The sequence below is a fragment of the Capricornis sumatraensis genome, chromosome 13 (genome assembly GCF_032405125.1).
Source record: "Capricornis sumatraensis isolate serow.1 chromosome 13, serow.2, whole genome shotgun sequence".
NCBI classification, from domain to species: domain Eukaryota; kingdom Metazoa; phylum Chordata; class Mammalia; order Artiodactyla; family Bovidae; genus Capricornis; species Capricornis sumatraensis.
Genome location: NC_091081.1, coordinates 56,870,473 through 57,158,830, shown reverse-complemented (window position 1 = coordinate 57,158,830; position 288,358 = coordinate 56,870,473). Strand labels below are relative to the sequence as shown.

Genomic DNA, 288,358 nt, shown 5'->3' with positions numbered 1-288,358 from the left:
CAGTGAAAGAGACATAAGAGATACAGGTTCGATTCCTGAGTGGGGAAGATCCCCTGGAGGGGGGCATGGTAATCCACTCTAGTATTCTTGCCTGAAGAATCCCACGGACAGAGGAGCCTGGTGGGCTGTATAGTCTATAGTGTCACGAAGAGTCAGATACAACTGAAACGACTTAGCACACCTCTTCTAATAATGCTACCAGTCCCATCAGATTAGAGTATCACCCTTATGACCTCATTTCACCTTAATGGTCTCCCTAAAACCCTATCTCCAAATATAGTAATCCTGGGGGTAGAAGACATAATTCATAGTCCATGGTAATACTCTGTACCCAGTTTTCTGCTGTTCTTGCTGGCAGGCTATAGGTCATTGGCTCACAATTTCTCTTTGGGGAAGCTGGACAAAGAAAGGGTAGAAGAAAATCCTACACACTCCCTACTAAGATTTCCTTTTATTGAAAAGTTATGTGCTCAGCTTAAAATCAAGATTTTCTCATTAAAGAAAGTTCAGTTCAGTTCATTTCAGTCGCTCAGTCATGTCCAACTCTTTGCAACCCCATGAATCGCAGCACGCCAGGCCTCCCTGTCCATCACCAACTCTTGGAGCTCACCCAAACTCATGTCCATCGAGTTAGTGATGCCATCCAGCCATCTCATCCTCTGTCATCCCCTCCTCCTCCTGCTCCCAATCCCTCTCAGCATCAGAGTCTTTTCCAATGAGTCAACTCTTAGCATGAGGTTGCCAAAGTATTGGAATTTCAGCTTTAGCATCAGTCCTTCTAATGAACACCCAGGATTGATCTCCTTTAGGATGGAATGGTTGGATCTCCTTGCAGTTCAAGGGACTCTCAAGAGTCTTCTCCAACACCACAGTTCAAAAGCATCAATCCTTCAGTGCTCAGCTTTCTTCACAGTCCAACTCTCGTATCCATACGTGACCCCTGGAAAAACCAGATGGACCTTTGTTGGTAAAGTAATGTCTCTGCTTTTGAATATGCTATCTAGGTTGGTCATAACTGTCCTTCCAAGGACTAAATGTCTTTTAATTTCATGGTTGCAATCACCATCTGCAGTGATTTTGGAGCCCCCCAAAATAAAGTCTGACACTATTTCCACTGTTTCCCCATTTATTTCCCATGGGGTAATGGAACCGGATGCCATGATCTTCGTTTTCTGAATGTTGAGCTTTAAAGCCAACTTTCACTCTCCTCTTTCACTCCCATCAAGAGGCTTTTTAGTTCCTCTTCACTTTCTGCCATAAGAAAGTGTCATCTGCATATCTGAGGTTATTGACATTTCTCCCAACAATCTTGATTCCAGCTGTGTTTCTTCCAGTCCAGCGTTTCTCATGATGTACTCTGCATAGAAGTTAAATAAGCAGGGTGACAATATACAGCCTTGACATACCCCTTTTCCTATTTGGAACCAGTCTGTTGTGCCATGTCCAGTTCTAACTGTTGCTTCCTGACCTGCATACAGGTTTCTCAAGAGGCAGGTCAGGTGGTCTGGTATTCCCATCTCTTTCAGAATTTTCCACAGTTTATTGTGATCCACACAGTCAAATGCTTTGGCATAATCAATAAAGCAGAAATAGATGTTCTTCTGGAACTCTCTTGCTGTTTCAATGATCCAGCAATGTTGGCAATTTGATCTGTGGTTCCTCTGCCTTTTCTAAAACCAGCTTGAACATCTGGAAGTTCATGGTTCACATATTGCTAAAGCCTGGCTTGGAGAATTTTGAACATTATTTTACTAGCATGTGAAATGAGTGCAATTGTTCAGTAGTTTGAGCATTCCTTGGCATTGCCTTCCTCTGGGATTGGAATGAAATCTGACCTTTTCCAGTCTTGTGGCCACTGCTGAGTTTTCCAAATTTGCTGGCATATTGAGTGCAGCACTTTCACAGCATCATCTTTCAGGATTTGAAATAGCTCAACTGGAATGCCATCACCTTCACTAGCTTTGTCTGTAAAGGGGAGAGTAAATATTATTAGATAACCAGTGTCTGACACAAGGTCTAATATAGTATGGTATTTGGTGACTCCTAGTTCTTCTGACTTTGAAAGCAAGAATATATATGAACGACATGAGTATCAGTTCAGTTCAGTCTCTCAGTCATGTCCGACTCTTCACAACCCCCTGAATTGCAGCACGCCAGGCCTCCCTGTCCATTACCACCTCCCGGAGTTCACTCAAACTCACGTCCATTGAGTCAGTGATGCCATCCAGCCATCTCATCCTCTGTCATCCCCTTTTCCTCCTGCCCCCAATCCCTCCCAGCATCAGAGTCTTTTCCAAAGAGTCTACTCTTTGCATCAGGTGGCCAAAGTACTGGAGTTTCAGCTTTAGCATCATTCCTTCCAAAGAACACCCAAGACTGATCTCCTTCAGAATGGACTGGTTGGATCTCCTTCAGAATGGACTGGTTGGATCTCCTTGCAGTTCAAGGGACTCTCAAGAGTCTTCTCCAACACAACAGTTCAAAAGCATCAGTTCTTTGGTACTCAGCTTTCTTCACAGTCCAACTTTCGCATCCATACATGACCACTGGAAAAACCATAGCCTTGACTAGATGGACCTTTGTTGGCAAAGTAATGTCTCTGCTTTTCAATATGCTTTCTAGATTGGTCATAACTTTTCTTCCAAGGAGTAAGTTTCTTTTATAGATGAATTTAAAAGCCACTGATGATTGAATTGTTTTTTGAGTGGTTAATTGTAAGGGGAAAGTGAATTTGGGGAAAAAATTCAAAGATGGTTGAGTTCAGAGTAAGCAAAACGAGGAAGTTTAGAGATCCATGAGGAGATAATAATAGGATGGAAGAGAATAATGTGAGAATTTTCAGTTTAAGAGGTCTGTGGGGTCCAGATTCTTGGGTCCAGGGAATGAAAGATGGTGGAGGTAACCAAAACTGTTGGGTGTGGCTGAGATCAGTACATATAGATGCTTCATTTTCTGGTTGGCATGAAATGTTGGGACATGGTTTACATGCTCTGCATTCAAATTCAGCAAGACAGGCATCTGATCCCAGAAGAATCTGAATTCAAGGAATTGCTTCTCTGTAGTAGTCTATTAATTGTTGAAGCCTAAGACAGGGCCCTCCATTCCTAATTCAATCTCAGTTATTATCCATAAGTTATCAAAATGGCAGAAGGATAGATTATTTCCCCAGTGACATAAAAACCTCTTTCTGTTCATGAGGAATCTGCCTTTGTTTCAAGAAGGGAGAGATTAGACATTGTGATGTGGGAAGTTCATAGCTCTGGATGGAAGAAAAGGTATCACTGAATAAGAAGATCTTTCATAAATTCAAATTTAGAAGTATTACCTTCTGAATAATTATTTTCCTAGAAATCATGAAGCTCTTGATTACTGTAAAACAACTTGATGGCAGTTAAAGCAGAGTAGCTCTACCTAAGCACCATTAAATATGCTAGTTTTATTTCCTTTCTGTCCTTTATGCTCTACTTACTCTAAACATCTTTAAATTATTCATTGCACTGCAGGGAAATCTCTCAAAATGACTGTCTTTATGTTATCACTCATACTAAATGAAAGTGGTCCCTCCTCTCCTAACTTTGTTTACTAACCATTCAGAAGTCCCTACTGTATCCAACAGCCTCACTCTCCACCACATGCCTTGCCACCAATTTGGACATCTTTCCTATGTATGTTGAAAATTTACCCTCAGTTATCTTGGGTTCTGGATCTTATCAGTAAATTGAGAGCACTCCACAGAGCCAAAGAAGTTAATAAATTAGAAAGCAAACAGAAAAGTAGAATTAATAAGTAGAATCAGAGCTTTTTCTTCTAAAAAGACAGTAAAAAGAAAAAGGACTGTTAAGATTAACCAAGAGAAGAGATAAAACAAACAACAAGAAATTATCAATGAGAAAGACCACAAATAAGGATACATTTGAAAGATCATAATAAAGTATCACATGTAGCCTTTTGCCAACAAGTTTGAAGCTTGGGTGGAACTGCAGATATTTCAGAAAAATAATTTTTATAATTGATTCAAGAATAAATAGAAAATCAGAATAGACCAATCATCACTGAAAAAATATTTAACTTATCAAAGATCTACTTCTAAAAATGTGTCTTAGTCAAAGAACAGATGGCTTGTCTTTTGCTGAACATGCAAAGATAGAACTCTTTTGCATTTTGGAAAACTAGCATGTCTCATAAACTAAATCTGATATAGATAGACAGCACAAGAAGTAAAACATAGGTCAATTTCATTTATGAATATAGTGATTTCTTTTTTTTTTTTTTGGTGTGCTTTCTTAAACAATGAAGTGTTGGATTGAATTTCTGTGCCAATAACTCCAGCTTTCTTCCGCTTTCCTCATAAATCCTCTATTCCCATGCTGGAGTATGATGGAAGGTTAAAGGAATAGAGAGTGGAATTTGGAACTCCAGGAAAGACAAAGGCAGACCTCAAAATGTAGTTTAAATAAATTCTGAGGTGTTTACAGATGACTTGGAAGTTATTACAGCCATGCTTTCAAATCTAAAAGCTTGTGATTGATTAGCTCACAAAGCTGAACTGATGATTAGCAGTTTGTCTAGATTCTGAAGCAGAGGCTGATAACTGAAGGAGAGCTGATGTAATAATAATAGAAATAAATTGCACAATAAAGCAATGTGCCTGAATCATCCGGAAACAATCCCCTGCCCCTCCTCAATCCATGGGAAAACAGTCTTCTCTGAAGCTGGTCTCTGGTGCCAAAACAGTTGATTGCTGCTGCTGGAGGTTGCAACCAAGAGACTCGGGTCTCCCAGGAACAAACACCTTCTGCTTCAACTCATGCAATCTGCATGTGATGAATTTCTACGTGTGATTCTCAGTCTCAGGATCAACACATCACAGTAATCAGGTCAGTGACTGCTTCTTGGCTTGACCTAAGACAACTCTTTTTTCTGGATCATGTTCAGAAAATATGATCCAGGGAAGAGTAGGTGGTAATATGAACACAGAAGTATTTCTTAACAGCTGGCTCTAAAGTGAAAGAGGAAGACTGTCAAATTCAGGTGGGAAAGTATTAGACAGACACACACACATTCTCTCTCCAGATCACGCCATGGCTAAGATGCTCTAGACAGAGTTTAGTAGCCCACTAGGTTGCTGCAACAACCCCTCCCGGCCCACGTGCTCTCTTGTAATATAACCTGGTCATTCCCTCATCAAAAGGTGGAGTCTGTTTTCTCACCTTTTAAATCTGAGCTAATCCCATGACTTATTTGTTTGTAAACTTTTTATTTTAAAATAATCTCAATTTGTAGAAGAATTATAAACATACTACAGTGGGTTCCTATGTACCTACTTCACCCAGCTTCCCATGATGTTAACATCTTACATAAGCAGGATACATTTCTCTGATATATTTTGATCAGAAACCATTTGGAATTCAATGGTTTGTGTGTACTTTCTTACACTAGATTTGGAATTTCTTAGAGCCCAACATCCACTCAGAGAAAAGCCAGGTATCCATGTGAGAGAAGAACCAAGGCTTCAGCCAGTAATTCCAACTCAACTCCTGGCTGGCCCCTGGCACCAACAGCAACTTGAGAGAGGCCATTATGGGCCCTTCCAGCCATCCCAGTGCTCAGCTGACACACCAGAATGCAGGAGAGCCATCTGTCAACTCACAGCATTGTGAAACAAAATAAACTGCTGTTGCTTTAAGCCTCTAAGTTTGGAGGTAATTTATTATGCACCAGTACATAACTGAAACACCAACTTTAGCTAGTTTGACATTTGTACTGAGAACTAAATAAAGCTACACAGGCAAGCTGGGTCCAAGAAAGAAGAGGAAATGATACAAATAAAAACCAGTTTGGATAAGCAGTATTCTATCCCTCTAATTCAAGCATGCTAGTCATTCTTATTATTAGACTAAATATAAAGTCAAGGTGTTTTTAAGTGATAAACCTCAGCCTCAGTGATGGGAGACTCAAAGATCAACACAACTACTGGGGAAAGGCTGATAAGAAAGCCTTTTAAATTCTGATTTGAATTAAATAATGTATATGTTTACCTCTTCAAAAATTACATTTATAAAAAGAATCTGCAGACACCTGAACTAATTTGGTTAGTCACACATTTCTTCTAAGTTTAGCAGTGAAATTAGCAGTTACAAAAATGGCAAAGAAACAGGACCCTTTGAGAATTTTCTTTCAATTTCTTAGATCAGGAGCCAGAAAACTTCTTCTGTCAAGTATCAGACAGTTCAGGGTTTGCAGGCCAAGAGACAAAATCAATGGTATTATATAGAAACTTTTACAAAAAGATATTTTTTATTAGTAAAAGTCGAGGTCTACATGGCTTGGTGGCAAAGAATCCACCTTCTAATGCAGGAGACGCAGGTTCAATCCCTAGATCAAGAAGATCCCCTGGAGTAGGAAATGGCAACCCACTCCAGTATTCTTGCCTGGAGAATCCTATGGACAGAGGAGCCTGGCAAGCTACAGTCCATGGGGTCACAAAGAGTTGGACACGACTGAGAACGCACACACACATGCAAGGTATCTTCAGGAAATGTTTTCTTTGTAATATAGGTCTATTAATGAGAAAGGTAGAACTGTTTTTTGTGGGGTGTAGTGACTTCCTTTTTGGGATTCAAATGTAAAAACCACCCTTAGCTCATGGATCATGCAAAAGCAGGTAGCAGCCAGATTTCATGCAGTATGTAGCTTGTCACCCTCTGCTCCTTTGCGGGAAGCAATTTTGCCATGGGTCCTGAGCGGTCCTGCACATCCTTGCTTGGTATGTCAAGACTGCAAGACCCTGACTGATATTTCCTAGGCCATTTTCAGGATGGTGTTTGCAGGAAGTGGTCTTGAAGAATGAGGAACATCTCTGCAAGACTAATAGTACAGTCACCCTAAAAGTGGGAGATTCCCCAAGATCCATGCTCTCCTGTAATGCAACTCAATGTGTCTACAGGCATCAATCAAGGGCTCTTTGCATAGCCCCCAGACTTGAAAGTTATGGGAAACTGATACAAATGAACCTGAAAGTCTCTCTGCTGTTTTTGTTGTAATATCTCTCATCTCAAAGTCTCATGTCTTCTGTCATAATCCATGATAACTTCTTAGTTTTTATTAGGATTAAAGTCTCAGACCCTTCATGATTCTTGTTATGAATCCTAAATATAAATTAAATAAACAACAAGAACCTACTGTATAGCACAGGGAACTATATTCAGTATCTTGTGATAATATGCAACAGAAAATATCTGAAAAAAATATGTGTACATATATGTGTGTATAAATATATCATTGAATCACTTTGCTGCACACCTAAAACACTGTAAATTGACTATACTTCAATTTTTTTTTTAAAAGAGCTAAGATTTTTAAGACACAATCAATTCCACACTGGATGAAATAAGAAAGCAGAGAAGACACTGACCGAAGGGCTTTATGCCATATCAGGGTCATAATGGAGAGCTGTGGAGGTGATATTTGGTGGAGCAGAAGGCCACAGTGAAGATGGCCAAGATGTCTACATCACACACCCTCCATCACCCATCTCCAAGCACAACTTTCCTGGGTGCTGGTTACAGGTCCTCTTCCCCAGCTTCTGCTCAGCCTTATTCACCCATCTCCCTGCCTCACATACATGCTTTCCCTTGACCCACATCCTGGTCAGCTAACGCCAGCTTCAACCCCTTTCCCTTGACATCTTCCAGCCACAATATAGTCCTGACCAACAAGTGGAGGTGTGTTGAGTGGGTCATCTAGAAAAGTTTGCTAACATAATAAAAAAGCACAGGCTCAGTTGATACAACCCATTCACCCCTTCCTGCAGTTTTGGCATCAATTTTGTGGAGCAGTTGGCAAACTTAGTATTCAATTCAGTTGCTAAGTTGTGTCTGACTCTTTGCAACCCCATGAACTGCAGCATGCCAGGCCTACCTGTCCATCACTAATCCCTGGAGTCCACCCAAACCCATGTCCATTGAGTCAGTGATGCCATCCAACCATCTCATCCTCTGTTGTCCCCTTCTCCTCCTGCCCTCTATCTTTCCCAGCATCAGGGTCTTTTTAAATGAGTCAGCTCTTCGCATCAGGTGGCCAAATATTGGAGTTTCAGCTTCAGCATCAATCCTACCAATGAACACCCAGGACTGATCTTTAGGATGGACTGGTTGGATCACCTTTGCAGTCCAAAGGACTCTCAAGAGTCTTCTCCGACACCACAGTTCAAAAGTATCAATTCTTCAGTGCTCAGCTTTCTTTATAGTCCAACTCTCACATCCATACATGACCAATGGAAAAACCATAGCCTTGACTAGATGGACATTTGTTGACAAAGTAATGTCTCTACTTTTTAATATGCTGTCTAGGTTCGTCATAACTTTCCTTCCAAAAACTTAGTATAAAGAGTACTTATTCTTCAGATGAGTACACTGTTAACCCTAGTGCACTGTTGGTGAGAATGCAAGTTGGTACGGTCACTAATCTACAGTCCTTGGCACTGTAGTGTTTGCTGAGTAGATTAGTTACTGTAGGCATTATTATTTTTCACCTTGCGAGTGGGTGATGGACAGGGAAGCCTGGCATGCTGCAGTCCATGGGGTGGCAAAGAGTTGGATACAACTGAAGGACTGAACTGAACTGATAGCATGTGGGATCTTAGCCTTGACTAGAGATCAAACCCATGCCCCTTGTAGTGGAAGCACAGAGCCTCAACCACTGGACCACAAGGGAAGTCCCTGTAGCCATATTTTTAAATCATGTATTGTTTCATGATTTAAGTTAGATAGTCCAGAAAATTTAAGTCTATTGATCCTGAAGAACTGGCACAACACAGGGAAAAGACAATGTTTTTCTTTGTGTGTATTAAAATGTATCTATGTCTTGGTTATTTAGTGTATGCACACTGGTGATTGGCGCTGGAAATTTCTTACTTCTTCCTATGTTGTAATTATAAGTTGAGTGTTGCTGGATTAAGAGGTCATGTAACAATATAGTGTAGGAGCATCTGTGCTAGAAGCTTCTCAAGACTTGAAGAGGAACTTCAGAAAAATTAATCAGTGTCAACTGCAGGGTGGAGAGGAGAAATAACTTAGCAGTTCTCCAGGAAAGTGATATAAATGTCAGGCCAAACTATCCCACCTACATTAGTAAGGTAAAGCTGGTCATGTTCAGTCTGCAAACCCTATCTGATAAGAGTCTAAAAATTTTGGTGAAATTGTGCCTTTCTTTTACAGGATTTTTGTGTGTGTTAATTTTTTTTTTTTCTTTTTTGCAAGAGAAGACAATATTATATCCAGGAAAGCAGTGGTAGGAAAACATGCGGGACTGTGACACCTGGAAATAGGTGGAACCCTAGAAAAATACTCCTCTTAATGGGCTGGTATGCTATTAAGGAAGGGAACTAGCAATTTTTATTTTAAAATGCAGTGTTTTTATTCTAATTTCAAGTGGACAGTTTAGAAAAAATACTAAACTTAGTGCTATTATTCACTATTGCATACATTTTTCCAACTTATGAATATTTCATGTTCTTTTACATAAACTTTATTCTTTGGGAGAAAACAGATACATATTCATTTTGTGTAGTAAATTCAACCATAGAAAAGTACAAATGTTACTCTCTCAGTCGTGTCCAACTCTTTGTGACCCCATGAACTATAGCTAATCAGCCTCCTCTGTCCATGAAATTCTCTGGGCAAGAATACTGGAGTGGGGTGCATTTCCTTATCCAGGAGAGTTTCCTGACCCAGCGACTGAACCCAAGTCTCTCACAACTCCTGAACTGGTGGGCGGATTCAATACTGAGCCACTGGAGCTGGATCCAGGGTGATTCGAAGGTGGGGACGGAGTCGGCGTCCTGGAAAAAACTTATTTAATTACAGATATAGAGGGAGATTAGAAACAGATAGTGTAGTAGGAAAACTAGTGGAGAAAAGAGTCTGAATAACTGGTTTACATGGAATCCCAATCACCACCTATGTAGGCCACAGGCGTCTTTCCATTTTCCCAAAGGAGAGGAGGCACTGAGGCCTCCCCGGTCCGATCTCAGAAGCCCAGGGAGAATGAGCAGGCTTGGTGAGTACCCACATTTCAGATGGTAATTCAGCCAGGAAAGCGGAGAACAAGAAAGAAACGACATGGGGGAATCAGTCTTTCCAGAAACTGATCTGATTTCTTTATTTTTCAGGTTTGTTTATATACCTTTTTGTTATACATAGGGATGAATACAGAGTCACGTGGGGGTCAGCAGACCTGACCCTTGTCACAATCAGGTGCTTCATATAAAATTATACAAAGGTCTTATGAGTTTCATCATCTTTTAGCCATGAGGTCTGCTGACATTTTATGGCCTTTTCTGATACCGGTCAGTTAACCAGAAAACTTATTTTTCCAGGGGTGATTTTTTTCTTAAATCAGGCGCCACCCTCCAAATAAAGTTGCATTCCTATAGGGTGAGGGTGTAGTGAGTTACAATCAAGAAAGGAATTTACTTAACCTAAGGTTTAACATGATTAATCTTAAAGGTTAATACTTATTTTTCCTATATGCTAGTTATATTCATTATAAGGGCAGGAATATGAAGTTTTAGCAGCAAATATTGGCTCAACAAGTGTAAACCCTTCACCAATGTTCCCCTTAAGATCTATTTTGTTTTAAGATAGTGATAAAGTTACATTTTTGCATAGAAAGGACACAGTGATTTATAGTGATTTATAACAAAGTACAGTGATCTATAACAAAAGAGAAGATTCATTAACTCAAAAAGTCTAGTATTGCTAACATCAAAAACTACTATATTTCCTTTTCTATATTCCAAATACATTGATTAATATATTCCCAGGTGCCTAAGGATATGGAGGCCTGATGGCAATCATTGACTCATCAATGAAAAAAGCCCTATGCTAATACTCCAAACTCTCTGTGCTGTTTATGGCTGAGAGGCTGTCACACAAGCTAGTCTGTCAGCAGAGAGGTTTGACCTGAGACATCCTTGTCACACCCAGGGCAGGGAATTAGCAGTAATTATTGGCAGGACAAATGGAAAAACCCTTCACCAATATAATTCCTAATCAACCTACTAATGCTATACTAATAATCTTCGAACTTCTCAAAAGAGTCTGTATTTAGAAAGTTTTAAAACATCCCATGCCTCTCACAGTTGGGAGGCTGTAAACAATCACATGCGGCCGGACGAGCCTTATCAGGCAGGCCAGAGAACCTCCAGAGTTCATAAGTTGAAACACTCTTGTCACGCCCAGGAATTTTTATTAACTGGAGCTGCAAGTTAACTCCTTCTCTGAGAGAAATGGTTATGGGGGAGAGCTTCCCATAAAGTACTCTGGTTTTGGGGGTAGATGCTCAGGAACAGGGGGTTTCCTGAGGCTTGATCACGCCTTTGCGTATGCCAAGCTTCCTTCCTCATGGCCTTTGCCATGGGCGGAGCTCCTCACGCTGGCTCCCAACAGTAAAGTACACCCTAATTCGTTTAACTAGCTTCCTGTACCTAGATATATAGGTAGTTCCCAATTTTTCACTATGGTAAACAAATGTTCAATTCAGTTCAGTCTCTCAGCTGTGTACGACTATTTGAGGCCCCATGAATTGCAGCACGCCAGGCTTCCCTGTCCATCACCAATTCCTAGAGCTTGCTCAAATTCATGTCTGTCAAGTCTGTGATGCTATTCAACCATCTCATCCTCTGTCATTCTCTTAGTAAACTTGTGAAAATATACTTTCACATGTGCTGTGACTGTGCTTAGTCACTAAGTTTTGTCCAACTCTTTTGTGACTCCATAGACTGTAGCCTGCCAGGCTCCTCTGTCCATGGGATTTCCCATGCAAGAATACTGGAGTGGGTTGCCATGCCCTCCTCCAGGGGATCTTTCCAACCCGTGGCTCGAATCCAGGTCTCTAGCCTTGCAAATAGATTCTTTATCATTGTAGCCACCAAGGAAGCCCAAGAATACTGGAGTAGGTAGCCTACTCCTTTGGAGAAGGCAATGGCACCCCACTCCAGTACTCTTGCCTGGAAAATCACATGGACAGAGGAGCCTGGTAGACTGCAGTCCATGGGGTCGCTAAGAGTCGGGCACGACTGAGCGACTTCACTTTCACTTTTCACTTTCCTGCATTGGAGAAGGAAATAACAACCCACTCCAGTGTTCTTGCCTAGAGAATCTCAGGGATGAGGGAACCTGGTAGGCTGCCGTCTATGGGGTCACACAGAGTTGGACACGACTGAAATGACTTAGCAGCAGCAGCAGCAGCCTACTCCTTCTGTCAGGGGTTCTCCCCTGACACAGGAATTGAACCAGGGGCTCCTGCATTGCAGGCAGATTCTTTACCAGCTGAGCTACCAGAGAAGTCCTAGAGAAGTCCTAATTTCATGTGAGTGAAAATGTACTTCTAAGTTCAATTCCTATAAGTAGAATTGCTTGATCGAAAAAGATGCCACGTGATCCTTCATAAAAGTTGTACCAATTAGATAACCATTAATAAGCATTGGGAAGGTAAACTTTCTACTGCTATCATGTATTGGAATAATAACACCATTTCTCCACACTTGCCAGCATAGTGTGTTATCAAATGTTTTTGTCTTTGCCATCTGATGGAAGAAAAATAGTATAAAATAGTATAATTTTCACTTCCATTTACCTTAATATGAGTGAAGCTAAGCCTCTTTTATATTTGAGATCTATTTTTATTTCCTTTTCTGTGAATTGCGGGTTTGTGGAATTTGCTTAACTTTCTACTTGCTTGTTATTTTCTTATTGATTTGAAGACCTTCTTACTTATTAGGAAAGTAGCCCTTTGTGATATGAATGATAAACAATTGTTTTTTAAACAACCAAAAAATGTTCAATCTAACAAGGTATGCAAAGATCAATGTGGGTTTATTTTGTTCTGACTCAACAGTACAGATGAAATATTTACTGGAATTTAAGGATTAAAGCTGACTGGGTGTGACTCTAGGCTTGCTGTACACATATGCAAACTAGTTTAAGGAAGAAAAAAAGAAAAGGTTATATTATGTAAGAAGAATCCTAGAGAAGGGCAGTTTCAGAAGTAACTCATCCTCATCAAGACCTAGGTTCTTTCTGTCCATCTAATATTCTTTTCCATACATCATAATAAAGCTGGTTCCTTTTGCAGTTGTGAGGTGGCCACCAGTAGTGACCATGGCTATGTGCCTCCCAGCTCAAGCCCACTGGGAGAGTGAGACTTGCTTTTAAAACAAATTAAGATTTTTCTCTAAAGGTTCCATTAAGCATCACCTAATTTCTCAATGCCCAGAACTGGGTCATTAACCCATTAAATCAAACACTGGAAAGAGGGATTGAATTACCTTTGATTCAAATAGATTTACCACTTTGTCCAAAGCCAGTTCCCCAAGATCATTCCTCTACACTTTGGGGAGGTAAAGCAGATATTAGATAGATGGTCTTTGCATTGGTCAAGTCACACAATTTCTCTGTGCCTTGTTTTCATCCTTCATTCAGTGAGAATAGTTCAGTTCAGTTCAGTCGCTCAGTCATGTCGGACTCTTTGTGAACCCATAAATCACAGCATGCCAAGCCTCCCTGTCCATCACCAACTCCCGGAGTCCACCCAAACTCATGTGCATCCAGTTGGTGATGCCATCCAGCCATCTCATCCTCTGTCGTCCCCTTTTCTTCCTGCCCCCCAGTACTTTCCAGCATCAGAGTCTTTTTCAATGAGTCAACTCGTCGCATGAAGCGGCCAAAGTACTGGAGTTTCAGGCTCAGCATCAGTCCTTTCAATGAACACCCAGGACTGATCTCCTTTAGGATGGACTAATTGAATCTCCTTGCAGTCCAAGGGACTCTCAAGAGCCTTCTCCAACACCATAGTTCAAAAGCAGCAGTTCTTCTGCACTCAGCTTTCTTTATAGTCCAACTCTCACATCCATACATGACCACTGGAAAAACCATAGCCTTGACGAGACAGACCTTTGTTGGCAAAGTAATGTCTCTGCTTTTGAATATGCTATCTCGGTTGGTCATAACTTTCCTTCCAAGGAGTAAGTGTCTTTTATTTATTTTTATTTTTTTATTTTTTGTGTGTAATAAAGTTTTATTAACGTATAAAGGAGATAGAGAAAGCTTCTGACATAGGCATCAGAAGGGGTAGAAAGAGTACCCGCTCGTTAGTGTTAGCAATGAAGTTATATACTCTCCAGTAAATCCAAAGAATGTCTGGATGTTGTAAAGACCTCACCAGACCTACTCCCATAATTTACATTTTAAGATAACAGAATTAGCCAGAAAGTTTAATCCAGAGACTGTCCTCAGATAATCCTTGTAAAGAACAGGTCTACTCCCATAATTTACAGAATTAGCCAGAAGGTTTAATCCAGAGACTGTCCTCAGGCAGAATACATTGTTGTTATATAATCCTAAGGAATGTAGAGAAGGAAAAAGTTTGTCCTTTCTTCCTCCTTGAGAATTCCAGACCCTTCTCTCCTTGGGGACCCCTAGACTTCTTATCAACCTGCCTAGGGAATGACTCTCTCGTTCCCCCCTTTTCTTTTAGGAGAATTATGTTGTCTAGGGAAAAGGGGCGTCATTCTCTTTCCATAACTGCTTCCGAGCTGAGAAGGGGCGTTGTCCCTAAATTGGCGAGGCAACATATTCACCTAATCCTCCTATTGAGGATATCTGATCCAGGGGCCCCAGATAGTAGTTGGAGGAAGGTGCAGCAGTAGCAGGAGTTTGAGCAACCTTTTGTAACTTAAAAACTTTCATGCGGCTAGAAACAAATTCAGTTACACAGTTACAGATGTAAGGCAACATAGTCATTAAAACAAGTTAAAATCAAAATTAAAAGACACATTAAGTCCATAGTTAAAGTGCAACCTATTGCACCAGTCCATTTTAGGGTTGGTAGATGTCATCAGATGAAGAATAGGCATCGCATGTGATTGTTGTTGAAGGTATTCACAGACTTGGAGAAAGTCCTTTCCTTGAAGTGGAGATGTCCACCACCGGAAGCCTTCCATTGATGAAGAGAATCTTTATAACCTCCTTAGCCTGTTCACTATGACAGAGAAAAGCCTCAATCCATCCAATAGAAGTATCTACCCAAACTTGTAAACAAGAATATCCATTAGCTTTTGGCATATGAGTAAAATCAGTTTCCCAGTCCTCTCCAGGATACTTCCCACTTCGTTGTAATCCAGATGGGGAGAGATTTTGCTTCCAAAACCTGTTCAGCAGTTGCCACGGCATAATCTGCTTTACGCTTTCCATCCTTGTCCTGAAGTTTCCCGGATGAGCCCCCAAGATGAAAGGTTGTTGTTGAATCACGACGCCGGGATTCTTGGCCCCCTGAGGAGAAGAATTCAATCCGGGGCCAGAGACGAGGCTTGACCACTCAGAGCTTTTGTGTAATAAAGTTTTATTAAAGTATAAAGGAGATAGAGAAAGCTTCTGAAATAGGCATCAGAAGGGGGTAGAAAGAGTACCCCAGTAAGTGTCTTTTAATTTCTTGACTGCAATCACTATCTACAGTAATTTTGGAGCCCCCCCAAAATAAAGTCTGACACTGTTTCCCCATCTATTTGCCATGAAGTGATGGGACCAGATGCCATGATCTTAATTTTCTGAGTGTTGAGCTTTAAGCCAACTTTTTTGCTCTCTTCTTTCACTTTCATCAAGAGGCTCTTTAGTTCTTCTTCACTTTCTGCCATAAGGGTGGTGTCATCTGCATATCTGAGGTTATTGATATTTCTCCCAGCAATCTTGATTCCAGCTTGTGTTTCTTCCAGTCCAGCGTTTCTCATGATGTACTCTGCATATGAGTTAAATAAGCAGGGTGACAATATACAGCCTTGACGTACTTCTTTTCCTATTTGGAACCAGTCTGTTGTTCCATGTCCAGTTTTAACTGTTGCTTCCTGACCTGCATATAGGTTTCTCAAGAGGCAGGTCAGGTAGTCTGGTATTCCCAACTCTTTCAGAATTTTCCACAGTTTCTTGTGATCCACACAGTCAAAGGCTTTGGCATAGTCAATAAAGCAGAAATAGATGTTTTTCTGGAAATTTATTGCTGTTTCAATGATCCAGTGGATGTTGGCAATTTGATCTCTGGTTCCTCTGCCTTTTCTAAAACCAGCTTGAACATCTGGAAGTTCATGGTTTACGTATTGCTGAAGCCTGGCTTGGAGAATTTTGAGCATTACTTTATAGCATGTGAGATGAGTGCAATTGTGTGGGAGTTTGAGCATTCTTTAGCATTGCCATCTTTTGGGATTGGAATGAAAACTGACCTTTCCCAGTCCTGTGACCTCTGCTGAGTTTTCCAAATTTGCTGGCATATTGAGTGTGGCACTTTCACAGCGTCATCTTTTAGGATTTGAAATAGCTCAACTGGAATGCCATCACCTCCACTAGCTTCGTTCATAGTGATGCTTTCTAAGGCCTACTTGACTTCGCATTCCAGGATGTCTGGCTCTAGGTGAGTGATCACCCCATCGTGATTATCTGGGTCATGAAAATCTTTTTTGTACAGTTCTTCTGTGTATTCTTGCCACCTCTTCTTAATATCTTCTGCTTCTGTTAGGGCCATACCTTTTCTGTCCTTTATCAAGCTCATCTTTGCATAAAATGTTCCATTGGTATCTCTAATTTTCTTGAAGACATATCTAGTCTTTCCTGTTCTGTTGCTTTCTTCTATTTCTTTGCACTGATCACTGAGGAAGGCTTTCTTATCTCTTCTTGCTATTCTTTGGAACTCTCCATTCAAATGGAAATATCTTTCCTTTTCTCCTTTGCTTTTCACTTCTCTTCTTTTCACAGCTATTTGTAAGGCCTCCTCAGAGAGCCATTTTGGTTTTTTGCATTTCTTTTCCATGGGGATGGTCTTGATCCCTGTCTCCTGTACAATGTCATGAACCTCTGTCCATAGTTCATCAGGCACTCTATCAGATCTAGTCCCTTAAATCTATTTCTCCTTTCCACTATATAATCATAAGGGATTTGATTTAGGTCATATCTGAATGGTCTAGTGGTTTTCCCCACTTTCTTCAATTTAAGTCTAAATTTGACAATAAGGGTTCATGATCTGAGTCACAGTCAGCTCCTGGTCTTGTTTTTGCTGACTGTATAGAGCTTCTCCATCTTTGGCTGCAATGAATATAATTAATCTGATTTTGGTGTTGACCATCTGGTGATGTCCATGTGTAGAGTCTTCTCTTGTGTTGTTGGAAGAGGGTGTTTGCTATGACCAGTGCATTCTCTTGGCAAAACTCTATTAGCCTTTGCCCTGCTTCATTCCGTACTCCAAGGCCAAATTTGCCCATTACTCCAGGTGTTTCTTGACTTCCTACTTTTGTATTCCAGTCCCCTATAATGAAAAGGACTTCTTTTTTGGAGTGTTAGCTCTAAAAGGTCTTGTAGGTCTTCATAGAACCATTCAGCTTCTTCAGCATTACTGGTTGGGGCATAGGCTTGAATCACCGTGATATTGAATTGGTTTGCCTTGGAAATGAATAGAGATCATTCTGTCGTTTTTTGAGAAGGCATCCAAGTACTGCACTTCGGACTCTTTTGTTGACCATGATGGCTACTCCATTTCTTCTGAGGGATTCCTGCCCACAGTAGTAGATATAATGGTCATCTGAGTTAAATTCACCCATTCCAGTCCATTTTAGTTTGCTGATTCTGAGAATGTCGACATTCACTCTTGTCATCTCCTGTTTGACCACTTCCAGTTTGCCTTGATTCATGGACCTAACATTCCAGGTTCCTATGCAATATTGCTCTTTATAGCATCGGGCCTTGCTTCTATCACCAGTCACATCCACAATTGAGTATTGTTTTGCTTTGGCTCCATCCCTTCATTCTTTCTGGAGTTGTTTCTCCACTGATCTCCAGTAGCATATTGGCCACCTACCAACCTGGGGAGTTCCCTTTTCAGTATCCTATCATTTTGCCTTTTCATACTGTTCACGGGGTTCTCAAGGCAAGAATACTGAAGTGGTTTGCCATTCCCTTCTCCAGTGGACCACATTCTGTCAGATCTCTCCACCATGACCCATCTGTCTTGGGTGGCCCCACATGGCACAGCTTAGTTTCATTGAATTAGACAGGGCTGTGGTCCGTGTGATCAGATTGGCTAGTTTTCTGTGATTATGGTTTCAGTGTGTCTGCCCTCTGATGCCCTCTTGCAACACCTACTGTCTTGCTTGGGTTTCTCTTACCTTGGACATGGGGTGTCTCTCCTTGGCTGCTCCAGCAAAGCACAGCTGCTGCTCCTTACCTTAGAAGAGGTCGCCCCACCTGACCTTGAATGTGGAGTACCTCCTCTCAGTCCTCCTGCACTGGTGCAGCCGCCACTCTTTGGACGTGGGGTTGCTCCTCTCAGCCACTGCCCCTGACCTTGGACATAGGGTAGCTCCTCTCGGCCACCGCCGGAGAATAGTAATAGAACTTAATTCAGAAAGATTTAGTGCAGTTCCTTGCACTAAGTAAACACCCAAGTAAACACCCAATAAAAGTTTGCCCGATTCTCTCTGGCTTCCTCTCCTGCCTAGCATTACTATTGTTTTTGTCATTATTATTACTTATTGAACAGCTGTCAAAAGAGCATAGTTTTGGAGAAAAGTAGTTGAAAACTTCTTTTAGAAGATATATTCATATTATTGTTGTTGCCAGAACATACTCATTCTGTTTCTGACTGACCAGTTCTGTCTGTGCTGATTGTCCATCATGTTAGTTCCTGATGGCATCAGTAAAAAACCCTGTCATTCACAGTCAGTTCTTGCAGATTTACTAGCAAAGTGAGCTTTTTTATAATCCAAAACTTAAAAGGGAATATTCAACCTTGACAATTAAAAAGTATTTTTCCATCCCAATATCCTTGTCCTTAAGGTTAGATTTAGGTCATGCTTTTTTGGGGAAATAAAAGATATTATGGTCTTCCCAAAGTATCATATCTAGAGGCATGTGATGTTTATTTCCCCTTAGTGATAATGTTGAGAACTTGGACAATGTGTTGCCTTTCTCCACTTCCAAAGTTACTATCTGGCGAATTTTTTTAGATAATGTAAATATCATTTTTTTCATCAAATTGTCTCTCCACTACACTAAATACTACCACAGATGATTTAAATTACTCTTATCTATGTTTCTTCAGTTAAGTTCAGTTCAGTTCAGTTGCTCAGTCGTGTCCAACTCTGCGACCCCATGAACTGCAGCACGCCAGGCCTCCCTGTCCATCGCCAACTCCCGGAGTTCACTCAAACTCACGTCCATCGAGTTGGTGATGCCATCCAGCCATCTCATCCTCTGTCGTCCCCTTCTCCTCTTGACCCTAATCCTTCTCAGCATCAGAGTCTTTTCCAATGAGTCAACTCTTCACATGAGGTGGCCAAAGTATTGGAGTTTCAGCTTTAGCATCATTCCTTCCAAAGAACACCCAGGACTGACCTCCTTTAGAATGGACTGGTTGAATCTCCTTGCAGTCCAAAGGACTCTCAAGAGTTTTCTCCAACACCACAGTTCAAAGGCATCAATTCTTCGGCATTCAGCTTTCTTCACAGTCCAACTTTCACATCCATACATGACCACTGGAGAAACCATAGCCTTGACTAGACAGACCTTTGTTAGCAAAGTTTGAATATGCTATCTAGGTTGGTCATAACTTTCCTTCCAAGGAGTAAGCGTCTTTTAATTTCTTACCTGAATCCATTTATAATATGATGTTCTAAAGGATTATATATATATATATATATATATATATATATATATATATATATATATGTGTGTGTATGCTGCCTCAGTTAGCTGCAGCACACAACCTCTCTTAGCTGAGGTGCATGGACTCAATAGTTGCATCACATGGACTTAGTTGCCCCATGGTCTGTGGATCTTAGTTCCCTGACCAAGGATCGAACCTGCATCCCCTGCATTGCAAGGCAGTTTCTTAACCATGGGACCACCAGGGAAGTCCTTAAAGGATGAGTTTTACTATTATTTACTCTTATTCTACTATAAGAGCCCTCCCACACACACCTTCTTTCTCTCCTTCCTGCTTTCCTTCCTTCCTTCTTAGAATCTTTGTACATGAAAACTTATTCTACTGATTTTTTGAAAAATAATTTAGGCACACGAGATCAGCAATCCACATTTCTCAAACTTGGTTTTTCAGGGGGAAAAAATCCCTTCCCTCTACAAAGATTATTAACTACAAATCTCAGATTCTAGGAAATAAAAGACAGCAGAGACCCTGGGGTTTCTCAAATGGCCACACCTAGTTTGCCTTAGTGTTGAAATGCTATTTATTCATATGAATGAATTATCATTGTAGAGCTGCTGCTATTCTCTGCCCATTTTCACTTCTTGTTGTCATTAGTTTCTAGCCTCCTAAAATTAGTTAATAAATCAAAAATAGCTAGAGGTCTTCCTACCAGGAACCTTTTTGGTTTTTAAATGGTAGCAAAACCCTGACACCACAGTCACTTAGCTGCAACAGCATAAGGAGGAAACACGTGCACAGGCCCATGTCACACTCCCCTTGAATGGCTCCCTACCGTGACACAGCCAGCCTGCCAGCGTTGAGGACTCTGAAAGTCATTTCACATTTCATTCCAGTCCTCTCTGTTTATTACTCCCTTCAGATTCTTGAAACCAGGAAGCCTGCCACTACTGATCCCATTCTGAACACTTTTTTTCCAAGCACGTACACTTGTATGTAGAGGGCGTTTGAAAATTGAAATTATCACCCTAAATCACAGTAATCGCTTTCCCTCTTGGGCCCCCTTAACTGTGGTAGGTTATTTTCAAGAGCTGCACAAAGCAATGAGAATGCGGTATTTGGAGTGGAAAGAGGGGATTAATGTGGAGGTAGTATGAACTGATAAAAGATAGGGCAACCCTGCAACTACATCAGAGGCAGATCAAGCAAATCTCTCTCCAGACCCATATTATAGGACAGCTAAATGGCATCAAAACCAGTTGAATGTAGGGGATGGCAACTTTGCAATATTAACACACACCAAACATTGTGCATTCTTCAGGGCATTTCACTGGACCCAAACAAGATTCTATTCCTGAGGGTATTTTACAGTAGCCACTGAAAAATGCTCGTGATAGTTTGTATGTCAGTGAGCTCGCTTTGAATTCTTAGAGTCCTAATTCTCTATTACCTTATTTAGATAGAAAAACCAGTTGGAAAGCAATACAGTATATGCCTCTTTATCTGGAATCAAAACACCCAGGAAAGCAAAATGAGTTGAGTGGCAAAAACAATGATAACTGATTGTTTACAATGATGCCCGAAGGCACTAGTGAGAATGTAAAATGCTTTCTGATCCTTGAAAAATTACGAGCAGTATAATTTTAGTGTGAAGAGCTGACTTCGAATATTCAAATTCTTTGAAATTAGACATTCATTTGCTCAGTCAACAAATATTTTTTCAGCATCTACCAATTCTTGTTTCAATGAGGAGCAATGGACAGAATCACCCAAAAAGCAGGATCAAGATGAAGATCCCTGTAGGAGTTAACCAGACAGAGTAGTGCTACTGCTGCTGTCGCTTCAATCGTGTCTGACTCTGTGTGACCCTGTGGACCATAACCAACCAGGCTCCTCTGTCCATGCGATTCTCCCGGCAAGAATACTGGAGTAGGTTGTCATGCCCTCCTCTAGGGGATCTTCCCCACCCAGGGATCGAACCTGCATCTTCCTCATTGCAGATGAATTCTTCACAGCTGAGCCATGGGGAAGCCTGACCAGATAGAGTAAGATAAGACAAAGAAAAAGAACTTGGTCCCCAAACCTGACTGAACAAAGAAGGTTGCAGACCTGCTTGCATTTTTTTCTTAACAAACTACTCTAAAAAGCATCTTCTCTCTATTGCTTATCTTGTCCCATGCATTTTGAATGACTTCCAAGCCATCTACACCAGAGAAAAATCCAAACCTTTGTTAAAATGCACTTCACTTAAAGAATGTACTCATTCTGTATTTGTTGAATTGAGTATAGAAGAACATAAAATATTCTTCATAGCATATCTGTTAGAAAAATCCAAAAAAATCATTAATGTAAGACCAGAACATTCCACCTTTGAGTTCAAGAGATGGCATCTGTGGCTCATTAGCAAAAAAAGTACAGAACTATTCTTATACATAATTTCATCAAGTAGAATAATCTTCCAAGGTCGTTTTATCAAATAATATGATCTTTCAAAGTCATGAACAGATTGTGAGACAATGCCATGCAGTATACCTAGAATTTAATCAGATGTTGTTTTAATACCACATGTTTATACAGGAAATACTTGAAAATAATGCGCATCAAGTCAAAGACCTTTGGAGTTAAATGGAAAAGACCTTTAATTATGCTAATAGCTTTGTGGCAGGTTTAAAATATGGTCACATATTTGTTGACATTTCTGCCGTAGAAAGAGGGGTGTCTATGTGCACTTTTCTTGAATATGGATGGGGTTTGTGACTCTTCAACAGCTCAAGTCCGGTGGCAAGTACAGCCTTTGGGACTTCCGAGGTGAGATCACAAAAGCTCAGGCAGCTTCCATCTTGCTCACAGAAGCACTTGCTTTTAGTGCCCTTAGGGTCCACGTAAGAAGTCTGACTACCCTGAGGTCACATTGCTAGAGACCCCACATGGATACACTCCAACTGACAGTGCCTGCTAAGCCTGGCCTTCTAGCCATTCTCCCAAAGTTTGAGACGTGGCAATGAAACCACTTTGGACTTTTCAGACCATTTTATTAGATTCAGTTTTGTGCATCAGGAATACTATAGGGTTCAGCTGGATAATCCTTCTCTTCCATGTGATGTTATTGGAGGCCCCCTGATAGAAGAATGAATCAGCTGATTCCTGACCAAATTTCTGACCCATAAAAATTGCAAGATATAATAAAAGAGAGTTTTTCTTAGTGCCACTAAGTTTTGAAGTAGTTTATCATGCAGAAATAGGTAGCTGGCATAAGATTCCTCAGCCAGAACCCCTTGGAAGAAAAAAAAAGGATTTAAGAGAATAATTTATATACTGCTGAATGGGAGTCTCATACTACATGATTAGATAAAAGAATTGGGTAATATACAACCTAATCATAGGAATAAGGCCCACAAGTACCATCAGATCACCCTATTTAGAGGGTGTTGACAAAAAAAAGTCCCATCAATGTCATCCACAACAATCTAATCAGTGTTACTGCTGAAATCTTCCATTCTTACAGAATTTCAACAAGCAGAGAAGAGATCCTTCAAAAGTGTTTGCAAAGTCATAATTATTTAATTGACAGTTAAACATTCTTTCAATTCTGTAAATATTTAGAATTAAATATAGACATGTACAAGTAAATAAAACCATAGTATTAATATTTGTGTTAATGAAACTGTGTATTTTTATTATTTTGTACTCATTAGACTTATAAGACTTTAGACAATTAAAGTAACAGATCAACCTTGTAATTTCAGTTTAAAATGAATAATTGAATAATTAATTTACACTTGTGATTTCAAAATGAAATCTTAATAAATTTACATACAGTTTGTGGACATTTAAGAAAATTCAAGTTTCTCTAATATTGTAGCTTTAATTTTTTTAATTTTTTTACAGTACTCAGGAAGGTTTACTTAAGCGAGCCCAAAATATTTGAAGACATTTCATTAAGTTTCCAAAATGGGACAAACACTATTTAACATCAATGTATTTCCTAATTTAAACTTTGTAAAAGAATTTCCTCTTGCAATGAATTTGCTGAGAGCTATTCTTATCCTTTCTCTCCTAGGAATTTCACTAAGCTGTCAAAGAAGTAGACTGGTCACTGCCGAGGGAAAAAAAATGGTAGTTCCCCCTGAACAAGGGTGAAGAAGAGCCTGTTAATTACCAGGAACAGAGGTGAGCTCAGCAATTTCTGAACAAAGAAATCTCTGCCTTGAGAACCCCCATCCCCTGTGAGTGCTCTGAGCTCTGGGCTCAGGGTGCTTTCCCTGTCTCTCTGCTGCATCCAGATAAGGAGATGAGCACCTGTAAATGAGAAACACCACAAACAGCACTCTCGGAGACTACCTGAATTGGGAAAGGGACCTGTTAGCGGGTCTACCCTGTTAAGTGACAATAGCAATGTAAATCTTTGTTTTTAGAAGCCTTGTTTTCATTCCACCTCCAGAAACAAAGAACAAAAGAAGTGAAATATATATGAAAGAATTAGAATAAGGAAACAAATGTATTCTTAAAATCATCAAGTCTCACTATTAGAGTTAGCCTAAAAGGAAATGGCAACCCACTCCAGTATTCTTGCCTACAGAATCTCATGGACAGAGGAGGCTGGTAGGCTACAGTCAATGGGGTTGCAAGAGTCAGACATGATTTAGTGACTAAACCACCAACACCAACACCCTTCCCATATGGGGGCTTCCCAGATGGCTCAGTGGATAAAGAATCTGCCTGCAATGCAGGAGACTGGGGTTCAATCCTCAGGTGGGGAAGATCCCTTGGAGGAGGACATGGCAACCCACTCCAGGATTCTTGCTTGGGAAATCCCATGGACAAAGGAACCTTGTGGGCTACAGTCCATGGGGTCACAAAGAGTCAGACACGACTGAGCCACCAAGCACAGCAGCACAGCACACTCTGCTTGTGTTTCTAGAAATGTGAACATATACTTTTGTGGGCCACAGCCTGATCTCTGGCATTTGTCTAAGCTGTGCCCCTTTCCTTATATCTTTCCTAGGTTATTCAACACATTTTTCTCTGTGCTTCAGCTCTCAGTGTTTAGCTCAGGAAACATTGTTCTAATGACACATTTGGATCTGCTCTGTTTTCTTTGGCATAGAAAACCAGAGATACTCACTCTCAGGTTTGCTGGCCATTGCTACTTTAGGATGCAGAGATTCACATTGCCTGGGCAACGGAGGTAAAAACATTTTCCTTACCCATCATAACAATAGATGACCCTTATCTTATCAGCCTACTTTCTCTGTGTGTATCTTAAATATTAATTTCCTTATAACTCTTTTGACTTTATAAAAACCACTATGAATGTGGTGGGTCCCCTTCCTGTTCCTGAGAAATCACCCAAACCCCATTGTGAGTCTATAGGAGGATTAGCCTCTTCTTAACCCAGTCACCTTGGACCTAACTGACTGGCTCAAGGATAGTGACCAATGTCCAGTTGGGCCATTAGAGTCATTTTCTAGTTTTCTAACTGTACATGAGAAAAAAATTATAATAATCCCTGTTACGGATTGACTTCTATTAAGAGTATATTCTTTAATTTCCTCAAATTTGTGAATTTTCCAGTTTTCCTTCTGTTACTGACTTCTAGTTTTATTCCATTGTGACCAGAGAAGATACTTTGGATGATTTAAAACTTTAAAAATTTACTGAGATTTGTATTCTAACATATGGTCTATCCTGGAAACTGTTCCAAATGTACTTGAGAAAAATATGTATTCTGCTTTTGAGGGGATGTTTTATATTTGTCTCCCAGGTCTACTTTGTTTATGCTGTTGTTGTTTAGTCCCTAAGTCACATTCAACTCTTTTGTGACCCCATGGACTGTAGCCCTCCAGGATCCTCTGTCCATGGGATTTCCCAGACAAGAATACTGAAGTGGGTTGCCATTTCCTTCTGCAGGGGATCTTTCCAACCTAGGTATCAAACCCATGTCTCCTGCACTGGCAGGTGGATTATTTACCACTGAGCCACCAGGGAAACCTCCTAGTTTATTTACAGTGCTGTCCAAATCCTTAATTTCTTTATTGTCTTCTGTTTAGTTGTTTAGTCCATTATAGAAAGTAGGGCATGGAAAACACTCAACTATTACTGTAGAACTATTTCTCCCTTTAATTCTGTCAATTTTGTTTCATACACTTTGGGTCTCTTGTCAGGTGTGTATATATTTATAATGGTTATGTCTTCTTCCTCATGAAATCTATCAATACTCATTCAGAAACTTAAAGAAAAATGATAACTTTTTCTTCAAGATGCCCAGGAAATTTAATAATAGATTAGGTAGCTCTATTTTTGCAGTTTAACATTTAACATAATATTTGAGATACATATATATTAGTTGTCATAATTCAAGATCTAGAAACTTTTGTATAGATAATTAATTCACATAAGGAGTTTTTTAAACAGTAAAAGAAAAAGATTAAGACAATGAAATGGATTTCTAATCAAATTTGAAATGGAAAGCAATTATAGAAATGCCTGCAGAATTTCTTCCTTTGTGAAAATGCTATCTTATGCAATTTATACATATGCAGAAGCTTTTATATATATACAAAAGATTTTTTGTAAGGCACCACTCACAGTAGATGAGATTTATGTCTGTAAATGCCTGTCATGATGTTCTTAGTAATTTTGTAATCCAAAAAGCGAATCTTCTATAAAGTATTTTTAAATGCATCTTCTAGCTCTCCATCATAAAAAAGTAATTTGCTCTAGTTCTAGGCAATGAAAAGAAAAAAGTTCTTCTCTGTTCCTTTGCTGCTTTTTTATAGTGTCCTCCTAGGAACTGATCCCAGAGCCTGGATGTGAGGGCTGCTGTTTCTTCAAAACTTTAAAGAATTGGAAAATTAGTTCCCTATGCTTTTGATCCCTGTCAGAAAATTTCAACAGGTGAGTTAAGAAGCCTGAATGAATCAGAGAATGTTAACTTATGGACTGTATTCTGGTGCTCCAAATAGGTGGAATAATCCCCAGACTCACAAAGGTCATAGATGATCCCTAAAGATGTACTGGTACGAGCTACTTTTCCTTACAATCTGCTCAGTCCATAATTCTTCCATTTGGAAATGCACTGTCCTCTCCCTGGAACACAAGGGGAAAAGAGAGTGCCGACATAGTTAGTAGCCTAATTCTTCCTTTGTCTGTCACCACTTCTCTCAACACACACACACACACACACACACACACACACACACAATCACACACATCATTTTTAGTTAGCCCTTATGGGAGACAGAAATCGCTCCAGAAATGAGCTGGGGCAGGGCCAAGGCTTCCATCACCAGATCTGAGGCTGAGTAGGGACTAAGAGTGGGCTTCTCTGCAAAGGAACAAACGAGTCAATCTGAAGAGGGGCTAGGTGGCCTGAATCTTCCAGGGCCCTCCTGAGCTACAGCTGACCCACGCTGCCAAAAAGCAGCTGGACAAAGAGATCGAGATCAGACAGAGCACCAGCTGAGATGGTCTGATGGAGAAAAAAAGAGGCGGGGACTGGCCAAGCCTGTGTGGGCAACATGGACATTTATGTAACACTTTACAGTTGATGAGTGTTTTTCATCTTCACTGTGCCTTTTTTTTAAAGCCACTGAATTACATAAGCAGCAGATAATATTATTATTCCCAGATAATAGAAGTATCCCCGTTTACTTTCATGAATGCAGAAATTGAGGCTTGCCCAATATCACAATTTTAGTATGGTCAGAGCTATAACTCAAATCTATATTAGTTCATGACTCTTACACTTGTGTTGTTTGGACCTTTCCCCAGTAGACCTACTAGGTCAGCTGTGAATCAAAACACAATGCAGTAATTCAAGTCTTCCAATATGAAGTTTGCTATGGAGGTGGATGGTAAGTGGCCAGGTTTGGCTCATAGGCTGTTTTCAAGAACTTGTAATTTATTCTAAAGGCAATGGGAAGAACATATTAAGACTCCAATTCAAGTGAGTATGAGGATGTCTGAGACTCTAGCCTGATGGGAGAGACTCTAGGAGCATCTTCATATGAGAGTGATGGGAGCAAGATGGGAAATACATCTTAAGGGACAAGAGAATCACTGTATTGACATCTTCATTATTGATAAAGTTCATCAATAGTATTTCACCAAACTCACTGTGAGGCAATGAACACAAGGTATCAGCATCTTTGGCACTAAGAGTTACAATCTTATTTAACATTTAATAAGCATTAAATCTTAATGCTTTAGAGGCAAGCATTGTTCCATATCCTTGTCCTACATTTAATGCAGCAAACTTCAGAAGGCATTTATTCCTCTTTCACAGTTGGAGAAACAGGCTTGAGATACTGACTTTCCTAAGATCACACAGCACCAAGTTCCACATTGGTAAAGCCAAAACTATCCTAGATACCTCTCTAATGATAGAAGTATATTATCAGTCTACAAATTCAGGTGTACAAGAAATTCTTAAAGATTTCTTTAACTCGGTTCAATTTCTATTTTAAGCCTCATCTTGAAACTTCTACAACTGTTAACTTGGGCCATGCAAGATTTCACCCCTCTCATTGTACCCTAAGTTAATGACAGTGTTTAGGGACTGATGTGGCATCAAGGCATTGGGTGTACCCTCAACCTTAGCAATCTGCCCCACAGTAAGTAGTATCAACACAGTCATTATTCCATTCAATGTGGCCCCTGGACTGTGGGCCAAAACTTGTCAAGTAAAACAGATTGGTTTCTTTTGTGCTCATAGAGAAGGGGACGATAGAGGATGAGATGGTTGTATGGCATCCCCAACTCAGTGGACATGAGTTTGAGTAAGCTCCAGGAGTTGGTGATGGACAAGGAAGCCTGGCATGCTGCGGTCAATGGGGTCGCAAAGAGTCAGACACGACAGAGCATTTGAACTGAACTGGACTGAGAATTAGATCGCCTTTGGGCAGGACACGTCCTCTAGAGTACAAGCCTCACTAGTCTCCCACTCAGCTTCCCAGGTGGCGCTAGTGGTAAAGAAACTGCCTGCCAATGAAGGAGACATAGGAGACACAGGTTCTATCCCTGGGTCAGTAAGATCCCCTGGAGGAGGACATGGGAATCCACTCCAGTAATCTTCCTTGGAGAATCCCATGGACAGAGGAGCCTGGTGGGCTGCAGTCCATAGGGGTCACAAAGAGTTGGACGCTCTGAAATGACTTAGCATGCCCACACAGTCTTCCACTCACATCACTTCCAATCCTCACATGCATGTTACCCACCAGGAACCTGAACACATTGAGTTTATGAGCCTGGTTAGAGAACCCACAACACCTTGGTCTCCTTGGTCTTGCTTGCCTTAGTCCCTTCTGCTTGTGAGACTCAAGACCTTCTCTGCTAGTAAAACCAGGAAATTGGGCGTCAACTCACCCATCTCTTTCTTCATGGCCCTGGGCTCTGGGGAATATATCTCATCTGGTGGAACATTTACTCACCATGCTTATTAAAGTTACTTTCTCTGGGCCCACAAATTTTATCCTCCCTCGAGGGCTTAGAATTTGGAAAATAAAAGCCAGGATTTCCAAGTTTATCCAGCCCCTTCCTCTCTGGAGGTGGCCAGGGCAGTGGCTGGGAGTAGGGGTTGGGGAGCGGGGGGAGGGCAATGGAGACTTGTAAGCTTGGTGGCTCAGAGGTTAAAGTGTCTGCCACCAGTGCGGGAGACCCGGGTTCAAACCCTGGGTCGGAAAGATCCCCTGGAGAAGGAAATGGTAACCCACTCCAGTATTCTTGCCTGGAGAATCCCAAGGACAGAGGAGCCTGGCAGGCTACAGTCCACAGGGTCACAAAGAGTCGGACACGAATGAGTGACTTCACTTCACTTCAACAAAGAAAATACAGGGAAGGAAAAATACAATAGTCCAGGGTAAAATAATACCAAAATAGTACATTGTCACTTGGGGTTCTTTGGAAGAGAAATGTCACTTAACTGTAAGGAACAAAGTATAGAATAAAGGTCTTAGGATGATTTGGATGAGGGTTCCATTAATTTTTCTTCTGGCACCAACCCAGGAACCACACAGAGGGCAAAATTTGCAAAATACAGCACAGTGCCTTTATTCAAGATTAGAAGCTGAAGAAGCTGGGCTCTCACAGAAGAGCAGCTTTACAAACCTCTTCCGGCACAAATTCAGGAGCACTGTCAGAGCACGGCAAAGCGCTCTTGGGTGGCATGAGTTCACAGGGCACTGACACCATTTCATTCATTGTCCCATTTCTAGTATGTGCTGTATCAGGGCTCTTATAAGTGGAGTCAGCTTCCTTTTAAATTACAGGTCAATTTTCTGCATCCTCTTTGCTTTTCTATTTCTCCCAAGGTGGCAGCTTGGAAAAAAAGGTATTAAAAAATGATGAAGGACCAAATACAGGAGTAATGTAGTCTGGCATCTGTAGGTTTTTGTCTACTTTTACCTAAGTATAGCTCTTCAAGGAGTCTCATGTGTCTATTATCAAGTCCTTTATATGAGATGTTTTCCCTAAAAACACAAAAAAGTGATCATTTTTATTTCTTCTGCAATCTGGCACTCTAAAGGCCCAGATCAACTTTCAGCTCAAGACATTGCTCTCAGTACCAAATCATATATGAAAATATATCCCAGGCCTATTGCCTAGGTTCAGAAGTATAGAATGTGGAGATTGAAAAAACTCCTTGAGCAACTGACGTGGAGGTTGGGGCAGGTAGGGGTACAGCAGGTAAAAGACAAGACAGAGAGACAGTGAGGGTCTGGGTGGACAGGTTGAGTTTAGCATCCCGGAAGTGCAGCTTTAGGGACCTGAGAGGATATGGAAGCACTGAACATTGAGAACTTCCTTAGGCAATAAATGGCAATGACAGAGGAGGCAGAAACCACCCCAACAACAGAAAACCTAGACGTTAGTCATGGGGTTGAGGCCTCTGAGCAATGGAGAAAGAATGGGCAACCAGACCTCACAGTGTTGTTGATTTAACCTTGCACAACCATTCTGAGTAAGCATTTTCCCTGTGTGCTGAAATGAGGGAAGTAAATGTCAAAAGGGAGTTAAATGAATTGCCTGGTCATAGATTTAATGGGGTGATTCAGACTAGAGTGCACCCCAAGACCTTTCAAATCCACTCAAAAGCCTGAACGTTTTTCAACTTTACCAAGACTGACAGGGTACAGACCTGAGGACCTCTCAGGCAGGATTCTGTCCTCGTGGTTCTGGAGCTTGTAGAATTTCTCAAAACATGATCTGTGAACTCTGCCCCCAGTAAGAGTCACGCTAACCACTTGTGAAAAATAGTACTTTATGGGACTGTTCCCTAGACATTCTGATTCAGAAAGTCTGGAGTGAATTTCAAGAATTTTAACTTTCTTGGAGATCCAGATATAGGATATCCAATGTTCCATTATCCTGATCACTGAAACAAATTATGGTTGGGCATAAGACCTAAGCAGAACCAGCTGGTGTCTTCTCTTGGTGGACTATAGCCCATGGGGTCACAAAGAGTCAGATATGACTGAGCATGCATGCACACACACACTAAGATTTATATATATAATGTATATGTATATATACACACACATTTGAGAGTAATATTCTTTCTATTGATACTGCTAAGCTTTGAGGTTGTAAGCTGGGTTGACTGGGGTTCCTCTTGTCTACCATGTAGAAACAGAGTCTCTATAGATATTCACAAATCAGAAATAAGCTTTTGAGTCCCTTGGATGTCACGATATCTAAAGTCTACCTTGGATCTCCTACTTTTTGAGCCCAACCTCCTTTTTTTTCCTCCTTTGTTCTTAAACTAGTTTGAGTTGGGTTTCTGACACTTATAACCAGGTGGCCTCACTAGAGTGTGTGCGAAAGACACCAAAATGTTTATATGAATGCACTATGAGTCATCAGTGTAATGGGACTTCTAAACTCACCAAGGTTATCCTTGGGCTTAAAAGCAAATGGCCTAAGTCACATGTTTTTCTTGTACTTCTTTTTTTTTGTTTGTTTTTTGTTTTTTGTTTTTTTGTTTTTTTTCTGGAAACTGATCCGATTTCTTTATTTTTTAGCTTGGCTTATATACCTTTTGTTATACATAGGGATGAATACAGAGTCACACGGGGGTCAGCAGTTCTGACCTTTATCAAAATCAGATGCTTCACATAAATGTATAAAAAAAAGTCTTAGGGGTTTTACATCATCTTCTGGCCATGAGACCTGCTGACATTTTACGACCCTTTCTTTCTGATAACCAAAGAACTTAATTTTCTTTTTTTTTAAATTTTTATTTTTACTTTATTTTACTTTACAATACTGTATTGGTTTTGCCATACATTGACATGAATCCACCACGGGTGTACATGCGTTCCCAAACATGAACCCCCCTCCCACCTCCCTCCCCATAACATCTCTCTGGGTCATCACCGTGCACCAGCCCCAAGCATGCTGTATCCTGCATCGGACATAGACTGGCGATTCATGATCGTATACATGTTTCAATGCCGTTCTCCCAAATCATCCCACCCTCTCCCTCTCCCTCTGAGTCCAAACGTCCATTATACACATCTGTGTCTTTTTTGCTGTCTTGCATACAGGGTCGTCCTTGCCATCTTTCTAAATTCCATATATATGTGTTAGTATACTGTATTGGTGTTTTCCTTTCTGGCTTACTTCACTCTGTATAATCAGCTCCAGTTTCATCCATCTCATCAGAACTGATTCAAATGTATTCTTTTTAACGGCTGAGTAATACTCCATTGTGTATATGTACCACTGCTTTCTTATCCATTCATCTGCTGATGGACATCTAGGTTGTTTCCATGTCCTGGCTATTATAAACAGTGCTGCAATGAACATTGGGGTACATGTGTCTCTTTCAATTCTGGTTTCCTCAGTGTGTATGCCCAGCAGTGGGATTGCTGGGTCATAAGGCAGTTCTATTTGCAATTTTTTAAGGAATCTCCACACTGTTCTCCATAGTGGCTGTACTAGTTTGCATTCCCACCAACAGTGTAGGAGGGTTCCCTTTTCTCCACACCCTCTCCAGCATTTATTGCTTGCAGATTTTTGGATCACAGACATTCTGACTGGTGTGAAGTGGTACCTCATTGTGGTCTTGATTTGCATTTCTCTAATAATGAGTGATGTTGAGCATCTTTTCACGTGTTTGTTAGCCTTCCGTATGTCTTCTTTGGAGAAATGCCTATTTAGTTCTTTGTCCCATTTTTTGATTAGGTCATTTATTTTTCTGAAATTGAGCTGCACAAGTTGCTTGTATATTTTTGAGATTAGTTGTTTGTCAGTTGCTTCATTTGCTATTATTTTCTCCCATTCAGAAGGCTGTCTTTTCACCTTGCTTATATTTTCCTTTGTTGTGCAGAAGCTTTTAATTTTAATTAGATCCAATTTGTTTATTTTTGCTTTTATTTCCAGAATTCTGGGAGGTGGATCATAGAGGATCCTACTGTGATTTATGTCGGAGAGTGTTTTGCCTATATTCTCCTCTAGGAGTTTTTTAGTTTCTGGTCTTACATTTAGATCTTTAATCCATTTTGAGTTTATTTTTGTGTGTGGTGTTAGAAAGTGATCTAGTTTCATTCTTTTACAAGTGGTTGACCAGTTTTCCCAGCACCACTTGTTAAAGAGATTGTCTTTACTCCATTGTATATTCTTGCCTCCTTTGTCAAAGATAAGGTGTCCATAGGTGTGTGGATTTATCTCTGGGCTTTCTATTTTGTTCCATTGATCTATATTTCTGTCTTTGTGCCAGTACCATACTGTCTTTATGACTGTGGCTTTGTAGTAGAGCCTGAAGTCAGGCAAGTTGATTCCTCCAGTTCCTTTCTTCTTCCTCAAGATTGCTTTGGCTATTCGAGGTTTTTTTGTATTTTGATACAAATCTTGAAATTATTTGTTCTAGTTCTGTGAAAAATATGGCTGGTAGCTTGATAGGGATTGCATTGAATTTGTAAATTGCTTTGGGTAGTATGCTCATTTTCACTATATTGATTCTTCCAACCCATGAACATGGTATATTTCTCCATCTATTAGTGTCCTCTTTGATTTCTTTCATCAGTGTTTTATAGTTTTCTATATATAGGTCTTTAGTTTCTTTAGGTAGATATATTCCTAAGTATTTTATTCTTTTCGTTGCAATGGTGAATGGAATTGTTTCCTTAATTTCTTTTTCTACTTTCTCTTTATTAGTGTATAGGATTTCTTGTACTTTTTGATCCTGACAGTGTCCTTGACTGATACTGTCCACTTCGGTGCCTTCAATTATAATGATCAGAAACCAATATCTCCATCTACATCGTTGATCTTTAGTTGTGATTCAAAGTCTGCTGAACATTTCCACTTGGCTGTCCCCAGGCACCACAAATTCAATGGGCACAAACACGCATTAATGATATTTCCCCCCCCTCAAGATTTGATTACTCTCTTGCTCTTGTCTCTGTTGAAAGCACAGTCATCCTCCCAGGTTGAAAGCCAGAAGCCTGGGCACTCTACTTACACCTCCCTTCTCATCACCATCCCAATGCTTTTAGTATTATGTCCAGTTTGTTTTGCCATCTAAACTCTAAATGCACATCTAAATACCCAAATACAGCTTACAAAGCTGTTTATAATTTGACTGTTGCTTACCTGGATTGTTCCATTTTTTGTCTTCCTTTCCTTTTGAATTTTTTGTGCTAGCCATTTTAAACCTTGAAAGACCATCCCATACTCTTTTGTCTCTGGGTCTTCATATAAATTGACCAAGTTGCCTACAAGTCTCTTCCCTCATCTTTCTCTTTGCCCAGTGAACTCCTATTCATTCTGTAAGACCTAACTAAGATGTCATGTTTGGGAAGACTTGTCTCTGATCCTGAGTATGCCTTAAGTTCCACTCTTGTAAGTTCTCACAGTGCCCCAATAATTCCTCACTGCAGCAATACTCAGTATGTTTGTTTACCTCACTATTCAATTTTTTAAGAGATAGAAAATTTATATAAGTGGAAAGAAGTATATGTCAAAGATGGAAAACTAAATCATTTCTTCTCAAATTAATTTTTAAGCTTAACCCAATATGATCATCCACAGCTGGATTTCTTAATTGATAAACTTCATCTAGTTGTATAACTGGGCAAAAAGAGCTTACAAATTTCAATAAACAAAAAAAAAAAAAGGAAAAATAAATAACAGAAGATCAGCCTTATCGAGTATCTGAACCCATTAAAGACATAAATGTTTGAACACTGCTTAAATTTACTCAATGACTTTTTATTTCATTAATAAAACTGCTTAGCAAGGGCCTGAGTTGCATTTATTTGGTGGGGCCTAATTTCTGTCCAGGCTCCTATCTACAAGACTGTCTGGGAAATATAGTGTTAACTTTCCAGGCTGTGCAGAAAAGGGAGACAAGCTAGAAGGAGGGGAGGATTGGAGGCTGAGTTCTAATAAGCTGTATCCACCCCAAGAATTCTTCTCCCGGTTCTGAATTCATTCCTGGTCCCAGTCTCAAGTCTATCATTGTAAACTATCTTCTTGGGAGGGAGATCTTCTCCATGCACTTCTTCCATTCCCAAGCGCAAGCTTTTAAAGCCAAGAATTATGTCTATGTTGTTAATTATTATATCCAAAGTGATAATCATTAAATTTGATTTTGATTAAAATGTAAATAAAAGAGGCCTGACTGAGCCTTGAACTATTAGACCCACTGCTTCAGGCAGTGATCCTTTTTGAAGACATCTTAAGGGAAAGAAAAACAAGCTGGGCTGAATTACAAGAAGATGGTATTGATGATGAGAAGCTACTAGTACCTGGTCATACAAGGAATGGAGAAGGAAATATTTTACCTAGAGAAAGACATGCAAGAAAAATGGGAGTCCTGACTTCAATAATTTGAGAGTCTGTTACATGCAAGAAGAAATAGACAGGGTTTTGCTGCTCCAGAGAGTAGGACTAGAACCAACAGAAGGATGTTACAGGGAATCAGAATTCAACTCAGTATCAGAAAGAATTTCTGCCTATTATATTCACCCAGGAGATGGTGACTGTCTTCCCACACGAAATGGCCCTACTCAGGGATGTGGTTCCTAAGGATGTAAGCTGAATGATTTCTGAGGCCTCTAGGATCTTCAGATAAACTAAAAGTGCATGTGTGGGTGCGTGCATGCTAAGGCGCGTCAGTCGTATTGGACTCTTTGTGACCTTATGGATTGTAGCCCTCTAAGCTACTCTGTCCATGGGATTCTCCAGGCATGAATACTGGAATCGGTGGCCATGCCCTCCTCCAGGGGATCTTCCCGCACCTCTTATATCTCTTGCATTGGCAGGTGGGTTCTTTACCACTAGCACCACCTGGGAAGCCCAAAATGAAAGTAGGCATATCTTTTCCAAAATCTTATTGAAACACCTGATTATGCAAGTTGCTAATGTTCTATTTCTTCAGAACTAAAACGAGTTGTTCATGCCCTTAGACCATGACAAACATTCAAAGGATTCCAAGCTAAGCATGGCTGAACTGTAGGTCTGGAAATACACCAGGCTACTTGTCATCCTTCCACCATCTTACATCCAGTCGGTTTTATCATTCCACATGGCTCTTCACACAGTATCAGCAAGGCAATATCAATTATACGCATTTGCTATTCACCCACATACTCCTTTGGTGGGAGGCCAATATTATTCTCCTCACCTTAAAAGCTAGTAAAGGTACAGACATATGAAGTAATTTTCACAAGGTCACTGAAAATTAGATGAAGGCCCCAGGAGCTGATCCCGGTGCTTAATTTCCTGAGTCACGCAGCCCCCACTGCTCCTCGGCAGGAGGTCTGGGCTGAGAGCTCAGGAAAACATGGCAGTGCATTTATTTCTGCTTTTTCACTCATGCTTTTTAATAGTAATTCAATCATTGTGTTTTTCCAAAACAAATTTCTTTTCTCAGAATTAAAGAAACTCAGAACCAGGAGTAGAATTCTTTGACAGGAAGCTTCCATTGCAGTACAATACCTGAATTCTGATTAGTCTGTTCTTGTTTTAGAGGATTCCAGAGAATAGAGCTTGGCTAGTAGGTGTTTTAATAAATACCTCATACACATAGTATTTTAGTGGAGAAGTGATGTTCTTCTTCCTCCCAAGAACTGCCTTAACTGTGATGGAACTGGCTAGGGAGTGTTTAACAAAACAGTACTTATACAAAGGGACACTCAGTTTGTAGCTATATGTGTCCTTCCATCTGCCCATTCGTGAATTATTCAACCAACATGAAACAGCACTGTTTGAGGGTGGGTATTTTTTCCTCCAACTGGTGGAATTTAAATAAGCTCTATTCCCCAAAATAACTTAAGAAAAAAACCCTACATCAGCACCTCCAACACTCCAACACAGGCAAAGCTGGCCAAGGGCTGTATTTATCATCACAAGCTCTGCAGGGTTTTTAATTTTTTCCAAGAAAATTGAAAGAGGTTGGTTTTCAAAGAAAAAAGGACATTTTTAAAAATCCATTCAATTCTTAACTGCATTATCCAACATTCATATCTTGATTTTGAGGTCATTCTTCTTGGAGGAATATAAATGATAGATTTGTTCCCTGTAGATGTTTCCCTTAGTCAGAAAGTTCCCTCTTTTTGACTATGCTAATGACTCTAGAGAGAGTCCCACATGGAGAGAGAATCAAAGAAAGGAAAAGTTAGTACCAGACCTCACCCTGCCTGTAGGAGGCATGACCTGAGAGCAACATCAACCATGCCAGGAGACTTGCCTCTCATCTCAAAAGTGAAAGTAAAACTCAGTCACTCAGTGGTGTCCAACTCTTCACAAGTCCATGGACTATGGCCCACAAGACTCCTCGGTCCATGGAATTCTCCAGGCAAGAATACTGGAGTGGGTAGCTGTTCCCTTCTCCAGAGAATCTTCCCGACACTGGGATCAAACTGGGTCTCCTGTATTGCAGGCTGACTCTTTACCATCTGAGCCACTGGGGAAGCCCAAAATACATTTAAATGTTTTAGGGTCAAGTGTGCATGTTACACAAAGGTGAAAACCTTTCTGGAACAACCCCAATTTGAAAAATCAGTATAGTATGTCTTTAGAGCCACTCAAAATGCAATCCAGTTTCTGCTACTACTTTTTTCAAAGACTCAATGACAAAATTTCATAATGTGCAATATTTAACTGCTCAAAGTGTTGAAAACACTTAGTAAGATTAAGAACATCAGAATTCAATCACAAGTATCCACATGTTGAAGGGCAGTTTAATAAGATATTGTGGCATTTTTTGTTTTCTTTGCTACTCTTGCTTGCTTTCTATTTTACTACTTGTTTGCCTATGGAAGAATGAGAAAGAGTGAGGAGTATTTGTCCTTCCCCCACAATCTCGACCTTGATGACGAACAAGGATTGAAGTCCAGAAGATCCAAGGCTTCCTTTACTTATGGAAAATATTTGCCTTTTGAAGTAGTGGATGAGGAAGGGTGGGTGGTTTATGGGTTGGGAATGGGGGTGCAGGGTACTGCCTACAGTGAAAGAGCTTGCTCTGACCAGGAAAGCAGATGGGGGCCTATGGAAGGGACAGGGACCCTTCACACCTAGGTGGGTGGCATTGGGCAATGGGAGGACAGAGAGAAGAGCTACAGGGAAGATGGCAGTTCCGCACGGGGTGGGAACGTCTGTCTGCAGCATCTAGAGGGCCCCTTCCTGGGAAGGAAAACTCAGTACTTGGCAAAGATCTCTCTGCCCCTCCCCTCAGTTGATAAACCAGTGGAACCAACTGTTCTCTATGTGTTGCCATCACAATCAGCAATGACCATGAAAACTAAAGACCAAAGGGCCCTTCACATAAGACCTGGCCTGAATAAGACACTTTGGACTTTTCAATAACCCTGGTGAAACTGGGGGAGGAGAATCTGGTAATGAATGAGATTGAATTTCCCATCATTACAGCAGGATGGAGGTTTGGAAATATTACATTTTATTTAAATGATGACAGAAAATTATATATTTTGCATCCTGAAATTAAGGTATTTGGTGGTGTGTGTATGTTTATATTTTTTCTTCCAAATTATCAGGAAATTGCAAACCAAAAGTCAATTCTAATAATATTTCAATAGTTTGGAACTATGAAGATAGTTATCCATGAAACTATGTTTATACATAGAAAATAGATCACCAGACAGCCTTAAAGATTTCATTTCATTTAAAATTAAAATCATTTCATTTAAAATGCTATGTATCTAAACTGGAAAATATTATTCCTATATGGTAATTAAATAAAAGAAGGAAAAGTTGGGCAAATTTTTGATTATTCTTTATTGAGAACGTTGGCACTTGAGGAAAAGCAGATTGTTGGGAGTTAGATTTTGTTCTATCTAATTTGCTCAAGAAAGTAGGAACAACTTTCAGCTTAGATGGTTAGAGCCTAGTCACCAGATGGTAACACTGACGCATCACTGTTTGGTTGCCACTTCAGGAAGGTCATGGAAACATCGTCCGTGGGGAGTATGGCAGACCACCGGTCTCAGGGGCAAGAGGCAACCATTACCAGGTGTCCTGCAGGCAAGTCTGACACGCACTCCTCTCAGGAGCTTCGTATGACCCTTTTTGCTCCACTTGCTGTTGTACCATCACAGTCTGCACACAGTGCTTCACTTCCATTGTGCTGAGCTTTCTGGATAGCTTTATACAAAGACAGTGTGGGCAGCCATTCTGCTGTGTGATTTGAGACACATTAGACCAGAAAAAAAAAATTTTTGGCCGCATTGCCAAAAAAAAAAAAAAAAACACCCTTACCAACCCTGCAGCGTATAAAGTAGAGGTATTAATGTCTTTGGATCAGGGTCCCTGATAAAATGCACATATCTTCTGGGAAGGTAATCCCTTTTCTATTAGTATCTTACTTTCACATAGAATGGAAATAGGAAAACATGCATTAGTTAGATGATTAAATATTAACAATGGATATTTTATAGGGAAACTTTTCTTCTCAGTTAAAAATAGAATAAAAATTACTAATTACACTTCATGCAGACATCTTTTTCCATCTAAACAATGTTAAAATGGTGAGGACAACTCATAACAGTACCAGTCACTGAGAAGGACCTTCCTCAGCTAACAGCATGGGCAGCCTTTGAATGTTCCAGCACAGGGGCCAGCCTGTTGCAGCATCTTAGGAATACCAGTGGTTCTTCTGCTCTCTGCATGCTACACCTGCAGAAGCAAAGATGGAGCCCTGTTGGGAGTCTGGGGGTGTGCCAATAGATAAGGGAAAAAGTCATATTTTCATAATTCAAAAATTTATGAGATGATTACTCCAGACTTAGCCCAGGGTTCAATTATTCTCACAACAGGATTCCTGTCTTCTTAACTTATCTTATATCTTAAACCATTTTAAATAATTATGCAGGTTTTGTATGAATTAACATATTCACTGGCCAGTTTGAGATTATATAAATAAGCCCTTATCTGGAACTATTATTGCACATGCATTCACTTGCCTCAAATTTTGAAATAATTCTCCCAAAGCCTTCTTTGGAGCTTCAAACAAATGATTAGCCTTTCATTGTATTATTTTAAGTCTCACCAAAGAACTGACCCAGATGGAAACCCAGGTAGCAACTAGGAGGGCAGTATCAGGAGAACAGGGAATTCTGTGTGCTTAAGGAAGGGGGATGGTCGAGGTCAGGGCTTATGTTAATTTTCTAGGGAAGCCATAACAAAGTATCGGAAACTAGGTGGCTGAAAGCAATAGACATTTATTGTCTCACAGTTCTGCAGGCCGGAAGTCTGAAATTAAGTTTTGGCAGGGCCATAAAACTGATGGGGAAGGGTCCTTCCTTGCCTCTTCCTAACTCACAAAAGTTGCCAGCAATCCTTGGCATTCCTCGGCTTATCCAGGGATCACTCCAGTCCTCCATCTTCGCACGTCTGTCTTTCCTCTGTACCTGTTTGTCTCTGTGTCTAAATTTCCCCTTTTTATACAGACACTAGACAGATTGAATGAGGGTTCATCCTGTTAATCTCATTTTAACTTGACTACCTCTGTAAAAGATTCTATTTCCAAATATGATGGCAGTCTGATACTGTGGGTTAGGACTTTTGATATATTTTGGGGGCAGGGTGAAGGAGTATGGCCCTGCTGACATCTTGATTTTGAACTTCTTGCCTCCAAAGCTGTGAGGAAATACATTTCTGTTGTTTTAAGCCACCAGTGCTGTGCTTATCACTCAGTCATGTCTGACTCTTTGCAACCCCATGGACTGCAGCCCCCCAGGCTCGTCTGTCCATGGGGATTCTCCAGGCAAGAAAATTGGAGTGGGTTGTTGTGCCCTCCTCTGGGGGATCTTCCCAACCCAGGGATTGAACCCAGGTCTCCCACATTGCAGGCGGATTCTTTACCATCTGAGCCACCAGGGAAGCCCATAAGCCACCTACTTTGTGGTAGTTTACCGTGGCAGCCACAGGACACTAACATACAGTCATTTCCTAATGTAGTTTTGGACAAAGCCAGAGGCTCCGTTCTTGTAGTGTCAGTTCTGATGGTCCAAGTTTGAGTTACAAGGCTTTCCAATCTAGCTTGTAAGTCACACTCAGACTTCTGTGCACATATGAGAGACTTGATGAAAACAAACAAAAATGAAAAGAAGTAGGATAATCCTTATTAATTCAAGAAATATTTATGGAACACTTGCTAAGTGTTTGAGGTACTGGAAACAGCCACAGATAAAGCCTCTGCCCTCATGAAGCTTACTCTCAAGGGAAGGATCCAGAAAATATGTAAACAGATAAAAATGAATGCAAAGAGACACAGATGTAAAGAACAGTCTTTTGGACTCTGTGGGAGAAGGTGAGGGTGGGATGATTTGAGAGGATAGCATTGAAACATGTATATTATCATATGTGAAACGGATCGCCAGTCCAGGTTTGATGCATGAGACAGGGTGCTCAAGACTGGTGCACTGGGATGACCCTGAGGGATGGGATGGGGAGGGAGGTAGGGGGGGTGGTTCAGGATGGGGAACACATATACACCCATGGCTGATTCATGTCAGTGCATGGCAAAAACCACTACAATATTGTAAAGTAATTAGCCTCCAACTAAAATAAATAAATAAAATTTTTTAAAAAAGAATGCATCAGACAGGGACTGGTGCGTTGCAGTACAACAAGATGAAGGAATACAGTGACTAGATTAGGAGGCTGGGAGCTTTTTAAAGTAAAATGGTTAACAAAGTCTCCTTTGAAGAAGAAATGGTTATTAGAGCAGAGATATGGAAGAAGTGAGAGTGAGCCACGCACAGGTCTGTGGAAAGTCATTTCTAGACAGAAAGAAAAGCAATGTACATTGGAATACACATATCTTTTTGAGTTACGGTTTTCTCAGGATATATGTCCAGAAGTCGGATTGCTAAGTCATATGGTTATTTTTAGTTATTTTTATTTTTTTAAGGAACCTAAATACCTATCAACAGAGTCGGATTGCTAAGTCATATGGTTATTTTTAGTTATTTTTATTTTTTTAAGGAACCTAAATACCTATCAACAGAGGAATGGATAAAGAAGATTTGTGGTGTATATGTACACACACATACTGGAATGTTACTTAACCATTAAAAGGAATGAAAATGTGCCATTTGCAGAGATATGGATGGACCTAGAGACTGTCATACAGACTGAAACAGGTCAGAAAGAGAAAAACAAATAACACACAGTAATGCACATATGTGGAATCTAGGAAAGCAGTATAGATGATTTTATTTGCAAAGCAGAAATAGAGAAACACGCATAAGGAACAAATATATGGATACCAAGGGGGAAGTGGGGGATGAATTGGGAGACTGGCTTTGACATATATACTACGTATAAAATAGATAACTAATGAGAACCTGCTGTATAGCACAGGCAACCGTACTTGGTGCTCTGCGGTGACCTAAATGGGAAGAAACTACAAAAAAGAGGGGATATATATAAGCATTCACTTTGCTGTAAATCAGAAACTAACACAACATCGTAAAGCAACTGTGCTTCACTAAAAATGTTTTTAAAAAAAAAAAACGAAAAGAAAAAGAAAAGCAGGTGATGAGGCTGAGCTGCTTTGTTTGAATAACACCAAGAAGCCCAGTGTGGCTGGAGTGGCCCCACCCAGGGAGGGGATTGAGGTGACGATGATATGAACCTTTAGACGAAGTAAGGACTTCGGCTCTGTTCTCAGCATGGTGGGTATGGGATCAGCTCTGCCCCTCCAGCAGGAGAGTCGTTTGTGGGTAACAACCGCTGCTCCTTGCCCAGCAGCTCACCTCTTCCCAGCTGTGGAGACAGCAGTTAGTTACCATGCCTGGTTCCCCTGACTGTCTGTCTCTGCTTCACCCACCCCAGGTGTGGTGTCCCCGGATCCCGTGCCTTGGAATCCTTCCAAGGCCTGATTTCTTTACAGCAGGGGTCTGAAGCAGCCTGATTGTTAAGTGAAACTTCCCTTTTACCTAACTGATTGGAGGGTTATTTAGCAGCTGGGAGCCAGAACAAAAATGTTGAGTCAGGCTTTGAATCCATTTTCTCAGAACCTAAAATGCCCCCAAATGAATGGATTATGAATTCAGGAGAGAGTAAGAGATAAAGCAAGTTGCTTCTAGGACAAGAAGCTACGATGTTCACAAGTTTGGCACTGTTGAGCCTAGAAACATGAGCATGGAAAAGGCTACTGCAGGCCGCAGTGGTAGTCTTTTGGATTTTCTGTATCAATGCCTAATAATAATGGCTACCATCTAGTCTAATTCACTTAGATATATCAACTAATTTGGTCCTCAGGACAACCTCTGCTGCTGCTGCTGCTGCTGCTGCTAAGTTGCTTCAGTCGTATCCAACTCTGTGCAACCCCATAGACGACAGCCCACCAGGCTCCCCCGTCCCTGGGATTCTCCAGGCAAGAACACTGGAGTGAGTTGCCATTTCCTTCTCCAATGCATGAAAGTGAAAAGTGAAAGTGAAGTCACTCAGTTGTGTCCGACTCTTAGCGACCCCATGGACTGCAGCCTTCCAGGCTCCTCCGTCCATGGGATTTTCCAGGTAAGAGTCCTGGAGTGGGGTGCCATTGCCTTCTCCGTGAAGTAATAATTATTGGGTTACTTTATTATACAAGTATAGGTATGTTCATATGGGTCCACTCATTCTTCTCAGTGGGAAAGGTGGCAATGGTACGTCACACAAAAAGATTATTCCTCAGTGACTTTCCTTATTCATTATGCAGTCTGTTTATTTTTCTTTCCTACTGACTCACCTCTACTGAGGAAGCATTTAAATTTTCATAGAAACAACTCTCTTTTTTTGAACTCAACTGTCATTAGTTTATATAATATTTAACTAAACTTTATATTATTAAAAGACAAGTACAATAGGCTTAGTTTCAGGTTAGTAGTAAATACACCTGAATTATAATCACATGGCCAGACAAATGGAAGATGTGTGATTTTACCAGCTGAGTGTTTCAATTCTGTGGGCATCCATCAGAAGGCTGAAGACAGCGCATGTTGCATTCAGAGGGTTGCAGTTCATCAAGCAAGTCAGTTTAGACGAATTCATTGCAGTCATTTTTTTTTTTTTTATGTTATTGCCCTTTTACTATTCTCTTTCCATGTTTGGCCTACCTACAGGTCAGCTTCCTGAAACACTCCATCCCTCCAAGAATTTCACAGTATCTCTGGGGGGATAGTTTATGTATTTTAATGAATGTCTTATCAGTTAACACACATATGTAACAGAATACAAATCATGTATGTACAGCTTAATGGGTTATTAGAAAATGAACACTTTGTGTAACCATATAAAAGGAAAAGAACATCACCAGACACCCTGTACCCCACATCACAACCCCTCTCTCCCCCCATCAGGTAGGCATTATCCTTGTCAGCTTGTTTAATATAATACTGAATCTATGTAATGATCTCTTAATTAGTGTTTTTAAAATTTTGACTTCACAATTTCTTTTTGATTTTTTAAAATATAGTCTTCTGGTCCTCTACTGAAATTCTCCGTCATATCATGTAATTTCTTGAACTTATTGATCACAGCTATTTTTCATTCTGTGTCTGTAAACTCCATAATCCAGACCTTCTATGGGTCATTTCATGTTTTCTGTTTTTCTTCTTGGCATTTAGTCATTTCATCTTATTTCCTATATGCCCGATAACTTTTAAAATTTAATGTCAGGTATTGGGTATGGAAAAAACCTGAGTACAATGTAAGTTTCTCCATGGTGATTTTCTTTCTGGAAAACAATTAGGGTAAAGATGGAGCACCTTAATCTAATCATAAATTGAGTGAGTTTCAGTCATTGTTGGGGCTTCTCCATCTCCAGTTTCTCCTGCTTCCAGTGTATAGCATTTCTAACATCCCATCTGAAATCTAGTCCTCCTCAGTAGATTCAGAATCTTTTTTTTTTTTTAACTCCCATCTCTTAAGACTGGTAGAAGTTCCCAGTTTCACAGCTTCACAGTGCTGCTGATGAATTGGCAAATACTGTAAGTGGTAAAGCTGGACTGATGTTGAACTCAGACTATTGTGCTTTTCTTCTCTCTGAGATATAGGACCCCCTAAACTAAGATTATGGCGTCTGGTCCCATCACTTCATGGCAAATAGATAGGGAAACAGTGGGAACAGTGTCAGACTTTATTTTGGGGGGCTCCAAAATCACTGCAGATGGTGACTGCAGCCATGAAATTAAAAGACACTTACTCCTTGGAAAGAAAGTTATGACCAATCTAGATAGCATATTAAAAAGCAGAGACATTACTTTATCAACAAAGGTCCATTTAGTCAAGGCTATAGTTTTTCCAGTGGTCATGTATGGATGTGAGAGTTGGACTGTGAAGAAAGCTGAGTGCAGAAGAATTGATGCTTTTGAACTCTGGTGTTGGAGAAGACTCTTGAGAGTCCATTGGACTGCAAAGAGATCCAACCAGTCCATCCTAAAGGAGATCAGTCCTGGGTATTCATTGGAAAGACTGATGCTAAAGCTGAAACTCCAATACTTTGGCCACCTCATGCGATGTTGACTCATTGGAAAATACCCTGATGCTGGGAGGGATTGGGGGCAGGAGGAGAAGGGGATGACAGAGGATGAGATGGCTGGATGGCATCACCGATTCAATGGACATGAGCTTGGGTAAACTCCAGGAGTTGGTGATGGACAGAGAGGCCTGGAGTGCTTCGATTCATGGGGTTGTAAAGAGTCAGACACAACTGAGTGACTGAACTGAACCGAACTGAACTGAAGCCAGAGCCACCTTGATAGGTCTCTAACACTTTCAAGGAGGTATTTTGTGATATTTCATCCAGTGTTTCTAGTTGTTCTTAGGAAAAAAAACAGACAAAACAATAAAAATAAGAATAAAAATAAGCCTCAATGATCTCCAAAAATTTTCTCAAAATCCAAGTTTTCTAGTGTTTAAAACCAGTTTTGTGCAGTAAGTTCTACTTACATTGAACCCTGATCATCACGTTGTGGTTCTGTCTTCACTGGATTTGTTTTTTTTTAAAAATCAGCAAATACTCTATTATTGATAGCAGAAAACTTTATTTGGGAATTATTGTTCATTTCTCATAGTGGAATTCATTTCTAAATTGCTTGTTTCAGTGCAATGGCTGCAAAATGGTTAGATTTAAGTGTTAAAGGAATAGCAGGCATCAGGATCGACTCAGTCTCCCAATAAGCAGGTGGAGTCCCGTCATTCCTTGCGCTTTTGCTGTTTTCCATTACAAGCTTTACTAATATACTGTCTTGTGTGGGCCTTCAAGCGCTTTACTAGCTATGCCAGAACTTTAAACCAGGCATTAGGAATGGCCTTGAATTGATCAAGTTCAAAGCAAAAAAATACTACCTCATTCATAAGTAACAAACTGTCAGGAAAGTGCCTCACTGACCATATTTTTCCTGTGCTTTGCTTTTTCCTTTTTTTGTGCTTCTTATCTCTGTCAGCCAACTTTCTTTTAATTATTTGTTCCCACCAAAGTGACAGAATTGGGTTATTCCAAATTCTATGCAGCCGATAAAAAACTCTTGTGCAAGCCTGAGAAAGAAAAGCCTTTGGATCCCAGGTGCTTTCAAGAGAACACAATTAACATTCAGGACTGTACTGAACAAGACAGTGTGCCTCTTTCAGTGAGCAGAAAAATTAGGGCATTTATTTATAGCTCTTTGAAAAGAGCAGTGTCCATTTTTGCCAAAAAAGTTTCTCTATCCAACTTGACGTACTTTTCTTTTAGACCAGCACTCTTTTTAAATCACTATTGACTGCCAGTTAAGGCACACATGTAAACTCAAATGTCAAATGATACGACAAAATTATTTTATGTAGCAATGAAGTAGAAGGATGATCTGTTTCATTTTATTCAGCATACTTTTACTGAGTCCCTATAATATTCAAGTCACTTTTCTAGAAGGGTCTGAAGGTTGCAAACATACATAAAACAGTTCTTCATCTCAAAGAGCTTACAGTACAATTATAAGAGATATAATTGAAACAACATGTAGAAGCAAAGGGTTACTGTACACAGTGGAAATAGATATTTTTGTTTGGTAACAGAAATCAAGGATATAGGAAATAGAATTTGAGCTGGATTTAAAGAGTAGGTAGGATTTCACCAACCACATCTTCAGAGTCACTTTGCTTTTTTAAATTTCTTTCTTTTTACCAAATTCAGGCTCAAATTGAAGAAAGTAGGGAAAACCACTAGACCATTCAGGTATGACCTAAATCAAATCCCTTATGATTATACAGTGGAAGTGAGAAATAGATTTAAGGGCCTAGATCTGATAGATAGAGTGCCTGATGAACTATGGAATGAGGTTCGTGACATTGTATAGGAGACAGGGATCAAGACCATCCCCATGGAAAAGAAATGCAAAAAAGTAAAATGGCTGTCTGGGGAGGCCTTACAAATAGCTGTGGAAAGAAGAGAGGTGAAAAGCAAAGGAGAAAAGGAAAGATATAAGCATCTGAATGCAGAGTTCCAAAGAATAGCAAGAAGAGATAAGAAAGCCTTCTTCAGTGATCAATGCAAAGAAATAGAGAAAAAGAACAGAATGGGAAAGACAAGAGATCTCTTGAAGAAAATTAGAGATACCAAGGGAACATTTCATGCAAAATGGGCTCGATAAAGGACAGAAATGGTCTGGACATAACAGAAGCAGAAGATATTAGAAGAGATGGCAAGAATACACAGAAAAACTGTTACAGTTCTTCTGTGTAAAGATCTTCATGACCCAGATAATCATGATGATGTGATCACTAATCTAGAGCCAGACATCTTGGAATGTGAAGTCAAGTGGGCCTTAGAAAGCATCACTATGAACAAAGCTAGTGGAGGTGATGGAATTCCAGTTGAGCTATTGCAAATCCTAAAAGATGATGCTGTGAAAGTGCTGCACTCAATATGCCAGCACATTTGGAAAACTCAGCAGTGGCCACAGGACTGGAAAAGGTCAGTTTTCATTCCTATTCCAAAGAAAGGCAATGCCAAAGAATGCTCAAACTCCCACACAATTGCACTCATCTCACATGCTAGTAAAGTAATGCTCTAAATTCTCCAAGCCGGCTTCAGCAATACGTGAACCGTGAACTCCCTGATGATCAAGCTGGTTTTAGAAAAGGCAGAGGAACCAGAGATCAAATTGCCAACATCTGCTGGATCATGGAAAAAGCAAGAGAGTTCCAGAAAAACATCTACTTCTGCTTTATTGACTATGCCAAAGCCTTTGACTGTGTGGATCACAATAAACTGTGGAAAATTCTGAAAGAGATGGGGATACCAGACCACCTGACCTGCCTCTTGAGAAACCTGTATGCAGGTCAGGAAGCAACAGTTAGAAAGGACATGGAACAACAGACTGGTTCCAAACAGGAAAAGGAGTACGTCAAGGCTGTATATTGTCACCCTGCTTCTTTAACTTCTATGCAGAGTACATCATGAGAAACGCTGGACTGGAAGAAACACAAGCTGGAATCAAGATTGCCGGGAGAAATATCAATAACCTCAGATATGCAGATGACACTACCCTTATGGCAGAAAGTGAAGAGGAGCTAAAAAGCCTCTTGATGAAAGTGAAAGAGGAGAGTGAAAAAGTTGGGTTAAAGCTCAATATTCAGAAAACGAAGATCATGGCATCTGGTCCCATCACTTCATGGGAAATAGATGGGGAAGCAGTGGAAACCGTGTCAGACTTTATTTTGGGAGGCTCCAAAATCACTGCAGATGGTGACTGCAGCCATGAAACTAAAAGACGCTTACACCTTGGAAGGAAAGTTATGACCAACCTAGATAGCATATTCAAAAGCAGAGATATTACTTTGCCGACTAAGGTCCGTCTAGACAAGGCTATGGTTTCTCCAGTGGTCATGTATGGATGTGAGAGTTGGACTGTGAAGAAGGCTGAGCACTAAAGAATTGATGCTTTTGAACTGTGGTGTTGGAGAAGACTCTTGAGAGTCCCTTGGACTGCAAGGAGATCCAACCAGTCCATTCTGAAGGAGATCAACCCTGGGATTTCTTTGGAAGGAATGATGCTAAAGCTGAAACTCCAATACTTTGGCCACCTCATGCGAAGAGTTGACTCAGTGGAAAAGACTCTGATGCTGGGAGGGATTGGGGGCAGGAGGAGAAGGGGATGACCGAGGATGAGATGGCTGGATAGCATCACTGACTCGATGGATGTGAGTCTGAGTGAACTCCGGGAGTTGGTGATGGACAGGGAGGCCTGGCGTGCTGCAATTCATGGGGTTGCAAGTCGGACACAACTGAGTGACTGAACTGAACTGAACTGATTCTTTTTTGAATTTCTTCCCTATTTAGGTTATTCCAGAATGCTGAGCCGGAGAAAGCAATGGCACCCCACTCCTGTACTCTTACCTTGAAAATCCCATGGGCGAAGGAGCCTGGTAGGGTGCAGTCCGTGGAGTCTCGAAGAGTCAGACACGACTGAGCGACTTCCCTTTCACTTTTCACTTTCATGCATTGGAGAAGGGAATGGCAACCCACTCCAGTGTTCTTGTCTGGAGAATCCCAGGGACAGATGAGCCTGATGGGCTGCCGTCTATGGGGTCGCACAGAGTCTGACATGACTGATGTGACTTAGCAGCAGCAGCAGAATATTGAGCAGAGTTCCCTATACAACAGGTCCTTGTTGATTAATTATTCAGAGTCACTTTTCCATGAAGCAGTCTCTAATGCGTCCCTGAGGTACAATATTTGACCTGCCTTCACACACACACACACACACACACACACACACACACACACACACACACTTCCTTTATCTTCCTTTATGCTCTACTCATCACTGGATATATTGTCTACTCTTAGGACCTATAGTTTGTATCATCTAACTATATTATAAGCTTCTTAAGGGATCTCCAGACCCTGACAAGGACTAGGACTATTCCAGCCCAGAATAAATATTCATAAACATCTGCTTAATTAACTAATTACCTGGTTAGTTAGTTATTAGAGAGATTAAAAAGAGAGGAAAATACAGATTCTAGTTTCATAGATTTTTCACAGGTTGGGACCCCCAGAAAGCAGATTGCAATTGCACATGGAATTCACCTGGGAAGTTTTTGTAAAAAAAAAAAATCAAACAAACATATTTTATTAAGGAAAATTTCAAACATTTGCAAAGCAGACCAAATGGTAGAATGGATGTCCTTGTACTCATCACCCAGTTTCAACTGCTGCAAAAATACTGCAAAAGGGCATTCTCAAATGTAGTTTTGCATTTTTATAGTTTTCTTTTTAAAGTATGAGTCAACAGGTATTTATTGAGCATGTATTATGTGAAAATTTTAATTAAGTTTTCTGCTTCTCAATTTTTGAAAATTATTAAAATTTCTTATGAGTCTTGCATGACTGCTTAAGTGTTTCAGCAATATTATGGCTTTGGTATCTTATCAGATTCAAGGATAAAGAACTCAATTTTCATTTTGTTATTTCATTCATACTCTCAAGCAACAAGAAGATAAAAAACAGAGCCATATGATGAACAACACAAAAAGCTAGATGATTTACACTCTACAGCTATATCATAGACTAGTATAAAGCTTTAAATCTGTAAGGTTCTGAGAAATTTAAAATATTCTTGAAAATGGCAAATTTTTTCAACCCAAACATCATTGCATAATTTATACCCCAAGGGTTTTGAAACCTTTAGGTGAAAATAGTTTGATGACAGATATTCCATTAGGGTGTGAAGTGTTTTTTGGTGCAAATCCTTCTGTTTTGAAATGCTGTCAATAATACTATTATCTGCTTCACATGAAGGTGGTTTTAGATCTAAGAAAACAACTAAGGTGGGGGAGGCGAAGGGTACAGAGAGGCAGATGTACTACTTTTATCTCCCTTTTCAAAGCTGAAAGCAGATGAAAATATCAGTTAAAAGGTGACTTCTTTAGAATCTACAGTTAACTGAGGAAAATAACGGCTTGAAATAAGAATTGGTTATCCTCAAGTCACCATCACCTGTAGAGTAGAAGATTAAGTAGTATAAAGAGTAGAGTACCAAGTAAAATATAAAGGAATCTCTCTTGGATCACATCTTATAAGCTTAGTCAGTGAACCACTTTTTCAAATTAGAAGAAAAGAGATTGCACGGGTGCAGGGATGGCTTCACTGGGAGGTTAATGAAACTTACACGGCAGCATCCCTCACTTGGTGAGCTCTTTCCAGCATCCTGGGGTAGACCTTAGCAAAGTATTAATTAGACATATGCTTTGCAACATTAAGCTACTTTAATTAGAGTTGCTTCAGATTAAATTATCTCTTTCCATTCTGATATCCCCTTTGTTTTTAAATTCACCAATAGTACTTACTAGTAGAATGTCATTTACAAGCTCAAGAGATCAAGATCAGAACTTGATATATTTTTGCTGGGCATTATTCAACCTACTAACATTATCCATGATGGTTTGATAATCAAGTGTTTTGATAATCAGCTTTCGCTAAAGTGTCAGTAAGGCTTGAAATGGGAAATGAATGTAAGGTATGTGAGGCATGGACATGTCGTCACTGTTGAGGGACCCTGTGTACCTGTGAGGCAGAGGTGCATCCTGTCTTTACCAGGTTACTGACTCCTTCAGGGGCTCAGACTTGTCTCTGTCCTCCATTTAGTGGCCCTAGAAATACTTTGCCTGGAATGAAGCTTCAAGGTCTTCCCAAGAAGTTACTGTCTCTAATTCCTATGACATACATTCTTATGCATGTGTGCTAGGTATACATTCTTATGCATGTGTGCTAGGTTGCTTTAGTCATGTCTGACTCTTTGTGACCCCATGGATTGCAGCCCTTCAAGCTCCTTCCTCTCCATGGGATTCTCCAGGCAAGAATACTGGAGTGGGTTGCCATTTCCTTCTTCAGGGAACATTCTTATAACACCTGCCAAAAGGATAAGATCATGCACTGTTATTTTTAGTTCTAATTGTAGGATTTCATTATCAGCATCGAATATGAAAGTATACATATATGTTTTTTGTTTGTATGTTTGCGACAGAGTATTTGTTTCTTACTTTCTTGTTCAGTGTTCATTGAATGAAGTTCAATTTGCAAAACTTTTCAGCAGCTTAAAGGTATACTGTGTGTTTATAATTGGTTTAGAAATCATATTGACAGATGGCTAATATAATATTGCAGTTATGTTTGTCTATCCTAAAAAAATATTGGGAATCATCTGTGTTTATACAAAGCTATTACAGTTTAAATTCATATAAGCACCTCACAAGTGCCCTGTAAATGTCTGTGTACAGTCATTATTGATTATTTACTTTGTGTGGGTCATGGAGAAAATGTTTAAAACTCAGCCAATTTCCTTTGGCACAGGATTTTTATTAAATCATTTTCCATGAAAAGAAGGATGCTAAGGACAATTTTGATATTAGCCTAAGAGAGGATGCAAATAAAATATGAAACAGTCTTTCGGGGCTTTACAGTTCAACATAACTTATTTGAAAGCAATAAATAAATACTTTGCAACATTTCTCAAAGTGTTTCTTGAAAGATTAATTTTATGGTTGATAACATGTAGAATGTGGAAACAGAGTTCTGTGACCTAGTACAAATGGAAAACACTAAATTAGACAACCTTCTTGGTAAGGGTTTCATCTCAGACTTGATATACGTTGTGAGTCTCCAACAAGGTAATGGCAGAGCATGAAGTAGTGCCCCCAAATTATATAAAAGTGAACTTCTCAGTGAACTAGTGTGCCACAGAATACACTGGGAAATGCTGGCATTTTTACCAGTCAGTTAATCAAGATTCCCCCATTGAAGCTGGAGATGGTTCATTTCCTGAACTTGCTGTCCTCCGGTGCTTTGCTAGGGAGGAGGATGTGAGGAACAGCCTCTGAGAACATCCTCTAAGATGCAGCCAGCAACTCCCATTTCCCAGATGATTAACTGGGGCTTTTATCCAAGTGTGTTCAGCTCATAAATGGAGGGTCCGTTCCACCCACATCAGTCTGCTTTGAAACTCTTAATTATCCTACCTTCTACTGCTTTTTGAAATGGTAAAAATAGTACCATTATTATTTACTGTCCTGAAAAATTTCTGGTAGGTTTCAGGGAGAGTTTAAAGTGAATTCTCCAAACTGGAGACTAAAGAATGGAGCTTTCGCCATTTTAATAGCATTGGATTGCTTTACAGAAAACAGTTTTCCTTTGATATTTAAAGAGGCTTTTCTCCCTTTTATTAACAATTAGATATAGATTTTTTAATCAGTCTCATTTTCTTTCCTTCCCTTTCTTTAAGTTATGTTAGCGTTGGCCCTTAATTTCAATCACTGTAAGTGACCAAGCCAAATGTTACTGACAAAATGGCAGAGGGTGGGGGAAAGAGGATATCTGAATGAAGAAAATCTGTTTATAGCAAGAACAGTAAGGAAAAATTAAGCTAGTGTTATACCCACAATCATAACTTTTAAGGAACTGGGAAGATCCAAATGTAATAATTAATATTAACAGTGTGGGTAACAATTTCATAGGCTATAAACTGAAGTGCTTAGGAAATGTAACTCTAATTCTTTGTAATTGGACATGACTCTCTTCTTGGCCTCCAGTACTGCTAGATGGTGGAAAACTTAACCTGGTCATTTCTGCATCAGTCAGTTTCAGTTACTTCATAGCAACATGGTAGTTCCCCATCCCTTCATTTACAACAAATGGACAGAACCTTGTCAAAATCAACTTTTAAGAAAGCTCTATGCTGGCCAAAATCTGACACATCTCAGTTTGTGTTCAGCCTCCCAGGGAGCAGTTTGCCACCCTGGTCATCATTTTTGAGGGTTTGAAGCTGAGTCTTCCAGCTGCCCCCACCCCCAGTTACACACACAGACACACAGAAACCACAAATCCGACAGAAAGTGTCTGGCTCCAGATGACAAGCTCTTTTCTGCTACATTTTGCAACTCTCATCAGCTAGCTCTCTTCTATCCCTCCACCTCCCATTAAAATGAACCTGTCTATATCTCTTTCTTTCCCTAGATTCCAGTGTGTGTTGCCATACACATAACTAACGGTGTTCTTTGTTTCAAATGAAACATTTCAGTCCGCAAGAAACAAGCTTATTTTGAGCCCCTCCATGTACCGAGTTCTAATGTGACATGGTTCTTGACTTTAAATAAAACAGTACATGTAAAACAGTTTTGGCAAATTGTAAAGCAGCTAAAATTACTTGTCTTCACTGAGTTATAGCCATATTTTTCAAGGAATAAATAGTCTATTACAGTATGTGTCAGGATTAAATTTTGTGCAGCAGTTTCCTCCAGCCCTGCCTCTCACTCCACAGTCAAGGAAAGACAATCTCACCCTGTATCACCACTGTAATCTTTACTCTCTGCTCACTACTCTTTGGGTTTCTTCCATTCCCTTGCATGAATCTTGCTAGAGTCTCTGGTCTGATGAGCACCCTCCCATCCTTTTTTGAAGAGGGGGGTGGGGTGGAAAGAAAGGTGATATTTTCATTCACTTCCCTTCCCTGCTGTAAGTGAACTCTCATCACTACCATCAATATTTTTACTCGTCCTGAGTCATTTATCTTGTCCATCTCCTCTAGATACTTTTTAGAGCTTTGCCACTTTCTTTAAGCCCTTTGTTGAGTGCTCCCCCAACTTACTGTCATGCTAAGTCGCTTCAGTAATGTCCAACTCTGCGACTCTATGGACTGTAACCCACCAGGCTCCTCTGTCCACGGGCTTCTCCAGGCAAGAGTACTGAAGTGGGTTGCCATGCCCTTCTCCAGGGAACCTTCCCAACCTAGGGATTGAACCCAAGTCTCTTAAGTCTCCTGCATTGGTAGGCGGGCCCTTAACCACTAGCTCCACCGCAGGTGATAACTGAGGCCACTAGGCATGGTCTGTTTCAACATCCTGCCCTTTTAACCTACAAGTGTGTGTACATCTTTAGTTCTTCCATCACCTTGACATCTACTCACTCCCAAATCCTGCCAATTTTACAAATCCCCCCTCCTCTTCCTCCCCACTGCTATCCCCTTAGTTCAGACTCTCATCCTCTCTCCTAAATACCATTCTGCCTTCTGTTTTCTTTTTCAAGTGCATTCTTGATACAGCAGCCCAATTAATGCATCCAAAAGAGATATAACATCATCACTCTTAAAATAAAAGTTCCTTTCTCACCCACCTCTCCAGACACATTTTTCATTTTTACTTTGGAACATGGAAATGATCCTAGTTATACACCCTGAGGTACACAAGGCAAACCCTATGACTTTTTCATGTGGTTCCATCTCCTTAAGACATTGTCGCCTGACTTATAACCTGATTAACTTTTAATCCTCCTCTACTTTGAAGCACAGAATCATTTCTGTGAAGAGTTTCTTGAATCTTCAAACTGTCTTGGGTACTCCCTGCTATTCTACATTTCCCTATACAGACCTGGGCCCCTATTACTGCTTCACAATGTTGTACTATAATTACCAGTTTGCCTACCTGATTGCCTCACTTAGACTAAGAGCTCCAAAGAGCAGCAACTGTGTCTGTTTCATCCTTTCCGTTACCCAGCACATTGCTGGAAAATAAATAGATAAGTAGCTGGAAGTTGGGAATCTCACATTCTGTTGCAGGCTGATGAGGAAGCTCTTATGGGGTGAGGGGAGGTTTCTTAATCCTTCAAATAACACTACACAACCCAATCTTTGATCCTTCCTACTAAGAACAGATAGTAAACAATTTAATTATATTTTAAGTTATCTCAAAGGCGCAGTGTGGAAATGAACACACACTGATAAACTTCTGTTTGGTGATGAACATCTTTTTCTTCAATGAGCATCAAAAACAAAACACCTCTCCCCCTTCTGAATAGTAATATTCTGCTCCTTTTAGAAACGCCCTTCTCTTTTAGTAGGGCAGCTTCATTACTAGAACAAGGTCATCCACAACCCAAGGACAGATTCAAAGCATAACTCACAGGAGGGCAGCACAATTCATGCCTACAGGTTGCAGGGAGATGAGATTATACAGAACCAGAGTTTGTTAAAATACCCACACATAGTTTTAATATTCAGAAGACGTAAAATACAATTAGGAAAAATATCCATGTATTGTGTTCCAGATAAGTATCCTGAAATATTCTGTACTATATAAACATTCTTGAGGAAGAAAAATAACCCTTTGAAGATAAATTGCCTTATCCTAGTATATACCTTATTTTTTATGATCCTCATAGAAATGGGTGTTAGTGGCCTACACAAAAGAGTCTGAAAGGGTGGTCCAGAACTGTTCTTTTGGCCAGCATGGTATACTCACTTAATTTTTAACAGTTGTGAAATATAACAAAAGCATCATAAAAATGCATAATACATGGAAACATAGTTCAATGAGTAATCATAAATTACAGACCTCTGCAACCATTTCCCAGGTCAGGAAACAGAATATCAGCATCTCTGTGTCTGTTATAAGCGAAACTATACCCTCCCCAAATTCTTATGTTGAAGCCCTAAGCCCTAGTACTTCATAATGTGAGTGTATTTGGAGATCAGGACTTTAAAGAAATAATTTGGGTTAAAGGAGATTATTAGGGTGATGCCCTAACTCAGTATGACTGATGCCCTTATAAGAAGAGAGATTCTGGAGGTACAGAGAGAGCACACACACGCAGGCATAGAGGAAAGACCATGTGAGGACACGGGGAAAAGACAGCCATCTGCAGCCAAGCAGAGATGCTTCAGAAGAAATCAAACTTGCCAACAACCTCAGTCTTGGACTTCCAGCCTCCAGAACTGTGTGAGAATTAATTTCTGCTTCTTAAGCCACCCAATCTGTGGTATTTCTTTATGGTAGTCCAAGCAAGCTAACGCAGCCCCACCAGAAGGGCCCTTGTGACCCTTTCAAATGACAACAGCCTCCCTCTCCTGCTTCAGACATGGTCACTGATTTTTTAAGCTTTTTTTTATATTGGGGTATTTATATTGGAATATATAGAACTGAGCCATACATATACATGTGATATATATATGTACACATATATACATACACATATACATATACATATATGTACATGTATACATGTGATATGTCATTAATTTGATTTATCATTATTAGTAAACATGTCATCAATTTTTATTGCAGTTATGCTTGCATCCCAAAAAATCACACCTGTGCTTGTATCCAAAAAATATATATATAGCTTAGCTTTGCTAGTATTTCGATATTTTTTATTAATTTGAATATGAATGCCCTTAGGCAAAGCATCCACCCACTAATTCACAGCATCCGATACTTCCTCTTTATCTTCCCCTGAGTTGTTCTTGGACATGTGTGTCTCCCACTCCTTGGCCTCATGCCCAGCCACCTGGAATGTATCTCTTTTAATGGCCAATTATCAACTCAGGAATGACAGCGCCAATGATTCTAACAATCACACTCCTTCATTCCCACCTGTTACAAACGCTAAATGTCGAGCTTGAGGTTTTGAGTTACAGCTGAAATCATTTTGAGAATTTCATGGCATCTATTGAAATAAGCAGTGTCCCCCTGAGTGTCACAATCTGAGACAGAAAATCGCTAGTTTAGCCAGGGCGATCTTTATTTAGAGACACAGCAACACCCAAACCCTTTCTTTACCCATAACACTCAAGGTTCCAAAGGAAAAAAGGTGAACAGTCAAGTGAAACTACGTCAGGAAGACTTTATCTACAAAGAAACTCACTACAAAAGTAGGAGAACCCTGAGGAACAGTGCAGGAGCCTAGGAACAGAGGGCGAGTGATGACGAAGCCATAAGGGGAGGGATTGTCAGGAAGACGTCCTTGAGAGTGACCTTTGTTAAGAGTCCCAGCCAGCCTGAGGCGACTGCTCAGGAAGGGAGCCAGAGAAGCAACAGCCTGTGCTCTCTTTTCTCCCTCTGACCGCCTTCCTGGCCCCCCATTGACTTCACCAACCCAGGAAAAGAGTCGGACTCAACTGAGTGACTAACACTTTCACTTTTTCTGGAAGTTCACAAAACTGGGATGACCAGATAATAATAACCATAGGGGAAAAAAGGCAGGTCTCTTCAGTATTTAGATCCAGTGTGCTTTTTAGATATCTAGCTACTGATTAGATTGTATGACATTTGAGTTTACTAATTTTAACACTCCAGACACTCCACTGTCAAATGCCAAAAATGATTAGGAGTAGGATAGACAACGACCATCTGGAAGGGCTTATATGCTTTTTAGGAAAGTGAGGGTGACCTGTACTCGCATTTGGAACCAAAAAATTAGCTCATCTTAAAGCATATGTCTCTTCTTAAAAAATATACACATACATATCAAATGCCTTTCCTAACAGAATGGCATAATGGTATCTCATTACAATTAATACAAAGGTCGCCTTTATTTCTAGGTGATTTTTATTACAATGAAATAGACATTAAATATTAATTTAATTAAATGTGAAAAAATATAATTTATAATATATTATACAGTACTGTAATCCTATTTGTAAATGTGGAGTTGGATATGAAGAATGTCCATCTTGAAATCCAGCCTAAAGGTTTTAGCGACTGAAATACCAGAGTAGTCACCCAATAATCTAGAGGCATAAAATACCAACGCAAATGATGAATTAATCTCCCATCTGTCCTCAGAGACAACTGACATTTGTAATCCAATAGAAGAAAAAGAAAAAAATGACGCAACAAAGAATGAGATGTGGTACATAGAGTTTAGTTTGTTAAACAATAAACCAAATCCTTGGAAGAGTTGGAGTTGGGTCCCAATTTTATCTTCTTCCTTAAATTAAACTACTTGTAAATAGCTAATGGGTTGTAAAATGGTTCAGCCACTGTGGAAACAGTATGGAAGTTCCTCAAAAAGTTAAACATAGAATTATTACATGACCGTGCAATTCCATTCCTAGAAATATGATCAGAAGAGTTGAAAACAGGGATTCCAAAAGATACTTGTAAACAAGTACTCACAGCAGAATTCTTCATAGTAGCCAACAGGTGGAAACAATCTAAGAGTCTATCAATGGACAGATGGATAAAAAAAGTTAAGCATATACCCACAAGGAAATATTATTCAGGAAGAAAAGGAGTGAAGCGATGATATGTGCTACAACATGCATAAACTTTGAAAACATAATGCTAAGTGAATTAATCCAAATATAAAAGGACAAACATTGTCCTTATATGAAATATCTAGTATAAACAAAGTCATGGAAACAGCAAGTAAATTATAGGTTACCAAGGGTTAGAGGGAAAGAGATGGGGAGTTATTAACTAATAGATACAGAGTTTCTGTGTGGGATACCTAAAGGGTTTTAGAAATACATAGTTGTGATGGTCATACAACATGATCAATGCACTAATACCACTAAATTGTACATGTAAAGTGACTAAAATGAAAAATTTTATGTTATATATATATGGGCACAATTTTTCAAAAAATGTTCTCTATATCCTCCCTGTATCATTACATTTTAACTGAGGACATCAAATAAGCCTCAGAGATATTTTTATTGTTCAGTAACTCAGTCATGTTCAACTCTTTGCGACCCCATGGACTGCAGCACACGAGGCTTCCCTGTCCATCACCAACTCCCGGAGTTTACCCAAACTCATGTCCATTGAGTTGGTGATGCCATCTAACTATCTCATCCTCTGTCATCCCTTTCTCTTCCTGTCCTCAACCCTTCTGAACATCAGGGTCTTTTCAAATGCGTTAGCTCTTCACATCAGGTGGCCAAAGTATTGGAGTTTCATCTTCAACATCAGTCCCTCCAATGAACACTCAGGATTGATTTCCTTTAGGATGGACTGGTTGGATCTCCTTGCAGTCCAAGGGACTCTCAAGAGTCTTCTCCAACACCACAGTTCAAAAGCATCAATTCTTCTGCACTCAGCTTTCTTTATAGTCCAACTCTCACATCCATACATGACTACTAGAAAAATCATAACCTTAACTAGATGGGCCTTTGTTGATAAAGTAATGTCTCTGCTTTTTAATATGCTGTCTTGTTTGGTCATAACTTTCCTTCCAAGGTGTAAGCGTCTTTTAGTTTCACGGCTGCAGTCACCATCTGCAGTGATTCTGGAGCCCCCAAAATAAAGTAAGCCACTGTTTCCACTGTTTCCCCATCTATTTCCCATGAAGTGATGGGACCAGATGCCATGATCTTCGTTTTCTGAATGTTGAGCTTTAAGCCAACTTTTTCACTCTCCTCTTTCACTTTCATCAAGAGGCTTTTTAGCTCTTCTTCACTTTCTGCCATAAGGGTGGTGTCATCTGCATATCTGAGGTTATTGATATTTCTCTCAGCAATCTTGATTCCAGCTTGTGCTTCCTCCAGCCCAGCGTTTCTCATGATGTACTCTGCATAGAAGTTAAATAAGCAGGGTGACAATATACAGCCTTGACGTACTCCTTTTCCTATTTGGAACCAGTCTGTTGTTCCAGGTCCAGTTCTAACTGTTGCTTTCTGACCTGCATACGGATTTCTCAAGAGGCAGGTCAGATGGTCTGGTATTCCTATCTCTTTCAGAATTTTCCACAGTTGATTGTGATCCACACAGTCAAAGGCTTTGGCATAGTCAAGAAAGCAGAAATAGATGTTTTTTCTGGAACTCTCTTGCTCTTTCAATGATCCAGTGAACGTGGGCAGTTTGATCTCTGGTTTCTCTGCCTTTTCTAAAACCAGCTTGAACATCTGGAAGCTAACGGTTCATGTATTGCTGAAGCCTGGCTTGGAGAATTTTGAGCATTACTTTACCAGCATGTGAGATTAGTGCAATTGTGTGGGAGTTTGAGCATTCTTTGGCATTGCCTTTCTTTGGAATTGAAATGAAAACTGACCTTTTCCTGTCCTGTGGACACTGCTGAGTTTTCCACATTTTCTGGCATATTGAGTGTAGCACTTTCACAGCATCATCTTTCAGGATTTGAGATAGCTCAACTGGAATTCCATCACCTCCACTAGCTTTATTTGTAGTGATACTTCCTAAGGCCCACTTGACTTCACATTCCAGGATGTCTGGCTCTAGGTGAGTAATCACATCATCATGATTATCTGGGTCATGAAGATATTTTTTGTATAGTTCTTCTATGTATTCTTGCCACCTCTTCTTAATATCTTCTGCTTCTGCTAGGGCCATACCATTTCTGTGCTTTATTGAGCCCATCTTTGCATGAAATGTTCCCTTGGTATCTCTAATTTTCTTGAAGAGATCTCTAGTCTTTCCCATTCTGTTCTTTTCCTCTATTTCTTTGCATTGATCACTGAAGAAGGCTTTCTTATCTCTTCTGGCTATTCTTTAGAACTCTGCATTCAGATGCTTATATCTTTCCTTTTCTCCTTTGCTTTTCACCTCTCTTCTTTTCACAGCTATTTGTAAGGCCTCCTCTGACAGCCATTTTTCTTTTTGGCATTTCTTTTCCATGGAGATGGTCTTGATCCCTGTCTCCTATACAATGTCATGAACCTCATTCCATAGTTCATCAGGCACTCTATCAGATCTAGGCCCTTAAATCTATTTCTCACTTCCACTGTATAATCATAAGGGATTTGATTTAGGTCCCACCTGAATGGTCTAGTGGTTTTCCCTACTTTCTTCAATTTCAGTCTGAATTTGGCAATAAGGAGTTCATGATCTGAGCCACAGTCAGCTCCTGGTCTTGTTTTTGCTGACTGTATAGAACTTCTCCATCTTTGGCTGCAAAGAATATAATCAATCTGATTTCAGTGTTGACCATCTGGTGATGTCCATGTGTAGGGTCTTCTCTTGTGTTGTTGGAAGAGGGTATTTGCTATGACCAGTGTGTCCTCTTGGCAAAACTCTATTACCCTTTGCCCTCCTTCATTCTGTACTCCAAGAGCTGGCCTTATGCCTTAGTTACCAATCAGGGGATGTTAATATATCATTAGAACTTTAAAGAGAGTTGATAATTAGATTATTCTTTAGTATTACTAAATTAAATTCTTCCAGCCTTTTCTTGCTAAGACCCTAAAATGAGGGTGTTTTTTAAAGGGCTAAACAGAACAATAATTTCTGGATTACTGGTACCCAAGTGGGAAATGAGGACAGAGGCCAAGTTGCCTTGTCAGAGGTGATGAAGATTTCCACCCCAATCTGTTTGGAGGAAGCATCACATCCTTCTTTCTCTGGCTGAGCCCTAAATTGGTTTCCCTCTCCCACTCTGCAGTATAATTATCAAGAATCATAGTTTTCATTTTGTTAATAAGCAGACTTTTGTCAAAGGTTTTAAAATAGTAACTACTGACATTTCTAATTTAAAAAATAACACATTTTTATTATAATGATTTTTAAAAAAATACAAGTTCAAGGAAGGAAAAATAAATTACCCATAATTTTACCATCCAGATATAATTATGGTAGTAGTATGATGTGTTTGCTTAATGTGAGACTTATTTGATTAATTTTAGTCAAAAATCATAGTGCCCAACTTTTCTATATTATGAAACAAAGTTTTGCATTGGAAAAATACAATATACATAGAGCAATCTTCTCATATGAAAATTGTCCCCATTACCATTTTTATGTGTTCTAACCTAATCAGCCAAAGGCTGCTAACAGAGAAAGCTGTAGTCTGAAAAGTCACATCTATTAACTTTTTTTTTTTTTTTAACAATAAGAGACCTTAAACCACAGGAACAATGGGCGTGTCTCACCGAGGAAAGAAAGAAATGGGGTTATTACAGGATTTAAGAGAAGCAATGCTTTGATAGGCTCAGAGAAAAGCAGAGCTGTGGATTAAAGAGTCAACATGAAGTCTGGTCTGCAAAGTAGACCCAGAGTCCTTTTTCCTTGAAAACCACAAAGTGAAGATAGATGTGAAATGATGTGTCCAGAAATCCGTTATCTGAAACTGCACACGGGTTGGACGTCAAGGCTGCTTCTCTGGGTCAAAGGACTGAAATCTTTCCAGCTAGAAGAATGGGGCACTTCATTGTCATTCTTATGATTTCAAAGAGCAAATTTTCTGACCGTCTAGACATTAGAAAGCAAGATTTTTCAGTAAGACAGTAAGTGTCCCTTGAAGAAGGAACTGTTAAGACATTTATAGCTGCAGCACAGCCTTGGGAGAAACGTTTTCTGTTAACTTAGCTGCTGTTTTGATCTTGATTTGTGCCTGTCATTCCATTCCACCTGGATGAGTGGCAGTACCTTCTCAGTGAGAGCTCATTTTTGCTTTATCAGGTGTTTTTCTCTGTTTTTTTTTTTTTTTTTAATGCCTGAGTTTTTGTTTCTTTTGGTCTAAATTGTGGCAATTTTGTGTATCCACTTATGGATCAATGATTTTATTCTTAATACTGTTTTATTAGGCTTTGTATTTAATTACCTAGTCTTTAATACACACGATTTTAATAGCTAAATAGCTGGCCCTCTTATAAGTGGACCAAAGATTACTTACCAGATCCAAGTTGGTTATTGCCAATTTTTAGTTAAATCCTCAATTCCTAATTTTATTTCAAGTTATATTGCGACTGACATCTGCATGAATATAACTTGATGCAAGCAATTACTGGGTCTGTTTTTCTAATATTTATTATTTATTTTTTATTGGCTGCACCAGATCTTCATTGCAGTATGCAGGATATTTAGTTGCAGCATGCAAACTCTTAGTTGCCTCATGTGGGATCTAGTTCCCTGACCAGGGATAGAACCCCAGGCCCTTTCACTGGGAGTGTGGAGTCTTAGTCACTAGACCACCAGGAAAGTCTCTACTGGGCCTAAATTTAATTTGCATTTTTTATATTATTAGTTAGATTAAAGTTTTCTTATATTGATCACTAATTTCAGCTGACTTCTATTTTTTCAGAAACTTTTCTTCAATGAAGTATTAAGGAGCTTGGAATGTTTCTCATCAAACCATATTAACTCTTTACATTGTGAAAATACTATATATTCACATACTGATTTACTCTGTGGTAATAGATGTTAACTAGACTTATTGCGGTGATCATTTTACAATGTATACAAACACTGAATCATTATGCTACACATCTGAAATTAATATGTCTATATCTCAACTTCTTCAAAGTTAAAATATTGATTCTTTGTCATGTTAGCAGCAATTATTTTGTTTCTTGCATATGGTTTAGAACAAGTCTTTGTGAGGCTGTTCTTTTGCTCTTCTGAAATTCTTAACTACCCCAGAACCTAAAGTTGGCAACCAGAAATCTAGGTCATCAGGGTTCAGTAATCACCTACTGATGGAAATTGGTTTGTCATGATTGATTGCAGAGTCTGACATCTATAATCTGTTACAAATTAGAAATACAGCTTTTGATCATCGTTTCTCTAAAAAATAAATTCTGATAAATTCAAAGTTCTTCTATAATATTGTTCCTCATCTTCGAGCGTTCTTTCTTAAGAGCAATCAATGAGCAGAGTTCCAGTTAAGTCACATGGGGACAGGATATAGCCAGTAAAATCAAAACCACCAAAACCAATGAACATGGTGACTGTGAAATACTGTAGTGTTTTTCCATAGGCAATTCATGTTTTGCATGTATCTCAGACAAAGAAGGGAAGAAAGACTGAGTTAAATAATAATATATCCTAAGGCTGGATCAATGAGTAACTCAGGGAAAGAAGGCTTAACACAGAAACACTTGCTACAATTTAAAATATCCATTCCGATCTCTTTTTGTCTCCTATGTGCTTTATTGTGTGTGTGTGTAAGTCGCTTCAGTCGTGTCCGACTCTTTGCGACCCCATGGACTGTAGCCCACCAGGTATTCTGCAGGCAAGAATACTGGAGTGGGTTGCCATTTCCTCCTCCAGGAGATCTTCCTGACTCAGGGATTGAACCCGCATCTCTTGTCTCCAGTATTGGCACACGGATTCTTTACCACTGCGCCACATGGGAAGCCGTGCTTTATCCTAGGTGTGGTTTAATATCATTCCCACTTTGCTCTTGGGGCCATAGTTAATTTGAATCGTTACCTCAGTGATTTCTTTAAAGCCTGTGTCATTGGAGCTGTCACAGTGGTTGTAATTTGTCCTTTCCCCCGATTTCTCTGTTCCCTCCGTTCTTATCACTGCTAACTGAATATACAAAGTTCAAGAACTTGAAATATCTCGAACATCTTATCTTCATTTTTTAATGCCCTTGATTCATTTAATCATTTAATAATTGATGGGGTAAAAATGGCCTTGGTTGAAAATTCACTTTGGAAAACCACATGGCTTAATATAGGTGAGGGCTGACTTGTGGAAAGGGCTAAACTGTTGTGCTAAACTTCAATATTTCTCTTATTTCATGCCAAACTTGAGAGCTACACTGTTCAAACAGTGCAGATAAACTGTGTTTGCAGAATGGATGATAACCGTGCAAATCAGGGATCACTGAAAGCATGATAAAGAAACAAATGCGATGAGTGTTTGGCTGGGGTGGGCAGGGTAGGCAGTGAGGCTTCTCAGTCTATATCCAGGGACGTATGGGATGTCAAAGCCATTCTTAAGCCCTCCCTCCCAACTTCAACCTTTTTATACAGATGGAAGTAGCTTAATGCAACCATCTGGAGTGGTCTTGAAAAAGGGGGAGAAAAGCCATCATGAAGAAACAAAATAAGTAGTTTAAGTCTGTAAAAGATGCATGAGGAAGTTTGTCCTAATTGCCTCCTTTGTTGACATCGTGGGATACCACTTGGCCCACCACCTCTGCCTAAGTCTTTCTTCTTGTAACTTCTTCCTGATGATCTGACAGTAAGAAGCCCTAGAAATTACATTTAAATTGCTTTTACAGATTAATTATGTAAGTGGTGGGTTCACTTGCATTGTTTTTCTTTGATTTCACGGATCTATTTGAAGTCATGGTAATGATGACTACTAGGTATTAGTCAAGAATAATGATGATCTTCTATTTTAAGAAAATTAAAAAGACAGTCACATACAGAATTAAGAACTGTTAGCATTTGCTCATACTTGCTTTTCTTTCTCATCAGAGGAAGAAAATATCACAATGTAGTTGAAATTTCCCTTATACCAACTTCCAGTCTCATTTCCTTTCTCTTCCCCAGAGGCAACTATTACATTTTCATCTCATCTTTATGTATATTAACGTCTCTCTATTTTGGAGAGATATTTATATATCTTTGTGTGACAGAGTCTTTCTAATTTACATAAATAGTAATAGATGGATATACCTGGACAAAAACATTAAAAATTTTTTAATGTTATAAATTTTAAAAATTTATCCAAGTCAAAATGAGCTATTTTATAGATATTGTGTATTAAATCTTATCTCTTTTAACTGCTATGTGGTATTCAGTTGTACAAATCTTTATGTATTTCTCTTTGACGTATTTTGAGTGTCAAATTCTTGTTATTATGAGAAATCCTCAAATAAATATTCTTGTATACGCTTCCTTTGCTTGCATGCAAAAGATATTTCAGAGAGTACCCAGGAAGTGAGTTATTAGGTTGTAGATGAATACATTTTCAAATTTACTCAATATAAACAAGTTTAGCTTCATAGGAATTATATCAATTAAGCTCTACTAGTGATTGTAAATTCCTATTTCTCCTCATTTTGACCAATATTCAATATTGTCATACTTCACAATCTGTGTCAATCTGAGGCGCACTGTATTTTTTGAAAGTGCCCTTCCCTATTTGGGCTTCCCTGATAGCTCAGCTGGTAAAGAATCCACCTGCAATGCAGGAGACCCCAGTTTGATTCCTAGGTTGGGAAGATCTGCTGGAGAAAGGATAGGCTACCCACTGCAGTATTCTTGGGCTTCCCTGGTGACTCAGCTGGAAAAGAATCTGCCTGCAATTTGGTAGACATGGGCTCGATCCCTGGGTTGGGAAGATCCCCTGGAGAAGGGAAAGGCTACCCACTCCGGTATTCTGGCCTGGAGAATTCCATGGACAACAGTCCATGGGGTCACAATGAGTCAAACATGACTGAGTGACTTTCACTTTGCTTCCCCACTTATCAGTGCAGTTGGTTATCATCTCATGTTTATTCACCATTCAGGTTTGTTTTTGCTTTCCTTTCTGAAAACTGTCTATTTGCTTCCAAATTTACTTGGAAGGTTTAGTGTTTGCACTTAGGAAACAGAGGCTCAGAGAAGCCAAGTGATCTGATCAAACTCATAGAACAAGAGGGAACCTCGAGCAGGATTTAACCTCAGCTTCCCCCTTCAAACCATTTCTCTTTTCCCAACACTTCTCCAGACCACAATCAATCCATTTTAATCCTTTTTGTCTCACTGTCCTCAACCCCCTCATCTGGGATGATTATCTAAGACACTCATGTAGAAAGTGACTTGTCTGTTTTGAGGTTCTGGCAAGTCCTGTCTAGAATAGTGACCAGGCGGTGCCCGGAATCCCTCCAGGATCTAAAAGCTTTTCTATTTCCAGTCAAGCTTTCACAACAATCCTTTAAGTTATGCACTATTATCACTATCCTTTTATGCATGGGCAGTTACACACTCGCTTAATGTGACCAGGCCATGAAGGGAAACCAAGAAAAGCATTTAAAGATCTTCTAAGTTAGAAGAAGATTGATCAGATTTGTTTAGGAAAAGCTTTCTGGAGAAGATGAAAGTAAGTGTCAATGACAGTTTTTTTCTGCATTCAACATTCCTCCAGATTCAACCTTTGTAGAGTCACAGGGCAATGTAACTGGAAAGATCTTTCATAGTATATTTTAAAATATTTTGTCTCTCTTCTGTAAAGAAGCTGAGATCATTATCTAATCTACAGGAGATACGTAATTACAAGAAAGCACTGGCAGTCACCCTAGCCAGGACTAGGAGGCTAGGATGTATGCGGATCACAGAAGAATATGAACACATTTCAAAGCATGATGAAACTTCATCTTGTGAGCCTTTCAACTGAACTTTTTTTTTTAAACAAAGACTATCAGTTAATAAAGAGCATAGCCCCACTCCAAATCTAGATAAAACAGAGATAATGGTTTAAAGAATCTGTGAGTGAGTGAGTGAGTGTGTGTGTGTGTGTATACATGTGTTTGCAGATCTAATCTTCAGCATACAGTTGTATATCTTTTGATTTCCCAGCACTAAGAATCCACTTTCTCATTCTGATATATATCATCCAATCCTGATACTGTTTTAAAATTGGAGGCTTATCCCCCTCACCTCACCTTCCCCCCAACCTTATAGCTCCAGAGAAAGGAACAGGTTAAGTATGACCAGTGGAAAGTGGAGTATATGATGTAGGAGGGTGTTAAGAAGGACTGAGAGAAGAAAGACCATCGCTTCTGATTCTGATGGCTTGTGAGAAGTAGAAAGGGAAAAAAGCAAGTCCCTAGTAAGACACAATACTGCATCTCCTCTCTGGCTGAAGTCCTGGAAGCAGGGGCAAGAGTGGACTTGAAGAGCAGGACCCTTGCCCCTTTTCATTTGGAAGTGTAGGAGAGGCCATCCTACAGGTGGTCCCCACATCTTGCTGAGACAAGCAGACAGCAGACAGCAGACCTGAGTTTGACTCTCCCAAACCATCCTCAGTGTCTACATGGCATGGATGGGACCCTAGAATCTCCTGAATGTCCCAAAGTGTGTTCTGCAATGAGTCAGCCTTTATCTAGATACCTGATGGATGAAATCACCATCTTTAGCATAAAGAGATCCTGGAGCTAGAATGGGAAACACAACAAAAATTTCAAGGGCTGACCGCAAGAACAAGAGCTGAAGAAGAAATGAGTCAATAGGCAGGGCTTACCACACTAGCAAGGGCTTCCCAGGTGGCTGCTGCTGCTGCTGCTAAATCACTTCAGTCGTGTCCGACTCTGTGTGACCCCATAGACGGCAGCCCACCAGTGGCACCAGTGGTAAAGAATGGTACAGAAACTGCTTGCCAATGCAGGAGACAGAAGAGACTCAGAGTCATCTCCAGGTTGGGAAGATCCCTTGGAGGAGGGCATGGAAACCCATTCCAGTATTCTTGCCTGGAGAATTCCATGGACAGAGGAGCCTGGGGGCTACAGTCCATAGGGTCACAAAGAGTCAAACACAGCTGAAGTGGCTTAATCCGCGCACACAAGGCTAGCTACACAACACAAAAACAGGCCTTGAGCTATGCTGGCTTGTACATTTCAGCAATGGATGCCAGAAGGACACTAGGCTGAGTAAGCCTTTTAAATTCCCAGATACTGTTTTAAAAAGAGGAGTGAGGGGGAAGCAAATCTAAAATATAAAATACTAAGACATTTGTGGAATGTGATAACTGTAGTCTCTTTAATAAAGTCAGCAGATTACACTGCATTTACTGAATATGTCTAAAACACAATTTTCTCAGTAACCAGGGAAACTCTTAAAGAAAATTAGACCTATTTTCAAGATGAAAAGTATCTATATTTTCTCTGCTTACCTAATTGTAACATGAGCAATTTTCAATGCAACGACTTCCACTTACATGGAAAAGGAAAGAATTGACCCATAACGGCCTAGAAATAGCACTTGAAACCATCAGGGAACCCAGGCATCTGTGTGTTTCTCCTCCACCCTCTCTTCCCCTCCCAGTTTCATGTTCATATAGCTACTTGTCTGGCCAATCAAGAAAACTATCCTTCAATCTCAGTCCTAATCACAAACTCCATAGGTAGTGAGTCAGAGTCACAGAACTTAAATATGGTTGTTGAAGGGCATCCCTGTGCAGCTGAGAGCATGGTTATTACAGAACTGATTTCATCATCATGGTTGTCTACTAGTCCTTACCTTTTTTTCTAACTTAACATTAAAATTGGCTCATATAATAAACTATTTCATGAAAATATTTTATGCATATGTCTGCATAATTGTCCATTCCCCTCTTGTTGGTTATTTCATTTTTAACCCCAAGTACATTTAGTATTTTATAAATACTACTATGTTGAAATGCTTACACAAATTTTTGTCTTCATATATGATTATTTCCTTAGGACTGTTTTATCAAATGAAATACTGATTCCTAAGGATCTGGAATTTAGTGAAAAAGTTGGCTTAAAGCACAACATTCAGAAAACGAAGATTATGACATCTGGTCCCATCACTTCATGGGAAATAGATGGGGAAACAGTGGAAACAGTGTCAGACTTCATTTTTGGGGGCTCCAAAATCACTGCAGATGGTGATTGCAGCCATGAAATTAAAAGACACTTACTCCTTGAAAGGAAAGTTATGACCAAACCTAGACAGCATATTCAAAAGCAGAGACATTACTTTATCAACAAAGGTCCGTCTAGTCAAGGCTATGGTTTTTCCAATAATCATGTATGGATGCGAGAGTTGGACTGTGAGGAAAGCTGAGCACCAAAGAATTGATGCTTTTGAACTGTGGTGTTGGAGAAGACTCTTGAGAGTCCCTTGGACTGCAAGGAGATCCAACCAGTGCATTCTGAAGGAGATCAGTCCTGGGTGTTCTTTGGAAGGAATGATGCTAAAGCTGAAACTCTAGTACTTTGGCCACGTCATGAGAAGAGTTGACTCATTGTAAAAGACTCTGATGCTGGGAGGGATTGGGGGCAGGAGGAAAAGGGGACGACCGAGGATGAGATGGCTGGATGGCATCACTGACTCGATGGACGTGAGTCTGAGTGAACTCCGGGAGTTGGTGATGGACAGGGAGGCCTGGCGTGCTACGATTCATGGGGTCTCAAAGAGTCGGACACGACTGAGCAACACAACTGAACTGTACTGAACTGAACTGAGATGAGTGCAATTGTGCAGTAGTTTGAGCCTTCTTTGCATTGCCTTTCTTTGGGATTGGAATGAAAACTGACCTTTTCCAGTCCTGTGGCCACTGCTGAGTTTTCCACATCTGCTGGCATATTGAGTGCAGCACATTCACAGCATCATCTTTTAGGATTTGAAATAGCTAAACTGGAATGCCATCACCTCCACTAGCTTTGTTCGTAGTGATGCTTCCTAAGGCCCACTTGACTTCACATTCCAGGATGTCTGGCTCTAGGTGAGTGATCACACCATTGTGATCATTTGGGTCATTAAGATCTTTTTTATACAGCTCCTCTGTGTATTCTTGCCACCTCTTCTTAATAAATAATGGTAGTAATTTTCCAATATCCAAAATATTCACTCTTATACATACAGTAAAATTATTATATTAATTAGGATTTGTAAATTAGTATAATTGGCTTCATTTTCTATTTCAAAATGTAATATTTTAGAGTTGTGATTTTCTTTTGGTCACATAGAATTTATTTTAGTGTTGCAAGTATCAAAAGTTGACACTTTTTATAAACTCCGTAAGTTCTTTTCAATTCAAGACTTTGCTATAAATATCTGCAAGTACCACGCCTCATTATTCAAGGCCGTGAAGATGCTTAGCTTTGGAGAAAGCATCTCGCAGAGTAAAGCATACCTTGTTTAAACATGAAGGAATCTGCAGCATCTAAGAGAATAAAAGATACACACATTTGAAAATGTAAACACTTCGAGATCTGTCATAGGCAGATATAAGCCCCAAAAGGAGCATGAAGCATGTTCAGGAGGGAGAGGGCCCTGGGCCACCAATAGAATATATGTTAATGCATCTCTCATCCAACATCTTCCCTCCCAATTAGACAGGCATCCTGCCTTGTTTATCTACTTATCCTTCATCTAGAATGAGAATTCAATATGTATTTGCTTTTTAAAGATTTTTTTGATGTGGACCATTTTCAAAGTCTTTACTGAATTTGTTACATTGCTTCTGTTTTATGCTTTACGTTTTGTTTTGGTTTGGTTTTTTTTGGTCATGGGGCATGTGGGATCTTAGCTCTCTGACTAGGAATTGAACCCCTACCTCCTGCATAGGAAAGCGAAGTCCCTTAACATGTGTTTGTTGATTTGCTCTGTAGACCGATGACCAGATGGACAAAGGGATAGTAGTGATTGCTGAGCACCTGAGTCGTGCTCCTTAAGGAGCTGGGTGGTGACTATACTTCTCAAGGTCAGACGTAGAAAGGAAACCTGCAAGAGAAAGAGGAGGGGTGTCCGGTCTTCTGAACCATTCCTTTGACCTTTATTATCCTTGGAAGGACTCAACCATGGATAGGATGGATAGAGGCTGAATTTTTCCACACCTGTACATCCATTGTCTTGCACTGATTAACATTTTGTATCTGTTCATTTATGGTGAAGAGGCCAGGCTCTGGATCCAGCAAGATCATTATTAACCCCGAAGGCTCTAGACTTCATCTATAAATCAGGGATAATAATAGAATAGACCTCATAGTGATCTGAGGCTTGAAAGAGAGAAGGAAGAATGGCGCTCAGCCTAGAGCCAGGCCCAAGGAAAGCATCAGTCAGCACCAGCCGTCATGACATCCAGAATCAATATGATTCTTGCTCTGTCGCTTTTCACATTTTCAAATTTGTATTTTCAGCTTTTTTCTTTCAGGTCAAAACCCCATGCTGACTCAACTGAGGGAGGTTGATTTAAAATGGAAATGACATTTGATGAATATGTTTATTATCTAAGATTCATGAAATGCTGAAAAACATTTTTAAAAACCTAAGATTTCTTTCCAACTGGATTCAAAAATTCTCCCAAGGTTGTATGAAGACCTCTAGAAAAATAAAGTCTTCTGGAAGCATTTTCAGCCTCCAGACCTTTATTAAGAACGTGAATCTACTCTATAAAATCGTTATTTGCTTGGACATAAAATATAACCTGTGTGCATGTGCTAAGTTGCTCAATCATGTCCGATTCTTTGCAACCCCATGGACTGTAGCCTGCCAGACTTCTCTGTTCATGGGGTTCTCCAAGCACAAATACTGAAGTGGGTTGCCATTACCTCCTCTGGGGGATCTTCACTGTCTGGGGATCAAACCCATATCTCTTATGTGTCCTGTTTTGCCAGATGGGTTCTTCACCACTAGCACCACTTGGGAATATAATATAACCTACCTTCCTTTTAAAAGATAAAAAGGAAACCTCTATAGCCCTTATATTTTAACCAATAACCCACTGAACATTCCAGGTAACATATGTCTACATCCATTTTCTTCTAAATAAGTTGTAAATCTGGGCTTCTTAAGATAATTGCTGTGGCCATTCTCTTGTTAGTAGCACCTTGGGGAAAAATCTTGCCAGAGAAGCATGGTTGGTCAAGTTTTGTTGATTTTTCCTCAGCTTTGATGCCGTGGGCTTCTATTAAGTACAAACTAAGTGTGCTGAATTCAAACTATAGCTTCAACTATTGATTTTAAGAAGAACTAGCTCCTTATCAGCACAAGTGTCAGGGCCTCTGGGAACATTCTGCATATGGGTCTGATAACAATGTTAACTGAGACTATTAGGGGCATGCCTTGCCCCTAGGACCCAAATAACTTGAGATCACTTTTGGATGAGCTGGATGCATCCAGAATAAAACAATAAGCATTCTTCCATGTGCAGGCAATGTGATTCATTGTCACACAACAGTAGTTCTCTTAGCAGAGCCTGGCCCTGCTATGTATAGCCTAATTAGAAACAAGAGCTAAAGCCTGATATTTCCAAAGCAAAAGCTGTACGTTTCAGAAATTAACTTTTAACATTTTGAATCTATAGCTCATTCAGTTAACTAACAATACATTTTATAAGTACAGAAAGTATCTAATAAGAACTCATATTAATTGAAAGTTAATCTCTGAGAACACTTGATTGGAGGTTTTTTAATGGTATGAAACAGTGTTGTTGACACTGATTTTGAATTTTTTTAAAAAGATAAAAATCATAGTCATTCTCTGGAACAGTGTTTCTCTGTCTTGGGTTGTATGTAGACCCCTTGTAAATGATTAAATTATGCTGTACATGGTATGTACAAAATAATATATAAAACAAGAGATGCAAAAGGCAAAGGAGAAAAGAAAAGATATATCCATTTGAATGCAGAGTTCCAAAGACTAGCAAGAAGAGATAAGAAAGACTTCTGCAGTGATCAATGCAAAGAAATAGAGGAAACAACAGAATGAGAAAGACTAGAGATCTCTTCAAGACAATTAGAGATACAAAGGGAACATTTCATGGAAAGGTGGGCACAATAAAGGACAGAAATGGTATGGACCTAACAGAAGCAGAAGATATTAAGAAGAGGTGGCAAGAATATACAGAAGAAATGTACAAAAAAGATCTTCATGACCCAAATGATCACAACAGTGTGATCACTCACCTAGAGCCAGACATCCTGGAATGTGAAGTCAAGTGGGCCTTAGGAAGCATCACTACGAACAAAGCTAGTAGAGGTGATGTAATTCCAGTTGAGCTATTTCAAATTCTGAAAGATGATGCTGTGAAAGTGCTGCACTCAATATGCCAGCAAATGTGGAAAACTCAGCAGTGGCCACAGGACTGGAAAAGGTCAGTTTTCATTCCAATTCCAAAGAAAGGCAATGCCAAAGAATGTTCAAACTCCCACACAATTGCACTCATCTCACATGCTAGCAATTAATGCTCAAATATCTCCAAAGCAGGCTTCAACAGTATGTGAACCATGAACTGTCAGATGTTCAAGCTGGATTTAGAAAAGGCAGAGGAACCAGAGATCAAATTGCCCACATTTGTTGGATCATTGAAAAAGCAAGAGAGTTCCAGAAAACTTCTGCTTTCTTGACTATGCCAAAGCCTTTGACTGTGTGGATCACAATCAACTGTGGAAAATTCTTAAAGAGATGGGAATACCAGACCACCTGACCTGCCTCTTGAGAAATCTGTATGCAGGTCAGGAAGTAACAGTGAGAACTGGACATGAAACAACAGATTGGTTCCAAATTAGGAAAGGAGTGAGTCAAAGCTGTATATTGTCACCCTGCTTATTTAACTTCTATGCAGAGTACATCATGAGAAATCCTAGGCTGGATGAAGCACAGGCTGGAATCAAAATTGCTGGGATAAACATCAATAACCTCAGATGTGTAGATGACACCACCCTTATGGCAGAAAGTGAAGAACTAAATAACCTCTTGATGAAAGTGAAAGAGGAGAGTGAAGAAGTTGGCTTAAAGCTCAACATTCAGAAAACGAAGATCATGGCATCTCGTCCCATCACTTCATGGCAAATCGATGGGGAAACAGTGAGAGACTTTATTTTCCTGGGTTCCAAAGTCACTGCAGATGGTGAATGCAGCCCTGAAATTAAAAGATGCTTGCTCCTTGGAAGAAAAGCTATGACCAACCTAGACAGCATATTAAAAAAAAAAGAGACATTACTTTGCCAATAAAAGTCTGTTTAGCCAAAGCTATGGTTTTTCCAGTAGTCATGTATGGATGTGAGAGTTGGACTATAAAGAAAGCTGAGTGCCAAAGAATTGATGCTTTTGAACTGTGGTGTTGGAGAAGACTCTTGAGAGTCTCTTGGACTGCAAGGAAATCCAACCAGTCCACCCTATAGGAAATCAGTCCTGAATAATCATTGGAAGGACTGATGCTGAAACTGAAACTCCATTACTTTGGCCACCTGATGCAAAGAACTGACTCATTGGAAAAAGACCCTGAAGCTGGGAAAGATTGAAGGCGGGAGGAGAAGGGGATGACAGAGGATGAGATGGTTGGATGGCATCACCAACTCTCTGGACATGATTTTGAGTAAGCTCTGGGAGTTGGTGAGGACAGGGAAGCCTGGTGTGCTGCAGTACATGGGGTCACAAAGAGTCATAGACGATTGAGTAACTGAACTAACTAACTAATGAAGTAAGTTGCAAACTATTATTGTTTAATGAAACCATTACCCAACTTAAGAACTCAAACATGCCTCCACTATGATGAAGTCCACCTGCAGCCTCCCCACCTTCTACCCGGGGCCTCTGGAAAACCCAGTGTCCTGATCCCCTGCCAGAGTTCTCCCTCCAGGTAATGACAGCTTCATCCACTTCAATCCTAAAGCCAGAAATTCTGGAACATCTTTAACTCTCCCCTTTCCCTCAGCCCCTGTGTCCCTCACCCACAGCTCCAGAATTCTTGACTTTGTCTCCCACAGCACGTTGGAATTCAGCTTCATCTTCCTATTGCCGGAGCCCCTGCCGAGGCTAACTACCAACTCTCACTGGATCCTACGGAAGCTGCCTAATTGCCCTTCAGTGCACCCTCCTTCCTGCAACCAGAAGAATATTTTTAAATGCAAAGCTACTGTGTTACTTCCCCACTTAAAACTCTTTAGTGTCTTTCCATCACATTTCAGTGAATCTTGGAAGGCCTGTCTTGATCTCAACCCCACTTACCTCTGGTGCCTCTTCTTGAGCCCCTCTCCAGGTCTCGCTAGATTTTCCAGCCATAGCTATACGACACTTACTTCAGTTTTTTAAGCATGTCATGTACCCCATGGCATGTGTGTTCTGCTCAGTCACTCAGTTGTGTGCAACTCTTTGTGACCCCATGGACTGTAGCCCACCAGTTGCCTTTTGTCCATGGAATTCTGCAGGCAAGAATACTGGAGTGGGTGGCCATTTCTTTCTCCAAGGGATCGCCCTGACCCAGAGATAGAACCCATGTCTCCTGCATTGGCAAGCAGATTCTTTACCCATGTGCCACCTAGGCAGACGCTCTAAATTGTCCCCAGCATCCACTGTCTTCTTTTTAGTAATAGAACCAACCCCACTCACCCCTAGAATATGACACGTGACACCCAACTAGTGACTACTTTTGTCAGTCTCCCATGCCATTAGATGTGATGCTGTGGCCAGACTTTTGTGACTGGATTGTTAGAAAGAGCAATATGTGCAACTTTAACTTAGTGGCTCAGATGGTAAAGAATCTGCCTGCAAAGTGGGAGACCCAGTCCATGGGTCAGGAAGATCCCCTGGAGAAGGAAATAGCAACCCACTCCAGTATTCTTGCCTGTAGAATTCCATGGACAGAACAGTCCATGGAGTCACAAGGAGTCAGACACAACGGAGCTACTAACTATAACTTTACTTCCCTAGAAGTAAACTGATTGCCCTTTGTTTCTTCCTTAGGGCTGGAATGCAGAAGTGGAGCCAGAGAATAATCTTTAACCATGGGGATGAGGATATGGGAAGGCTATAAAACAGAAAGAACCTGTGACTCTGAATGTTCGGGTGCACATGGATATTTGAACAGGTTAAGCTGTGCGTTAGCCAGGATAGTTTGGGTGATGGTGTAACAAACAAATCTCAAAGCATGGTGGCTTAACATAACAGAGGTTTATTTTTCACTTATGCTCCATGTCCAACCCAAATCAGTAGAGTGGTTCTGCTCAGGGACCCAGCCTAACGGAGGGCTTCATCTAAATATGCTCTTTAATGAACACACAGGAGGCCAACCGTGCGCTGGGAATCAACCACATTACTCCACTCAACAGGGCAAGTCACACAGTCTCACCTCATTCAAAGAGGGTTGAGGTGGAATAATCCTACTGTGTTCCCAGAAGGAAGAGAAACCCAGAATATTTGTGACTAGTCCTAAAGACTATCTTAGCTTCTGGCTTAGTATATCTTTGCTTGTGCTCCCCCCAAAAAGGTAAACTCTCTTTCTCTTGCCCAAATGTTTATAGGATATTTTTTGTTTCAAAATGTATATTTTAAAATTTTCACAAGACTATGTCATCCCATTAATTCTTCCCACAATCTTAACCCTTGGGAATCTTAAATTAACTATTTCCTTTGTGTAAAGACTCCCAAATATTTATCTAAGTATCTGATCTCTTTCCAAAGCTCTAGGACTAGGTTTCCAACTGCCTCCTACCTGTCAAATTTGACAAGCTAAAAACAACCGACTATATTAATTTTATTCTCCTCTTAAATTTGATTCTTCTAACCACATTTATAGTCTTCTTATTTTTAGTTTTATTTCTTTTATCTTTGCAACCCCAGTCCCTAGAATATTGCCTGGCTTGCGAAGGGGCATTGTATACTTGGTGAACCAATGCATAAATGTATATTATCATGATCTGTCAACGGCTCCCCAAACCTGCAACCACCCCTGACTCCAGTCCCCTCCTTACATGTCTGCAGCATGGCCCTGCTACCTGTCACTTCTGTGTATTTAAATGCCCATCAGCTATCAGCTAGATTATTACTATAGTTATCATCATCTCCAATTTTTCCATTTTCCCACCCATTTTATGCAGCATTCTCATATTAATTTCCTTGAAGCATGTGTCTATTCTATCACTTATTCTATAATCCTATAAGGAGCATGTATCCTATGCAAGTATCTAAAGATAAAAACGAGTGAAGCAGTCTCCATGCTTGAGCAGCTCATGTTCCAGAGGGAGGGAGGGAGAGATGTGTCTAGAGACACAGAGCAGCGAGAGCAGGGCCGAGACAGAGGGGCACAGAAGCAAGCGACAGATGTGACAGACGCTGAACCGGTCAAGAAGTCACAGGAGAGAGGACGTTTACGTCACGTCCTAACAGACAATTAGACATTTCCAAGCTTGCCATTAGACAGAAATAGGAACTATTCATCATTTGAGTCAGAAGAGAAAAAGGAGAGAAGTATGCTAACCGAGGTTAGTTTAGAAGTGGGGATTAGGGAAGAAAATTGACAGCGATTATATCTGTGGACCTCTGTTTTCTCTCTGACACAGAAGAGGGATGAAGAACGAGTCACTGGGCTGTGGCATCTTCCAGTGAGGTGTGCTGCCAGCTGGTGAGGATGACTTCCAGTTCCCCACGCCTGCTGGAACTCTCTAGCTATTTTCACGACATTCAATTTCTGCTGACAGGTATTGAATTTGGCCACTTTAGGAAGCTGCCGTTCCCTGCTTTTCCTTGCACATTCCCACCATTCAGGCTGCAGTCTGGCTTTCCCTTGAATGCTTAGATAGACATTGCTTTCCAGGGGAGGGAGCCTTTAGTCAAGTAAATTGCTGCATGGGTTTCTTAAATCACAGCAGACCCAATTGCTTAGAAGCCATAGCACTCTTTTTATTTACATAAGCCAGGGGGTTTTTTTGAGAGAGAGAAAATAGGAGAGTTTTCTTCTGGCAGGGTGGGAGTATGTGGGGAATATTATTTTTGGAATTCCAAGGGCTGATCTTTGAATATAGTGCCAAAGCTTGGAAAATCAAAAGCATAGATTTTATAAATAAGTCACAAAGAACAGAAAGATCACAAAATAACAGTTTTTGCCACATGACGTCATTTCTGCAATATACACACACCATCAAAAAGAATGCTGTCTGACCAGCAGGCAGAAAGAAGTGGAGTTTTATAATTTAAGTGCCTCTTGTATGCAAGGTTCTTGGGGGAAAAGAAAATTAGGGAGAGGGGCGATTCAAGAGGGAGGGGACGTATGTATGCTTATGGCTGATTCACATCATATGGCAGAAACCAACACAATATTGTTAAGTAACTATGCTCCAATTAAAAATAACTTCAAACAAAAGGACCATAAAATCCAATGAGAGTGATGGACAAACCCTCTTCACAGAGACATGTAAAGAGTGTCCTTTGTCTTCATATTGACCTAGACTTTGCTGTGATTCCTGGCTCTGTGCTTCCAGAGAGCATACAGTTTTTGTTAAAATCTTCCAGAAATGTTCACAGACCTTCCCCTGATGAATTTTCAGGAAAACTAAAAGTGTAACCAAAATACACAGATCATCCAGATAAACTATCAAACACCAGCAGAAACAAGGGGATGGATTGAGCATAACATCCCCTGTCATTTGATAAATACTTAGAAACAGCAAACTGGAGGCTTTTAAAAGAGAAAACCTAAGCCCTAACAGTTCTCCAAGGTCTATGCTTGAAAAGCCATTGTAGCTCAGTAATAATTATTAGGCAAATTAATTAAATTACCTTTACAATCAGAAGTACACTACTCTTTGCTTACTTTAAGAATTATACAGGATTACCTTGAAATCTCCTTGAAATTGGTCTAGAATTGCTTTCTGGCAAAGAAATTCTGAAAGACAGAGGTTTTCCTTTTCTTTATGTTTTTTGGTTTGTTTGTTTGGTTGGTTTCTTATTTTGCGGGCAGATCAGTGAGAAAAAAAATGAATGCCATGAAATTTGCTTCTCTTTTGAAAGGACTAATACTCACCCTCCACCTTTTTGCAATATAAATTTTACTATTGCTCAAGAAAATATAGACCTGCCAAGGGAGCTTTTTAAAAAAAATCCTGTTGATTGAAAGAAAGAGAAGTAACCTAGACAGATGGGAAAATATCACAAAGCCTTTAACCTTAATTAATAATTACTGGAACTGAGAGAAAAGCCTAGAGTGCTGTTCAACTTCCCTCAAGGAAACATCAATCTCTCACCACTAGAGAAGACCTTTACTCAACACCCAGGACTCCAAGAGAAGGAAGGATATGAGGAATTTCACAAGCTATTTCAGTTACTTGGAATTTTCTTAGGCAAGCCCAGTCAGTTCTGAGCATGCATGTTGTGGGTGCAGCCGGAGTCCCGCCCAGATCCCCATCAGCTGAAGGCAGCACCTACATCCCAGCTGCTGGGAGTGTTGGCCTTGGAGGTAGTGATGGTCGCCCTCTTCCCAAGCACAGCTGTGTCAACTGAGTGACAGTGTCCTGTCAGGAAGGTTGTGCCCCACTCCGGGAGGAAAGATGCAACTGCTGGCAACCAGTGACACAGAGACACAAAGGCTGGGCTCTGCCTCACTGTGAGACAGTTGTGGCCCAAAGCATCCGGTGGGGCCAGGCTGAAATTAGTCTGCAGGAGAACTTTTCCTCAAGTAGCCTTCCTCTCCTGTCAGTTCTTGCTCTCCCAGTTTTCCTTTCTCCTGAGAGCATTCCATCAACAAATCTCTTCCACAAGAATGCTTGTTTCAGGCACTGCTTCTGAGGAAGCCAACCTGAGACAGTGCAACTAAATAAAATCTGAAACACTTTTATACCATTTTTACAATCCCCTTTCTGCTTCCTTTTCTCTATGCCAACCAATATTCCAGTTTTTTTTAGACTTTCTTTCTTTCTATATTTTTAATCAAGCTCTTCCCTCAGAAAATGATCTGACAGAGTCAGCTTCTTACACTTTTTAAAAAATCTATTTATTTGACTGCACCATATGGGATCTAGTTCCCTGACTAGGAATCAAACCCAGGTCCGCTGCACTGGAAGTGTGGAGTCTTAGCCACTGGACCACCAGGGAAGTCCCAGCTATAAACACTTTTATGATAGCAGGTTTCAGGGTTTCTCTGTCCCTCCTGAGGTATTGCATTATATTGCATTTTAACAAGATGCAAAGAACATGACTGGAATTAAGGGATTCATTGTTAGTAGCTAAAGACTTTTGAGGCAGTGGAGTTAAATTTTCAGCCCCGAAAGCAATACATCACAGGTCTGTACACACTCTACCTAAGCACAAGTTTCACCTTAATTAGAAAGGTTTGGTGTCATTTGTTTTTGTAAATTGATAACCCCTGACATCACTGCAAATACAGAACCCTTCTGCTTCCCCTACTCTTAGGAAGGCATGGAGGGTGCTCTGAAAGCAGGAGCCAAGGATCTCTCTCTTTCCCCCACTCCCGTGCTTCCTGGACTCATCCTATCCCAGGAATCACAGACAATGACCTAATCAGTTCAACATTGTCCCTTGGAGTCTTATCTGCATTGAGGGAGGGGGGTGGGAGTCACAATATCATTAATATACTAAATCCAAAACTACAGAAGTAAAAAATCCTATTTAACTTACTAAATCTGACTTCTTAAACTTAGTTCTAGAATCGGACTTTTATGACTCATAGTTTAGGAAACATCAGTATGATCCAATGTCCTCATTTTACATATAAGAACTTGAGTCTCCTCCCTCCCGCTACCCTAAATGTCCCTTCTCTGTTTCGCCAGCTCCTGGGTGTGGACCAGCCCCAACTCTGAAGGGATGTGTTGCATCCTAGAGGCCATGCTGTGTCCCTGCTGACCACATGCTCCATGCCCTCACCAGCTGCTGCGCTGCTCTTGCTGGTGGACAGTGCTGACTGCATGTCCCACCTTCAAAGATGACTTTCCCTGGTTCCCAAGTCAGTGTTTGCAATGTGAGAATCAGGCCTCCTGCTGCATGTGTATGAACAGACAACATTGTCCCAGACCCAAGGTGACTAAACAAGTGACCTGTTTGCTTTTATTGGAGGTGTTGCTGCGGAGCTGAAATGCACCCTCACAGATCTTTTTGGTGGGATTACACCTGTTTGAATTCACAATAATTCTCTGTTCCAGTGACTTTGAGGATTCAAGGTATCTGTTTCTGTCAACATTTTTTTTAATGATTCATATTTTTTAAACATTTAGTGATTCTAGATACTTCTCCCTCCTTGTTTAGACTATCAACAATCACTGTTTAATAACAGCTTGACTTTTCGATCAATGAAGTCAAACTGAAAGGCGCTTAGTCTATGAAAAAGCAAAGAATTTACATTTAAAATCCTTTGGCTTGTTCAGCTCTAATCATGAGAAAAGGACACAGGGTTCTTCAGAGACATGTCATACTGTCTGCATATTTATAAATACATGAGAGCCATGGGGGTAGAGGGGACATCTTTAAAAATAAACTCTCAGACTTCAAGTTCAGCTAAGGAAACTGTAGCAAAATGCGCCTATGGCTGAAAAGAAAATCAGTCATTTTATACCCTGTTTAGTATTCAGCCTTTTATCTGGAGCTAAGCAGTATTCTTGCCTGGAGAATTCCATGGACAGAGGAGCCTGGTGGGCTACAGTCCATGGTGTTGCACAGAGTCGGAAATGACTGAAGCAACTTAGCACGCACACTTGCATGTTTATAAAGAAACTATTAGGACAGCTTGCTTTTTCTCCACTCAAATTGTCCCATGGGCAGACAGCAGTGAGGCCTCCCAAGGCCAGTCTGTTGCAGACCATGGCCACCTTCACTAAGCACAGCCTCCCTCAAAATTTCACGGAGGGCAGCCTCAATGCTGATGACTATTAGGGCCTGCTAATCTGTTCAGGGCTTCACACCCCTCTTCCCTTCCAACAGCATGAGCAAGAATGATTTCCTAACCAGCCATGCTCCTAATTCATTCTCTCTGCAAATAGGGTGAGGAGAGGAGCAAAGTGAAAGGCATTTACCCACAATTATATGCAGAGATATAATACTTGAAAGTTAAAGGGGACCTTAAACACGATCTTGAAAAGTACTTTGCTTTTCACCCACAAAAATTCTGCTGTTTCAGGAAGGCATGTCATCACTGTTTCTCTCCATGCACTCCTGAAGCAGGTGTGTTTTTTAGTCATTAGCAATTAGCCAATGGCACCCCACTCCAGTACTCTTGCCTGGAAAATCCCATGGACAGAGGAGCCTGGTGGGCTGCAGTCCATGGGGTCGCTAAGAGTCGGACACGACTGAGTGAATTCACTTTTACTTTTCACTTGCATGCATTGGAGAAGGAAATGGCAACCCACTCCAGCGTTCTTGCCTGGAGAATCCCAGGGACAGCGGAGCCTGGTGGGCTGCCGTCCGTGGGGTCGCACAGAGTCGGACACGACTGAAGTGACTTAGCAGCAGCAGCAGCAGCAATATAGCCAGCCTCTGCCTTTGTACAACTTCAGTAAGGATTTGAGCCTACACACATGCACACACACACACATTGATCTGGGGAGTGGGAATGAAAGGCAATACGAAATAAAAGGGAAAATGAATGATGTTGATGAATGGAGTTCAGAGTCAGCTGAGCAACACTTTGGGTCCCATGGAAGGTTCCAGAAGCACCAGGTTTAGAGGTTTGATAGGCCACTAGGTAAGGGTGAGGCTCAACAGGCTTCAGCTGGCACAATCCGTCTCCCCAGTGTGCTTCGAGTTCCCTTCCTGCTCCAACACACACCTCACTCCTTTTATTTACAAATTTAATTTAAAGTAGTGCACGTGGGTCTTTGAGAAAATTGTTAAACAGCTGGAAGAACAGTAAACTGAAAAGAAAGTGTTCATTTTGCTAAAGTGTATTTGTGTGTGTGTGTGTCCAGAGCTAATTCTGAGCAGATTTTGCTTTTGACTTCTCCAGGAAAATATTTATTTTCTTTAGAGTGTGGGATTACTGTTCATTCCTGGTGAGAGCTGATTGTTGTTTGCTTATAATAGTTTGCCAGGGCTACCATAACATAGTACTCTGGTCTGGGTGGTTTAAACAACAGAAATTTATTTTCTCTCAGCCTGGAGGCTAGAAATCCAAGATCAAGGTATCCACAGGATTGGTTTCTTCTGAGAAAGAAAATGAACTGTCGTTGACAGTTACCAAATCAGAATTCTCATGCCATTAGCTTTCAGGTTAAGCTCAATGGAAAATTTCATTAGTTTAGGATTCTCCAAGAAGAGGGGAAATCTAAACTATATGATAATCCATAGGGTCATCTTTTTAAGTGCTTTTTCACATTGCAAATGTGTCTTTTCAGGAATGGTTTGCCTTATGTCTATAAAAGGTATTAAGCAGTAATGAATCTCACACTTTATGATTGGTTTTCTCTTGGCCTCACCTTCAGTCTACAACTTAGCATAGTGTATCTACAGTTTCCAATGGAAGATGTCAGGGGCATAGTTCTATTGGGGTTGACCATGAAGTTAATAAGCTTTTCCTCATTACCCAACACACCAAAGCTTTATGGAAGAGAATACCATTTGCGACTTGACTCTTAAGCTCAATTATGCTTTATTTTGTTTTCTTCCTCAGGACAAGACCCTTTTAAAAAAACTACAGCTGAGTTTGAGAAGCAAGTTGAGAAACCTATAATGTGTATTATTGATTATTTTCCCCATCTCTGCAAAGGCAAAGATACTAAAAATTGTGAAGCCATTTATCACAGCCTCCTCCAAGGCCCTGTGCTGAATTTTGCATTTGTACTTTCCTGTTCTTGAAGAGGACTTCCCCACTGCCTAATATGCAGGCATTCTAAAACCTGGATTCATTCTTGAACCTGTGAAAATCAAGCCACACCAGCCTGGGAATAAAGTCAGAGACAAAAGAATATTTTTTTAATTCTACAGCATCTTGTTATGTTTAAAATAAATTAACAGAATTTGGTTTGGTTTGGTTCCTTTTTTTTTTAGTATATTACAAATGTGTAAAAATCTTCCCTCAAATGCTGCTAAAGTGGGCAGCAAGAACCATGAGACATTTATCTTTGTTTTTCTTTCTAAAAATGAGTGAAGAAAAACTGTTGCAAAAAATTTGTGCAACAAAGCTGAATTGTAATGATTCAGCTGCAGCTTAAAAACTTTCAATAATTACAGTGTAATCTTGGGCATTGGGAAGCCTGTTTGCACCCCTGTATTAGTGTCATATGGCTGTCAGAACAAATCACCACTAACTTGGTGGCTTAAGGCAACAGAAATTTATGCTGTCACGGTTCTGGAGACCAGAAGTCCAAAACTGAGGCATTGGCAAGACTCCCTACAAAGCATCTCGGGGAGAGTCTTTCCTTGTCTCCTCTAGCTTCTGGTACCTTCTGGCCTTCTTTGGCTTGTGGCAGCATAACTTTGCCTTTGTCTTTATGTGGCCTTCTTCTGTGTCTCTCTGTGTTCAAATCTCTTTCACCTTTCTCTTAAAAGACGGGTCTTTGGATTTAGGCTCACTCTAAATCCAGTGTGATTTCATCTGGAGACCCTAATGAATTCTATCTGCAAAGATGTCATTTCCAATAAGGTCACATTCTGAGACTCTGGATGGACGTGGATTTCAGGAGACAATATTCAACTGTAACAACTTGTGGGATAATATGATTAGCAATCTGTATTTAATTGACTGTGTTTAAAGCCTTTGACCGTATGGATCACAACAAACTGTGGAAAGTTCTTAATGAGATAGGAATACCAGGCCACCCTACTCAGCTCCTGAGAAACCCATATGCAGGTCAAGAAGCAACAACTAGAGCCAGATAGGGAACAACAGCCTGGTTCAAAATTGGGAAAGGAATACGCTAAGACTGTATATTGTCACCCTGCTTATTTAACTTATATGCAGAGTACATCATGCAAAATGCTGGACTGGATGAAGCACAAGCTGGAATCAAGATTGCCAAGAGAAATATCGATAACCTCAGATATGCAGATCAGGACAGTTCAGTTGCTCAGTCTGACTCTTTGTGACCCCATGGACTATAGCACGCCAGGCCTCCCTGTCCATCACCAACTCCCAGAGTTTACTCAAACTCATACCCATTGAGTTGGTGACGCCATCCAGCCATCTCATCCTCTGTCGTCCCCTTCTCCTCCCATCTTCAATCTTTCCCAGCAGCAGTGTCTTTTCAAATGAGTCAGTTCTTCCCATCAGGTGGCCAAATATTGGAATTTCAGCTTCAACATCATTCTTCCAATGAACACTCAGGACTGATCTCCTTTAGAATGGACTGGTTGGATTTCCTTGCAGTCCAAGGGACTCTCAAGAGTCTTCTCCAACACCACAGTTTAAAAGCATCAGTTCTTCTGCACTCAGCTTTCTTCACAGTCCAACTCTCACATCCATATATGACTACTGGAAAAACCATAGCTTTGACTAGATGGAACTTTGTTGGCAAAGAATTGTCTCTGCTTTTTAATATGCTGTCTAGGTTGGTCATAACTTTTCTTCCAAGAAATAAGCATCTTTTAATTTCATGGCTATAGTCACCATCTCCAGTGATTTTGGAGCCCCCCAAAATAAAGTCAGCCACTGTTTCCCCATTTATTTGCCATGAAGTGAAGGGACCAGATGCCATGATGTTAGTCTTCTGAATGTTGAGGTTTAAGTTAACCTTTTTACTCTCCTCTTTCACTTTCATCAAGAGGCTTTTTAGTTCTTCTTCACTTTCTGCCATAAGGGTGGTGTCATTTGCATATCTGAGATTATTGATATTTCTTCCAGCAATCTTGATTCCAGCTTGTGCTTCTTCCAGCCCAGCATTTCTCATGATGTACTCTGCATAGAAGTTAAATAAGCAGGGTGACAATATACAGCCTTGATGTACTCCTTTTCCTATTTGGAACCAGTCTGTTGTTCCATGTCCAGTTCTAACTGTTGCTTCTTCACCTGCATACACATTTCTCGGAAGGCAGGTCAGGTGGTCTGGTATTCCCATCTCTCTCAGGATTTTCCACAGTTGATTGTGATCCACACAGTGAAAGGCTTTGGCATAGTCAATAAAACAGAAATAGATGTTTTTCTGGAACTTTCTTGTTTTTTTGATGAGCCAGTGGATGTTGGCAATTTGATCTCTGGTTCCTCTGCCTTTTCTAAAATGAGCTTGAACATCTGGAAGTTCATGATTCACATATTGTTGAAGCCTGGCTTGGAGAATTTTGAGCATTACGTTTCTAGCATGTGAGATGCATGCAATTGTTCAGTAGTTTGAACATTCTTTGGCAGTGCCTTTCTTTGGGATTGGAATGAAAACTGACCTTTTCCAGTCCTGTGGCCACTGCTGAGTTTTCCACATTTGCTGGCATACTGAGTGCAGCACTTCACAGCATCATCTTTTAAGATTTGAAATAGCTCCACTGGAATTCCATCACCTCCTCTAGCTCTGTTTGTAGTGATGCTTCTTAAGGCCCACTGGACTTCACATTCCAGGATGTCTGGCTCTAGGTGAGTGATCACACTGTCGTGATTATTTGGGTCATGAAGATCTTTTTTGTAGAGTTCTTCTGTGAATACTTGCCACCTCTTCTTAATACCTTCTGCTTCTGTTAGGTCCATACCATTTCTGTCCTTTATTGAGCCCATCTTTGCATGAAATGTTCCCTTGGTATCTTTAATTTTCTTGAAGAGACTTTGTCTTTCCCATTCTGTTGTTTTCCTCTATATCTTTGCATTGATCATGGAGGAAGTCTTTCTTATTTCTCCTTGCTATTCTTTGGAACTCTGCATTCAAATGGATATATCTTTCTCTCTTTACTTTTTGCTTCTCTTCTTTTCACAGCTATTTGTAAGCCCTCCTCAGACAGCCATTTTTTCTTTTTTGTATTTCTTTTTCTTGGGGATGGTCTTGATCCCTGTCTCCTGTAAAATGTTAGGAACTTCCGTCCATATTTCTTCAGGCACTCTGTCTATCAGATCTAGTCCCTTAAATCTATTTCTCACTTCCACTGTATAATCGTAAGGGATTTGATACCGTGAACTTCCAAAATTCAAGCTGGTTTTAGAAAAGGCAGAGGAACCAGAGACCAAATTGCCAACATCCGCTGGATCATTGAAAAAGCAAGAGAGTTCCAGAAAAACATCTATTTCTGCTTTATTGACTATGCCAAAGCCTTTGACTGTGTGGATCACAAGAAACTGTGGAAAATTCTGAAAGAGATGGGAATATCAGACCACCTGACCTGTCTCTTGAGAAACCTATATGCAGGTCAGGAAGCAACAGTTAGAACTGGACATGGAACAACAGACTGGTTCCAAATAGGAAAAGGAGTACTTCAAGGCTGAATATTGTCACCCTGCTTATTTAACTTCTATGCAGAGTACATCACGAGAAACGCTGGGCTAAAAGAAGCACAAGCTGGAATCAAGATTGCTGGAAGAAATATCAATAACGTCAGATATGCAAATGATACCACCTTTATGGCAGAAAGTGAAGAGGAACTAAAAAGCTTCTTGATGAAAGTGAAAGAGGAGAGTGAAAAAGTTGACTTAAAGCTCAACGTTCAGATCATAGCATCTGGTCCCATCACTTCATGGGAAATAAATGGGGAAACAGTGGAAACAATGTCAGACTTCAGTTTTTGTTTTTTTTTTTTTGGCTCCAAAATCACTGCAGATGATGCCATGAAATTAAAAGATGCGTATGCCTTGGAGGGAAAGTTATGGCCAACCTAGATAGCATATTCAAAAGCAGAGACATTACTTTGGCAACAAAGGTCCATCTAGTCAAGGCTATGGTTTTTCCAGTAGTCATGTATGGATGTGAGAGTTGGACTGTGAAGAAAGCTGAGTGCAGAAGAACTGATGCTTTTAAACTGTGGTGTTGGAGAAGACTTTTGAGAGTCCCTTGGACTGCAAGGAGATCCAACCAGTCCATTCTGAAGGAGATCAGCCCTGGGATTTCTTTGGAAGGAATGATGCTAAAGCTGAAACTCCAGTACTTTGGCCACCTCATGCGAAGTGTTGACTCATTGGAAAAGACCCTGATGCTGGGAGGGATTGAGGGCAGGAGGAGAAGGAGATGACAGAGGATGAGATGGTTGGATGGCATCACCGACTTGATGGATGTGAGTTTGAGTGAACTCCGGGAGTTGGTGATGGACAGGGAGGCCTGGCGTGCTGTGATTCATGGGGTCACAAAGAGTCAGACATGACTGAGTGACTGAACTGAAATGAACTGAACTGATACCTGAATGGTCTAGTGTTTTCTCTACTTTCTTCAATTTCAATCTGAATTTGGTAATAAGGAGTTCATGATCTGAGCCACAGTCAGCTCCCAGTCTTGTTTTTGCTGACTGTATAGAGCTTCTCCATCTTTGGCTGCAAAGAATATAATGAATCTGATTTTGGTGTTGGCCGTCTGGTGATGTCTGTGTGTAGAGTCTTCTCTTGTGTTGTTGGAAAAGGGTGTTTACTATGACCAGTGCATTCTCTTGGCAGAACTCTATTAGCCTTGCCCTGCTTCATTCCAAAGCCAAATTTGCCTGTTACTCTTGGTGTTTCTTGACTTCCTACTTTTGCATTTCAGTCCCCTATAATGAAAAGGACATCTTTTTTGGGTGTTAGTTCTAAAAGGTCCTGTAGGTCTTCATAGGACCATTCAACTTCAGCTTCTTCAGCATTACTGGTTGGGACATAGACTTGGATTACTGTGATATTGAATGGTTTGCCTTGGAAATGAACAGAGATCATTCTGTCATTTTTGAGACTGCATCCAAGTACTGCATTTCAGACTTTTTTGTTGACTATGATAGCTACTCCATTTCTTCTAAGGTGTTCTTGCCTACAGTAGTAGATACAATGGTCATCTGAGTTAAATTCACCCATTCCAGTCCATTTCACTGAAATTCCACCCCTTCGCTGATTCCTAAAATGTTGACATTCACTCTTGCCATCTCCTGTTTGGCCACTTCCAATTTGCCTTGATTCATGGACCTAACATTCCGGGGTCCTATGCAGTATTGCTCCTCATAGCATCAGACCTTGCTTCTATCACCACAGTCACATCCACAGCTGGGTGTTGTTTTTGCTTTGGCTCTATCTCTTCATTCTTTCTGGAGTTATTTCTCCACTGATCTCCAGTAGCATATTGGGCACCTATCGACCTGGGGAGTTCATTTTTCAGTGTCCTATCTTTTAGCCTTTTCATACTGTTCATGAGGTTCTCAAGGCAAGAATACTGAAGTGGTTTGCCATTCCATTCTCTGGTGGACCACATTTTGTTAGAACTCTCCACCATGTCCTGTTCATCTTGGATGGCCCTATATGGCATGGCTTAGTTTCACTGATTTAGACAAGGCTGTGGTCCACATGACTAAGATATGTAGATGACACCACCCTAATGGCAGAAAGCAAAGGGAAACTAAAGAGCGTCTTGATGAAGGTGAAAGAGGAGAGTGAGAAAACTGACTTAAAACTCAATATTCAGAAAAGCTAAGATCATGGCATCTGGTTCTATCATTTCATGGCAAATAAAGAGAAGAAAAATGGAAACAGTGACAGACTTTATTTTCTTGGTCTCCAAAATCACTGTGGACAGTGACTGAATCCATGAAATTAAGATATGTACTCCTTGGAAGAAAAGCTATGCTGAACCTAGAGAGCATATTAAATAGCAGAGACTTCACTTTGCTTACAATGGTCCATCTAATCAAAGCTATGGTTTTTCTGGTAGTCATGTATACATATGACTCATGTATGAAACTGACTCATTTGAAAAGACCCTGATGCTGGGAAAGATTGAAGACAGGAGGAGAAGGGGATGATAGAGGGTGAGATGGTTGGATAGCATCATCAACTCAATGGCCACGAGTTTGAGTAAACTCTGGGAGTTGGTGATGGGCAGGGAGTCCTGGTGTGCTGCAGTCCATGAGGTTGCAAAGAGTCAGACACAACTGAGCAACTGAACTGAACTGAACTGAATTGAACTGATGTATGGATATGAGGGCTGGATCATAACAAAGGCTGAGTGCTGAAGAATTGATGCTTTTGAACTGTGGTGTTGGAGAAGACTCTGGAGAGTCCATTGAACAGCAAGGAGATCAAACCAATCAGTTCTAAAGGAAATCAACCTTGAGTATTCATTTGAAGGACTGATGCTGAAGCTGAAACTAATAATTTGGCCGCTTGATGTGAATAGCTGACTCATTGGAAAAGATCCTGATATTGGGAAAGATTGAAGGCAGAAAGAGAAGGGGGCAACAGAGGATGAGATAGTTGGGTGGCATCACTGACTCAATGGACATGAGTTTGAGCAAATTCTGGCAGATAATGAAGCCCAGGGAAGCCTGACATGCTGCAGTCCATGGGGTCAAAAAGAGTCGGACACAATTGAACCACTGAACAGCAACAACATTTGTATTTAATAAGTACTGCATGTAGAGTATGAAAATGAAAGTGAAAGTCACTCAGTCTTGTCTAACTCTACAGTCCACGGGATTCTCCAGGCCAGAATACTGGAGTGCGTAGCTGTTCCCTTCTCCAAGGGATCTTCCCAACCCAGGTCTCCCACATTACAGGCAGATTCTTTACCAACTGAGCCACCAGGGAAGCCCACATAAACCAAGATGAAAGTAATTTATGTATCTGAATTCATACCTTTAGTTCATTTCATCTGCTGAAGGTGACAAGATGATTTAACACATTGACTGTCAGTATTTTTTTATTTTTTAAAGGACGTTATTATCCTAATTTCTCCAAGTCAGACAGGTAAATAATTGGAGCATTAACAATTATACCTTCTGCATCAAACATAAGTTAAACAGCAAGTCCTAAAGTGTACCTGGGTTTCTGTTCATGAGCACAGAGTGAGCTAAAACAAATATGATTGTCTCACATTCCCATAAGCTCTTTGCTTGTAGCAAAAGACCTGAAACTAAGTGTGAACTTGTGTGGTCTGGTCCCTGGGTCTGGCCAATTCCCTGAATAGGTCTCCCACATTTCCATGCACACCTGTGCTGATACACCTATTTGGATGATTAAATAATATCAATGAGCACAATGAAGGCAGAAACCCAGTCTGGTTTCCATTGTGTCTCCAGCATTCAGCACAGAGTATGTCACATAATCACTATTCAAACTACAGATTCATTGAATGAATTAACAAATGACAAGATCACTATGCCCATTCAAACTTTCTCATCTTGCTTTGTTGGCTGGTGTCCCTAAATACAATCCCAAGTATACCTGCATTGGATCCAGGACAAAAATTCTTTGGTAATCTAAGCAGCCTTTTCCCCACTGAGAAAATGATAAACCTGAACAAAAGCTGAGGCTTGAGAAATCAAACATGGCTTTTGAACAGTCAACAGAGATTTTCACAGTGTGCTATTACTTTTTTCCCTTTTGGAAAATTAGCAATCTGCTATTGCCCAAGTAGGAGGCATGCAATGGAGAGAAATGGCCAGGGACTGGGCAGGGGGCCATGGTGAATAGCAGGGTATAGGATCAACTGACAACTTATAAGCCCATCCTCAGAGTCCCCCCACCAGGTTGGATTTGAATTGGTCACATCTTCCCCAACAGCAGGCATCCACTTTCTGTGCAGGAAACTGATGGAGTCCCATGCTTGCAGCTGCCTGCTAACTCACAGCCAGGCTTTGTTGACCCGGGCACCAGGAAGTCTTAGTTTCTTAAAGGCAAGCAACCCACTGTTTAAACTTATGTTGGCCTTCAACTGCCACAAAGGCGATCTGCCGAAAGCTTTCTTTCAAATAGAAATAAAAAGGAAACATCTTAGATGAACCCAGCTGTTTGTTTCAGTTCTCATTTTTTAACTAGTTGAGTCAAGTACATTAATTTTCAAGGGGAAATAAATACAAATGTGTACAGCCCAAGGTATTGATTTGGGGAGGGAAACTAAATTAAATAACCAACAAGTCATTTCTGGGTGAGAGTCCCCATCTCGTCAGATTTTTATTGGGAAGTAATGAAGCCCTCCTTCCAGTGGACTGATGAATGAAGAGGAAATGATTTTCCTTCCTCTCTGGAGCAAGTGCTCCCTTAGAAACTAGAGGTCGAGAAAACCCTGGGGGGACTTCTCTTCGTTCATTACTCTCCCATGGTTTTGATTTTGGTCACTGGACTGTGAAGGAAAGTAGAAATGTCTTTTTTCATACTATAGAAAATTCTAGATCAGCCAGTTTTTTAAAATGCAGATTCCCGGGTCTCCTAACAGGAGATCTTACTGTAGTAGGTTTAGGATGAGAGCCAGGAACCTGCATTTTCAACACACTTGGCATTGAGCTCTGAGTGTGAAAGACATCCTTCTAAACAGCTGTCACAGCACTTCCCCATCTTGTTGATGTCGTGGCACGTTACAGATGAGTCTTTGCACCACACACTGGAATGGAGAAATGTCGTTTTTTTAAGGGTTAACTAAGCTAACAAGGGGAGGAAAATTTCTGGATTATCATGGTAATTCTACCATAATTAACTGAATTCTGCAGAGAAGAAGCAAATATGGACTTTTCTAGAAACTAGGACTCTACCCTTTTCCCCACACTGCACCCCCATCACAGGCATCTACACCCACAACCACCTGCTAGCCAAGCTCTCTTGAATTACTGGCTGAAGCTCTACTAAGGCTGAGGCGGGGTCATGGATGGGCGGGGCCCCCCAGCAAAGTCGCTTTAGTTGCATCTGATTCTGTGTGACCCTATGGACCATAGCCTGCAAGGCTCCTCTGTCCATGAGATTCTCCAGGCAAGAATACTGGAGTGGGTTGCCGTGCCCTCCTCCAGGGGATCTTCCCAACCCAGAGACTGAATCCACGTCTCTTATGCTTCCTGCAGTGGGAAGCGGGTTCTCTACTAGCACCACCTGGGAAGCCTGAGTGAAGGCCAGAGATGCTATTTACACATTCTACCGTGTACACATCAGCTCTCCACAGGAAGACTTATTCAGCCCCAAATGGCCACCTTGATGAGGTTAAGAAACTCTGCCCTCCATGAACATACACTGAGAGGAGAGATCCTGTTCAAAAGAAGAGCATTTTTTGTCTCTGAATGACAGGGTCTGGCCAAAGGAACCATACTTTGTTAAAGTGATGTCTGGAAAGACACACATATTTAAAATATTGTCTGCTGGTAATTGTTTGGATTTTTGACTTGGTGACTCTGACAATCTAACTACGTACAAATCATTCCCTCTAGAACCTGGGCACATCAGCCCTTGGAGCAAAATGCAGAGCCATCAGAGCAGAGGTAGAAGTGTAAGGACTTTTTTTTGAAACAGCATCACTGCCTTCCACACAAAGGCACTAAATCACTATAACTGATTGTAAAGAACATTGTTGTTTTTGTGTTATGTGTTCAGTTGTTTCTGACTTTGCAATCCCACACACTGCCAGTCCGCCAGGCTTCTCCATCCATGGAATTTTTCAGGCAAGACTACTGGAGTGGGTCACCATTTCTTACTCTAGGGGATCTTCCAGACCCAGGAATCGAATCCACATATTTTGCGTCTCCTGCATTAGCAGGTGGATTCTTTTCCACTGCAGGACCTGGGAGGCCTCATATATTCTTTTCTCCCTTTTCCTGTGATATAATTGACACATAACATTGTATTAGCTTACAGACTAGAACACAATGATTTTATATATATATATATATATATATATATATATATATATATATATATTGCAAAATGATCACCACAGCAGGTCTTAGTTAACATTGTCACTTTGTTAACATCAGAAAAACATGTTGTTTTTCCTTGTGATTAGAAGTTTTAAGATCTACTCTCTCAGCTATTTTCAAATATATGATGTGTGTACTAGTCATTCAGTTGTATCCTACTCTTCACAAACCTATGGACCATAGCTGGCCAAGCTCCTCTGCCCATGGGATTCTCCAGGCAATAACACTGAAGTGAGTTGTCATTTCCTTCTCCAGGGTCAGGAACCCAGGGATTGAACTCAGGTCTCCATTGCAGGCAGATTCTTTACCATCTAAGACACCAGGGAAGCCCCCAAATATACCATACAGTTTTATTAACTGTGGTCTCCACATTGTGTGTAACATTCTCAGAACTTATTCACTTTGTAACTGGAAGCTTGTGCCTTCAGATACCTTCATGTTTCCCCCTACCTCCCTCTCTTCCCCTCTGGCAATCACCAGTCCTCTGTTTCTGGGAGTCTGGTGTGTTTTAGATTCCACATATAAATGAAACCATACAGTGCTAGTCTTAAAAGTGTGTATCTTTTGTCCTGCCTTATAACCTACTATTTATTCTATGCTACAGTGGCTGACTTTATTTTTCTGAGCTCCAAAATCACTGCAGATGGTGATTGCAGCCATGAAATTAAAAGACGCTTACTCCTTGGAAGGAAAGTTATGACCAACCTAGACAGCATAAAAAGAAGAGACATTACTTTGTCAACAAAGGTCTGTCTAGTCAAAGCTGTGGTTTTTCCAGTGATCATGTATGGATGTGAGAGTTGGGCAATAAAGAAAGCTGAGTGCCGAAGAATTGATGCTTTTGAACTGTGGTGTTGGAAAAGACTCTTTAGAGTCCCTTGGACTGCATCCTTGCAGTCCAACCAGTCCATCCTAAAGGAGATCAGTCCTGGGTGTTCATTGGTAGGATTGATGTTGAAGCTGAAACTCCAATACTTTGGGCACCTGATGTGAAGAGCTGACTCATTTGAGAAGACCCTGATGCTGGGAAAGATTGAGGGCAGGAGGAGAAGGGGACGACAGAGGATGAGAAGGTTGGATGGCATCACTGACTCAATATACATGGGTTTGGGTGGACTCTGGGAGTTGGTGATGGACAGGGAGGCCTGGCGTGCTGCAGTTCATGGGATCACAAAGAGAGACACAACTGAGCGACTGAACTGAACTGAGTCAATCCTTCTGAAGGACATTATGGAATGTCTTGTTTTCATAGTGAAGAAATAATGGCCCCCAAAAGATTTTCTAAAAGAGAAAATTCACTAATAAAAACAGAAATCTACTTTCACAAGGAAAAGCAAACATATTCAATTAGATGTAGAATTTCCAAATCTAAATCTCCACCTCTGACTCCTATGCATCTTTTAGGTACCTCTGTCCACCTGGAGTCCTCAGTTTTGGGGAGACTAGTAAAATTCCCAGCCACACACCTTCCCACCATGAGCAGCCTAGGGGCTTTGCCTGACTACATTGTGCACAAGCTTCTTTGATAAGACCACTCAGGACAGGGCTAGACCAGCTTTCAGGGGGATTTCCTTCTAGTGTGAAAGTAAATGGAGGCAGACAGGAGACCTTCAGTCCCTGGGCTCACCCACATCCCTTCCACCCTAAGAAGATGGAAGAAGAAAAGGAAAACTTTGCTTCTGACCCTTCCCTCCACTTCCATTTCCCTTTTTAACCCTCAAGCCAGAAGATGCAGGGTACATTTTTACTTTCCTTTCCCATGGAAGATTCTTCCTTTGCTACACCCACACCAGAAGGACAGCCTGTATTCCTTCTTCTTCCCCACTTCCATCTCAAGGCTAAACTTAAGCACATGGAGTTGGGGAAAGAAAACCCACAGAGTACCTCAGATGAGATGATTTTTAATATCACACCCATTATGTTAGATATGATTATCACTTTTTTACTTCTGAGAAAAGAAGGGTCAAAAAGACATAGTTACTTAGTTAGTAGGTAGTGGAGGCAGGATTCAAACTCAGTTCTCTTTCATCAGACCTGTTTTCTTCCTGTTTCATCTATGGAAAAACACCAGTGGGAGGATTCAAGTCCACCTCTCATTATCTGTGTGACCTCTCTATCCCTCAGTTTTCTTATCTATTAAATGCAAACAATTATAATAATGCCTGCTTCCTGGGAATTTTATAAAGATCATCCGAGTTAATATATGACAAGTGGAAAGCATAATGCAAATGTCAGGAGGAATTACTATTGTGATAAATTCTGCAACTACCACATTGGTGATAAGAGAATTTGCTTTCACTTACAGGTAATGCCAGGGGCTTTTTTTCTACTGCTTTTAGAAATTATGCTGCCTAATTAAAATCTCCATCAACGGTATTAGTCTTTGGAATCATTATCTAAAGAGATTTGCTATCAAAACTCTGCCCTGTAGACTCCAATCTAAGTGTTTGTTAAAAAAAAAAAAAAAGTATCTTGTTCCTAATAGCTGCAGGTGAACTGGGTTAGTCACTACATACTGCATACGTGTTCAGTCATGTCCTACTGTTTTCAACCCCAGGTACTGTAGCCCTTCAGGCTCCTCTGTCTATGGGAAAATCCAGGCAAGAAAACTGGTATGGGTTGCCATTTCCTACTCCAGGGGATCTTCTTGACTCAGGGATTGAACCCAGGTCTCCTGAACTGGCAGTATATTCTTTACCACTTAGTCACCAGGCTCCTCTATCCACAGAATTTTACAGGCAAGAATACTGGAGTGGGTAGCCATTCCCTTTTCCAGGGAATCTTCCCAACTGAGAGATCGAACCCATGTCTCCTTCACTACAGCCAGATTCTTTACCATCTGAGACACGAGGGAAACCCCTGGTAACTACAACTACCCCTAGAAACATATGTCATAAAATATTGTCTCTGTGAAGATAGTGTGAGTTTTCTTAAAAGGAGATTTCCTTTTCCATTAGACTTCATTAAGTCGATTATTAGGGCTTCCTAGATGATGGTGGTGGTAAAGAATCCGCCTGCCAAGGCAGGAGATCCAAGAGATATGGGTTCAATCCCTGGGTTGGGAAAATCTGCTGGAGGAGGGCATGTCAACTCACCCCAGTATTCTTGCTTGGAGAATCCCCACGGACAGAGGAGCCTGGAAGGCCACAGTTGATAGCGTTTCAAAGAGTCAGACATGACTGAAGCCACTTAGCACAGCACAGTCTATTATTAACAGAATTTTGTATTACCCTAGAATGGGCTTCCCTGGTGGCTCAGACAGAAAAGGATCTTCCTGCAATATAAGAGACCTGGGTTTGATACCTTGGGTTGGGAAGATCTCCTGGAGAAGAGAATGGCAACCCACTCCAGTATTCTTGCCTGGAGAAGTCCATGGACAGAGGAGCCCGTGACAGTCCATGGGGTCAAAAAGAGTCTGACACGACTGAGCAACAACCTCTCACACTTTCAGGGTGTATCATCACCTAAGTTCTCTGGGAAAACTGAGTTGGCAGGCTTATTATTATACTTCTCTCTCCTTTTGTATTTATCATCTATATTACATGGCCAGTACTTAGGTCATCGGCCCTACATCCCACAGTGCACACCTGATGAGCACCTTGTCCCCTTTCCCCAGCCATTCTATTAATAGGATACCTCTTTACCAAGGGAAATCCTTTTCAGATGGTTAGGAATCTGCGAAGAACCAGATTCTCTTCCAAAAGAGCCTGACTTGGGGATAAGCATATGCAGAGCCTGGAGAATAAGCATCTTTCTTTCCAGGGACTTTCTGCTACAGCTTTCCAAGAAGACATCTCCAAGGAGTTCTTAACCAGTCAGGTATGAGCTTGATATCTGGAAGCTATCTTATCAAGTACCTGGGGAACACCTGCCCAAGGAATGAAGTCAAGCAGAGACAAGGTGAGATGGAAAGAGGTAACCAGAGCCCAGACAACAGCATCTAGGTTTCTAGAATCTGCCAGTTTTAAAACCTGTGACTTCCCAATTATGTGTCAACAAATTCCTTCCCTCTTTGTTTCGTTATGATTTGAGTTTCTGTTGCTTACAACTGAAAGCATCCTAATTCACAGTCCAATTGAATGTTTGATTTTTATTTTTACAAAAGTGATATACATGGATAACATCATGTAGTGTCTGACATCACAGATATAACTACTATGTGTGCGTACTAAGTTGCTTCAGTCATGTCCAGCTCTTTGCGACCCCATGGACTATAGCCAGCCAGGATCCTCTGTCCATGGGATTCTCCAAGCAAGAACACTGGAGTGGGTTGCCAGTGCCCTCCTACAGGGGATCTTCCCAACCCAGGGATCGAACCTGTGTCTCTGCATCTGCTGAGTTGCAGGAGACTAACTACTATGGTCAATGGGACACAACCAACGATGGCGGTCTCAGTGGTTGAAGGACTCCACAGACTTGTTGCCAACCAAAGAAGGGTCACAGCCCAGGGGATTGTTATTAACGAGCCTCCTCTTCCATTCTCCCTTTTACTCTTCACAGAGGCTGACATGGGTTTCCTCTTAGATTTTCTGTAATCCATGGCATTTTTGCAGTTCAGTGGAACTGGGAGACCTGGGTCCTTGTTCCTACATCCTTGTGTGATATTGGAAAAGTCACTTATTCTCTCAGCTTCATTTTCACCACCTACAAAATTAGAGTGGTGGACTAATCTTAGAAAATCACTATTAATCTTATGAAATTATTATGATTCTTACCTCCTAGTTGTCCCTTGAATTTGTTTCATCTTCCCACACAAATTACAAACTCTTTATTTGCAGAAATAACATTAAACTTATTTTGTGTCTTCAGCATGTTTGGTTTTCTATCACTCAGAATATTTTGGCAGGCCAGATTAAATGTTTTTTTGAAATAAAATTACTGTTTTATTAATAAAACAATTGACAGTAAAGTGGTGAGAATGTACAGGGATCCTTCATTTCTTTCAGAGAAAATGGAGTTGAGGAACCCAGAAACTTCTAGTTATTAATACTAGAGTAAAATCTCCCAGACTGAAAGTAATAGTTGATGCAGAAACCCCATCAAAAATATGAAAATGTAAACCACAGAAGAATAATCAAGGCTAATAATTTCTTAGCACAAGTTACTTAAACATTTTTTTAACTGTACTTATTTTTCTTCATTATAGAATTAGGAACAATTTTTTAAAGTTTGAAATAAAATTTTTTAAGAAAAATCTTTTATAATAATTTTATGTAGAAAAAAGTAAATATAATCTGGCCTATTCTTTTCAATCTTTAGGTAAAAATTGACTGTTTTTTTAACCCTCAACTAGGGAGCAAATGGTATGCCCTACCAATTTTTTTTTCACTTAAATTTAGGAACAATTTTTCATATCATTAGCCTTTGAAGTCATGATTTTCAATAATTAAAAACATTTTACCATGTAAACAAACCATAATAGAATTTCAACTCCTACAAAGGAGCATTAAAGTCATTTCTAATTTTACCTTATTATAAATAACACTCCAATGAGCATTCTAATATACGAATCTTTATGTGTATCTTCTGTTATTTCCTTAGTTGATATTAACTTATACTAATGATTATGATCATGATGTATGATGATTAGTTAATTAAATGCATTTAATCAAATGCATCAAATCAAAAAAAACCCTGAGATATTTAATGGCCAAAGTTTGAAACAGGTTTCACAGCCAGTGCAGACACAGTTTCTATGCTGTTTCTTATAAAGACCCTAATTTAAAGCCAAGTGTAGAACATAAGGGGTTTATTTAGTCAAGGTGATTTTGAGAGAGACATCAGTGCTACATTCTTTGTCACATACTGCAAAATCTGGTAGAAATATCCTCAGGACTGAATGCTTTAGAGGTTTAGAAGTATGCTGTCTGTCCAATATTCATTCTCATGAAAGTTTCACCATTTGATTTTTTTTTTCATTTCTTTTCTTTTTTTTTAATTTTTATTTTTACTTTATTTTACTTTACAATACTGTATTGGTTTTGCCATACATTGACATGAATCCACCTCGGGTGTACATGCGTTCCCAAACATGAACCCCCCTCCCACCTCCCTCCCCATAACATCTCTCTGGGTCATCCCCGTGCACCAGCCCCAAGCATGCTGTATCCTGCATCAGACATAGACTGGCGATTCATTTCTCACATGATAGTATACATGTTTCAGTGCCATTCTCCCAAATCATCCCACCTTCTCCCTCTCCCTCTGAGTCCAAAAGTCCGCTCTACACATCTGTGTCTCTTTTGCTGTCTTGCATACAGGGTCATCATTGCCATCTTTCTAAATTCCATATATATGTGTTAGTATACTGTATTGGTGTTTTTCTTTCTGGCTTACTTCACTCTGTATAATCGGCTTCAGTTTCATCCATCTCATTAGAACTGATTCAAATGTATTCTTTTTAATGGCTGAGTAATACTCCATTATGTATATGTACCACAGCTTTCTTATCCATTAATCTGCTGATAGGCATCTAGGTTGTTTCCATGTCCTGGTTATTATAAACAGTGCTGCGATGAACATTGGGGCACATGTGTCTCTTTTTATTCTGGTTTCCTCAGTGTGTTTTATCATCATGTGACATAAATAAATATTTCACATGATAACTTGAGGTATAACTTACCAGGCACTTTCACATACACTATTTGATTCCTACATCAACTGTCATAGCAGGGATATTTTATCTCATTTCTAGCTGAAGTAGCTGAGGATCAGCATTGTCTTTCAGGAAAGTAAACCTGACTGTGTCAAGCCCTGTCCCCTTGGTCTGAAAGTCTCCGAGATGGGACATTGTATCAGATATATTCTTACCTTCACAATAAAACCCTCCATAGTAAAAGTGCTCTTCTGCATGTAACCTAAGACCTTCCCACACTGACTCCAAGCTCTCCCTCTCCACCCTTTTCTCCCACCTTATCAACTTCTTGTCTCTCAATCCAGCCATGCTCTATGCATCTCCCTGTAGGCCCTTCCTCATACCCTGAAGGCCTCTCCCTCCCTCACCTGGTGAACTACACTCATCCTCTTAGACTGTTTCAAATGGTACTTTGCAAGAAGGCACTCTTGAAGGCATTTATTTTTTATTCAGAGTGAAGGTCTTCTATTCATGTTGGGCCCCTATTACCAAGCTTACTGCATCATCTGTGCAGTATATTTGATTTTATGTGCTTTTCTCTAGCTCAGCAAAGCCCCATTTGCAGCAAAAATCACTTCTTATTTATCTCTATAATCCCAGTAGCTAGGACACTGCTTGGTGCTTTCTTGAATGAATGAGTTCAGCAGAAGAGCTCAGATCTTCTCACCTATTGATGCAGTCTAAGTATTCAGTGGAATCACTCAAATCATGAGAATAAAAACATTTGGAGTAAAGCAGTGATGGAAAAATATAAACATCTTGAGTATTTTGATTGTATGTTCCTGCCCTCCATCTAAAGTTTTATAATTTGAAGCAAAGCTGCACTTTATAATAATTCTTAAAGGAATTTTAAGAAAGAAAAGGCTAAATAGACTGAAGAATAATTTCACATGGCACGTGGTAGAAAAAGCCCTTGTCTGGAAATCATGATGATTGGTTTTTGTCTTGTTTTGGCCACTGTCTAGCAATGAATGAATGAATTGACAAACACAGCATCTTTCTATATTTGACTTCATCATCTAAGAACAAAGGATTTGGATTAGGTGACTCTAACCCTATTTCACCTCTCTTAATTAACTATGAAAACACTCTGATGTATCCACATAAAATTGATAAATATTTTATAATTTGTTTTCTCATAATTCTTGGTCACTAAATTTTCACTAAAATTACCTAATATTAAGTCTGTTAAAGGCTTTTCTATATCAGAGGGGAAAAAATGAAGACTTCACAGGGTCTTTTCTGAATTCTCTAAAGTAGTTCCCTCTGCCCAGAACAAGAACCTAAGGCTTTCAGCTTAGATATGTATGAAATAGATCAGGTATGGCTCAAATTCAGAGGTGCTTCTTCTACCAGAAAGGGCTAATAATCCTTGTGTTTTAGTCAGACTTGCCAAGTGAGTCTGTTACAACAGAGCCAATTATAGTCTGAGTTAGCTTAGGAGCTGCCCAGAACACTGATCTATTAGTAACATTAAATCATCATAGAATAAAATTAAATATGCAACATAACTGAAGAAATGAAAATTGTCTCCACCGGAATTGAAGTAGACAGTGCATTTATGGAAGGAAAAAGAAAATCACCCATCAAGTATTTTTGCTGCAAACCCAAGAGGCACACCATCTGTTGGCCTCATCATTGCACTAAGTCAGCAGTAGACAGTTACCTGAGATCAGCAGAGTCAGACAGCTGACATTCTGAAAGATAACAGTACCATCAGCCCTCCATAGCCTGGGTTCCACATCCCAGGTTCAACAAACTGTGAATCAAATATATTCCTCCTAAAATTTCAGAAAGTCCCAAAAAGCAAAACTTGATTTTGCTATGTGCAGCAACTATTGATATAGCACTTACAATGTATTAGTCAGTTCAATTCAGTCACTCAGTCATGTCCGACTCTTTGCGACCCCATGAATCACAGCGCGCCAGGCCTCCCTGTCCATCACCAACTCCCGGAGTTCACTCAGACTCACGCCCATCGAGTCAGTGATGCCATCCAGCCATCTCATCCTCGGTCATCCCCTTCTCCTCCTGCCCCCAATCCCGCCCAGCATCAGAGTCTTTTCCAATGAGTCAACTCTTCTCATGAGGTGGCCAAAGTACTGGAGTTTCAGCTTTAGCATCATTCCTTCCAAAGAAATCCCAGGGTTGTTCTCCTTCAGAATGGACGGGTTGGATCTCCTTGCAGTCCAAGGGACTCTCAAGAGTCTTCTCCAACACCACAGTTCAAAAGTATCAATTCTTCGGTGCTCAGCTTTCTTCACAGTCCAACTCTCACATTCATACATGACCATAGGAAAAACCATAGCCTTGACTAGATGGACCTTAGTCAGCAAAGTAATGTCTCTGCTTTTCAATATACTATCTAGGTTGGTCATAACCTTTCTTCCAAGGAGTAAGCGTCTTTTACTTTCATGGCTGCAGTCACCATCCGCAGTGATTTTGGAGCCCCAAAAAATAAAGTCTGACACTGTCTCCAGTGTTTCCCCATCTATTTCCCATGAAGTGATGGGTATTAGGTATCATAATAATCTAGAGGTGATTTAAAGTATATGGGAGGATTGCATAGATTTTTAACCAAATCCCATGCCATTTTATAAAAGGGAATTGAGAATCCACAGATTTTGGTATCCTCAAAGGTCATGGAACAAATTCCCTGTGGATCCCAAGGAGTAACTGTACATGATGTTGCACTCTTTACAGAAATGACTTGTTCATTCTAATATTGCACTTTTGGACAATTTACTATGCTCCCAAGTAGTCATCTCGTTGGAAGAATAGCATGTAATTTGTCACAAACATTAAATAAGGCATATGGCTTGCATAAATGTCAGATTAGTTCCTCCATATGTGACAGTTACTTTTATGTGTTGGTTGATTATGCTATGGTGCCCAGTTGTTTGGTCAAGCACCAGTCTAGATGTTGCTGTGAGGGTATCTTTTGGATGTGATTAACATTTATGACTAACCTAGAAAGCATATTAAAAAACAAACATTACTTTGCAGCTATGATTTTTCCAGTAGTCATGTATGGATGTGAGAGTTCGACTAAAAAGAAAACTGAACACCGAAGAATTGATGCTTTTGGACTATGGTGCTGGAGAAGACTCTTGAGAGTCCCTTGGACTGCAAGGAGATCAAACCAGTCCATCCTAAAGGAAATCAGTCCTGAATACTCATTGGAAGGAATGATGTTGGAGCTGAAACTCCAATACTTTGGCCACTTGATGTGAAGAACTGACTCATTTGAAAAGACTGAAGGCAGAAGGAAAAGGAGATAACAGAGGATGAGATGGTTGGATGGTGCCACTGACTCGATGGACATGAATTTGAGCAAGCTTTGGGAGTTGGTGATGGATAGGGAAGCCTGGTGTGTTGCAGTCCATGGGGTCACAAAGAGTCATACACCACTGAGTGGCTGAACTGAACTGAACGTTATAAAGGGTAGACTTTGAGTGAAAGTGGCTCAGACAGTAAAGAATCTGCCTGCAATACAGGAAACCCAGATTCAATCCCTGGGTTGGGAAGATCTCCTGAAGAAGGGAATGGCAACCCACTCCAGTATTCTTGCCAGCAGGATTCCATAGACAGAGGGGCCTGGTGGGCTACCATCCATGGTGTCACAAAGAGTCAGACATGACTGAGCGACTAACACTTCCTTCCTTTGAGTGAAGCAGATTACTCTCCATGACAGGGGTGGGCCTCATTCAATCAAAGGCCTTAAGAGCAAAGACTGAGGTTTCCCAAAGAAGGAAAGAAGGAATTTAACCTTAAGACTGCAACATAGAAACCCTACCTGAGTTTTCAGACTGCAGATTTTAGACTCAAAACTTCAATGCCAACTCTCTGAATTCCCTACCTACCAACTTACTCTATAGATTTCACACTTGCCAGCCTTCACATTTGTTGTCATTGTTCAGTCACTCAGTCATGTCCAACTCGTTGCAACCCAGTGGACTGCAGCATGCCGGGCTTCCCTGTCCTTCACCATCTCCTGGAGTTTGCTCAAACTCATGTCCATTGAATTGGTGATGCATAAACCAATTCTTTAAAATTAATCTATCTCTTTCCTCTACTTCTCCATATGTGGGTGTGTGTACATATATATCCTATTGATTATGTTTCTCTGGAGAACCGTAGTACACTATACCTCTAACCAAATTCAGTTGGAACTTAAATTCAGTGTCCCCACTTGCTGAGACATTAAACTCTCCACCAATGAAGGAGTATTGGGTGGAGGGTGGAAAGGCAAGATCAGGGGCAGCAACTCTACTTGAGAATCAGGCTCTAAGGCTAATTCTGTGGAGAAGTAGCTCCTAAGGTATGATCGGTCCCCAGGTGTTAGGATAATCCATGCATATCTGTCCAACAGATAATTACCATCCCCGATGAGCATTTTCCCTAGGTCAGGCACAATTCCAAGCTCTTTACGAATACTAACTCATTAATCAGGACTGCAGCCCTAAGGCACTAGGAAAACTTGTATCCTGTAACATATTTGAGGAAAGTGAGTCTTAAGGACCCTGAGTAATTTACTGACCTAATTGTGGACCCAGAGCCTAGCCCTAGATTGTCTGACTCCAGAAATTATCCTCTTAACCAGGAGGCTAAAACTGTTTCCACAAAAAGGAAACAAGGTATGCTGAAGGATCAACTGAAGAAAAAAATTATCATTTTAACGGCAAAAAAATTAGAACGTGCATTGAATCTTCTCATAATTGGAATCAGAGCTTAGCTAGTTTGGTCTGAAGGCTTTGACATTCCAACTTTAGTGCCCTTGGCCTTCTCATTGATTAAGAGAGGTTAGGAGTAGGGAAGGGAAAAGAAAATGACACTTATTGAGTGCCTGCTGTGTGACAGTTATTTTACATAAATTTTCTCATTTAATTCTGACAACACTTCTATGGGAGTGAGGGGGGAACATATTATTACCCCATTTTTCAGATAAGAAATCTGAAACACAAGGAGATGCAGTAATTTGGTACAGGATGAGCCTACTGGTATAGCGTATCTGAAGTTCAAAACAGGTCCGCTGATCTTAGTTTCTACATTTTTCAACCACTGCACTGCCAACCTCCTATAAACAAAACGTGCAGAAGAGCACAGTTAGTCATTTACTAGCTGTAGTTAGTAGTCAGAAGTCTAAATGGGGTATGTTTTGGTATAAATGTCTTTGTGCTTACCTTTTCTGGAATTTACTCCGCTTCTAAAATCTGGAGATTTATGGCTTTTTGCCAAATCTGGGGGCTTTTCGACTATTATTTCTTTGAGTACTTTTTCAGTCTCACTCTTTCTCCTCTTCTCCCAGACCTCCAAAATAACAAATGTTAAATCTTTTGTTGTAGCCCCATAGATCCCTGGGAATTAGAGCTTTTTCCCAGTCTATTTTCTCTCTATTGCTCACACTGGGAGATTTTTACTGTTCTTTCTTCCAGCTCATTGATTCTTTTCTCTGACTCTTCCATTTTCTGTTGAATCCATGCACTGAGTTTTTAAATTTATTTTATATAAATATTACATATTATATTTTTATTATATTTTTTGCTTACAAAGTTTCCACTTGGTTCTTCTTTATAACTACTCTTGCATTGTTGAGACTTTTATTTCTTTGCTGAGGCTTCATTTTTTATTCATTTCCAGTGTGTTCATAACTGCTTACTGAAGCACTTTTTGATGGCTGCATTTTTAGTCATTAATTCTAAAATTTCTAACATCTTAATGTTGGCATCTATTATGTGATGATAGCGCCTTCCTAAATTTATTTGTTGAAGTCTCAAACTCCAGCACCTCAGAATGTAACTGTATTTGGAAATAGAATCTTTAAGGAAGTAATTAATGTTAAATGAGGTCTTATAGGTGGCCCTAATCCACACGACTGTATTTAGAAATAGGGTCTTCAAAGAGGTGATAGTCCTGGTCTTTTCAACTCCATGGACTGTAGCCCACCAGGCTCCTCTGTCCATGGAATTTTCCTAGCAAGAAGAATAGTGGAGTGGGTTGCCATTTCCTACTCCAGGGGATCTTCTCAACCCAGGGATGGAACCCAGGTCTCCTGCATCTCCTGCATTGGCAGGCAGTTCTATACCACTGTCCCACCTGGGAAAGGCTAATAGAGTGGAGCCCTAATCTAATATGATGGCATCCTTACAAGATGATGAAGAGACACGAGGGGGGTGTGTGCATAAAGTAAAGGCCACGTGAGGATACAAGAAGATGGCCATGTGCAAACCAAAGAGAGAGCTGTCAGGAGAAACCAAACCTGCCAACACTTTGATCTTCAACTTCTAGCCTCCAGAATTCTGAGAAATAAATATCTGTTGTTTAAGCCACCCAGTCTCTGAGATTTTGTTATGGCAGCCCTAGCAAAATACTATATCTATTTATTGTCTTTTTTCACTGTTTGAGATCTTCCTAGTTCTTGATATAATGAGTGATTATGGATTGAAACCCATTCATTTTGGGTATTACGTTATGAGACTCCAGCCCTTATTTAAGCTTTCTGTTTTAGCTGGATTTCGTTGACACCATTCCAGCATAGGAAGGGGAGGCACCTCCTCCAGGTGGGGGAAGAAGTTCAAGGTCCCCACTTGGTCTCCATTAAAGGTGAGGAGCCTCTTCATCACTACTAGCCTCCATGGATACTTCCCTGGCTGGCAGAGTGGACTGCTTTGATTCTAGTCCCCATGTGGCTTCCACTAACACCACAGGGAAGGGAGTGACCTTGTTACTGCTGGGAATTGATGAAAGGCCTGCCTCTCCAGTAAACATTCCCTTCACTGTGGGGCTGGGTAGAAGTCCAGGCCCTCCACTGGCCATTACTGATACTGTGAAGAAGGGGTCCTGTACTAAAGGGGATGAAAGCTCTCATTCCTTCATCAGCATTCTCTGACACCATCCTAGCAGGGAATTGACACCTGGGAGAAGGCAATGGCACCTCACTCCTGCCTGGAAAATCCCATGAATGGAGGAGCCTGGTAGGCTGCAGTCTGCGGGGTCGCTAAGAGTCAGACACAACTGAGCGACTTCACGTTCACTTTTCACTTTCATGCATTGGAGAAGGAACTGGCAACCCACTCCAGTGTGCTTGCCTGGAGAATCCCAGGGACGGCGGAGCCTGGTGGGCTGCCATCTATGGGGTCGCACAGAGTCGGACACGACTGACGCGACTTAGCAGCAGCAGCCTAACAGGGGTAGAGTCTAGACTCCCCACTAAACCTGATGGATGATGAGTGAGTAGAGGTGAGGCTGAAGTAGAATAATTATTGTCTAAAAGTTTTTGTTTTGCTAGGCTGCTGCTCTCCTTATTCTTTGGCTAGAAAGAGCAGACTTTTGTCAGGGATTTTTTGTGTTTGTGTGTGTGAGTTAATCTACACTCACGGGCTTTTCTGGGTGATGGTTCTTTCAGCTCCTGGTCTGAGATACATGAAACTAAAGGAAAACCTAAAGAACTCACCATGTGTCTTTCTTTCCTGTGTCCCGAGGTCCCTAGGCAGTCTGCCTTCTTCTTTCCACGTTTCAGAGTCTGCTTGTGTTTGCTATAAATATCATGTCCAGGACTTCTAGTTGTACTTTCAAGAGAAACGTGCTTATTCCATCTTTTTAAAAGCAAAAAATTTGACTCATTTTTGAGCAACCGAAAAGCCAATTTGTCTAAACATTTTACAAATAACTTTAAGTGAAAGAGTCGTCAATTCAGTTCAGTTGCTCAGTCATGTCTGACTCTTTGTCACCCCATGGACTGCAGCATGCCAGGTCTCCCTGTCCATCACCAACTCCAGAAGTTTACTCAAACTCATGTCCATTGAGTCAGTGATGCCATCCAATCATCTCATTGTCTGCTGTCCCCTTTTCCTCCCACCTTCAATCTTTCCCAGTATCAGGATCTTTTCAAATGAATCAGTTCTTTGCATCAGGTGGCCAAAGTATTGGAGTTTTAGCTTCACCATCAGTCCTTCCAATGAATATTCAGGACTGATTTCCTTTAGGATGGACTGGTTGGATCTCCTTGTAGTTCAAGGGACTCTCAAGAGTCTTCTCCAACACCACAGTTCAAAAGCATCAATTCTTCAGCACTCAGCTTTCTTTTTAGTCAAACTCTCACATCTATACATGACTACTGAAAAAACCATAGCTTTGACTAGATGGACCTTTGTAGGCAAAGTAATGTCTCTGCTTTTTAATATGATATCCAGGTTGGCCATAGGTTTTCTTCCAAGGAGCAAAGTCTTTTAAACTAAGTTCATGGCTGCAGTCACCATCTGCAGTAATTTTGGAGCCCCCAAAATAAAGTCTTTCACTGTTTCCATTGTTTCCCCAACTATTTGCCATGAAGTGATGGGACCAGATGCCATGATCTTTGTTTTCTGAATGTTGAGCTTTAGGCCAACTTTTTCACTCTCCTCTTTCACTTTCATCAAGAGGCTCTTTAGTTCTTCACTTTCTGCCATAAGGGTGGTGTCATCTGTATATCTGAGGTGATTGATATTTCTCCTGGCAATCTTGATTCCAGCTTGTGCTTCATCCAGCCCAGCATTTCTCATGATGTACTCTACATAGAAGTTAAATAAGCAGGGTAACAATAAACAGCCTTGATGTACTCCTTTCCCTATTTTGAACCAGTCTGTTATCCCATGTCCAGTTCTAACTATTGCTTCCTGACCTGCATACAGATTTCTCAAGAGGCAGGTCAGGTGGTCTGGTATTCCCATCTCTTGAAGAATTTTCCACAGTTTGTGGTGATCCACATAGGGGGTTGCAAAGAGTCGGACACGACTGAGCGACTGAACTGACTGAAATGACATAGTCGAAGGCTTTGACATTGTCAATAAAGCAAAAATAGATGTTTTTCTGGAACTGTCTTTCTTTTTAGATAACCCAACAGATGTTGGCAATTTGACCTCTGGTTCCTCTGCCTTTTCTAAAACCAGCTTGAACATCTGGAAGTTCACGGTTCACGTATTGCTGAAACCTGGCTTGGAGAATTTTGAGCATTACTAGCATGTGAGATGAGTTCAATTGTGCAGTAGAGTCATCACCACAATCTTAAAAACATTTCTCTATCCACTAGCGAGCATTTTCACCTAATTTAGAACCAGCTTACCATGATCTTTCTGGATCTCTCTTTCTCACCTTTTTCCTTTTATGTTCACTAATCTTCCCCTTTCCATTTAGAGCAAACCAACAAATCATCTTGCCTACCTTTTCCCAAAATTTCAGTGACACTTATTGAGCCTTGAGGCCCAGCTGGTAAAGCATCTGCCTGCAATTCAGGAGTCCTGGGTTTGATCCCTGGGTTGGGAAGATCCCCTGGAGAAGGGAAAGGCTACCCACTCCAGTATTCTGGCCTGGAGAATTCCATGGACTGTATAGTCCATGGGGTCACAAAGAGTCAGACACAATTGAGGAACACTCACTTTCATTGATAGCCTGCCATGTCCCCAGCAATGCAGAATGTGCTTGGCTAAAATCTTCCTTCAGTCCTGAGCAGAGGGAAAGCTGGTAAGGCATTTCTACCTTATTGTTTAATAAGTGATACTGACTAGTTCCTAAATTAAGTCACTGATAATGATTCTTTTCAGAGTCATTTCATATTATCTTCTAAAACATTTCCATCTTAGAAGAGACCACTGTGTACTCTAAAAGATCAGTCATTCAAAGTCATCTTTAGAAAAATAGTAACAAAATGAGATTTGGGCTCAGTGCCTTGTCTGCTCAAGTGATATGATTGACGTAATGGATTAAGCCAGTTGTGCTCGAGACATCCTTCTCCTTTTTTCTCTTCATAGTACTAAGCACCCCCTGGAAAGATTTTCCCTATTTGTTTACATATCCACAGTCTTGCCACCATGCAAAGCAGGAGCTAGACCGCTCTCTTGTGAGCAGTCACTTCCCAGGGATAAGACTGTGCTGCACTGAGATTTATGTGCCAAATTCAGTATGCTGACCCAGTAAATCTGTCCACTATGGCACTCCACCCTCTTCCACCACAGACATGGGCTAGCTCATCAGAATCCTCCCCAGAAAGGTGTATTTCGCAGTTTGGGGGAAATACTCTTTATACTTTTGTCATTAAACTGTCTGGGGCTATAGACAGTTAAACAGTTACACAGTCTATAGACAGTTTTACAGTTAAACAGGCTATAGGCAGTTTTGTCATTAAACTGTCTGAGGCTATAACATGACTGAGCATCTAAGCACAGGCAGATAACCATCTTGCTTGACAAGTAGAGACCCATTAAGGGAGGGAATGACAGAGAAAAGAAAAAGAAGAAAACCAAAAAGTTGCTCCGTTGTGTCCAACTCTTTGCAACCTGATGGGCTGTAGCTGGCCAGGCTCCTCTGTCCATGGAATTCTCCCAATCAATAATACTGGAGTGGGTTGCCATTCCTTTCTCCAGGCACTCTTCCCAACCCAGAGATCAAACCCAGGTCTCTTCCATTGCAGGCGGACTCTTTGCTGTCTGAGGCACCAGGGAAGCCCAAGCCCTGGTTCCACCATTGGAGCACCTGGATTTAGCCATGCCTGAAGCCATGTTCATCCTCAGGAGTCACAGAATTCCTAAGGTAGCATGAGCCAGATTTCAGTCACTGTCAGCCAAAAGCATCTTGACTTTCTCATAAATATTTTCACTGTGATTGTAATACAAAAAACATCAAGTGGGATTTATGGCTTGGCACATTCAAAATCTATGAAAAGAAAATTGGAAAGGAGACAGCAGAGGAAGGAGATGCTATAGAATTCGTCGGTGTGTGTGTCTCATTGACAAGACCAAGCTCTCTGTTCCTGACAGTGGGCTCTGGGTTTTGCACTCTTTCGTATTCTGTATCTTTACAGTCATATCTGCCGTAAGCACTTGATGCATGGGAGTGGGGACCAGGCAATGTCGGGAAAGCAGTGACGCTAGTTGGTCTAGCAAGTGTCAAGCCAGGTTCAGTCACATGTTGAAACCTTACACACATAATTTTATTTCCTGGGAACAAGTGTGAGAGAGAAGTTCTTTGGAAGATAAGGCAAGGAATGTTCTTGGAAGGAATTGGAGACTAATGTAGCTTGATGGAAACAAACAAGAAAGCTCAGTTGGCACTCAAATCAGTTTGAGTTCATCTTTACAAGCAATAGAAACTATATCTAGCTAAATTAGGCAGAAAGAGGATTCATTACAATGGTGTTGGATGACTCACAGAATCTCTGGGTAAGCCAGAGAAGCAGGCTTGGGGCATTGAGACAGGGCCACCTGCCAAATCACAAGGTAAACGTGGTCCAGGGACGATGCCAAGCACTGCTTGTGTCTCAGACACTACCAGCTGCAGATAAAATATGGAGCTGCCACTGTCCCCAGAGTGTGTTAAATATGGTTTCTGCTTCTTTATGTCACTAGCTTCCAAAGCAACATCTGTGGAACTTTAGGGACATTGATGGGATTGGAAGTAGAGGGCAGGCTGTGGCGTTGGACTGGCAGGGCCAAGTGCATGCGCCATGTCCTAGCTGAAAGCGATATAGGCACTGCCACCTTCTATCACAGCACATGAACTCAGCAAAATAATGTGGAGTATTCTCGGATACAAGGACATTCAAATGATGGGTGGCCAAGGATAATGGCAAACATACCAGCCACATTAAAGTTCCATGTAGGCAGTGACGAAGGGTGTAGGCTTTGGGATAAGACGGCCTACATTCAAGTTCAGAGTCTGATACTTCCTTGCTCTTTAATTTCTCTAAGCCTCATTTTACTCATCTGAAAACAGAGATAAGAATAGAACCTAGCCCAGAGCTGGTGTCAGGATTGAGAAAGGCAATGCTCACATGAGGAGCAATTTATCATCCTGAGAATGCCTGGCCGGTCCCCTTCTTGGTCTGCTAAAGGAGATTCTGTTGGTGGCTTCTCAGTTTATTTTGCTCGCATATCTTCCAAGGAATGCGTGTTATTGTCATAGCTGTCCCTAGAGCTTTTGTGATACAGAATTGGGATAGAAGATCAGGAGGAATATAACTAAGATGTGCCTATGCTAGGACAAAGAGAAGAGAAGAAATTTTCAGGAATTTTGGAGAAGAGAAAGACTAGAGATATGACGATACTAGAAAAGTGGATAGGAGGGAAAGGGGCTTTTAATAGTATTGCCTTTAAAAAGATAGATAGGGGACTTGCCAGGTGGTCCAGTGGTTAAGACTCCATGCTTCCAATGCAGGGAGCATGGAGTGTCATTCCTGGTTGGAAAACTAAGATCCCACATGCCATGTTGTGTGGCCATAAAAATAAAATAAAAACATAAACAGATGGAAAATCTTACACACATAATTGTACATATTGTATATAATCTCTTATGGTATTGAGGAAAGTCTAGTCATGCGTATGGTAATTTTACAATTGCGATGGCTGGCCATGTTTCTTTTAGGTAACACTGCCTTAAGAGTGAATTAAGTGGACCCTAGAGTCTGTCAGAACTGTATCAAAAAGACAGAGAAAGAGTGACAAGATGCAAGCAGTCACTTGAGCTATTGAACCAGAACTTCATGAAATCCGCTGAGGGAGAACAGGCTTGATGCCAAACCTCGAGGCAATACTGAGCTGAATCTGCAAACAGCCGACTGCAGTGCCTTCATCGTTATCTTCCTTCTTCCACCTAGAAAGCAAAGCTCTGTTATGAGCTGAACTGTGCCCCCTGCCCTCTCCCATTCCTATGTTGAAGTCCCAACCCTCAATACCTCAGAATGTGACTTATTCAAAGCTAGAACCTTCAGTGTAGTAATTAGGGTAGAATGAGGAGGTATGTGTGTGTCCTAGTCCAGGAGGTTTGAAGGAAGAGATGATATCACAGAGACATAGTAGAGGGTAAATCATGTGAAGCCATCAGAAGACATCTAACTACAAGCCAAAGAAAAAGATCCTCAGAAGAAACCAACCCTGTGGACACCACGACCTTGAACTTCTGGCCTCTAGAACTGTGAGGAAATAAATTTCTGTTGTTTAAACCATCCATCTGTGGTCCTTGCTACGGCAGCCCTGCCAAACAACTACACCTGTAAGTCAGTATCACCCAAGTTCAGAGCATCCTCAGTGAGCCCCATTGTACCAGCCAATGTGCTTAGGAGGCAGGGGGCAGATGCTCAGTAAGTACTGAGGTGTTACCTGGAGGTGTTACCCAGGTTGGTAAATGTCAATCTGGAGAAATAATCCAGAAGCTGTTAAATGGTAGAAATGAATTTGACAATATTTTCTAACCATCATCATCATCAAGTAATACAATAAGTTTTTTGTCTTTTTTTTAAGTCACTAAGTAAAAACTATTAACAGCCAATAGGTATTGAAAGTTTTAGCATACTAGATGCTGTTAATTTGCTATATTAACTGATTTAATGTTTATAACCACCCAATTTATATTCAGATGTTGAAATATTCAGTTTTTGTGAGTATGATCAGAACTATGATTATATTCTGATGTTAAACCCTATGTACAGATGAATAGGTGAGACACAGAGAATTGAGGTAATTTCCCCAAGTTCCCAAAGCAGTGATTGGCAGAGTCTAGCTATGACTCTGTCTCCAATGTCTGCACTCTTTCTTATACTGCCTCACCATACAATATGCTTCTTATAAGATATCTAGGAAATATTAAAAGAAACATAAAGAAAAAGCACCAAGAGTGTCTCCGAGTTTGTATGTGCACTTGGGTGACCTTGTAAACCTAGAAAGTAATCCTCTTTCTGCTTTCTGCTGCTTGAATCCTTGACCTTTCAGAGGTAAATATTGTGAATGATCTTTGGCCTTAATAAATATCAATGTGAGACATTTTTAAAAAATTTAAGCCAAAAGACATTAATGTGACTATTCCTTCAATAACGGTCAATGTTAGAGGAAAAAATATTATTTGCTGAGCTTTAATGATCCTCCCATGTAAACCAATTCTTTTGTCATCCTTTCCTTGATATGAACATCCTCATTATTAGTGTGAATAAGATTAGCATTCTAATTATACATTTGCACAAAGACCTCTTTTTCACTTTTTTCCCACCCATGGTTTTCAGTATTTGGCAATCTTGGTGCTGAGAGTCAGAGTCTGAAAGCCACTCTGGACCCCCCCACCTCCTTTATTCACAACTTCCCACAGTTCCCAGTGGCCATAGATAGGTCCTTAGGCCTTGTCTATCATAGATTTCTTTCTGGAGTGCATGAGGAGTGACCCAGATTTTTTTAAATGCCTACAGTCTCCTTTGAAATCGCAGTTACTTCAAAGGAAGGATTTGTTATGGAGAACACAAACAAACTATTTCATCTGGGAGCTACTCAGAGATTCTACAATTTGCCATTAAATAGGATTCTTAGCACTGGCAAGAGAAGGCATTCTGCCACAGTGAACTGCTTCAAATGATCAGAGTTCATCATCACGTGGACTAAGAAAGTAGAAGTAATCTTACCCTCCATCTAAAAAGTAAATCAGACAGAATGTGTTATAATACAACTCAAGCATGCTAAAGCAGGTTGTGATAGAAGATAAGATCTTCATGATATACTGAAATCACTGCTAATTTTTCCAATTCATTGGTCAAGTGATTTTTTTCTAGTACTACATGAGAGCAAAAAAACCTATTTCTAAATTCCTTTTGGAAGTGGGATATTAAAAAATATTACCCATCTTATTGGAAATTTTGTTAGTCTCTTTCTGGGACACTCTTTGACTTAAAACAGCATAATATACCCTGCAGACAGATCAAATTTAAAGAGTGGGACTTTTTAATCTTCATCTACCCAACTGTGTTGGGAATAATACCTTGAATTCATTGTGTTTTCAAATTAAATTTAAATCCATAAATTTCTTATGCATGTGGTACAAAACAATCCACGCCATGATATGTATTTGTTAAATATTTGTGCTGTGCTTGCTGGAAATCACAAAAGGCAAGGTTGTTGTTCTTGACTCATACAAAGAGGTTTGTTAAGTGAAAAATTAGGGTTTAAAAAGACCAAACAGGGAAAAAATAATTATACCCCATTTGGAACTCAAGCACATTGTTTGCACACAGACTGCATTAAAATAAAAATCTGAGTCATTGCTAGCTAGTATACACACCTTCAAATTGTATTTAGTATTTTACATTGATTTTAATATTCCTAACAGCTTCATTGTTTTTGCTTTGGCTCCACCCCTTCATTCTTTCTGGAGTTATTTCTCCACTGATCTCCAGTAGCATATTGGGCACCTACGGACCTGAGGAGTTCCTCTTTCAGTATCCTATCATTTTGCCTTTTCATACTGTTCATGGAGTTCTCAAGGCAAGAATACTGAAGTGGTTTGCCTTTCCCTTCTCCAGTGGACCACATTCTGTCAGACCTCTCCGCCTTGACCTGCCCATCTTGGGTGGCCCCACACAGCATGGCTTAGTTTCATTGAGTTAGACAAGGCTGTGGCCATGTGATTAGATTGACTAGTTTTCTGTGATTATGGTTTGTGTGTCTGCCCTCTGATGCCTCTCGCAACATTTACCATCTTACTTGGGTTTCTCTTACCTTGGATGTGGGGTATCTCTTCACGACTGCTCCAGCAAAGTGCAGCCACTGCTCCTTACCTTGGATGAGGGGTATCTCCTCACAGCCACCCCTCCTGACCTTGAGCTTGGAGTAGCTCCTCTCAGCCCTCCTGTGCCCATGCAGCCACTGCTCCTTGGATGTGGAGTAGCTCCTCTCGGCTGCTGCCCCTGACCTCAGATGTGGGATAGCTCCTCTCGGCCGCCACCCAACAAAGGTCCATCTAATCAAGGCTATGGTTTTTCCAGTGGTCATGTATGGATATGAGATTTGCACTGTGAAAAAGCTGAGCTCTGAAGAATTGATGCTTTTGAACTGTGGTGTTGAAGAAGACTTGAGAGTCGCTTGGACTGCAAGGAGATCCAACCAGTCCATTCTAAAGGAGATCAGTCCTGGGTGTTCATTGGAAGGACTGATGCTAAAGCTGAAACTCCAGTACTTTGGCTACCTCATGTGAAGAGTTGACTCATTGGAAAAGACTCTGATGCTGGGAGGGATTGGGGGCAGGAGGAGCAGGGGACAACAGAGGATGAGATGGCTAGATGGCATCACCAACTCGATGGACATGGGTTTGGGTGAACTCCGGGAGTTGGTGATGGACAGGGAGGCCTGGCATGCTGCAATTCACGGGGTCACAAAGAGTCAGACACAACTGAGCGATTGAACTGAACTGAACTGAACTGAACGGCTTCACTGGGGCTTCCCAGGTGGCTCAGGAGTAAGAATCTACCTGCAGTGGAAGAGACATGGATTTGATCCCTGAGTTGGAAAGATCCCCTGGAAAAGGAAATGGCAACCCACTCCAGTATTCTTGCCTGGAGAATCCCACGGACAGAGGAGCATGGAGGGCTACAGTCTATAGGATTGCACAGAGTCAGACACAACTGAAGTAACTTCACACACACGCACCCATTATTTAGGATACTCTGGTTATTTGCAAGCTGCTGAAGAAGGTAAAAATGTGAATAGGGTTGCTTACAAAACTAATTTATTCTAAGGCCCAGCTAGTCAACAAATCCCTGCTCTGGCATGGGCTTGGTAGTGTGGATAATCTCCGGTGTTGCATCATCCACTGTGATGTTGTTACAGAGCCCCTACACCCTTGCCTTTTATCCCTAGAAACACAGCATATTTCCTGGCAAGAGACCATCATCCTAAAAGTTGAGAGGCAAATACAGCCTTTTTTCCTACACTTGATGGCACCTCTTAATCTCCATATCCCCATTACTCTCTATAATTCCTTTTGGTGTACCCAGGAGGAATCAGGAACAGAGGGAACTTTTATGATAATGAAACACTTGCATACTCTCCAATTTCAAAACACTTCCAATCAACTAAAGAAGCAGCATGGTATAGTGAATTTGAATCTTGACTGTGCTATTTACTAGCTTTTTTATTTTGGAAAACTTCCACATCTTGTATGCAAAATGGGGTTAGTAATAACTGCTTTCAGCCATTTTTGGAATGATGGCCAGTGTAATTGAAGTACCTAGTGGTCCCTGGCCAGAGAAGGCAATGGCACCCCACTCCAGTACTCTTGCCTGGAAAATCCCATGGACAGAGGAGCCTGGTAGGCTGCAGTCCATGGGGTCATGAAGACTCGGACATGACTGAGCAACTTCCCTTTCACTTTTCACTTTCATGCATTGGAGAAGGAAATGGCAATCCACTCCAGTGTTCTTGCCTGGAGAATCCCAGGGACAGGGGAGCCTGGTGGGCTGCTGTCCATGGGGTCACACAGAGTCGGACACGACTGAAGTGACCTAGCAGTAGCAGTGGTCCCTGGCACATGAAAAGTACTCAACAAATGGCCACATATTATTTCTAGGGGTATCAGAAAAAGTATAGGACACAAGGTAAATAACCAATAATTTTAAAGTATTTTTAGTATATTGCATGGGGCATAGTTAAATTAATTTCATTTTTATTTGCTAAACTCGACAACCCTAATTATTTCATTTGATCTTTGGGATGACCATGGAAGTAGGTATTGTTCACATGTCACAGGTAAGAACACAAACTCAAAAAAATAAGTGATGTAAAATCATCATAAACATAAGTAGTAGGACCTGTTGCATTTTAACACAGGTTTGGGATTTGTTTTTTCTCAAAAAGAATGCTCTTTTGTGTTTTGTGTCTTTTACTTCCCTCTCTCTTTACCCTCAGTTCACCCGCAAAAAGCTTACCACAACCACCTAAACATGGATACTCTATGTATGGACTGTGTACATGGACAGAGAATAAGAGGGAGCATGGGAGATTTCCCTGGAGGTCCAGTGGTTAAGACTCCATGCTTCCACTGCAGGGGGCACAGGTTCAATATCTGGTAGGAGAACTAACATTCTGCATGCCACATGGTGAGGCAGCCCCAAATAAAGGGGGTGGCATGAGATTGAAGTACATGTGGTAGAGTAAGAGATCAAACAAGATCTCCAAAGAGGAGAACTGTCTTTAAACACAAAGGTTGAGAAATTATACTTCAATTTAAAAATAAAAACAAAACACAAGGATTGAGATGAGATGGATTAAAAAGAAAGATAGATTTTAATTCTATTATTACTTAATATTGATAGTTCTAGTTCAGTAGCACAGTTGTGTCTGACTCTTTGCGACCCCATGGACTGCAGCATGCCAGACTTTCCTGTCCATCACCAACTCCCGAAATTTGCTCAAACTCATGTCCATCGAGTCTGTGATGCCATCCAATCATCTCATCCTCTTTTGTCCTCTTCTCCTCCTGCCTTCAATCTTTCCCAGCATCAGGGTCTTTTCTAATGAATCAGTTCTTCACATCAGGTGGCCAAAGTATTGGGGCTTCAGCTTCAGCATCAGTCTTTCCAGTGAATATTCAGGACTAATTTCCTTTACGATTATTCAGGACTGATTTCCTTTAGGATGGACTGGTTGGATCTCCTTGCAGTTCAAGGGACTCTCAAGAGTCTTTTCCAACATCACAGTTCAAAAGCATCAATTTTTTGGTTCTCAACTTTCTTTATAATCCAACTCACAGCCATACATGACTACTGGAAAAACCATAGCTTTGACTAGATGGACTTTTGTTGGCAAAGTAATGTATCTGCTTTTTAATATGCTGTCTAGGTTGGTCATAGCTTTTCTTCCAAGGAGCAAGAGTCTTTTAATTTCATGGTTGCAGTCATTTTAGAGCCCCCGAAAATAAAGTCTGTCACTGTTTCCATTGTTTCTCCATCTAATTGCCATGAAGTGATGAGACCAGATGCCATTATCTTCATTTTCTGAATGTTGAGTTTTAAGTCAACTTTTTCATTCTCCTCTTTCACTTTCATCAAGAGGCTTTTTAGTTCTTCTTTGCTTTCTGCCATAAGGGTGGTATCATCTTCATACCTGAGGTTATCGATATTTCTCCTGGCAATCTTGATTCCAGCTTGTGGTTCATCCAGCCTGGCATTTCACACAATGTACTCTGCATATAAGTTAAATAAGAAGTGTGACAATATACAGCCTTGACATACTCCTTTCCCAGTTTGGAACCAATCTATTAGTAGCTTTCAGGGGCTTCCCTGGTGACTCAGACAGTAAAGAATCTGCCTGCAATGCAGGAGACCTGGGTTTGATCCTTGGATCAAGAAGATCCTGTGGAGAAAGGAATGGCTACTCACTCCTGTATTCTTTCATGGAGAATTCCATGGACAGAGGAGTGGGGTGGGGGGTTACAGTCCATGGGTTGCAAAGAGTCAGACACAATTGAGTGACTAACACCAACAAAACAGAGTAACTTTCCGGCAATATCTATTAAGGCTCTACTTACTAGAAGCTGCATATGAAGTAGTGAGCTCCCTCAAGGTAGATGTGAAGTTTGGGGTCAGCGAGATACCATAGATACCCCATTAAGATCCACAAAGTCAGGAATCAGGATTTGTTGTATCTTACCAACATATATTTCCCACTTGTCTCACTTTTTCTGTGTCTTGTTCCTCATGGTTTATCAGCAACTTCATCAGTGACTGATGAAGATAAAGCTCAAACTAAGTAATGTCAACTAACACACCATTACAGCTGAGGTTTAGGTTATGGGAGAGATTTCACTAAGCCAGGTCAGAGTTACAATAACCATCAAGAGTTGGCCTTATAGATAATGATATTATAGGACATGGGAGAAGAACTTCAAAATCAGCTTTGAATTTCAGGGATGCACCAATTTAAAAACATCCACCATAAATGTAGAGGTCAAGAGGGATAAATCTCCTGATACTTAAGGTAGGGAAGCTCCACATAGTGTCATCTCCATAAAGTATTCTGCCCTCCATTTTTTAAGGTCTCTTGAGAAGAACTTTGATTTGTTTCAGCCAGCACACCAAAGACTTTTTTCTGTTGTAAATATATACTCAGAAAAAATGTAACACACTGATGCTGTGCAAGTGCTGCACTCAATATGCCAGCAAATTTGGAAAACTCAGCAGTGGCCACAGGACTGGAAAAGGTCAGTTTTCATTCCAATCCCAAAGAAAGGCAATGCCAAAGAATGCTCAAACTACCGAACAATTGCACTCATCTCACACGCTAGTAAAGTAATGCTCAAAATTCTCCAAGCCGGGCTTCAGTAGTACTTGAACCGTGAACTTCCTGATGTTCAAACTGGTTTTAGAAAAGGCAGAGGAACCAGAGATCAAATTGCCAACATCCGCTGGATCATCGAAAAAGCAAGAGTTCCAGAAAAACATCTATTTCTGCTTCATTGACTATGCCAAAGCCTTTGACTGTGTGGATCACAATAAACTGTGGAAAATTCTGAGAGAGATGGGAATACCAGACCACCTGACCTGCCTCTTGAGAAATCTGTATGCAGGTCAGGAAGCAACAGTTAGAACTGGACATGGAATGACAGACTGGTTCCAAATAGGAAAAGGAGTGAATCAAAGCTGTATATTGTCACCCTACTTATTTAACTTCTATGCAGAGTACATCATGAGAAACACAAGCTGGACTCAAGATTGCTGGGAGAAATATCAATAACCTCAGATATGCAGATGACACCACCCTTATGGCAGAAAGTGAAGAGGAACTCAAAAGCCTCTTGATGAAAGTGAAAGAGGAAAGTGAAAAAGTTGGCTTAAAGCTCAACATTCAGAAAACAAAGATCATGGCATCTGGTCCCATCACTTCATGGGAAATAAATGGGGAAACAGTGGAAACAGTGTCAGACTTTATTTTGGGGGGCTCTAAAATCACTGCAGATGGTGACTGCAGCCATGAAATTAAAAGATGCTTACTCCTTGGAAGAAAAGTTATGGCCAACCTAGATAGCATATTCAAAAGCAGAGACATTACTTTGCAGACTAAGGTCCGTCTAGTCAAGGCTATGGTTTTTCCAGTAGTTATGTATGGATGTGAGAGTTGGACTGTGAAGCAGGCTGAGAGCTGAAGAATTGATGCCTTTGAACTGTGGTGTTGGAGAAGACTCTTGAGAGTCCCTTGGACTGCAAGGAGATCCAACCAGTCCATTCTGAAGGAGATCAGCCCTGGGATTTCTTTGGAAGGAATGATGCTAAAGCTGAAACTCCAGTACTTTGGCCACCTCATGCGAAGAGTTGACTCATTGGAAAAGACTCTGATGCTGGGAGGGATTGGGGGCAGGAGGAGAAGGGGACGACAGAGGATGAGATGGCTGGATGGCATTCCTGACTCGATGGACGTGAGTCTGAGTGAACTCCGGGAGTTGGTGATGGACAGGGAGGCCTGGCGTGCTGCAATTCATGGGGTTGCAAAGAGTCGGACATGACTGAGCGACTGTATTGAACTGAACTGAAGCATTTATATATGGTGTTAATTTGAGTGCCTGAAACATGTACTTACTCATAGAGAGAACCGAGTCCTATATGTCTTCAAATTACCACTGCACTCAGGAGGCCCACACTGCTTTTTCTGGAGTGCATTTTGCTGACATTTTCACAGCTATCCCCACTGCCTCTTTTACTGTACAATGGTATATTTTTCTATATTTTAGTTTTTATTTTTATTGATTTACTTGGAGTGCTAGAGAGGCTGAACTTGGGGTATGATTTTTAATCTGTATGAAAATACTTCCCTTTCCATATTTATGAGATTCTTACTTGGCATCTCTGAGAAGGAAATCACTATACAGTGTGGAAAATGCTTTCAGCAACCCAAAGAGTGACAGGCCAGTTGGCCCCCAAAACTCTGCTTATTGACAACACCTGCTATCTCAGCTCATGTCTACACACCTGGACTGGAAATAGCCACCGTGAAATTTCAATTGTTTACTCTGCAATAAACCTGCAAACTGCTTACTCAAGATCTAGAGTTTTCTCAAAGCAGCATTTCTCAAACTGTGGACCATGGACCCCCTGCATTATGCTCATCTGAGGTGCTTAGAGAGAAGGCAATTTCTGGGCCCCTGCTGCAGACCTCTTACTGAATCAGAATCTGTAGTTGACAACAATGAGTCTTTAAACCCTCACCTTAGGGGACTTCCCTGGCAGTCCAGTAGATAAGACTCCATGTTCCCAAAGCAGGGAGTTCAGTCGCTGAGTCCTTGTCAGAGAACTAAGACCCCATAAGCGGTAACTAAGCCCTTGCACCACAATGACCACTGTGCAGGCCTGGGTGCTAAGTCGCTTCAGTGGTATCCAACTCTGTGTGACCCTATGGACTATGGCCTGCCAGGCTCTTCTGTCCATGGGATTCTCCAGGTAAGAATATTGGAATGGGGTGCCATGCCTTCCTCCAGAAGATCTTGCCAACTCAGGGAGCCTGCACTGGCAGGCGGGTTCTTTACCACTAGTGCCACCTGGGACGCCCACAATGAAGACGAAGTGCAGCCAAAAGAAACTTTGCCTTAGAAAATGTACAAATGTGACCTGAACGGAACTTTATGACTTTTCCTCAGTTGATCAACCAATCCAGTGTGGCTAATTACTGCCTGTGATTTCATCGTTTCCCTGCCTCCTCTGGCCCACGCCCCTGAGTGGAAGGAGCTATATAGTGATCATGTCTGAGAGGAACACTGAGCAGCTCCGAGGACCCAGGCTGGGTGAGGGCAGCAGTCTGTCAGCTTCATCGAGGCCAGCACTGATGTGTGTGATTCTATTGCATCTCTATACTGGGTTCAGTACCTGCGGGACCATCTGGCTCAGCTGCCTCCACTTACCTTACACCTGTGGAGAGAGACACCCTGTGCGCTCTGTGCTCAAGTCATTCAGACTCTGTGACCCCATGAACTGTAACCTACCAAGCTCCTAGGTCCATGGGATTTTCCAGACAAGAATACTGGAGTGGGTTGCTATGCCCTCCTTCAGGGGATCTTCCTGACCCAGGGATCAAACCTGCATCTCTTGCGTCTCCTGCATTGGCAGATGGTTTCCTTACCACCGCACCACCTGGGAAGCCCATGGAAGGAGACATTAATTCTTCTCACATACATTAATTCTTCTCACAAACAACAAGAATTGCTGAAAACTTATTTAAAAAGTAACTTAACCATGAATATGTATGCCAATTCATTGAAACTACAGATTGAATATCCTGTGGTATTTCTATTAACTTTCAATTCCTCCTCATTGGGAATCAGTAAAATCATTAGTCAGAGATGGTTAAAGGAATTATCTTTTTCCTGGTCTGGTCTGAGTCTTCTTTTTCCCCATTTGTCTGGCACCTGCACGTTGCCCTGATCCTCTTCTATTTTAGGCTAACCCTGCTGGAATGGTCATTTCCTCATTAGATGACATTTAATGCCAGCATCCCAACATTTCCAGGCTTCCTATAATAGCTCAAAGCCTGGCTCTCAGACACGGCAAATGTTCAATTGAATTTCTGTGGTCTATCTCACTCCCTAATTACACAGAATTAAAGTGGTTCCCTCAGGGTCCTGATCTCTCTGAAAAATGCCTCTCCACAGAGGAAAATAAGCGGTTCACAGTCTACTCCTCAGCTCTGGGCCTCCTGAGGATTGCCTGTCACTGGTTCGGGGAGGCTGTGTGTTCCCTCAGTCTGGCAGGTAAGAAGACCTTCTAAATTGAGCTTCCCTCCCGTGGCCTGGAAAAATTCTCTATCTACACAAAAACGCTCGTATTGTACCGTATTTTCTGTGACCAAACACTCTCGAAGGCACTTGAGGTGATCCTGCCTCTATCATATGAACTACCCTACCAATGTCTGCATAAGCCTCCCAACCTGTTTGCAGGTGGGAGATAAAGTGACTGCTCCCTTCTCAAAGGGCACAGCCATCCTGTCATGCTCCCAGACGGGACAGGAACATGGGAATTGTGGGAAGCAGGAGTTCATGGATACATCTTTTGTCTAGTAAGTGTTACACCTTCATGGAGCAGCCAGGAGATAAGGCTCAGGGTCTCACATTATCTCCAGAGAAGATCGTGCTCCTGTTTGCTGTGTGAGTGGTGAAGAACTCACCATCCAGGGTATAAGTAATAGGAGCTTTGGATGCTAAGGAAGAAGTCATCAAGGAGGAGGAGGAGCCTCTCCCCTTCTCTCTTGGCAATGAGGACCATAAATGACCACCTAACTTCAAATAGTGATAATCATGGGTGGGAAGAACTAGAATTTTCATCAAAATTTAAGCCATGGTTGTCTTCAGGTGATAAAAATAACAATGAATAGAAACATGGACTCTTACTGGGTACATTGTTAGTATTTGATGGGTTTTGTAATGAAGTCCTCCAAAGCAAGAAGTTGAATTTTAAACTGTTCTTGGATTTTGTTCAAATTCCATTTTCAAAAGGATGCAGTGCTAACTACAAGATTTTAATCACTCCAGAAAACTTGCTCTCAAAAATGGTCTATTCCTAAAAGAAAACATTTTATAATGAAAGGTGATAAAGTGCTGTAATTGCATGAAATGAGAATTTTCTAGTCAATTTGGGCAGAAAAATTGAATCGAGCTGGAAAATCTGTGCTGTAAATCTTCAATCCTCCAACTAAATAAAACAGCAGCAGAGATGTTTACATTTTACTGTTTCTTGTTTTTTACTAGAATTATTTTGATGATACTACATAGGCCTGAATTATCCAAACCTGATTTACTGGAATGACCTTTCTCAGAGAAAGAATAAAAGTATTATCCTTATGATTTTTTAAAAATGCATTTAACTGAAGAAATCTCAGGCTCCCTTGATTCAATATATTCATTTGTTTATTCAATAAATAATTACTTGATCAGGATGTGGGCTAGCCAGCACATATAATGAACATTCCTTTTCTTTAGTCTTTGGATCAAACACCTATACAGGCTTACAGAAACATTTCCAAAGATGAAGATGCTTGTCAAGTAAAATTAAGTTTCTCTCCCATCTCATCTTAAATGGGTGTTAATAACACTTTGTATCCCACTGAAAATTTCAAATGATTCCTTCTATACTTCATTTAAATAATCACATGCACATGTATTTATCATTTTCTTTATACTATTCATAAGATAAATAACAATATGTATATGCATATTATTCTATAACCTTTTCACTATTATTATATACTGAATGATATCCAAGACAAGGTACAGAGGATATGCCTTGCTATTTTCCTTTACTACGTGGAATTCAATAGACTAAAATTTCATCATTTAAAAATTCAATCATTGCCTTGTTGACAGGTCTTGGGATTTTTTTCCAGCTTTTGTAAGTAAGAAAATTGCCACAATAAATGCTCTTTAATGTATACATTTATATGCAATTTTTTTCTGCTTTATATACTGTCAGAAGTATACACAGCTATGTTAAAGATATATGCATTTTCAATTTTAATAAAAATGCCAGATAACTTATATACAAATTATGGCAATTTACAGTCATACCAACAATGTACCTGAGTTCCTCATACCCTAGCTAACATTTGATATTATCATTTTTAATTTTGGAATCTAATGATTAAGCATGATAGCTTGCTTTTGTTTCAGTTTGTATTTCCCAGATGACAAAGGTCCATATATTTATTGGACATTTTCCCTTTCTTTTCTGTGGACTATCCTTAGGCCATTTTTCTATTGGATTGTTTATAAGCTGCTTGCACATTTGCTAGAAGCTCTTTGAAATACAATCCTTTGCTATGTTTATTGCAAGCATCTTTCCCAGACTGTTGACTTTTGACTTCTTTGATGTTTTCTTTTGCCATACTGAAGCTTTTAATTTCTTTAAAAACTCTGTCAGATTTTATTATTCTCTTTTCTAAGAAGTTTACCCCCCCAAAAACAATCTCCACCCCAATAGTACCTAGACCGCCTCTGCATTATGTAGCCTTTACAGCTGCAAGTTCCTATGACATCTTTTGGAACCAGCCTCCAGTTTCGGGCTTTCTTCCCTCAACCTCTTCTGTGTGGTCTCTTGCTCCGCTCTGTTCTCGAAATCACTCTGGGTTTTATGTGGAGGAGGGGTTGTTTCTTTCCCCTGTGTTCTTGTTTTGTCTTTTGTTTACAGACAACATGTTCTGTCAAAGAAGAAAACAATATGGAAATATTACTGTTAGAATACTTTCAATTTATAAAAGGGCTAGAGAAAGAAAGTGCATAGTGCTAGGAGCAAAAATACAAGTGAACCAGGGTTCCATCACATGTCACCTTCTGCCACACACACCTACTCTTACACGTCAAAGCTTTACAGCACGGGACTTCCCTAGCAGTCCAGAGGTTAGAACCCTGTGATTCCACCGCCAGGTGCTGGGTTCAATCCTTGACTGGGGAAATAAGATCACACAAACTGAGCAGCTCGGCCAAAAATACCCAAACAAACAAAACAGAAAAAAAAGAGAGGGAGAGAAACAAACCAACAAAAAACCACTTTACAGCATTCCTATACACCCTGGGCCCTACAATCCTTACAATAAAGCACAGGCAGCCGATGGCATTTCTCAAAAAGGACCACAATCGTATCTCTCATTTCATGTGTTTCCTAGAACCCTGTTGCTCCCCCACCAAGAGGTGGGATTTAATTCCCCTCCTAATGCATCTAGGCAGATTTGTGACTCACTTGTAACCAACACCACATAGCAGACGCAACTCTGCTGGCCTTCCAAGGTTGAGTCATAAAAGGTGACATAGAATCTGCCTTCTTGGCTCAAACACTCACTCTTAAAGGTGGGATACACTTCCTTGAGGTCTTCAGTCATTCAGTTGCCCTGAGGCCACCGTGCAGTGAGGAAGGCTTGCAGAAGACCGCGTATATATAAAGAGAGAGAGATGCTCTGTCCGTCCCCAGTTGCTCCAGACCTCCCCTGCCCCAACCACTGTCTGACTGATCCACATGAGAGACCCTGAGCCAGACTCAACCAGCTGAGCCCTTCCTGAATGCCTGTTTTACAGACATGAAGAGTCATAAGAAAATGTTTATTGTTGTCTTAAGTCTCTAGGTGTTGGGATGGTTTGATACACAGTCATAAATAATTAGAATGGCACACTAGATAGTGGCAACCCTTGGAATGGGGGCGTCCATGAATTGAAATTTATTAACTACCCCTTGCCTAATTATAGGTGAAATTTTAGGCATCTGTAAGTAAGATTTTTTTAAACACAGAACTTTTTATAGGTTCCTTAAGTCACTCAGTGATTGTTTATTTTAATTCTTGGATATAATGCTGGCTGTACTGCCTTTCCAGAAGAGTATTCGCTACATTATCACCATGTCTCCTCCTCTATTTAAAAAAAAAAAAAAAAAAGGCATAAGAAATCTGTGGGGTAAAGATCTAGAACTGAGTGCTGGGGCTGCAAGGAACAGTCTACATATTTTCTTCTGGTTCCTTTTAGCCCTTCACTCCAAGTGCCCAGGCAAAACCCCTTTCAGCAAGAGCCTAGGAGTTGTCTGTGCTACATAAGCCCCCTCAAAGGTATGAAGGAGAGTTAGTATCTGTACACATCTTTCCGTAATCTTAGAGACATTCAAAACGGTGATGGCATCCATGCCTATTTTTTATTTTTTGGCTCGCATCTGCCTTTCTTCCCTCCTTCCCCTACACAACCCCATTTCCAAGGTAACCCATGTTAGCCACTTTACATGTATCCATGTGTCCTATCATTTTTTGTTGTTTCATTTTTGGTCACTTGGCTTGCCAGATCTTAGTTCCCTGACCAAGGATCGAACTCAGGGCTCCAGCAGTGGAAGCGCTAAGTCCTAACCACTGGACTGCCAGGGAATTCCCTCCTGCCATATTTTAATCTGAGCTTAATTAGTGTTACACAGCCAGAGGGGCATCACAAGCATTACCATATGGAAAGCTAATGCGTGTAGTCTTGTTAACCACATAGACTGTCGTCAGCTGCCACACAGCCCAGAGCCAGCTCCAGTACCTCCATGCCTTATACTTGGACCCCACTCCCACTGCTTTTCTCTCCCTTCCCACAGAGCTTGTTTCACTTCACATCATTTGAAGCCAAGACATTGCTACTTATGTTTTCATCTCTCCAACCCTTTTTCTTTCCTTCCACCATCTTCTCCCTAGCAATGCTTACTGATGTTCTTTATATTTCTTCTCAAGGAATTTCGGCAGTCACCCAGGTAAAGGTTGGACACATGCAGGAACTCGAGACTAACTGTTGGCAAACACCCTTATCCTTCTTGATTTGAAACAAAGACTGTGCCTTGCTGGATGGGTTCGCTGACCTCTCCCTTCAGTAAACGCTTTGCTGCTGCTTCCGTGTCTGATGCACATTCCAGAAGGCAAGCTGGAAAAACACTATTAGTTTTCCAGCTATCATTGTTCTATTGTCACCATAGCGACAGATGTTCTGTGAAATCAGCTGCTTTATTGTGAAAACAGTGTAGGTTGAAAGCTGGCCTTGGGGAAGTTGCAAAGAACATGAGATTCAATTTTGATATATTATTTTGTGGATTTTCTTTCCTATATTAGTTTTTCTTTGAAATATACTTTATTGCAAGGCAATAATATAAAAAGTCAAAGGGTCATTTTCTGAATTTCTTCAGTGGTAACTCAATTCCAATAGTATAAGAACAGGTCTTGGTGGATGCCTTGAGAACAAAATCAAATATGTGCAAATTTGAAGAACTTCAGAGCAGCCAAAGAAACCATAATGGTTAATGTGTTGTGTACTGAAAGCTGAGGTGATTTCACTCTTCTGAACATTAAAATCTATTCCTGGACCAAAATTAGAAGTGAAATCTGGCACCTTTTGGGTTAACTATTGATAATTAGAATCCTGATTCAGTGTAAATGAGATATTCAGAATCCAAATGGCTGGTGATAAATCAGACTAAATAATGGCACTATCAACCTTTGAATTCACCCAAAGATACATATATATCCAGGAGACAATAGTACAATGGGGTCAAAAGAGAGGAGTAAGAAACTGATGTTATCATCGCCAGTTTGTGCCAACAGGGAATTCTGGAGGCATGTTACCTACAACGCATGTTTCTGCAAGTGACTAGAGTGTATCATTTGCTGAATAAGCAATCAAAGTCAGAGGGACTTTAAAGCAGATTTGATTTCTAAGACATGACAAATTCGTGATCTTTTGCATGAAATTCCCCAGGAAGGAATCAGGTATAAGACAAAGAAAGTTATGCCTTCTGGAAACCTTAGGAATTAGAATCAAATTATTCAATAGTTAGACACAAAGTGTAGTTTCCATGTCCAGTCATGTCATCTCAACCACAAATTAGAATTTAGGTATATTGCCAAGACAAATTTATGAATTCTCAAAAAATTATGGATAGCAAGTAGAGTACTCATACTATCAGCCTGTTTCCTTGATGCTAAATAGCATCATGTATGGCCATTAGTAAAGACATTTTAAATTAGGAAATTAGAAAACTGTGGAAATCAAAGAATGAGATGTGATGAATCTTGAGGAAAGGCAAGACTACATTTATGTATTTATGAATCTAAATCTGACTAAGGAGCCTTTCTGGGAAGATAAGGCACTAGTACCAAAAACCTGAGTTCAAATCTTGAATCTGCTTCCTACTAGCTATGGGGTTGTTTTTATCTATAACATCCACCTCTCAATGCATTGTGAGGATTAAATGGGAGAAGGCATGAAAAGAGCTTAATTCATCTCCTGGGACACAGAACTGTTATTATCGCTATTGTTGGCATCCAGCTGTACAGTCCACCCCCAAATTTTAACAGCTTTTTTCAAACCTTAGGAGTTTATAGATAATAATCAATATAGATTTTAAAGCTCACTTTATTAGTGTTTGTTTTGAACTAGTATGAAAGATACACTTATTGTGCTTCACACTGATGCCAAATAAGGCCTGAAATCTATATATCTCATTGTCTGGCATTTCTGGATTAGAAATTGTTGTAGAAAATATTTGAGTTCAATCTGAAAAGAGTTTCCCTAGAGAGGCTGCAGTAATCTGAGAGATATCAGAATAAAATAGACATTGAAGCACTAAGAGGAAAAGAAATTGGAAATAAACCCATGTGCATAAAATACTTATTTGCATGATAAATATTAACCCTACATTTGTAGGATCATGTTGAAAGAAGATAAATGTCAATTTATTTGGAGATGAAGTTGCCTAGGATTTAAACCAACAAGTTAATATCACTGGTAAATGCTCCTTCAGCAATCTGAGGCAAAAGAAGAGTAATTGAGAAATAGTGAAGAATTATACAATTATACTACATTTGTCTAATCTAATGAAATTGACAGATAACTATTTACCTCTGAAATTGGTTTCTGAGAAATGAAAAGAACACAGGGAACATGTATAAAAATTAAATTAGCTTTGGTTAAGAGCTTTTCAAAAGGTACTTTTATTCAGAAAGCTCAGATACTTCTATCCTGAGCCTTGTTATTTCAGAACCACAATTCGTATCTGAAGTAACAGGGAAACCAATCAGGATCCTGTGGGGTCCTCTGGGGTAGCAAAGCCCCTCTGTGTCTTCCATTTCTTTTTTGTAGAATACCTAGTCTCCTAGGTATTCCCTGAGTTCCAAAGAGCAAATTCAAGGAGTTACTAATTAGGGAAGTGAGGGAAGACAACAAAAGTCCATCTAGTTAAAGCTATGGTTTTCCCAGTGGTCATGTATGGATGTGAGAGTTGGACTATAAAGAAAGCTAAGCATTGAAGAATTGATGCTCTTGAACTGTGGCACTGGAGAAGACTCGAGCGTCCATTGGACTGCAAGGAGATCAAACCAGTCAATCTTAAAGGAAATTAGTCCTGAATATTCACTGGAAGGAGTGATGCTCAAGCTGAAATTCTAATACTTTAGCCACCTGATGCGAAGAACTGACTCATTAGAAAAGGCCCTGATGCTGGGAAAAATTGAGGAGAAAGTAGGAGGAGAAGGGGGTGACAGAGGATGAGATGATTTGTCCATTACTGACGTGATGGACACGAGTGTGAGCAAGCTCCAGGAATTGGTGACGGACAGGGAAATCTGGTGTGCTACAATCCACGGGGTCGCAAAGAGTTGGACAAAACTGAGCAACTGAACTGAACTGAAGTCAGGGAAGGCAGAAACAAAGGAAAAGCAATTAAGCAAGAAAAGTAGTAACAGTTCAGCAATAAAACAGAATCCTTGTTCCTCCCCAAGAGATATACTAACAATCTGACACATGTCTTTGAGTGGTTCTGAAGGAACTAAGACCTTCACCCAGGTGGAGGTTAGTGACTATGTGACCACAAATTGATTGGAACCGGAAGGTTGATGATTGAGTTTCCTGAAACACCACCCTTTATCTCACCACCAGCTAACCAGAAGAGAGCCATGCACGCCACAGCCCTCACCCTAGATGTTGCCTTTAAAAACCCTTCCCTGGGACTTCACTAGCGGTCCAGTGATTAAGAATCCACCTTCCAATGCAGGGGACACAGATTCGATTCCTGGTCTAGGAAGATTCTATATGCTGCGGGGCAACTAAGCCCACGTGCCACAACCACTGGGCCCTACAGTCTGTGCTCTGCAACAAGAGAAGCCACGGCAATGAGAAGCCCAAGCACTACAACCAGAAAGTGGCCCCAGCTTGCTGCAACTAGAGAAAGCCCACACACAGCAACAAAGACCCAGCACAGCCGATAAATAAGTAAATACATTAAAAAAATAAAAAAACGTTCCCTGAAAGCCATCAGAGTTTGGCTCTTTTACCTGTGAGCTGTCTGTTCTTTCTGCTGAGCCCTGCACTAAACACAGTAGTTTCCTTCACCACAACCCAGTGTCAATAAGTTGGCTTTGCTGCTCAGCAGGTGGGCAGACCCAAGTTCAGTTGGTAACAACATGATTTGGAAACAATAGACCTCAGACCTTTCAAACATTACTGTTTTCTAAAGACTTCCCTGAATGTCCTCTGGATCATACACCCTACTCATAAGAAAACATCTTTGGCATTTTCTTCTGTCACATCAGATTTGGAAAGACTGAAGGGGAAATATTCAGGGAAGAGCCTGGAAGTGCAGGTCTATCTCCAGTTCTTGTTACCCCGAGATGCTTCATTGTCTCCATGCGTCACTGGACGGGATACTCTCTTCCTGCCAGTACTGACCTGGAGTGCTCTCTGTGACTCCCAAGGACTCTCGACTACACCCTCTGAGCCACAGAAGGTGGCTCTATCTCTTCTCTATCACCCCAACCTAAAAAGTACCACTTAGCTTCCATTTCCCATCCTTCACATGTGTTTCCTCTGTGATAGGCAGTAAAGTGGAAGGCAACCCTGAAATTATGTGATTGTCCAGCTGTCTAGGGTTAGGTTAAATTTGATGTCTGATGTGGAGAAAGCATACTCAGCCACTTGTTTTGACCTCCTTCACAGACACAAATTGTGCTCTTACCTAATCCTAGGACAAATAATTCTATTTCTAACATCCCAGGGTACAAACTCTTTATATATGATCCCATCCAGAAAAAGCCTTTAGGAGTCTGGGTTGGCCCTGTATCTCCTCTAAAGCTTCTCTTCATGGGGCTCTCCTACTCTTCTGTTTCTAGCTGGTACTACAATAGCAATATCCCCAGGGACCCCAGACTGTGGAAGTTCCAGGGTTTCTCTGGGTCCCCAGGGCCTGTCACGCCTGTGGTGTTATCCCTACCCAAGTGCTGGGCTGGAACACTGGGCTGGTCTTAGTGAGTGCAGCAGCAAGGGGTGACACATTAGGCAGATTCCTATGAATGGTGAACTTCAAAGAAAACAGATCTCCTCAAGGAAATCAGATAAGAGAAGCTTAGAGAAAATCATTGTTCATGGATTCCCCTGATGGTCCAGTGATTAAGACTGCATTTCTAATGAAGGGATGCAGAGGGTGTGGATTTGATCCCTGGGTGGGGAACTAAGATCCCACATGTTGTGTGGCATGGCCAAAACCCACCTCATTATTCTGTGTTTCCTTTTCTTCAGTTGAAATGTTTTTCATGGGAATTTAGATATGCAGAGTACTTAGAGTTGGGGAGAGTAAAAATTCTACAGCTCACTGCATGTTTACACACAGACCCCATCTGTTCATTGCATTAAAGCCACACCCAGGTGTCCTAAAACTATATTCTAGAGTAGGCAGAAATCTTGATCCTTTAAACTCTCTTTGTTATTTGAGCTTTACTCTGGATTCAATTTTAATTTCTGACCAGATGTGTATTTTTGTCTTGAAAATGTCTCAGTTTAGAAATAAATCTTTAGTATCCCAGACCTGAGGTCTGGCCCTTTAAACAAAGAGGATATTCTTGAACAAATTTGCAAGAAAGCCCTTCTTACAACACCCAAAACCCCTTTGCCAAAGTGGCTTGGCTCATTAGGGAAAATTTCTGGTAAACATCCCCCAACATCTGGATATTCAAGCACTGAGGTTAATGAATTCGGTGACCCTTTGGTTGTTGTTCACCTTAATGGTTATGAAAGCCTGGAATGTATTTAAGAATCAGAAGGAGCTAAGTGCTTTTAGCGGAAATTCAGAAAACACCCCAAAGAAGAATAACATGCAGTTCCTAGAACAGCATAAGAGGGGCATGTTTTTCCAAACACAGGTCTGATATCAGGTTAGGCATTTGGTGAGATGGGAGCACAGCCCCCTGGATTCACTGATTTTTCAGTCATCCCCTGCTTACCTCCTCCTTTTTTCTCTGCCTAGTTCCCACCTCCCTGGGGCAAAAATACTGGGGCAAAGGCTGCCTAGTCTACCACTGGAGGACCTAAGCTACTCCATTTTGTTAACAGAAAAACTCCATTTTGTAAGGTCCCGGGAAAAGAGCCTTTGGAAATCCAAGAGCCTTTGGAAATCCCCTGACCTCACCCCACCCCCCACGAGCCAATCGGACCCCAGACCAAAATCTCCTGACTTAACACTCAGGAACTTGTGGTCTACCTAGACAATAGGGACCAATCAAGAGCCAACACACAACCCTTCGAAAGAAAGTGACCAATCAGACGTTCCCCTACCTAAAAATCCTTTTTTTCCATGTATACCCCCTATATAAGCAATGTAATCCAAAACCCGGGGCTCCTCCCTATAGCCGCTGCGTCGGTTACAGTGGGAGCCCCAGCTCGAGGTTGGTAATAAAAACTCTTGCTTTTGCATCGGTTCCCAGGTGGTCGTTGGGAGATTTCGCGACTTGGGCATAACACCATCAGACTCTTAGGTTTGTCCAAGTTTGAGCATTATCAATGAGTTTACACTAATTAATATATATATTTTCATCCCAACTTGAGATCACTCTGGGCCTAAATTAAAATGGAAAGCTATGAGGTGTTCAAGATAGTGTCAATGCTTTCACTCTTATTAGATAGACTTTGCCAACAAAAAGGAGACGCATTTAACTTCTTTCTAAAAACACTGGATTCTCCTCCCTGCTCTGTCTCTCCCTCTCCTCTTAGTTCTTTGAGCCCTAAACAGACTTCCAGCAACCCACTCTTTGTCTGGATTTTGTGACATCTCTGACTGTTAAAATAAATATTCATAAAGCACTGAAAGATTGTAAAACTGGGAGTAGCAACAGCGGTGTTATAGGACTTTTCCTCATAGTGAACTTTCAGTTCAGTTCAGTTCAGTTCAGTTCAATTGCTAAGCTGTGTCCGACTCTTTGCAAACCCATGAACTGCAGCACGCCAGGCATCGCTGTCCATCACCAACTCCCGGAGTTCACTCAAACTCACGTCCATCGAGTAGTGATGCCATCCAGCCATCTCATCCTCTGTCATCCCCTTCTCCTCCTGCCCCCAATCCCTCCCAGCATCAGTCTTTTCCAATGAGTCAACTCTTCGCATGAGGTGGCCAAAGTACTGGAGTTTCAGCTTTACATCATTCCTTCCAAAGAACACCCAGGACTGATCTCCTTCAGAATGGACTGGTTGGATCTCCTTGCAGTCCAATGGACTCTCAAGACTCTTCTCCAACACCATAGTTCAAAAGCATCAGTTCTTTGGCACTCAGCTTTCTTCACAGTCCAACTCTCACATCCATACATGACCACTGGAAAAACCATAGCCTTAACTAGACGGACCTTTGTTGGCAAAGTAATGTCTCTGCTTTTGAATATGCTATCTAGGTTGGTCATAACTTTCCTTCCAACGAGTAAGCGTCTTTTAATTTCATGGCTGCAATCACCATCTGCAGTGATTTTGGAGCCCCCAAAAATAAAGTCTGACACTGTTTCCACTGTTTCCCCATTTATTTCCCATGAAGTGATGGGACCAGATGCCATGATCTTCATTTTCTGAATGTGGAGCTTCAAGCCAACTTTTTCACTCTCCTCTTTCACTTTTTTCAAGAGGCTTTTTAGTTCCTCTTTACTTTCTGCCATAAGGGTGGTGTCATCTGCATAATAGAAATCTCAAGTTACATCTCAACACAAATCTACAAGTTAACCTCTGCCAGTATAACGTGTAAAATAGTCTATTCAGGCAATAGGAAATCAAATGTGCAATCCCAGCAGTACCTTGGAAAAACACCACTGATTTCTTTTACATATTTCTAAGTTTTATTTATTTTTTTAAATATAAATTTATTTATTTTAATTGGAGGCTAATTACTTTACAATATTGTATTGGTTTTGCCATACATCAACATGAATCCGCCATGGGTATTACACACGTTCCTCTTTTATATATTTTAAGTTTTAGATAATTTTTCTGATACTACCTGTAGGGCTGACATAAGAATTGCACATGTTAATACATGCCAAGGACATGCTCTAGCACAAAATAATCATTACCAATCATTATCATCATCACAGCTGTACTTTTGGACTTTTGTTCATTTTTTTAAAATAGTAGTAGTAGTAGTAGCAGCATAGTTGCTCAGCCGTGTCCGACTCTGCAACCCTGTGGACTGTAGCCCGCCAGGCTCCTCTTCCATGGGATTCTCCAGGCAAGAATACTGTAGTGGGTTTACTTATAAAAAGAACAGTGACAAAGTGAATGACAGAATAGAAGTTTTCTAACGAAACCATATCCTGCATATCCTGCATTGCAGGCAGATTGTTTACCGTCAAAGCCACCAGGGAAGCCCTATGATTTATTGGAAGCTGAGAAAAAAAGTTGTCACAGACCCAAGTCTTTGAAATAAGAGAGGGTATTAGAGCATTTTTAAGTGCTATTTCACTCTATTTGTATTTAGAACACTGTTGACTTGGGGGATGGTGATCAACAACTTCAAGTGACAAAATGTAAAAGGTCTTGAGCATTTGGACCAAGATTGAGGCAAACCAGGCAGTGGGAGGCAGGATTCTAAGAGCTTTTTAGAATGCATATTATCAGCAGCAAAGCCAATGAATTTGAAAGCAGCTCAATGGGGGATAATGAATAAGTTTCTCCTATTAGAAAGGGTAAATGGAAATTAATTTTACAATGCCCATAATTACTCTTTTAAGACATAAAATGTTACTTTAACTTGCTGTATTTAACATGTCACTACTATTACGTTGCTTTAATAACTTTACAGCATATTGTAACAGCTTTCATGGTTTTACCTGCCACCTCAATTTTCCCAACTCTGCTTTCCTATAAAGGCTTAGGTTCCTTAAGAGTCACAAATTCTTACATTACAATGATTTCAAGAATCATCATGGTTTGGCAAATCTCATTTGTACTTCAGGGTCTGTGCAAGAGATCATAGCCTCAAGAACTCTATTTTCCAATTTCAATTTAAACATTAATTGCAAAAAATAATCTTCACAGAGTGTTGGCTAAAGGTTGTGCTGCGTTGTGCTTATTCGTGTCTGACTGTGACCCCATGAACTGCAGCCTGCCAGGCTCCTCTGTCCATAGGATTCTCCAGGCAAGAATACTGGAGTGGGTTGCCAAGCCCTCCTCCATGGAATCTTCCCAAACCAGGGATCAAACCCAGCTCTCCTGCATTGCAGGCAGATTCTTTATGTCTGAGCCACCAGGGAAGCCCAAGAATACTGGGGTGGGTAACCTATCCCTTCTCCAGGGCATCTTTCCGACCCAGGAAATTGAACTGGGGTCTCCTGCCTTGTAGGCAGAGTCTTTACCAGCTGAGGTACCAGGGAAGATCAGCTAAAGGTTAGGAAAGCTATTTACTCCAATTGCTCTGATGTTAGCAAAACAGACTCCTAAGAATCTGATCAGAGTTTGCGACCTTCTCCCTAGGAAAAGTCCATGTAAGTCCATCCACACAACATTCTGTATATGATTCCAGGAGGGTTACTCAGTCACTGAAATCCCTCAGTGGGTTAGTTGAGCTTATGTTAAGAACTACTCTTTTAGTTCTGTTTGCTTAATCTTTTATTACAGAAAATTTCAAACACTCACAAGAGGAGAAAAGAATAGACAGAATAGTTCAATGAACCTCTTTGTTCATATCACTCAACACCAACAGCTATTCCTCCCAGGCCAGTTCTGTGTTCCTTCTCTCTTAGTCTGTCTTTAAATCAACCTAGATCATCAGATAACCATATATTTGAGATATATTATTTGCCCTTTCACTGCTTTCACCACACAGCCACTAGGCATGATTATAACTTAGGAAAACCTTGATGAATAAGTAAAATGATGCCTAGAAAAAATTTGCTTTTCTACTTCTTACAAATTCTTGTTGTGGAAGTTACCCACACCTTACCACTCCACCCCTCCCCAGAGCTCAATACTAGGACAATCTGCATTTTTCTTAAACTACTTCTTTGGGATTATTACTAACAAATACAATTATTTTATCAATACTGAAAAATACAATTATTTTATCAATACTATGAACAATACTAAGTTCTTTGGTGGATATTTTAAATATTGGTTGCAATTTTAAGTGACACTTCCTTTTTGTTATATTAAAATTCATATCTGACATAAAGGTTGATTTTTGGTGTGATTATCATGCATTCTGCCATTTCATTGAACTTTAAAATTAATTCCTGGAATTTTCATGTCAAGTCTTTTGAGTTGTCTATGTATAAAAATGTACAATAAGTGTGTGATAATGTCATCCAAAAATAATAATGTTGAGACTTGTTTTCTAATTATTAGTCTAGTTTCATGCCTTATTACATTGACCTGAAATTCTAGAAAATTATTAAATAATAATTTTGATAAAGGATCATCTTTTTTTTATTTTAAAGGGAATGTTTTTGAGTTTCACTTAAATAGGCTCTACTTCATTGATTTCACATTAATATGCTTTGTCACATTTTAAAAAATGTGCCTTTCATTTTCACTTTACAAAGATTTTGCTTTACTTTATTTAAATGGTAAAAATGAGGGGGTTCTCTCAAATACTTATCTGACCTACTTTGACTAAGGTCCGTCTAGTCAAGGCTATGGTTTTTCCTATGGTCATGTATGGATGTGAGAGTTGGACTGTGAAGAAGGCTGAGTGCCGAAGAGTTGATGCTTTTGAACTGTGGTGTTGGAAAAGACTCTTGAGAGTCCCCTGGACTGCAAGGAGATCCAACCAGTCCATTCTGAAGGAGATCAGCCCTGGGATTTCTTTGGAAGGAATGATGCTAGAGCTGAAGCTCCAGTACTTTGGCCACCTCATGTGAAGAGTTGACTCATTGGAAAAGACTGTGATGCTGGGAGGGATTGGGGGCAGGAGGAGAAGGGGACGACCCAGGATGAGATGGCTGGATGGCATCACGGACTCGATGGACGTGAGTCTGAGTGAACTCCAGGAGATGGTGATGGACAGGGAGGCCTGGCGTGCTGCGATTCATGGGGTCTCAAAGAGTCGGACACGACTGAGCGACTGAACTGCACTGAACTGAACTGAGATAAACATATTTCATTCTTAATTATTCTTGTTATTTCAGAAAGCTTCCTCACATTAGATTTAACTCTCAATGTATTCCTAGAATAAATCCCATTATATATGGTAGGTTATTACTGTACAAGCTACTAAATTCTATTTGATCTTTTGTTTGTAATTTTTTGTATATATGTGTATGTATATGAGATTCATCTATAGAATCTTATCTGTATCTATTTGATATTGGGGTTGTGCTTATCTTATAAAAATAAAGTAATGTTTAATCTTTTTCTCTATTCTAAATTCCTTTCTAGAGTATAGGAATTAACTGATCCTTAAAAGTAGTAAGCAGTACACCAATAAATCAATTCAAGTTTAAAGTCTTCAGAAGAATATGATAGCTTTCCCAATTTATTCCATATTCATGTTTTGTGAAATTTTTAAAAAACCTCAATAAGTGGTTTTACTTTCTAACTTATTTTGGGTTTTGTTAAAATGTAAAGACATAAACTATGCCCTTAAAGTGGGTGAATTTTATAGTATAAAATTATACTTTAATTTAAAAAGTGAATTGGGGGTGGGGGGAGGAGGAGCATAGAAGGAGAAATCAGAACTCTTTTGGATTTCCTAATGCTTAAAAATATTTAAGCCTTTATACTTAAATGCAGTTTGTTGGTGTTCAATGATATTTTATTTTTCTTCTGTGGCTGGAAGAAGAGACAACTTGGAAGGTTGTTGTTTAAAATAGTTATAATAAATGTTTTCATAAGAATCCAATCCTATATTATGCTATTATAATGAAAGCAACATAGAGACTGAGATATATGGGTAGCCAAACTTCCACAGTCACTTGTTAATTATTGTAGCATGGAAAAAGTCCTAAATTCGGTACCAATTCCTGGAGCTAATCTTTTTGAGTCTCTGCTACGGTGTGTTATATTAAAATCTATGGTACATGATAAGTACTCAGTGATTGTAGAGTCTATTCATTTATTCACATAATTCTGGTGTTATACTGAGGAAGGTATTTTCAAAATATTCAGAAGGCTATCGAAGGAAACAGAAAAACCAATTGATCTCTTTGGTAAAGGTGGTGTGAATCACTCAGAAAAGAGTACCATCCTAACTTATTCTTTCCACTGCTGATGCCAAATCTGGAAAAAGAGAGTTGATGACCAAATTGGACAGACAGCAGAATTCTGAGTTAAAGTAATTACATTAGCTATGTGCCTGGTGCAGGATTTCTTATCCAGTCCCTGCTCAGTCTAATAGAATCCAGGCATCAGCCACGATTTAAAGTGTCACTGGAGAGAGTTAACAGAACACGTGGAAGACCTTTGGAGCCTTTTGAAGACTGGTCGGAAATGACCGTCAGCACCACCCAGTCACGGAGGAACTCCTGCTGCCAATTAAGTCTGGTACCTGAATCATTATAGAAAGCATATACTTAGAGTTATATTTTATAACTTAGAGTTATCATCAAACAAGATTACCTAGTTCACTGAAGAGTGTTTTTATACCTTAGTACAGATTTGGCTTGTTGCTGTTGTTCAGTCATGTCCAACTCTCTGCAACCCCATGGCCTGCAGCACACCAGGCTTCCCTGTCCTTAACCATCTCGTGGAGCTTGCCCAACCTCGTATCCATTGCATCGGTGATGCCACCCAACCATCTCATCCTCTGTCACCCTCTTCTCCTTCTGCCTTCAATCTTTCCCAGCATCAGGGTCTTTTCCAACAGATTCAGCTAGATTTGAGAATAACATGAATTGAGATAAAAATTATTGGCTCAAGGCTATGGGCAAGCAGGGCCCAACAGAGATCTGTCTCCACAGGTAGCAGGGACGAGAATCACTGGGAAAAGAAAAATAAGAGAGGGTGAGTAGAAAAGGAGCATCTGGTAGAAATGGGAAAAACTGTAGAACAACAATCTTTACAACTCAGTACACCTTCAACTCATCACAGGACACAATCCCTGGGTTTGAGACTGGACAATCAATATCCATATTTTACTATAAAGCCTACGGCCAACTTTCTGTTTATAGTTTTGGTCTCCAAATTAGTGGAGACTGCTGCTGCTGCTGCTAAGTCGCTTCAGTCGTGTCCGACCCTGTGCAACCCCATAGACGGCAGCCCACCAGGCTCCTCCATCCCTGGGATCCTCCAGGCAAGAACACTAGAGTGGGTTGCCATTTCCTTCTCCAATGCATGAAAGTGAAAAGTGAAAGTGAAGTTGCTCAGTCGTTTCCGACTCTTATCGACCCCATGGTCTGCAGCCCACCAGGCTCCTCTGTCCATGGGATTTTCCAGGCAAGAGTACTGGAGTAGGGTGCCATTGCTAGTACCTAACAAAGCATTATATATTCTCAGAAGGCAAGCTACACTAACAAGGATTCCAGCTTCTCAGAGTATCACATGGATATTTCCCAACACTCCTATCAGTGCTACACACTCAGTGGGGCTCTGGCATAATCTCAGAGCTCTCCATTGGTTTGGTCAGTCATGTAGACTGTGCATGCAAGTTGATCACTCTGGCATCTAGGGAACATATTTCTTCAGGAATCCACTACGAAAACCTCAGAATCCCACCCCTCCCATGATCTGTCCAGGGTTTAAAATACGAGAGTGTGCCCCTTTACCTAAGGCCAAACCTACATGTGCTCCACATCCCGCACCTCACCTGTGCCTCAACTAGCACTTCTCAACTGGGCCTCAACGAGTATCTCAGCTGGTGGGAATCCCCTTCCTTCTCTCTCCTATGTCTTCAACCTCTGCCTCTTCACTCTGTCTTTTCTCATTAAAAACAAAAAAGAACATCAACCAATTTCCTCCCCATCTAGTTCCCTCTTTCATGAGCAAACTTCTCAAAATGGTGCCCATCGTCATCACATCCATGGCTTCATCTGCTGTCTGACCCTCGACCTGCTCTGCTGCGGCTGCTGTCTCACTGCTCCTCCAAAGAGAGAAGCTCACTGGAGCTCAGCAATGTTGCTCAACCCCAATATCTGTTTTAGATTGCATTTTACAACTCCTCACAGCTGTGGTCAGTCTCTTAGCCACATTCTCCATGACCCTGCACTCTCTCCACATCCTAATCACAGAGGCTGCCTTCAGTTTTTCCAAATCTAGACTTCATACTTGCTGTCCTCCCTTGTGGCTCAACTGGTAAAGAATCCACCTGTAAAGCAGGAGACCTGGGTTTGCTCCCTGGTTTGGGAAGCTCCCCTGGAGAAGGGAAAGGCTACTCATGCCAGTATTATGGCCTAGAGAATCCATGGACTATAGTCCATGGGGTCACAAAGAGTCGGACACGACTGAGCGAGATTCACTTTCACGTCCTTCCTTGAACTAGGTCCCCTAATAAAGGGGCTTCTCTTTAACTTATGATAAGTGTCTTATGTAACTGTTTTATTCATCCCATAACCCAGAGACATAGCATACTAGATGCATTCAATATATATTTGCTGAACAAATATTTTAAATTACAGCTCTTTTAGCAGGAGCCTTTGGGGCTTTCCTGATGGGTCAGTGATAAAGAATCACCTGCCACAGCAAGGGATATGGGGTCGATCCCTGGATCAGGAAGATTTCCTGGAGAAAGAAATGGCAACCCACTTCAGTATTCTTGCCTGGAAAATTCCAGGGACAGAGAAGCCTGGTGGTCTATAGTATGTGGGGTTGCAAAAGTCAGATATGACTTAGAGAGGCTAAACAACAGCAGCAGCAGAAGCTGTTATTCTAGCGGTCTTTCTTTGAGCAACTTCGTTGTTCACAACTCTCCACTTTCTGCAAACCTACCACTGTAATCACTCATGAAATCTGAGAAAAACTAGTCTTTGAGAATCAAAAAGAGAATAGTGGCTATACATGGAAGCATAAAGTCAAAATCTCTAGAGACTATCTAGAAATGGAACCTTCACCCCACACAAACGTGACTGATCAGCTGTGGGGAATACTGAAGCCTGGAAAGGTTAACTGGATTCTATAATGTCTAGTAGATACTGGGTGGCAGAGTTCAAGACAGATGGTCCACCAGGGCTGAATACCAGCACAGACATTGCATATGCAGTTGCTTTATGTTCCCTTTGACTACTTTGATTAAAAATTTGATCAAACTTCAATTCTGTATGGAAATGGAATCCCAAATATGGAATCTGCCAGGTGTCATCCATGAAACAAGATCCAGACAAGAGATCTAAATTTGGCTTTTTGGTATCATCTGTTGTAAATTTTTCATCTCAAGGTTTTGCTACTAAGCTGAGCAGCATCAATTTATCTCCAGGTTTTCAGCCATGAGCTTTCATTCTGCTTTTGTCTCACATTGCTCTCTGTGTGACCTTAGGCATATCACCACAGTGTTCCTTCACCCATTCGTTCTTTCACTCATTTGCTCACTTAACAGCCCTCTCTTGAGCACTTTGCATTTGCAGGACATTGTGTTGGGTGCTGTGGATGAAGCAATGATGCGTGAGATGTTGTCTAGTCCTCAACAAACTTGGAAAGCAAATGAGAGAGGAAAAAGCAATTTGCATGTGTGTGCGCTCACTCACTCAGTCATATCTGTCTCTTTGTGACCCCACGGACTGTAGCCCTGCAGGCTCCCCCATCCATGGAATTTTCCAGGCAAGAATACTGGAGTGGGTTGCCACTTCCTACTCCAGGGGATCTTCCTGCCCTAGGGATTGGACCCATGTATCTTGCATCTCCTGCATTGGCAGGTGGATTCTTTACCACTGCACCACCTGGGAAGCCATTTGCATTTGGTTGCTCGGTCATGTCCAATTTCTCTGTTCAAGGGATTTTCCAGGCAAGAATACTGGAGTGGGTTGCCATTTCCTGCTCCAGGGGATCTTCCTGACCCAGGGATTGACATGAGAATCAAGAAAAGTACTATGTTTTAGATGCCTTAAAATGGTATATAACTGTTAAATATTAAGGAACAGAAAGAAACTTGTCCACCCTTCAAATGAGAAATATTTTAATTCTAGATCTACTCATTTTCCCTACAATGCCAATACCCAGAGATAGCACTATTCACATTTTGATGGCCATCCTTTCACAACTCTCTTTGAGGCTATCAAGCCCCTGTACATTCACACAACCCTCGACACGCACACACACAATATATATCACATGAATGGACTTTAGCAATATATGGCTTTTAATTTATTTTATTTTTTTCAAGGTCTTAGCTTTTATTTTATTTTTAATTTTACTTTATTTTACTTTACAATACTGTATTGGTTTTGCCATACATTGACATGAATCCACCACAGGTGTACATGCGATCCCAAACATGAACCCCCCTCCCACCTCCCTCCCGACAACATCCCTCTGAGTCATCCCCGTGCACCAGCCCCAAGCATACTGTATCCTGCATCGGACATAGACTGGTGATTCAATTCTTACATGATAGTATACATGTTTCAATGCCATTCTCCCAAATCATCCCACCCTCTCCCTCTCCCTCTGAGACCAAAAGTCCGCTATACACATCTGTGTCTTTTTTGCTGTCTTGCATACAGGGTCATCATTGCCATCTTTCTAAATTCCATATATATGTGTTAGTATACTGTACTGGTGTTTTTGTTTCTGGCTTACTTCACTCTGTATAATCGGCTCCAGTTTCATCCATCTCAACAGAACTGATTCAAATGTATTCTTTTTAATGGCTGAGTAATACTCCATTATGTATATGTACCAAAGCTTTTTTATCCATTCATCTGCTGATGGACATCTAGGTTGTTTCCATGTCCTGGCTATTATAAACAGTGCTGCATTAAAAAAAATGGGCCAAATAACTAAATAGACATTTCTCCAAAGAAGACATACGGATGGCTAACAAACACATGAAAAGATGCTCAACATCACTCATTATTAGAGAAATGCAAATCAAAACCACAATGAGGTACCACTTCACACCAGTCAGAATGTCTGTGATCCAAAAATCTGCAAGTAATAAATGCTGGAGAGGGTGTGAAGAAAAGGGAACCCTCCTACACTGTTGGTGGGAATGCAAACTAGTACAACCACTATGGAAAACAGTGTGGAGATTCCTTAAAAAATTGCAAATATATGGCTTTTAAAAAACATGGTCACCTTCTCTACAAATTGACCCCTCCCCAATGTACTTTTAACAGTCAACTCAAGTTGTGTCTCCTCTCTTGAGCTCCTCCTAAACACTGCCTCTACAAGGTGGAATTTCTCCTTAGCCTGAGACTATGTTGATGCCACCATCATGGTACCCAGTGCTTTATGGCACTTCCTTCCTTTCAAGCTGTTTTATCCCTACTTAATATCCCTGGCACTTAACATAGCAGCTGATACACTGTAGGTAATAAATAATCATGGAATGAATGAGGGAATAAATAGATGAATGAACAAATGAATGAGTAAACTGTTACCCAGGATGTACAGGAATTTTTTATTATTCCTTTATAAATTAGAAGGCAAGTCATAAAATTATTTTTATCATCTATGTCCCAATTATATAGAGAGATTTCACTAAGCATATGTAATTTTAAATTATCTATATTGTCAAATATATATAATTGGGAAATCTCAATAATATATTTAGTTGTTGTTTAGTCACTAAGTTGTGTCTGACTCTTTTGCAACCCCATGGACTATAGCCTGCCAGGTTCCTCTGTCCATGGAATTTCCCAGCAAGAATACTGGTGTGGGTTTCCATTTCCTTCTCCAGGAGATATTCCCAACCCTGAGATCGAACTTGCATCTCCTGCATTGGCAGGCAGATTCTTTACCACCGAGCCACCAGGGACATCCTCAATAATACATTAACTGAGAATAATTCGTTATGGTTCTAAATCTTGTCAAGGAAAATAGTGAATCAAAGTCATTGGAGATCACCATAACAACCTAGAGGGGTGTGATGGGGAGGGAGATGGGAGGAAGTTTAAAGAGGGAAGGGACATAGGTATTCCTATGGCTGATTCATATTGATGTTTGGCAGAAATCAATACAACACTGTAAAGCAATTACCCTTCAACTAAAAATTTAAAAAAAATTTTTTAAGTTATTGGCAATTTCATGTGTTAAGTCTGAACAAAGGTTGTCCTAGTGATATTATAACACTTATTGATGATACTCTCACTATTCATTCCTCTCCAGGACAAAATGTGCCAGCCCAGACTGGCAGGAGGTTTTGTAATAGAAAATAGATATGCAACACTTCTAAATTTTAACATACATGGAATCACCTATGAATCATTTGAAAATGCAGATTTTAATTGAATCAATCTGGGATAGGGTCTGAGGTTCTGCATTTCTAACATGCACCCTGGGATTATCCATTTTTTCTGGTCTATGAACTACCTTTTGAGAAGCAAGGCAATAAAAAATAAGACAACATTACTGTCAACTTCATTTCCAAAGAAAACATCCTGAGTCTTAAATCACTATGAACTTAACCACTGCCAATTGAGACCATAGTTACTGGACTTGTTTAATGAAAAGGAGGATAAAGGTGTGTTTTGGCAATTAGTGTAACAAATGACCTTGAAATAACTGAACTCAAATACTTATTACTAGCTCACTCACCTATTTTATTTCTTGAATGGTTTCTATGGAGGCCTAATTTAAAACCAGAAAATCCTCATAATTTAATTTTAAAGTATCATCTTAGCTACCAAACAAAACATTCTACCCAGACAAGTATATTTCTAAGATATCAAATTTAATAAAAGGTAAGTAAAAGAAAATATTGTTCTATCTACATGCAGTATAAATTCCAGAGACAATGAACTCAACATTGGCATTCCAGCTCAGCAGAACATATACATGAACCATCTCAAAGAAAAAATCTTGTCCACCTAAAGTGAAAGCAAACATCACCTAAAAAGATTGCATTGAATCCATAATCAATATGGGGAGAACCAACTTCTGAATAATATTGAGCCTTCTAATTCGTAAACATGATATATCTCTATTTATTTGAGTCTTCTTTAATTTCTTCAATGTCAGTGTTCTATAGTTTTCACTGTATCAGTCTTATACATATTTTATAAAACTTATTCCTAAGCATTTCATGTTTTCGAATGCTATTGTAAATGACTTTTTAAATTTTAGTATCTAATTGTTATTAACACATTAAAGTTACAATTGAATTTTATATATTGACCTTGTATCCTAGGACCTTGGCAAACTTATTAATCCTTCTAGTTTCTTAATAGATTCTATTTGAATTTCTCTATATATAAACATGCCATCTGTGAATTAAAACCATTTTAATTATTCCTTTCCCATCTGTATTACTTTATTTTTTCCTTACCTGCTATATAGGCTAGAACCCCCAGTACAAAGATGAGGAGATGTCATCTTGAGTGTGGGCATGCTTATTTCTGGCCCTATGGGGAAAGCATTCAGTCTTTCACCATTAAAGATGATGTTAGTGACGTCTTTTTAATAAGTGCCCTTTATAAGAAAGTTCGTTTTTCCTAGCTTACTGAGAAATTTTTTAATAATGCAAGTGTTTAATTTTGTCAAGTGCTTTTTCTGCGTCTCTTGAAATGATCATACAGTTTCTCCCTTATTTTAACATGGTAAATTACATTGATCTCCAAATATTAAATCAACCTTTCAATTTTAATGTAAACTACACTTGGCTATACTTAATACACAAACATACACACATAGAGTTAGGTTTTATTTGCTAAGTTTTTGTTATTTTTGTGTTCATGAGGCATATTCATCTGTAGTGGTTTTTTTCTCCTTGCATTTTCTTTTGTTTTGCTATCATAGTTATGCTGGCTTCAAAAAATGAATTGAAAAGTATTTTTATAGCAGACGAGATCCACAAACTTCATTTTCAAAGCCATCGTATATTGCCTTTTAAGTCTAGAAACAATGGGGAAAAAAAACTATAATTTTCAATATGTAAATATTTATTCAAAAATAATTACTGAACTTCTGTGTTTACAAAGAAAAGTCCCTGTCATTGAAGGCCTCCAAGACACCCGAGGGAGAAACAGGTGTGTTAAGCCAATGCTTATAAGAGTATGTTCAAGGTGTAATGAGAGCACAAAGAAGCAATTTTTGCTGTTTGGATAGTAGCCAAACCTATACAACTCAAAACAGATCTTCATTACAACCTTTCTGATTTCAAAACAGGGTAGCCCAGCCACAAGAAATGTAGTCAATATGATTTTCCTATACAATTCAAAACAGATCTTTCATTACAACCTTTCTGATTTCAAAACAGGGTAGCCCAGCCACAAGAAATGTAGTCAATATGATTTTCCTATACAATTCAAAACAGATCTTTCATTACCACCTTTCTGATTTCAAAACAGGGTAGCCCAGCCACAAGAAATGTAGTCAATATGATTTTCCTATACAACTCAAAACAGATCTTTCATTACAACCTTTCTGATTTCAAAACAGGGTAGCCCAGCCACAAGAAATGTAGTCAATATGATTTTCCTATACAATTCAAAACAGATCTTTCATTACCACCTTTCTGATTTCAAAAGAGGGTAGCCCAGCCACAAGAAACATAGTCAATCTGATTTTCCAATGAGATACAGACAATGATCTACTCATGTTTTAGTCTTTGATGAAGTACAAACCAGGGAAGGGTTTCCCAGTCTGCTTGGCACAACACTGGAGATAAAAATAGAAATCATATTTCAGTGTTCTGCTTGGTTATTGAACTACTTTGCTTCTTGATCACAAACGTTTCATAATTTCAAATTGAAGCATTTAAAACACAAATAGAGAATACATACAGTCAACCTCAAAGGAAATGCAATTGAAAATTAAAACTGAAAACAAATTCCTGTGTAGTGTGTTGTAATACATTTTAAAGAAAATCCTAGCAAGTACAGAACTGAGCTCACTGGAAAACATGAGCAATTCAAATGGCCTGACATTAACCATCTGAAGAAAGCCAGATTTCTTCATTTCTTCATTCAAGGCTACATTTTCATATAGTCATTCTCTAGGCTCTAGTCCATCTTATGTGCATGCGTGCTAAGAAACTTCTGTCGTGTCTGGTTCTGTGCGACCCTGTGGACGGTAGCCCTCCGGGCTCCTCTGTCCATGGAGATTCTTCAGGCAACAATACTGGAGTGAGTTGCCACGCCTTCTTCCAAGGGATCTTCCCAACCCAGGGATCAAACTCCCATCTCTTATGTGTCCTGCATTGGCATGCAGGTTCTTTACCACTAGCACCACCTGGGAAGCCCAGTCTTATACATCTCACAATACGTCTGCTTCTTTATGGGAGCATACCGCTAGAAACACAATAGCGAACCCTTTTGGAATGTATATTGTTCCCTGAAAGTCACCTCTCCCCAACTCCCACAGCACAGATGAATGTGTGTGTGCATGCGCGCGCGTGTGTGTGTGTTTACAGCTGGAAATGGACGTTGCTGCTTTTACTCAGCATGTATGAATTCGATCTGCTAAATGTTCATTTCTATGGGAATTCTAAACCACAGTATTACTTTCCTCCATAAATAATGGTTTCCATTATATGAAAGAGCAGAGCTCAGCAGCAGAGAAAATGCATTGCTTATAATGGCAGTGGAAGCACACTGATGGAAGCTGGCGATGCCCCACAGGCAGTAAAATACAAGCATGGCTCCTCTCACCTCTCATAGATCCAACTCCATTATGTGTTGCACATAAATGCGCTATGCCACACAGCCTGGGCTGAATAAATTTATGACAGTTTAGAAGGTCAGTGGTTTTCCAAGGAACAAGGAAATATGCTGCTAAGGATTTATCTCACTAGCCATATAATAAGTTCAAATGCCCAGATAAAAAATTTAGTTAAGCACTGAATAATTACGTTTCCATATGCAGAGACTGCAGGGAGGCTGCAGGGAGGTGAATTTTCTTTCCTCATGCATCTAGAGGACACATATTTGAACACGCCCAAAATAGAAAAGGCAAACCCAAATCCATCTGCTTTAAACAGAAGCTCTCCTTATATATGAAGGAAAACAGTGTTTCTGCAGTGTTTTAATTACTTCTCCATTTCTTTAAAAATGTCAAGATGCTATCCTTTTAAGTCCTGCAGTAACTGAGTCTTTTTTGTCTTCTTCCTTTATCTAGTATTTGGCAAAAATAAACATTCTTTTAAAAATAAAAAACATTTCTGTATTTGGTAAGTGAAAGAACTCAGTCTCCAATGGGTAGGAATCTCGAACTCATATTGTATGATTTCACTTCTGTGGCATTTTGAAAAGGCAGAAATATAATAACAGAGAACAGACCACGTGATTGCCAGGGGTTTGGAGTGAAGGGAGGGTCTAAGAAGAAAGGGGTAGCTGGAAGGTATTCTTTGGGATATTAAAATCACTAAGTATCTTGGCTATGGTGGTCATTACAAGCATCTGTATGGGTAAAAACTTATAAAACTGCATATAAAAAAAGTGAATTTTGTGAAATTTTTAGTTGGTTTAGAAGTAATTTGAGTCCCTAGTTTGTAGCAATACAATGAGATTCTCCTTGCTATAATGATGCTGAGTTTTAATCAGCATCATTATAGCGTTATTGTTTCACATCATTAGAATGTCATTACAGCAGTATTTTCACTATCACTACACCATTGTTAATTCAGCATCACTTGAGGTTCTTAAGCCTCTTACCTAAAGAATTTAATCAAACTAATGGTTGGTGGGAAGCATCCAATTTTCCCATTTTCCTGGGTTTCACTTGTTTCTCTCACTTTGTGGCCACCATTCTAAAATACACAACTAGCAAGATACAGACATAACAGGATATTTTTGTTCTTTTACACCAAAATGGTATGCCTCATCACAATTTGTCTTAATTTTTCTTTCATTCTTCCTTCTTTAAAAGAGTCACTAGAAATTGTAATAAAATAATTACTGTTTGGTTTATTTTTTGAGGAGCAGTTTGTCCTGTAACTGGTTATCAATGTTGCCAGGACATATGAACCTGGACAGCATTCTGCTGAGTGAAATAAGCCAAATGCCTGTGCGCATGTGTGCTAAGTCGCTTCAGTCCTGTCTGACTCTTTGCAACGCATGGATGGTAGTCCTCAGGCTCCTCTGTCCATGAGATTCTCCAGGAAAGAATACTGGAGTGGGCTGCTATGCCCTCCTCCAGGGGATCTTCCAGACCTAGGGAATTGAACCTGAGTCTCTTACAACTTCTGCACTGGCAGGCAGGTTCTTTACCACTAGCGCACCTGGGAAGCCCGAAATGAGCTAAATAGAGAAAGACGAATACTGTATGGTGTCACGTATATGTGGAGTCTGTTTTTTAAGCTGATGTTATAGAAATGAAGAGTAGAATGGTAGTGGCCAGGGGTTGCGGAAGAAGGAAACAAGGAGATGTAAATCAAAGGATACAAACTTGCAGTTACAACATGAATAAACCCTGAGGATCAAATGTACAGGATGGTGATTATAGTTAATAATACTGTATTGTATACTTTACATTTGATCAGACTAGATCTTAAGCATTCTCACACAAAAAAGTTAAACATGTGAACTGAGGGATATGCTAATTTTCTTGATCTTGGTCATCATTCCACAATGGATATGTATTCAAATCACCACATTATACATTTTAATTATAGTCATCAATTATTTCTCAATAAAGATGGAAAAAATAAAATAAACCCAACATCTTGGCAATCTTGATCTTACTGAAAATGAGGGAAATAGAGATTATATAGAGAGGAATAAATACACCTATATCAACATATTGTGTATCATTCCAACATAGATATTTTTGCATACTTCACACCCAGCTCAATATCTGGCCCGGAGGAAATGTTCAAAAAGTGAGTGAATGCATGAGTGAATGGGGTGAGTTTTGTGAGTAAGGTGATCTTCAGGCAGTAATTTCTTACAGCTGCAACATAATGAATTGTGTGATATCTGAATAGATTAGTTTTACTTTAAAATAGCATTTAAGATTTTATCTATAAGAATAAATGCTTAATATAGATTGTAAAATTACTAAAATCTCTATTATTCTTGCCTGGAGAACATCATGGACAGAGGAGCCTGGCAGGCTACAGTTCAAGGAGTCACAAAGAGTTGAATACCATTTAGCAACTTAACAACAACAATAGATAGCAAAATTACTAAAATGCACAAATTAGGAAGTAATTTCACTTGTAATCCCTCTTGGAACTTATCACTGTTAATATTTAAAAGCAATTATAAACATCTTATGTATCTTTTTAAAAACGAAAATACCCTAAATTATATAATATGAAATCCATACAGCCCCCAAATGGTACATCCTCTCTGGATGCTACTGCCTTTTAAAAGCACAATTTAGCTCAAGTTTGTTGTGGTGTTTCAGTTTGACTTGCAGGTCCTACATGAGTTAGCTTTTGCTACAATACTGCTGCGTAACAAAAAAAGCAGGTGGCACAGAACAACAGGCATCTGGTTCTCACTCACCTGTCTGCAGGGGTGGGTCTGCTAGTCACGACTGCACTTGGCAGGGCTTGGCTCCAGGCTGCAGGTCTGATTCAGGTTTGCTTCACAAGTCTCTGCATTTCAAGCCTTTGCCTGCTTCATATTCACATACATCCCACTGGTCAAAGCAAGTCATGTGGCCAAGTAAGGTATCATCCGTAGGGCAGAGAAATTCACTCTGCCTTTGGTGAGATTCACTGTAAAGCCATATGAAACAGGCAGTCATATGAGAAGGATACAGGGAAGGAGAACTGGAAGCAATAATCTACCCCCGGCTGAGCCGTTCTTGTTTATATCACTTCCTTCTAATTAGGTCTAGGATATTCACTGATTTGGAGGGGGGGGGGGTAATACTTCTCTATGGTAAACAACAAACTACAACAGCTATTTAGCATAAAATTAAAGATACATTCTGAATGCACTAAAGACTAGTAATTTCTCTTAAAACATAAAGTTTGAATTCTCCACAATTTATCGCTAATGTATTCATTCTCTTGTGTCTATTTATTATATTCCTTTGATTTGAATGCTCCACTGAACTTTTCTCTGTGTTTCCACGTGTGTCACTTAACTCAGGAAGCCACTCTTCTCCAGATTTCAGTAGAGCCCTATAGGAACAGTGCGTTCCCATTCTATAGCTGAAATCTTTCTACCATATCTGCTCAGGGAAAATCAATATTTCTGGTATATTAAAACATTTTTATATTTCAAACATATCTCTCAGATTTCTTTGATTAAAATATCTCTACATTTGTTTATTATAAACTTTTGCTCTTCAGCATACTATGCAAAATATTTATTTTTGAATAAAATAAATGAGAAATAGCCTTTTTATTATAACAATATGTTAATCATGCCACATAGCTTTCACTTTGGAGGTCATCTTTTTTTCATTCTCTAAGTGTGCCCAAAGAATCACAATGGTGATTCAACAATGGTGTCTTTATCAGCACAATCGATGCTTTCACTATTTTTCTCATGCAGCAACTAGGTGTTTCGATCCTTGTCACTTAAAACATGCAGATGGCTTCATTGTCCTGCTTCTATCCAGGAATGTAATAGTGTTCAAAGCCCCAGTGAGCACGTCCTTTTTAAGACCTGAATTACCTCTTGATAGAATGGGCATGAAAGGAAGCATGTGAACTCTTTTATGCTGCTAGGAGAGAGCACATAGTGTGTTTCCCAAGAGGGGGGTCATGTTGCCCTCATCTGGAGGGGATTTGAGAAATGTGCGGGGATGTTTATTTGTCACAGTAACTGGAGTCTGCTACTGACATTTAGTCCCTGGGGGTCAGGAATGGCAACTTCTTACATCACAAATACCCGTCTCACGCTAGGAGAGATATCCAATTCAAAATGCCAAGTCGTGCCCTGTGTTGAAATACTGACTTAGTGGAGTGTGGCCTTTATTAGCCAGGACTTTTAGTTGCAAACAGCAGAATCAGTTAGTTAGTTTAAGTGGAAAGGGAACTTTATAACAAAGGATATTCAGTAACTCACAGAATCCCCAGAATGTCCAAAGAATCAGGCTGGGTGGCCAACTAGCAGGAAAGATGCCTCATTCCACTGTCAGATGCTCCAAGCAAACACTCCTGCCTCTACCCTCTGCCAGCATATGACACCTACATAGGGCACAGGACCCCAAATAGCGACGTTGCCCCTGCAGCATGCAGGGTCTCTCTTGCTTCGTGGAGCCCAAGGCTTATGGCTGAACCCCAGTGATAAGGGAGACTGAGAAGGAGGGTTCCTGGCCTCTACTGCAGACCTCTCCCTGGAGAAGTGGGGATCACAAGGTAGGGGCTTCCTCAAACAAGAAAGGGTATTCAAAAGATGCTGTGCAGTCACTAACTGTGAGAAATGCCCACAAAACTATCAAAAGCCCTCATCACATCCTCTTCTATAAAGACATTTCCCAAGCTCAGACCTGGTAAAAATAGCCTCCAAAACTGTCTTCCAGAATCTTAAAAGATATACTTAGTCTCTCCCACTGTTGCAGAGTCATTGTTTTCCCTACCTCAATTAGCATATCAGATAATTCTTGGACTGGTGTGTACATATCACTTGTTTCTTTCCTCAGCACTGTAATTCCTATCAAACTGTAAGTCTGTTTTTTTGGTTCTCTCACCTTCAACTTTATATATATTATATGAGCATTTACCAAAAAACTTAAATATGGGGAGAGATCATATATTTGTGGTTAAAAAAGGCAAAAAAAAAAAAAAAAGAAGAAGTAAATGTTCTTTGGTTCAAAGACATAACCATGGTGATTTTGCGCCCATGTGGTTTTTGGCAGGAAGCGTGGGGAGTAATTGGAAATGTCGCACCCGTTTACTATATAGTTACCTAAGAACAAGCATGCCGAACAGTGAAGCAGCTTAAATGGATGAGGCTGCAAACAAAGATGGGTCAAAGAATTTTACATATAGATATATAGGGCAGTGTCATAGAAGAGTGGGCTTTCAGAAATCATTTCAACCACTAAAGGGTAAGCAACATATGTTTCCCAAAAACAATGAATCAATTTCTGTTTTAGTGTATCTATCTTTCATGCTTTCACAGAACTTCATAACCTTTCAATGAGCATTGCAGTTTACATTTTAAAATAATTCCAAATTGCCTGAATTTATCAGTTACATTTAATGACTGCAAATAAGTAGTTTTGAGGACATTACACAAGAGATGATAATAGCACCTTCCTTCAGCTCTCAAATTACCTTATAAACAAGCTTTCTTATCCCCAGAATAGTGTTCCAGGAAAGAACTGTTGTGAATTTTAAATTCACTGACTCAAGAGCGAGTTGTTCTAATATTCATTTTTACTGTGAATGAATAATCTAGGGGTCTGTCTTGTTAAGAATGTGTGCTGCCATCAAATTCATGTAAGGACTTGTAAACTATTTTTTAAAGTACACTGGGTTTATTTCTTTTTTATATGAATACCTGGAAAAGTTGGAATTCAGGAATGCATCCACAATTTGTTCAAAGATAAAACTGATACTAGGTTTGGAGATATTATAGGTTTGTTTTTGAGTAAATAAAGAAATAAATTTTTAATTTGTTATATTTAACATGGTAACTGGTTTATGAATTAGTGATCAACTACAGAGGTGCAAACACATTGTATTAGTCTTATGTCTGAAAGGACATCTAGAATATGAAGTCAAAACTGTTTTAATTATCTCCTTATGGGAACATCTGGCTGCTAGATGACACATAGAAGCACACTGGGATTTTAGAGGGAATAGTTTGAATCTTAAGTATGCTCTAGCTATAACTAGTATATTTCAAAGGTCTGAAGTTTAGAACGAAAAGTAGAGCAATACAACAATCATCTAAGATGCTATTGTTGCTGTTGTTCAGTCGCCCAGTTGTGTCTGACTCAGTGACCTCGTGGACTGTAACACGCCAGTTCTCCCTGTTCCTCACCATATCCCAGAGTTTGCCCAAGTTCATGTCCATTCCATCAGTGATGCCATCCACCCATCTAATCCTCTGATGCCCTCTTCTTCTTCTGCCCTCAATCATTCCCAGCATTAGGGACTTCCAATGAGTCGGCTGTTCTCATCAAGTGACCAAAATACTGAAGCTTCAGCTTCAGCATCAGTCCTTCCAATGAGAATTCAGTGATTTCCTCTAAGATTGACTGGTTCAATCTCCCTGCCGTCCAAGGGACTTTCAGGAGTCTTTTCCAGCACCACAGTTCAAAGGCATCAATTCCTTGGCACTCTGTCTTTTTTACCATCCAGCTCTCACAACCACATGTGACCGCTGGAAAGACCCTAGCCTTGACTGTACAAACACTTGTTGGCAGAGTAATGTCTCTGCTTTTCAACACACAATGTTTGTCATGGCTATTTATGCTATAAATAGGACCAGGTTCAAAGCTAGCAGAGTCTTGTCCTACTGTTGAAAATATTACTTTTTTGACATTTTAAAAAATATTCATGTAGGGTCTGCTATTTTATCAGTGACAGAAAATGTTGGAATCTGGTCATAAAAGTAAATTTGTGCCTACATGATGCTGACAAAGCCTTCTAGAAATCTCAATCTCTTGTTGACAACAGATGTACTAGAATGGCGTAAGCAAGAAGGTCTCACGTATGGGCATCTGGTTGAGACATGGCATCAGCATGAATACCATCAAAATAAAGTCACAGAGAAACTAGGATCCCCGAAAATCACCTATCACCAAACTGTTTCAATTCAGAAAAGGGAACTGGTTTGTTGAGAATCACTGTTGGTGCAGTCCAGGTCTAGAGACCACAGTCTGTCTCCTGGACCAAACTGACACTCTTTCACCAACCACGCAGCCCCCTTGTCAGAAGACAAGGCTATATAAAATACTACACCAATCGAGGACAACACAGTCTGTCTCGGTGACCCAACAAATGATTCTTCTCCAGTTCTGACTAAATGGGGAAAAAGTCATTTTGAATATTTCCCACCACAAACTTTAATTTTTGCAAATTAATGTCATACTTAGATTTTTTTAAATGGAAACAACAAGATTTATTTTATTGTATACTTTTCACTGTCTTTGTAAACCTGATTTAATGAAAAATTCACTAGTAATATTATATTATTATAATCTTTAATCCCTAAACTAAATACCTGGGCTTTTTTCCTCCAGTTCCATCACATCAGCTGACAACTCTCTTATGTTCACAGAACTTCAGGGCTGCAAGGGAGATGATTTAGTCAAAATAAAATGACTTCCTTTTGTTCCACATTCTTAACTTGAGAAATGACCTGTACTCGGTGGAGAGAGGAACTGCTGCGTTGTGAAAACAGCGTGGCTTTGAAGTAGAATAGACCCAAGTCTAAATTAAGCCCTACCTTTTATTAGCTTTATAAACAGCCATTTAACCATTTAGAGCCCCACTTTCCTAATTTCCTAACCTGTAAAACAGTACTAGTAACTTCCTAACAGGGTCAATGAAGGGAAGAAACATAATAATGTGCCTAGAGCACTTGGCTCGTGGCCAGGTATGTAACACCTGGGAGGTATGATGCTTAATTTAAAAAAACAGTAAGTTTTGTAGAAAGTCATGTAACTCCAGATTGCAAAAAGGATACTTTTTTAGCTTTTCAAATTGTTGGCAAGTGTTGAAGTAGCTCCTTGAGGATAAAGAGATCTATAGATATGCTGTAGGATGCGCTGCTTCTCCTAAAATACTAATAACTTAGCATGCTGTTTCCCCTAAAATACTATTAACAGGTTATTGAACAGTGGAGATGGGGCTCTAGGTCCAAGCACAGGTCCAATTGCCTAGCAGCAGTGTGGCCCTGGATAAAGCACTTTATCTCCTTATGACTTCCTCTCTTAAAGAACAAAGCAAGCTCCCAAATATCTTTGCTTCCCACCTCAAGGGTTAACTCAAGGAAGTCGTCTACATACAATAAAACCTCCACCCTCGGAGAGGCTCATGGGAACCAGCACCCAGGTCTCCACATCTGGACGCATGTGCTCTCTTATCTCTGCTGCTGACACTGCTGGAGTGACCCACTGTGAGCAGTTTATGAGATGCTACTGAGATCTTCTTTGCCTTTAACGTTCTGTTGATATTCTCTGTGAAGCTGACTGATTTGGAGTGATTTAAAAGTCTAAGGTTAAAGGTGCTCTGACTACTGTGCTATCTTAGCAAGTAGGATAAGAACACAAAAGTTAACAAACACTGAACAAGGACCTACTGCATAGCACAGGGAACTCTGCTCAATGTTACGTAACAACCTAAGTGAGAAAAGAATTTGAAAAAGAATAGGCACATGGATATGTACAACTGAATTACTTTACACCTGAAACTATCACAATATTGTTATCCAACATATCTAATACAAAATAGTCTTAAAAAACACTGAAACTATCAGGGCCCCTATTTCTGACTTCACTATATTCAGATTCTAAGAAGAAAAAAAATAAATGAAGAAAGGCAACAAGGGAAAACAATACATTTATTAAGAGGCATGAAAATGCATAAACTCACTTATAAATAAATGTAATATAATTTACCCAGTGAAAAAATAGCAAAAATCCATGAGTAAACTGGATTTTATCTTTGAAATGATTACATATTTGATCTCTAATAATTTCCCCCTCCATCATGATCTGTTAGTAGCAGCAATTCTACAATGATTATAGAAAAAGCTGTTACCAGTGATTATCATATGGGAAGGAAAATTTCCAAGAATATTCTTTAAAAATGAACCAGTGCAAGCAAATTCAGATTATAAGGGATACAATAAGACATGGGCTAGCTTATCTTCAGAAAAGTAGAAAATAAAAACCCCAAATATTCAGTAAGAAATGAAAAAGCAAACTACATTTCAATCACTGAAAAATAATACATATGGAAATTATAAAACATTCTTAACCAGTGACTGCAATAATTACATTTATAAATGTTCATTCAAGTACTAGTGATCAATAAACATTCAAAGTCTCATTAAAAGTAACACTAGATATAGATACATGTGAACAATGCTTTTTTTGATTGAACAACAACAAAAGTCATGTCAACAGGAAACAAATAACCCTTAAAATACTGGGTTTTATTTTGTTTTGTTTATTTTTAGTAAATGATTTTTCACAGTCTGTATATTTTATCTGTGAGGACTCAAGGAACATCTCACAACAGCTAATTAAGAAGTCTTTTCTATAAAATGAATCGATATTACAGAGATAAACATTCTAAAACACAAGTTTAGCTTAAAAATAACAGTGCAGAATTCAGTTTTCTTTGGAAAGAAATTGTTCATTCCTTACCAAATGTTGGTTTGCTGTTGTGCAAACTATCAGAACACTTCTTTGGTTTTCACCAAAGAGCTATTTAATGAGCTGGAAAGATATCATAAACTCTAGTACCATGATAGCAATGTAGAGTTTATGTCAAAGTTGCACTGAAATCCACATCATTTCCTTGATTACTGTTGTTAATGAATCTTCCTTCAAAGAGCTCCCTCCTGATTTTGGCCTGAATCTCAGGCTTTAATAAAAGTGCTTTTATCTCCTTCACTTTGGACTGCAGACCCATCCTCTCTCGACGCAAAGCTTCATTAATTAAGTCCCGGATTCCAATAGGTTTCCGGCCTATGGGAAAAAAATTATATGATACATTTCATGTACAAATGCCAATGAAAAACATTAAATATGGCACACTGACTTATCAAAAGAAGGTTAAAAAGAAACCTTTAAAATGCTGCCCACATTTTATAGAAAAGGTTGCATTTCACCAAAATATATCATTTACAAGAATCAAATTTACTGTAAATAATGCATAGCAACAATACACATAGGACAAACATGAAACACTGTGGACCAACTTATGGGTAATAATTTCAACAGTGATCATTTTAATCGTAGCACTTGTTAGCTCTGTGTGTGTTTTGGCCTCAGATAAGGTAGTTAAATGCCCTGCTAGGCAAGTGAAATGGCAGTATTCCATTTATGTCAAGGCCTCTTCCATGTCCTTTCATCTGAGTCCACAAGGCATAACCCAAAGTCCCCTCTCCCTCAGCCATGGCTGAGGGCAAGTGAAACCTGGGCCATTCTTCCTTCGTAAATTGATTTCCTCTGATAGTCCCAGTTCTCCATTCCTCTTCTGTTGTGCTTCAGAAATGCAAACACGTCAATCATGAAAAGTATTAGGCAATCTTCACAGACTGGACAGGACACTTAGACAGCACAATGCGAATCAGTCCACTGACTCGGCAGAGGAGGGCAGGGGTGCTTCTCACGGAGCAGGGGGTCCTGCCTGCATTTGGGTCTCATTTCCTGTTGTTGTCACTGTCAGTGCCATTCCTATCAGCCTCTTCCGTTTTCACAGAGCTCCCATCCCCTGGCTTGTTTTTGCTCTGTGTTTCTTCCAGATACTGCTGGACAGCCTTGAGCACTGCATTCTCCACCAGCCTCTTACTGAGCCTTACCAGTTCAGCATCATCAGGCTCACCTCCATTCTTATCACCTACATTCCACAACAGAGAAGAGAGGTCACTGAGATCATATTGCCATAGAAACTCGGCATGCAGGGGCCAGCTAGTTCAGTTAGTTACAAAGAGCAAGTGGCCTTCAATCTGGTAGACTGGATCTATAAATTCAAGAATACTGGCTTGGCTTTTCATTTGGTACTTGCAGACTGCCTGTCCCTGAAGACTTCAGGTTGAAAAGCAGTTCATTAGCCCCAGTCTAAAAATACCCTACCTAGCAAAGCTGGAAGTTCCCCAGTTCTACATGGGGTTTTTGTTTTTCTTTCATCCAAGGCTGATCATTACTACAAAGTCCATGTACCCACCACCAGGAGACTTAGACATGTGAAATCACCAGCAAGATGAATCTGTTCGTACTTCACCACTATCAAATGTTAGGTGACCAAGATTTCCTAATTAACTAAGCACACAGGATCAGTGATTTTATAATACTTGGCCTGGACAGTTGTTAACAAAGTCTCAGCACTCCCATGAAGACAACGGTGGTTACTACTACTAGGAACTAGTTTAAAATAAGCATGTTAAACTAGTATTCTTTTTAATTTCAGAATTATCACTACAATTTAAAAAATAGGAAACTCTTACATAAGAATTAGGATTACGACAGTAAATTACTAGATATTAGTATTTTATGGTCATTTTGCTTCCCTGCTAGTGATGATCAAGGTTTAATTATCTTCTCATATTTCTGTAAAAGAGCTGGCTCTCATCTGCTCGAAGCTGCGCATTTCGTACTCACCCTCCTTCCTGTCTCCCTTAACTGAGTAAAAGAAAAACACTAGAGGCTTACCTCCCAGGCCCATTCAGTCCTTCATTTCCTTCCATTGAACTGTGGACCCAGGAAGGCAGATGAGTGACAGCGGCAAAGACATCTAAGCACCTAAGTACATTAAGTGAGTGAGTGAAGTCGCTTAGCCGTGTCTGCCTCTTTGCGACCCCATGGACTGTAGCCTACTATACTCCTCCGTCCATGGGATTTTCCAGGCAAGAGTATTGGAATGGGTTGCCATTTCCTTCTCCAGAGGATCTTCCCAACCCAGGGATCGAACCCAGGTCTCTAGCATTGTAGGCAGATGCTTTACAGGGAGAAGTAAGTACATTAAGTCAATGCTAACAGATCTCAAGGGAGTGATGGACATCAATGTAATAATAGTAGGGGATTTTAGTGCTCTGTTTTCAACAATGGATAGATCATTCAGATGGAATATCAACAAGAAAACAGTGGACTTGAACTATACTTGAGGCCAAATGGACCCAAGAGACATATAAAGAACATTCCATCCAACAGCACGAGAATATACATTCTTCTCAAGCACATACGAAACATTCTCCAGGATAGACTGTTAGGTCACCAAACAAGTCTCAGCAAATGTTTAAAAACTGAAATCAAACCAGGCACCTTTTCTAACTATAGTGGTATAAAACTAGACGTCAACAGCAAGAGGAAAACTGGAAAATTCACAAATATGTAGAATTTAAACAAACACTCATGAACAACCAACGAATCAAAGATGAAATCAAAAGAGAAATTAAAAACATATATTTTGAAACAAACAAAAATGGAAACACAACATACCAAACCTTATCATCCAGCAAAAGCAGAGCTAAAAGGGAAGTTTATGGTAATAAATGCCTGCATTAAGAAAAAAGAATCTCAAGTAATCAACCTAACTTGATATCTCAAGGAACTAGAAAAATAAGAACAAACTAAGCCCAAAGTTAGCAGAAAGAACATTAAAATCAGAGCAGAAATAAATGAAATAGAGAATAGAAAAACTGTAGAAAAGATCAATGGAACAAGATGGTTGTCTTTTTGAAAAGATAAAAAAGAACAGATCTTTAAATAGACTTACCAAGATAAAGAGAATTCAAAACTATAAATGAAAGCAGAAACATTGTAACTGATACCACGGGGGTGGGGGGGTGGGGGGGAATGTCATAAGAGACTACTATGAACAATTATAGGCCACAAATCAAGACAACCTAGAAACATACAACTTTCCACAGACCAATAACAAATTTAAGATTGCATCAGTAATCAAAAACCTGCAACAAAGAAAAGCCCAGGACAGTCTGGGTGCATGGCTAAATTTTACCAAACATTTAAAGAAGAAGAATTAATAACAATTCTCAAACCCTGCCAGAAAAAAAAAAAAAAAAACCTAAAGAGGATATAACATTCCCAAACTCTTTTATGAGATCAACATTACCCTGATACCAAAGTCACATAAGGATACTATAAGGGAAAAAAAAAAGGGCAGGCAAATACCCTCATGAATTTGGATGCAAAAAACTCAACAAAATACTACTGCTGCTGCTGCTGCTAAATCGCTTCAGTCGTGTCCGACTCTGTGCAAGCCCAGAGACAGCAGCCCACCAGGCTCCCCCATCCCTGGGATTCTCCAGGCAAAAACACTGGAGTGGGCTGCCATTTCCTTCTCCAATGCATGAAAGCGAAAAGTCAAAGTGAAGTCGCTCAGTCATTTCCAACTCTTAGCAACCCCATGGACTGCAGCCCACCAGGCTCCTCCGTCCATGGGATTTTCCAGGCAAGAGGACTGGAGTGGGGTGCCATTGCCTTCTCTGCAACAAAATACTAGCAAGCCAAATACAACAGTATGTTAAAAGGATCATACACCACAATCAAGGGATATTTATCCCTGAGATATAAAAGTTGCTCAACATATGCAAATAAATCAATGTGATATACCACATTAACATGAAGGTTAAAAATCACATAATCATTTCAATGCATGGTTAAAAAAAAACACATGACAAAATTCAACATCCCTTCGTGACAAAAACTCTCAACAGACTTGATATGGAGGAACATGTATGTGCATGCCAAGTCGCTTCAGTGATGCCCGACTCTTTGTGACCCCATGGACTATAGCCTGCCAGGCTCCTCTGTCCATGGGATTCTCTAGGCAAGAATACTGGAGTGGGTTACCTTGCCCTCCTCCAGGGGATCTTCCCGACCCAGGGATTGAACCCCCCGGGTTTTTTTTAACGGCTCCTGCACTGGCAGGCGGGGCTCTTTACCACCACCTGGGAAGCCCATGGAGGAACATACCTCAACATAATAAAGGCCATATTTGACAAACCCACCACATTCAATGGTGAAAGTTTGAAAGCTTTCTCTCCAAAATCAGAATCAAGGCAAGAGTGCCTACCCTCACCACTCTTCTTCCACATTGTAATGGAAGAACAAGCAAGAGCAATCAGGGAAGAAAAAAAAAAAGGGAAACATCCACATCAGAAAGAAAAACACCTCTGTTTGCTGATAGCATAATCTTGTGTACAGAAAATACTAAAAATTGTTAGACCTAATAAGTGAATTCAGTAAAGTTTGAAGGTATAAAATCAACATACAAGAATCAGCTGCATTTCTATACAGAACAACAAAGTATCTGAAAAAGAAATTTTAAAAATAATACCATATAAAATAGCAGCAGAAACAATGAAATATTAAGGAATAAATTTAACCAAGGAAGTGAAATATCTATATACTAAAAAACTGTAAGACTCTGATCAAAGAAAATGAAGACACAAATAAATGGAAAAAAATATCCCATATATATGGACTGGAAGAGTGAATATCGTTAATATGTCCATACTACCAAAAGCCATCTATAGATTCAATGCAATCTTTATCAAAATTACAATGGCATTTATTTACAGAAATTAAAAAAAAATTCTAAAATTCATATGAAAACACAAAAGATCCCAAATGGCCAAAGCAATCATGAGAAAGAATAAAGCTGGAAACATCACACTTCCTGATTTCAAAATAGTATGGTAGTGGTGTAAAAACAGACAGACCAATGGGATGGAGTTAAGAGCCCAGAAATAAATTCACATATATACAGTCAACTAATATTTGAAAATGACAATGATACAAGAATACATAATGGGGAAAGAACAGTCTCTTTAATAAGTAGTGTTGGAAAACCTGTACAGCCACATGCAAAAAAAAAAAAAAAAAGAAATTTGACCCCTATCTTACATCATTCACAAACATTAATTCAAAATGAATTTAGGACTTAAATGTAAGGCTTGAAACCTTAACACTCCTAGAAGAAAACACAAGAGAAAAGCTCCTTGACATTGGTTTTAGCAATGATTATTTTTGAATATGACATCAGAACAAGTGACAAATGCAGAAATCAACAAGTGGGACTAAATCAAACTAAAAAGCTTGTGCACAACAAAAGAGATCAACAAAATGAAGAGGCAACACAGAATATGAGAAAATATTTGCAAATCACCTGTCTGATTTCATATTCAAAACTTCATGACAAAAATACAAACAATCCTTAAAAAGTGGGCAGAGAATCCGAATATTTTTCCAACGAAGACATGCAAATAGCCAACAAATATAGGAAAAGGTGTTAAAATCACTAATCATCAGGAAAGGCAAATCAAAACTACAGGGAGGTACCATTTCACCCATGTCAGAATGGTTATTATGAAAAAAACAGAAAATAACAAATGCTGGTGAGGATGTAGAGAAAAGGGAACTCTTGCATACTACTGGTAAAAATGTTAAATTGATGCAGTTATTATGGAAAACAGTATGAAGAGTCATAAAAAAATTAAAAATATAATCATCATCTGATCCAGCAATTCCACTTCTGGGTAAATATCTGAAGAAAATGAAATCACTATCTTGAAGAGGTATCTGTGCTCCCACGTTCACTGTAATATATTTCATGACAGAGAGACATGGAAACAACCTCAGGGGCCATCAACAGTTGAACAGATAAAGAAAACATGGTGCATATCTATTAACAAGAAAGAAATCCTGCCATTTGTGACATGGATAAACCTTGAGGCCTTATGTTAAGTGAAATAAGTCAGAGAAGTGCAAATACTGCATGACCTCACTTACCTATGGAATCTAAAAACACTGAACTTACAGAGAGTAGAATGGAGGTTGCCCCTCACTCCAGGGGGCAATGAGGCAGGGAAATATGTTGGTCAAAGGGAACAAACTTTCAAGTATAAGATGAATAATTCTTAGGATCTAATGTACAGCATTGTGACTATAGACAACAATACTGTATCCTAAACTTGAAACATGCTATGAGAATAGAGTTTTAATGTTCTCAACATAAAAACAAAACTATAATTATGTGAAGTGAAAGATGTCTTAACTAATCTTGTTGTAGAAAACATTCCATTTTATTTATAGATATAGATAACGCTACCAAATCATCACCACTGAACACCTTAAACTTATATAATGTTATATGTCAATTATATCTCAATAAGGCTGGGAAAAAAAGAAGTAATTAGAATCCTCACACAGTAAATGTCAGCTCAGTTTCTGGAATAACACCCATGACGTCCAGAAGCCAAAAGCCCAATGTTATACTTACAACCTTGGGTCTGGGTCAGGCAGACACAAAGGGTGTGAGCAGGAAGATGGACATTATTTTCTATCCTCATATGTAATAGGGATTGGAATACAAAAGCATATATGCCAACAGTGAGAACTGGCACCTAAATCCTCCTTCTGAGCCCCACCACTTCTATTTAACACATGTCCAAGGCCAATTATGCTGATACCATCATTCCTAGCAACATCCAGAGAGAAGAGAGATGGGTTACGGGTCCAACTGGACATACTACCAGTGAGGGCCTTAGCAACTGCTGCCTCCTCAAAAGTGACAATATGGCACTCCAGAGCCATGCTAAAAAATTCCTAGACAGAATATTTGCAGTGTAAAATATGCTTAGAATTGAGTAAGCTTCAACTCAGTGATATCCACACAGAAGTTATTAAATATAAATATGTCAAATTATTAAAAGAAAGATAAAGCAATTATTATTACTGTGGCACTACTAATACCACATTTGGGAGCAAGAACTGTGGGGCTAGAGAAGACTCTTGAGAGTTCCTTGGACAGCAAGGAGATCAAACCAGTCAATCCTAAAGGAAATCAATCCTGAATATTCATTGGAAGGACTGATACTGAAGCTGAAACTCCAATACTTTGGCCACTTGATGCAAAGAGCTGACTCATGAGAAAAGACCCTGATGCTGGGAAAGATTGAAGGCAGGAGAAAAAGGGAACAGAGGATGAGATGGTTGGATGGCATCACTGACTCAATGGACATGAGTTTGAGTAAGCTCCAGGAGATGGTGAAGGACAGGAAAGCCTGGCATGCTGCAGTCCATGAGATAGCAAAGAGTTGGACATGACTGAGCGACTGAACAACAACAATAAGACTTTTTATTAGTAAGAATGAATGAGTACATTGCCTAATATTTAAAGGATTCTACCAGTCTTACAACACAGTGTTTATAGATACCTCCAGGTGTGTTACATGGAACTATTTTACAGTGGCTCTTCAAATTTAAGACAGGAAACCAAACTTCAAGTGAAGGAGTACTTCTTAAGTATGCTTCAATAAATTGTAAATGACTCCACATCTGCCACCCTGTTTGTGCTCTGCATCTAAGCCAGAGACTGCATTCCTGGGGCTCTTTCTGACCCCAGGTGGCTATAAGATAACATCACTCATCACATACTGATACATCATCAATAAGATAACAGGGTTGGATTAGAGTCTAATGATAACTCAGTCTCCAAGATGCCTCTCAGGTCAAAAAGATCTGTGCTTCTGTGATTCTTTTCAGCCCACAATGAAGCATCCCTGTTATTTTAAACATTAAGAAATTTAAAACAGAAAAATCTTCCCATAAAACGTTAATTTTCCCTTCTGATTTTCCTTTTTTCGTTTATGCTTTTACTATTACATTATCCAAGTCAACCAAGCTCAAAACAAGAATGTCACCACCTTTAACTCCTCCCTTTTCCTCATCAATCCACTTCATCACCAAGCCTTATCCATGGGCTTTTTACAACTTCTCCCCTCTTCAATGCATCTAGTATAACACCTCTAGATTCCTATTTCTAAAACATCCCTTTTCACACTCCATTGTCTCTGCAGGAAAATTTAAACGTGCCATCCAAAGCTTTTCAAAATCTACTTTTGGTGACCCCACCCCCCACACACACCCCCCCCACCCCCGCCCCCCAGGCACACTTCCACTGTTTGCTTGCAGCATCTCCTCAGGAATGTCTTCACAATCCCTTTTCTCTAGGCAGTCCTTCCTTCTCAGTAACTAAATCCCCTACTTTACAAAGCCTTCCTTGGCTAACCCAGCCAGAAGGGATGAACTTCCACTGGATTACAATAACTCTGACTGCATGTATAATACACGGTTGCTTGGTCATTCATTCAACAAGGGTGCATAGAGGACTTACTATTTACCTGGCTATTTCAGCCTATGGTGATACAGGAGAGAGACAAAACTAAGTCCCACTGCTTTTCCTTTTAAAATTTCATTACAAATTATGAGCATTACTTATCAATGTATTTATTCACCAACTACTGATTCAGTTATCTGCTCTACTAAAGACACATCTTGAGTGCAGAAACCATGCCCTACTTTTCTGTTATCTCTTGCTCTGCTACTCCACGGCAGTTTATTGAATGCAATAAAAGTTCAATAAATATCTGTCAGTCAAGAGAACAGTTGATTAAAGTCCTTGCAGGCAGCAGCAAAACTTTTTAAATGTTCCTATTTTCCAATAAGGATAGCACACAGTGGCCAGAAATTTAAACTTAATATTAAATTTAAATTGAGTGCAGAGAACTCCATTAATCCAAATATCCACATGAAAAATCGCCACCCTCTCCACTTGATGAACCTGGTCAGTCTGCCAAAATATCCAGTCAAATATTAACAATCTACAATAACAAACTAATTAACCAATTGACAAAAATACATTTATACTTGAATCTTCCAGATCTGTCCTGGATCCCTGGCTCACCTAGGATTTCCACAAAGCATCCTCAGATTATCAACATTAGCCCAGGGAAGAGGCTATCAGAAGGCTCATCATACAGCCCTGTAAGAATACAGTGATTCAAGAAATGTGTATCTTCATTCCAGTGAGACCTTATTTGTGTTTTCACTTGTAGGTTCGTAATTCAGATTAATCAGAAGAGGCATTTTAGGAATAAAGTTATGCTATGTTCTTTTTCTGCCTACTACTTGAAAAAAGGTATCTGTCTCCCACAGAGACCTCTAGGATAAATGACTGCATTCATTTTCCCTGAAGCCTAGTTAACAATGGAAGTTCAATGTGTATATGATTTATCATTTGATATGCCAACAAAGGGGCTTCCCTGGTGGCTCAGCAGTAAAGAATCCACCTTCAATGTGGGAGACGAGGGTTTGATCTCTGAGTTGGTAAGATCTCCTAGAGAAGGAAATGGCAACCCACTCCAGTATTCCTGCCTGGGCAATCCCCTTGACAGAGGAGCCTGGTGGGCTATAGTCCGTGGGGTTGCCAAAGAATCAGACATGATTAGAGACTAAACAACACCACCAACATTTTCCAACAAAAGTACACATAAAATATATTACCAATGTATGCAACAACCTCTCAACAAAAATATTCTTTCTGGTTCTACCTAGGTTATTTACTATCATACCTATTTAAAATGACAGATTAATCTTTGACACTGTTTTTTTTCTTTTCTGTTTTTTTAGAAATCCTCCCCCAAATATCTTTAATTGACTTCTTAGAATTCTAAAAATATAAAGGAAAGGAAACGAGAAATGCTATCAAGTCCACCAAATACAATACTTTCCCTAAAAGAACAGACTTAAGAAACTTTTCAATAAACTTGAAGTAAGCAATTCCACTCTCCATAAGAGCTGTAACATCATTAGTCCATGGTATACACCCAAGATTTAGTTTTCTAAATTCTGGTAACAAGTCAGCACTTAAATAAAATTTATATTTGTGATTATGGAAAAGAAAATAAGTGACCTCTTTTGTGGCAGCAAGGAGAGTAGCAATTATATCTACTGGGATAATTTAAGGTCAGTATTAATGTGGGTCAGCTGCTTTTATGTGTGAGTTGACCCAATAATTCCTTAATTGACATCACATGAAGGGCTCCAGAAACCATCACTATCCTCCATCCACTGCCAAAATCCAGGTGCCTGTGTATCATGACAAGAATAAGTCATGCTAATAGATTTTTTTTTTAAAGAACCAAAAAAAATCTTCATTACAACATCATGTAAGACCTAAGGAAGAGAATGCAACTACATTAAAAGTTCTACTTTGTTTCAATTTGCAGCATAATATATCCTTCAGAAGCAAAATTCTTTTCATTAGCTGAGCTTACCTTTCCTTTCACCTACCTAGACTAAAAGAAACACTAAATACTGATCCACAGGCTATTCAAAAAGTTGAGGTGGTATACTTAGCTTCCTTGCACACCACCTGCAACTCTTCTGAGATGAGGGACAGGCCAAGAATTGTCCCCAAGTGCACATTTAAACTGACACTGTCTTCAGACCCTTATGTGCCAACACTGTGGAAAACAGAGTTGCTGTAACAAAATGTCCCTTCTTTTGTCAAATACCAAAGCTCTCCACCCCCAGCACACATAGCAGAAAATTTTAGAATTAAAGCACCAAAACCATAGTTTAACTGTTTTCTAGAACATAAAGTCCAAAGAGGAAAGAACCATGCCTTTGTAAATTTTATTCTGAAATCAGTAGTACAGAATAAAATTTAAAATCATGATATTTATGTACAAAAGGACAACCCCTGCAGCTTCTGGAGACCACTACACTCCATTTTTACACTCAGCCACTACACTGAGACCACTACACTCAACATTTTTAAAATGGAGGGGTGGGGGTGAATTGCAATTAGGCTAAAAATCAATAGTCGCCTTGAGGGGAACCTAAGAGGAGATAAGGTCCAACAGGCAGTGACCTGCAGCTGACTGGGTGGAGGCATGCGGCCCCAGCCAAAGCTATCATGATGACTACGTGTTCTGAGCCCCTTGAAACTTTTGTTAGCACAGCTGGCACCTCCAGAGTCTTTCCTTCCTTCCACTGTTCCCCAAGTCACCACCTAAAGCCTCTTCACCCCCCTCTGTAGGAAACTCCACATCCCATGGCTTGGGAAGATTTCTGTGACTTGTTACCTCAAGGCCGCCCACCACATGGCCATATGACAGATGAGACAAGACAGAAGCACTGGATGTCTGTAGGCCAAACAGTCTACCAAAGAACTCTTTCCAGACATACCAACAGCCTTTTAGATAGACCTTTTTGTCTGTAACATCAAATATGATAGAACTATCATCAGTGACACGGCAGAACTCCTCATATGCATGTAAGGAGGGAAAAATATGACATACACGTGAGCTTGAATTCCATTCTGCCATTTTCTATCTGCACAGCCTTGTTCATAATCTCTCCAAACTTGAATTTCCCATGAGTGGGCCACTCATGAGGATAATACTCCTTGTACCGCTGTTGTAAACACAAGAGGTAAGGTATGGAACGTGCCTAACGTTGCGCCTGTAACACAGTAGGCTCTCAAAATATAATTATTGTGTTAGTGCTTTTTATACAGGTGTTATGTTTAAATTTGAGTTCAATTTATTTTAAGAAGAATGGTCTCAATACCTACTAAATACCAATCATCAATCTACTCAAACACCTTACTAAGTGCTTGCTACTTGCCATTACTAAGTATTTAACAAGAAATACAATACAATCTCTACCCACACATAAGTCAGCCTACAGGATGACTAATAAACAATGACCTCAAGACAATAGAGCGTGTTCAAGGTCCAAAGGAGTTGGAAAGGGATGACAAGGTTATTATGCTTCACAGAGGAGGTATGTCAACTTGATGAGGAGGCGTTTATAGGCACAAGCTAAGGGAGGCACGAAGGTCTCATAACAAAGGCATGAGTGTGTACATAGATGGAAATGTACAATGCACCTGGGGAACTGGAGGCACTTCAGTGGGACTGCCATAAAGAGTTCAGAGTGCCATCCGTGGGATGGGGGTGGTACAGGGAAAAGGCTACCGAGCAGGGAGGGATGAGGGGCTCTATGGACCATGCTAAGGAGTCTAAGTGCATTCTACAGGCAATAGGCAACCACTGAAGGGTTTTAAGCATAGCACATTTCAGAAACCTCACTGTGGTAGACCATGTGGAATATAGAAGAAGGACTGGAGAGGGGTGAAATAAAGACAAGTTTTTGCAACAGACAAAAAGAGAAACAGTGAGGACCTGAACTGTGGTAAATGCAACAAGAAACAGAGGGACACATTACAGAGAGTGAAGAAATAGGAATTAAACGCCACTGTGGGCCAATTTAATAAGGAAAGAGAAAGGGGAGCGCAAAATACACATCTATATAAAGAAAAACATGTAATATATATAGAAATAATGGGCCAGATACTTGAAATGCAATAAAAACCATAACCTTAAAATCAAGAAGCTCAGAAAATATCAAGTACAAGAAATGTGAAGAAAATCACACCAAGTAACATGATGATCAAACTGCTGAAAACCAATATTAAAAGAAAACCATAAAAGCAGCCAAAGCAAAAAGGATACATTATACAGAAGAACAAAGACAAGAATGATAGCAGATCCACACATCAGGAGCAATGCAAGCCAAAAGACATTAGTACAACATCTTTACTAAAAGAAAGAGAAAAGGAAACTCAGAATTCTTTATCTGGACACATTATCTTTTAAAAGTGAGGGTGAAAGACTTTCAGACATGTAAATGCTAAATTAATCCGTCATCAGCCAACTAGCACTGGAAGAAGTGTTAAAGGAAAAACTTAAGGCAGGAGGGAAATGCAACCAGATGGAAATTTGGCTGTATTCAAAGATGAGAACGAAAACCTGTACATATACAGATAAAAATAAAAAAGCTTTCTCTCATTCTTAATCTCCTTAAAAGACATAACTATTTTAAATGGAATTCATAAAATACATAGAAATAAAGTGTATGGTAACAATAGCACAAAGACTAAGAGGGGAAATGGAAATAATTGTCATAAGGTGCTTATGTTAAATGTGATAAGAAGAAATAATATTATTTGAAGGCAAACCATCTTAAAGATACATGTTTTAAAACCCAAAAGCAACTACTAAAGTAAAAATAAAAAAGCGTAACTAATAAACTAATAATGAACCTAAGATGAAATCCTAATACTTTTTAATATAAAATAACATGGTAAAAGAGAAGAAAAAGGAACAAAGAGCAAAGGGGACAAATAGAAAACAATAAGCAAAGTGGATGATTTAAACTCACCCATATTGATAATCATATAAAACAAAAGATGCTCTAAATACACCAGTAGAAAGTCAGAGATTGTTCATTTGGATAAGAAAACATGAATCAACTATGATGTCAACAAAAATTTTGCTTCAAATATACAAAAACAGAAAGGTTAAAGGTAAAAGGATGGAAAAGGATGTACCACGCTAACACTCATCAAAAGAAAGCTAGAGAATCGATACCAGACAAGGTAGATGTCAGAAAAAAAAAAAAAGGAAGGATATTATCTGCCATAAAGAGGGACATTTTATAATTATAATGGAGTCAAGTTTATCAACAGGATATAAAAATCATAAATGTGTATGCACCTAATAACAAGAGCTTCAGAGTACCTGAAGCAAAAACCAACAGAACTAAAAGTATAACAGATAATCCACAATTAGAGTTTGAGATTTCAAGACCACTTCTACAGCTGACAGAGCAAGGAGGAGAAAATTCACCCGAAACAGAGAAGACTTGAATGCTAGTAACCAAATCCACCTAAGTATCCATAGATAATTATAGAACACTTCACCCAACAATAGCAACAAACACATTTTTCTCTGATGTACAGAAAACAGTTATAAAAGGACATCATATTCTGAGTCATAAAACAAGTCTCAACAAATTTTAAATTACTGAATTTATCCAGTAATGTGGTCAGTACAATGGTGTCAAATAAGAAAATAATAACAGCAAGATATCTTTAAAAGATGTTTTTAAAGTCAACTGTTATATATATTAGTCGTAACAACTAGAAACTGACATTCAAAAACATCATTTTTAATAGCATAACATGTGAGACAGTTAGGGACAATTCAACAAAGTGTATGCAACACGTAAATACTAATAACTGCAACATTTCCTGAAAGAAACGAAATAAGACCTAAATAGATAAACTATACTCATTTTTCAAAAGAGTCAATATGTTTCATTGGTCAATTCTCTATCAACTGCTCTCTAAATGCAAAAACTACAGAATTCTGCAATTCAAACCCCACCAGCCCTTTTCATAGAAATTGATGAGTTCTAAAATGTATATGAATATGTAAAGAAACGAACAGCGGAAACAATTTTGTAAAAAAGAACAAAGTTGGAAAACTTATACTACCTGATTTTAAGATTCATATAAAGCTACAGAAATAGAGACAATGCGGTTTTGGCCTAAAGACAACCATATCGATCAATGAAACAAAACACAATCCAGAAACAGATTTACAGACATGTGGCCAACTGATTTTCAACAAAGGCACCAAGACAGTTCAACACAGAGAGAATAATCTTTTTAAGAAATGGTGTTTAGAATGATGGTCTATATAAAAAAAGAACCTCAAACCTTATCTCACACTATATATAAAAATGAACTCAAAATGGATAGCAGACTTACTGTAACAGCTAAAACTATAAAGTGTCTAGAAGAAAATATAGAATTTCTCAGTGACCTCAGATTAGCCAAAGATTTTTAACCAGGAGATGAAAACTACAATGTATTCCCTAAAAAGGATAAATTGGACATCATCAAAATGTAAAACTTTTGCTTTTCTTAAGACACTGTTAAGGCAAAAAAAAGCAAACCACAGCCTGGGAGAAAGTATTTGCAAAATATATATACATAAGATATATATATAAAGAAAGTGCATTCAGAATACAAAAATAATTCCAACAACTTAGTAAGACAAAATAAAATAAAAAATGACCCAAAAGAATTTAAATGTTACTTTCCAAGTGATGTACAGATGGTGAATTTAAGCACATGAAAAGATACTCAACATTATTCAGTTCAGTTCAGTTCAGTCGTGTCCGACTCTTTGCGACCTCATGAATCGCAGCACGCCAGGCCTCCCTGTCCATCGCCAACTCCCGGAGTTCACTCAGACTCACATCCATCGAGTCAGTGACGCCATCCAGCAATCTCATCCTCTTTCGTCCCCTTCTCCTCCTGCCCCCAATCCTTCCCAGCATTAGAGTCTTTTCCAATGAGTCAACTCTTTGCAAATTAAAGTCGCAATGAGATACTACTACTCATCCACTAAAATTAAAATTTAAAAGGTAAACAATATCAAGTGTTGGTAAGGATTTGAAGCAAGTGGAACTCCTGTTGCTCGTGGGAATGCAAAAATGGCATAGTCAGCTTGTAAAAACTTTGGAAATTTCACATAAAAGTTTATCTTATGAAAGCTGGCCATACTCTTACCATGCAACCCTACAATCTCATTCCTCGCTAGAATTGAAAACAAGTGATGTGAAAGCTTATGCTCACATGAAAATCTACACATGAATGTTTATAGTAGCTTTATTCACAAATGCCCCAAACTAGAAACAACTGAAATATCTTCAACTGGTGAATGGATCAATAAGCTGTGGTGTATCCACCCGATGGACTAGTACTCAGCAAAACAAAGGAATGGATACTGATACGTGCCCCAGCACAGATGAAGCTAAGGTGCATTAATGCTAAGTGAAAGAGGCCAGAGTCAAAAGGCTGCAGATTGCCGGATCTCATCTTTATGACATTCTGAGAAAGAGAAAACCATCAGTACTGAAACAGACCAGTGGTTTCCAGGGACTAGGGATGAGGACAGGAGTTACAAAGGTGCCCAAGAACATGTAAAGGGTAATGCAACTCTTCCCACTGTTGACTGTGGTGGTGGTTATATGACTCTATGTGCTGATTAAAACTCATAGAACTATACAAACAAAAAAGTGAATTTTTCTGTATGCAAATTCTACCGCAATTAATAAAAGACTAATGAGAACAATTTCCTTCCCACGATGAGGGACTATTGAGGGGTTTATTCAACATGTGAGCTCGCTGAATGGACTGGCGCCCTGTCACTCTTTGCATTTAGCATGAAGTGAGTAATAAGCATGACTCCCTCAGCTCTTCTCTCTAAGAGTCACATCTCAACTATGATATCTGTGCTCTCTCCCAGCGGCAGGCTTCAGAGTCTCAGGTGCTCTCTTTCTGAATCATGTTTTTTTCTCTTGTGCTCAATATCAAAATTTGAAAATAATTTCCAGAGAAAGAAACTGGGGTAGTTTCTGAGCATGAATAAACCCAAATCATTCTCATTCTCCTCTTCAGTGTATCAGACACGTTATCATTTGCACCAATATGTTCAAAGCCTGCAAACTAAATTGCTACCCGGTACTTGATTGACAGGTTATTATCATCACTCTGCTGTTGAAATCTATTTCCAAGGGGCACTCTGCTCTCGGTGGTTTGTTTCGCTCACTTGTTTTGCCTTGTGTTGTCTGTAGGTGTCTATCTGCTGTTCCGTATCATAAATTGCTCTCTATTAAATAGAAACTGTGGTTGTTTCCTCCTGAATTTTGATTCCTGTATTTGCTCAGGTGGAAATATAAGGAGTTCCCTATACCCCCTGATGGTCTGCTCAGCACCACTCTATGTCATTTGTACAAAGATGATTGTGGAGTGCAGTTTGAGCAGTGATAAAGAAGTAGACCTTCCAAAACCAAGTCCCGGTGCAAAGAAGTCTCAACTTCTTTGGCTATCATTGGAAAGTGATTCTCACGGCAAAGAAGAAATGAACATGTTTCAGACATGTACAGAGCATAAATTTTCAAATAATCATGCTCTTATCTGGCAGAGAGACAAGAAGGCTAGAAAATGAGCACTGCTTTGAATCTTAAAATTATTACGTTTATGTTATTCATTCTTTTATTGAGGGCTTCCCTGGAGGCTCAGAGGGTACGGAATCTGCCTGCAATGCAAGAGATACAGGTTTCAACCCTAGGTTGGGCAGATCCCCGGGAGAAGGGAATGGCAACCCACTCAAGTATTCTTGCCTGGAGAATTCCATGTACAGAGGAGTCTGGTGGGCTACGGTCTGTGGGGTCGCAAAGAGTCGGACACGACTGAGCAACTACACCACATAAAATTTAAAGGTATGACTAACTAGAATTAATTTTCATGTGTTTGACCAATACATCTGCCCATGATAAACTATACTTTTCTTGCCTAGACTGATCTTCCACGGTAGTGGCAGATTCAAGCAGAAATAAAGGTCACTTTCCTGTTTTGAAGGTAATATTCACCAATGTAATCAGCAGCATAAATGTTGCCATCAATCTAATTGGTGAAATAAATCATAACTGTAGATATCACTTCACCTCTTTTATAAGCAATAAGGACACACCCAGATCAAGAGCTTCCACAGGCTGGGAAAAACCCCAAGGTACCAGGTCACTAACAGCAATAGCAGGAATATATCCTGCCATCTGTTTAGGTAACACTTCACCCTTTCCAAAGTGCTTTATGGAACATTCTTTTATTTGGTCCTCAAAGAAATCTCATGAGGTAAAACAAGCGCTGTTCTTCCATTATTACAAGCAAGAACATGGAGATACAAGAGCTAGATAAAATGCCTACCAAAACCATGTAGAAGTGATGGCAACCCACAGCTCCCACTTGAAATCAGAAAGATGAGTTGATACACGACACCCAGCCCCCAGCAGATTCTCCAAAACTCCCTGATGCAGCCTCATCCTGGAGAAATGAAGGTATATGTGTGAGAAATACTGTATCATTTAACAACTGGTTGACTGGAAAGCAAACTTTCAGAAGGTTTTGCTAGCAGATTGAAATTTTTAATTTTTTTTTTTAACTTTTAGACTAAATAATGGATTTGGGGGCTTTACTGGTGGCTCAGCGGTAAAGAATCTGCCTGCCAATTCAGAAGACATGGGTTCAATCCCTTGGTTGGCAAGATCCCCTGCAAAAAGAAATGGCAACCCACTCCAGTATTCTTGCCTGGAAAATTCCATGGACAGAGGAGCCTGACGGGCTACAGTCCATGGAACTGCAAAGGAGTCGGACACAGCTTAGCAACTAAACAACAACAACAATGGATGTTGATGAATGCAAGGTAATCCCTTCCTTCCATCTGCCTTCCTTCTTTCCCCCTTGCTCTCCTCTTTGATTCCTTTCATCTTTCCGGCCACACAGTCATTGAGTACCCTCTATTTGTGATAGGCAGTGTTATGATGAATACGGAAATGAACCCAGCATGGACCCTGTCTTCAAGAAACCTGCAACTGAGTAGAGGTAGAAGTTATGTGTTAATAAATAAGGGAAACTTCAGAACGCAGTCTTGTAGGTGGTGACAGAGGAGGAGACAGAGATGAAGGATGAGGCTGAAAATATGTGTGGGAGGGACCACGGAGGCTCCTGCAGGGCATGCTGTGGAATCTGCTCATCTCTTGTTTCTAGAGCATCTACTATGATCAAATTATATTTCTCAATTCTGACATACACAAAATTACTATGGCTGGTCTTCAAAGAATTGCTTATTTCAACCCATGAGGTATAATGGTAAAGAAAATCAGATTTTCACAACCCCGCTAATGCTTCAAAATGTAAGCTTGGGTCTCAGAAGATCTCTATTATTTTATAGGAAAACATCAGCTATGCCACTAACCAGTGATTTTGCTTCATTCTGTTTTAGGCTTGATGCAAATAACCAGTTGTTAAGCTTCGTGAGAGGGACAAAACCTAAGCTTAACTACAATATGATCAAGAGCACCATGCGTGCTAAGTTGCTTCAGCTTGTGTCCGACTCTTTACGACCCTATGGACTGTAGCCTGCCAGACTCCTCTGTCCATGGGATTCTCCAAGCAAGAATACTGGAGTGGGTTGCCATTTCCTCCTCCCAGGGATCTTCCTGACCCAGGGATCTAATGAACCCCGCACTGTCTCCTGCATTGGCAGGTGGGTTCTTCACCACTAACGCCACCAGGGAAGTCTTAAGAGCACCATAAATACTTAAAATATCATACACAAGTTGAAAGAAATCAACTCAATCCTTTAAAAGGATTCAAAACCTAGCTCTGTTTAACTCAGCTAACTGCGCAATCTTAAAGCAAATGCTTTTGGTATGATCATGTAGAGTGTGTTTCATGCTAAAAAATCTTCCATCTAATGATTCAACTAGCCAACATAGAAGGTAGTGTAAACTGCCTCTGTTACCTTTCTTTCATGGCTCCCTAAAGCTAATTTTCAAAGTCTGACCAAGGAAATCCAGATGCACAGGATGATATATTTGGCTTGTAAGCACTGAGAAAAACTGTGGACTGAGTCTAATGGCTATTATTCCAGCAATGCTGCTGGGTCAAACAGAGCATTTCCAGGCTAAACAAAACGTAAAGATGAGATGGTTGACCGTTAAAACAAAATCAAGAGAGAACTGACAATTTACAGTCATCCTTGGCCATTCTTCTGGGCATACAATAAAAACAAAGGAACAGAGCACACATTCAAACACTGAGTCCTGAGCAAAAAGAGCTATTCCCCCACTGTAAAACGGGGCAAGTCATTCTGCTCCGCTGTCCCCACACACCTGCAGAGAGGCTCTGAGGGGGACAGAGTGGGCCTACAGAGAGGTGTGGGGCGACAAAGGCATTGTCACTGCTCCCCAACCCCACCATTACAATTCTAACCACCCCGCTCATCTGAGCCCCACAGCCCTCGCCTGTGCGGCCAACTGTTCATTATGCATGGTCTTGTTATATTTTAAAAAATGAAGCTCAGTGAACTCATAAATTGATTGCTTCAGCTTCAGAAATAATGGTTGAGAAAAGTAAATATAAAAGTATATCCTAAAGGTAATCAAGGATACACTTTTCTTTTCTCAGTGACCTAAGACTATGAATTTACTAGAGGCTTCCAAAAAGACAAAAATCAAATGATTTTTTTAAAGTTCTGTTTGGTGATATCTACTACTCATCAAGTTTTCTGACTGTGTAAACTGATACCATAGGAAGTTAAACGAGCAGGTGAACTTGTTGAGTAATCACTGGCGGTCTGTAATGGTAAATTCATTTCTTCCAGCGGTGGAGGTTTGCCTCTCAAGCTCTTGGTGTCTAAATGGGGAAGAACTGCTCCTAGTCAAAGGAATTTCAGGAACTGGGTAGAAAGATACACGTGGTACAGGGGTGGACAAAAGACAGTCACTACCACACTGGACTCCCTCTCCAGCTCCCACAAAGGCAAGCTTGATGTTCCTGGGGAAACCGGGCACTGAAAAGATGCTTAGAAGAAGATCAGAGATGATCTCCACGACATCACCGTTCCTCTCTGAGGATGAAACCAGAGCTGCCCCCACCACCACTGCTTAGAGTCTCCTCCCAGGAGTTTAGAGGCTGAAGAGCCAAGTTCCTGCAACACCAGCTTCTTCTAAGACCTAGTAAAGTCCTGTATAATGAGTCCTGAGACTCTGCATACTTATGTTTCCATGACACACAGCATATAACTCTGGCTGTAATAACTGTATTTACGAATCCTTTTAATAATAATAATAAAAACCTAACATTAATTGCCTGTTATGTGCCTGGCTTTTTTCCTCACACATTTAAATCTAAAGCTTACTATTGTTATTGCTATTTTACCCCCACCTTGAACACAAAGGATCAGAAAAACCATGAGACTTGCCCAAGTCTACACAACTCAAGAATGACAAGGTTGTGACTCAAACCACACTTCTGCCATTATACCTCCATGCTTCTTTATCTCAGAAAGTGAAAGTGTTAGTCGCTCAGTCATGTCCTACTCTTTGTGATCCTATGGACTGTAGACCACCAGGCTCCTCTGTGCATGGGATTCTCCAGGCAAGAATAGTGGAATGGGTAACCATTCCCTTCTCTGGGGATCTTCTCAACCCAGGCATCAAACCCGGGTCTCTCATGTTGCAAATTCTTTACTGTCTGAGCCACCAGGGAAGTCCCCCTGTCTGGCAACTAAAATTATTCCTATGATGTGTTCTATGATATTTTTAGCTCTAAAAGTGAAACTTCCAGCCAGAAAATACTTAGAATGCTTCCTTTTTAGTTACAGGGTCAGAATACCTGGACTGGAATTCTCACTTCCCCATTCACTAGCTCTATATCCCTGTGAAACTTGCTTAACCCCTCTAAGGGTCATTTTCTGTATTTATAAACCAGGAATAACAGTAGTGCTATATGAGAATAAAGGGCTGTGAAAATTAAATGAGATAATAACACAAAGCACTTAGCACAATGCTCCCCTTACAGTATTCAATAAAATTAGCTACAATTATAGTTTTGATTTAAATGAAATAAATACTGCAACCCTCTTTTAATTTATCAGGCTATAAGGCTATTTGTTTATGAGCACCCTGCTTAGGGCCCTATAAACAAATATGATATGAGCAACCTATTCACTTTATACAATTGGAATGACTGCAAATAAGAAAGGTATGCATTGTTCTATATAGCTTACATTCATATTCTTTTGCAACTAAATAATGTTCCTCCTTAGGTTAAGAGAAGGGCTACTGCTCATGAGTCTGATAAAAAGCCTTCAAGCAGACATATAAACAGACAATAACTGAAACAGAAGATACAGATGGTTTTAAGTTTCTATTAAGCTATTAGGGCTTTCCTGATAGCTCAGTTTGGTAAAGAATCCACCTGCAGTGCAGGAGACCCTGGTTCAATTCCTGGGTTGGGAAGATGAATGGAGAAGGGATAGACTACCCACTCCAGTATTCCTGGACTTCCCTTGTAGCTCAGCTGGTAAAGAATCTGCCTGCAATGTGGTAGACCTGGCTTCAATCCCTGGGTTGGGAAAATGCCCTGGAGAAGGGAAAGACTGCCCTCTTTCAATTCTAAGAGTGGTGCTTTTGCATTTCCAGCAACTACTTATGTTTCTACACGCACCAAATTAAAAGGGAAGCATTGAAAGTAGCGATTTTTCTGTACTTTAAAATCACAATGGATAAAAATAATCACATCAAGTTTAGTGTATATAGACAACTTCCCAGGAACATATCAACATCAGAACATGTGTTATGCACACGTGGTAAATGTCACAATCCTCTGTAGCCTCAGCTTTATTCTCATCTTCCTGGTAGCAACCAGGTACTTTCAGTCACAGTGCTTCTTTCCATCCATTCATTGTCTAATACTCAAAAGACTTGAGATAATTAATGGCAAAAAAAAAAATACAGTAAAAGGTACACTATAAGTAAAAAATAAAAATCAGGATGAAGAAAACACATAAATCACAGTAGCAAGTAAAGAACAGAAGGAAACACAGATCACAGAAAGGCAGATCATGAGAGCCATGAAACGGATTTGAGCTCCCTGAGATTCAGTGAAAGCGGAAACACGGTAGTTCCTCTTGTCGAGAGGAGAAAGAGCAAATCAGGGTTCCTTTAAGGATCAGCGTGACTGCTCCACTGCTGCCCACTCCCACAGGGCTCAGGCCACATCTACTCCCCCAACCCCTTCCTCACCTATTCCTCCAGCCTTTCTGGGAAGAGCATCCCGTTTACTTTGCCCCTTCAACTAACTGCCCATCTCACATTCTCCATGGCTCCAGTGGGATTGCTGGTCTACCAGGGCTACCTCTGGATCACATGATACATGCATACATTTTTTTAAGTATTTTCCTCAACATACTTCACTTCTAGCTTTCAAACATTGTTCTTAAGATACTTTTTTTTTTAGTATACAAAGGTACCTTATGCCATAATACATAAATTACAACGTCTCTGATATGTTCAATGCCCTCTAGGGTCGTGTAGCTTACTACCTGTATCTTCCCTTAGATTTTATATATGAAAAATAGAAGAGAAGAACTTATTCTACTGGAATGCTGAAAAATGCTCCCCAGAGCTGACAGAAGTCCTATCCCCACTGAGAAAAGCCTGCGAAGGTGAGGACACAGAGGTTGCCTGAAGCCACTGCCACCGCCATGTATCCCATTCATGAAGGCAAATTTATCCTTTTTTCATTAAAAGGGAAAATTTATTGGGTCACATATGCAAACAAGGAAGGTGGAGAGCTGACCTTGAGACTGACTTAGAGACATTGTCAGCCTTCTGTCTCTCCATCTCTTCTTGCAGCTTCTGCATTCTCAAGCTCTCAGGCTTCGCTTGCTGGTGGGGGCAGTGGCTTCAGACAACCTCTGTGTCCTCACCTTCTCAGGCTTTACTCAGTGGGGATAGGACTTCTGTCAGCTCTGGGGAGCATTTTTCAGCATTCCAGTAGAATAAGATTTCCTCTTCTAATTCCCTTATATGAAATCTCAGGGAAGATACAGGTTGTAAGCTACATGACCCTAGAGGGCATTGTACATATCAGAGATGCTGCAATCTATGTTTTATGGCATAAAGTACCTTCAGATATGCGACATCCTGGGTAGCTCAGCTGGTAAAGAATCCACCTGGAATGCAGGAGACCCCGGTTCTATTCCTGGGTCAGGAAGATCCCTGGAAAAGGGATAGGCTACCCACTCTATTACTCTTGGGTTTCCCTGGTGGCTCAGCCAGTAAAGAATCTACCTGGAATGCAGGAGACCCTGGTTTGATTCCTGGGTCAGGAAGATCCCTGGAAAAGAGACAGGCTACCCACTCCAGTATTCTTGGGTTTCCCTGGTGGTTCAGCCAGTAAAAAATCCACCTGCAATGCAGGAGAACTGGGTTCAATCCCTGGGTTGAGAAGATCCCCTGGAGGAGGGCATTGCAACCCACTCCAGTATTCTTGCCTGGAGAATCCCCATGGACAGAGGAGCCTGGCGGGCTACAATCTGTGGGGGAGCAAAGAGTCGGACACAACCAAGCAACTAAGCACAGCAGCATGTGACTTCCCAGCATCTAGCCTCTCACTGCCTTGGCTTTCTTTGTTGCCCTTCTCTATCTCTGCTCTGACTGACTGGTTCCCAGATCCCTGGAAGAATTCCTCAGATTTTCGAACAGTTTACTGACTGCCTTGTCTCCTGGCATCTGAGCCTTTGGTTCTCCTTAATCCCCAAAGTCATGAGAGCACAGCTGATCACCCCCAAACACTCATGCCCACCTGTCTGAAGGTTTAACTCTCACCTAATTCACTAACCTGTCCCTATATCTGTGCTGTGAACATCATTAATTTCAAATCAGTCTGTGTGAGAAAAGCCTTTAAAAAAAAAACAGAAGGAGAATCACTGATATTGAAAACAAATGTATGGTTACCAGGGGCAGGATAAATTGGGAGATTGAGACTGACATATTCATAACACTACATATAAAACAGATAACTAACAAAAATCTACTATATAGCACAGGGAACTCTACTCAATACTCTGTATTTGCCTGTAAATGAAAAGAACCTTAAAAAAGAGTGGGCATATGTATATGTATAACTGATATACTTTGCTGTACACCTGAAATTAACACAGCATTGTATATCAACCATGCTCCAATAAATTTTTTTTTTAATTTCAAATACTGGCTAAAAGAAATGTGCCAAAATTATGTCAATTTTATCTCAATAAAACTTCAGGGAAAAGAAATATTCACCAAAAAATCACAGTAAAGACTGCAGAATACATACTTAGCAAACTTCAACAGAACATAGTATTTCTAAAGCATTTCCATAAACTGTAAGTTAGTCTAAAATAACTTGCTATTTTTAAATTAAATTGATCTGGGTGAGGGTCTTCCTTAGAAATATCTTATTAACAATTAGTCTGAATTACTGTAACCAAATCTGATTTTTAAAAAAAGTTCCTTCAAAATATGTTTAACTAATTCCCTAGGTTAAATACTCTTAATATAACTGGTGTAATTCCTATTTTCTTGACTGGATCCTACCTGACACAAACTATTTTCCCCCACAATGTTGTATTTACAGAGGCCTAAGTCATGAAAAAGTTGGCTTAAAGCTCACCATTCAGAAAACTAAGATCATGGCATCCGGTCCCATCACTTCATGGCAAATAGATGGGGAAACGGGCTGACTTTATTTTTCTGGGCTCCAAAATCACTACAGATGGTGATTGCAGCCATAAAATTAAAAGACACTTACTCCTGGGAAGGAAAGTTATGACCAACCTAGACAGCATATTAAAAAGCAGAGACGTCACTTTGTCAACAAAAGTCCGTCTAGTCAAGGCTATGGTTTTTCCAGTGGTCATGTATGGATGTGAGAGTTGGGACTATAAAGAAAGCTGAGCGCTGAAAAACTGATGCTTTTGAACTGTGGTCTTGGAGAAGACTTTTGAGAGTCCCTTGATGAAATCCAACCAATCTATCCTAAAGGATCTCAGTCCTGGGTGTTCATTGGAAGGACTGATGTTGAAGCTGAAACTCCAATACTTTGGCCACCTAATGCAAAGAGCTGACTCATTGGAAAAGACCCTGATGCTGGAAAGATTGAGGGCAGGAGAAGAAGGGGACGACAGAGGATGAGATGGCTGGATGGCATCACTGACTCAATGGACATGGGTTTGGGTGGACTCCAGGAGTTGGTGATGGACAGAGAGGCCTGGCGTGCTGCGCAGTTCATGGGGTCACAAAGAGTCAGACACGACTAAGCGACTGAACTAAACTGAAGTCATGAATGACAAAGACAACAGGTACAAAGTTAAAAGCAGCTAGGAGTCTGATTTTTTTAAAAATTAAAACTGCATATTTCATGAACTTGTTTCCTCACAAAACAATTTGTTTGATATGATTTTTAATTTATTATTCAAATTTCATATAGTTTTACATATCTTCTTAGGTTTTCTTTATAGAACCTAAAAATCTGTGTATCTAATTTTATATTGAAGTATAGTGTATGTTATACAGTAGTGGGTACACAACAGCATCACAATGAATTTTTATCTTAAATTCACTATACTCATATTATAGAAAATTAATTTAAAATTGATACAAATCTGGACAAAATGCTTTCATAAAAATTTCATTCATAAAGACAATCATACAACACACAGTATGCTTTGGCTTGTTATCTCTAGGACTTATTGATACCAAATACTCGCTATTACTGGGCTTCCCTTGTACCTCAGCTGGTAAAGAATGTGCCTGCAAGGCGGGAGACCTAGGTTCGATCCCTGGGTTGGGAACATTCCCTGGAGAAGGGAACAGCTACCCACTCCAGCATTCCGGCCTAAGAATTCCATGGACTGTATAGTCCATGGGGTAGCAAAGAGCCTGACATGACTGAGTGACTTTCACTTCACTTCACTTCTTCACTCACTATTACTATGGAGTTCAATATTCAGTATTTTATGTGGTACTTAGGTAAGATGACAGTGTACCTAGACAAGAACCCAAAGTTGTCTATTTCTATTTTAAAGCAAGTTTGTTGACCCTAAAGGTACTAATTTAAAATAGGCATTAATAGTCATTACAAAATATGAATTAATAAAGAGGCATTTTTTTTTTCATAAAAATTTTGGTTTTCCATTTAAAGAAAGACTTCCCTGGTGGCTCAGATGGTAAAGCATCTGCCTACAATGCGGGAGACCTGGGTTCGATCCCTGGGTCAGGAAGATCCTGTAGAGAAGGAAATGGCAATCCACTCCAGTACTCTTGCCTGGAAAATACCATGGACGGAGGAGCCTGGTAAGCTACAGTCTGTGGGGTCCCAAAGAGTCAGACACGACTGAGCAACTTCACTTCAATTCACTTTAAAAGAAAAAGTTTGATGGCTAAAAATAGTCTGAAAACTCTGCCTTAAATTATTTTCTTTCAGGCAACGTATTAAAAATTATTAAGGTAAAATCTGATTATAATTCTTTCTGCTTTAGGGCTTCACTTCAGTATTTTCATTATTTAAAACAAGAGCTGTGCAAATATAATTAGCATACTACTGGGTTTAATGTAGCTTTACCATTTGGCTCCTAAAATCACCAGAAGAAAATGAGTTAAAATGAACACTCACTGTCTTAATTCTACCACCCTGGAGCCATAGAGAATATCTTCTTTCCCTTCCACATTAAAGAATCCTCCAAATATTATAAGACAATTAATTGACCATCCTAGCTAAGCAGCTGGAGTCTGTAAGCCTTCCTCTTACGATGTGGTTTCCAGCCTCCTCGCCATCCTGGCCTCCTCAGGGCACAATCCTGATTGTCAGAATTCTAAATAAGGTCTGACTGCTACAGATCTAGATAGAAAGTTTTAGATTAACAGATCATCTACTTGCCAGTTTATTACTTATCATAAACATCAATCAAAACTCTTCAAAAGCTAAGCTTCACAGCTAAATTTAGCTGAATATTTTAAATGCTTAGAAAGTGTGAATTTTATTTTTGCTCTAACAGTCAGATGTAAGATATCAAATTGAAACTTGGTGTAATTCACATGGCAAATGCCAACACCAACTATCTTACCACAGAGTCGGGGTAGGGGGACACAGGCTGCTGCAGAAGTAGAAGAAGTGAAGTCGCTCAGTCGTGTCCGATTCTTTGTGACCTCATGGACTGTAGCCTACTGGACTCCTCCGTCCATGGGATTTTCCAGGCAAGAATACTGGAGTGGGTTGCCATTTCCTTCTCCAGGGGAACTTCCCAACCCAGGGATCGAACCTGGGTCTCCCTCATTGTAGGCACATGCTTTACCGTCTGAGCCACAAGCCATCAGATTCTTACCAACTAGGTGAGCTCTTTCTTGGGAATATGAAACCCTCTCTCCATGTACTCAAAGCATCCTGTGTTTACACCACTTTCTCCCAGCACTCTAATTTTCATGTATACATGTTTGAGGTTAACAAATGTCCTTGACTAAAGTCATAAGTTTGGGGGGACAGTGTGCAGAAACAGAAAATTGTAAGCTTCAAATATCTGTGACTCAGCCTTTTGTAAAATTAATATTATTTATATCCTAGTTGGCATAGACTATACTGATTCTTTATATTTCCATTATATAATTAAAACTATACTTATTCTTTATATTTTCATCATATAGTTCAGTTTTTGCCTATGACTATTTGCTAAGGGCAAACAACATTACTATACACCAGAAAGGTTGGCTTTGTAGTTCCAAGGTCTGCTAACTTGTACCTTTGACATTATAAATGTTTGTTAAGGAAAACTGTATTTGCTAAAATGTCTGTTGTAGAAACTGTGATTGCCTGAGTCAAGCTATAACCACTGCCTGTGATAAGAGCTTGAGGTAACTTCTACCTAGGTGGTAATTAACTCAGTTTCACTGGACTTGGCTGATAACTTCCCTGAAATGAATGGGTGTGGCTTTGCTTGTTAGAATGAAAGCATCATGATCTTTCATCCCCAACTTTCTCCCTTCAAGGCATGATAAATACTGGAACCCAACACATCTCTTTTTAAAGAATCAAGTGAATTTAAAAAGGAATCCTCCAACAATAAGGACCATGTATCATCACTGTGTCTTCCTAACACTTGGCTCAAAGCTTTCCAAATGTGATGTGCTCAACAATATCAGTTGAAGTGAACTGAATTACTCTTTCTAACAGCTCCCATAAATTTCATTGCCACTAAAATGGAACATGAAAGTTCAGAAGAAATCAAAGACTTTTGGTTTCTTCACTAGGTTTAGAAATATTTGTTCCAGAATGGATGTACTCTTAGACACACTGAGTATCTTCCAGAACATATCTGAAGCCTTTTGGTTGCAGGTGATAACAATTTAACCCAAGCAAGTTAAACAGAAAAAGAGGGGAAGGATTTATTGCTTCACAAAATACAGGTCTTAGTCACAGCTGAACTCAGAGACTCAAACAATATCATCAGGACTGTCTCTTTTTCTCTCTCCTTCTCTGGCCTCTTTCTTCTGTGCTTCACTCTCAGGAAGATTCCCCCTAACTCCCTATCAGCTAGCAATCTTGTGCTTACATCCCTTTCACTCACAACCCAAAAGGAAGACAGATCGTTGATCAACTCTTACAAAAGACTCTGGTCAACTCCACGTGGACCACATGTCCCTTGAACATGTGCACATGTCCCAGAGCAGGGAAGCCTAATGTCATGATGGACAGACACCACAGAGAAGGGGAAGGAGTCCCTCAGAGGAAGGGCAGCTACACAGATAAATGCCGTAAGGCTCCTTAACAATTAAAGGCCTGAAATTCCGAGTCCCTTTCTTCCCTTCCTGGCCATGATGGAAATAAAAACAGAGTCTTCCAGGCTGACATCTAAGGTGACTACAGTTGTACATACGGTCTCATTCATTACAGAGGAATTGTATTTACTGGGTCTATAATCAAATTCCAAATCATTAGAAACAAACTATCTTCAGATTTGACTCATATTTATAAAATAGTACAAATGATCTGTTTAACTCACCCCACACAGAAAGACTCAGCTATTTGTCAGCATTACTTTGCCAATAAAGGTCCATCTAGTCAAAGCTATGGTTTTTCCAGTAGTCATGTATGGATGTGAGAGTTGGACCATAAAGAAAGCTGAGCGCCAAAGAATTGATGCTTTTGAACTGTGGTGTTAGAGAAGACTCTTGGGAGTCTCTTGGACTGCAAGGAGATCAAACCAGTCCATCCTAAAGAAAACCAACCCTCAATACTCACTGGAAGGACTGATATTGACCTGAAGCTCCAAAATTTTGGTCACCTCTTTTGAGAACAACCGACTCATTGGAAAAGACCCTGATGCTGAGAAAGAGTGAGCGCAGGAGGAGAAGGGGGAAAAGAGGATGAAATGAAAAGATGGTATCACTGACTCAATCAAGTTGAGTTTCAGCAAGCTCCAGGAGTTGGTGATGGACAGAGAAGCCTGGCATGCTGCAGTCCATGGGGTCGCAAAGAGTCAGACACGACTGAGCAACTGAACTGAACTGAACTGAACTGAACACAGAATGACTGTATTGAAACATATTTCATATATAAAAGTAAAACGTCTATGTATTATTTAAACACATAAAATTAAGATATGTTTCTTGTTAAAATACATATTCTGTGTGTGTGTGTGTGTGTGTGTGTGTGTGTGTATGCATGTGTGTGCTTAGTTGCTCAATCATGTCCAACTCTAAGCAACCCCATGCACTGTAGCCTGCCAGGCTCTTCTGCCAGGCAAGAATATTGGAGTGGGTTACCATTTCCTATTCCAGCAGATTCTTTACCACTGAGCCACCTGGAAGCCCTAAAATACATACTAATGCTCTTATTTTCAGCATCCTAGAAGGTCAGGGCTAGAACGTAACTGAGCTGTCAGTGTACCCAACCATTAGCTGTTCTATTCTCCGCTAATACATGTCCCTTTGACAAATCACCACAGGATGGACATTCACCTGTTCCATTCTACATAAAGCAAATGTACTTCAAAATGGGAAAATTTGCAACAGGAAAGGAGCAAGTAAAATGCCTTCTGAATTAGCTATAGAGGTATCTCTTATAGTGATTAAAGCTTCCTTTTCAGGTTTTTTAGTGAGACTGACAAACTGCAGGGGCCAATAAGCTTGTATTCCTGTTCAAGAACAACCCCTTCGGGAAGCTCACTATGAGACAATGAGGTAAAATTCAAAGAACACAAGTACTATAAAAGATTTCAGCAAAGACTTCATCAAAGACTATTTACAACACTGATTAATCCTACAACATCTGCAGAAACGTTTCATGGTAAGTATGGTCTTGTGTAGCAAGAGAAAGTGCTTAATCTTCCAAGAAATATGCATTTATTGTCGGTCTATTCTACCTACTGTGGCCAAAAAGTATACAGTTTGAGAAAATGTTCCACTGCTGGGCTTTAAACAAAAATGGTCTAGCTGCTTTGTGCTGCATTTACTGAAAAATAAACCATGATGAGTTCTACTAGATTTGACTATTCACCCCGTTATCAAAATTTCGGGCTGTGCATACAGTTAACTTTTCACACAAACATCGCCCTTGCACAAGTTGATTTTTTTAAAAAATCAGTTTTCTTGATTAAAATAGTAGCACTAATAAATCAATAAGATGAGAATACTTTCTCTCTACCACCACCAAGGGCAAAGGCAGGATATAACAGCAGCAGGAGGGGAAAGGGACCATTTGACTCTTACCACTTGGCCAGCTGGGTCCCTCCCTTCTGTATCTCTGCAGGGCTATAGAGGACGGGCTTTCCAACTCGCCTGTGTTTTGGGAACGACAACCACAAATGTAAACATTTACCAAAAACTTATTTAATTCCTCATTCGAGCTGCTCTCAGAAGCTACATTCTGGGGCCATCACCCTTTACAATGGAATTAGAAGGGTGTGGGCATAAGCACTCTTGTGCTCTGCTCCTTGGAGGTCCTCACTTGGCTCAGAGCAGGCTCACAAGGCTACTAGGTGGGCTAACAAAAATGAGAAAGACCCAGAAGCTTACTGCACAATCCAGTAGCAAGATCAGGCCCTCCCAAACATCTAATATGGGTTCTTTTACATGCAATCAACACAACTTATGAACTGAATATTTATGTTAGTGCTAATTTACATGTTTCTTGAAGCATACTAGCTAAGAATTTCTCTGGCTTTTTTCGCAAGTCCCCTTTTTAAGTACTGGTAGACCATCAGCATAGCAGTGCCTGGCAGAGAAACCTCTTTAGACCACCCTGTAGCAAAGAAATTAAACACAACACCAGACAACAGCTGATGGAGTATGTGAATAGAGCATGAAGAAAAGAGTGAAGCAATGTCAAAATCAAAGACAGATGAAATAATAACGGGGAGAGAATGGGGACGACCCAGGGGCCAGGAGGCATGAATGAGAGGAGAGGGGGCACAAATGCTCTGACTCTAACCATAATTTGCACTTTGGGACGAACTTCGCTTCAGACACAGTGTCTTGTCTTCATTTTCTTTATATAATGTTGTTAAGTTGAGAAAGGAAGCCCCCCAAAGTACTTCCTGTTGATCAATATTGAGAGGTGCTGTACATAAAACAAAAGACTTTGCATTCCCAGGGTCCCAGTTGAGAAAGAAAAGAGCAAATTCCTCATCAAGGTAAAGCCTGGCTTCTATGATTAGAAAGGAGAAGGCTGCTCACAGACAGGGGGAAAAGAGAAAAGAGAACACAAGGAAAGCAGAAACTCTAGGAAAACCTGGAGCAGTGGACTAGGAAGTGGGGAAAGGCTCCCTACATCTGTCCAGACCAAGGTTTTTCCTATGCAGATCTACCTCGAGGAATCAATCAACCAACAGCCTCAGTTATACAAATGGATCATTCTGACGAATATCTGAAAAGTTTCATGGTGCCAAATGAATATCAGTGCTCATTCTTAGAAAATGAACAACTCTGTTGTACAAAGTCATGTCAGTTTTTCAGCTCAGGACCACTGTATACTACAGAGTATCATTTTCACCAGTAAAATTTAGAGCACAGCTGTGGATTCTTGTTAATAAGCAAATACTCCAAAGTCTCCTAACATTTATTCCACAGCATTCCCAGGAGAGTTCTGGTAAAACCTGACTTATTTTCCCAAGTGCATAGGTATAAGATATGTATTCATTACTTTTAAACCTGTCTCTGGCTAGTTTCCTGAGGAACAGGAAATAAAAGCCAGATGTGAATCTTTTGAGTATCTGAACCTGATATTGAGAGATTCTGTTGACCTATTTAAATTTCAATAAAGCACTGATGTAAGAGAAATGTGGCTGCAAATTTTAATAAGCACGTCTGTGAACATTTTTACTGAAAAAGAAGTAAAAATTCAATACTTGGGGGTAACTAGTGTAAGGCAAATCTATTCAGGATGTTAATTACAATGTGGGTACTGTTTTTAACAAAGTTGAAATGTAAGTAAATACATTTAAGTCAGGGAGGAAAACATTTCAGTGCAAATGTCATCACTTTAAGTTCTGTTTTCTAGGCCATAAGCAGATGTGGAACCTGACTGACATTAGTTTAAGAATATTCAGCAAGGTTTTTGCAGAAGTCAAAGTGGCATCCCTCGTCTGGAGGGATCTTACAGTTACACCCAAATTCCCTCCACGGAGAACAAAGCAGAGGACACATGAAAATATCTGCAAATGTATAACACATGTCATTTCCGAGCCAGCTTTACTTCTCTATATGTTATTATTGAGCACTGCTCTGAAAACATCTCAATTTCAAAGAATACAAATGAAGTCTGCCCTGTATAATTTGTCGAATTGCACGCAGTGACATGCAGAGAAACTCAAAACTAAGACTCTAGATAGTGTGATAAAAATAAGCTGTAAAATACCAACAGAAGGAAGATGAAATTCTAGATCTTCAACACAGCCCTATTCATTGAGTGACTGTACTCTGCCAGTTAATTATTAACTATACACCTACCCACCCTTTTAAGAAATACACATAAAAAATCACAGCTCCTTATTCTCCTGTTTCCCATAAGGAAAAAAAAAAAAAAAAAACCACTACCCCTAGAAGAAGACAGTCAATCTAAATAGCCAAGCACTTAGGATTCAGCACAGTGAAAACCCACTTACTGATTTTTTCCTCGTCTCTTGAGAAAGGAAAGCAGCAGAGCTGGCCCATGGCACTGGCGCTCTCTCTCCCGCCTGGTGTTCTCTCCCGGCTCCCCAAAGAGCAACTGCAGTTTACCCCACGGTCCGCGAGCACACCCTGCCTCCTCCACTCCTCGGAGCCGCACAAGAGCAGCGAGAGCGGCGGCGGGGATGCTCTCCCGACGAGGGGGCACTCGCAGCCGCTGGGAGCAGGCAGGCTCCACCTCCCCGGGCCCCAGCCCCACGCAGCTGATACGGGGCTGGGCTTTCGGGGAAGCGGGACTGGCTTTCGGGGAAAGAAGCGGCCCTACGCTCGCCTAATTCTCTAAAACTGGGAGCTCTCGCCCTGAGACGAGTGCCACGTGCGCTGCGCGGCTCTGCAGATATGTCTCTAAGAAAGGTAGTGGAGAACAAACCACAAGGAGTCTTTTCTCCTGCAGACAGATACGGTAATTACACAGGGAAATTCAAAGCGGGAGAGGGGGGACTATATATTCTGTCTGCTACTTAAAGAGGAAGACCTTTCTTTTATCCCCAGGAAATTTTTATTTCTTTGTTTCAGAAACAGGGCACCTGACTTTGCAGAACACAGAAAACACAAGTTGGAGTACCAGGAACTTCAAGCTGCAAGAAGGGTAGAAATGGCGAAGTGGAGGAGGAGATAAATGATTTTATCATTTAAATATCTGCTTTTTTAAACACTGCTGTGTTTCTCTACTAAAGCATTAAAGCAATACCATGAATTTTTAAATTAGAGCATCAAAGTATGTCAGTAGCCCAGAAAATGCCCCAAATCACTGAGAAAAAGATCAGCAATAATAGCATCTTTGCTGAATAAAAACACAAGGTGGTTAAGGTGGTTAAGCAAATTCAGGGATGGCAAAACAGCTGATTTCCAGACACGATCTATTCTGAATTTCATGTAATCGTTCATGTAAAGATTTCATGTAATTGTGCCAAATCTGTTATCTTGCACAGGGAAGAGCTTTATCTTGCAACACTATGGGAAGGAAGCTCATGGTGCCAGGAATACCACCCAAATTCTTACTCTGTTCCTCGACTTTCCAGCTAGGCACTCACACCCATTCACTGGGCACTGGAAGGAGAAGGCAGTGGGTGATGATGAAAATTTCCCTGGTTTTGAATGCAGTGTCTCTACTTTCCTACTCATCTGAAGAAAAAGAGTATACAGTCTGGAAGAAAAAAACAAAACTATGTTTTAAATCCTAAGCATTACTTTGTGTGTTAAAGAAACATCTGCAGTGAACGCACTTCAGTGAGGAACATGAGTAACTCCTGGCATCCCCTAATCCTGGCACTGGTGTAGGGATAGAACCTTTAGAAATAAAAAGCCAGAGGTCTGAATCTCAGATCCATCCGGTATTAACAGCTCTGAAACGCTGACCTCTCTGTCTGAGTTTTGCGTCTTCATCTGTAAATCTGGTAAACTCATTATAAAATTTTAATTTGTTATTGCAGAGTAGGTGGTGCTTGGGAGGAGGGAGAGAACAGAATAGACTGAACATCTCAAGTCTTTCCAGCACCAGCTAGCAATCTCACCTCCGCCTCTCCCAATTCTGGCGCCCTCTAGCTGCCATCTTGAGTTACTGCTTACACCTGCCACGTTCAAGCAAATAGCCCCCTCACTCCAATGCAACCTCCAGGGGATAATGTCCTGTGATGAACTCTACCACCTTGACTTTATTAATTAGTCCCTGTTGGCACTACTACTGAAAACGTACAATTAAGCATGAAACCTATAAAATATATTGTTAGCTAAGTAACAGTGTGTATCCCAGGATGTCCTGAAATCCAAAGGGGGTCAGGGAGGATGGAGTTATAAAATGTTAGAGGCTTTTTTCCCCCATAAGCATTAAAAGTGAACTAAGCATAATAAAAGATTAGAAAACTACTGAAAAACTCAAGAAAGGAATTTTAAAACTGGCTTGCTGCTGCTGCTGCTGCTAAGTCGCTTCAGTCATGTCCGACTCTGTGCGCAAATAATTAGCATATCATTTAACCTCAAAGAGGGGATGGAGTCTGTGCTCAAGGTCACTAAGGTTTATCTCAGTTCTAAAAGGCTGTAATTTCACACTGTAGGTTTATGGCTACTTCTAGCTCCAATCAGTCAATCCTAAAGGAAATCAGTCCTGAATATTCATTGAAAGGACTGATGCTCAACCTGAAACTCCAAAACTTTGGCCACCTGACACGAAGAACTGACACATTGGAAAAGACCCTGATGCTGGGAAAGACTGAAGGCAGAAGGAGAAGGGGACAACAGAGGATGAGACGGTTGGATGGTATCACTGACATAATGGACATGAATTTGAGTAGGCTCCGGGAGTTGGTGATGGACGAGGAAACCTGGCGTGTTGCAGGCCATGGGGTCTCAAGAGTCGGACATGACTGAGTGACTGAACTGACTGAGCTCGGGATTTCTAAGAATGGTTTTCACACTGCATAGTTGTGAGTTTTTTCAATAAAGATGATTCCTTCAACATAAAATTAAATGTGATTTCACTCCTATAGATTTCATAAGAGCTTTCATATACATAAATTTTTAATTCAAAATAACTAAGAAATTCATGTGTCTGAATTTTTTCATTTAGGGAACAAACTATTTCATATATATATGAGAAATTCTGGTCAAAAAATAGAACTCCCCCCCCCCTGCCATTCCATGTCCCCCTCCCAAATGTGAATACGTATCATGCAGAAGGATCTAGAAAGTAGTCATATTTTACCCAATTATTTGGGAATACAACAGTATATAATTAAGTTGAATAGTTTAAGGTGGAAGCCCCACCTCAGTTCAGTTCACTCACTGCAGTGTTTGACTCTTTGCAACCCCATGGACTGCAGCACACCAGGCCTCCCTGTCCATCACCAACTCCCGGAGTTTACTCAAACTCATGTCCATTGAGTCAGTGATGCCATCTAATCATCTCATCCTCTATTGTCCCCTTCTCCTCCTGCCCTCAATCTTTTCCAGCATCAGGGTCTTTTCAAATGAGTCAGTTCTTCACATCAGGTGGCCAAAGTATTGGAGTTTCAACTTCAGCATCATTCCTTCCAATAAATATTCAGGACTGATTTCCTTTAGGATGGACTGGATCTCTTTGCTGTCCAAGGGACTCAAGAGTCTTCTCCAACACCACAGTTCAAAAGCATCAATTCTTTGGTACTCAGCTTTCTTTATAGTCCAGCTCTCACATTCATACATGACTACTGGAAAACCCATAGCTTTGACTAGATGGACCTTTGTTGGAAAAATAATGTCTCTGCTTTTTAATATGCTGTCTAGGTAGGTCATAGGTTTTCTTTCAAGGAACAAGCGTCTTTTAATTTCATGGCTGCAGTCACCATCTGCAGTGATTTTTGAGCCCCCCAAAATAAAGTTTGTCACTGTTTCCATTGTTTCCCCATCTATTTGCCATGAAGGGATGGGACCAGATGCCATGATCTTAGTTTTCTGAATGTTGAGTTTTAAGCCAACTTTTTCACTCTCCTCTTTAACTTTCATCAGGAGGCTCTCTAGTTCTTCACTTTCTGTCATACCCCACTCTTCCCTACTCACAAAAAGAATCAAGTAGTAATTCAAAATTTAAAATAATTGCTAACAGCAAAGGAAACTATAAACAAGATGAAAAGACAACACTCAAAATGGGAGAAAATAATGGCAAACAGAGCAACTGACAGAGGGTCAATCTCCAAAATATACAAGCAGCTCATGCAGCTCAATATCAGAAGAAACAAACAACCCAATCAAAAAATGGGCAGAAAACCTAAAGACATTTCTCCGAAGCAGACATACAGATGACAAACAAACACATGAAAAGATGCTCAACACCATTCATTATTAGAGAAATGCAAATCAAAACTACATGCTGCTGCTGCTGCTAAGTCGCTTCAGTCGTGTCCGACTCTGTGCGACCCCATAGACAGAAGCCCACCAGGCTCCCCTGTCCCTGGGATTCTCCAGGCAAGAACACTGGAGTGGGTTGCCATTTCCTTCTCCAATTCATGAAAGCGAAAACTGAAAGTGAAGTCCCTCAATTGTGCCCGAATCTTCGCGACCCCATGGACTGTAGCCTACCAGGCTCCTCCGTCCATGGGCTTTTTGAGGCAAGAGTACTGGAGTGGGGTGCCACTGCCTTCTCCCAAAAATTACATGAGGTGTCATGATATATCTGATGCTTTTGAACTGTGGTGTTGGAGAAGACTCTTGAGAGTCCCTTGGACTGCAAGGAGATACAACCAGTCCATCCTAAAGGAAATCAGTCCTGGGTGTTCATTGGAAGGACTGATGTTGAAGCTGAAACTCCAATACTTTGGCCACCTGATGTGAAGAGCTGACTCATTTGACAAGACCCTGATGCTGGGAAAGATTGAGGGCAGGAGGAGAAGGGGATGACAGAGGATGAGATGATTGGATGGCATCACTGATTCGGACATGGGTTTGGGTGGACTCCGGGAGTTGGTGATGGACAGGGAGGCCTGGCATGCTGCGGTTCGTGGGGTCGGAAAGAGTCGGACACAACTGAGTGACTGAACTGAACTGAACTGAACTGATATATCTGTCAGAATGGCCATTATCAAAAAATCTACAATAAAAGCTGGATAGGATGTGGAGAAAAGGGAACCCTCTTGCACACCCTCTTGGTGGGAATGTAAATTGATACAGCCACCATGGAAAACAGTATGGAGATTCCTTTAAAAAGCTAAGGGTAAAACTACCATATGACCAAGCAATCCAACTACGGGGCATACATCCTGAGAAAACCATTAACCGAAAAAGACACAAGTACCCCAGTGTTCACTGCAGCACTATTTACAATAGCCAGAACGTGGAAGCAACCTAGATGTCCATTGAGAGATGAATGGATAAAGACGTTGTGGTACATATACACAATGGAATACTGCTCAGCCATGAAAAGGAACAAATCTGAGTCAGTTCTAGTGATGTGGGCAGACCTAGAGCTTGTCATATAAAGTAAGTCAGAAAGAGGAAAACAAGTATGTATATTAATGCATATATATAGAATATAGAAAAATGGTACTGATGAACCTATTTGCAGTGCAGGAACAGAGACGCAGATGTAGACAGATCTGTGGACACAGTGGGGAAGGAGAGGGCGAGATGAACTAGGGGAGGAGCACTGAAATATAGACATTACCATGTGTAAAAGAGGCCGCTAGTGGGAAGCTGCTGTATAGCACAGTGAGCCCGGCTTGGTGCTCTGTGACGAACTAGAGGGGTGGGGGGGAGTGGGGGCAGGTTCAAGAAGGAGGGGATATATGTATCCTTATGGACAGAGGAGTCTGGCAAGCTACAGTTCGTGGGGTTGCAAAGAGTCAGCTATGACTAAGCAACTAACACATGGCTGCTTTGCACTGTTGTATGGCAGAAACCAACACGACAATGTAAAGCAATTATCCTCCAATTAAAAATAAATTTGAAAAAATGAAAATAATCACTAACACTTACTGGACACCTGCCAGGCACATGTTAAGTGCTCTACATTCACTCACTCATTTCATCTTTACCACAGCTCTGAGGCAGCTACTATTAATACTAACCCCACTGCACAGGTGAAAAAACTTCAGAAAAAAAGTTCAGAACGGTAACTTGGCCAAAATCTCCCCAAGAGTATGTGACAAGAATAGGATCTGGACTCAGTCCGTCTGGATGCATAAGCCCTGAGCATCTCATTGCAGAGTTCCATGTTATTTAATATAATTTGTGTGTAGTATCAGGTATATATTGGGTTGGCCAGAAAGTTCGTTCAGGATTTTACATAACATCTCACGGAAAAACTTTCTGGCCAATGCAAACACTTTATGAAACCTCTTACAATTTCAGAATAATGTTCAGAAAAATAGTTATTTAACCAAGCTCTATGGCAATATGTCTTAAATGCCTTGTTTTCTTACGTTTTATCACCAAATCCTTTTATTAATGGTGCAAGAGTAACATAATCCTGTTTTAAAACAAAGGACCTAAAGACAGATCCCTTATTGGAGCTGGAGCCTGGCCCTGCTGCCTGCCATGCCTTGGGGAAATGATGCAATGAGGAACACAGGGCACCAGAATGACCCCGGGAAGCATTCATCTTCCAGGAAAAAAGAGCAACTCAGACCATTCACAAGCGATCCCCAAAAATATTAGTGGGGTTTTATTAAGGGGTTAAACAGACTCCTTTCAGTAATATATAGAGATCTACCATAACTAGATTTAAAAAAGAAGCTTAACGTCAATGATAAAAAATATCTGCTATGATTTCATGTTCATAAATTTAAAAACATAACCTTTTCATGTTATCTTTTCTCACAGGCCTGGCTACAAACCAACCATGGTGAAGACAGTTGCCCATATCAGCTATAGCTGTTTGAATTTTTATTATAATGGTGACAATAGCAGGAATACAACCAGAAGCATGAGGGGGTGGCAGCTGTCTCTTCTTCATGTACTTTAAAATACTAGCTCTGGTTACTGTCTCCAATGAAAAATATAATTCTTAACTATGGCCAAAGACTCTATTCTCTGTGTCCTTGTTTGGCTTTATGTCCTATCTATAACTGAAAACATTTATATGTGGATTTCTGAGCAACCTTGTTACAAAAGTCTGACTCAAGATGAAGAAAAAAATCTCACTGTAATATTTTGACTCTATAAAACTGTAGAAATGACCAATTCTTCTGAGATCTCCAGTTCATTAACAGAGGAAATCTGAGTTTAACAACTTATAGAAACAAATGAGAAAGAAAATAAAAGGTAAATGTTCCTTTACTCAAAAGAAGGGAGACAAAGAGAACATAAAATCATGAAGTGTAAACAGAGGGGGGATAATGCTTTATCCCTCCAAATTCTGGAACCAAGCCTTAGGAGATGTGCCTTTAAGCACAGAAGACACACTTCAGGAAGACTTCCTTATAAAATAGGTAGCACGCTTATGGAAACAGTTATGCCAAGAAATGTCACCATTTCAGTGAAAAGGTACATAAGTTCAAGAAGTGCTTGACAATTGATGGAAATACAATTCACGAAAATTGGGATGTTTTGGAATATATCACAATTTTTAATGTTGACATCAGGGTACCAAAAAAACAAACAGCTAATCTGGGCTTGAAAAAGCTGAATGGACTTACTCAATACTGTTTTGTTTCTCTAAGTTCCCGTAAAACCCAATTTCAGTTTTCAATAATCAATCCACAGTAAGCATATATCTATCATACAGATGTGCTTCCATTTTTCAATCATGCTACATCTGTGTAGTCATTCTGTCCCCAAAGGGCAAGGTTCTGAAACTACAACATTATATATTGATGCTTGAAACCTGTTCTTATGAATATCTGTCTGCAAGGGAAAAAGACTGAAAAATTATAACTGAAAAGCCTTAAGGATGGTCTGTAAATCTCACTGGTGAAGTCCTTTTAAGTTGCCAGGTAAAAGAACCTTGATCTCACCGAAATTTGGAAGCAAAGAATTATTTTTTACCATTATTCCTATTTAGTCATATTTTCAACAAAGACTTTTTAACTTCTCTCTACAGTGCTTTAGCAGTTTTTCTCAAAAACTGAAAGTTATAGGTATTTCAAACTGCCATATGCTCTACAATTTCAGTATGTAATTGGAAAGAAAAAGTGTTTTTTCATATATGCGAAAAACATACCCTATACAGCATATGTGCATTTAGGAAAAAAGAGGAAGCAAGCAGACAATCGGAGCTACACAAGGAGTCCTTCCTTATCAATTGCAACATCCTTCCCAACCTCTGCTGACGCATGCCTGCCGAGGGCCAGTTTTCAAATGCCTCCTCCATGCTTATCATTCAGTCGGTTCTTTTCTAAGTATGTGGCCCAACCTTAAACAGTGGATGTAGTTGAAGCCTTTTCCTTAATGGTGAGAATAAATTAGGGCGGATGATCTATTTCCCTGCTCAGAGAACAGACAGCAGTAGGGCTGGGAGAAGGCTGAGAAGTTACAATGTGTTTATACACAGACACCTTGAATTTATATTACACCGTTTATCAAATCTATCTGATTCCAGGCACTATTTATGAAGCCCTGAGTATGTGCTAACATGATAATCACATCAGCTCTTGGGGTGAAGGTAACTCTTGAATCGGGGGGTGCTGCCAGAGTAGGTGAGAGAGAAAGCCTGGGCCAAAGGAGGGCAGGAGGCCCAAATGTGTAGGCACGATGGAGGGAGCAGGAGAAAGCCCAGAATTCACGTTGTGAAAATCCTAGTCGGCAGTTTTATGAAGGCAAAGCAGCACCAGGGGGACAAAGGCCTGTAACAGTCATCGACTCTAGACAGATACTCTTCAGGTCTGCATTTTACAGTCTGTCCTTCTTTGCAGGCAGTAACAATGAATTCACAAAAGCTGACAGGAGTTACTTACTCACAGGCAAGTTCAATATTTGCATGTTAAAACCTATTTTAAAAAAGAAAGAGGAGCAGAGAATACACTTAATCTGCTGGCCAGTATTTGTATTATCCGATATGGCTGCTTTCTCATTCAAGTGCCTTTAATCCTCTAATGCCATGCACCTTTCAGAGAGAAAGACACATCCTTCAGGGGAAGAAAAAAAAATATTTCAAAAAGCTAACCAATAAGTAATGAGTTTATTTGTAGTTAAACAGTGTAAACAACACAAAATTTGGTTTTACAGTTCTCAACTTATTGGGTTTTTTTTCCCACAGGTCCTAATTCTTTACATAGAATATCCTCAAATCTATATTTAGCTCTGAAAGTGGTTCACTGTTTGTCTTGATTCACTGACAGCACAACAGTCAGTCACATTTCCTGCAATGTAAAGCATCTGAAGGCTTCAAATAAAGGGTGCTTTAATGACTCAGGATATAATTAATAATTCTTTTTTCCTCTAATAACACAAAGTAATACAGAAGAATGATAAGGAATAATATATGAAGATAATGAAAAAGATAATGAAAAGATAATGATAAGATAAAAGATAATGAAAAGAAAATTTTCTTATACTAGATGAAATGCAGTTAAATCAAGATTGGTTTTGGCAGGTCTCAGGACCTGTCATGATCCACCAAGGCCTAGGCTGACATTCATCTGGTACACTATGTCAGTATTCTTTCTGTTTATAGATTTAACCATAAAGTTTTAGTAACTATCAGAACTGTGTTTAAATGTACATAAAACACTGAGTCTATTTTCTGCTAATACATTCTGTAATTCACATCCAAAATGTGTTATATCTGTTAGGATGCATTCAGCTGCAAGTAACAAGAAACTCTTGATTCAGATGGTTAAGAATTTTTTTAGATGTCACTACCCCCTATAATCTAAGGTAGAGTTGCTCTAGGTTGGTTAATTCTGTGGCTTAAGAAGATCATCAAGGGGGGTTTGGGAAGCAGATTCTAGAGGGAGGAGATAGATGAATACTTATGGCTGACTCACGTTGCTGTATGGCGGAAACCAACACAACATTGTAAAGCAATTATCCTCAAATTAAAAATAAATTTAAAAAAGAAGAAGATCATCAAGAGTCATGTTCCAGTCTCCCATACTCGGCATATCAGGTGTGAAGTCCCCTAGTGTCCCTATGGTTAAGATGCTGCTAAGTCCAGGGTCACATGTATATTCAACAATTTCCAGCTAAAAATAATGATGTCCTCTTCCCAACAAATTATGCATCAGCAAAAAAACTTTTCGCTGGGATCCCAAGCAGACTTGCCCTCACTTATCAGAACTGGGTCACATGCCACTTCCTAATCACTGGCAAGAAGAATGGGGCCAATCACCTGAAGGGCTAAAGTGGAGCCCATGTGCTCTGAAGTTCACTGTCTCACAGGGAAGGAAGGGCTCTGCCAACCAGGAACCAGGGTGGGAAGAAAATGCACTCAGAACAGGCAAACCCCTGTGGCTTCTAGAGTTTTATATTTAACTTTTAATAGAAATGTGGTATCTACTGTTTGGTCTGTTTAAAATTAGAAAAGTGGGACTTCCCTGGTGGTCCAATGAAGTAACCTACTTCATTAGGTTAGGTTCACATTGTACCCTGCCAATACAGCGGACACGGGTTCAATGCCTGATCCAGGAAGATTTCACATGCTGTGGGGCAACTAAGCCCGTGAGCTGCAACTACTAAAGCCCCTGCACTCTAGAGCCCATGGTCTTCAACAAGAGAAGCCACCACAATGAGAAGCCCTCACACAGCAACTAGACAGCAGCCCTGGCTTACCACAACTAGAGAAAGCCCACTCACAGCAATGAAGACCCAGTGCAGCCAAAAATAAAATAATTTAAAAATATGTTTTTTAATTAGAAAAATGATTGAAAAGGTCTAAATAATTCTGAGCAAAGAAAAAGTCCTGAAAAGTAAATCATCGATAAAGGGTGGCATGCTAATTTTGTTAAACACCTATCCTATACAGATAAATGAATGCCATACTTAGGCCTTCCCTGGTGGCTCAGCTGGTAAAGAATATGCCTGCAATGCAGGAGACCTGGGTTCAATTCCTGGGGTGGGAAGATCCCCTGAAGAAGGGAACAGTGATCCACTCCAGTATTCCGGCCTGGAGAATTCCATGGCCTGTACAGTCCATGGGATCACAAAGAGTCAGACACGACTGAATGACTTTCACTCACTCATGCCATACTTATAAACTAAATTCTTGCTAAAAATGCATAATTGGGGCACAACTGTGAACTCTCTTTCTCTAAAGTGTATTAGGTTAAGACTGACTTAAGTAAAAGCTCTGGCTATTATGGGAGCTGTTAGCAATGAAAATATATTTGGCAGCTACGGTTCCCTGGTATGAACCATGTGATAATCAAATGTAGTTTCCTTTACTCATAGCCAGAATCAAAACAAAACATTTCCCTGAATACCTTAGTCAATATAAGATCAAATAGAGCCACAGCTCATGAACTGACAAAATGCTGTTCTTTCTGTTAGCAACAGTTATTGCTTTAGGTATTTTATACAAAACATAAGTAACACTATACTATGTTTTTTTCATAGCCCCCAAAATAATAAAGTCCATTTTCTATCTTTACCATTGTATTTACATACATAAATTACACATAAATATGTATATGCAATATAAAATATTGCAGCTCAGTGGTAAAGAATCTGCCTGCCAATGCGGGAAACACAGGAGACGCAGGTTCGATTCCTGGGTCAGGAAGATCCCCTAGAGTAGGAAATGGCAACCCTTCAGTATTCTTGCCTGGGAAATTCCATGCACAGAGGAGCCTGGCAGGCTGCAGTCCTTGGGGTGGCAAAAAGCTGGACAGGACTGAGTGACTGAGCATGCATACAAAGGTATCTGATGGATAAACACATGTATGTGTATGCATGTGTGTATATACATGCATTTTATTTATATATAGTATTTTTATTTTTGAAAATACTTTATGAGCACCTCTCAGTTTTGTTACATAAATATTAAAAATATTAACCAAAAAAAATATTAACCAGTGTTAATACCATGCTAATTTAAGGAAAGCATTAGAAATGAAGCAAATTTATAATAATCCGAGTGGGTGTTCTGATGTCAGGAATAAACAGTTACAATAAGTATTCTAATATAACTATTACTGCTGTTAATCTTAATAACTAACATTTTTATAACTTTATGTCAGGCACTGTGCTAAGTACTTTTAAAACATTAATATACTAGCTTGGTATAAAAAAAAAAATGTTCTCAGGCAATTAGGTGATGTGATGGGCTAGTTACCCATAATGTTTGGCAATCAGAAGGCTTTCCTAACATTAATTTCCTATATCTTAATGGTTCCCTTTGACTGCAGACTCTGCCCTCTAATCATTTCATTCATTTATTTTTCTTTTTATTTGGAATTCAATATTTACTTTCATGTTTCCTAAAATACACTTAAAGGCTATACACATATATCATAAAATATCATAAATTATAACTATATCATTCTAGCAGTGATGTTTAATGTGTCAGTTAAATTTACCACATAGCACTACCCCTTTCATATGTAAGATTCCCAAGGCATCTAATATAAATCATAAGGTTTGAAACCAGGCCAACAGATGGTTGGATTTTCAAAACACCCTTCACAGCTGCCACTTTGTGTTTGCATCAGATTAATAACTGATATACCTGTTAAAACAGTGAGCCATCACTAAGATTAATTTGCTCAGTTACTTGTCTTGCAACTTCCTCTAATTCAAGCAGATGTAAAAAAGTAAGCTGGGAATTCCAACTATTAGTTCTCTTTCATTTTTATTTGGGCTTAACAATGAAACTTCAAATAATTTCTTTTTAGTAGACAGGTTTCATCAGGGAAACTTTCTTACAGGTTTCATCAAGAAAACCTGTAAAAAGAGAACTATTAGATTATAAAAAGGAATAAGACTGGCATTTGAAATATAATATTCTACCATGTCAAAGGTTCTGCTTTTCAAGAACATTATGATATCTAGGTAGGATGACATAAGTCTCAGTTAAACCAGGATAACTTGGTTTTCTTCTAACTCAGCAAAGTACACTTCCAAGGGTACTATTTCGATAGTAAATTACATGGTCACACAATTTATGTGCCATAGAGTAAATAATTAAATACTTTGCACTCAGCTCTTATTAAATTACATGATAATTTTGAACAGGGAAAATTTCTAGCAGCTAAAGGTTTCAAGTGAAAAAACAATGTACAGTTCCCTTACGTGATAACTGTCTTTTTACTTTTCCTTCTTCTAACATGCTTGAAACAGATTCACCTTAAACAGTCTAAGTAGAGATGAAATTTTCTTAATCATTTCCCTGTCAGTCTGTGCAAAAGAAAACAAGACCAAAATTTTTGGCCCTGTCCACCACAAAAGAGGCATTCCTAGATTCCTATAGAATATAAATTTCACATAATATGATTTTAACATATCATTTCATATCGATATGCTATTGTCAGTCTTGGCTATTTTTCTCCTTGTCACATTTTTAACCATGGGATGCTAAGATGGAAATTTAAAAGGGATGAAAAAAAAATTAAGGAGAGAGGAATCTAACCAGTTTATATTTTATAGAGAGATAACTGAGTACCCTGTTATCTGATAACAGTAGCCTGTTAATCAAAATTAATCTGTTCAAAGAAATAGTTGGAAATATTGATCAAAATTAAGCTTGGAGAGTTGTCTGAGGAATAAATATTTTCATAGTTTTCTTGGATATATGTACTAAAGCAAAAGTTCTTAAATGCTTTGGCCTCAAGACTCTGCTACACTGTTAATACTTATCTACAATCTCTCCCTACCAAGAGCTTTTGTTTATTTGGTATATTTACTACATTAGAAATTAAAAGATTTTTAAATGTACTTCATTCTTTTCAAATTATCAATGATAAATTCACTATATATATAATGTAATCACAAATGTTTTGTGAAAATAACTATATTTTTAATTAAAATTTTATAGTGAGATGAATGGCATTATTTTACATTCTTGTGACTCTTTAATGTCTGGCTTAATCAAATATTTATCCTCATATCTTTTTCTGCATTCAATCTGTTGCAATATGTTGTTTCATTTGAAGTATAAGAAAAATCCAGCCTCACAGAGAAGTATATTTGAAAAAGGCAGGAGAATAACAACCTTTTCAGATAACTGTGGACATCCTTCTTTGATATTACACTGAAACTCAACAAGCTGTAGTTTCTTAAAGCTTAATTGCAATGTTGAATCTTAAAATGAATCAATAAATTTTCATACTCTTTACAGTCAAATCTTTTGGTCTATCTTGAATATTAATGGATCTTTTATCCACACATGTCTTTGTAACAACACGCATGAGTCATTTTAAAAATACAAATTCATTGAGTTACAAAGATTCCCCATATTTTGACATATTTCATTATATAACATCAAAAAATTCATTAGTATCACATCTTCTTACTAGGAAAGTATGGATTACAAAGAGGAGCAAGTAAACGTCTGAGGGAAAGGAAATTCTCAGTATCTTGATGATGATAATGGTTTCTCAGGTGCATACATATGTTAAAAACTCATCAACTTATACACTTTAAACAGGTACTAATTTTGAGTATAAGTTATACCTCAAAAAAGTAAAGCAAAGTTTGATAGATAAAAACAAGCTGGGAAAATTGAGTTCCTTATTCTACTCTGTTCTCTTTCTGTATAAAATTTTCTGTTAAAAAAAGTGGGGAAATTTAGGAATCTGTCTACTCACAGTAATAGACCAGTTTTCTTAAATTCTTACTATTGTCTGAAAGCTTGAGTTTTATTATTAGCAGTAAACGATGTCAGTTTTCTTTGATGTGACAGGTTTATTTCTTTTCAAGAAAATTGCTGCCAAATACCCAAATGTGGAAACAAAAAATGTCTAAGGGGTCCTTTTTTGAGAAAAAAAATGGTGTTCCATGAAGGGAAGTGGCTACCTTAGCTTGCAGCTTAAACAACCACACTGTGCTTTCCCTTGAGTCAACCTCCCACTTCAATATATGGAGGCGGTTTATGAGCACCTCTCAGTCTTGTTACATAAATATTAAAAAGATACATGCTCAAAGGTAGAGAGTAAATACAATTAATAATTATTACTACTCAGCAAGAACATTCAGGTTAAATTGGCTTTTTTCTTTTTGCAACTGCTTTGATTCACACTGGTCACCCACAGTTCTACCCACCAATGCTATTGCATCATCAGTGTAAATCTTAATCCCAAAAGAAAAGGCAAATAATATCTTAGTATTATTATAAAAGTAGTTTTGCCCTCACACAGACCCTAAAAGTACCTCAGGGCCTGCCAGGGATCCACGGATCAATCTTTGTGAACTAAAGTGAACTAAAAATCATTTTAAAAGAGTTTAAAGCTCAAAAAAAGTATAACCTTACAAATTATTAGACTATTAAATCACTCAGAAGATAAGCACAATGAAATACATTTTTACTAATAAAAATAAATGATCTGATGAGAAAAAAGACAGATATTTAAACAAATATATTTTGCCAATACCCCCACCTACTAAGTAGACCTTTAAATGGGTGTATTACATTTTAGCAATATAAACACTTTCAAATTAAGCATTTTAGAAACTATTACTTATCACTTAAATGACAAAGGCTCAGATTTAAGGATTCTAGAAAGCTCAAAGATTGGTGTCCTAGCTATGCCTCTCACCCAGGGAAGAAAAACTGCTGACTTCCTTTTCCCTCCCACTCTTGACCCATCAATCAGTGGGTCAATTACAGTGACAACATTACCTTCCATAGTGAAGATCCCCATGCTTACATACCAAACTGGGCAAGATCCAGAGCTTTTGGAGCTCTGCCTTGGCCACAAATGGTAAATGAGCACTTAAGATTGGGACACCAAAGTCAAATCTGAGGGTCTCCTTGGACATAACCCCCAAAAGTCGTTTTTGTTTGGCTGAACCACCACCTACATAGGACCAATGGGAATCACTGGATGGACCATGACAAGCCTTTAAAGACTGACAAGATTGGCCTGAGTTGTCTAGCTCTTTGAACAGTGATTCTCAAAAAGCAGGGACATCTGGATAGAATAAATTCATTGACTCAACTCACCCAGAATTCTCCCTAGTGTTTCGGCCCATAAAATCTGAGTCTGGTGTCTTGTTAGTCTGACTGGTTTGACACTGGATACATCCTGCTGACTCAGCTGTACTGACTCTGACCTACTGACCATGACTCTTCTCGTCCAGCGCCACATCTGCACAGGCCTGCTTGCTTCTACTTCAGCCAAGCCCCGCACTGCCTCTTCTGCAGTCCGGAACTATTTGAAGGGCTTAGCTTTAAGATCCAATCTTGTGTCCTTATGTTGAGTATTAAACTCCACCCTCTTTTTATCCCACATCTATCTACTCAGTCTCGTTTATCACATATTCACTGACTTAGTATATTCAACTGTGCCCATCTCCTTTCCCAGCTCCCTCACCAGCTCCTCAAACACATAAACCTTCCTCAGCTAACTAGACTATAAACTCAAAGTTCCTCCTATCATTAATATTACTATTATCCTACCACTTAATATTATCACTAATATCACCTCTGCTCTGCCCTGCCTCCTAATGCACTGCTTCTCTCCCCTGTAAACTGTACCTATTGTTCCTGGACAGTGTCCTTTCTCTACTATCCATCTCATCCTATTTATCCAAGCCCTGAAACTCCCCATCCCCAGCTCTCCTATAAGCTAAAGTTATATGCTTCTTCCGCTGTGTCTTATCAAAACCCATCATTGTTATGGATGAAACTCTATTCACCTTCTCCTCCTCCCTCTCCATTTTTCAGACGTAGTCTTAGCTCCCCAGTGACACTGTATACTCTTAAGGACTATGTCTTACACTTCTCTGTATCTCGTGAGACCCAAGAGGAGTACATACATCGTACACACTCGATAACATTTTGATAACATTTATTAAATTAATGATGAGTAATTATTATTAAACAGCTGGGGTTCTCAGAAAATCATATTTGTACCTCTGCTTGCCGAAGTTATAAAGAAGTACACAGGCCTGAAAAAAAAAAAAACCTTCTAGACCTTTCCAAATTCTCCACTGCCTCCTATGAGAAATATCTGACAGCTGAAAGTAAACTAGTCTTTGCAAGCACTAAATTGCTCATCAATCTTCCAAAGGGTGTCATTTAGTCAATTACTTTCCCAAAGGAAATATAAATGGAACAGAGCTGCCAGGGAAAAATTAATACACCCAACTCTAGTAAGTAGCTCACAGAGAAAAGCTTTCACCACCCTAGGACATCTGAGTTATATTTCATTCCTGGATTCACCAGGAAGGACTGGTTTTACACTTAAAAAAAAAAAAAAAAAAAAAACCTGTATTTTAAATGATTAATGAATGCAGTTAGGTTTGCAAGAAGTTACAGCTCAATATTAAGTAAGCATATTATCAACCAAATTTTTGAATCTGGTTGAATTAAAAAGTAGTACTTTTTCCTTGCATCTGAATGTATGACTATTGCCTCCATAACCTACCAAACTTCCCCCAAGACTCCACATAAAGATGCACAATGTCAGAAGTTGGAGAGGAAAATGCTCAGCATGCAAACGTAACGCAGGCCCAGGGAACAGCAGCAGCTGCCAGGAGATCCAAACTCAGATGCTGTCAGGAACCACGGAGGTAGTGGGACTGAGCTAAGCAAATTGTAAAAGAAGAACAAGAGTGAGGGGGTGAGGGGGTGACAAAAGGCAGCTGCTTTCAAGGTGTACCTACGACCCACCCAGGAAATCACTGCATTCAAGATCGTGAAACAGGTGTGGCCATATTTTTTGACTGTTCAAAGGCACCAGAAACTCAGATTTTTTAAAGTAAAACTACCCCTAAATTGGCAACAATTATAAAAACAAACAAACAAAAACCCTGTGTTAGTCCAGTATTAATACAACATGTTGTAGTTGTTTAATCACTAAGTCGTGTCCGACTCTTTTTGCAACCCCGTGGACTGTAGCCTGCCAGGCTCCTCTGCCCATGGGATTTCCCAGGCAAGAATACTGGAGTGGGATGCCATTTCCTTCTCCAGGGGATCTTCCCCACCCAGAGATCAAACCTGCATCTCCTGCATTAGCAGGCAGATACTTTACAACTGAGCCACCAAGGAAGCCCAAGACAATATGAAGGGTTGCTAAGTGGTGATCTTCGGAACACACAGTAAGGTTGCTGCTGCTGCTGCTGCTGCTGCGTCACTTCAGTCGTGTCCGACTCTGTGCGACCCCATAAATGGCAGCCCACCAGGCTCCCCTGTCCCTGGGATTCTCCAGGCAAGAACACTGGAGTGGGTTGCCATTTCCTTCTCCAATGCATGAAAGTGAAAAGTGAAAGTGAAGTCGCTCAGTTGTGTCCAACTCTTCACGACCCCATGGACTGCAGCCTACCAGGCTCCTCCATCCATGGGATTTTCCAGGCAAGAGTACTGGAGTGGGGTGCCATCACCTTCTCCAACAGTAAGGTTGGTGGGGTGCAAAAAAAATTCTAAAAAAAACTTCCTAAAACTAAAGCTCTATTTCACACCCACTTTTAGTAACTGAATGTCTTTCTTTTTTTTTTTTGAATTTCTTTCTTAATCTGAGTGTCTGAATACTTAATTCATGATCACACCAGATAGATGAAAAGCTCAAATGTAAAAATAACCAAAAAAGCAGAGGAAAATATAAATGAAAATGTATCAAATTTTTAGTTTGGAGATGACTCTAGTCACAATAATTAAAGAAATCACAGAATTTTTGTATCTATAATTTTATAAAACTAAAAAACATCTAATATGAAAAATTTCTTGTGACCAAAAGTGAATGCAAAATAAAACCTGGAAAATATCTGAAGCCAGTATAGCAAAAGGCTAATAATCTTTACTCTTAAAAAAAAATTCTCACAAACTATTAAGAGACACAAGAAGAATGAAATCCAACTCCTGATGGACAAAAATAGCTTGCTGCTGTCAGTTCCTAATACAAAGCAATTTACCCTGTGGGACCAGGGCTGAGACATCTGCAAAACCACACATGAGGTTAAGAGTGGGAAACACACATAGTTAAATGAGTTCTCAAAAAAAACTTTAAAAGCACCAGAGGAAATCAAGTGCCACAAAAGACCCAACAAATAGAAGAATTCATACCCAAGGAACTGGATCTTCAAATATGATAAGAATTTTCAAAATTAATTATATTGAAATCATCAAAGAGATAAGTAGAGTTCCCTGTGCTTACATCCATAAGAAGAGCCGAGCAGGAAAATATGATAAAAATCAACTGCAAATCTTGGAAATGAAGCATATAGTCATTGGTATTTTTAAAATATCCTAAACAATATAACTGAGACAGTTGAAAAGAAAATCAGTGATTTGAAATTCAGTATTATCCAAGAATGCACCATTAACAAATTAAGATAGGAAATATGCAAATCTAAAAATTCTCTACCCCCCAAAATTCATATATGTATCTATATATACAGTTTTATGAATAATTTCAGGAGGTTCCCAGAGTTCCTGAAACCCAAATTCTACTCTAGAATTCTGAACACATCTTATGATCATATGAAGTCTGTCCCATTCTCTGTATACAACACAATACTGTTTCAAGGTTCAGGAAACAGACATTATATTTGAATTAGGATCAAATTAAAGAGCAACCATACCAAATGTAAGCCAAATAAATCTGAACAAAAGGGTGGAAGATCTAAAAAACACCTTTCTCCAAAGAAAGCACCCATATGGCTAAAAAGCACATGAAAAGATGCTCAACGTCACTAATTATTTGACCAAAACTACAAATAAGATATCACCTTACACTGGTCAGGAGGGCTTCCCTGGTGGCTCAGACGGTAAAGAATCCACCTGCGATAAGGGAGACCTGGGTTTGATCCCTGGGTTGGGAAGTCCCCTGGAGGAGGGCATGGCAACCCACTCCAGCATTCTTGCCTGACAGAGGACAGAGGAGTCTGGTGGGTTATAGTCCATGGGATTGCAAAGAGTCAGAAAAGACTGAGAGACTTTCACACTGATAAGAATGGTCATCATCAAAAATCTATTATACAAACAATAAATGCTGGAGAGGCCGTGAAAAAAAGAGAACCCTCCTACACTGATGGTGGGAATGTAAACTGGTACACCCACTATGAAGAACGGTATGGAGACTCGTTAAGAAACTGAAAATAGAGCTACCATAAGATCCTGCAATCCCATGCCTGGACATGTATCAGGAGAAAACCATGCTTCAAAAAGATACATGCTCTCCAGTGTTCACAACAGCACTATTTACAACAGCCAGGACACAGAAGCAACCCAAATGTCCATCAACAGAGGAATAGATAAAGATGTAGAACACAGACACAATGGATTACCACTAAGCCACAAAAAAGAGAAGGAAATAATGCCACTTGCAGGAACATGGGTGGACCCAGAAACTGTCGAACTGAATGAAGCAAGTCAGACAGAGAAAGAAAAATATCATATGACAGATACCGTTTATATATGGAATCTTAAAAAAGGGGTACAATTGTACAAATGAACTTATCTACAAAACAGAAATAGAGTTACAAATGGTTACCAGAGGGTAAGGGAGGGCGAGGGATAAACTGGGAGATTGGGACTGACATATACACACTACTGTATATAAAATATGTAACTAGTAAGGAGCCATTGTATATAGCACAGGGGACTCTACTCAATACTCTGCAATGGCTGAAATGGGCAAAGAATCTGAAAGAGTGGATACATATATTCTCCAGGCAAGAATACTGGAGTGGGTTGCCATTTCCTTCTCCAGGGGATCTTCCCAACCCAGGGATCGAACCCACGTCTCCCGCATTGCAGGCAGACGCTTTAACCTCTGAGCCACCAGGGAAGCCGGAGATATATAGATATATATGCATAACTGATTCACTTCACTGTACACCTGAAACTAACACAACATTGTAAATCAACTATACTCCAATAAAAAAAAAATTTTTTAAGATAATACAAAAAAGAATCTGAACAAGAAATGAAACTCACAAAGAAAGAGTTCTGAATCCTGCCCAATATTTTCTGCTGTAAAACTGGGGTAAGATCAAGAAAATCAGTAATTATCCATAGCAAATATAAGACTCTAGTGTGTATTAAAATTAGTTAATGATTATAAAATAATTATCATTTTCAATGTCGGCATTAATGTTCAGAATGGTAGGAGAATATAGATTATGTGTAACAGGCAAAAACCTTTTTTAAATAATCTTAATGATCCATATGGGTGAAATTTGAAAGAAGCTAAATTACTCTGAATTAGAAAAGGATGAGAGATAAAGAACCTGAGAGAAAAAGTAGAGAGAAATTGCCTAGGATAAGGGGAGTTTTAGAAACCAAGCTGGAAAAGAGCAGTAAAAGAAAATTCAGTGAGTGGAGCATAGTAATTTGGGGTGAGCTGAACAGAGCTGTGTGATGGCAATACTGGAGATCCATGCTGTGAGCTGCATAATGCAGGCCCACAATACCTTCAGTAAAATCTACATATTGCTCTTTTTTTAAAAAAATAGGAGTGGGAGAGGCAATGAAGCACCGCGTTCTCCTTCAAGGTTGGTCTAAAGTAATTACAGGGAAGATATGGAAAGCTAGCCAAAATCTGTATTATGCAAGAAGGATTTAAATTTGCTTTTTACAGTGAACCTAAAGAGAAATGTTTGGTCCGCATCAAAACTTTGATGGAAGCCAGCTTTCTTACAGAGGTTCTGAAAACAAAAAAGTCTTCCTTAAAATGCATTTGGCATGTTTCAGAACACAGAATTCAAATGACAAACTGAGTATCTTCTGTTTAAGAGGGCTAAGATCTTTGGAAGGTAAAAAGGCTTCTCTGATGAGAATTTAGAAATAAAATTGTCTTCTTGAACATTTTTAAAATACTTTCTGTATAAAGATTCTTTCAGGATGTATATTTCCATAGGTTTTCTTCAAGCTGACCTTGATGGTGGCAAGAAAGTACCTTGGTTGAAGATCCTTGAGATATTTAGATACATGTTTTTATCTTCTCCATTTTCACATCACTTAAAAAGTATACAAATGATGTTGTCTTGAAGTTCACAATTTTATAAGAAGATTGCCCAGTTTGAAATAGTAAATTTCAATCACAACAGATCAGGTTCCTTTGAAAGACAGCCACATTGCCAACGAGAAATACCCCTGTTCTAGTTTTTCACATTCTTCCTTTGGTGTACATGCTCTCTACTTGGAAACATAACTGTGTATGAATCTGTCTCATCACAAGCCATCTCCCTCATAAGATAACAGAGCATTTATGCATGAATCTTGGTCTCCCCTCAAAACATATTTTTCTTAAGGAAGAAATTGAAAGACAAGTTTTCAGTCTCTGCAGGCCACCTATGCTTTTTCTTCTCAGAGTGAAACTTTCTGGCCTGGCACAGTCTATTCCCAATTAAAAGCAGCAAAGATGAAAATACCTGGCATAGAAGGCTGTGATCATATAGGCCTTCACTGATGAAAATGTTTCTTCATATTCACAAAATAAAATTACACTGAAATGAATTTTGAATCAACATTTCAAGACTTCATGATGATTATATTTTAAAGCACAGAAGTATAAAAACTATAGGTACTTAAATCTTGACTGATAAATATAAATACTAACTATGTTCCACAAAATTTTTAATGTATTATTGTCAAAACATAATGTTTAGGAAAATATGTCACTGAGAAAAACATACAACATAAACATTTGCCAAAACAAAATGATGCTGAAAAAATCAAAACCAAAGATAATCCTTAAATGCCACTCACCAATCACAATTGAAGACTCACAGTGATAATAGCCATTACTTTGCTTTTTCTTCAGCATGGAGCAAAGATCTATACAATGTACCACTTCTTCTCCAAATCTATGGCCGATAAATTTTTCATATAATTTGGGGTCTATTTTTTTCACTCCCTTGAAATGACAAGACAAAATCACATCAATCAATCATTTCATTTAGGCAACCAATTCATATCTTTATCACTTTCTTAGAACCTGATAGTACATTTTGATATACAGTTCTGCCTGCTGGCATCTGAAAATGGATACCACAAAATTGCTGTAAAGTTGTTTTCAAAGTCTCTCTGCCTGGAATCAGTTGTATTTTTTTTTTTTAATTGAAGAGTGTTGAGCAAAAATAATAAGGTATATCAAGTTGAAATTTGAGACATCCAGCAAAGAGAAATCATCTCCAAAGACAATGGAGAAATGGGAGAATTTTTCAGTGACATGGAACCTAACATTTTATAGTGTGTAGAATGTAACATTTGCATCCATTTCAATAAATGGATGTAATTTTTAAACTCCTTATGTAAGAATCATCTGAAAGACAATTAAAGGCTATTCAAATTGGAGTCAATAGGTCTTTCAAGTTTTTCTCCACCTGCCCCTCCTGATTCTGTGTGCTTTCATAGCAGAAATAGGGCTTGTTGCCGAAAAATTAGTAACTTGGTAGTTCCCCCAAACATGGGAAAGAATGTCTCCCTCTCCCCTTACTATACATGGTCCTATGCCTGCCTCATAGTCCCAAAACACAGTCATTGAGATGAAGATACAGTACTTTACAGGGCAAGTTTACTAGCTGGCCGTGTGCAAACTTTTCCTTTAAATGTATATATATACATCTACATTGCCCTGGAAATACCTGTCATTTCTGAAACTCAGAAAATATAAAGAATATAGAAAAAAGAAGAAAATGAAAAATCATTTATGACCCTGTTATTTATATATTAATAAAATACATTAACCCTGTGATATATATATTCTTTAAGTCTTTCTCTATGCATGTATGTTATTTTCAAATTATACTTACATAAATCTTACTAAAGTATAATTAGAATATGTACTTTCCCTTTTTATTCGCAAAAATCACAAAAAAATTTTAAATGCAGATAGAAAAAAAATTAAAACACACCAAACTACTACTAAAATTTTATGTATTTTATTTTTCCTATGCATGAGTTGTACCATGAGTATTATCTGATAATCAGCTTTTTTCAGTTAATATGTTAAATTGATAAGTAATAAATAAATGTGAAAAATATTTTTATATTTTCATAGTATTCCATTAGATGGAGATATAATTTATTCACTCAACTCTTTATTGTTGAACATGTTGGGGAGTTAAGATCCTACATGCCTCAGCCCAAAAAAAAAAAAAAAAAAAAAATATATATATATATATATATATATATACACACACATATAACATGTTTTTGTTGAGCTATGTGTTTCAACTGAGCTCCTGATCTTTCATAACCACTTCAGTCAGACTTCCCCACCTCAGTTAACAGCAACCATGTTCGACTTGATCAGGCTGAAAACCTTGGGGTCATCCTTGATTCTCTTTCCATTAGCCCTACTTCCAATCATATCGTGTTGGCTCTACCTTCAAAACACACCCAGTTCTCACCACTCCCCTGCCACCTCTGTCCAGGCACTTCTGTTTCTTTCACCTCGATTACCCCAAGAGCTTTCTAACTGTTTTCCCACTGTTTTCTCTTTGGAAGTCAAACTGATCCTATGAAAACATACACCCAGATCATGCCATCCTCTGCTCAAAATCCTCCAAAACGTCTCCATTTTTCTCAGAGGAGCCAAACTGCCCCAACCAGCCTGCAGGGTCCTGATCTGCTGTCCCTGGACCTCATGGGCCTCGTGTCCACCACTCTCGCCTTCATCCCGCAGCAGCCTCCCCAACCTCCTCGCTCTTCTGTGAACAAGCCAGGCAGAACCTACCTCACAGTCCCTGGGCTGCCTGTCCCCACCTCCTGAAACGCTCCTCCCCCAGATATCTTCATCGTCCATCCTCATCTCCTTTAATTCTCTGCTCAAATATTACTTTCTTAATAGGGCTTCACTTATTACCTTTTTATATAAAAAGTTACCTAAGAATTGATGCTTTTGAATTGTGGTGCAAGAGAAGATTCTTGAGGCCCCCTTGGATAGCAAGGAGTTAAAACCAGTCAATCTTAAGAGAAATCAACCCTGAATGCTCAATGGAAGGACTAATGCTGTAGCTGAAGTTCCAATACTTTGGCCACCCGATACAAACAGATGATTCACTGGAAAAGACCCTGATGCTGGGAAGGATTGAAGGCAAAAGGAGAAGAGGGCAGCAGAGGATGAGATGGTTGGATAGTATCACCGATTCAACGGACATGAACTTGCGCAAACTCCAGGAGATAATGAGGGACAGGGAGGCCTTAGTGGGCTGCAGTCCATAGGGTTGTAAAGAGTCAGATACAACTTAGCAACTGAACAATAGGGCTTCACTTAACCATGCCATCCCTCCTCCCCAAGCAGTCCTCCCAAATCCTCTCTCTCTTTCTCCCCCTATACATACTTATGTTTCTCCATAGCACTTACCATCTTCTAACATATTATGTAGTTCATGTTTATGTCACTGTCTGTCTTTAGCTGTCTTTCTCCATTAGAATAGGAGCTCTACACAAGGATTTTTGTCTGATTTTTATTCTCTGAAATATCCTCAGTCCCTTATAGCTTATGGGCTTCCCTTATAGCTTAGTCGGTAAAGAATCTGCCTGCAATGCAGGAGACCTGGGTTCAATTCCTGGGTTGGGAAGATCCCCTGGAGAATGAAATAGCAACCCACTCCAGTATACTTGCCTGGAGAATCCCATGGATAGAGGAGCCTGGCAGGCTACACAGTCCATGGGGTTGCAAGAGTCAGACATGACTTTGCGACTAAACTACCACCACCATCCTCAGTTCCTAGAACAGTGCTTGACATGAAGCAGGGCTCAATAAATAACTGTCACAAGTGCAAAGGAGGATAAAGTTTCAAGAAGAGGATAGTTGACAACATCAAATGCTGTTCATTCATAGTTCAACAAGAAAGAAAATGAATGGATTTCTTTTGATTTGGTGAGCAGAAGTCCATGAGGGACAGCAGAGCCTAATGCGGAGGGTCAATTAGTACATGAGCGCACGTCCCTGCTTGGCCACTTCTCAGCCATGGGACTTCATTCCAGTTTCCTTATCCGTAAAATGAGGCTAACAATAATACCTACCTCTAAGTGCTCATATGCACTAAATGAGTCAATTTATAAAAGTGCTGAAAACAGTGAAATATGGTAAATGTTATAATATATCATCTATCTATATGATATATATGATATATAGATATAGATAGATAGATAGATATGACATATCTATAATATAGTAGAGATAATTATTATTAGTAAGATTACTGAAAATCATAGGTAAGATCTCAGGGGGAAAAGTTCTGAGTAAATGGAAACTGACAATCTTATTTCCCTTTCAAGTGCTTTTTCATTTGTGTGTGTTTGTTGTGTGGGGATGGGATGGGGAAATGGTGTCATTCATTCCCTTTGAACAGACAAAAGATTAGTGATAACTTAGCAGAAAAATTAAGACCTTCAGTTTTCAAGATACCATTGCCAGCATTGTATGGCCACTATAATCTGTATTTCAGTTTTGTAAGATGTAACTGTTTTTTTAAAAAAATAAGGAATAAAGGAAACATAAAAGCTACTCTAATCTGTTAGGCTAATTAATTTAATTTTAGCAAAAAGTAAGTACCAACTGTTTTGCAAGAATTCTCCACAGATGACTTCCAACATGAATCTTAAGAAGCTATTTTTTACTAGAGAGTGAAATGAACTTAGTTCTTTAACCCATAACTTACAGAGAGAGCTGTGGTTCAAAGAGGCAGGAGACCTTAGGAGGCACTAAAAGTTATATGCTCTGATCAGAAAACATCTTCAATAATAAAAGTATCCAGAACAGCTTTGTCGGTTTTATAATATTAGCATGGTCCTTATTCTCCAGGGAATTTTTGTTTGACAATATATTTTGCAGGACTTTTTTAAGGCTCTTTTGTCCCTTGGAAATATATTTCTTTTCTAGTAAAATCTATGTGAATTAGTCTGACTATCCAACAGCAGCAGGTGGTATTTCTCCTTCATAATAAGGAAAGGACTTCCATTCAAAGAAAATAAACAAGTACATCAAAATTGGGTATCTATAGAGTAAGACAAAGCAGCCTCTAATTTTCCAAATGGATCCAGAGGGTTCTCAAACTAGTACCAGAGACATCAGACTGCAAAGCTATATTTTAAAGCTAAAAAGGATGGTTTTCAGGTTTTAGACCACAAATTAGTCTTTGCTTCCCTTCTTCATAGCCCAGACCCTTTCCAAGGTACCTCATGATTTTAAAGAAAAGATGGAAGTTTAACATGTTGTTGTTGAGTCTTTAAGTCATGTTGGACTCTTTGTGACCCCATGGACTGTAGCCCACCAAGATCCTCTGTCCATGGGACTTCCCAGGCAAGAATACTGGAGTGGGTTGCCATTTCCTTCTTCAGGGGATCTTCCCCACCCAGAGATCGAACTCAGGTCTCCTGCATTACAGGCGGATTCTTTACCATCTGAGCCACCAGGGAAGCCCATAACATATTAGGAAAGCACAAAGAAAAGCGTCAAAAATGGTTAGAGGCAGGAAAATCTGACTTGTAAAGGCTGAGAGAGTTGGGATTCTTTCCAACAACATGTAGGGTACTGTCAACAAAACCATGTTAAGGGTGCTGCCTCCTGGAATGCTGAATATGCCTGGTGACTGTCTAGTACTATGCTTGAAAATTATTTTTGCCTTGGACCTAACAGGAACAGGGCGTATTTTTAAGGCTTTGTATTGATAACTGTAACCAATATAACTGACTTATCAATTATACATCGGAACACTGAAGGAGAAAATAGGAATTTAAAGACAGAATGTCACACTTTGAAACAATAAATTAGTGGCAAGAAACATCAAACAAAATTTTTTCAAGACTATCTTAATTAATCATCAGAAATGACTGAAGTTTCACTTCCCTTTGGCCTAGTTTTGGGTATAGTTTAGGGAGAATTACCAGTGCTGTTCACAGCCACATGATAATTTCTGATACAGTGGACCATGAAACCCTGAGAAACTTCATTCTCGATTGCTACTTGGCACCCAAACAGCCAATACAGGAAAAATGCTATTGAGAGTGTAAGTATTTTTACAATCATCTGATGGCTGCCTCTGATAATTCATGGGTATTAATTACTCAGAAAGCATTCATCATATCATTTAAATGTTAAATGATGTGCAAAATTTAATATGCACCAAAGAGGATTCAGTCTTACACTCCTAGGCATCCACCTCTATTTTCAATATAGGAAGTAAACAGCCACAAAATAAGAAAATTCATATTAGTTAACAATCTAAATGTGAAAATCATTCAGCTAAGGTTCTGAAAGATAAAATACTTATTATTCAAATTTAGTTTCTACAACAAAGTTATTGTGATCAGAAAAACAATAGGATGCCAGTCTTGTTAAGAAGGTTAATTTTTTTGTAATAAAAGATAATTTCATATTGTTACTTGTTATCTTATTATAATAATTACAACTCCCATGATGCAAAAATGAGCAGGCTGCATATCAGACCAAAAAAAAAAAAAAAGTGTCCTTTTGAGGTTAAGTTTGATATTCCTGGAGCTCTGTTATTTTCCAATAGTTTATTTCTGTTACCCAGCAGCTCTGAAAGAAATGCATGTTTTCTGTGATAATGGCATGAAATCAAAATTCAAGATGCAAATTAAGACCCAATCCAAACTGGCCTGTCATTTTAGGCATCAGCTGATAAAAGAATGATAATCTTTTATGTTCATTTTCATAAGTGGTAAGAAGTTAGAGGCAGGAAATGATACCAGTTAGAATGATGTGATACCAGTGATACCAGTTAGAAAACTAAATTTTTTAAGTGGGGTTTCAGTGACTTTCTGTTTCCCAGAGAGCCCACACATTTTCTTTTTTTTAATATTTATTCATTTCTCTATTTATTTTGCTGTGCCAAATTTTAGTTGCAGCATGCAGGTTCTAGTTCCCTGGCCTGGAACTGAACCTGTGCCCCCTGCATTGGAAACATGGAGTCTCAGCCACTGGACCATCAGGGAAAGCCCTTAAAATTATTCCTAATGATCACTATTCCTAGTGAAAAGTTACATATTGGTGATTCAAAGATATAAAAAGAATCTCTATCCACAAGGGGCTTCCCTGGAGCAAATCTTACTTTACAATTTTTAATGACTCTGTCTCTTGGCAAAACTACATTTTTCACTTATTTGTACTGTTTTGCTTCCATCTTTCCCTGGATACAGACACTTGATGACCTCCTGGTCGGCTATAGTCTTTCCCTTAGCCCCTCTCAGTGGGGAAAATGGAGGCCCCTCCCATTCAGGCTCAGTCCATCCAAGCCTGTTCATGACAGGGACGGAAAGACATGAGGATTCTCCACCGCATAGCCAGTGTGTTCTCAAATAGCATGGTGGTTTCAGATCTAGTGCCTAGCATCCCTGGCTGAGAACTGCCTTGCAGCTTTCCCATCTCCTCCTCCTGCTGCACTCAGCCAGCCTGTCAGCCTGGGCTGTGCCTGGACCCTCTGTCTAGCAATGCCTATTTCCTACCTGGGTGGGGCCCTAACACTCTGCCTCAGGCATGTCAGTAACTTGAGAGATGAAAAAGTTAACGAGTGATGGGAAATAGAAAAAACAGTTCTACTTTGCTCATTGTTCTGTACCAATCTGAAAAAAAAAACAATGCTTTCTACCATCAGTTTAACAATACTAGAAAATACTTCCATAGTATTTACTATGTACAGGCACTACTCTAAGAACGTATTAGCTTATTTAATAACTGCAATAACCCTCTGAGACTAGTACCATTATTATCCCCTGATAAGGAAATTGATTCACAGAGAAATCAGGTCACTTACTGATGGACACACAGCTAGTAAGAGGGAGAGCTTGGATTCAGATTCAGGGTAAGTGGAGAACACAAATAAATTGAAAAAGAACAGAATGATAATATTCAAGCTCTTTCACTATTTACAAGATTAAAATTCTAAGAATACTAACCATTCTTAAGATAGAATCATATATACTATCATTGCTAAAACCAATGTGAAAATTGCTTTGAGAATTTCTAGCATCTAAAACACCTCCATTTAACATGCTGCATTAGTATTAACAAAGAAAGTGATAATTATACATCCATAGTAAATCAGTTTTATAAAGGTAGATGGCAAAGAGTTCATAATATTACTTACACACAGTAAAAATTATCCAAAGTATCCAGACTCTAAGAAGAAGAATTCTTCTACTGCTAACATGCAAATAATCAACTAAAACACTGGCAGAGATTATCTGCATTTTTTAAATCAGCTGTTTATTTGAGCATCCAATATTTCTCAGTTCTTCTTTTTAGGTTACTTAATGCTGGCGCATCTATGCATCTCATCATGAGGCTTTTCAGAGAGGTCATCCCCTTAATCCCTCTATTTATATACTTGCATTTAGCACTACTGCTTTGTTTAATCTTGAGGCTTTAGAGAAAGAAAAAGTAGAAACTCTTTACCCCAGCATTATATCTAACATTTACAATATTGCACCTTTCAGCAAGTAATAAGTAGAAACAAAGCTGCTAGAGCTATGTTTTGAATCTATTGTTGACACCTCCTTCTCGCTGTCCTAACACTGAGACGAGATGGATGATCCTTGGGGGTATCAAGGGGCAAGGAAAGCTGTCACAGAGAAGAGGTGATAGACAACTCCCAGTAAAACAAGCCACTTCACAAAAAGCACCAAGAGAATATGCTGCGTTGCTTCATGGTATTGTTTTTATGAGTTGCTGGAATCAAAAAGATCAGAGGCAGAAACACGAATTTGGTTGCAGTTAGCCCATTCATACTGACTATGAATGACATGTTAACCGGCAAAGAACATGTTGAGGGTACCCAGGGAAGTTCTCAAAGTCACTGACTCAATGCAAAAGCACAGGGACGTTACAATACCTTTATTTACAACACACACTGCTCCCACCTACGCTCATTCTTTGTCTACTTAGCAAACCTCAATTCCTCCTCAAGATTTCTCAAGTAGAGCATAAGAAATCATATGCTGTTTGGCCATATAACTATTTCTGATATTTGCATGTGGCTTTTCTTATTTCTCATATGGAAAACTAAGCAGTGGCCACAGGACTGGAAAAGGTCAGTTTTCATTCCAATGCCAAAGAATGTTCAAACTACCACACAACTGCACTCACCTCACATGCTAGCAAAGTAATGCTCAAAATTCTCCAAGCCAGGCTTCAGCACTATATGAATCGTGAACTTCCAGATGGTCAAGCTAGATTTAGAAAAGGCAGAGGAACCAGAGATCAAATTGCCAACATCTGTTGGATCATCAAAAAAACACAGGTGTTTCGGAAAAACATTTACTTCTGCTGTATTGACTACGTCATAGTCTTTGACTGTGTGGATCACAACAAACTGTGGAAAATTCTTCAAGAGATGGGAATACCAGACCACCTTACCTGCCTCCTGAGAAATCTGTATGCAGGTCAAGAAGCAACAGTTAGAAATGGACATGGAACAACAGATTGGTTCCAAATAGGGAAAGGGGTATGTCAAGGCTGTATATTGTCACCCTGCTTATTTAACTTCTATGCAGAGTACATCATGAGAAATGCTGGGCTGGATGAAGCACAGCTGGAATCAAGATCACCAGGAGAAATATCAATAACCTCAGATATGCACATGATACCATCCTTATGGCAGAAAGCAAAGAACTAAAGAGCTTCTTGATGAAAGTGAAAGAGGAGAGTGAAAAAGTTGGCTTAAACCTCAACATTCAGAAACCTAATATCATGCCATCCGGCCCCATCACTACATGGCAAATAGATGAGGAAACAATGAAAACAGTGACAGACTTTTTTTGAGGGGGGCTCCAAAATCAATGCAGATAGTGACTGCAGCCATGAAATTAAAAGATGCTTGCTCCTTGGAAGAAAAGCTATGACCAGCCTACACAGCATATTAAAAAGCCAACAAAGGTCCATCTAGTCTAAGCTATGGTTTTTCCAGTAGTCATGTATGGATGTGAGAGTTGGACTGTAAAGAAAGCTGAGAGCTGAAGAACTGATGCTTTTGAACTATGGTGTTGGAAAAGACTCTTGAGAGTCCCTTGGACTGCAAGGAGATCCAACCAGTCCATCCTAAAGGAAATCAGTCCTGAATATTCATTGGAAGGACTGATGCTGAAGCTGAAACTCCAATACTTTGCCTACCTAATGGGAAGAACTGAATCATTGGAAAAGACCCTGACACTGGGAAAGATCGAAAGCAGGAGGAGAAGGGGACAACAGAGGATGAGATGGTTGGATGGCTTCACTGACTCTATGGACATGAGTCTGAGTAAGCTCCAGGAGTTGGTGTTGGACAGGGAAGCCTGACATACTGCAGTCCATGGGGTTGCAAAGAGTTAGACACGACAGAGTGACTGAACTGAACTTTTTCATTTCAATGAAGCAGAGACCCATAACTAAGGCATCTAGGAATGCTCCCTAGACAGCCCAATCTCAGCTGGAACCTCAACTCCCCTTGATCAAAGTCCAGCTGAGTTCTTGGCTCAGTGCAGCCTAGGGTTACTCAAGTGTAAACAAGTTATATCCTACTCCTCCTAATCACATCTGTTTTCCTAATATTTTACTCTTTGGAGCAATGAATAACATGTTCTCCTGAATTTACCAATGTAACCATTTATTTCTATAAACTAAAGATGAAACATAAAATATCCCATCACCAAATTTCTCCCCAAATACAAACTATAAACTTATAACTCAATTTAAGATGTTTTTGTTCTTCATTGCAATAGCCTTCCATTTAATCAACAATTCTCTCAACATTAAGTAAGTAAACATCAGCAAGTCACTGGTGCAAGAAATTCTCAGGATCTTAACAATGAAAGATAACAGTGAACTGTTCTGCAAAAGCTCATTCAGAAATAAGTTCATGAAAAATCCTAATGAATAATTTTAACTTGTCTTGTAATACTGGCCTATATACTGCAACATACTTATATTTTGGTTGAATGTGTTCTGCTTTTATAGCCTAGAGATCAGAAGCATGGAATCATTCATATAAACTGATTGTATTATCCACAGACAGAATTTTAGACCAAACTATAGCCTCAGATCCAACCTAAATGAGAACTGAAAACCTAAACAATGTAGCAGGGATTATATATACACTAGCAAAATCTTTTACATGCATCCATAGACATCACTGATGCTCAATAAGATTGAAGGTGGGAGGAGAAGGGGACAACAGAGGGTGAGATGTTTGGATGGCAACACAGACTCAATGGACATGAGTTTTGGTAAACTCCGGGAATTTGTGATGGACAGGGAGGCTTGGCATGCTGCAGTCCATGGGGGTCACAGAGTCGGACATGACTGAGTGAGTGAACTGAACTGATAAACATCACTTGGCTTAAAACTCAACATTCAGAAAACTAAGATCATGGCATCTGGTCCCATCCTTCATGGCAAATAGATGGGGAAACAACGGAAACAGTGAGAGACTTTATTTTGGGGGGCTCCAAAATCATTGCAGATGGTGACTGCAGCCATGAAATTAAAAGATGCTGCTTGGAAGAAAAGCTATGACAAACCTAGACAACATATTAAAAAACAGAGACATTACTTTTCCAACAAAGGTCCATCTACCCAAAGCTATGGTTTTTCCAGTAGTCATGTATGGATGTGAGAATTGGACTATAAAGAAAACTAAGCATCGAAGAATTGATGCTTTTGAACTGTGGTGTTGGAAGACTCTTGAGAGTCCCTTGGACTGCAAGGAGATCCAACAAGTCCACTCTAAAGGCAATTAGTCCTGAATATTCATTGGAAGAACTAATGCTGAAGCTGAAACTCCAATACTTTGACCACCTGATGCGAAGAACTGACTCAATGGAAAAGACCCTGATGCTGGGCAAGATTGAAGGCAGGAGGTGAAGAGGATGACAGAGGATGAGATGGTTGGATGGCATCACCGACTCTATGGACATGAGTTTGAGGAAGCTCCGGGAGATGATGATGGAAAGGGGAGCCTGGCTGATAGTTTGCTGATACTTAGGATGATAGTTTGCCAAAGATCACAAACACTGGAATATTCCACTTGCTTTTCTGCTCTACCCAGTATGTTCATCACCCAGGAAACCTAGACCAGCCAAACCTGACACCATTCCCTGCATGTAGACCTCATCCCCATTGTGTACAATTTAAGCACATGCCCGTAGGGTTATACTTGGTAGAAAGTTACAATCTGTTGGGAAATATGTTTCACATGATTTTTGTATCCACTCAGCTAATTACCAGGAGACTACTGCCCCCATCTGGTTCCTCTGAATTAAGCTCTAGAAATATCTGCACTGGAAATTCAAGAGCACAAGGTCCTGTTTACGATTCCGTGATTATCAGGATAGGTCAGGGAGGACGAGGAGCACGATGGAATCCAAAGGGACCAAGTCATGAAAACAGGATGGAGTATGAAGGTGGGGGAGGAGGGATGCTGCTAAAGGTCCAGGACCACTAGAGAAAGTCACAGAACATTCTCCCAGGTACTGGCTGATTAGGATCCCACGGCTGTGCTGGAGACCAAAGTGAAACCACTCTGAATGAAATGTTCTGCTCTAAATAAAGTTATGTAACAAATCAGAATCAAATTCAGCTGTAGAGAAGGCTGTAGCCAAGGAAGGAAGAAAAGTACCTTCACACACTGGCCATCAGCTTGAGGTCAACGTAAAGACACAGATGTACTTAAAAAGCCTTAAAGATGGGTCTCCAAAACGGTGTCATAGAGTTTACTAACAAGTAAAAACGCTGGACTTCCCTGGTGGTAAGGTGGATGGAAATCTGCCTGCCAATACAGGGGACGTGGTTTCAATGGCTGGTCCAGGAAGACTCCACATGCCACGGAGCAACTAAGCCTATGCACAAAACCTGCTGAGACTCTCTGCTGCAACTACTGAAGCCCACGCATTGAGAGCCCGTGTTCTGCAACAAGAGAAGCCACAGCAAAGAGGAGCCTGCGTACTCCAGCTAAACAGGAGCCCTGCCTTCCACACCCAGAGAAAGCCCATGAAAGGAAGGCCCAGGGCAACCAAAAATACAATAAATAGTAAATATACAAAATGGGGCTATAGACGATACGAGCTAGATTTGTTAAGTCTTTAACTATAGATAATGTGAATTTTTGCCCTTGCAAAGAGAAAACAACAGTATTATTCATCTTTAATTTATACGGCTGGAAGAATCGAGTTGGAAGAATTGATCGATTTAGTATTATTCTATTTTTGAGGTACCTTTCCTTGGCAGAATATGGTTCTAATAAATGGTCAAAGTAAATCCTTTCATATTTAGGATTGGAAATAAAATTCCAGTGTAAAATAGGTTAGGCATCATTTAAAACTAGTTATACTTCTACCTTTTTTTATTATGCAGTCAATTATATTTAACAAGAGGTGACTGGCCACTGGAGTTTGACCACTCTGTAGTGGTAGAGAAAAATCTTATTATCATTCAAATAATCTTAGCTTGATTTGCTTTTATGTGACTATTCAGGTGGGTTAGCAATTGGCTGTTACCTATTATACAAGCTAATTTTACATCAACACCATTTTGGAATAAAGTTTACATTTTCTTGATCATATGATCCATTTTGCCTTTAACCGTAAATAATCAACCCTCTATAGGGCTTGCCAGCTTCATATAAGATCATTATGCTCCATTCTGTCCTTGACTAGAAAAACAAAACGACAGAAGTCTCAAAATGTCTAAAAATGACTTGAGAAAAATGTTCCCCATTACTAACAGTAATAGTTGAGATAGAGGGAACATTCATATTTTAATACAGTTAAGAGAGTTCCAGAAAAACATCTATTTCTGCTTTACTGACTATGCCAAAGCCTTTGACTGTGTGGATCACAATCAACTGTGGAAAATTCTGAAAGAGATGGGAATACCAGACCACCTGACCTGCCTCTTGAGAAATTTATATGCAGGTCAGGAAGCAACAGTTAGAACTGAACATGGAACAACAGACTGGTTCCAAATAGGGAAAGGAGTACATCAAGGCTGTATATTGTCACCCTGCTTATTTAACTTCTATGCAGAGTACATCATGAGAAACGTTGGGCTGGATGAAGCACAAGCTGGAATCAAGATCACCAGGAGAAATATCAATAACCTCAAATATGCAGATGACACCACCCTTATGGCAGAAAGTGAAGAACTGAAGAGCCTCTTGATGAAAGTGAAAGAGGAGAGTGAAAAAGCTGGCTTAAAGCTCAACATTCAGAAAACTAAGATCATGGCATCTGGTCCCATCCCTTCATGGCAAAAAGATGGGGAAACGGTGGAAACAGTGTCTGACTTTATTTTTCTGGGCTTCAAAATCATTGCAGATGGTGATTGCAGCCATGAAATTAAAAGACGCTTACTCCTGGAAGGAAAGTTATGACCAACCTAGACAGAGACATTACTTTGTCAACAAAGGTCCATCTAGTCAAGGCTATGGTTTTTCCAATGGTCATATATGGATGGGCTGCCCAGGTGGCCCAGAGGTTAAAGCGTCTGCCTCCAATGTGGGAGACCCGGGTTCGATCCCTGGGTTGGGAAGATCCCCTGGAGAAGGAAATGGTAACCCACTCCAGTATTCTTGCCTGGAGAATCCCATGGACAGAGGAGCCTGGCGGGCTACAGTCCACGAGGTCGCAAAGAGTCAGACACGACTGAGTGACTTCACTTCACTTCACTTCTTCACTTCATGTATGGATGTGAGAGTTGGATCATAAAGAAAGCTGAGTGCAGGAGAATTGATACTTTTGAACTGTGGTGTTAGAGAAGACTGTTGAGAGTCCCTTGGACTGCAAGGAGATCCAACCAGTCCATCCTAAAGGAGATCAAGTCCTGGATGTTCACTGGAAGCACTGGTGTTAAAGCTGAAACTCCAATACTTTGGCCACCTGATGCAAAGAGCTGACTCATTCGAAAAAACCATGATGCTGGGAAAGATTGAGGGCAGGAGGAGAAGGGGACAACAGAGGGTTAGATGGTTGGATGGCATCACCAACTCAATGGACATGGGTTTGGGTGGACTCTGGGATTAGGTGATGGACAGGGAGGTCTGGCATTCTGCAGTTCCTGGGGTCGCAAAGAGGACACGGGGACACGACTGAGTGACTGGACTGAACTGAAGGCAAACCCATGCAACTCTAATTACCTCAAATACTTCATTATTGCATCTTTTAATCCTAGCTCTAAAACTCTGTGTTTTTTTTAATGGCATTTAAATCAGAATCTTGCCTTGGGATACAAATGCTAGACAGTAAGTAAACTGGCCACTGAATCTGTATGTTTGAAAAAAAAGGTATCATTTAAGCCTGAATGATCAACACCAGCATTGCCTAAACGATGTGCCACAACATGGGAGATGAAAAAAAGGCCACGCTTATCAAGTACATTTAGGAAACGATGCTCAGGTAGGATGTATAATGTTCAAAATATTCACTGCCCTTCTTGTGGCGTCCTTTGCTGCAAGTGGGTTATGTATCCTGCTCCATTGAACCCGGAAAGTACCATGTGACCTTCTTTGGCCAATAAGACGTGAAAAGGAATGACGTTCTAATCACCTCTTAACAGAAACTTTCAGCTGTTTATCACCATCTCTCTCTCCTTCAGTCAAAGGCCAGTGAAGTCTTAGATGTAAGCTGCTAAACCAAGGTCATGAATAAAGACAATGCAGAACAGAGCCACAGATGACCCAGAGGTAAAAAATTAAACTTTTGTTGTTGGAAGTTCTTAAGATTCACAGTAAACATTCACGTTTCAGAGATCCTAAGAAATCCTGAAATAAAGACTCAGATTAACTTTAACCCATCACTGCTAACATGCACTTGATCACAGAATCCTTACCTCACATAAAACCCTGAAAGATGTCCTCACAGAAAACTTTCAGGAAATGTCAATGAAAACACTTAACTTCAAATCTCCATTCCACTCCGCACAGACTTAATAATATTAGGTTGACTGGGTCATTTCTTCTAGAGTTTTCAAATTTTTCAAAATCTCTTGACAGAATAAAGGTCAACCAGGAGTCATTCTGGTATTTTGACATGAGTCAAATCCCAGAATTCTTCCCTAAAAATAATCTTGCTTTCTGCTTATTATTTCCTATAAATTTCAATGTTCAAAGATGTATAAATTACTGAAAGGTTACAAATGAACATTTAGTGAGTCTACCTTTGAAGACAGCATTTCCAATTTTTAAACAATTAAAAGGCATACTTAGGTTTATCTCAAAACACAGAAACAGACAACTGAACAGCATGAAGCTGAAAAATGCCTTAGAAACAAAACTGAAATCAGTTGCTATATATAGTGCTCTGACACACAATAGATGACACAGTTGACTAATGGCACCTAGACTCTCAGGAGAAATTACAATTCCACATCACAGTAGATTTCACCACATTTTTAGCTTTAAAAAAAAATTAAAACAAAAAGAGATATTGTGTTGTGTTTTCATTTATTGATTTTTAACTAAGAAAAATCCAAAGAGAATTCCATATTATAGCCTCAGAACTAAGTGCACTTGATAATATGAAAAGAGACTCAAAAACAACTAAAATTTTTAAGTTGTTGGGCATTGGGAGATTCAGGAATAGGTTACTGAAACAATCTGCTTTAACGTCAGTTCAGTTCAGTTCAGTTGCTCAGTCATGTCCAACTCTTTGCAACCCCAAGGATTGCAGCAACCCAGGCTTTCCTGTCCATCATCCACTCCCAGAGCTGACTCAAACTCATGTCCATCGAGTCAGTGACGCAATCCAACCATCTCATCCTCTGTCATCCCCTTCTCCTCCTGCCTTCAATCCTTCTCACATCAGGGTCTTTTCTAATGAATCAGTACTTCGCATCAGGTAATCAAAGTATCCGAGCTTCGGCTTCAGTATCAATCCTTCTAATTAATATTCAGGACTGATTTCCTTTAGGATGGACTGGTTGGATCTCCTTGCAGTCCAAGGGACTCTCAAGAGTTTTCTCCAACACCACAGTTCAAAAGCATCATTTCTTCAGCGCTCAGCTTTCTTTATGATCCAACTCTCATGTGCATACAGGACTACTGGAAAAACCATAGCTTAGACTAGATGGACCTTTGTTGGCAAAGTAATGTCTCTGCTTTTTAATATGCTAAGTTGGTCATAGCTTTTCTTCCAAGGAGCAAGGGTCTTTTAATTTCACAGTTGCAGTCACCATCTGCAGTGATTCTGGAGCCCAATAAAATAAAGTATCTCACTGTTTCCATTGGTTCCCCATCTTTTTGCCAGGAAGGGATGGGACCGGATGCCATGATCTTCCTTTTATGAATGTTGAGTTTTAAGCCAGCTTTTTCATTCTCCTCTTTCACTTTCATCAAGAGGCTCTTCAGTTCCTCTTCGCTTTCTGCCATAAGGGTGGTGTCATCTGCTTATCTGAGGTTATTGATATTTCTCCTGGAAATCTTAATTCCAGCTTGTACTTCATCCAGTACAGCATTTCACATCATGTATTCTGCATATAAGTTAAATAAGCAAGGTGACAATATACAGCCTTGGCATACTCATTTCCCAATTTGGAAGCAGTCTATTGTTCCATGTCCAGTTCTAACTGTTTCTTCTTGACCTGCATAAAGATTACTCAAGAGGCAGGTAAGGTGGTCTGGTATTCCCATCTCTTTAAGAAATTCCACAGTTTGCTGTGATCCACACAGTCAAAGGTTTTAACATAATCAATAAAGCAGATGTTTTCTAGAACTCTCTTGCTTTTTCTATGACCCAACAGATGTTGTCAATTTGACCTCTAGTACCTCTGCCTTTTCTAAATCCACCTTGAACTTCTGAAAGTTCACGGTTCACATACTGTTGAAACCTGGCTTGGAGAATTTTGAGCATTACTTTGCTAGCGTGTGAAATAAGTGTAATTATGCGGTAGTTTGAACATTTTTGGCATTGCCTTTCTTTGGGATTGGAATGAAAACTGAACTTTTCCAGTCCTGTGGCCACTGCTGAGTTTTCCAAATTTGCTGGCATACTGACTGCAGCATTTTCACAGCATCATCTTTTAGGATTTGAAAGAGCTCAGCTGGAATTCTATCGTCTCCAATAGCTTTGTCTGTAGTGATGCTTCCTAAGGCCCACTTGACTTCACATTCCAGGATGTCTGGCTCTAGGTGAGTGATCACACCATCGTGGTTATTTGAGTCATGAAGATTTTTTTTTTACAGTTCTGTGTATTCTTACCACCTCTTCTTAATATGTTCTGCTTCTTTTAGGTCCATACCATTTCTGTCCTTTATTGCACCCATCTTTGCAAGAAATAATCCCGTGGTATCTCTAATTTTCTTGAAGAGATCTCTAGTCTTTCCCATTTTATTCTTTTCCTCTTTTCCTTCGCATTGATCACTGAGGAAGGCTTTCTTATTTCTCCTTGCTATTCTTTGGAACTGTACATTCAGATGGATATATCTTTCCTTTTCTCCTTTGCCTTTTACTTCTATTCTTTTTTCAGCTATTTGTAAGTCCCCCTCAGACAACCATTTTGCCTTTTTGCATTTCTTCTTTTGGGGGATGGTTTTGATCACCACATCCTGTACAATGTTATGAACTTCTATCCATAGTTCTTCAGGCACTCTATATATCAGATCTAATCCCTTGAATCTATTTGTCACTTCCACTGTATATTCATAAGGGATTTGATTTAAGTCATACCTGAATGGTCTAGTGGTTTTCCCCACTTTCTTCAATTTCAGTCTGAATTTGGCAATAAGAAGTTCATGATCTGAGCCACAGTCAGCTCCCAGTCTTGTTTTTGCTAACTGTATAGAGCTTCTCCACCTTTGGCTGCAAAGAATATAATCAATCTGATTTCAGTATTGACCATTTGGTGATGTCTACATGTACAGTTATCTCTTGTGTTTTTGGAAGAGGGTATTTACTATGACCAGTGTGTTCTCTTGGCAAAACTCTGTTAGCTTTTGCCCTGCTTCATTTTGTACTCCAAGGCCAAACTTGGCTGTTACTCCAGGTATCATCTCTTGACTTCCTACTTTTGCATTTCAGTCCCCTATGATGAAAAGGACATCTTTTTTTTGGTGTTAGTTCTAGAAGAGCTTGTAGGTTGTCATAGAACCATTCAACTTCAGCTTCTTCAATATTGGTGGTTGGGGCATAGCCTTGGATTTTTGTGATATTGAATGGTTTGCCTTGGAAACAAACAGAGATCATTCTGTCATTTTTGAGATTACACCCAAGTACTGCATTTTGGACTCTTTTGTTGGCTATGAGGGCTATTCCATTCCTTTGAAGAGATTCTTGCCCACAGTAGTAGATATAATGGTGATCTGAATTAAATTCGCCGATTCCAGTCCATTTTAGTTCACTGATTCCTAAAATGTCGATGTTCACTCTTGCCATCTCCTGTTTGACCACTTCCAATTTACCTTGATTCAAGGACCTAACATTCCAGGTTCCTATGCAATATTGTTCTTTACAGTATTGGACTTTACTTCCATTACCAGTCACAGGATGTGAGTGTTATTTTCACTTTGCTTCAGCCTCTTCATTCTTTCTGGAACTATTTCTCCACTCTTCTCCAGTAGCATATTGGCCATACTGACCTGGGGAGTTCATCTTTCAATGTCATATCTTTTTTGCCTTTTCATACTGTTCACAGGGTTCTCAAGGCAAGAATACTAAAGTGGTTTGCCATTCCCTTCTCCAGTGGACCACATTTTGTCAGCACTGTCCACCATGAGCTGTCCATCTTGGGTGGCTCTACACGGCATGGCTCATAGTTTTACTGAGTTAGACAAGGCTGTGATCCAAGTGATCAGTTATTCTCCTGTTGATGAATATTCAGCAGTTAGTTGCAATTTTGGAGTTCTCACAGGAGAAGATGAGCTCCCATCCTTCTACTCTGCCATCCTGTGAATCAGACTTGCTTTAACTTATACCAAGGATACTTCTAAGACCAGTTTTCGTCGGGAATAATAAAAGCCTGCTCTTACCAAAGGCCCCTAAAGTGCCTTCTTTCAGAAAAGAAGACAGCGGCAGTGCAACCTGGCAGGCCCTCTTTTGTTGCGTGCACTCAGAGTCATGTGCAACTTTTACGACCTGATGGACTGTAGTCCATCAGGTTCCTCTGTCCATGGGATTTCCCAGGCAAGAATACTGGAATGGGTTGCCATGCCCTTCTCCAGGGGATCTTCCCTGCTTTCTCCAACCTCATCACCACAGAGTCCAATAACTACCCCTCTGCCCTTAGCTATGTACATATCAAACTCTACACTCAAAGCAAACCAGTCCAAGTGAAAAAGGGAGCAAACAATTTCAAAGATCATTTCTTTCATTCCAAAGTTCTCTCATTGGCTGACTTTGTGAAAAACTGCTATAAGAAGGCCCAATTAATAGCCTCTAGCTTTGATAGTTTAAGTGCTATATTAGTAATTTGAAAGAGAAGTCCAGAAAATAATTTATGATTAAAAACAACTGTTCTATTCATGAAAAGGTTGTATTTATTTCTTGAGGAATCTGGATCCGCCTTAAGATGCATATTTGATTTGAAACTGGTCCTCTTCTGCCACCAAGTGTTAACACACACTTCTAACAAACCAGTTTCTGCAATGTCAAATCACAGAAACACCAATACAAGGCCACTCAGTGTGAAAAATAAACCCAAAATAAAGTACTATAAAAAGCACTGACCTAAACAAATAGAGTCTAACCACATGAAACAAACATACTCTGAAGAAATGATACAAACAAGTTGAATTTTAGCTATTTCAGAGACAAAACAATTTAAAGAAGCTTTTCTGAGGCTTCATTCATTTGATTTAAAAAACTACTGTTTGAGACCCCATGGACTGCAGCCTACCAGGCTCCTCCCTCCATGGGATTCTCCAGGCAAGAATACTGGAGTGGGTTGCCACTTTCTTCTCCATGGGATCTTCCTGACCCAGGGATCGAACCTTAGTCTCCCGCATTGCAGGCAGACGCTTTAACCTCTGAGCCACCAGGGAAGCCCTTTGAAAACATAGTGATAATCAAAATAGCTTGAAGATATACAAAACTACTTTCAAGGGAATTCCCTGGCAGTCCAGTGCATAAGACTCCATTCTTTCACTGCTGAGGGTATGGGTTCAATCCCTGGTCAGGGAACGAAGATCCCACAAGCTGTACAGCCCAGTCAAAAAAAAAAGCATACTACTTTTACTACTCTCTTATGAGATATATTCCACTAGAATCTCATGAGACTAAGAATATGGACAACTAACATATATATATAAATGCCTCCTGGTGTTAGAAAAATGTATAATTATCAAAAAAAAAAAAAAGTCTTATGTTTCCCAGAATCTCAGTTAGAAAACTTAATTCTCTAGTTTGAGAACAAGAATACCATACTGTAGCAGAGAAAGTTCCATATCAGGAAATTTGAGGGAGAGTTCTTTATCGGAAAGAAAGTTTCGTTTGCAGGGAATAAGAAAAGGCCAGAAGGATATACTACTAATGGTACCTAAAAGAGAAATGATATTGGGAGGAAGGGAGTGAGAGATTGGTGATGAGCGAAAAAAATTTATCTTTCACTCTGTAGGTCTGTATGTAGGTAGATTTTTTTCAGTGAGCATATATTCATCTAACACTTCTATAATTGAAATAACTTTTAAAATACAAGTACTTGAAATGACACAAACTTCTTAATATGAGTGAAAAAAAAAATTATTCAACATCCCTCTACCCTGCCCCTTTTATTTCATTATCAACCTTAAGTAAACTGAATGTTGGTAATACATTCCATTATTGACTTTATCAATGGTCTCACCCTTGTAAATGAGTGGACCCAGAATGAAAACTCAGAAGAGAATTAGCGCTGAGAGAGGAAAATAGATTCTGGATGGGGCTCTGCAACTGAGAACGGTGTGATCTCATTTCAGCCACTTAACCTCTGAGTCTCAGATCCCCTTTCTATAAAGTAAAAGGAGCAGACTCTGTGAAATCATCTGTCAAGAAATCACTTAAAATGCATGCAGTCTGAAGTGTTGAAATATAAATTCTAGAGTTAATTTAAGCATCCCTTTGATAAACATCCTTGGGTGCTCTCATTTCAAAGTTAATAAAGACAGAAACATTTTGAAATGTGGGTATTACCTTCACCACTGATTTGTCATTCTGGGATTAAGTTTGAAACCACTGGGAAGAGGACAATCCACGTGAAAGCACGATAAGAAAGATAACGAGTAAAAGAGGAAACTGTCAGTCTACAAGTTTTGTCAGTGTTCATCATTCGTAATTCCAATGATATACACAAATTATTTCTACCTAAATATTCTAGAATGTTATCTAATATAGTTATTATTTAATTTGAGCATAGAAAAAAAAAAAAACATGCAAGATACTGGGGGATAGCGTCATTTTTACAGAAGTTTGTAGTAAACTCATAACCACAGGATGGCCAACCACCCAAACACATGTTTTACAGGACCAAAAAGACTTTCTGAGCACAGACATTAAATACAAACTGTGTCGAATTTAGAAAAAAGATCTACTTACTAATAAGCATGACCTTCGTTTATAGAGCTGCAAATCAAGTCTGAACTGCAGCAAAGGGTATGGAGAGCAGGAGTGAATACTATGCCCATCTGCAGGCCCATCTCCAAAACTCTGGTACATCAGAGCAGCTCAGCAGATGCCTTAATTCGCATGACAACCTCCCTAGGCTGAAATGGGAGAAACAAGGAAGGCTGCCCTTAGGATTCCAGGAGAACTGCTTGTGACTCCAGATAAAAGATCAAAGTGCCTCCAGCCTCTGAGGAAGAAGAAGGCAATGGCTTAGGAAGGCAGCAAGTCGCCCTGAGATAGGGAAAGTCAAAAGACATGTCCCCTGGCTTGTGTCACTGCTGACCATTCCCAGGGAGTACTTTCAAATACTGAGCTAGGGAGGGAGGCCCTTCTGTTACCCTCTTGCCCAGTCCCTGCAATACCTGCTCCATACCCTCAGTGGAGACAACTTCTGAAAGAGCAGCGGCTTTGTAGAAACTTCAAAAGAGCTACATAAAAGTGGGGAGGGGAGCAGAGCATGTCCGACCTTGAAGAACCCAGCTACAGGGAGCAGCACCAGTGTATGTAGGCCGGTGGAGGAAGCTTTGAAGGCAGCAGGCTGCAAACAATCAGAAGAAAACAACGCAGCAAAACCCAACTCTGGCTCCACCCCCCAAGCTTTTCAAGGGATGAAGCAAGATGTAGCAATAGATGAAACAGCAGTAAGTGATGGTCAGAGTGTGCAGCTAACAGCCACAGAGGCAAAGGAGGAGATAGCAGAATGGCCTCCATGGAGGCTCATGAGCCAACTCAGCATCCTTGGGAGTTGGAACCAAATCCAATCGGAATCCCAGGAGCAATAGTGGCAGGGGTGTCAAAACCCACTACGAATGTCACTCATGCTGTGGGTGGTAAAACAAGGCTGATGATAAAATGTCCACTCACCTTCTTCCGGAGCCATGGTGATCTGGACAATTTCATGAAGGTCAAATGAGGCTTAAAAGTTCTGCTTTCTCCTGCCAAGATACCTTTTTCTTGAAATGTCCTTGTTGCAGCATCTGAAGAAAATAAAAAGAAGCATAAAAATGCTACTATATGATACCCTATATGAGAAAAGAATCTAAAAAGGAATAAATATATGTATAACTGAATCACTCTGCTGTATACCTGAAACTAACTGATTTACAACAATGTAAATCAACTATACTCCAATAAAATTAAAATGTAAACAAAAAATGCTACTGTGGCTGTCTTTAATCATAAAAATGGCAACTCAAAAAATAAATTATTCTACAACAAAGGTAATAAACTGGCTTGAGATATTATTTTTAAGAGAGGAAAAACTACAATGTGTATGATGCCAAATACATTATGATGGTTAAATCTGCAATAATGTCAAAGTTTGGAATATGGCAGAAATCAACACAACTTTGTAAAGCAATTACCCTCCAATTAAAGGTTTAAAAACATAAATTAAAAAAAAAAAACTTTTGGTAAAACACACAAAAGGAACAATTGGAAAAGGAAATATTTAGTAAATAAAATAACTGACTGATATGATGCTGATTTCACGCAATATCCCAGTGGCGCCCATATATATATATAAAATGCACTAGGTTATCTGTAACTCCTCATATCCCAAACTTCTGCTTCTAACCAAGATAGAATAACAGGAATCTGATTTACCCTACCATCTGAAACAACCAGGAAAAAAAAGGACAAAATATATGAAACAATGGTTTGTAAGACACTGTACACCTGGCAATGAAGGTGAGTGGTCCCTTAGAGATGAGAAAAAAACGAAGTGAGCCCTTTGATTAACCAACTTACATCCCTGGGTGTCAAGGCCCCTATTCAAGGAAGATAAACCCAGATGGAGCCCAGTCATCACGCTAGGTTCAGAAAAAAAAAAGCCAAGAGTAGAAAGACCAACGCATCTGGAGCTCATGGGACAGAGTGCCAGAGAAGAGAGGGCTCCAGAGAGAAAACTCCAGAGATCTGCAAAGGCTCCCCCGAGTGGATTCAGCGGAGAAGTGACCAGCATGGGTACGTGAGCAAACTACCTGAAGCTGAAAAACACACTTGAAAGGATTAGAGAGAACATTCCCAGCTCTCACCCAAGGTCAGGAAGTGTGTCTGTTCCCATCAGCCAGACTGGAAAGCCTCAAGATGCATGGGACACTGGGAAGAATAAGGATTTTGCCTCAGTGGAAAGGAAAAATGAGCTCTGGCCTGGTACTATTCTAGTCCCTCCTAACAAATATTAGAAGCACAACTCAAGAGGAAAAACCTGTATCAAAGTAATTTAGTTGTGTCCCAGCACAAAGCCCAAGTATAATTATAGAACGACAAAACCATCCAGCACCCCACAAGTGCCTGATATTGGACAAAGCAGCACGTAACAAACAGGAAAATATAACCCATGAAGAAGAAACAAATCAATTAATCAAAAGCCACTTAGAACTAACAGAGATGTCAGAATGAGCAGGTAAGGGCTTCAAAGCAGTTATTCTAACTGTATTCTTTATGTTTAAAAAGTTGAGACACGCTAGTGATCTTTTCACTTTCATGCACTGAAGAAGGAAATGGCAACCCACTCCAGTATTCTTGCCTGGAGAATCCCAGGAAGAGAGGAGCGTAGTGGGCTGCCACCTATGGGGTCGCACAGAGTCGGACACGACTGAAGCGACTTAGCAGCAGCAGCAGCAGCAGTGATCAAAAAACCCACATTAAACTTTTAGAAATAAAAAATGCAAGATCTGGGAAAAATAGATGAGACACTACAGAACAACAACAACAACAACAAACAAACAAAAAAAAAACAGTGAACTTGGGAGACATAACAATAAAAACCACTCAAAATAAAACAGAGGGAAAAAAAAGAAATAACAACAACAAAAAAAGAATAGTTCATCAGTGAGACGTGACGCAACTTAGGTTGCCTAATACGTGTGTAAGTGGAGTTCCCTGGAAAGAAGGTGAGAGAAGTAGAGAAGATATTTGAAGAACTAATGGCTGTTGGAGAATGAGAGCTACCACAACCACAAAGAAAGATAATCTGGGCAGTAACTACTAAAATTTAAGCTGCACAAGCATTTTGACAGCAATTCCAATATTAGGAAAACACACAAAAATAAAAAGTACCAACACATAAGATTTTATATAAAAGATATTTAACAGTGCTTGAATTATCACATGCTGAAAACAACCTTCAACAATAAAGAAATGGTTGCTATTGGGCCTCCCAGGTGATACAGTGGTAAAGAATTCCCTGTCAATGCAGGAGACACAGGAGATGCCAGTTTGATCCCTGGGTCAGGAAGATCCCCTGGAGGAGGCCATGACAACCCACACTCCAGTATTCTTGCCTGGAGAATCCCATGGACAGAGGACCCTGGTGGGCTACAGTCCCATGGATCACAAAGAGTCAGATACAACTGAGTGATTAGCATGCATTCATGCATACTAAAAACTGCTATAATCAAAAGAATGAATTCAAGTTACATATATTAACCTGAAAAGACATCTGTGGCACCTATTAAGCAAAAAAAAAAAAGAAGAAGAAGAAGAAAGGCAAGTTGCATGGTTACTATATCTGAAACATGATTCCATGATTTAAAAGACAGATGAAGAAAACAACAAGGATCTACTGTATAGCACAGGGAACTACATTCAATATCCTGTGATAAACCACAAGGGAAAAGAATATATGTACATAACTGAATCACTTTGCTATATAGTAGAAATTAATACAACACTGTAAATCAACTATACCTCAATAAAACAATTTTTAAATAAAATATAGGCAGCAATCCCACTGCTGGGCATACATACCGAGGAAACCAGAACTGAAAGAGACACGTGTACCCCAATGTTCATCGCAGCACTGTTTACAATAGCCAGGACATGGAAGCAACCTAGATGTCCATCAGCAGATGAATGGATAAGAAAGCTGTGGTACATATACACAATGGAGTATTACTCAGCCATTAAAAAGAATACATTTGAATCAGTTCTAATGAGGTGGATGAAACTGGAGCCTATTATACCGAGTGAAGTAAGCCAGAAAGAAAAACACCAATACAGTATACTAACACATATATATGGAATTTAGAAAGATGGTAATGATAACCCTGTATGCGAGACAGCAAAAGAGACACAGATGTATAGAACAGACTTTTGGACTCTGTGGGAGAGGGCAAGGGTGGGATGACTTGGGAGAATGGCATTGAACATGTATACTATCATGTAAGAAACGAAGTGCCAGTCTATGTTCGATACAGGATACAGGATGCTTGGGGCTGGTGCACTGGGATGACCCAGAGAGATGACATGAGGAGGGTGGTGGGAGAGGGGTTCAGGACTGGGAGGCTCATGTACACCCGTGGCAGATTTATGTCAATGTATGGCAAAACCTATACAGTATTGTAAAGTAAAATAAATAAATAAATAAATAATTTTTTTTAAAGACAAGGAAAATAAATTCTATTTATATTTCTATTAGCACAGAATAGTACAGAATACTTTAGGATGGAAGTTGAGATTGAATAGAGGTAGGAGGGAATAGTAATGTTTTCTTTATACCTCTTTAACTGTATGAATGATTATAATGAGCATGTGTTACTTCTGAATAAAAAGTTTAAAAATAAGCATGGTAACAAACTGACAACACATGAGTAATATAAGATTGCTACATGTGCACAAGCATCATCGTAGAGTGCACAAGTAAGAGGGAAGATTACTTTGCCAGACATGTGAAAAATCCATCCCTTTCAAAGACCTTCAGTAAACAAGTTCTCATTTGGTCTTTTTATCTTAAAATCAGGGCTAATGCATAAGGCAATTTTAAAGACAAGAAAACTGAAACATCAGAAACTGATGCTCAAGGTCCCACTCCTTGTGAGCCGTAGAGAAGGAAGTGAAATCAGGTGCCCTAACTTCTACCCTGGTCATGCTTCAAGCTGGCTGAAACCTCAGCTTGAACTGAGGGGGCAGGGAAAGGCACAGAAGCCGCCTCTACAACTTCAAGTGGAAGAGGAAGGCAGAGGATTCTGCCATCTCCCACCATGCCCATGCGCATCGGTTTCAGTCAGAGAAGTTCCCTTCTTCTACGCTTTCAGCTCCCAAGTACCATTTCATTTTTTTTTTAAAGAACTCCAACATATACCAAAAAAAAAGTTTGAAAATCAATGATCAAAAAACCTGCACAGGGTCCCTTCAGTAGAAATAATCCCACCAATAATGTCCAATAAAAAAAAAAAAAAAGGAAACCGTAGGACTTCCCTGCTGGCCCAGTGGTTAAGAATCTGCCTGCCAATGCAGGGGATATGGATTCTATCACTGGTCTGGCAAAATCCCACATGCCAAGGAGCAACTAAGCCTGTGCACCACAACTTCTGAGCTTGCATCCCTAGAGCCTGTGCTTTGCAACAAGAAGCCATCACAATGAGAAGCCTCTCCACTCCAACTAAAGTAGCTCCCACTGACCACAACTAGAGAAAGCCCGCACACAGCAATGAAGACCCAGCACAGCCAAAAATAATTTTTTTTAATGGAAACTGGTAAAACATAGGACACAGAATATACCTTTGAATCTCAAAGAAGACCACATTCAATCTAAATATTCAGTGAGAAACGGTCCTTTTTCAGTTCAGCTAAATCTTATCAATGTTAAGTATGTCCTAATTTTTGTAACAGTTAAAATCATGAACTTAATGAAAGATGATCTAATGGTTCAAGGCAAGGTGTCCTTAAAAATAGAAGATACACCAGGTACTGTTCTGAGTGCTGGGAATACAATGGATAAAATAAACCCTCTACCCTCATGGAGCAGAGAGAGAGAGCGCCACAAACAAACACGCAGCATCAGGAATCCACAAAGAAAAATAAAGCGGTAGGGGTATACAAAGTGATGTGGAAGAAAAGAGGTTGCTATTTCAGAGAAGGTGGTCTGGAGAAGCCACCTGGAGAAGAGAATCGTGTGTGTTTCTGGGACAAAGAAGCTCACAGCAGAAGGAACAACTTTCAGAGTGAGGAGTGGTGAGCAGGTCGAAGAGCGGTAAAAAGGGGAGGTAACTGGAGCAGGGTGGGAGGCTTGGGGAAGAGGTAAGAAATAGGTTTAGAGAAGTGGTCAGGGGCCTTATGAAGCATGGTAAATAAGACCTTCAGATTGTATTCTCAGTATGGTAGAAAATTTTGAGTGTTTTAAGCAAGGGAAACTTATGTATGATAGTGACTTTCTTTACCCAGCTATATTTCAGCTGGAAAATACATGTCTTTCTAGTAGGAGAAATTGAGGCTTGGGAGACTCAAAGTGCTCCTCTCTTTCCCTGGGGCTGTATTAGTTGAAGGGAAGACAGCTAAACGGGGTGTCAGAGTGTTTAGAGTGGGGGGACATGTACCAGGCTTGGGGTTTTTTAAATATTTTATTTATTAGCTGGGCCAGGTCTTAGTTGCAGCATGCGGGATAGTCAGTCTTCATTGCAGCACGTGGAATCTTTGGTTACAGCATGCAAATTCTTGGTTGTGGCATGCGGGATCTACTTCCCTAACCAGGGATGGAACCTCGGCCTTCTGCACTGAGAGCATGGCATCTTAACCACTGGACAACCAGGCAAGTCCCCAGGCTTGGTTTTTTAAGCTGGAACCTTCCTTGTCCCCATATATAGTTATTTTCTGTAACTATTCTTGGGTCCACGGGATTTCACCCTATTGCTCATAAACTCATAAACTCAATGGAGCTGTCTGAGGGCCCTTTCCACCCTTCCACTACTCTTGAACACAAAGAAAAAGCAGTATTCCCGAGGCCAAGGCGGAACGGATAAGAATACTGTACAGCCATCCATCATCACACAGCGTCATCCTAGCTCCACCTCCACTGTGAGGGCACAGGGAATTCTGGCTTTGCTGCCTCTGTGGACATGTCTCAGAAACAAAGCACAGGTCACTCCTGCTCTCAGCCTTGTGTGACTTTGTTGCTTCATTCACAGGGTGATGGAGGGACAAGAATTCACACTCGAGTTTGGCCTCTAACTCTCTTCTTCATTCAAACGGGAAAATCTTTCCTAGCACTGGGGCAGGAAAAAACCCCATTAGGCTTAGTTGCTGAAACCTCAAAGTCCTTTCTCTATTGTTTCTGCTGTATTCTCTCTTCTGAACACATTAAGTGCCACTGCTTAGAGGGAGGCTAGGCATAAAAGCTAGGGAAGAAGAAACACACAGATAAAAATTCAATAGTTCAAAATACTATTTCACTGCGTTTTCAAAATCTTACTTTGTTATTTTGTCTAATATCTACCAAATGCTCATATGTGCTACATATGATGTTTTGATCACACTTTGTAAATTTGGGGCATGTCCTAAAAACCCTTCACTGCAACTCCCTGCCACCATATGATTTTTCCCATCTCTTCCATGGTAATAAAAAAGGTTAAGCAATAGACCATTAGAATACCAAGAAAACATTAATTCTTAGCTGAAACCAACAGATAACAGTTTTGGCTGAGTTAACCAGGAAAGGAATTTACATAATAACACTGGGAGGACTAAAGTTCCAGGCTGGAAGGCCAGGAAGCCAAGATGTCCCCCGTTAATAGTCCAGAGACACCACAACCTCACCCAGCTGGCATTACAGAAGCCACGCAGGTGCGCATGCACACACACACACAGACACGAAGGGCGAGAACCCTGCCACCTGTCTTCGACAGTGACGACTCCACCTATCCCCAGAATGGATTCTGCACAGTAGTTTTTTGCTCAAGTTGCTAGCTTCTGACTCAAAGTCTGGGCCAAAGCAAGATGATGTAGAACCGAAAAGGCAAAACCTGTGAAAGAAGGTATGTGACATCACAGTTTAGATCCTGGGCAGCCTAAACAAAAGACGGCGGTCCAGCATACACGTTTTAAAGAAGGCTGTATTTATGACAATCACGGGTGTGCCTTGGAGATTCTGACAGTTCAGTTCCAAACCACCACAATAAAGCAAATATCACGATAGAGTCACACAAATTTGAGGGGACGTATACCTGATGCTGGGAGGGCCTGGGGGCAGGAGGAGAAGGGGACAACAGAGGATGAGATGGCTGGATGGCATCACCGACTCGATGAACATGAGTCTGAGTGAACTCCGGGAGTTGGTGATGGACAGGGAGGCCTGGGGCGCTGTGATTCACTGGGGTCACAAAGAGTCGGACACGACTGAGTGACTGAACTGAACTGATACCCACTCCAGTACTCTTGCCTAGAAAATCCCATGGACGGAGGAGCCTGGTACAGGCTACTGTCTATGGGGTCGCAAAGAGTCAGACACGACTGAGCAATTTCACTTCGATTTCACTTCATTGCTAAAAACGGGTAACCACCATCTGAGCCCTCAGTGAGTAGTAATTTCTTTGCTGGTGAAGGGTCTTGCTATGAAGTTGATGGCTGTTGACTGATCAGGGTGGTGGCTGCTGAAGGTTGGGGAGGCTGTGACAATAACTTAAATAAGAATGAAATCTGCCATACTGATTAACTCTTCCTTTCACTTGAACACTTAAGAGGCCACTGTAGGATTATTAACTGGCTTGATTTCAGTATTATTCTGTTCAAGGAACAGGGAGGCCCAAAGAGTGAGTGAGAGATGGGGAAGCGGCCAGTCAGTGAGTAGTCAGAACACACACATTTATTCAGTTGGCTGCCTTATATGGGCGTGGTTCATCACACCCTGAAGGTCACTGACCACAGGTTACTATAACAAATATAATAATGGAAAGTTTGAAATATTGAGAGAATTATCAAAATGTGACATACAGACACTAAGTGAGCAAACATTAGAAAAGTGTCACTGATAGACTGGCTCTACACAAGGTCACCACCGACCTTCAATTTGTAAAGCAAACAAAAAGGCCAGAGCATGTGAAACACAATAAAATGAAGAGCAATAAAACGAAGTTTGCCTGTACTGTTATAATTAACTTATCACCTTTTAGTTCCTATAAATTGCTTTTGTTTTTCAGTCACTAAGTTATGTCCAACAGTTTTGCGACCGCATAGACTGTAGCCCGCCAGGCTCCTCTGTCCATGGGATTCTCCAGGCAAGAATACTGGAGGGGGTTGCCATTTCCTCCTCCAGGGGATCTTCTCAACACAGGGATCGAACCCACTTCTCCCGCACTGCAGGGGGATTCTTTACCACTGAGCCACCAGGGAAGCTGTCATATAAATTACAAACAGGTGTATCTTTTCTCAACTACCCTATCACATAACAGCTTTGATCCTCTCTCTTCTGACATATTCTCAACTGTTTTAAATAGAACTAAAAATTTTTTAATAAAACAATAATAAATACTTAAAATCAAAACATTAAACTGAATATTATAAAACTCATTTTTATTTCTCAAAAGTTGTCAAACATTGGCAATGTCTTAGGGCTTAATATATTCCATGATGGACAAACTTACTAACTTCCCAAAATATGACTAAAGAGACTAAAGAGATGAGGGCATATTTTCTAAAGTCTTCAAGTATTTGAAGAATTACCACATAGAAGAACTTCAGATGGCAGATTAGCAACATGTTCAAACCAGCCTTCAAAACAGAAATGACATGAAGGTGTAAAAGGTGAAATTGATTTGTTCAGTTAGTTACTGAGCAGCTTCCATATCTGTCAGATACATAATGTCCTGAAGACAGCAAGCGTGTCCCTGCTTTCATGGAGCTTACAGTCTCAGGGGACAGATTTTAGCCCAATAAGGAGAAAGACTTAATGCTAAGAATTATCAAAAAATACAAGAGCTACAAGGAAAAAATACAAGAAATACAGGGATTTGTTAACAGAAGTCAAAACAGTAGGCATTTGTATGGTTCATTAACTCTCTGTATTCATTGTTATATATTATTTTATTCATATATCATTATGTTCAATTGATTCTAAAGAAACAAAATTTTCTAAATTATTGGCTTCAGTAACATCAAATTTTGACTCAACAGTTCTCTTTATTCACTGGACTTTGATGGGTATCTATTCACAATACTGGCTTAAATAATACTTGAAACAAAGCACATTTCATTTCTATTAATGTGTTTTTTTCAACAGTATATTCTCTACGAGGATGGAAATAAGAGGGGAAAATGCCACCTTCATTTGGCATTTTTGATACTTCTTAGTATTGATTTTATATTCCTAATAGTATAATCTATTGCTTAGCCAGAGTACTGGGTAATAGTTTCAGAAATATTATTCTTGAGATCAGAAAAGCTTTTGCTAGTGTTGAAAACCACATGTAATTTTTCATTTATGTTAACTCATATTCCAGAAGAGAAGTTCATGAATATTTTAAGAAATTGTTCGATTCCTCCTAGTAACACAGACATTCCTTCAATCACCAAATAGAAAAGTACATAGCAAATACATCAGATATCCTTCAGAAATCAGCTAAAAATGCGCCGTGAATAATATAATTCACCTCAGCTGAAGAAGCAAATTTTCAGAGGAACAAGTTTTTAACGTGTATTTTAAACACAAGGAGACTTTGCTGTATAAAAGAACAGCAAAATGAATAATAAAGATACTTTGTAATCCTAAGTAATACCATTTCATGTTTTTTTTTATTTTTTGCATTTATTCAATTCCTTTCCCACTGAAATGAAGCAGTGTAACTGGAGCACAGTGAGCAAAAAAGAGAGAACCACAGTTAAGACAGGAGACTTCAGCCAGAGACCAGAATATCAGGATACCGTGGGCTGAAGCAAGGATCTGGGAAATTGTAATAAACAGCCCTACCTGATCTAAGGTCTCAGAGTAGTTCTGGCAGATGAAGAGTCAAAGATTTCCCTGTGCTTATAAATTGCTGGAGTGAAATATTGGAGGCCACTGTCAAAGAAGGCAAGGGATCTCAAGAAAAGTATTAGTTGTAATGGTAGTAGTGGGGATAATTATTATTATTTTTTACTAATGATAATAGCTACCATCTTATTTAACATTGTACATGGGCCAAACACTATACCAAAGCACTTCACATGTTATCTTGTTTTGAGAATAGTTACAATTATGTTCATTCTACAAATAAGGAAATTAAGTAAGGAATTAGATATATTGCTTAAAGTCACTCAGCTGATCACTGCTAAGGCTGCGCTGGGGAAAAGTTGGGGTCGGGGACAGTCAGCTCTGACTGATTCCACAGCTCACTCTGAGCCAGGATGGTTGGATGGCTGTGCTCACAGAGTTGCAGCAAGAGAGGGAACGAAGCCCTCAGTGCACAAGAGGAAATATTCAGACAACTGCAGAAAGGAGAGGGAGAGGGTAACAAAACCTGACACCATGAAACACCAATAAGAAAAGGCCTCTGTGTGAGGGCAAAACAGAAAAAGTAAGAGAATTAAGAGAAAGTGGGTGACATCTCTGGGTTTCATGTTGCAAAGCATTTGGTGAAACAAGGAAGCTATGATCTCGACTGGAGCTGGGCTTCAGCTTAGGCAGGAAGGTGCTTCCACAAGCTGGTTAGGAGTCCTATTGTTAATTTACAGTGTAACAGACAAGCAAAGTGATTAAGAACAGAGGATCTGATGAAAGTGGCAAGATGGCTGAAGGAGGTGAAAAGATGCAAACTTTCATTTCTTAAAAAAAATAAGTGCTGGAGATGTGATATACAGCGTAGTGCCTACAGTTAACAATAGTGTCTTACATATCTGAAGGCTGCTCAAAGAGTAAATCTTACACATTCTCATCACAAGAAGAAAAAAATCTGTAACTTTGTGTGCTGATGGATGTTAACTATGCTTATTATGGTGACCGTTTTACAATATATACAAATACCAAATCATTACACTGAACACCAGAAAAAAATATAATGTTATATATCAATTGTACCTCAATTTTTTTTAAAAGCCTAACAACAAGAGAACAGTAAAATAAATTATGATGCAACAGAATATTATGCAACCAGTAAAAGGAATACTTTGGGAGACTATTTCATAACAATGATAATGATAGTGAACATTTCTTAATTAAGCATTTATTCTTTACCAAATATTGTTCCTTATGTGTATCATATATCACACATACACTATAATAAATAATAATAACAATTTAAAAACAGAACATGGAATCTGGAGCCAGACTGCTTGGATTTGAGTCCTGGCTCTATCACTTACTAACAAATTATTTAGCCTCTCTGTGTCTCAGTTTCCCTACTGAAAAATGGGCGTAATGATAATCATCCCTGTCTCACAGAGGTATTAAGATGAAAAGAATTAACATTTGTAAGATGATTAGAATAAAGCCCCACATAAGGTGAATCCATTTAAGTATCTGATTGAAAATCAAGTAAAATAAAAGATATAGGAGATCAGAATATGTCCTCCAGAAATACACCACTTGGGCAAAAGGCATACTTTGAGTAGAGACAAAGAGAATCAATAGCTGCAGAAAGAAACTTTCCCCAAGATTCCCTTGTCCGAACAAAAGCAGACACTTGTGAAAAATGAGGACTGCCAAAAATCCTCTCTGTGGGGAATTCCTACTGCCAAAGTGGACCTGTACAAACAAACCTTACTCCACTGGAGTTCCCACCCCACACATTTACTTCCCCACAGTCTGCCACCCATGAAAGCTTTGAACCCTTTTCCTTTGTCTTGTCATTTCTCTACAAACTTATTGTTTTTCTGTTAAGATGCTATTTAAGCCCACATTCTTGCCACCCCACTGAGTTCCTCTTCATTGTGGTTTCTCCCAGAGGATGTGTACTGGACACATTAATAAACTTTGTTGCTTTTCCCTTGCTAATCTGTTGTCAGTCTAAGTCTACAGGGTCCCTTGGGAAGAAGCTAGGAGGGCAGAAAGAAAAACAACTTTCCCCCTCTACAGGACAACAGAAATGGTAAAAAGAGAGATGAAAGGGGAGAATAGACGCATGTGTGCCTGGGAGCCTGCACAGAGGCAGAGGCTCTGATGGTCCTCTAGGAAGAGTGTCTGTGATTCAGACATTCTGGTTGGGGAGAAGAGCTTGTCTTTGCTTAGTTCTAAATGAGGTGCAACTAGGGTGTTCTGATGTGTCTGAAGACAGCTTAGCCCAGGCCACTCAACAGAACCGTCAGCAGGACCACTGGGATGTCCACCTGCCTGTCATGGTTAGAAGTCCAAGTGCCCAGCACCTGAACAGATTCTCCACAAGCAGAAGCACAGGGCATATACTCTCCATCTTTTGGGGGACATGATAGTCATAATAAGAGAAAGAGTAATGTTCAAATGAACATCCTAAAAAACTTTCATTTTTCCTTTTATGAGATAAATGCACTTGGAATCTTTTATCATGCTAACCAAGCACTCTTTTCTTATTAAAAAAAAAAAAAAAAAGATTTGCAAGAACTATTATAATCCAGGCAGGCTAAACTTTTAGCAATCTCTCAATCTAACATACTTTTTTAGCAAAATTACATTTCATGAAAAAAAAATGAATGAAATCATCACATATTCATTTCTATGCAAAAAGCTTTCAGTGCAATTTCATCACTGTAAAATGTGCAGAAATGACATATAAATGCATAATTTTCAATACCTTCTTAGCTGTATGAGCTATTGTGTACTGCTAGGAAAAGAGAAGGTACTGTTTTATTCTGGAAAAACAGGATCATTCAAGGTCAAGATAGGAAACTGAGACACACAGCCTTGAATGCCTAAATCTTACCAGCTCCCTCAAGCGGCAAACAGCATAAGGCTACTTACACAAGATGTGCAAAGATAGCTGTGATCTCTTCAGCCCATCAGCATCTACCAAAAACATCTAGTAGTACTAGCAGCTCATCGAATCAGACTTTACTAGTTCAAAATGCATAATGAGTGAGTGAGTGAAGTCGCTCAGTCGTGTCTGACTCTTTGCGACCCCATGGACTGTAGCCTACCAGGCTCCTCCACCCATGAGATTTTCCAGGCAAGAGTACTGGAGTGGGTTGCCATTTCCTTCTCCACAAAATGCATAATAACTTTCTTTAATTTTATATATTAATTCTAAATTACTCTTTATCTTATAATTTTTCAATAATGAGTTCAAATATTAGTATCTGAAATTCAGTCTTTTCATACCAACTGTATAGTTTGAATTTTAAGATTTTGTTTCCTTTAACTTAAAAATTGAAAAACTCCATGAAAATGATCAGACTATTCATGAATTATAATTTTCACTATTTTTCAAGTTAATTTTACTTCATAATATGGACTTCTTTATCAACACTTTAATAATTAAATATATGTTCTTTAAAAATTTTTCCTGCTTTATATTAAGTTAACCTAGGTCTGCCTCCATTTTGCCGAACACATAAGATTTGAATATACTGGTATAAGCATATGTTTCCCTTGCAGCTTAGCTGGTAAAGAAAGTGAAAGTCGTGTCTAACTCTTTGCGATCCCAAGGACTATACAGCCCATGGAATTCTCTAGGCCAGAATACTAGAGTGGGTAGCCTTTCCCTTCTCCAGGGGATCTTCCCATCCCAGGGATGGAACCCAGGTCTCCCGCACTGCCAGCGGATTCTTTACCAGCTAAGCCCCAAGGAAAGCCCCAGCTGGTAAAGAATCTGCCTGCAATGCGGGAGACCTGGGTTCCATCCCTGGGTTGGGAAGATCCCCTGGAAAAGGAAAAGGCTACCTACTCCAGTATTCTGGCCTGGAGAACCCCATGGACTATACTATACAGTCCATGGGGTCACAAACAGTCAGACACAACTGAGCAACTTTCACTTTCAAACTGCATAAAAAGTATAATCCAAAGCAACAGAGCAGTTTACAAAAAAAAAAACAAAAACAAAAACTAAAAGCAATTGATTATATGAGGGAGACAGAGTGCTTTTCTCCCTCCATTTTCCATTTCTTGTAATGTTTTGTTAAAATGTTTAGAAAAGTATACGTATTTTTAAGAAACAGTCTCTGGCATTTAGAAGGGAATTACAGGGGCAGTGGCCTTTTCTAAAATGATAAGCCAACACTCTTGGGCTCAAAGTCACACTAAAGTTGGCAAGATTTCACATTCCTCCTCACACAATGGATCTTTCATCAATACTGGAAACTGCTTTTATGAGACTATGTGCTAAGAATGGATGGAATTCTCAATGTTGTAAGCACCCATTGAATTATTTAAAAGAACAATGAATGAGTGACTAATTAAAAATTTTTCTTGAGCTCAGAGATATTTATATTACAAAAAGAAAGACCTGAATCTAGCATTCTCTCCAGAGCAGTTCAGGAGGAACAGCTAAGTCTGTTCAGTGGAAGGCATGGGTTCCCAAATGCTTTGCCATCAAAACTGTTGGAGTTGCCTTCTCCTTGGCCAACTGATGATTTTAAGTCCTACTTGACTCATAAATATTGTTTAACTGCTAGCTTGTTTATTATTTATATATACTTTGCTCCACAAAAGGAAAACTTAACAATGAAATGAAATCTGACCCTCATGCCTACCTCCTCCCAAAAACAGGTGCAATTTTGAATGGGCAACTCTATTGCCGGGAGAAATATCAATAACCTCAGATATGCAGATGACACCACCCTTGTGGCAGAAAGTGAAGAGGAGCTAAAAAGCCTCTTGATAAAAGTGAAAGAGGAGAGTGAATAAGTTGGCTTAAAGCTCAACATTCAGAAAACGAAGATCATGGCATCCGGTCCCATCACTTCATGGGATATAGATGGGGAAACAGTGGAAACAGTGGCTGACTTTATTTTTCTGGGCTCCAAAATCACTGCAGATGGTGACTGCAGCCATGAAATTAAAAGACGCTTACTCCTTGGAAGAAAAGTTATGACCAACCTAGATAGTATATTCAAAAGCAGAGACATTACTTTGCCGACTAAGGTCCGTCTCGTCAAGGCTATGGTTTTTCCAGTAGTCATGTATGGATGTGAGAGTTGGACTGTGAAGAAGGCTGAGCACTGAAGAATTGCTGCTTTTGAACTGTGGTGTTGGAGAAGACTCTTGAGAGTCCCTTGGACTGCAAGGAGATCCAACCAGTCCATTCTGAAGGAGATCAGCCCTGGGATTTCTTTGGAAGGAATGATGCTAAAGCTGAACTCCAGTACTTTGGCCACCTCATGCGAAGAGTTGACTCATTGGAAAAGACCCTGATGCTGGGAGGGATTGGGGGCAGGAGGAGAAGGGGATGACAGAGGATGAGATGGCTGGATGGCATCACAGACTCGATGGACGTGAGTCTGAGTGAACTCCGGGAGATGGTGATGGACGGGGAGGCCTGGCGTACTACGATTCATGGGGTCGCAAAGAGTCAGACACGACTGAGCGACTGAACTTAACTGAACTGAACTATATAAAGACAGTATGATATTGAGTTTTTCTAAAAAGTATGTCTCAAAAGATCACATACAATATGATATCCTTTTTATTAAATATAAGGTTAAAGCTGATTAAAAATACACATATTATTTGGGAGAATACAAAGAAATAATAAACTCTGACTTCAGGATGATTGATGGTTAGCTTAAATGAAGGAAGGCCAAAGGACAGACCGATGAAAAAGACAATGTGGTGAGATTACTACCAAGGTTCTCGCTTGTGTTTTAGGTGGTGGATTCCCAGATGATATTATTTTAAGACAGATAGATAGATAGACAAAAATAAGCCCAGCATGGAGCAATGATCAGAGAGTGTTATGAATTAAGGATTACTGAACTTGAAATGGGATGGCATAAAATGATCTAACATGAGAGAAAAAAATAAAAATTGTTTACAGTACGTACACGAACACCCAAACTATGATCTCTGGATCATCTCAAAAAAGCACTCTTCCAGGTTTTATAATTTTCTGCTTCTATTTCCCTAGAAGGCTGACTGCCAAAGAATTGATGCTTTCAAACTATGATGTTGGAGAAGACTCTTGAGAATCTCTTGGACAGAAAGGAAATCAAACCAGTCAATCCTAAAGGAAATCAACCCTGAATATTCATTGGAAGGACTGATGCTGAAGCTGAAGCTCCAATACTTTGGCCACCTGATGCAAAGAGCCCACTCACTGGAAAAGACCCTGATGCTGGAAAAGACAGAAGGCAGGAGAAGGAGATGACAGAGGAAAAGATGGTTAGATGGCATCACCAACTCAAAGGACAGGAGTTTAAACAAGCTCTGAGAGATGGTGAAGGACAGAGAAGCCTGATGTGCTGCAGTCCATGGGGTGGCAAATTAGGACATGACTGAAAGACTGAACAACAACAAATTTCCCTAACGTTTTCAATTGTGCTGCAGAAAGCAGCATGTTCTCCAATGGATGTTAGACCTTCTACCACCACCAACGGGCCTTCTGCTTAGACAGCGGTACCTAAACAGGAAGGAAAAAAGGTAGCACAGAGGCAAATGCACTGATTCATCTACTGACTCTCCCAAATGGGGCTGACAATCCCCACAAGCTTCTGAACAGGCAATTGGTGTTTCTAATTAACTCATTCAATATTTACTTAATGCCAGCTATATGTCATGATAAGCACTGGATCCTTCAGACTTATGATTAGGATAGTCCTAACAAATACTTGAGTCTGGTCCATCATCTTCCAGAATCAACATATTCCCCCGAGCCAAAGGACCAAGATACAGTAACTGTTCTGGCCTTTTATTTGGCTACTTATCTACACAAACAAATGCTGAAGTAGGTCACTCATAAAGTGAGGCTACATTGCCCCCCCACAAAGTTAAAAGATGTCAAATCTCTACTATAAGAACTGGGAGAAAAAAATTTCCTCTTCAACAATGAGATTTCATGTAAGTTTATCGCTGTTTGTTTTACCTGCTATCTCCAAAAGTGAGTTTATGTGATCTCCTTCTGCCAGCTTCACAAATCCAACCTGATTTCCGAAAGTGTCAACCCCTTCAAAGGGCAAAGTCAAAGGTTTTCCTTGGAGGATTTCTTCTACAAATGGTTTTAATTCCAAAAGAGCATCAATACCACTGGCAAGAGATAATATATTTATTAGTACTATAATAAGAAATAAAATATACAAAGCCAAACGAGAAAAGAGTTTTAGATAAATTAATTTTTGCATTTGTACTAATTATTTTAATGCTCATAATAGCTTCAAAATCAAATCCATATGATCAAAATAAAACTAATATTAATTTTAAACAAAATTTGTATAAGTGAATTAATCTTTACCTAATTGCAATTTACTTTATATTAAAGATACAAAAGAAGATGTTATATTATAGTTTACCAAAAGGTTTTAAACCAAGGAAATACTGCATGCACAACTAAAGAAAAACAATATTGACAATATATTGCAGAAAAGCCCAATACCTACAAAAGTTTATATCAGATCATGTGAAAGTTCAAGGTTCTTGTTAAAAGTACTAATACTTACATAGTATTTACTATTTGTGAAGCACTTTACTAAAACTTAAAATATATTATCTCTTTAAAATATAAGTCTCCATAATAAGATAATTAATTATACTTAGACTTAACCAAAGTACAAGTTTACAACTACAGTGACATAAATTTGCTGTATATGTTTAGTCTATCTGATTAAAGGGCTATTCTGTGTTTCAAATGCACTATTTTTTCTTTATAAAAATAAAAGTTTACTATATTAGTGAATTAGACATTATCAGCTTTGGAATATTTTGAAAATTAAGATCAATTATTTCCATACTAAGGATTTTAGTACAGGGACTTTATAATGTGAAAAAAACTAAAATCTCACTAGAGGGCAGCAATCACTCAAGAAAGAAAGAAAGACATTTTACATTATGGAGAGGGGTTTAATATACCCTTCTGGTGAACCACCTTAATTTAAATTATCTTGATCAGCAATTTGTTCATCAATAGTAATAAGATATCAAACGTGTGAAAAGAAACTTAGACATTTTTCTAGATGTTTCATATTTCTACATTAGCTTTAAGTTTTTTTTGTTTGTTTGTTTGTTTTTTATTTTTTTTTTATTTTTATTTTTTAAATTTTAAAATCTTTAATTCTTACATGTGTTCCCAAACATGAAACCCCCTCCCACCTCCCTCCCCATAACATCTCTGTGGCTTTAAGTTTTTAACTGATTTTCATCCACAGTTTTCTATACTGGGTCTTACTTCTCTGTCAAACAATATATAATATTTCAAAACAGCTTTAGAAATGTCAACATTTCTCACTGGACCTCCAAATTCACATCCGAAATCCAATCTTTCCTGACTGTATTTATCTTCATCCAAAAAGATACGCTGCTACTGCAGTATTATCTTCACCAGGGGCCGAATTCAAGCATGTGAAACAGAACAGCTACTCTGGCTCATCTTCCATAAATCAGGGGATGAATATCAAGATACTCACTTTAAATATAACTCTATAGCAAAGCAGGCCATCCTAGAGGTCAAGAGTTTTCAGAAACAGTGAATTCTACACTCCATTTTTATTTAAAGAAATATAAATGATCCAAATTCAGTCCAGTTTTTCCACTCTGTAGTAATATAAACCAATAAATTTATCCTAATGAGATGTCACTGGTCACAGAGTGAAAATGAGTCACAGTGCCTCTTGGTAAATATCACTGACTTTAAAATTCTTTTAAATAGAGTATCTTTTCAAGAACTGTTTATGGAAAGATTTCTTTATAATAAACTGAACGGAGTATAGGTATGTAAGAAACAGAATTCTGAAACTAGAATTGAGACCCAAAGGTTGTACTCAAAACAAAGACAGGACAGCCATCTTTTCAAATCAGTATCTGGATTAATATATTTCTATTTCTTTCTTTTGCACTGTGAAGACACAAAACATGCCATCTACCTGAAGAAATTCATTAAGTAAAAAAAAAATGTTTCTGCATACTCCTTATCTCACCCATTGACCAGTACTTTATATTAAATACCTAAAATATGATACTAGACTTTGAAAAGTAAGGATATAGAAAAAGAAACTGACAATACAGATGTCTAGCACATTATACTGTATGGGATGAAAGATAAAATTAAAAGATTAGGGACTCAGAAAACCCTTCATATAATCAATGTCTTGCAGAAAACCCAATCAGTTTCACTCACTATGAAAAGTGAAAGTGAAGTCACTCAGTCGTGTCCAACTCTTTGCGACCCCTGTAGCCTACCAGGCTCCTCCATCCATGGGATTTTCCAGGCAGGAATACTGGAGTGGTCCGCCATTTCCTTCTCCAGGAGATCTTCCCAACCCAGGGATTGAACCCGGGTCTCCTGCATTGTAAGCAGTCGCTTCACTCACTATACAGCTACCCAAAGTGAAGCCACACCCTGAATCTTATCATCACTTAAAAGTTGACACTTCAGTCACAAACACTTACTTCCCTGGCTCCCCAAACTAGAAGCAAATCTTCTCGCCTTTGAAATTCCATTAATATTTTATACTTAATGAACATACCACTTTTTTTACATTTTTCTATTACAGTTTTTTGGATCCATATGACCCAGTCAACTATAATGTATAATACATGAGCACAAGATCCATTCATGATTCATCTTTATTTCCTCCAAAGCACTTAGTTCAGTATCTTATATGTGGTTGATAAATAATGTCAGTTGAACTGCAAAATACTATCTTGTCTGTATAGCAAACTTCAAATATTTCTTAATTTTTCATTGCAACTTAGTAAAAAATAATTGCTAAGTTGCAAGTATCTGGTCATCATTTTCTAGCAGAGCTACAACTCCTAGCACCATAAAGTAGCACAAGGATGTGCCTTCAATTCCTCAAACACCAAGCAGACTTGCTAGCCATTTAATTTTTTATACAAAATTGAAATTTGCAAACACACATTGTAAACACAGGGCTAAATGACTCCGAGTGTCACTATGCTCTGGACAGTAACTCTTCAACAAATGATACCACGATTTAGGGCAAGACAATGCTTCCTAGCTCAGGACTGTTCCATGTACTTACTGCAGGTGGTTTAGTAACACTGACCCCTGCGCATAAAATGCCCATGGTACTTCTTAGTAACTGTGACAACCAAAATCAACCCCTCTCCCAAATAATTCTAAAAGTATCCTAGAGAAGGCAGTCCTACCTCCAATGAGAAATGAAGACATTATAATATATTGAGAACATCCATCCTCACCCCAACCCAACTGCATAGCACTTAACAGTATTTCTAGCTAGTTATGTGTTCATCAGTAGAGGCCACTGAGTTACATGTTGCTGCTGCTCCTGCTGCTAAGTCGCTTCAGTCGTGTCCAACCCTGTGTGACCCCATAGACGGCAGCCCACCAGGCTCCTCTGTCCCTGGGATTCTCCAGGCAAGAACACTGGAGTGGGTTTCCATTTCCTTCTCCAATGCATGCTAAGTCGCTTCAGTCATGACTGACTCTGTGCGACCTCATAGCAGCCCACCAGGCTCCGCTGTCCACAGAATTCTCTAGGCAAGAACACTGGAGTGGGTTGCCATTTCCTTCTTCAACTGAACTACATACAGGAGGCCATTCTTACTTGCAGCAGACTCATCTCTTCCACCTCTTTCATGAACTTGTGCTCAACTTCTCCCTCCTGTCTCCATCCCAACTCCTCCCTCAATCAATAATAGAGAAAACCAACTAGTTCTGGTTTCTCCACTGACCAGCATTCGCTTAATTCCTAGAACTCTCAGCTTCTTCATATATATAAGAAAGATGATCTTTCTGTGTGGCCAGACTCACAATACTTGTTAAGGAAATAAAATAATATTTGTTTGGGAAATAGAGGCTGATGAGCAGAGACTGAAATATATATACATGCCATGGCCAAGACCCATTTTTGATGACAGAACTAAAACCTAAACTTATCAATCAACGGTAACTCAGTCTTCTTTGGTTTAAAAAGGCCTCTTTGAGGTTCAGTTATTCTTTAACTCAAACTTCCCTTCTGGATTGCTTTTCCCTTTCCTCTCCCCTCCTCCTTCCCAGGGAACCCAGCATACTTTTATATAAAGATTGAAGAAGGTCTTTGGTTTGCTTGCTGTTTGGGTTCTCAGGGATGCCCGATTCAGGGGCCGGGCCTGGTCATATCCCCAGGCACCTTTCGCTGGTGTCCACGAAAAGTCACGTGTCCCTCCTGGGCACTGCACTGGCAGGCCCTGCTGAAGTATGAGACCTCTGCAGGGGCCTCTGATCAGGAAGCATGGATACCTGGCATCGCCACTGTCCCTCATCCCACTCCTACTGATCCACCGACTCTCTGTGAACTTCCAAGTCTACCTACCACGGAACAAGGAAATTTCTGGATTCATCTATTAATATATACCCTGATAGGCAAAGGGGAACTGAAGGAACTACCTGAGGTCCCTGTGTTAGAAATCTTCCTCGACGCTAACCTCCTGGCTGTGTGGAAGCACATTCTTCTTTGAGGTCCCCGAGGGAAGAAGGAATTCTTCCTCCAGACTGCCTTCGGACTTGAGACTCTACTAAATCAACTCTCACCCGGGTCTCCAGTCTAGCAGACTGCCTTGCAGATTTGAAATTTGTCAGCCCCCACCATCACCTGAGCTAATTCCTTAAAATCAAGCTCTCTATATAGCTATAGTGTACATAAAGCTACATCAATGTATCTATACATACAGATGAAGATCCATCCTATTGGGTCTGTTTCCCTGGGGAACCCTGACTCGTCCACCATTCTAACATACAGAGCGCCACCCATTTTCTCCTGGGCTCGCACCTTCTTGTGTCATATTTTCTCGGACTTCTTTTCTATTAAGAGCATCAGAGTATTTTTTTTTTCTTTCAATTGGCAAAGCGAACAGTGAACGTGAGTTAAGTAAAACCCTCCAGTCCTCTCTGTCAGTGTACCTGCTCTTGGGTGGAGCACACTGGGACAGATGAGAAGACTGATCCCTAAAAATATGCAGTTCTGCTGTTTAAAAGATAGCACCACTAGAATCATAATTTGACTGTATATCTTGAGTTACTACTTTATTCTTTTCTCCCTTATATTTCCCCTTTTCCTCGCCCCCTCCCCATCCAAGTCTTATTCTTCATTCCCTCAGGAGACTATATGTCAGGGTAGAAAACAGAAGTAAGCTGTAACCTGTAATTCTGGCTATCCAAAGAGCTTAAGCTTGAGCTTAATCCAGAGAGCTACACAGAACAAGGGGCACTTATTCCAACAGTGTCCCAGAGAAGCGGAGGATGAGCAAGGTTTCTCCACTGTGGGCAGGAAAACAGCAATCAAAGACTCATACTCAACTTTTGCGGCACAATTCTGAGTTTGGGGGTGCAGGGTATACAATATTCTAGTAATGGGGGGGGGTGAGACTGAAACTGTCCACTGATCTAGTAAATGACAGCTCTAATAGCTAATAATACTAAGTGCCTACTATGTGCCAGGCCTTATACTAAGAGTGTTTACATGTGTCAGTACTATCATTTTCTCCATTTACTTAAAAAATTATTTGCCCAAAATTGAGCAGCTTATTAAGACACGGTTCCAGAATCTTTACCTGGAATCCTAACCTAAATGGTCAGACTCCATAGTGCTTATTTACATAATTAACATGGACAAAATAACTGTATAACCAATGCATCTGATAACAATAACACAATTCAAAAGTATAGATTAGGGGCAATTCCCTGGTGGTCCAGTGGATAGGGCTCTGCACTTACACTCCAGGGTACAAAGGTTCAATCCCTGGTTGGGGAACTAGGATCCCGCAAGCCATGTGTCACAGCGGAAAAAAAAAATACAGATTAGGAGCTAATTGTACAGCTAATTCTGTACATTGGCTTGTTGATTGCAACCAATTATAACAAAGAATGTTTCTTTAGAATTTCAATGCCTCTTTGCATTCTGTTTACTCATATTAAAGTAATAACTTGGAAAACAATATTCCAGAAAGATGTAGTACTCACATGTTTACGTCATCTTCATTCAATAACTGCATCACTAGTAAGGTAATATGAAAGGAACCATCACTGCTCATTGCTTTGGCCAGTTGCTCATCTTGTTGTATTATTGCATTTTGCATGATCTTAATTCCTTTTGTAATCTAATCACACACAGACAAAACAGAGATTAGGTAAGCAACATTTCCTTACAGCAACATTTAAACTGAGAAGAAAATAAGTAATGACTAAAATGAGAACACTGTCAGGATTTTCAATCAAATCATGCTTGTCTACCTGTTCTTAAATATCCTGGAGGGATAACTCGGAAAGTTTAATGGGATGTATAAATGTCTTAAAAATTACACAATGCTTGTCCATCTTAAGAGCATCAAGCCCAACATCCTTCTTTTACAGACTGGGTCCCTGACTGAGTAGAAAAACTCAATGGCTATGTATCTTTTCAAAACTTATCCTTGGAATATACAGTATGACTCACTATCATTATGATCCTTCCTAAAAATAAAAGTTTTATTCTTGCCACAGAAAGGTCAAATCAGCAGACAACATTCCATTTCTGCTGGCAGTAATATTTATTTGTCTCCAAATGAATGTGTCTGAGAACCCATTCTTCATGGCCTTTAAGATTTTTCAGGACAGCAATAATTCAACAGGAATGACTACTGTCATTTCCCCAGACATGTGAGGCGGGGCATAACCATGGTGAGAGAGCTGCACAGAAGGGTAAACACATTATGTTTAAAAAACTGTACAGTCTTTATCCAAGCAAAATCCTTGGTCCCTCATCAGCTCACCCCTCTCCACCTACTGAGAACAAAGAGGAATGATGGCTTTTCCCTCCTCTATTTCCAGCTAGAGACAATACTGTGTGTGCTAAGTCACTTCAGTCGTGTCCAATTCTTTGTTGCACTAGGGACTACAGCCCACCAGGCTCCTCTGTCCACGGGATTCTCCTCAGAATATTGGAGAGGCCTGCCATTCCTTTCTCCAGGGAATCTTCCCGCCCGAGGAGTCAAACCTGTGTCTCTTACGTCTCCTGCACTGGCAGGTGGGTTCTTTACCACTAGCACCTCCTGGGAAGCCCAAAGACAATATTAGCCAATTTCTAAATGGAAAATAGCTTGCATATAAACTAGCAAACCAAGCGATCCCCAGAGAAAAGCGTGCACATAGAAGCCTGGGGGCAGCAGGATTAGAGAGAAAAAGACAAGAGCAGAGACTGGCAAGAGCAGCAGAACCCCAAAAAGACAGCAGAGATAAGAAAGAGCTGAATCACGAGCACAGCAAGCTGCTCCCATACAGACAAGCTGTTTCATACTGAACAATCTTTCCATTATCTGCAGACTGTGACTGGGCAAATCATGAGGTGCTGGCCTGGGATCTGACTTCCCACAGATCTTTACAATAAATCCTCTTCACCCAAATAACCTCAGCATGTCTCTATTCCTTGCAACCTGGAGAACAGTAACACGGGAAACAGTATTTTCCTGGTGGGACGATAAGCAATAACACCCAAGATTTCCCAAGGTAAGATGTCACTTCCGAGACACCCAACAAAAGAATATTGATAGCCTGGTAGTTAAAATGCTCCTGACATAACAATACACAAAGGTCTCACAGTCAGAGTTTCCTCTACCTCTACACTGATCAAATTAATGATGTCCCCGAGGACATTTTCCTTCCTCTCCGTGTCTCACCACAGTCCTTGGTAATACAAATAAACACAACGTTGAAACAACAGTCCCCTTCTTGTGTGGTCACGAGGTTCCAGGCACTAGAGTAAGCACTTTACCTCTATTAGTTCACTAAGCCTCCCACCAATCCTGTGAAGCAGGTACTGGTATTGTCTCCATTAAAATAAACTGAAACAGAGAAGATTTTTGAAAAACTTTTCAAGATCTTAATACTACCCACTCCAGTATTCTTGGGCTTCGCTGGTGGCTCAGCTGGTAAAGAATATGCCTGCAATGTGGCAGATCTGGGTTTGATCCCTGGGTTGGGAAGATCCCCTGGAGAAGGGAACGGCTACCCACTCCAGTATTCTGGCCTGGAGAATTCTACGGACTGTATAGTCCATGGGGTCGCAAAGAGTCAGACATGACTGAGTGCCTTTCACTTTCAACAGCCACTTTCAAAACCCAAAATAGCAAAGGAACTTGAGAAAAAGATAAATTACAATAGATGAGAAAAGATGAGGGAACTATCTGGAGGAAAAGATCCAGGAGTGAGAAAGAGGAGGAGGAAAATTGGCCAGAAAATTGTGCAAGAAAAGGTACAAGGAATGTGTTTTTGAGAGGAGACAAGGATAGGGGCAACATGAGGGTACTGACTCAAGTCATGAAACATCAAGGGAAAAAGGACATTTAAAGGAGATTTGGAGGAAGTCTTACTGGATCCTGTGTAATAGAACAAATGTGTGTGTGTTAGTCACTCAGTCGTGTCCTACTCTTTATATCCCCCTAGACTACAGCCCACGAAGCTCCTCTGTCCATGGGATTCTCAAGGCAAGAATACTGGAGTGACTTGCCATTTCCTTCTCCAGGGGATCTTCCCGACCCAGAGATCGAACCCCGGTCTCCTGCATTGAAGGCAGATTCTTTACCATCTGAGCTTTAGGGAAATCCCAACAGAACACATGGGCTCAAAAAAGCCTTTGGTGTAAGCCCACACTACTCTTCCAGGATTTTACAGGTGAACTTTTGAGAGATTTTTCCAGGAGCAGTGAAGTCCTAGACTGGTTTACAGGAATACTGAAGCAGCTGAAGAAGACCCATGTTCATGTGGAAAGAAGCTAGCCCAGTGCTGAGTAAACCGTACACGCTCTAGAATGTCAGACTCAGAAGAGTATAACTGCATCTTCAAATATTAGCTGGCACAAATGGTAATTCTGGCTTAAATAATTGTGGAAAAGTAGTTTAGGGTGAAAACTTTTTAATACAAAGTGAAGCAAATTAAGGGTGCTGGACTTGCATCAGAAATCCTGGATTTTAATCACAGGTCAGCCACAGGTGTAACCCCACAGACATCACCTAGTCTCACTGAGTCTTGGTTTCTTTCCAATCGTAAAGCCCTGCCAAAGTTACAGGGATGTGTTAAAGGTCAACACACAAGCTACAGGAAGGCAGACAAGCTTAAAGAAAGCACTTCACCACGTTTGCCTAATATAAGGTCTGCAACACTGCCAATATTATCAAAATCAGGGGTTCTCTACCCCAGGGGACATCTCTCAATGCCTAGAGGCATTTTCATTGTCACATCTGGGGTTTGCCATTGCACTTAGTGGGTAGAGTATCTGCATTTTCATAAAAATTTAGTCTTTATTCTAAGCTCAAATACTAATTATATATAAATTTAGGACAATGCTCAAAAATTTCCATCCATTTGTATATTCAGCATTTTAGTGCAATGTCCTATTATTTAGTGCAAAAGAGTTATAGACCATTCATATCTTTGAATTATCCAGTAGCTTATAAAACTGCAAATTAAAATTCATAAAACTTTTGAAGACTATTTCTCTGAAGTCACACAGTATTTAAAATGCAAAATTAACCTCGAACTATGAAAATTGTAAAAGATAACCTAATCAAGTAATGTATATTTAACTATGCTTTGATGCCTCAGATTAATTTATATATTCTTTGATATCATCTTTAAAAAATTTTAATGCTTTTTATTCTTAATTACATTCTTAAACGATAAAAAGAAAAAAGGAAACTACTTCAGAATCTTCTCTGTATGCCGTTTTTAAAAGTACCAATGTCATTAAAGGCCAAAGGAAACTAATTTTTATAGCCACTGTTTAAAATTCTACAAAGCCATTGAAGCTTATCTGTTATCATAATCCCCAGCCACTGGCAGTATTGAACAATGCATATTTTTTAAGCCTAACATTACAGAGCCATATTTAAATAGGATATTGAAAGAAACTTTAAAAAATAAAAGCTTATTAAAATCTTAAATATTTCATTCATTGAGTAATTTCTTTGTATTTAGAAAATAAAAAAAGATATATAACTGCTAAACCTCACCATGAAGCCATATTCCACATGCCTAAAAGTAAAAGCAACAAGAAATTTCATTTTTTTATGTTAAGCTTTCTAGTTGATTCAAAGCATACATGAGCTCAAAGAAAATGCCTTCAAGTCAGTATGTGAGGGAGAGTGATTATAGTCTAGCACACAGAAGGACAGTGTCCTTTACCTCATCTTTTGACATTATTTTTGGATTTTGTCCTAAGCTGTTAACATACATCATTTCTAAATTTGCTGCCTCATTAAGGTTTAACAGAATTATGACATCAATTTGCTACCTGACATCTCTTCAAAGATGAATATAGTCATTTTTCTTGCTTGTCTACAGGATGAAAAAAAACTTGAAAATTTGATGATAAAGTGGTAAGTAGAATAAAAGTAAAAAATCATCTGAAGATAGGGGAATTTTCTGTATCTACCGAAGTGTTTAACATGCATGATGACATCACGTATTTTCACAATTACATTTCCCAGAAAGGAACAGAATGTGTAATCATATTTCATCTTTTCATAAGACCAGTAATTTTAACATTATAAAATGAAATACAGAATTAAATGTAACAAATGCCTTTTAAAACTCCTAAAGAGTATCATATTTTTCCATTGGTATAAGTGTCATCTTACCAAAACATTAATGCATTCTTAATTTCAATTAGCTTCCTGTGCATTTTTCAGTGTTGACTTATATTATTACCTCTTATAAGAAAGTATACAAAACCAATATATGGGCAAATCCACCCAGAACTAATAATTAAGCAATTCTAGTCAGTTAAGAAATATTTAGGATTCACTAAACTACCATTCAATTTCTCTTTAATTTTAAATTAATGTGTAATTGTAGGTAATGGAGAAACACATTCTCATATGCATGCAATTAGGATATTTTTATGCATTCTAATTCATTTTCCAAATCTATTTCTTAAAAATACGAAAACCATGACCTTCCAAAACTAAATCATTCCAAATGTCTACTAATGTGTTTAAAAATCAAAGACCCATGTAAGTCTGAATCCTTTTTCCTTTAAAACTAGATGCCAACAAGTAGAGGCCAAAAGTAGAGCAGCTCATTGTCAATGTGCTAGCTTCCAAAAGCTTGTTTGCAGGTCACTTAATTGGAACTTGGAATACAGTCTCCCATTGAAACAATGTTATAAATGCTGCTCCTTTTCCCAGGACTCCCCACAAAAGCCCATAAGCAGTTTCAAAAGAAAATTAACATTAGATACTTTCAAACAAACAAACAAAAAAGGTACTGGTACAGAAGATATAACAGGATCTTCCCCATCTTGTCCTAGTCCCTAATTCCCCTCCCTATATAGGCATTAAGCTTTGTTACCCACAAATCAGTCTCTTAAGAGAGAAACAGTAAATTCTTTGGTTTCCAGGTTATTTGAAACTTGTGTACCCCACTATTACAAGTCATCGAACTCCTGGAAAACAAACTATCACTGAACCTCTATTACAGAAAACCAGCATGTGTAACACTGTATCTATTATTTGTAAATTTGTTCTGGCTGGAATTTGGTATGCCGCAAACATCTTCTGCGCTGAAATGACAGTATTTTGTGTGTGTGTACCTCTATTCCTGCCAAACTCTGTTCTAGGTACTGGGAAGAAGTTGTAAAACTGTGAGGAGAACTAACAAGTGTCAGATTTCAAAGATGACAATGGTGTGGGGGGCAGGGGCTGACCTAGTCAGGATCCTCAAGGGTAGGAGAAGTTTGAGCTGAGGTTTTGGCATTAACAAAACCAAAAGGAGAGAAAAGAAAACTTCTAGCCAGAGAAAGCTGTCCTGCAGGCAGGCGGAACTGGCAAGTTCAAACAAGGACAGAGGGGCTGAGGTGGAGAAGGTCAAATCATATAGAACCTTCTAGGATATGGTAAAGCCTTTGTCTTTATCCAAGTATCAATGGGAAGATACTGAAGTACATAGGATGAAGGTGATGTGTTCAAATTTGGGTTTAGAAAATAATCATTATCACCTTCACTTTACACCTCAAGACACTGAAACTACAAAAATTAGGTAATGTGACCAACATCCACAGAGGCATTTGTGATCCAGCTGGTATCTGAGCAAGACTGGTCAGGCTCCAAAGCCTGTACTACACCCACTTTCTACAGAACCTGCCAGCAGCAAAGAGGCAGAAACAAAGGCCACAGTGACTTACAGGGTAAAAACTAAGGATTGCAGATGGTTCTCTTTCATCTCCTCCTCCCATCTTTGTGACCAATCTAAGTGTCAGAAGAAAAGAATCTCTCCACCCTCTTTCCCCTCAGTACCCTTCCCCACCGGCCTTATCCTAGCACATCACCCCACCAGTCCTTACTGGAGGAGGTGGGAAGCGGGCCCAGCGCTGGCAGGAGCTGGGGCAGGCTGGAGGGAATGCAGAGCTGCTGCTCCGACCAGGGAAACCAAGAAGAGCTATTTAGAGAAGAGCTCGCCCAACTTCTATACACACAGACTCTGGAGTGGAACAATTTCTAAGCAAGAAACCAAAATAAGGAAACTGGCATCTCTTCCAATCACAGAAAATGTGGGATGTCACTTGGCCTGTTTCACGTGCAGTTTCCTCAGGACCTAACCTGCTCTCCTATAATGCCCGTAGGTACACATGATCCTAAATCTTACAGAAAACCTGTCTGAATAACTTACAAGTATTTTAATATAATCTATAGTTGTCAAAAACATTAAACTTGCCATCAGCTAAACACTTCAGGGCTATTTTACAGTTAACCTACCACTCAGTTCAGTTCAATTCAGTCGCTCAGTCGTGTCCGACTCTTTGCGACCCCATGAATTGCAGCACACCTGGCCTCCCTGTCCATCACCAACTCCCAGGGTTCACTCAGACTCACATCCTTCGAGTCAGTGATGCCATCCAGTCATCTCATCTTCTGTCACCCCCTTCTCCTCCTGCCCCCAATCCCTCCCAGCATCAGAGTCTTTTCCAATGAGTCAACTCTTCACATGAGGTGGCCAAAGTACTGGAGTTTCAGCTTTAGCATCATTCCTTCCAAAGAAATCCCAGGGTTGATCTCCTTCAGAATGGATTGGTTGGATCTCCTTGCAGTCCAAGGGACTCTCAAGAGTCTTCTCCAACACCACAGTTCAAAAGCAGCAATTCTTCGGTGCTCAGCCTTCTTCACAGTCCAACTCTCACATCCATACATGACCACTGGAAAAACCGTAGCCTTCACTAGACGGACCTTTGTTGGCAAACTAATGTCTCTGCTTTTGAATATGCTTTCTAGGTTGGTCATAACTTTTCTTTCAAGGAGTAAGCGTCTTTTAATTTCATGGCTGCAGTCACCATCTGCAGTGATTTTGGAGCCCAAAAAAATAAAGTCTGACACTGTTTCCATTGTTTCCCCATCTATTTCCCATGAAGTGATGGGACCAGATGCCATGATCTTTGTTTTCTGAATGTTGAGCTTTAAGCCAACTTTTTCACTCTCCTCTTTCACTTTCATCAAGAGGCTTTTTAGTTCCTCTTCACTTTCTGCCATAAGAGTGATGTCATCTGCATATCTGAGGTTATTGATATTTCTCCTGGCAATCTTGATTCCAGCTTGTGTTTCTTCCAGTCCAGCGTTTCTCATGATGTACTCTGCACAGAAGTTAAAGAAGCAGGGTGACAATATACAGCCTTGACGTACTCCTTTTCCTATTTGAAACCAGTCTGTTGTTCCATGTCCAGTTCTAACTGTTGCTTCCTGACCTGCATACAGATTTCTCAAGAGGCAGGTCAGGTGGTCTGGTATTCCCATCTCTTTCAGAATTTTCCACAGTTTCTTGTGATCCACACAGTCAAAGGCTTTGGCATAATCAATAAAGCAGAAATAGATGTTTTTCTGGAACTCTCTTGCTTTTTCCATGACCCAGCAGATGTTGGCAATTTGACCTCTGGTTCCTCTGCCTTTTCTAAAACCAGCTTGAACATCAGGAAGTTCATGGTTCACGTATTGCTGAAGCCTGGCTTGGAGAATTTTGAACCTACCACTACATACCAGTAAAATCAAACTTTGATTCTTTACTGTATCAAACTCTAAAGTTCTGTATTGCTAGGTAATTCCACTTATCTTTCTATGTATCTTTTCTTCCCAAGTGAACTATACCTCACAGACTAGAAGTTTCCTGGAATGCCCCAACAGAATTTGTTCTTTTATATTAATTTCTTTGATTTCAATTTTGTTTGCTTTGAGTTTTAAAAATTCATTAGCATTCTGTAGAAACATTCTAGTTAAATAAAGGGAGAAACAACCTGACCATATGCCAATTAAGAGATCAGAGTCCACAATCAAACGGGAATTCAGATATAGCTCTGAAGTGATTAAAAGGGCCAAGTAAAGACACAGTCAGACTTCCAAATGAGGTGTTCTTTCCTGCTGCTGCTGCTGCTGCTAAGTCGCTTCAGTCGTGTCCAACTCTGTGTGACCCCATAGACGACAGCTTACAATTCCTATCTCACTGCTCTAAAAGGCTTAGCTACTACAGTTTTCTGTCTCAGTCATATGTTAGGGTATCTTACTGTCGGCCAACTGGCTGGTTTCATTTCCTATTATTGATGCCACATTAAATTTTCAGACTTTTAATAGATTTCTACCAAGTTTATTGTACACCATTAAGTTGGTACAACAGTGAGTACTTTTTGAAGACACTATATTGCAATAATCATTACCATAAACTAGACGAAGCAGCAACAAATCCCAGTTTACTTTCCCCACAGAGATTTCAAAATCTTTTTTTTTTTTTAATCAGCTCTCTGCTTCTAAAACATTCTTTCATTATGATGAATAAAACTTTAAAAAGAACCTTGACATGCTATCTGGCAACATTTTTTTAAGTGGCTTTTGTAAAACTGTCATTTAAATATGATTGCTTAAATAATATTTTCCAAAATTATTGTTTAAATATATTCTATAGTCCCTGTATTTTATATTCCCTATGCGTGTGTGTATACTGCATATTTCCTGCCCAGCTAAAATGCCACTGAAGACTCTTAAAAGCTGAAAGTAACAGAGATTACAAGCATTTAGTGTACCTTAAATATAATTTAGAATAAAATCTAGTAAAAATACTTTAAAAAAAAAAACCAGCACCTCTTTGTTGGTGATTGGAATGGATAGGAAATAGTTGGGTTGATAATCTTTTCGCTTTTTTTTCCTCTTCTTTATTTGCTCTTTATTGTTGCATTCATTTTCTTTACTTCTCTCCAAATTTACTTTAGGAACATCAGTGACTAGAGAAAAAAAGTGAAATAATAATATGTCTAATGCATTTAAACAAAGATAATATAACTAGTAAAAAAAAAGCACTATACAACTAGCAATCATTCATAATTGTCATTTTCAAATCTAAAATAGGAATTGGCAAATTCTTCCATAAAAGACTTCATAATAAATATTTTAGGCCTTGCAGATCATACAGTCTTAACTACCCAAGTCAGCTGTAGACAAAACACAGCTGAATGGGTACAAATATTTTCCAATAAAACTTTATTTACAAAGCAGAGAGTCAGATCCGGCCCATGGGCCATGGTGCACTAACCTCTGATCTGAAGTGTAACTAACAACCATTCTCTTCCCGTTGCCACAATTTTCATGATGCTAGGAAAAGTCATTTTTTATCCATCCTGTAATATGTATATTCCTAACTTTTGCAGCAGTGCCACTGAAAGTTCAATTTTTGGCTAATGTCACACTACAAACAATTAGCAAAAACTGAAAGGATTCTTTATAAACTTTCAGAGCAAGTAGGCAAAGTAACTTTGTCTGTTAAATTCTGGTTTCTGTTTTGTAGATCTTTTCTTTAATGTTCTTTGCTAATAATTAATGTTTTATTATATATTTCACAAAAGTATCAGCCAGCAACAGATAAGAAACTAAAGAAAAAAAATAGTCCTTGACCATACCTAACTTGAAAAACACTTAGCATGCTTTTATAAAGTCATCTTCAAAAGACATTTCTAACAACCAACAATTCTTATTATGAAACTATACTCCTAGAAGTAATTTTCAAATCAGTGTGAAATGTTTTTTTTTTTTCTTTAACAGATTCTATCAGGGGCTTCCACATGCATAGAAAACTACCACTAATTTATATTTCAGGTTGTGTCTTCTTGAACAGTAGAGTACCTCATAGGGACTTTGTAAACTGCAAACATAACTGTATCTTCTGAGGTATAATTTTGCAAAGGAGGAGGAAGTACTTTGCCTTAGATTCAGTCTTATGAAGTTGGTTTCATCTTTGAGATCAGCCCTAACAAACCATAGTGACCAAGAGCACAAGATCTGTGCATATCTAACTAAACTCCTTATTTTACATACAATGAACAGAAGAGAAAAAAAAGTTTTAAAAATAGCTCAGTGTCACAGAGTCAAACCTGGTATCCAGACCTTTCAAAGCTCTCCTTCTAGCATAATTTCCACTGGAACAAACTGCTTTGCTCTTGTGGTTCTAGATAAGTAGTTACTACTATGAACAAAATCAAAGAGCAGAAGAAACTGTCCTTATTCTGTTTTTCTTTGAAATATTAATAGTAAATAATTTTAAATGAATGTTGCAAATACTATTTTAATGAGAACTTCTAAGAAAAATAGTAGAAAATGTTTAAAATTTTAAAATTAAGCATTTGTGGGAACAGACACGCTTTCTTTCTAGGATCAACATATCTGTGAACCCTAGAAGGAGACATAGAAGATGGGTCAGTTAAGAACTAGGTGATCTGGGTAGTAAGTCTGACTGTATTGTTACAGGTTAAGACAGAATTAACTGGCCTGTTTGTGCATCCATTTCTCTATTACACTTCTCAACAATATGCATAATGATTAATATGCTTAAAATGACATACCTTCAGAGAATACAAATTTAAATTAGCTTCTTTCATACATGCGAGCTTGCCAGAACTTTTATAAAGAAATTCACAGCACTCTCATCCGCATTGTCTTGTGTGTGTATGCTCAGTCATGTCCAGCTCTTCGCAGCCTCATGGACCAAAGCCTCCCAGGCTCCTCTGTCCATGAGATTTCCCAAGCAAGAATACTGGAGTGGGTTGCCATTTCCTCCTCGGAGGGATCTTCCCATCCCAGGCATCAAGTCTGTGTCCCATGTCTCCTGCATTGGCAGGCAGATTCTTTACCACTAGCACCACCTGTCAAGTATGAGCAGTATCTGAATTGCCTCATGTGATGCCCCTGGGTTTTATTTCCATGCAGCTTTTTTCATTTGGAAAATCAAATATGTTGAGCTGCTTGTAATTTCAGATACATATAAGAAACAGTCCTTACTTTGTAGTAACATGAACTAAACAAACTAACTTTAGACAGAAGCCACAATATAATATGCTAATGAAGTACCACACATTTTAAATCTACTTCTAAATACATTCCAAGCCCACCTCCATCTGCTGTTAGTAAACTGGTACTCAGGAAAAGGAAACCAATTTTAATATAATCTGTGATCTGGAATAATAGAGCCAACTGCTATTACCTCTGTACTAATTAAGATATTTTATATTGAAACTGGGCTTCCGAGGTGACGCAGTTGGTAAAGAATCTGCCTACCAATGCAGGAGACACAAGAGATGCAGAAATAAAATAAAGAACGGTGGCCAAACTAATAATCCAGTTGATGTTATAACCTTTACTTCATCTCAAAATTAACACAGTAGAAAGAGAATCCGGAACCTATAGTCTATCTTTTCTTTTTTTTTTTTTTTTTCAAATCTCATCTTTTTTTTTTTATTTTTTTTAAATTTTATTTATTTTTTTTTTCACTTTTTTTTTTAAAATTTTAAAATCTTTAATTTTTACATGTGTTCCCAAACATGAACCCCCCTCCCACCTCCCTCCCCATAACATCTCAGTGAGTCATCCCCATGCACCAACCCCAAGCATGCTGTATCCTGCGTCAGACATAGACTGGCAATTCAATTCTTACATGATAGTATACATGATAGAATGCCATTCTCCAAAATCATCCCACCCTCTCCCTCTCCCTCTGAGTTTCAGACTGCAAGTATCAACCCATTAGTGGGTTATGAAATCACCAGAGAAGATAATTTTTAAAAGTACTTTTTAATAACCAGAATGGACAGATTGGAATGGAAAGGAAAGCAAAACAAAATAACAGAATGGTAAACAGTACACTGCTTCTGGTATATATAAGTATTACTTCATGAAATTTCAGTTTTTTACATACATATGTATACTGGGTGGCATTACAAAATCTATTTCTTACTTTGAACATAAGACATACTTTTGTTGTATTTTACTCAATATAAACAGTACTAAGCAGAAGAACAGACCACTGAAGTCTTCAGTATTTTAAGTTGTTTTATAGCTTACCTGTTTAAAACTAGAGTCTTCCTGTCTGTAACTACTTATTTTTGCCATTTCAAATGTTCCATAAGTCCATTTTGCAGATATTCAGAGAAGGAAAATCAGAATCTCTGAAGGTAATAGTTGCAATTTATAATAGCTCTAACAATTCTGGTATCATGAGAATGATACACCAAAAAGCCCCCAGTTCAGAATACCACCTCTTGGTAAAAATAAAGAAGTACAGCGTTTTTCTAAATTCCCTTAGCTTCCTTTTTATCAATAACTATCAAGCTTTCCTTTGAACTGGATTATCTAAATTTTTTCTTTTGTTAGACCTCACAGACAGGGTAAAGTTTAAAATAATCTGGTGTGAGCTGGACAAATGAAGGGGGGAAATAATCCTGTATTTATTGTTATAGTACAGCTTAATTTACACTTGTCAGTAGTATGCTTGTGTTTTTCTATTTCAGTGAGTCCTGCTGATTTATGGTCAACTTGCCAGATACTTGTTTGCATATCTTCTATGCCTTTCATTAGTAGATTTATTTGTATGGTCAGGGTATAAAATCCCTTTTTCCTTACTGAACTTCATTTTACTTATAACTTTTAAATCATAATCTAAGTTCTAAAATATAATTTACTATTATCTTTTTATTTTCCTTAGGTCGGGAAGATCCCCTGGAGCAGGGAATGATCACTCCAGTATTCTTGACTGGAGAACTCCATGGACAGAGAAACCTGGTGGGCTACAGTCCATGGGGTCGCAAAGAGTCTGACATAACTGAGTGACTAACACTTTTACTTAATTCATAGGAAAATACAATGAGCAAAGTATTCGAGTAACATCAAGTTTACAATAAAAACATTAAAGATCAATGACAATAGAAGCAAAATGTAGAAAGCTTTGGCCATGCGCCCTGAATCTTTCTCAGGATTATTTACAGTAACTTCTACTGTTCGGCAGAAAAAAAAGTATTAGTTGTACTAAAGCTTGTAAACCCATCCCATAAATTTAATTTATTATACGTGTTAATTTTCATAATGATTTCAGTAGCCATTTTAATGTGCTCTCATGAATCTGGTCTTGTTGACAAAGGCTGTAACTCATCCATGCGTTGACTTCTTTTACCTAAAGCACCACGTGTGTCACTTTAATGTAAATTATCTAATTTTCTTAAAGGCTTTTTAATTCTCTCAAAAAACTACAAGGAAATGAATTATGAGAGAAATTAATGTAATGTAGTCCATCTGTTATTGTTGGTTGACTGTTTGTACACTTGCTGTTAGCCAAAAGACTGAATGAATTCAATTTTGCTTTTATATTCTTTTTCTTGTTTTCTTGCTACTTAAGCCATCAAATCTCTGAAGTAACCACTTAAAATCTAAGTATACAACAAGGACTATTACTTTCTATATTTCATAGAATTACTCTGAATAAGGAGAAGGAAATAGCAATCCACTCCAGTACTCTTTGCCTGGAAAATCCCATGGACAGAGGAGCCTGGCGGGCCATGATCCATGGGGTCACAGCGAGTCAGACACAACTGGAGTGACTAAGCACTCTGAATAATCTTCAGCAAATCACTAAAACTTTCTAAAAAAATAATTTTCCCCTCTAATTTTCTGTGAGAATTAAGCAAAGAAATGTAGAGCATTTAGTGATGGGCTAGAAGCACTCAATGGTATTATTATAAAATACTGCTTTCAAGGGACACATTCTTAAATACTTATTTTGGCAAAAAATTTTGGTAAGATTAAATTAATAAAAATTTATGGAGACAAGTTCTTTGCCACACACAACTGGAAGGACTTTACATTATTAATAAGTTAGTTGAATCCTGTCAACAATCTTATGAGACAGCTACCGTTTTATACCAATTTTTGAGATAGTGAAAGTGAGCCCAGACACCTGCTCAAAGCACACAACAGCAAAGTGTAGGAGTAAATTCTGTCCCTTGACAGTCTGACTCCACAGCCCTCACTTGTAACCGCCTCAGTTTAACACCATTAGTAAAGTCTTGGTGGATAACATCAAAGAAAAATGAGTTTCTCTAACTCCCTGTTTACTGAATCAATGAAGCACACATCTTTAAAATTAAGTTTCTAACCACAATTCAAAATTTTAATCATATTTTTTCATGAAAAGAATCAAGAGTTCATAAAATTTGAAGATTAGAAAAAGGAATAAAGAAAAAAAAATTGTTCAGAAACCTACTATCTTAACACAATCACTAGGAATTTTGGTGACGATCACTTAAAGTATTTACACAACTGTAAACTAACATTACATATATTTCCCCCCTAATTTTTCACTTTGCATTTTACATAGGAAATATTCCCTATTATACAGTTTTCAGAAATACTTTCATAATATGCAATTCGATACTACGTGGGCTTCCCTGGTGGCCCTAGTGGTAAAGAGCCCACCTGCCAAGGCAGCAGGCCATGGGTAAGAACCGCAGGTTCCACCCCTGGGTCAGGACGATCCCCTGAAGAAGGGCAGGGGAATCCATTCCAGTATTCTTGCCTGGAGAATCCCATGCACAGAGCAGCCTGGGGGGCTACAGTCCATACGGGTGCAAAGAGTTGCACACAACTGAAGTGACTTAGAAATGTTCCCCATTACATAGTTTCTAGAAATATCTGCATAATATATAATTCAATACTATGTAACCTAAAGGCACTGGTATAGCTTATTCAGCCACAGTCAAACGGACATTTGGGTTTTCTGGCAATATTTTTACTACTTAAAAACACTGTGACACATGTTTATAAATAAAACTTCTTCCCACAAGTAAGACTACGTCCTTACACTAGGAATTCCGTGAGCGACTCCACCCCACGTATGAACATTGCTTAAGATCCCAATAAACCCCGTTCTAAAAGGACTATTACAACAATACACTGTCAGAAGCCACAAAGATAAAACCTTAAAATCACGGAGTATTATTTTTGAGTGATATTCCCAATCTGATAAGTTACAATCATATTTTAATGTGCATCCTTTGGTACTCATGAAGTTGAATAATTTTCCATCTATTTATTTACTAACTGAGCTTTATCTTTTACATCCTTTGCCAGGCACCAATCATTTTTTCTTATTTGGGATAAATATTTGCCTTAAGTCTTTTAATAATAAAATTTGGAATAAATATTACAGACTTCTCCAATAAATTAGAGAAATACAGGATACAATTTACAATTTTTTAAAAACTGACTCAAGACAATCACTTACTAGACCAAGTACTAAGATTCAATCTTTATTTGACATACATTTTTCTGTTAAAATTTTTTTTCAAGTAAATGAGGTTTTAATCAACCCTTTAAAATATTTAAGATCTGAAGTATTTTTAATATACAACCTAATAGTATTAGAACACCCAGGGCTGATCTCCTTTAGGATAGACTGGTTGGATCTCCTTGCATTCCAAGGGACTCTCAAGAGTCTTCTCCAACACCACAGTTCAAAAGCATCAATTCTTCGGTGCTCACCTTTCTTCACAGTCCAACTCTCACATCCATACATGATCACTGGAAAAACCATAGCCTTGACTAGACAGACCTTTGTCGGCAAAGTAATGTCTCTGCTTTTGAATATGCTACCTAGGTTGCTCATAACTTTTCTTCCAAGGAGTAAGCGTCTTTTAATTTCATGGCTGCAATCACCATCTACAGTGATTTTGGAGCCCAAGAAAATGAAGTCTGACACTGTTTCCACTGTTTCCCCATCTATTTCCCATGAAGTGATGGGACTGGATGCCATGATCTTTGTTTTCTGAATGTTGAGCTTTAAGCCAACTTTTTCACTCTCCTCTATCACTTTCATCAAGAGGCTTTTTAGTTCCTCTTCACTTTCTGCCATAAGGGTGGTGTCATCTGCATATCTGAGGTTATTGATATTTCTCCCAGCGATCTTGATTCCAGCTTGTGCTTCCTTCAGCCCAGCGTTTCTCACGATGTACTCTGCATATAAGTTAAATGAGCAGGGTGACAATATACAGCCTTGATGTACTCCTTTTCCTATTTGAAACCAGTCTGTTGTTCCATGTCCAGTTCTAACTGTTGCTTCCTGACCTGCATATAGGTTTCTCAAAGGAGATCAGCCCTGGGTGTTCTTTCAAAGGAATGATGCTAAAGCTGAAACTCCAGTACTTTGGCCACCTCATGTGAAGAGTTGAGTCATTGGAAAAGACTCTGATGTTGGGAGGGATTGGGGGCAGGAGGAAAAGGGGACAACAGAGGATGAGATGGCATCACCGACTCAATGGACGTAAGTTTGAGTGAACTCCGGGAGTTGGTGATGGACAGGGAAGCCTGGCGTGCTGCTGTTCACAGGGTTGCAAAGAGTTGGACACAACTAAGCGACTGAACTGAACTGAATAAGTACGTAATACGGTGATTTCTAGTATCACTACAATCTGCAATAATTACAAAGCTAGACTTAGAATTAGGTGAGGTAAAATAAGTATTATGATAATTTCAATGAGGAGAACTGAATGCCCCGTTTAGGAAAGATGCATGACTGAAAGAAAGAAAACTCACTGAACTACTCTGTTTTGAACCTTGATTTAAGTTAAGATTAACTTAACCTTAGGTTCATAGTTAAGGATTACGATCATCTTGAGAGTTGTTACCATTGTCGTTTAGTCACTAAATTGTGTCCATCTCTTTGAACCCCACAGACTGTGGCCCACCAGACTCCTCTGTCCATGGGATTTTCCAGGCAAGATTACTGAAGTGGGTTGCCATTTACTTCTCCAGGGGATCTTCCTGACCCAGGGATTGAATTTACATCTCCCACATTGGCAGGCGGATTCTATACTATGGATCCAAACAATTATTAATTAACAACCCAAACTCAAAAACACAACAATACTTAAGGTAAAATAATTTATTAAGAAAAAAATATATATATCACTAAATTTACTGTTCATTGCTTCTAAACACATATTTATTTAATAAAGTACTTACTTTCACTATCTTCTTTAATATCTACGGTAGCAAATGGCAAATCTACCAGAAAATCCATAGTGTTGGCTTCAAATTCTTCTGACATTTTTTCCTTGCTTGATACACTTTCACATTCATTGGAATTCACCCCTATAACATCACAAAAAGAAAACTATTATTTTTATTTACTTTTTAATTCATATCCTAAGCTAAAGCAATTCAACTAACTGAACTCTATAAATTAACATCTGTTAAGAAATGGTAAAATTGGTATTCAAATATACTGTAAGCTACTTATTTAGTTATACCATATTCTCCATTTCTATAAATCTATTTTTATGTTAAACAGCTTTAATAATTTTGTGAAGCACAGTACTCAGCTCAGGGTTAAAGCTGAGTTAATCAACAAACCTCAAGATCCTTTGTAAGACACATTTTCTTAACTCCAAAACTGCATTTTTCACATAACTTTTGAACACAAGCTAACAAGATTCTGGCAATCTCTTCCATGTTTATTTGTTAACATCAATTATGTGTTCTCATCTGTACAAACTCTGACTTTTATTTTTCCTTCAGAAAAGATTTAAAAATTTTTTTCATTCCATTATTATATTAACATGGGAAATTCAAACATTAAAATTCACACATTAAAAATACATAGCTCTAAATATGCTTTTCTAGAAATTCAAAGGTTAAAAACAAAAAAGATCTTATAGTTTCCCTGACAGCTCTTCCAAAGACATGTACTAATACTAGAGTGACATTTCACACTTGGTCCTTGTTTTTTTGTTTTCTTATAATGGGTAGAACAATTATATGCCTCAGGAGGAGGTTAAGGGAAAGAGGGTGTCTGTTTAAACTGATAAAGTCAATTGCTAAATTTATCAGCTGGTGGTCTCCCCATACCATTATCCTCCATGCTTTTAGACACAAATGGTGTTTGAACCAGAACTGAACAAAATCCTGGGATACTTACATAATTTTTATTCTATATATTGACTAATGATTAATTTACCATTGAAGATATTAAAGAAGTCACTTATTTCATTCTGTTATAATCCTCTATTTTCATATATCAGACCTTTAAAAACACATTCCATTAAGAATATGGCTTAGAATACTCAAGATAATAAATATTCATGATAAGTTATAGTTAACATAAGCCAAAAAAACTAAATTTTTATTGTAATTTTAGTAATCTTTAATATTATTTACAGACACACACTCTACACACAGATAAACACACACACCTATTTTGTAGATAAAAGCAAAAAAAGACAGCTAAAACCTTTTTATTGCTGATTTTTTATATTAACTAGTCATGTTCAACACCATAATCAAAAAAATTAATAGTATGCTCAATAATGCGATTTATTTATATTACAGTTCAAACCTTATTAAGCTTGAGTGCCTGGCATGCAGGTGTTCAACAAGTGTTAGTTTATCATGAATCTATTCACAGCTATTGAAATATGTGAGAACAAGTAAATGTTTCCTTTCTATTTTTACACTTGTGCTGAAAAATACACAGCTTATATTTAAACAAAAGTTTTAATAAATCTATACATATCTATATTTGGGGCAAATGCACCTACTTAGAAATGATCATCACGGATCACTTAGCTTACACAACACTGTAAATAAAATGTTTAAAAGATTTTTAAATTTTTTAAAAAATAAATAAAATTCTTGAATGCAATGGTATGTCAAAATCAAGAAGAGTCTACAACTTGAAACACAAATTTTTTTCTATTAAATTACCAAATAGCTGAAAAACCTTCAACATTCAGAAAACGAAGATCATGGCATCCGGTCCCATCACTTCATGGGAAATAGATGGGGAAACAGTGGAAACAGTGTCAGACTTTATTTTTGGGGGCTCCAAAATCACTGCAGATGGTGACTGCAGCCATGAAATTAAAAGACACTTACTCCTTGGAAGAAAAGTTATGACCAACCTAGATAGCATATTCAAAAGCAGAGACATTACTTTGCCGACTAAGGTCCGTCTAGTCAAGGCTATGGTTTTCCCAGTAGTCACATATGGATGTGAGAGTTGGACTGTGAAGAAGGCTGAGCACCGAAGAATTGATGCTTTTGAACTGTGGTGTTGGAGAAGACTCTTGAGAGTCCCTTGGACTGCAAGGAGATCCAACCAGTCCATCCTAAAGGAGATCAACCCTGGGATTTCTTTGGAAGGAATGATGCTAAAGCTGAAACTCCAGTACTTTGGCCACCTCATGCGAAGAGTTGACTCATTGGAAAAGACTCTGATGCTGGGAGGGACTGGGGGCAGGAGGAGAAGGGGACGACAGAGGATGAGATGGCTGGATAGCATCACCTACCCACTGGAGATGAATCTGAGTGAACTCTGGGAGTTGGTGATGGACATGGAGGCCTGGCATGCTGCAATTCATGGGATCGCAAAGAGACGGACATGACTGAGCGACTGAACTGAACTGAACTGAGATATGAATTATTAACAGGCTTTCCTGGTGGTTCAGACTTGGTAAAGAATCTGCCCATATTATGGGAGACCTGGGTTCCATCCCTAGGTTGGGAAGATTCCCTAGAGAAGGAAATGGCAACCCACTCCAGTACTCTTCCCTGGAAAATCCCATACACAGAGGAGTCTGGTGGCCTAAAGTCCATGGTGTCGCATGAATTAGTAACTCAAAAAGAAGAGAATACCACTTCCAAGTAGCTCTTGGAACTCCAGGTTCTACGTCATCCTATAGAACAATGTTTCTCAACAGGGCTCAAATCTAAAACACTTCTTCCAGTTCTCTAAGCTCCAGTGTTTCAGCAAAGGCTGGCAGACATGAATTAAACACATCCACATCCAGCCCCATCACTTCATGGCAAATAGAAGGGGGAAAATGGAAACAGTGACAGACTTTATTTTCTTGGGCTCCAAAATCACTGCGGAAGGTGACTGCAGCCATGAAATTAGAAGACGATTGCTCCTTGGAAGGAAAGCTATGACAAACCTAGAGAGATAACACTTCGCCAACAAAAGACACTATAGTCAAAGTTATTATTTTTCCAGTAATCACGTACATATGTGAGAGCTGTTAAGAAGGCTGAGTGCCAAAGAATTGCTGCTTTTGAACTGTGGTGCTGGAGAAGACTTTTAAGAGTCCCTTGGACAGGAAGGAGATCCAACCAGTCCATGCTAAAGGAAATCAACCATGAATATTCATTGGAAGGACTGATGCTGAAGCTGAAGCTCTAATACTTTGACACCTGATGCGAACAGCCAACTCACTGAAAAAGACCCTGATGCTGAGAAAGACTGAAGGGAGGAAGAGAAGGGGGCGACAGAGGATGAGATGTTTGGATGGCATCACTGACTCAATGAACATGAGTCTGAGCAAACTCCAGGAGATAGCTGAAAGACAGGGAAGCCTGGCCTGCTGCAGTCCATGGGGTCACAAATAGTCAGACACACCCAAGCAAGCCACTGAACAACAATCATAATGACATTTTCTTTTACAGAAGTACATATTTTTGTTTTGGAAAAACTGCCTTAAAATAACCAACCTTTGGACTTCCCTGGTGGTACAGTTTAGGGTAAGAATCTGCCTGCCAGTGTAGGGGGCATGGGTTTGATTCCTGGTCCAGGAAGATTCCACACGCCTCAGGGCAACTAAACTCAACTCATGTGCCACAAGCAACGATGCCCAAGCACCAGGACCATTGAGCTGGAGCTCTAGAACCTGCTAGCAGCAACTACCGAGCCTGTATTCTCTAGGACCTGTGAGCCACAACTACTGAGCCTGTGCGCCGTAACTACTGAAGCCCGGGTGCCCACAGCCTGTGCTAAACAAAAAGAGAAGCTACTGCAAAGAGAAGCATGTGTACCGCAACGAAGAGGAGCCCCGGCTCTCTGCAACTAGAGAAAGTCTGCGTGCAACAAGAGATCCAGCTTAGCCAGAAATAAATAAATAAAATAATAACCAACCTTGAAATAAAGAACTTAAACTATAAATTAATCATTGTATTTAAAATTTGGTTTAACTATTGCTAAAATTCTTTTGTACAAATCCAAGTAAGAGTAATGTTGCTAAGTGAATTAAAACCGTAAAGATTAGGTGAGGGGGACGTCCCTGCAGTTCAGTGGCTAAGACTCTGAGATGCCAATGTAGGGGTAAGGGTTCGACCCCTAGTATGGGAGCTAGGATCCCACAAGCTGAATGGCGTGGTCAAAAACAAAAGAGGTAAGACTGGTTAACCACTACTAGCAATAACAACAATATCTAACATTTGAGCAAGTGTCTATGCCAGGTATTGCTGAAAGCACTTTACAGAAGATGGTTAACTCCCTTAGTTTAATATTACCCTGATAACAGGGTAATATTAAACTCTTTTCACAGACTAGCCAATTAAGCAACTTGCCTCAGGTTACAGGTCTTGAGGCTAGAATTTGAATCCAGTTACTCAACCAACAGTACTGCTGCAAAGTTCACATAAACAGTTTATATTATAATATACACATTTTATATAATATAATACACCAGATATCTACCTGGTATCTGTTCTGGTTAAGAAGAGCATTTTCATTTTAAAGAGCAGATATAAGAATGCATATGCACTTGTACTATGTGTACAATTATAGACAAAAAGGCTGACATAGTTGTATTCAATACATTTCCTGCTATTCAAATGTTTCAAATAGTCATTAGTTTTATAAGAAAACAATTAATGCATATGTTTAAAATACATTATAAAACTGTACATGAAGTATACACTAATATTCAAATATGTGTGTACTTCCACAAATGACTTCATCAAAGACAGACCAATAGAAGAAAAAAAGAATAGTCTGCCCTTCCTCACACAAATTGTTAAGTTTCCTATCTGGATAACAAAGCACAACTTTATTAAGCAAAATTCTCTTCTACTCACTCTACTAGGTAGGTATATTCCCCAAGAAGGTATTTCCAATATGCCTGGGAAATCCCATGGACAGAAGGAGCCTGTTGGACTATACAGTTTATGGGGTCACAAAAGTCAACAGGGCTTAGCAACTAAACAATAGATATATAGTTGGTATAGTTCCCAAGAATCAGTGGAAGGGGTCAGTTCCATCATCCATGCCAGTTCTGGCCTAGCTACTAAAAATAGAAACATCTTACAGCTGGAGAAATGTTGACAGCTGTCAACAAGTCACCTGACCTCCATGCTTTGGTTTCCACATCATGAAAAAGGAACAAAATTACAACCCAAATTACTAGCCAGAAATGGACAAAGTAAGCTAATAATATCTGAAACGCAATGTAAAAAGGCATTAAACTCCACAAACATCTTAAAAGCATGCCATCAGCACCCTCAATTCCAAGGCCACACACTGAAGGAACTGGGGTGGGAAACCGTTCTCTTTGACACTGACAAGTTTCCGTTTATAACTGCATCTCAAAAATTCCCACCCTCAGCACTGACCTCCCAAGGTCTTCATCATTTCATTCCCTCAACAACTGTAAACATATTTACACTAGTTAACAGTTATTACATAACATTTTAAGATTTTCATGCTTTTTATATCTATGCGGTGGCTCAGACGCTAAAGCGTCTGCCTACAATGTGGGAGACCCGGGTTCAAATCCTGGGTCGGGAAGATCTGTTGGAAAAGGAAATGGTAACCCACTCCAGTATTCTTGCCTGGAGAATCCCATGGACAGAGGAGCCTGGTAGGCTACAGTCCATGGAGTCGCAGAGTCGGACACGACTGAGCGACTTCACTTTCACTGTCATTTTCATGCGTTTATATTTCAAAAATCTCACATAAAAAAACTTGAAAGTCTCTCAGTTATGTCCTACTCTTTGTGACCCCGTGTACTGTAGCCCACCAGGCTCCTCCGTCCGTGGGATTCTCCAGGCAAGAATACTGGAGTGGGTTGACATTTCCTTCACAGAAGAGCACCTGTTCTCTAATTGGCTTGTTGGTGCCTTTCACCAAAAGTCCAACCCCTAACTCGCTCTACCCACCAACTTCAGTTCACAGTAAATGCTGACATAAACTGGAAACTCATTCTGAGCCCTACTGCAGATCTGGCGCCAGTTTAGAGAGGTCACTTCCACACCGAGAATAAAATTCTACGAGGAAAACCTAAGTGCGGTGGTTCAAGCCTTTGTGATAAAGTATAAAAACGGAGCTTTTTCTAGATTTTGCTGATCACACAAACACCGTCGAAGGGTATGTGTCGGCATGAAGTTTCTAAAAGGTTAGAAGATCATCGGGAAAGAAAAGTGAAACTTAGAAAGGGTTCACACTCCCGGCCTCCCGTCGCACCAACAGTGCGTGCACTAACAAAAACACTCGCTGACAAGCAGCACTGATCATGCCCGGTTGTATCGGGTTCTCTGCTGCTACTCCGAATTCCCCGCAGGGCGGGAAGAGGAGCCCCAGGGCAGGGCGGGCGTGGGATCACGCTCCAAGCGCTGGGGGCGCAGGCGGGGCGGAGAGGCCGGGCGCTCCCCGCGGCCAAGCCGAGCCCACGCCCCCAAACTCCAGTCGCCCCACACCGCCCGCCCGAGCTCACCAGCTCCGGGGAGCTCCATGCAGGCGGCGGTGGCGGGCGACAGCTCACTGCAGGCGACGACGGCCGGGCGCTGCGACTCCGGGCTAAGCGCGACGCGGGGGCGGAGGCGGGGCCGAGGACTGGCGGGCGGCGCGCGGGGGCGGGGCGGTGGGCGGTGGTAGCGGCTGGCGCCCGGGGCTCGGGCCGAGGCGATCAGGCCTGCGGAGGCGCCGAGCCCCCAGAGCCGCAGTCTTCGAAGTAGCTGCATGCCCAGGCAGAGCGCCCAGAACGAGTGGAAAGGGCCGAGCCGAGGCGCCCGCAGTACCCGGATTCCGGCAAGCGACGCAGGCCAATTGCGGGGAGGGCGGGGGGCTCCTCTCTGCGTGGCGACGCTCCGCCCCCGGCCCCGCCTCCGCCCTCGACCCCGCCTCCGCCCTCGACCCCGCCTCCGCTCCCGGGAGGGGCCCTCTGCGGTCTTTGGCAGGGCTTGATTATCTCCAGTAGGGCTGCCTTTCCCATCCCAGGCTTCAAGGGGTGAGATTGGTCGCTGACTGAAAGCATTCCCTAATTGGAGTCTCCTGAGGATCCATGTTTTTAGTTTTGCAAAGAGCTTTCAAAACATAGAATTGTGATTACAGAACATTTGAAGAGCGAGATATATACAGGAACGACACCTTGTCTGTCTGTATAATTAAATAATATGCTTTATAGGAAAAAAAAAGCCAAATTATGGCAATCTCAAAGTTTAAACAGTGGTTTCATGCTTATAAATTAAATGGAAAGCAGCTACTTGTGTTTGCAGATTGAAGCAATAATATGAGTAAAATGGAAGGAAAAGTAGTTGTTAGTTTTTTTTTTTAAGACTTTCAGCTTTAGATCAGAATTTTACTGGAGTTTTCTTTTAAGTGCAAAGAAACCTTGCAGTAAGAAAATCAGGTATGTCTCCCAACAAATTAATGTAGCCTATTTTACGAGAGACAACACTTATCTTAAATACACCCTGAAAGGGAAATGAAGCAAGGACCTCAGTCATAATAGTTGACATTAAAACCATACACAAAAAGTCATAAACCTCATTATCCTGGTTGCAAAATAATTCTAGCAAATTGGATATTTGGTTTGCATGCCCATAGTACTTATGAACTGATTCCGCTAAAGTCTGCTCTGTTCTGAGGGTGTGAATGTGAATGAGACAAGTCTTTTTCTCAAGGAGTTGGTCATCTAATAGCTGAGAATTAAACATGCTGCTGCTGCTGCTAAGCCACTTCAGTCGTGTCCGACTCTGTGCAACCCCATAGACAGCCGCCCACCAGGCTCCCCCGTCCCTGGGATTCTCCAGGCAAGAACATTGGAGTGGGTTGCCATTTCCTTCTCCAATGCGTGAAAGTGAAAAGTGAAAGTGAAGTCGTTCAGTTGTGTGTCGCTCACTCTTTGTTACCCCATGGACTGCAGCCTACCAGGCTCCTCCATCCATGGGATTTTCGAGGCAAGAGTACTGGAGTGGGTGCCACTGCCTTCTCCAGAATTAAACAGGAGTAATTGCAATAAGCAACAAACTAAAAGCTGCAAAAAAACAAATCCACAGTCAACAGCTGAATGGGCTTAAAATATGCCACTTTGACATTAAGATTATTTTTGGAGGCAACCAAGAAACATACTGAAGAACTGTCTGCCCTTCCCTTTCTACCTAATACCAAAGCGTCGATTTTACTTTGTGAAACTGTTGTGGTCCCCTGGAGAAGGGAATGGCAAGCCATTTCAGTGTTCTTGCCTTGAGAACCCCATGAACAGTATGAAAAGGCAAAATGATAGGATACCAAAAGAGGAACTCACCAGGTCATTAGGTGCCCAATATGCTACTGGAGATTAGTAGAGAAATAACTCCAGAAAGAACGAAGGGATGGAGCCAAAGCAAAAGCAATACCCAGCTGTGGATGTGACTGGTGATAGAAGTAAGATCCAATGCTGTAAAGAGCAATATTGCATAGGAACCTGGAATGTCAGGTCCATGAATCAAGGCAAATTGGAAGTGGTCAAACGAGATGGCAAGGGTGAACGTCGACATTCTAGGAATTAGCGAACTAAAATAGACTGGAATGGGTGAATTTAACTCAGATGACCATTATATCTACTACTGCGGGCAGGAATCCCTCAGAAGAAATGGAGTAGCCATCATGGTCAACAAATGAGTCCAAAATGCAGTACTTGGATGCAATCTCAAAAACGACAGAATGATCTCTGTTCGTCTCCAAGGCAAACCATTCAATATCACAGGCAAACCATTCAATATCACAGTTATCCAAGTCTATACACCAACCAGTAACACTGAAGAAACTGAAGTTGAATGGTTTTATAAAGACCTACAAGACCTTTTAGAACTAACACCCAAAAAAGATGTCCTTTTCATTATAGGGGACTGGAATACAAAAGCAGGAAGTCAAGAAACACCTGGAGTAACAGGCAAATTTGGCCTTGGAATGCGGAATGAAGCAGGGCAAAGACTAATAGAATTTTGCCAAGAAAATGCACTGGTCATAGCAAACACCCTCTTCCAACAACACAAGAGAAGACTCTACACATGGACATCACCAGATGGTCAACACCGAAATCAGACTGATTATATTCTTTGCAGCCAAAGATGGAGAAGCTCTATACAGTCAACAAAAACAAGACCAGGAGCTGACTGTGGCTCAGATCATGAACTCCTTATTACCAAATTCAGACTCAAATTGAAGAAAGTAGGGAAAACCACTAGACCATTCAGGTATGACCTAAATCAAATCCTTTATGATTATACAGTGGAAGTGAGAAATAGATTTAAGGGCCTAGATCTGATAGATAGAGTGCCTGATGAACTATGGAATGAGGTTCGTGACATTGTACAGGAAACAAGGATCCAGACCATCCCTATGGAAAAGAAATGCAAAAAATCAAAATGGCCGTCTGGGGAGGCCTTAAAAATAGCTGTGAAAAGAAGAGAGGTGAAAAGCA

General features: G+C 39.7%; 1 protein-coding gene and 1 long non-coding RNA gene across 6 annotated transcripts; one reads left to right on the top strand and one right to left on the bottom strand.

Moving 5' to 3' along the window:
* Positions 1 to 78,615: 78,615 nt before the first annotated feature.
* Positions 78,616 to 84,904, top strand: LOC138089462 (uncharacterized). Its single transcript, XR_011145818.1, has 3 exons — positions 78,616 to 78,745; positions 81,830 to 82,216; positions 84,658 to 84,904. It is a non-coding gene; the product is annotated as an uncharacterized lncRNA (long non-coding RNA).
* A 74,557-nt stretch (positions 84,905 to 159,461) lies between these two features.
* Positions 159,462 to 284,046, bottom strand: AKAP7 (A-kinase anchoring protein 7). Of its 5 annotated transcripts, none has more exons than XM_068985259.1 (8): positions 284,025 to 284,046; positions 278,868 to 278,996; positions 270,675 to 270,814; positions 261,550 to 261,686; positions 255,499 to 255,659; positions 238,688 to 238,800; positions 216,023 to 216,170; positions 159,462 to 160,497 (listed from the first exon to the last, which is right to left on the bottom strand). In XM_068985259.1, exons 1-8 carry the CDS (start codon positions 284,044 to 284,046, stop codon positions 160,292 to 160,294), a joined length of 1,056 nt encoding a protein of 351 aa, XP_068841360.1. In that variant the 3' UTR covers positions 159,462 to 160,291. The 5 variants fall into 5 exon arrangements, with proteins under 5 accessions (XP_068841360.1, XP_068841363.1, XP_068841361.1 ...); XM_068985260.1 differs by lacking the exon at positions 159,462 to 160,497 and adding an exon at positions 161,175 to 161,371; XM_068985261.1 differs by lacking the exons at positions 159,462 to 160,497; positions 216,023 to 216,170; positions 238,688 to 238,800; ... (3 more) ...; positions 278,868 to 278,996; positions 284,025 to 284,046 and adding exons at positions 161,175 to 161,371; positions 191,353 to 191,421; positions 193,746 to 193,794.
* Between the last annotated feature and the right edge of the window lie 4,312 nt (positions 284,047 to 288,358).

Excerpts from the sequence above, each read along its gene's own strand:
- AKAP7 (XM_068985259.1), bottom strand. The coding sequence starts at position 284,046 with ATGTGGAAACCAAAGCATGGAG. Across the intron at positions 216,171-238,687 it reads CACCATGGCTCCGGAAGAAG|GGAGTGAAAAAAATAGACCC; the intron begins GTGAGTGGACAT and ends TGTCATTTCAAG. Across the intron at positions 160,498-216,022 it reads TGAGTCTTCAATTGTGATTG|GCCGGAAACCTATTGGAATC; the intron begins GTGAGTGGCATT and ends TTTTTCCCATAG.